Raw genomic sequence first — 255,589 nt, forward strand, 5'->3', positions numbered from 1 at the left:
TCCAGATAATTCCGTGAAAGCACCACATTCATCGACAGCACCACTAGAGCAAATCATTGTAAGGAGATTTTAATTTTCGACAATCATGTCACTATTTTGTTGTATTGTTTCCTTTCCCCCCCTACCCTCTAATTTCTTCTTTGTGTTGTGTGTACCATGTATTTATTTGTTGGCAAACGATTGTTTGTTGATTCAAATAGCACTGTTCCTGTAACAAACAGGCACTGCTCCAGTCCCCCACTGCGTTGTGATGTAAGGCACCCATGTACGTCAAAAAAAACAGTGAAAAAAAGTGAGGTGAACTGATCTGTGTATATGGGAGTGCAAAACAGTGTTTGAAATTTTCTTACATTCCTCTTTTATTTTATTTTTTGCCTTTTAATGAACTGAATAACTAATAGATGCGACTTAGTTTTGGTTTTGTTTTGGTTTTGTTTTGTTTTTTTTTTGTAATACAGTAAATTGATTCAATTGTATAAACAGTTATAATTTCCTCATGAAAGCATGATTCTTCTGATTAAAAAAACTGTACCCAATATTTTATGCTGGTTGTCTGCGAGCTTGTGTGATGTTATGTTCATGTTAATCCTATTTGTAAGATGAAGTGTTCCAAATTTATGTTGAAAAGAAATAAATAAATAACGGAAGGTATTCAGTTATTTTTTTGGGGGTTGTTTTTTTGTTTTGGTTTGGGGTTTTTTTTGGCCTTTAGTGAGGGACCAGATTTATTTTTCCTTTTGTTTATAATCTCATTTTGAAATAATCAGCAAGTTGAGGTACTTTCTTTAAATGCTTTGTATAATGTAACTGTTACGCATTTCAGTACATTACTATGGGAGGATCAACTTAAAAAAAAAAAATAAAGGACTACAAAACAGAAGGGATCTTTTTCATTATTGTCTTGATTCTGTTTGAGTAGGGCAAAGAAAACAGAAAAATATAAAATTGCATTTCATCTGCAGTCTGGGGAGCAAAGACTTTGTCTGTGGGGTCACAAAGATGGGGTAACCAGAGATGGGGCTCTGTGAAGCCTCCTGGACCTGGCTGTGCAGGGCAGGACCCAATCCAGAGTCTCTCAATGTACTCTTGAACTGGTTTAAGTATTTTAAGCTTTGAAACACTTGGGAAAAAAAGATATTTCACTTTATGGGAGGGACTGGTGCAAGGTCACGTTTGAAGGCTTATGTGGAGCCTTGAGCTGGTGGTTTTGGGGACAATGACAGGAAGAGTGGCTTGGCTAGCTAATGGCAAACATTGACTTGCCAATATGATAAAAATTCATAATTGGCTTCCAACTGCATGAAATAAGCCTTTAAGGGTCTAAAAGGGGGAAAAAAGGAGAAAATTTAATTTGAGCACTCCCTTTGAAATCATGTCCAAAGCCCTGTTTCTTCTGAAGAACCTGCAGAGTGACAGGAGGTGGAATGTCCAACAAAAGCCATTGTTTGCCCAGGAAATGTACATTTTCCTTCTCTTCTCATCATCAGAGAGAAAGACCAAGAGGGGGGCCATGGGATGTCCCTACCAGCCAAGCTTGGTCTTTGCAGCTACTACACCTTCATGTTTAAGTGACTTAAAGGAGTGGATGTGTCACATTGTGAAGCCTTTTTGGGTTTTATTTTTGGTTTTTTTGTTTTTTTTTCAGTAGGACCAAGGACATGCAGATCTCTCTTCACTTACCAGACCCTTACATTACCTTTCAGAAGATCTGTAGGTGTCATTCTTGTCTTCTGCCCTGTGTCATAACCATCTTATAGCAGCAGGGGCATTGGCAGAGCTGAACCCAGCCCCAGCATGGGTTGCCTTGGGTCGATGGCAATCTGAGACCTACAGGAGGGTGGTTTTGATGCAAGAAACCTAAATCACATCTGGGAAAAAAAAAAATAAAAAAATAAAAATGGGTCTGTGTGCATATTCTTGTACTCACTTCATTGGCCTGAGCCAATGGTCAGGTACATGCAGATAATTACATGAATAGGTTTTGGTTTGGTTTTGCTTTTTTTTTTTTTTTGTACAGTTAAAGTCACCGTGAAACTTGGTTTTAGGTTTCTGCCAAATAAAGAGAACAAATAGATTAATCAAGCTTTATCTGCAAACAACTTTCCAGATCGTTTTCTCCTTTAATCTGATGCTGTGACAATTCTTATCAGCTCTGCCCTCACCTGCCTCAGATGAAAGGAGCTTGGGGAGGTGGAGAAAAAGTGGGACAGTTTCTCCTGGGTTTAATGGTCTGGATTATGGTAGCACACTCCAGTCCTATAAGTGCCAGGGCAAGTACTTGTTGAGCCAAGCTGTAGGGTTAGTTTAACCCGTGGCTAACACCATCTCATCAAACCCCTGGGATGAAGTTTCTGTTGAGAGCTCTGAATTTCCATCTCAAATGAACTCACCCAGCAGGGTATGGGCTGTGATGAGCAGAGGGGAAACATCTCACAAAAGAACTGGTTGTTCCATGTACCCACCTTTCCAGGACCTTGATTCCCATTGGCTTTCTCAAAAGCAAAGTTGTTCACACAGATAAAACCTGCAAAAAAAGCTCAGATTTGATTTGTCATACTCTCAAATGAGTGACAAGAAAACAGAATGATTTGTGTCTTTGTGTCATACCCTCCAGGGTGGACCACACCTGTCTAGGTGCAAATAGATTGCTAAGTATGGACCAATGTTTCTGGCTTTCTTTATTATATTGTTTTAGGAGAAAAAAAAATATCAATACTTTTTCAGAAATACCCTTCACCTTATTTCAGCATCATCCCTCCCACCCCTGCAGTATTTTCCTGTAAATCAACAAATTATGATAGAGCTGAAGGAGCTCCCATATGAGATGAAGGAGCTGCATGTTATCACCTCACTTCCTATTGAAAGCAACTAAAAAAGCAGCAGCATGGCAAGATGTTAAATCAATATTTCACCCTGGCCCATGTCCTTTACACCACTGTGGGTCCAAGTCACTGTTCCTGTGTCAGCCTGGCTGTTCTCCTGCCTTAAGAGCTGCATTTGCAGGGTAATGGGAGAGGAAATTATAATAAAACCATTTGCAAGGCTGAAGGTGCTCAGTGAGTCAGTCTGACCCAGTGCTCCACATGTGTCTTGGGCTTTAAAGCTTTCTGTCAGGTCCCTCTTGCTCAGACATGAGGAGAATTGCTGCAAACTCCTGGATGGTTTCACCTCACTCTGCTCCTGTCCAGATACGTTTGTGGGTTTGTTGGTCAGTCATATAATGGTGTGGAAAAGCTTAAAGATGCTACCAGTAATAATTTAAACAAAACCAAAGCATCCAGCACCAAACAGAAGACCCTTTCTCCATGGCAAGGACCAGAGCTCCAGTTATAAGAAAAATGTCTCTGCAGCCTGGCCAAAACCCTTCTGTTTTCCAACCCATTGAATGGTTTGTAGGTTTGTGAGGGCATCTCAGCTGTGGCTTCCAGTGGCCTGATTCATTCCTCTTTTGTTCCAATACAGAAAAGAGTGCCAGCTCTAGGAAAGGCTCAGCTTTCCAACTGAGAGTCACTGTGATTCAGGAACTCGTGGTACATCCTGCAAGAGTGAAGCTTTTTTTTTTTTTTTCCCCCAAAACAGCCACCTAAATTTTGCTCAGGACATGTTACCTCCTGGGTACAACCATAAACCAAACTAAACAGATCCCTCTGCCACCATGTGCTGGAACAAGAGTGACCTTTATTTGATCCAAGATTGTCCATATTTTAATGGCAATTGATGTTATTTATACCTATAAATCCATTCAGGCAAGCTGGGGAATATTTTACTATGAAAGGTGTTGTGGAAACATAAAAATAGTCTCATATAACTTGCTGTGGAGGAGCTTGAGCAATATCTGCCACAGCTCTCAAGCAGAGGGTCTGAAAGAAGGCACCTCCAGAAGGCAAACTCCTTTTTCCTGATTTATTTTAATACTAATTAAATCCAGAAAGGCTCAAGAAATGTGATGAAATGCTACACTTCTAAGAAGAAGTTTTACCCAAGACTCTTAAAGCAGGCCTCCCAGCTTGGGAGGGTCTAGTGGGAGAGGAGGGTTAGTGGTCATTTTGATGCTTAAATTATCAGTAATTAAGAAGTTGATTTTCTGGGATTGAGGAAAATTTTAAACAGCTGCTTTTTTCAGGCCTTGACTCCTCATTTTCATTAGCATGTGCTAAGGCAATCTGGAAAATACACTTAGATCTGTATTATGCTATGTCAAGACCTCAATGTCTGTACCTTGGGGCAGATACATGTGTGATAGCCCAGGGTAGATGTGCCAGCATGCACATGTGGAAGTGTTCAATTTGTAAGATGATTATAGCCCCCAAACAAGGCCTGCTTGATACCTGTGGCATATTTCTTTCATGGAAAGAGCAGAAAAGTCTCAAAAATCGTGTCATGTTTCGCATCACCAGCCAACCCAAACTAGGGAAGTAGCACTTTAATTCCTGGGGAAATCTCTTTCAACGGGCTCGTGTCAGCCCCAATTAAAGTCCTGGGCAGCCCAGCACTAATTGGGTTGAGGTATGCAATGGCCTAACATGGTCATTTTAGCAAAGCAAAGCCCTTCTCCAGGCCTGTGCCCACCCTCAGGCTGGATGGTGTCTTTCTTCCCAAGAGTGATGGGTGGGGAAAGTCTTGCTAGAAAATCACCTTGAACGATTTACCAAGTGGAATGATTCCCCTGAGTAATGGTGAGTAAGACAGCTTGGGGTGCTCAGACAGCATTAAAGTTACCTGCATGGGAGATGAAGGTGGGCATCTGCCTCCTCCACTCTCCTAATGTAGGCCCTGGCTCCTTCAAAGATGTTCTCTCTTCTCTGTAGGTCTTTTTCCACTCCCAAAATAGAGGTTTGTTTTTTTTTCTTGCTTCTGAAATGTGAATACACTAGAATAGAGGAAAAAAAAATGAAGACATGAACTGAGATTTGGAGATGAATAAAAGCATCCAGCTCCTCCTGGATTCCAGCAAGATTTGTGTGTAAAATCACAGCAATGGACTCAGTTTCAGGTCGTCCGTGATAAGACAAAAGTGAATCAGTGGAGGGCAGATGCTAAAGGTCTTCACTCAAACCTGATTACAAATATTTTAATGATTTAGAGCTTCCAAATTATGCAAGTGGGTGTTGTACTACACCCAGCTCTTCCCTCTGTTGCTGCTAGGCCTGTTGAAAACCCTCCTGATGTGTCTTCCCCTGAACTTATCTGCAGTTTGAGAATGACCAGGGCTCTTCTCCAGCACCCAGCCTCTCCTGGCTCGTGTCTGAAATAACCTTTGCAAAACCCTCAGACCATGTCAAGTCCCTGCATGCTGATGCATGCCCACACTTTTCAGGAGGGGACTCCCAGAGCTGTGAAGTCCAGTCAGCTGCAATCACAACCTTGTAATAAAAATCCAGCTCAGAAGGATCCAGAGACCCTCTGCTCTGTGAAACCACAAGCCACAAAACACTTTGCAATTCACTGTAATGAAGTAAAGACCTTTATTACATTTAGACTTGATTCCCTGGTACACTTTTTGGAAGCAGTTCTGCTGTTTTTATTACTTAAGAGCTATTAAAACCTTAACCACTGCGTGGAGCAGCTCACTCCAGCTTTACACTCATCCATAAAAATTTTGAATGGGAGATCAAGAATTACTTCTTGGACCTAACACCCCATCAGCTGAGGAATGCCAGAATCAGGGCTGGATTTGTCCCTCTCCTGGCTGAGCATACAGACCAGGGGGAGAGATGCTGAAGGCCAGGATCTAACTGGATTTTTCCCAGGTTTTTCTTCACCGCTTGTAAGGAAAGACAGAAAGCAGGAAGCCATCATGATCTCTCCATCTCTCATAAGTCATAAGCCAAGCTCTGCATATGCCACTCTCTGTTGGCTTAGGAAGAGGCAAAGTTGGAAAGAAAGCCACTGTGTGAAGGACCAAAGAGAGCAGAAAACAGGCCTGGGGTCAGTCCAAGTAGTGACACCCAAAAAACAGAAACAAAACTCTTGAACCAGCCTAAAAATGACACGGTTCTTGGGAAGAAGCAGCATGCTTGGGCATCAGCAGGATGGCAGAGTGGTGCTGGACCAGCTGAGCCACCTCCTGAAAACAAGTGCAAAGCTACAACAGCCTGACATGGTGTGATGGAAATGGCTGCAGAGAAAAACTTCTACAGGGGAATTCTATGAGACTTAAAGCTTCTCGTTATTTTCACTTTTTTTTTTTTTATTGTAGAGATGAAAAATCTGGCTTTCTCAGCTCACTGTTAGTTCCAAAGCATGACTTCCTCCACTCTGCCACTGAATTTTTAATATTTCCTCTTTGGAAAATGTCAGGAGACTCAGCAGGGTGTGGGTTTCTTCTGCACTAACACAGCCCTGGCAGGGGTGAGGCTGGGGCATCTTTGGGCAGCACTTTGCCCTTGGAAAATATATTCTATCTACTCTTCCCCGCAAAAAACCCCCCCCCAAAAAACCCCCAAAAAAGCCCCCTAAACCCTCATAAATTATCCATTATAATGTTGCTTCATTTCAGTTGAAACAATGATCCTGGTACATTTTCTTTTCAACTCTGTCTCCCAGTCCAAGTGGCCACCTACTTTGTTGTCCAGATTTCTCGCGCAGTTGGGATCCTACAATGTGTAATCTCAGTAGGGTTATCAGTTATGTCATGCATTCTGCAGCCTCCAATCAGCTTAGTGGGAAACAACATTTTCATTTAATACCAGGAGAAACAGTGGAAGTCAGCGATTGATACCAACACAATGATGGGAAAAAGTGTCCAGAGGTGCTACTCACATAATCTCACTTTACAACATCTTGAAAATTCAATAGAAAGGACTTTGCTAACAATACCAGAATGACATACCACTGATTATTGTTCCTAAAGCTCTTAACAATAAGAAAGCTCTCTAAATATATCTCAACAAAAAACATATAACAGTTTGTTTCTTCTTTTCATTTTTTTTTTTTTTTTTTTTTGCAAAGCACATAGTATTAGTCAACAATTGCCGTGTGATGTGAGCCCATTAGGGCTGTTGGCTGGTAATGTTCTGGGAAACAAGCTCTCCAAAGATCTTTTCTTTTTTCTTTTTTAAACATGCCTAACAATTGTATCTTAAAACAATCCTGGAAGCACTAAGTATCTACAAACTGCAAGGACCCACTCAGACATTTTCTTAAGACTGAAGAAAGAACTCGCTGCCTTTGCATTTTATTTCACTCGCTTCAGAATTCAGCTGTGAGCAGTCATGTATTTTAGCTCAGAGCAGAAATAAAAAAAACCTTTTTAAGGACCAACTGCTTCTTGTTAAGCCTCTGGTCTCCACAGGTCCGTTCTCCAAAGGACATGTGAACATTCCTGCTTCATTCCTCCCCATCCCAACCTGACTTTAATAAAGGGTTAAAATGCAATTCAAGAGAGAACACTGAATGCACCAGGACACTTCCCTCAGAAGGAGGGTTGTAGTAGGCATAATTGCTGCTAAACCCACACTTTAGAGGTTGAGTGAGGAAGCCCTTAGTAGTCAGTGTCTACTACAGGAGAGTCCTGAGAGTAATTTATTGCTCAGCACCTTCAGAGTCACACCTGCCCTGCCAGCACACAAATGAAGCCACAAAAAGGAATAAAACCTTTCCCTGGCTTTGCAGCATCAGCCCCACAGCTCCGTGTCATTCCTTCAGTATTGCACACCAGAAAGGTGCTGGGGAAGATTAAATAATAATTTAAATTCCTTTGATACTGTGTACGTTTCACAAGCAAACCAAACCCTCGTACATCACACAAAGCTGCTCTGAGTTTATAGCATGAAAAAGCCAGTGAAAGATCCCAAAAAACCATTAGCTGAAGTAAATGTTGAATCACGTTACAGAGTCAACAGCAGAGAGGTTTTGAATGAAATAAATGTGTCACGGTGAGGATACCAAATGAAATATCCACTGGATTTTCTTTTATTACATGCTCCTAATCTCTCTGTTTATTATTGAAGCAGTTAATAAGCAATTCCTAAAACAGATCCAGAAGGTGTCTTTAGCAGCCTGACTGGCAACCCACACCATCAAAATACATTTTTTCCACCAGCCCTTTGCAATCTTAGCTTGATTTCACCTTAAACACTTTATGGAATGATTATTTTTGTTCCCTGAACTCAGGCACTACTTGTATAGCTTCAGATAAGATTTGTTTGCCATCGATATAAACAGCATTTACTGGGTACAAGATCTATCAGAAGGAAGAATTCTAACTTCTGAAAACATTTTAGGATGAAGAAATGAGTGGACTGAGAAAACATTAGGAAAAAATCTGACTCCAGGTCTGGCTGCTTGGCACTGCCTGCCCTGAGGCATCACCACACAGTGTTTGTTATTGTTCATTAATAAACCCAAATTTATCTAGAGAAATAGATCCATTCTGTACTCCACTTGGAGCTGGGTTTTTTGGTTTGGTTTTTTTTTTCCCACTATACACCATGGGAACCCTTCAAAGCACCTTCTGGTATGGGGCCAACCCTCTGATCACTGCCAATGGAATATATTTATAGAAACTTTTAAAATTATGTTTTACATATTAAGTATTTATTAAGTTTTAAGCAAGATTTTTTTTTCCTTATCCTTTCCCTGATATTTAAGTAGAGATTTAATTAGCACTATTATTTCACACAGTAACCTGACCAAAGTGTTAGCTAAATTAGGGGCTGACACTCCCAAAAGCAGGACTGGAAAAGCTCCTGAATTTGACATGGTTTTTAAACATGGCTTTGCACATTTTGCTGCTTTTCACTCCTCCATGATTTTATATATCTAAAATACTCGAGTATCATTGTCCACATAGTAAGAAGCATTTATATATAATATTGCATGTGATTGCTTATAGACTTTTGCAATTTGGAGGCAGACTTTATTGCTCACCAGAGGGGTGGTGGCAACCACAGGGATTAACCTGGGAATAAGGAGATGCCTTCACCTTACCTGGGGTGAAAGGTGTGGAGGGGTCTCTGTGCCTGGGCTCAGGCAGGGTGTGCAGGGCTCCTGCAGTGGGGTCAGCACAGGCCAACACGTGGTGGAGATGGTGGTGGTGGTGGCTGTTGTTTGGTTTTGAAGTCCAAGTCATAGGAAACTGCTTGAATGGCTGGAGCCAGAGAGTCTCTGCAAGGGGCAGCCAAAAAGAAAAAAAAAGCACACAGAGCTTTATGAGTGTTTAATTACTCTGTTGTTTATAAAAAATGAAAAAAAAAAATTTAAAAAGTGTTGTCTTTGGGGTTTTTTTAATCCCTATTGAAAGGCTTCATCCCAACAGTTCCAGGGAGCAGGGGTGATGTTGCCAGAGGCTCCTCACTGGATACCTTTGAGGACCTGGGACAAAGCACCAAATTCCCTTTCCAAACCCTTTTGGCTGTGGGGACTTTACCCCTTCTGCTCCCAAACAAAAAGCTTTCCCAAACCTGGTCTTGGGAGCAAAAAGTCTCTCCCCCAAGAGATGGAGCCCTGGATTGGAGCCTTCCTGAGGCCACCAGCCCCAACCTCTCCCTAAGAACCTCTGGAACACATCCAGAGGTGGCAGGAGCAAGGGGAAGGGCAGGAGCCTTGGGGATCCCAGTTTCCTCCAGGCCTCCAACCTACGAGTTGCTCTTACATGTTCAGTGACCACACACATAAACCTATGCCTCCTGAACTACACAATTCATATGCGATCTGAGGATTTAGAATCAGAAGATTTTTACTTGTTTTCTTTTTTTCTTTTTTCTTTTTTATTTAATCTGGCATATTTGAAAGCACTATCCACGAAACTTCTGCATAAAGGATTTTTCCAATATTTATTACATTTATGCCTTCCTTTTATAGCTCAACCCAAACCTTACAGTAAAAAAACAGCACAAGCTTTTTGAAAAAAAAAGTTAAAACCTTGAGGTTTTTAACTTTTGCTGCCATTCCCCACGCGAGCAGCCCAAACGTGCTGGAGGGGCTGCCCCTGCCTTCCCGCAGACCCCCTCCCTGCACTGCTGGGACACACAACCTTTCTTGTCCCTATCGATGTATCTAACATGTGAGAAATAAAGTGTGGAAAACTTCTTTCAGCTGCATTTCACGGGCAGACGCTTTGATCAGCGAGTGCCTGAGTGTTACTCAGCACACAGGAAAATGGGACAACTTAGGTAAAAGAGCCGCCGCTAAATGGCTCTCGACGTTGCCAGCAGTCATTAGGCAGCCTTTGGCTTTGAACAAGAACATCAGAAGCTGGGGGACAAAATCCCCTGTCCCCTGCACCGGGGGGATGTTTCCCGGCTACCGCCTCGATGCTCCCATCCAGGACTCAGCCCCGCAGCATCTCACCCTCAAAGCAAGCAGCCAAGGTTTAGCTAACCCTGCCCTGCAGTCCCGGCTGCGATGTGGTTTAAAGAGCACAAGGAGGAGCAGGGAATCCTGCGAAGGATTTCTCTGGATCTCGTGGGTGATGGGTTTTCCCTCCCAGCCTCCCAGCCCTAACTGCCGGGTGCTCTCTGGTGGCTGCTCGGGGAAGCGCTCCCCGTCCCTCCTGTAGCTCCCACCAGCCTGCCTTCAAAATATCTCACAAAAAAAAAAAAAAACAACAAAAAAAAGCCCATCGCCAACGGGGAGTAACTCTGGGCCACTGTGAAGCTCCGTGTTAAGCAGCAAATTCAGATTTTTTTTTTATTTTTTTTTTACCTAATTATTGCCTGTAGCCAAGAAACAAGCAGGAGCTAACGTGGGTCTTGCTGGGCAGAAGTTCCACTGATGACCTCTCTGTGCTGGCAGTGAGTTTCTCTCCACTAGTTGGTACCTATTGTAGTGATTCTTAAAATTCTCCTCTATCTTTTTTTCGTTTTTTTTTTTCTTTTTCTTCCCAGTTCCAAGGATAAGAAACAGAATCTACACTAGTGAGCTAAATGTGAGCCAGCCCTGTGCAGTGCAGAAAGGCTGCCTTGATTCATTGCACTCCCATGATTTTGGCTGCAGTAAATTCACTCTCCTGCTACAGTGTGCAGTTTGAGGGTTTATTGAGTCCTGGCACAAACAGAAAGAATCATCAAAGTCTAGATAATTGCAGAGGTTTGGATTTTTTTTACATTTTTTATTTTTGTTCTGCTGTCATTGCTTTACCAGCTATTGTCTGGCTGCTTGGGAAAGCACGGCCAAAGACCTCTCATAGAAAATGTAATATTCAAAAAGCAAATTGTCTTTCTTCTTCTATTTCTTCTCCTTGTGGTAGGATTTACTCACATGTCTGATTCCTTACAGTCTCAGGAACTTTAGCTTTCTTTTATTTCAGCATCCTTTCATTCAGCTTTGTCTCTGAAAAAATGTTATGCAAGATCCCATCTTTTTTTCGTTTAGTTTTTGTTTGGTTGGTTGATTTTTGTTAGCACCCAGCCTCCTGGCCCCTTTTATTTAGAGATGGAAACCTAACCCCTCATCTTCAGCAGAAGGAGTTTGATTGTGCATTCCTTGACAAAGCTTCCTGTTCCCCTCAGCGGGCACCAGACAGACTGCTGGGACACCTCCATCCCTCCCAACATCCACCATTTATCTTCCTTACTCTCCAACCCCACGTTTCAATTCCCCTAAAAATCACCCGGAGACCATTGGCCATTTCAGGAAAGACAACAGCTCCATTGCAGTCGAAATCTGAGCTCACACATATGGTTGAAGTTAAGCTAAGGTCTTCTTCCCAGAAATGCCTTGTGAAGTTCTTCTCCAGGCAAGCCTTTTCCAGTAAGATAGTGTCTCCCTGCCTGCTATTTTGCTTAGTCTCACTTTCTTTTATCTTCCTTGTCGAACTGAACTGTCGCCATTCACTGCTAGCAGATGTGGTTTGGGATTCCTACATTCTTTTCTGCCTTTATTTCAGTGCTTTCATCACAGCTTCTCTTTCAGCTAGGTGAATCAAAGGCCTTTCCATAGACCAGTCAATGCAAGCTATACATGATGGCTTGTTTTATTTGGCAATCTTCTCCAGCATGTGATTCATTGTCTGCAGGTGATTCATAGTTAGGAAATTACTTCTGAACCCTGCCAGTGCTTGTGGTTGATTAAAGTTCAGAAGTCCCTGTAGTCTGTTCACCAGCGCTTTTTTGTCAACTCAAATATTTGTGTGCAGTAAAGAACAGTAAAAAGTGGATGTGCTATTGACATGAGCAATTTACTTGAAAGTTTGCATCTTTAGAAAGTTCCACCAAAATTTCTCGAGCTGGCATGAAACTGTTTCACAATGTCTGCCTAAATGAATCACATTTTACAAATAAATATCTGTCAAATCGTTCAATTACTCGAGATCCAGTCATTAAGCAATAAAATAAAGCAGTAAATAGGAGACATCTGCTGAAAAGTGCTACAGAAACATAAGCATCTTTCTCAAGTTACCTCCTTTGCATTTTGGGATAATGATTCACCAAAGAATGTCTTACCCAAGGCAATCAAACGTCAGAAAATTGTCCCCCACAAAACAAGACTGGCATAGCATGGTTACTTACCCAAAGCAAATACAGCTTGATGTCCCAGTGGAGGCTCCCTCAGAACAAAGAGGAGACACATCAGTTGAACTGCTGCAGCATTATTAGGTGAGGTCAGATGGTTCAGGATATTGAAACCTTGAAAAAAAAAAGAGTATTGGAAGTCATTGCTTCTGAGCTTGAAATAATTTTATTTATTTAAAATTAATTAAGATGTAAATGTTGCCCTTCCTGTGAAAGATGATATTTCCCATAGTGGCCAAGAGACAACCCAACTTTTTCTTTACATCAGAGGTGTTTAAAATCAGAGGTGCTTACAGGAATAACATTAAAACTCATCATGGACCATCAAAGGATTTAAACACTCTAAGGATCACCTGGTCAAACCCAGTGCATCAGTAGCTGAATCAAAGAGGGAAAAATATCAGCTCACTTTGGTCAGGCACATCTCTGCAGTAGGACTACCACTCTCCCCTGAAAGGTGGAGGTGCTATTTGGCAGCATCCATCCACAGTGTTGCCCCAGAAAATGGTATTTCCAAGAATATAAATGAATTGAAATACCTTTTGGAAAGGTACTCAGATAACAAAAAATTTAAGAGCTGTAGCCTCTTCCCTCTTCTTTCAGGCTTCATCTTGGGTTGCTTCATCTAGAGTGTCAGTTTGCAGAGCAGGGTTTGATTCATATTTCTTTGAAAAAGAAAATATTTTTAAAACTTATCTTGATAGTTATAGAATTTCCTTTGAAAGATACATTCTTTCCTGCCAAAAGATTCTTACAATGCTGGAGGAGCACTTCAAAAACGGTAAAGCTGGAATGACACTTGCATATTTTCCTGGTAATGGAGCATAGTAAAAACAGAAATGGAAAGAATCCTCAAGCATCCAAAGCTGCATTATCACTGAAGTATCAGCTGCTTTCAGACCTTTCCCTGTGCAACATTTCAGCACCAGCAGCTCTACCTATATCTTGGCTCACAGGATGTGTTTAAATTTGGAATTGCACATATGAAAGCCATACCCTCGGAAGGTTTCTGTGAATAATTCAAAATTCTTTTCCAAACAGAAACATCTCCACGCTTCAGGTTGCAACAGCTTCTCTGGACATGCCTCCACTTACAGGACTGGCTGCTTTTGTCAAAAGGGAGGTTTCAAATGCCTGTTTTGTGACTTTAGTTACTTTCTGCTGCTCTCAAAAGCCTGAGAAACTTCAGCAAGTGCAGTGACTGCTTTAAACCTTCTCCCAATGTGCTTGTTTAGACAAATAGTTTTGCTGATTTCAGTTTCTCCCAGGGGAATTTACTTTGGAGAAGTAGTTAAAAAAAAAAAAACAACAAACCAAACCGAAGCCCTCCCTCCCCCAGGATTTGAGGGAGGATCATTAGCAACAATTCAGCAAGAACATTGGGTCATCCTGAAATGCAAAATTGGATTAAAAGAATACTAATCCCTAAACCAGAAGGTTGAGACCTCAGTTTTCCATCTCCTCCAAGAAATTGCATCCCGTGCAGTTTAAAGACATTCAACAAGTAGAAGCTGAATGCTTGACTTGTAGCCACCCTTCAAACCTGTCTCAGAAGACAGGGAAACATTCCCACTTAGGCAGTTTCCCAAAAGCCATCAGCTCCTCTCTGCCTCCTACCATGGATGTTTTCAAGTCTTGCTGGCTCAGCAAACCTCCAGGACAGATCTGCCCATTGAGCCTGACCTATGATGGTTCTCTTTTATAAAAAACTTTTGCAAGCAATGGCAAAGAATTTGGCATTTTGTTCACACACGGTACTCAGCTTTGAATTCCTGCCTCATTTAGCCAAAGATATTTGGCTTGGTCACTTGTCCTCTTTGTTAGCTTAGATATTGGTGCTCTTTGCTGTTATGGAACATGTGCTTTTTATTTTAAGCCATGCAAAAACTATGGAATTGTGCTTGGGAAAATATATCCCCCCACATCCCAAGAAAAAAGCGTGGTCGTTGAATCAAATCGCTGTCCACTCTTCCATGACAAGCACATGAACATCTAGATGATAAATTTATTTATCTCCAGTGTTTCTCTAAGGTTCAGACATCAAGAGAAGCACAAAACCCACCATGAGTGGCAGAAGGACTTCCCTAAGAAGCCATGCCTCTGGCTCATCAGTTCTATTTCTATATTATCTTTTTAATTAAGCTGAAAACATCCACCACAACAAAGGTGCCTTTCAGGCAGGACTCAAAAGACCAAGCACACGTACCAATACAATATTAAAATGGTCAGGTTTGGGGTTTTTTCTGAAAGAAAAAGCACTGTTATTAGAAAACTCTAGTGCTCCTAGCTATCATATAGGGTCTCATCAGCCATTGGGGGAGAGAGAGAGGAGGCAGGACAAACTTTCTGAAATAAAACCCAGGTGGCTGTGTGTGTCACAAGTGATTAAGGACAGGGAGAAGTGATGTCCAAGTGCATCCCAGCTGTCAGAGACCAGTGGGGAGGTTGAGGCCATCAGAGTCTGACCGATGCCACCGCCACATTTTTAGAACATCTAAAATAAGTTTAATACAAACAGTGAGGATGAAGCACTAATGTGGTGAGAGCCCCTTCTTGAAAGCCTGGAGAGGCTCCTTGGAAACAACAACTCTTCAGAATCATTTGCAAATGCTGCCCCATCTGTAAACAGCAGAAACATCCTTAATGTAAACAGCATCCCTCACCCTGAAAGTGCGAGGAGAAATGAACAGGAAGCAAGGCAGCAGAAGGAGGAATAAATCAATGACAGACTCCTATGAAACGAGACATCTTGGGCCTTACACATATACTCACACACCAAAATCACTTATTAACTCCACATGGATCAAGTAAACTCTGGGGAAAAGAGAGCCTAAAGAGAGGAGGAACATGAAAGGAGCATCTAGAAACAGATGGGACATAACATTTCCAATAAACCCTAACATGGGAATCTCACATGGCAGCAGCCAAAGTACCTCGTGCTGGGAGCCCATCAAATTTCACAAGCTTACCAACACTGGGCTGAACCTATCCATGTGGATGAGAATTTGCAGAGGATAAATCTTGCCTGTTACTTGATGCTGATGAGCTGTGTGGTTCAGCAGCAGGGACATTCCCTCTGGGTTATTTCAAGGTACCCATGTAACACATCACTGGAAGCAGAAGCTTCAGAATGGGCTTTGAAAGCAAGGGTATAATCACTCATCAGTGTAGCTGATGTTCTTGTTCTAAGCCTGGGCCTGGGCTTCACTTTTAAATCATATAAACAAATTGTCTGGTAGTATTCCATAATTGTTATCTGCATCATAAGAAAACCAACGGGTCCAAAACTAAGACCAGAGACAACATGTTCAGTTCCATACAAACCCAATGTAATTCTTGCTCTGAAGAATTTACAGCCAAAACAGGCAGGAATGCCTACTTGTTCAAATAAAAGTCATTAAGAACACAGAGAAAAAAAACCCAGCTCCTTGATACCCCACATAATGTCCTGTCCACACTACCCATTCATCTGAGGTTTCCCAATGACTTCTAATGACTACTGAAAGAAGTTTTTGTGATTAAGTGCTGCTGAGGAACTGATGAACACAGCTATTCTCTGTGATAGAGAAGAGAAGCAATCTTGACTGAGGAGAGATAATGCTCCCAGGTGCAATCAGCTTTCCCATCAAAGAGCTTTGTATATCCTCAGCTCTGACACTAATAGCCACCAATTAAACCTGACACCAGAGGGACCATAAACCTGTAGCTATCTCTGATACCTGACAGTGCCTACAGCTTCATTACCTTAATCACATTTACTGCAGTAAATCAGAACAGCAGGTGGTGTGTCCTCTTTTTTTCAGAGCCTGAGGAAGAGCTTCCACTTGAAGAGCAGCATGCCCTAAAATACCTGAAAGGAGGTTGTAGTGAGGGGGGTGTTGGTCTCTTCTGCTTAAGTGATAGGATGAGAAGTAATGACCTCAGGTGTCACCAGGGGAAGTTTAGATTGGATATTAGAAGGGACTTGTTCACTGAAAAGGTTGTCAAAACACTGGAACAGTCCTGACCCATCTAGAATGCAAAAGAAGAGATCTTCAAGTTCAAATCACAGCTGAACCACTCCAGGGGGAATTCCCAGCAGAGATGGTGCTTGGGTCACCAAGGCACCTTTGAGGCTTTAGGTCTGTGGAGGCTCAGTAGTGCACGGCCATTTGCAGGAGGCATTTGGGAGAAAGAACCTAAATTGTTTGGTCTGAAAGGTTTCTGAAAAAGGCTTGTGCTGGTTAGACTCAAGGATATTTTTGACAAAAGATGGCTCAGCAGAAATATTTCAAAAGGGAAAGCTGGATCACTACATATGGTGTTACTCTCCTCGTCCAAGGGTTAGCAGGATTTATGGTAAGATTATACCTTCAACTATTGTTACCACAAGTGCTGCTTCTACCCAGTCATTAAATCCTGTTCTTTTGGAAAAGCTAAGAGCTTTTCATAGTAAATAAATATAACTATCCTCATTTTACCATTGGAGAAACAGAGACAGAAAGCAAAGACTTTAGATCTTCTGAGATCTCAGTCTGTGAAACGTCCATACCGGAAAACCACGATGCTCAGGGAAAAAAAATTATACAGGATCTGAGAAAGCTACAACTGTTTTATAGAAACATTTACACACATCAAAATATTTCATCCCAGGCCTCTGCCACTGCAGGTAGCTGCTAATTAAAATCTGGTGTTCTGTGGCTACTGTCTTTAAAACTCTGGCAAGCATATGGTTTATTTCTCTTCGTTTTTCTTATTTTTTTTTTTTTTTAACTTCTGAGCTTGTCTGATATTTTCAAAATTCAGTTTTATGTTAAAAAGCTTGGGTTTAATAAGCTTGTACAATATATAAAGAGATTATAATTTATTATTTAAAAAGTTTCCTGACAAGATGTCTACAAGAAACATGACCCAAACCACACTGCCTTGTAATAATACCTCTTAAAAATTCCTGACCTCCCACTAAATACTCCTGCAGACTTCTCTGCTTCAGTCCTAACTGAATATCTCATATATGTCCCCTATAACATTATGCAGGAGGAAATGAAACAGGAAAGTCATCAGCTCAGGCAGGCAAATGACAGCAATTACATAGCAATGTCTTAATTTCTCTTAGTATTTACAAAATGCATTTTTTTCTGGCAGTGAGGGGCTGGGTCCTCCCAGTTTCTGGCAGTGAGGGGCTGCTGCACCTCAGCTTCACTGAGACAGAGGTTTTCCCACTGATACTACAAGTGATACTCCAGGCTGAAGGTTGTGGCTCCTCTCCTGATGGTTTCCATGTGCCTGATGTCCCTTCCCTCCCCATGGGATATGGTTGTCTCCCTCCCCTGCACTACAGCACCTCAGGGAATCTGATTTATGGTGTGAATTTCCATCATGCTGAGTTTTGTCTTCAGGTCCAACCCCAAATCCCCACTGGGTGAGCTGGAGCTCGGGGCCATCATCACCTCTTTGGCATCAGCTGCAGGTGACAACCAGGATGGGCATGGGGTTGGCATCACATTGAGGCAGCAATTTGCCATTTTATGATTTGTGTCAGTCTGGCTTCCACATTTTCCAAAAAGGACTTGCTTTTCTGGTTTTATTTGTTGTGACAGGGGTTGGTAACTTCAGGAGCTTTACTGCAAGAACACAGGGCCCACAGCATGCCAGCAACTGCTCACTAATAGGCAAAACTGCTCCAGGATTTTAAAGCTTCTAACAAGACCTTGTCTAGACTGCTATTTAGTGGCAATACAATTAAAACATACTGCAAAAGGGGGGGAAAAAAAGGAAAAAAATAGATGAAATTATTTAATTACCTTTTGAAGCCACTTCTCCCCTATAGAGGTCAGACCTTGATCTGATTTAAATCAGTGCCCATTGGGTGCCTCTCCACTGAGGCAGAATAAGTGCAGAGGCTGAAGAGATGCTGGTGTGGGTCTGTAAAACCAGCTAGACCCTGACCTAAAGTCCAGCTGCATATGCAATAAATTTGGGGGGGGGTTTCTTTTTTTAATCACAATCTTTGCCAAAGAACTGCCACAGTACGGGGTGGTGGCTCGGGACCTGCCTGGGCTATAGACACAGGCCATAAACCTTCCTGGGATGCATTTTCCCTCCCTGGTCCCCACCAGCATCCCTCATGTGCCACCCTGTCCCACAGCCCCATGGCGTGGAGCCAAGGCCAACAGTGGCTTTACTGAGGGCAGATGCCAACCAGTTCCCACCAGTGATAGAGAGGAGGCAGCTTCAACTTGGCACCAACCCCGAGACTGTTTCGTCTCTGCAACCAGCTCATGATCCCCCAGCCCTGAGGTTTTTCTCCCAAATCATCCCCTTTATCATTTCCCTGTTGTGCTGGGGTGGATGGCTCAAGGGTGTTCTGCCCCTCAGGCTTTTGCAGTCCTTCACATCAGATGCCTCTCCAATTCCTAATACTCTTTCCCTAGATAATTAAACTTTCATTTGTTGCTTCCTTGCAACTCCAGATTTTCAAAACTATACATTTTTTTTTTTCTGTTAGGTTAGGATCACTTCCAACTTCCAATCCCCAATTTAGATTACATGCTCAGAAACTAACTCCAAACATTTACTGCGTTTGAAGGTCACAGTGCTATTGATTGATTTCCAGTTATAATGTATGTTGTCCTAACATGAGTTAAAAACATTCTGGGCTAAATCCAAAAATGCTGGGATCAAAGCATCTGGACTTGTTGCTTTCATGTTTGGCACATAAAGGGGCTGGCAGTCACCAATGTGGTCTTGGCTGGGCTATAGTTGTTTTCATTCTCTGATGTGAAACAGTTGGGAATCACAGACCCTCCAACAGTTATAGTGGACTAAATAAAAATTGGCTTAATAACCTGCCAAGCATTTGAAAGTGCCAGTCTCCATAGTTTTTCACAACTTATTGGCTGTGGCATGTTTTTCTTTTCATTTCTCTTGGGTTTTTTTTTTTCCTTCCTCTTTTCTTTTTTTAATTTTTTTAAAGAAATTTCTATAAAATTGGACTTTTTCAGTTGAGCATTTGAAATAGGTAAACTCTTCATCTCGTCAGACTCAATTTATCATCTTTGATCTGATTTCACTCATTCCTTTGGCTGCTCCATCTGATTTTTTTAATTTTTGCAAAAAAAAAAAAATTATAAAAACATTCTCCCTAACTTACTTATCACATAAGAAAATAAACAAGGACTGATTTCTTGGCTAGCCTGTCTCAAAGATATCCTAGTGCTGCATCTGCACATCAGCTTTTCACTTTCAAATTCACTTTAAACAGATTATTCCTAAAGTTTTTTGCCTTTTTTTTATTAGTCTCCCAAAAAGTCTTCTATTTATATTTGCTGTTTATAAAATAGCATCCAGAGGCCATTGTGCAACACCCTGCACATGGGCAAAAGCCATCAAGCCCTGGAGACAAACAATGGAAATACTTCCCAGATGGAAGCTGTTGTATGGGTGGTGTAGAAGGACATGGAGGTTGGGGAGAAGAAATATGGATGTTGGCCATGGTTGTGAAAGAACCAGAGGCACCTAACCCACCTTCTCACGTCATCCCTTCCCTACTCATGAATTTTCCTCTCTCATCCTTAAGGAGGCTTTTACCTCCTTTCTATGTTGCTAAAAAAAAATAAAGCATTGGCAAGTGAAAAAAAAAGTCTTCAGCCATGTCAGATGTTTTTCAGTCATTTTGGCCAATTTCAAGGAATTTAGTGTTGGCTTTGGAGGTAATGAAGCAGATGTGGGGGTTGTCCATGGTGAGGGCACCCTGGGGCAATACCAGGAAGATTGATGCCTCCAAATTAAAAGAGCTGCTCCCTTCATTTCCAGCTGGGCAAAGGCATCTCATTGCTCAAGAGGCTGAGGGTTATGCTCAGAGAATTTTTGGTGTATCCTTTTGGCCAGAGAGAGCAGTGCTGCCCTGGTTGTTCCCCACTCCTGACACCTAATCCAGAGGAAAAGTGAGTTCATTGCTGCCCCATCAGTGGTCCAGCCTTGCACTGGACCTCAGTGGTTCAAGATTAATATGACAAATGTTCCTCACTCCACCCCTGTATGGGTTTCATCAACCACCTCCTGAGGGACCTTGTGCTGCAAAACCCCTTTTCAGAGAGCCATGAATTCATGCAACTGCTGTCAGCAGGGAAAAGAAGAGAACCAGGACTGTCTGGTCCTTAACCCCTGAACCAGGAGCAAGGGCTGCTCTGATTTTTTTAAGCAGCTCATTTTCAACATCTCCCTGAAGCTTCCAATCAGTTCTGGGAGAGTAAGACTTGGACTGAAGAGACTAAAAGCAGTGAAAAATAATGGTTTAGAGACAGTCAGGACATGAGGGATGAAGTGCTTAAGTACAAAGATGATTTCAGTTCTGGCACCTCTGGCAAGGATAAATATCTCTTTAGAACTTGGAATAATGAAAAAATGAATCCACTGCTAAGAAAACCAAGGCTCAGCATAAAACCAACATATTTACCATTAATATGTAGTCTAGAGACATCTAAAAGTAAGATTACTTTATAGTAAAATGAACATAAATTTGGCCTGCTAAAGGATTTTAAGGACTTTCTTTGGGTTCAGGTGAAACATTATCAATTGGTGCTGTGTGTGGCTGTATTTATACAGTTTGCTTTTCACATTGCCATTAGAAAGCCCTGTGCACATTCTTTCCATGTAAAATAATTTGGTAAAATAACTTAGTCCAACAGTTACACCTAGTCTGAGTATCAAAGTTTTGTGGTGGTTTTTTAGGTTTTTTTTTAATTTTTAATGTTTTGATTATAAGTGAGTAAATGAGCATATGTGCAATTATATTTTGGGTGCAATAGCTTCAGCCACCACATTTTGGCATTTTATTTTATTAGCTACAAGCTCACATATGGTTTCCATGTTTCCAATCTGGCTTGAAGGATGCAATGGCTGAATTAAGCAATGTTTCTCCTCACTCCAATTCCCTTAGATACACTTAAAAAGTCCATTCAGATTATAAAAAAAGTAAATTAAGGTTTATAATATTCAGAAGGTGGCCCATGGTAGTGACTAATACAGCACTATCTTGTAAGTGCCCTTGCACCCTGCAGAAACTGTTAAAAGCCATGTTTCATACTTGAAAATATTAAAGCACTTCTAGGATCCTGGGGGGCAGAGTCACACCTGAATGCCAAAATTCTTCTTTTATGAACAGTGATGCCACTGTATCAGCACAGAGGCCACCAAATAAGGGGTCACCCTGCATGGCCAGAGGGATTTGCAGGTTCTCCAGCACCTTCCAGTGTTGGACACAGATCTGAGGAGGACTCTTGAGGGCCCTTGATTGACTCAGTCTGACAAAGCCTAAAAAAATGATCTGAGGGAAGGAGCTGAGTGTAGCAAGACAAACCTCTTTTAGGGTACGGCGCTTCAAGGTCCAACCAGGTGTTCCAGCAGAGACTCACGAACAGTGCTCCGAGCCTATAGCCACAGGGCTGACTAGCCTGGATCGGTGCTGTTGCTCTGAGAGCGACTGATCTCTCTGCCAGCTAGCTCAGGAGTGAGCCCCATCTGTGTCTCAGGCCTCACCTTTTATTGGCCCCCTGGTCCTGCTCATGCGCAGTTGGGGCCCACCCTAATTGGGCACAGGTGGGCTTGACACAAGCTTATGCTCACTCCCTGGCAATTAGGGGCACCTGGTTACCTTGTTACACTACAGCTGAGGGCCATGTGCTGCTTGGCCATGATCACCAGGAGCTGAACAGAGGGGGTAGAAAAGGGCTGGAAGAGGGGATCAGCTCCAGAGGGGCAGTGCAGCCTCAGAAACAGCCCTGCTTGGGAGAGCACTGGGCCTGAAACACCATTACATACAGATGTGCATAGAGGTGAGCTGGAGCACCAGGGGAGATGCTTGGTTTCATGCAGGAGATTTTCTGGCTGTCTCCCAGGGCACAAAACATGCTTAGGAAAGGGGCAATGAACAACCCTGCAGCCCTTGAGGAACACGATGGGCTGTGCTTGCAGCAGAGGTGCCGAGGCTTGGCTGCCAGGCACTTTCCCCTTGGAGAAGGTCAGGAAGCACTTAATGAAAAGAATGAAGTTAGTGAGTCCCTGGAGAAGAAGAGATTTTTTTCAATAGCTGCAAAGGCAAACACACATCAGGTATGGTCTTGGCATCAGGGCTGCAGAATGACACTGTGACCTCCTGAGGTACCAGCCAGCCCTGAATTTCTGTGAGCTCATGACCATGCAGACTGCAAGCAGAGCACCATGGGGCTTCTCTACTGCACTGCTGCAGCTACAGGATGTCCCTCTTTGGTATCCTTCTTCTCCAACATATCCAACCAACAAACCCCCATGGTCCCTTTTCTGGCTTTCCTGATTTACTTTGGTCCACACGTTTCTGCCCAAGTGGAAAAGGGACAACAAGAGGTGCCATGTGTGACCTCCCCCTGAGCATCTGGGTTTGCTGAGAAGTGGCCAAAGACTGAAGTACTTGTGATCCAATCTGTATCACAGCTTAGCAAGGAGGTTAAGATATCCTTATTATTCCTTAATAAGGAAATAGGGGTAGGTAGAAACCAAGCCCAAATCTCTACCAGCTCTCATTGCTAGTGGTAAATTGGGCTCCACTTACAGTGCTTGCCTGAGTTTTTATTGACCAGTAAGCAATCTGCTGAATAAAGACAGAGGGATCAGAAATACAGACTTCTTTTCATCTAAATCCATCCTAATGAAGAAAACCGTGCAAGTTTGAACACACACCATATCCACAGGTACACTTAAGTATGGGATTAACCAGTTTGCTGAATAGGGTCCCCTCCATTACCAAGGCACTGGCTGCTAATCTTGGCTTTTTTTCAGCTAAATGGAGATGGGAAAAGGTTTCCACGCTGGGATGAAGCCAAAGGAAATTTCTCTCCCTCTCTTTTTCTTTTTTCTCAAGCAGAATAAGACAGATGCCTGACAACTCTTTCTATCTTGCTAATATCCTAGAATTTAGGTCCTTGGGTGTGAGAAATTCAAGACCAAATCTCTGCTTCAATGCATTCAGCTGAGGGTACTAACCCCATTTCTTGCACACTTGAGCTCTTCTGACCACTGGGCTATTTAAAGCAGCAGCATTCTTGGGATTTGGGTAAATCACAGCCTAAGAAGTGAAGACAGTGGAAGGGATGGTCAGTTCTGATCTTCCAAAGAGCTTTGGTGTTGATAAAGGGTCTTTTAAAATGCTATTTTAACTGAAATATCCTGACAGATTCTAAACAGTCAATTGATATTTTAAACTAATTTTTTTTCCAGTTTTCTTCAGAGATATCCAACTCTGGATGCCTGAAGTCATGGAGAAGAAAGTGACCTCAGCTTTTCTGCAGATCAGCTTTACCTATCATGTTTGTGAACAGAATTAGTGTCTGCGATCACTTTTTTTTTTGAAATGTAGACCTTGGAAGTCTTCCCTTCTTAGTACCAGTGAAATGAAATAACCCAAACATTGAGAGTTTGGAGAACAAGTGAATATTGTGTTGAAAATTCCACAGTGCCTGGACCAGTCCAGATGGACATGCAATCTGCAAGATCAAGAGATGCTTCAGCCCTTCTGCTGACACTTGAAAAAACCATTACGAGGCTCAAGGAGGAAAACAAAGTAATGGAAACATCCGTCTGAAAGGAACGTTTCCAATCACTGGTACTCCATTCATTACAGGCCTGAGTGGTTCCAGAGACAACAGAAAACTATGCATTGTTGTTATGCCAAGAACAAGAGAGGCAATAAGGATGTTGTGTTGCTTCTCACTCATGGCAGTCTGAAGGTTTTCATGCCCTTCCCATCTTGCCCGGCTGTGTTCATCAGCCAGGAGGTTCATGCAGTTGTCTCACACGTGACCAAGGGTTCTGTGCTGAGCAGGGGGGTGGAGGGGACATTTTGGGGCCCTTCCAGCCAGATGTAGGGTGGGTTAAGGTGCTGGCACTGGAGCTGCATCTGCTCGGGCAGCCCCAAGAGCAACATCAAGCCTTGGTTCAAGAGCAGGCAGGGACTGGGCAGGATTCCTGCCTAATGCATTGTCAAGCTAAAAAGCTTTTACAGGAGGTAAAGTTTTTTTATGGGAGATAAAAACACAGCAGTCATTTAATTAGCAATACCTCAAAGTCTTTAGAGAACCACATGGCTGAAGTTTTCCCAGGCCCACTGTGATAACCTCGTTAAAGATTGGACAATATTATTTAATCTTTGCTCTATAAGCCAGACTTCTGCTATTTCCCCAGTGTCCCTGCAGCGTGGCAGTTAGTTGCCTACATTACAGCACAGACTCTCTGGCATGGCCAATATTTTAGAATGTCACCACATGTTACAGGGATCTCAAGAACACTTGGAAAAACTTTATCTCAATGCTCTGTAACACACACACAAAATAATAGGGCACTGGTCCTCTTCACAAAGTGAAGCAGCAGCCCTACATCAGAGCTTGCTGCCAGCCTGTGTCTAACAGAGAGGAAAAAGTACAATTTCTGATTAGTACCCAGGGGACTTCTGCTCAAAATACCCATTGCTTCAGCAGGTAAGGCAGAAATAACCCCATGTCCAACAGTACCTTCATAGAGGTCAACTAACCATAACCAGGAGAAGGAGCTCAGCTGCCCGTGTGAACTCCATCACTGCCTACTGGAGTCATTGTCTTCTCCTGAGTTAAGAAATGGGTATGTGTGGTGAAGTTGTGCAACTTGTACTGGTTTGGAACTACATATGTTCTAAACTAATGGTCTTGGCTGAGATAGGTTTGGGTTTTTTTTGATCTTTCCTTTTTGGCCTCTTCTAACTTAAGCTTACCCAGAAGTTTATGGAAAGAATATATGTCTGCTTTATGCCCATCGGTGAAGATTAGTACTTGCAAAGGCTGGTTTTGTTGTGTTGTTTTGGGTCTTGGTGTGATTTTCTAGATCTCTTAAACGTAAAAATAAACAAACATCCATACATCTGGGAGCAGATTTCCAAGTGGAGCTCAGTGCCAGCTTTTTTTCCCCTCTTTCTGAGCGCTCAGCACCCACTCCGGGGCCAGATTTTAAAGCCAGTTCAGCTAAACCAGGGCCAGGTTTCCACAGAAACAGAGAGATCCGGAGGCTCCCATCATGACAAATATGCACAGATTCCTCGTTTAACTCATCCTCCCACCCAGGAATGATAAAATGACATAGCAAGAGTGCAGTAACAGCATCAGCTGTTGATAACAACAGCAACGACCCTACCATGGGCGCATAAACAGCCGGGAGGAATGTTGGCCGAGGAGGACGATTGCTCAAGTCCCCAGTGAAGACCTGAGTGTTTGCTTATGTTCTTGCTTGGCAAGATACAGAACTATCAAGATACTATTTAGTGTTTGAGTATCATTGCTGACATGCCACTGATTCCTTGAAACATAAGAAAGCCACTGGGAAGAGAGATATGCCCGTGGTAACTGCTCTTCCTTGCCGATTCTTCGGGCCTAACCCTGATTTACGAGGTGCAGCTCTGGACAGGATGTTGCCAGTTGAGGCTCTACATAGCAGGTCAGCTGCAGAATTTAGGGATGACCCGTGTCCTGCAGGGAAATGGCTTTGCTCTGGACAAGAGCATGATCTGAGCAGGTGTTTTCCATCTCCTGCTTCTATGGAGAACTGAGCTTTTCATTCTGACAACTGTCAAGTGCACGTTTAATCGGGCAGGAGAGAGGGCTGGGTGAGCAAAGTCCTGCCCTTAGTCATACAAATAGCCCGATGAAGTTTTCTGCTACAATCCTTCCTTTTTTTGTGTTTCCTTTCCACAAATGTTTGTTTCAAGCAAATAAATGGAAAAGCAATTTCAGAATCTCGTGCAAAACAATTATTGGGAACCTTTTTTTGCATGTCCAAATACTTGTGCTGGTCAGCAGAAGACAATAATAAGCCAACAAGCTGCACAGTCAGATGTTGGATATTTGATCAACATCTGAATATCAAACACAGGAGCAGAGAATAGCCATGGCAAAACCCTATTTGTTGAAAAATTAGTGAGGAAAAAAAAAAAAAGTGATGGAATAAAAATTACATAGATCATCTGCCCTGTAAGGAACTGCACAGATCACATTAGGAACAACACTCATTGCCTGTGACTGCTTTGCATGCCTTTTCATAAGACTTTTTTTTACAGCATTATATATTAAAAAAACCCCACAACCCACATTTGTTTGCTCACTGTTTGTAACACTCTGCAACTTTAAAAATTCTTCCTCCCCAGTGCAAACATACTTCCTCCAAGAGGCAGCAGCAGAGCCCCTCTAAGATGCTTAAGAGGAGGTCAAGAGAAAAGCCATTTACCAGGGGAATCTCTCTCACTCCTTAATACATTTTTATTACTACCTATGCACACAGTGTTCTCTCAGAGGCTAGATGAATAAATATGCCTCTTTTGAGCAAACATTTATACTGCTATTTGAACATGGGGGAAGAACAGTTTCAGCTTAAAAATGATACTAGCACCATGTTTACATTTTTTCCCAAGCTGCAGTTAAAATGAAAATATCCAGACAGACATTCAGCATGAGGCTTGGGAAAGCATGTTTCTTTTGGCCACTTCTACTACAGAATTTCACCTAAAAATGAAATACAAAAGGTTTGGTTTGGAGAGAGGGAAATACAAAAGAAAGATTTGTTTGTAGATTAATTACTCTCTGCAAATCCATCCAAAAATATCAGTGTAATTGTTCATTAATAATAGACTTGGAAGACACTTAGAAACTTTTCTCTTCTTTTGAACTTTCTAAAGGCAAATAGAGAGTCCTCGAGCTGGTGATGTGCTTGCACATCAACCTCACCCAGAGCAAAGAGAAGCCCTTCACTTCCTCCTCAACCTGAAGCCCAACAGGTAAGGTTCTGGCCCATTTTGTGGCACATTTGGCTCAGCCCTTGATGGCAGATCTGTCCCTCTGCAAGGAGCTTTCTCCCACTTTTTCCCTTCTTTCCAACCAGATTTTAAATTCCTGAGGTCTGAGAGCAGCTCTTATTTTGTAAGATGAAGGAGGCATGAGCTGGACCTCTAGACACCATCTCAGCAGCATTAGTAATGTTGGTTTCAAGAGGACTCCTCACATACTAAAAGTTAAGCAGCACTTAAGGGCTTTTCTGGCCAGCAACTGGAGGAGGGCAATTAACCTCTGTAAGGATCCCCATCCACTGAGCTGCGAGAAACTTCAAATCCCACTGACTTCACTGGCACTTCAGGCCACTCAGCACCTCCCAAGATTAATTCCTCGAACAGGGAGAGGTCTAGAAACATATATATTAGAGCACTTTACATCTTCAGCTGCAGTAGGGCTCTTTCTGGTGAGCTTGACAAAGGACAGATTATGTATTACGCCATACCATAAACTTCAGCAATCGAAGAAATCAGAAAATACCCCCATCCTATTACTCTCCTTGCTTTGACATGAAATATTAAACCCCGCTTACCAAAGTAACATTATTGAACACAGATGTCTGCTATCACAGTCAAATTGTTCAAGTCAATCTAGGTTTATATATTTTCTTTACTTAAGCGTTTGTATAAACCCAAGTGTGCCCTGACAGTAATGATTTCACAATATACTATATTCAATTAAGGAGACAAATATGCATTTACATTTTTACTGAACTTGTTTCACACACACAAGCTCCAGCTCCAACTTATTTTTTGACATTTAGTGGAAAATCAAGGAATAGAAAGGGTGCCACCTACTGAGATGCTCTGACATTTTTTGAGGGCAAAAAAAAAGTGCAAATTACCAATATGGTGACTCCAGTTAAAAAAAAACAAACCAAAACAGATGTTAAAGTTATATTTATAAGCCTGTGGGAAGACAGGCATAGCCAGTGTTTTCATTATCAAAACACTTGGTGTCTGGAGAACTTGCCAGGGTGGAGAAGCTCCACCTCTTTCTTGTATCTCAGTGGGCCTGAATTCACCTATTCCCCTGGAAAACCCAAGCAAAATGAATCAGTCTGTCATCACAGACCATGGATATCTTACATGAGCAAAGGATGTGACACAACAAATGAGAATTTAGAAGTGTTCCACCATCAACACCAACCATTCCTCAGGATCATAACCATTCAGCAATCTGTTGCTAGCTGGAACTGTTAAAAAGCCCACATATCATATCAAATGGATGAGATTTAAGCATATACCAACATTTAAAACCACACTTTAGGTGTGAAGCCTAAAGATGATGTTTGTAATACAGTGAAATGCTCAAGAATGAAGACAGACTCTCAGTACAACCATTCACACACCAGTGGTCATCTTTATATCCACTAAGGTATGGGCCTACCTTTAACAGTTGTCACTGTGCTGTTACTTCCTCAGTTGGTGAAGATAAATGAACAAAATCAGCTTCAATGTTGCTTTTATATCAGGTTAAGAAGGTGCCAGTTGTGTTTTTTCTTCAGGTACACAGCCTGGGCAGCCTTGACTTCCACATGGGAAGTCTACCATGCCTTCCAGCAGCTCTACAGACACACCTTGAGGCCCACATGCCTGATAAATCTTGAGTTTTGCACCTGGTCTGAACTGAAGATGGTGCTGGAGCAACACCTTCAGAGGGACGGGGTCAAGAAATCCTGCTCTCCACACTGACCACCAGTGGAGCTCCCCTCCATTCCCTGTATCCTCCATTCCCTTTACCAGCCCCTGCACTGAAAAGTTAGGATGTGCCATTAATAGTTTCTTCCTTAACTTTCTTCCTGAGAAAGTGCTGATTTTCCCTGAAAAAGCTGCAGACCTGCCTGACAGAGCCCCAGGGTTTTACTCACCCTGACTGCACACCCAGCACGTGGGAGATGCTACAGAACAGCCAAAAAAAGAAAAGTCTGAGCTTTTTCATTTCTAATGAAATAGGTTAGATTGGAGACTGAAAAAGGAGAGATTAAAACCTAAAAATCACAAGGTTGGGCATGAACCCTCCCTGGCAGTCTCTCAGGCCAGGCTGGATGAGGCCTTGAGCAACCTGGCCTAGTGGGAAATGTTCCTGCCCATGCAGGGGGGTTGGAACTGTATGATCTTTAAGGTCCCCTAAATATTAAAAGTCCAGACTTTTAATACTGCAGTAAGGATGAGCAGGACAACATTATTTTTCACTTCACTACCACTTGTTCCCAACACACCCCATTAATCCCTTCCAGCTGAGTACGAGCCCTGCCGGGCCCAGACCTCTCCAGTCCCAGGGGCCCCGGGGCCCCTCCATTCCCTTGCACCCAACTCTCTTCATCCCTATTGGGCCCAGACCCCTCCATCCCCTCATAGCCTAGACCCCTCCAGTCCCTCTGGGCCCAGACCTCTCCATTCCCTTGCACCCAAATCTCTCCATCCCTGTTGGGCCCAGACCCCTCAATCCCCTCATGGCTCAGACCCCTCCATCCCCTCTGGGCCCAGACCTCTCCTTTCCCTTGCACCCAAATCTCTCCATCCCTGTTGGGCCCAGACCCCTCAATCCCCTCATGGCTCAGACCCCTCCATCCCCTCATGGCCCAGACCCCTCCATCCCCTCTGGGCCCAGACCTCTCCTTTCCCTTGCACCCAAATCTCTCCATCCCTATTGGGCCTGGGCCCCTCAATCCCCTCTGGGCCCACACCTCTCCAGCCCCTGGGCCCAAATCTCTCCATCTCCTCAGGGCCCAGACATCTCCAGTCCCCCTGGGCCCGGGCCCCTCCATCCCCTCTGTGCCCAAATCTCTCCATCCCCTCTTGTCCCAGACCTCTCCATCCCTTTTTTTCATGCCCAGCTTTATCCCGGGCTCCAGAGGCAGGCAGGCAGGCCATGAGGCTTTCACAGCCACCGTGTGAGCTTAAAGGCGGCCAAAATGTCTTCTGTCGGGGCTGGTGTAGCAAGAACGTGCTCGGGGCTGGGGGAGGGGGAAAAGAATTGTGAAACATTAACGAGTCCTTATTGTTCACAGGTGTTTCTGGCAGAGATCCCCTCAGGGCAACTTGGACACAGCTGAGCTGGCAAGGGCATTTTTCCCAGAGGGACCTTCAAAGTCTCTGTTGTGGGGCTCGGTTCTCCTGGCAGCAGGGTCAGGAAGAAACCCGGTTTTCACCATCCTCCTTCGTGCCTTCTCATGGTGAGATCTTCATGTATCAGCCCTAATAATTTTTCCCACATTTCCCAAGAACTGGCACCTGCTTATCACCTGAGAGCTGCAGAGCTGGGCACTGAAGCACAATGTATGCACTCTAAATAGCAGGGGCTGTGGGTCCATCCCTTTTTTCAGCCCCTGAAGTGTTCAGGGGGAACGTGCACAAACACTCACTGAGGAACACATTAAAATGGATTTTTACCACTGGGATGTTGAAGAAGTCACTCTGTTCTAAACCTTTACAGACCTCTTTTGGTATTTTTCCCAGGGGAGACAGACCTGGTTTAAAGGACCCTGTGTGGTGGTTTGAGGGGGGGGGGGCTGCATCCCTGGGAGTAGCACTTTTTAGTTTTTATCTTTAAAAAAAAAAAGCAGCTGAGGTGCTTTTTTTGTGGTGACAGAAATCAGAAATAAGAGAAAAATTCACTACAAATTCATCATGATGGCATACTTAATTTTTTAGGGTAAACAAAAGAAGAGCTGGATGCAGAGCCTCAAGTCATACATAGCCACTGGTCCCTCACAGATTATTAAACTTTCAAACCAATGACTGGGGAAATTAATTAATCTGGAGAACTTCCCAAGGGAAGGAAAACTCCAGCTACCACTCCAGAGCAGAGGGCTTTGCAACAAGAAAGCAACCCAACCCCTGCCAACATAAAAAAGGACATGAAAGTTTCCCAGGTGCTTGACATCCACCTTTACTTGTAAAGCAACAGGGATGGGAAAAGTAACGATGGGAAGAAGATTCCCATTGGATCAGAGGGGATCAGACTCTGCTACAACAATAGCTGCCCTGGCAAACCACCTCCTTTCAACACGTTCTTCAGGTGGTGCTTTATGTGGCTTTGCCACATTGGCAGCCAAAAAGTGCTGTTCTCTGATCAAATTCACTGGTTCCTGTAAAGAGTTTAACAGGCTACATGTGACTGTGAACAGTTCTAACAATCCTCCAAGGTGTCTGTTCAAACCTCTTGCTTTTGAGAGGGTGTAGAAGGACCCTGCAAAAGACTCCAGGAGCACTCCCATCCCTCCTTACCCAGGGAGATGGGCTGTGTTTCGTCTGATATTAGCCTTGCTATTCTCTACTTCATATATACCCTTAAGGTTAAAGTAATAATTAAGAGCAGCCTTCTCATGTGCCTAGGAGTGCAAGGCCAAGATCCACAACAGCTACCACAACATAAATGTCAAATAGAAAAAGGATAAAAAAGCAAATTACAGACAGGAATTACTCCCCACCAGCCTCTGCTTGCACTGATCTTATTCTTTGCTGATGACATCCAGCAAGGAATCCTACTGTGTATCTTACAGGATATGTAAATCATTTAAAACTGGATTTCTAGTTGAAAAAAAACCACACCTCCAGCTATGAAAACCAGAGAATTTTCATCAAGTCACTTTGTAAGTAATTTATAGCACGCTAAGACATAATATAACAAAGAAGTGACAGCACAGCCTCTTGTTAACAAGAACTGGAACAACAGGGTAGAATCAGTGGGAACCTGGAGCATTCCCTCCCAAATTCCCACCCCAACTGAAGCTTGGTAACCAGTGCTGGAAAGCTTCCACACCACATTTAAACAGGAGACAGAAATGAGACAACCATTGAATTTTTCATGAGGTTTCCTTCACATTTCTGGACCATAGGCAGAAATAAAACATTGTTGTGAAGCAGAGCAACTCCTGCAAATTGGAAATCTGTGAATTTTGTATTCCTTTAGGTAAGAGGTCTCTGCAAGCACCAGGGCCACCTGACCAGAGAGGGATCTCCATTGCTATGGACAAAAATAGCAATGTCCTGAGGAATGTTCATCACCTTGTGCAGCATTTGTTCAAATGGGCCACAGTCTGCAACTGATGCTAGTGGGTCATACTTTACTACAGTAATTAATTAGCCAGATTTGACCTCTGAGGAGCAGCAAGCCTAACTCTTGGATCTCTTAGACCAAGAAATCACATATCTTACAATAATTAATTAGTTTAATTACCACTAGGTTCTTGGAGTCACTAGAGGGAGACGTGAGCATACGCCTTAAGCCAAGATGTTACATCTGGACTGGAAAAAAACACCCAGTAGATGAGGGCATGAAGCATTTTAAACATGAACTACAATATCTACACCACATGCAGCTTCTCAAGATGTTTTGCTGTCATCAGCTTACAAAAAGATAAAGATTTATTGGGCTATTACTGAAAAGGAAGCTAGATACTGCCAAATGGCATGGACAGTTAGATGACTAGTTGCTGACATCTTTATTCATATATAAAACAACCAAGTTGTATTTTTTTTTAACTACCCTGCTTAAAGGAATCAACAAAGCAGTGCCTTATCACACAGAACTTCTAAGCCATTTTAAAATCATTCATGGGCTTTTTTTTTACAGTGTGCATGGAGAAAACTCTATTAGCATGCTGTGAACTTTCAGAGCTGACTAAAAGAAGAGATAAGCAGTGCTGGCTGCAGATTGGTTTAACAGTGTCTGAGCTGCTGAAGAGACTGTACCATGGAGCCATGTTTCCTGGATGGTCACAGGATCACTCTTATTCTGGTGCCACACATCCACTTCAGACATATGTGAACTTTTCAAGTGCTACAAGGAGATGGGTTTTTTAAAGCTGTAAGACATAAAACAGTGCTACACAGGTTTAAAAAATGAAACCACTGTTGATTAGCTCTTAACAGCAAGCACTGGGACTGAAAGGTTAGTGCAATAACAGTACCAATCTCTTTCAATAGTTTAAATATTGCTTCTAGTAAAGAAATTATTCAATAAGTTGCTATGATTACAGAGCTGCCTTTAGAACATACGTTCAAGATGACAAACCAAATGAACTTACTCTACTCCTTGTTGAAAACTCTACAGTGAAGTAAATCACATATGACAAAGTCCTTCAGTACTACAGAGCTCAGTTTAAGTGTTTGCTCTAAAATTTGAAACCAAGTCCAAGCCTGTAGAGCTGTTCTCCCAGAAGCCAGCAAGCCATATCTGTCCACTTTTCCTCTGACAGTTTGATATACTGTCTCCCCCTTTGCTGCACATTTTGAATTCAATTTAGCATGTTACTTCCAATTAAGCAACACACACTTACTGCATTATTTGGCATTAAACAGGCACATGTGCTCCTTTAGGCCCTGCCAATGAGAGAAGACAATACCCCTAGGGTGAACCAGGCCATTTGTTTGGTGAGTATGAGGCTCTGGGAAGTGTCCAAGGCAGCTGATGGAAGCCCACAGGTGTGTGGTTTCAAAAGCCTTCAAAATGCTTCATGCCCAGGGCTTCCAGAAATGTTACACTTCATAACCATCCTCTCCCAGTAAGATTTATGCTGTGTTTTGAATATTTCTAATACTCTGGAGTCTGAGCACCAGAAACCCCTATTTATCAGGCTCGGTTACTGGAGAAGTTGCCCTGGTCAGGGATCAGACAAAAACCCATTTATGTTTAGACCATTATTTATTCTATACAAACTACTAAAAGCAGGTGTGATTTCAGTGTGTTTGCTCTGAATGTGAATTAGTTTAACAGGAGTAAAAAGTTTCAACCATAACATAAGCCTGTTGCTTTAAGAATATCCATAAGGAGAAAACTAGAACAAGATTTAATGGCACTTTTATATAAAAAAATATAGCATCCTTCCACTGTGATCCATGTACAACAAAGTACAGCACAGTTTTGAGATTATCACCTCACTCACAGATTCTTTGAAGGGGGTTTACAAATTTCCAAAGAAACAATATTGCTATGCAAGTGCTTACAAAAAAATACCCCAAACAATAAAAAGCATCAAATAAACAATATGTGCCCTACTAGTTTGAGATTTGGTGTTTGCCACTGGAAATTGCTTGATGGTGTTAGAATTTAAAGCTTTGACCCTGGCAAAACAATTACTGGACACAGCCACAGCTCATGAATGGAGCTGCTGTAGTCAGCCTCAGGTCAACGTGCAGTTTAAGTCCTTCAAGAACTGAGGGCTGAGTGGATTAACTTAACTAACATAAGCTTAACTACATAAAAAAATTAACACAGGTATGGGAGGATGGAGGGTTCTTGGTCCGTGAGTTCTCTCAAGGACTTCTTCCTAAACTTTTCTTTGCTCTGATAAGAAGCTGATCTCCAGCAGAAACATGATTTGTTACTGTGAGATCAACACCATGAAGGCACCATGGCTTCAAAATGTTTCTCTGGCTCTTCTGGGAAGGACATAAAGGAACAAATTCCATGTTTGTCCCGTTGGCAACTCCTGATCCTGTGATGGTTATTACTTACACAAACAGAAACCTGCAGCCAATCAAAATAATACAGTTGGCAAGAAATCCGGGCAAACTTTAATAGCTCTGGTTCTTCAACATAAAAAGGATAAAAGTAGAATAATAATTTTTGGCAGGGGAAGCGGGGAATTTTTAAAATTCTGATTGTTTTCCTATGAGGACAGTGTTATGAATACTGAAGTCTAACTTAAAACATGTTGTTCTGGTTTCATGAACTCACGTTGAGTAAGATTCTGCTGGACCCACTGAGTTACACTCAAGTCATTTCCACTCGTCTCAAACTGAAGTTATCTGGAATACACAACAAGGTAAGAGAGGGGGATTTGGCACAGAAACCACATGGTCAAAATGATTTAAATGTCTTTCTGAAAGGAGTTATCTGCACATGCAAGTGTGCTACAGCAGAATACACAGAGCACTCTTTTCAAGAAAGCTTAATTAACTTCAGCCTCCTGGGAAATGGAGAGCCAAGAAAGCATTTACCAAGTGGAGGATGAACATACATTTGAACAGAAAAAACATTTTCACTGAAGTTTTCACTTTCATTTTCAACAAGCTCCAGTGCTAGTTCAGGGCAGTACCAGCCTGACCATCTTTCACTGGAATCTGATAAGCAAATAAGCAAACTCACTTTTTTTTAGTAGCAATTGCATTCACTTGCCCCAAAATCTATAGAAAAGCTGATTTAGTGCTTTCCCATTAAAAAAAGCACACACTGTCTAATAATTTTTTTTTTGCATAAAAATTAAGTCAATTTGTTAATCTGCAGTAAGAAACAGCATCAAAAAATGTTAATGACATCACAAACTTCCTTAATTATTTAGCCAGTGATGTAAAGTTTTGGTTCTTTTATCAGAAAACAATATCCTTTGAACATATTTCTTACCTTGTGAGAGAAGCAAAAACCTTCACAAAGAGAGAACCAAGAAACGACATTCAAAACTACCCCAATCAAAATTCACCTTTTGCTAGTTTTTAAATCTTTAATTTTGATTTTTACCTTTTTATGATTGTACTTCGTTTCAGAACAACAACACAAAGATCATGTTTAATGGCACGGAAGTGAACTTCTTTCCCCAAGGCAATAACATAGAGAAGCTCAGAAGTATTTGGAAGGAAGAATGGATGAAAAAACTATCACAGGTGAATGGTTTTGTATGAATTGGCATCTTCTGATTTAAAAAAAAAAAGGGTTTGCTGATATATTTCCCAGGCAGATCTACTTGGGCCTCTAATTCATTGGCCCAAGTTCAGTATCAGTCACTTAAAATACGTGTTTCATCATGAACCTTAAATTGTGACATTCTTTAAAAATACTTAATACAAAAATCTTTTATTTCCTTTATACTACATATTTACAATTCCATTATCAAGGTATTGTGGAAAATGTAAACAAGTATACACAAGTGTAAATAATATGGCTTGAGAAAGGTTTCCCCTTTGATCAGCTGCTCTAATCACACATCAAGATACATAGATTAAGAAAAAAACAGTACATTTTATAAACTGCTGTCAGAGAGAAGAATGTAATGTAAGTTCTTGGGTTTTATGCATTAGAGGCTGAGTGACCATCCCAGTCAGCAGGCATCTGTCCTTAACTGAAATATCTGATTTACTGGAAGGGTCATGGAGGGGCTGATACAGTTGGGTTTGAGGGAGCAGGGTTTGCTCAGACTTCAGAAAAGAAGACCAAGGGGAGGCATTACTGCTGCCTTCAACTGCCCCATGGGAGCCATAGATGAGATGAAGCCAAACACTCTTCAGAGATGCTCACTGAAAGGATAAGTGGGCCAAGGTTGAAACTTAGGAAATTCTGTTTAGAAATCAGAGGAAAGAAAGTTGTGAGCATGAAACTTTCACTGGGACAAGGGCTGAAAGAGATGATGTGATCTCCATCCTTGGAAGTCAAATGCATGAATTTCCAAGCATCCCCATTTACATTTGAAGTCAATCAGGCTTTGAAGAGAAGCCTGGACCTCCAGAGGTCTCTTACAAATTACCTTACCTTATGATTCTAGGAAAAATCTTCAATGTAACATGAAGTTTGCATTACGACTCTAGTTTGGCTTTATGGTACATACACAGTTAAGGTCAAATATGTCAATTGCTTAACCTGGATCATTCTTCTCCAGCAGTTGCTAAGATTACATCTATATTGTCTCACACGAGATTTACCTTATCAGTTCCAGCTCAGTGAAATTACCCCAAATTCACACAACTGTAGGATCAAACCAAGGCCATCACGCCTCCAAAAGAACATTTAAAATGTCACAGCCGACAGAAAATCCCTGCTGAGAGCCACTTCTCATTAGTTCTGGGACAACAACTATTCCATCACAGTTAAATGAGTAACCTTTGCAGAGACATTCATAGAACTCTAAAGAAGAAATAACAAGGGATCAGCACCAGCCCCAGTGATCTTCTGGCTGGAAGCACAGCTGGTCAATTAATTTTGACACATTCAGAAATATCTTTACTATGGTTAGGATGACTTTCAATACTTATGAAGTATATAGGACAATAAGACTTCTATGAAGCCTGAAAAATAAAAAATAAAAACCTGTATGGCTTCACAGTTTGAATTAAATGCCAAGTGAGCAAAGTGTCACTTGCTTTGTAACAGTGACTGACTGCAGGTGTGTTTAAGACCTGAGGTAAACCACAGGGTAAAACTGTTACTTCACTGACTCACTATCCAACTGCAACAACAAACATCACCTTTAAAAAGCAGGAGTTAGCATCAATTATTGTCACTTTGTCACTTCTAAGACAAAAATCTTCTCCTGCAGAGTTGCATTGTGTGCTGGTGTGTGAGTGGTACTGTGAACACAGGACCTGGAACTGCCTGTACTCCCAAGGTCCTGAGTCTTTTTAGTAAGTGCACCTTTGATATAGGCAGATTCAAGAGGTTACTACATAGATTTTGTAACACCTAACCTAAAGTGAAGTTTACAGAGGCACTCTGAAACCTTTTAGTCTGGTTAACTCAGAATATTAAGATAGAGAACAGTATTTCCTTACAATGACATAATCCTAGATTAAAGAACAACCTGTCTAAACAGACAAAATAGCACCAAAATGTCTTTGTTCCATTAAATGCATAATAGCAGCTTGTTAATCAGGGTTTTTAAAGCTGACTCAATCAAACTATTATGCTGTAAAAGCACAGTATGATCCTTTTATATAAAGAACAGAGATTATCTCTAAACATCTATCCTTGCTTATTATCTGCCTTCTCCATCCAAGATCAAACTCCTTCCTGCATTAGAAGGTACCATTTGGTGAGAACTGCTGCACAGCTTGACTTGACAAACCACTGAGAAACTCAGCTGACAAGATGGGAGAATGCAAAACCAGAATAATCTGACAGATGACACCATGATCTTTGGAAGATGGATTCCAATAAGCAACATAGAGATGGAGACCTTCCAATCCCACTGATTTCTCTGCAATGTGATTTTGCAGTGAATCCATTTTGGCTTCATAATCTGTGAAATGCTCATTAAACTTCTCATGCTGGTTGTCAAGCAAGTTCAGAAAGTCACTTGCACGAGGTATGGCTCACTGCACGTTGATGTGTTTCGTGCTGCTTATCCTGATCCTCTTTGGAGCTGGTCTTATTGAAAACATGACCATGCTTTCAAACAATTAATTATATACCAGAAAGAATATCCAGAGAAGAAAGAATGTCCAGAGAAGATTAATGGAGGGTTAAGAGGCAAGGAATAAATACATGAAACAGATTCAACTTTTTAAAAGGATCCAGCTACTAAATGGCCTCTGTAGTCTTCCATAAGAAGTGTGAATACTTCAGTACAATTCAAGCTGAATTGAATAGCTGTGTTCATATCCAAATTCAAATACCGTCTGTGCATATAAAACAGTTCATTTATTAGTCCAAATGTTACTGCTGTAGAGCTCTTGGAAAAATATTCCCTCTTTCTTGAGTTTGCTCTTCATAAAAAGGAAGCTTTGGAGGGCCACCTAGAGAATTAAGTAGAAACACAGTTTCAGGTCTATATAAAATAATACTGAAATATTGTATAGATTATACAATTTACACTTAAATAATTCAATAAATGGAACTCTCCAAAAGAAGGCATAGGACTGAGTTATACTGGCCTTCTCTGAGAGGCAGAGACCAGGCAAAACAATAAAAGATCTCTCAAATGGAAGGCTCCCAAAGTTTTTCCTAAACTAAATGCAGAACTGTACTGTAACACCACTGAGCCACTTGTGATTAGCCCAGAAGTGGAAAGAAACTTTCACCTAGTACCATTCCTCATTGAGAAATTATCTAAATTTTAGAAAGTCCCCAAGCCCTAAAGCCTTTTGTGACAGTGCAATGAGTGCTTTAGCATGCTCACCAATCAATCCAAATTATTTTCTAATGTCTTCTCTACCCATCTGGCCACACTCTTCCAAACCTGACACTTCTACAAAAAGTAAGAGAAGGTGATGTCACACACAGCCTGTAAACCTCCTTATTGATCTTGCAGTGACTGTGGATATCCACTTTTTCAGGGCAAAGTTTCATACTGGCAGGTATAGAAAAATGTATCACTCTCCAGCACAGCTGTCCTGGAGGTGCCTTGGGAATCTGCAAGTTCTCCACAGCCACAGCTCTGAGTCAGTTCAGCTTGGCCAAGACCTCACAACTACCTGGAATGACTCCTGGCATTTGCAATGTCTGCTGGCATTTGCCCCATCAGGCTCCTGGACCCTTAGGACACACCAACACAACCCTTCCAAGCAAAGCTGCTGCTGTCACTGGCTCTGAGTGTTTCACCAGAGATGGAGATTCAGAACAACTTCAGCCTCTCACAGGCCAACACATGGTGGTTGCTGCTGAGCACCACGTTTGCATGGTGGGTTGGATACCCCTGTCCACAATCCATGAATTCTACCAAGAAAGGCTGCAGATCTCCAGCTGGGGTTACCTTCTCTGCAGGTTGGCCCCATCCAGCTGGCTGGGCACAGGCAGTTCCCATTGTATGGATTGCACTGGGATTTCCTGGCACACTGGCACCTCAGGGAGCAGTCGGGGCCATACTGGTCTGACCCACATTCTGGAAAGACAGAAACATTTGGAAGAGGGTGAATGATCCACAGTGGTCTCCTGGTTCTCCAGGAAGCTACTTAGACACCTACATCTCTTAACAATAAAACACAACATTTTGGAAAGCCTCACGGTCTTCAAGTTTTGTCTGCCATTTGGTCTGCCCAAATTGTAACCCAGATGTCCTCCAGAAGTTCCCAGAATGGAAATCATTACTGGTGTAAAAACAAGGGTTGACAGCCCAACACAAAAGATCTTGGGTTATGCTCAGGAAAGTTACTGTCAGCATCCTGAACCCACACTATCTCCTGCCCTGCCCCACTGCATGGCTTGGCTGTCAGTGCGGGCCAGCAAGAAGCCTTGAGGGTATAGAGTGTACCCTCAGCAAGTTTGCTGATGACACTAAGCTGGGAGGAGTGGCTGACACACTGGAAGGCCGTGCTGCCATTCAGAGAGACTTAGACAGGCTGGAGAGTTGGGCAGAGAGAAACATGATGAAGTTCAACAAGGGGAAGTGTAGAGTTTTGCATTTGGGGAAGAACAACAAGATGTCCCAGTATAGGTTGGGGGCTGACCTGCTGGAGAGCAGTGTAGGTGAAAGAGACCTGGGGGTCCTGGTAGACAAGAGGATGACCATGAGCCAGCAATGTGCCCTTGTGGCCAAGAAGGCCAATGGCATCCTGGGGTGCATTAGAAAGGGTGTGGTTAGTAGGTCAAGAGAGGTTCTCCTCCCCCTCTATTCTGCATTGGTGAGGCCGCACCTGGAGTATTGTGTCCAGTTCTGGGCCCCTCAGTTCAAGAAGGACAGGGAAGTGCTTGAAAGAGTCCAGCGCAGAGCTACTAAGATGATTAAGGGAGTGGAACATCTCCCTTATGAGGAAAGGCTGAGGGAGCTGGGTCTCTTTAGTTTGGAGAAAAGGAGACTGAGGGGTGACCTCATCAATGTTTTCAAATATGTAAGGGGTGAGTGTCAGGGAGATGGAGTTAGGCTCTTCTCAGTAGTGACCAGTGATAGGACAAGGGGTAATGGGTGTAAATTGGAGCACAGGAGGTTCAAGTTGAATATTCGAAAAAATTTTTTTCCTGTAAGGGTGACAGAGCCCTGGAACAGGCTGCCCAGGGGGGTCGTGGAGTCTCCTTCATTGGAGACATTCAAAACCCGCCTGGACACGTTCCTATGCGAAGTGCTCTAGGTGGCCCTGCTCTGGCAGGGGGGGTTGGACTAGATGATCTTTCGAGGTCCCTTCTAACCCCTAGGATTCTATGATTCTATGACTATATATATATATATATTCCTATGTCTTACTCCAATTGCACAATTCTGCTGCCTCCTGGCAAATTAAACTCCCCAAATGTCTCACTCTCAAACACAAATACATTTCATACCTGGCTGCAAAATTCTCACTGTGATTTTTCTTCACACAGTCGGAGAATTTTTTTATGCATGAAGGAAAATTCAGCAGCAGGTCAGAAGGCAGGGTGCTAAGTACACTGTAAACAATAGCCCTCTCTCCATCACCTCACTAGAAAACACTAAATAATCAAGGCACTGGCTTTCTCACACAGGCACCAGGAGGTAAATAAAAGTGCTGCTGAGCCCAGCATCAGCTGCAGCCCCAACACGTGGGAGAAGTCTCCCTGTGTGCTCAGCACTTGGCCTTTTCAATTAGGAAATGTTATGAGAAAAAGGTCTCCCCAAACACCTCTGGACCTGATTTTAATTTATGTAATACCACATTTTCATGTTAATAACAATGTGTATTTAAGACATCTGTTTGAAAGTCTGCAATGTTAATTTACTACAGAAAAAGAACGCCCATAAAAGTCTGTTATTTTCTCCCATCCACCCCCCTTTTCTTTTTTTTTTTTTTTTAATTAACATTTTGCCTGTTTAATGGGTGCTTTACCAGAGTCCAAATTAAAATCAGGCCTTTTATCTTTATGGCTGCTGCACAGTCACAGCTGCTCACAGTTATATCACAGATGAACTGAACCTAATTGAAAATAAAAATGCAAATAAAACCTACCCCATAACAGCTTTTCATGAAGGAGGGCTACACTGGCTGATTTAAGAAAAATAAAAATGACTCCTAGAGTTTGGAAGAAGCAAAAGCTCGGATCACATTTTTGGTGCTGAGCTTCCCCCTCGTGTTCAGCTTCTGCCTAAAATTTTGCTAAAATTTTGCAGCCATCCCAACCCTGCATGGCTGTGGGGGGTGACTGCTGCCCCCTCAGACCTGGTGGCTTCACCTTCTGATGGTGCAGAGAGGGAAGCCAAGAATTTTCCATTTTCATTTTACAGGTTGCACTAGCACTTAAGCTCCCATTAATGTTTTGTATTAATAACCATCTTGTTTGAAGCTGTTTCCTGCCCTGTCCCAGAACAAAAGGAGAAATAACATTCCCCCACTGTGATCCAGGGGCTCAGGAGGATTATGGGACCTGGTGTGAACCTCCAATAGTAGCACATGTATGTTCACTCTTTTTATCTTGTTTGCCACAGCATTAGAATCACAAAGCTCTTCTTACACTTATTTAAGCCACAGCAATTCCTTTTACTCCAGTGATTACCCTAAATTTATTCCATCTTAAATGTTCCAGTGTCTGATTCAAGCCTCTTGCCTGCTGCCTCTCAACCCTGCAACCATCTCACCAGGGTACAGCAGTGGGACTGGCTTTCCCTACAGAATAATTTTCTCACTTATTTTTATACCCTTGTTAGAAAAGAATTCTGCTCTTGTGGGCCAACCCTTTCCCAAGCACACAGCCCAAGTGCCTGTGCTGCAAATGAGGGAATTTTATTTGGATTAAATATTCCTGGACTACTGCTGGACCCCAGAGAAAGAGACAGCCTGCTGCAGCTCCACTACCCTCACCTGCAAGGATTTCTCACTGCTTCCCAGGGAAGCCAACCCTGAGGTGTAAATAATTTGATATTGCTCTGAAAATGGTCACAAATGTCCATGTGACAAAACACACGACAACTGAATCCTTTCAAGCCCACTTGCACTCTCTTGAGTCTTTCCAATACACCTACAGAACCTGGGGCTCCTGGCTGTGTTCTTCACCAGCACATTTTCTCCAAATGTCAAAGCAAATGACATTTTACAGCTGACCCATAAACAGTTTTCCTGTCAATGTACAAATTTAAATATTGATTAAGTCAAGAGGTACAGCCTGCTGATAAGGCTGTTGATAACTTGTAAGAGTCATTTGCTACAAACAATGTGTTCTTAAATACAGTCAAACATCCTTTCACCGTTACTCTTAGACCAACTGGTCACATTGGTTTAATTATACATAGTTCAGTCCTTAGAAAATATTACCCTTACCAATCTCACATTTGTCCCCAGTCTTCCCAGGTGGGCAAAGGCACTTCCCAGTCTCTGGATCACAAGGAGCATCTCCACAGTTGCACTGGTGTTGGCATCTCTCTCCAAACCAGCCCCTGTCGCAGCCTGATGGCAAGAGAGGTTTTTTTAAATGCATTTAATGGCAAGATGTACATTAGGCCAGAGGAGTTCTTTCAGGACGTCTCAGAGAAAAGCTCATAAACTAGAAAAGCTCATAAACTCTCCACTGAAGCTAATGTAAATGCCATATTTAATGAAGGATTCAAAATAGCAGGATTGGCACAATATTTATGCAAACTCTTTTATATTGGGTTCCTCTAATCTAATCTATCAAAGGTATCTGGAAAGCTGTCTCAGAAAAGTAACTGGTTCTTATTTAATTTTTAATTAAAACTCTCCAGAAGACCCATTCTGTAACACTCAACAGGTCTGATATGCAGCTAGTTAGTAATCTTATTTGGAGTTTTAGAAGCAAATTTAAAATCAGTAAAAAGAACTTAAATTTAATAAATGACATGTGGAACTCATTGCTGCAAGACATCACAGAGACCAGGACTTTCACTGTATTAATTGGAACCAGATTAGTTAATTTACAAGGAAACAAGAACACCCAGCTATATAACAGGTACAAAATCCCAAATCTAGTGTTTCAGGATATTCCTAAAGCTCAAAATATGGAAGAAGTTGCTCTCAACAAACGTTTGAGTAATGAAATAGAGGGCTTTGGGGGGGGGTGTATTTTGGTTTTGCTTGTTTTTTTCCTTTACATCAGAAGGCTGCAAGTACCTTTCTCACAGTAGACACCTTGATAACCCAAAGGACAAGTGCACTCTCCTGTCACTGCATCACAGCTTGCTCCATTTTTACAGGCACATGCATGAAGACAGTTTAGCCCATAAAATCCAAGGGGACACCCTGCAAAATGAAAGTATCAGTTGAGGAAGGTTCCCGAAGCAAAAACATACGTCCCTTTAAAATCCTCTGTATTCTCAGCTACGTTCCCTGGAAGCCAACAAAAAAATTCTATTTAACTCCAAGGCTATGTGCTTTTAAACCTGTACCACCCCACCAACAGAGCCGCTCAGCTCTGGAAGCAGCTGGGTGATCTGGGACACCCTAAAAATTTTCCCTGAATCAGCGAGGTGTTTATGTGACTACCCTGAAGCCCCACATCCTGTTCCTGTTGGAAACCTGGGCACAGGGGGTGTCTCCACTTACTGTGCTGACAGGAGTGGCCGTAGTAGCCCTCGGGGCACCGGCAGCAGCCCGTGAACCTGTCGCAGGTGCCGTTGTGCTGGCAGGAGCAGTCCAAGCTGCAGCCAGACCCATACTTTCCTGGGAGACATTCTGCTGGCAGGATATGGAGAGAAAAGCAGACCAACAAAATAAAACAAAAAATCACTGATCTCCCCCAGAAAAGCACGTATGTGATCGCTTGCATAGCTGAATTATGATGCCCACACAATAACTTGCAGAGTTGACAAGATCTGTTATGAAGAGACAGGATCTTTGCAAAACTATGATGTACTTAAATCCTGTCTTGAGAAATCCATTATATAGATGTCCAAATAGCAATTTTCTTGTACTTTTTACAGACTACCTCTTTTAATTTGTCTCTTCATACAATGTTGAACAAACACTGTATGTTGTAAAGCCACATAGTAAATGTATCTTGTAGATAGTAAAATGGTATCTTTTTTTTTTCCCTGTATCTACAGTAATATATTTTTTTAGGCACTTTGAAAGTGTGAAAGAAAACACACAGCTTTTCCTCCTCTGTGTTATCATTGGAGTTCACACTATTCCAATTCCTAATAAAACCAGGAGGATCTCTTTCCCACATAGCAACAGACTTTCCATGTATAATAAGGTATCTGCTTTTACAGACCTAAACAGGTCTCAATTTGCTGAAAGCCAAGTCATGCAAAAGAGACTGTGCCAATATAATTAACCTCAGATTAATTTCTGTCTAAATTAACTTCCCACTGCTGTGATAATTTGAACCTGGGCAGACCAACTTAAATCAATCAGAATCAAAACTCTGCAACCATCACACAAGTTCTTTCAAGAACGTAACCACTACCAAAAGGATGTCTCTGACTTCTAGCACAACATCTGTGAACACTGCAAAGCTCTGCTTGAACATACATGTCCACTATCACTAAAGAAGAAAATCACCTTTCTCACATGATCTCCCTGTCCAGCCGAGCCCACAGGTGCAGTTGCCATCCACGTGGTCACAGATGCCACCATTCTGACAGGTACATGTCAGTTGGCAGCTGGGGCCATATCGTCCCTGGGGACACACTACAGAGAATTAACAAAGTTTGAAAAAAATAAATAAACTAGCACTCAGAAACATAATGAAGGTGACAGGGAGTAAGTACAAACAGATGCTCCCCACAGAGTATCCCGAGTGCCTGGTGTCTCTCAAGGGCTGTGGGACATTCTACTCCATGCTTACTATCAGTTTCATCCAGACACTGTCTTGCTGTATCTCCTCACTTGGCTTCTCTCAACACTGGCTCCTTCTGTTCTGCTCCCCCTGTCACATCTCTCCTCCTCTTCAGCAAATCCTCTCCCTTCACTTTTTCAGCTCAAGCAATTTGCTTTTAAATTAAGCCCCATCCATCCACAGCAACCTCACACACTGCTGATGGTGTGTGGTAAAATCTATCCTTTTTCCCATCTTTATACTCTGAAACATTCTCTGAAAGTGGTCACTTAAGCTTTAGGGAGAAAAGAGTTCAATGGTACCAAACATGGTGGAGCAAAGCAGAGAGAGAGGGGTATGAGATACAGGCAGGGTGATGGAGCAGAGAGGGACAGGGGCTGAGTACAGCACCCTGCAGTGTTATCAGGCAAAGGCAGTGGGAAACACAGCCATAAACAATGTTTGGCTCAGAGTTTATTTGCTGGTTGTTCTTAGAAGGTGCCCAACTGACGAGCTGACCTCAGGTCCTGCTTTGTTACCTTGCTGACAGCCGGGTCCCATTTGGCCAGGAGGACAGGTACACTTGCCAGTCTGTGGGTCACACCGACCTTTACCGCATGCACAGAACAGGGAGCAGTCCTTCCCATATCGGTCTTCAGGGCAAGCTGAAAGAAAAAAAAACAACAAACTTTTTTGTTAAACAACCCAGGTGTCCAATGCCCATTTTCATTTTTAACAGAAGCAGGATTCTACAGGTAGAGTTGGCTTTGGTTTTATTCCAGCTAGTGTGCTTCAAAGCAACAACTATGAGACCAAACCTCATCCGAAGACATGGCTGTTCCTACCTCTGAAATTTATTTGAGATTATAAATATAATTTTTTTTTGCAGAGAACATTTAGTAAGTTTCCTACCAAAAAGGTGAGCTGCTGCTCATCTTTCCAGCCAAAGACATCTTTCCTGCCTTAACACTGATGCTGTCTTACGCTGAAGGGCAAAGCTATGTACTACCAAACATTAAAGCATTGCCTTTCTGTGAATAAGCTGCAGAGAACTTCAGGGAGATCTTAGCTTTGGAAAAAGCACAGAAATTCAGCCACACAACTTTGCTCTGAAAGAGAGAAGTAAAAGTAGGGTTGCCATGGAATCTTCACCAGTTTTGCCATGACTAAATTTGATCTTTTTTTCCTTTATTGAAACTAATAGCACCATAGTGTGAAGCAAAACATTGAAACAGTTTTTCAACCTAGAAAGTTTGGACAGGAAGAAGGAACTTGAGCAATTTATGCTGAGCTGGCTCTAGAAACAAATTTGGGAACGTGGGTTGTAATCCTGGGATGAATGTCTTTCCTTCTACACATGCAGAAGAGAGGGAAAATATTTTGCAAGAGATTTTTTTACAAAGCTGGAATCCTGATTTACAATTCAAGGAGGAGGTAGCTGGGATGTGTCTGTTTTTCTACTGACAATCTTTTATGCAGATTTTTCTCTCTGCTGTTTTTTTGAAAGAAGCAGAACATGAATGCTGGCTTACTTTGACTGCAGTCAGCTCCAATGAAACCGGGCGCGCAATCACACGATCCAGAGGTGGGGTTGCAGTGGCCTCCATTCATACACTGACAGGGGTTTTGGCAGTTTGAACCATAAGTCCCTTTTGGACACCCTGCATTAAGAGAAGACAAGAGCTATTAGGCTATGTTGCTACTGGGCCCGTTGCATTTCATGTCATAAGCACTTTGTTGCTTTCTACCAAATTTAATTTCCATTTTCTAGCTCTGTTCACATCTAGAGGGCAAGGAGGTAGCTGCCTCAGGCAATGCACTCCCTGGGGAAGTGTCAAACCCTTGGAGAGCTGGACTGGCTGCTCCTGGCTCTGTCCACTCTTCCCATTGCTCAAAAGCAAGTCCACTTCTTCTGAGGTTTTCCTTTTGGATTTCTATTCCATATCAACCAGCTCCTCTTTTCCCTCCTATGGCAGAGATGAGGCCCTGGTCACTCTTGCTTTGAAGCAACCAGACTGGTTTGCCCAAGAGGGCAAGAAGCTGTGAGACATCACTGCCCTTTTTAGAAGACATTTAAGGTGACCAATTATGGACAGGTCTCATCTTTTAAAAACGTTTAGGTTGGAGACAGCTTGTTTCTTTCACTCCAAAGTGGAGCTGGTGTTGCTCAATACACATTCATGGCACATCTAGTGAGCTGGGGATGGAAGACTATGAAAATGTGCACATGATAATAACACAAAATTTCAGCAGACACCTTCTTGGAAGATTGAAGAGGAACGAGATGGTTTAAAAGCAAAGCCACAGATTCTCTGATGAAAAAAACCCCAAAGTAACTGTACTTTGTAATAAGGAGAGGAAATATTAGACATGGATGGATGGCTGTGCCAGCGTTACATAGCAACAAGCTGTCCATCAAGAGGTTTTCCAGGTGGTAGCAAGTATTTCTGGTTTCTTTCTGAACAGCTAATGCTGAAAGAAGACTGAATACAAGATCAGGAAAATATGAATACATCTGCCACCCTTAGCTCATGTCTTCAAAATGTTCTTTAGTGATGGAGGCTGGAACTGAGGAAAAGTTCCTCAGGTGCAAGCCTCTGTCTGACAAGGTTGCCTCCAGCAACCCCACCACCAAACCTGGGAGATGCAGGTTATTCTCCTGCTTTTCCAGTGTACTGGAAGTGAGGGAAGTGTGCTTTTGGAAGCAACATGATCATCCCTGAACAATTAAACTGGTGCTATTACCTCTACATCTAATTTCTTTGCTCCTTCCTCCTCTTCCCCTGGCAAAAGCAAAGCCTTTGGTTGAATTTATATTTGCACGTCTCCAAGCAGCAGATACTCTCTCTGTTCTGAAGGCAGAGCACGGGCTGAGTGGCTGAAGAAATCTCTGGATTTATTGCACTATTCAAAAGGGAGTGAGAGCCTATGGTGGAGCTTTGAAAGAATGCCTTTTAAAATAAGACTGAAAATTGGCTACTGCTCAAGTCAGGATAGCAGATCATCAGGGCTAAACAGACACACATTTTTATGACATGCAGAGACTCTTCCCAGTCCTTCTCAATCATGGCTTCTTCTCAATAAATACTTCCTCATCAGTGCTTCCATCTGTCAGCACAGAAAATCCATTTCATGTGTGAACTCTGGCATCAAGGAGATGCAACATCTAATAGAAATATCTGCTTCATGAAGTTAAGGACACACCTAGATTCAAAGACCTAGTGAATTCTCTCTTTCCTTCTTCCTCTTCTCTTGGTCATCATTTAACTTGTCTTTTTTTTTATAATTCTGGTTCCCATACTCCCAAACATGACACTTCTCCTTTCCAAAGCTTTCAGAGCTTGACTTAAGACTGGTAAGAGCTGCACCATTACTGAAAGGGATGCAGTAATTCACCCCTTACCAATTTATTTACCCTTGCAGCACTTTTTTTATTTGAGTTCAACAGGGAGTAACACAAGCAGGACAAACACATCAGCTGCAGTGTTCACAGGGCTATTAACAAGGCCATCTCATCTGTTACTACTTTGAAGGAGAACCCAGGGCAATTTACACAGTGTCCTGCCACTGAAGTAGGCTCTGCCTTTATGAAGAGGGTGAGCCTCTAGCCACCAGTTATCTCATAAAGACATTTTCTAATTTTCCAGTTTCCTTTGCATCTGACTTAGGTTTTTCTGAGAACGACAGGAGCTGCAGCCAGATTTCTAACTCATTTCCTGAGCTTTTTCCTTCTGCTTAGGGTGGGTTTGCCATGATCAAGAGCTCCTAGACCTTTTCATACTAACTACAGCTTTTCTTACCAATGTTATTAATTATATTGTCAAAAAGTCAGGTCTGAAACATCCTGTTACCTACAGCTTGAAGGTTGAGGTTTTTCTGGCTCAGGATTCACCCAGCACAGTAAATGTCACAGAGACACAGCATGATTTTTTTTATCCATCACAACACTACTCTCTGCTCTTTATTCATAATTCCACTTGAGCAGATCTGCCCATCCACCAAGTCATGGCCAATTGATGGGAACCTCATTGCTGGTTTCTCTGCTTCCTCTGGATCCTGCCAAGAGACTGTTTCAGCTGTTCACTCCAAAATTTGAGAACATGAAAGCCTCGTTGCTCTTGGCTCCTGGAAATTTGACTTCCCAGCCAACTACACCTTTTATAGATACTTTCTTGAACCTTTTTTCACAGTACTATAAACATAACATTCGTTGCCAGAAACCATTTCCAGCAGCATCCAACCACATGTTGACTGGACCAAAGCCCATTTCACGTCTTCAGGAGCAGCTCCCTATGCTGTTTTTAATACTCTATCAAAAGCTTCTTCATTCTGGAGCAGCCCCAGTTCTCTCTGTTGTGAGGACAGCAAGAACAAGCAGCATTTTGACTAAAGGCATGCTAGCTACCCTGGATTATCAGTATCAAACAATGGTTACCCACTGTTTCATTATCTCTCCAGCAAACATTTAGCACAATTATATTTATTAAGTGATAACTCACAGTGTATTTTGGAATTGAAGAGAAAACAGGGCCATGAAGCATGTCTTATGCTCTACAGGTTTAATCCTACCTGCACAGACATCTTTGGTAAAGTCCCTCCTGGATGCAATGGAGCACGGAATTAATTTTATTTTTTATTTTTTTCCTATATCAGAACTTCAGCATAATTATTGATGTTTTATATTTCAAAAATCTGAAATAAAATCTTCAGGCACTAAGAAAGCTTCAGGACATTTACTATAATCTATAGAGACTTAGTACTGCATGCATAGGTATGACTACTGAAAGATTACCACATAAAAGTAGTGGGCTAACCATGATTAAGTCTTTTAAAATTATACTGTTAAATAGTTGATCTCCACTATGCTCTACTATAATATTTATTATAAGCTGATGTATAATGGACCCAGATGGCTCTAGCCTAGATGTTGAAGGCTGGATTTCAATCTCACTTACATTGAGAACTGATGTAAAAAGCAGGATAGAATCAATCCTTACATTTGCATTTATATTTTAAAGAATAACTTGTGATGACATGGGAGTAATACAAATGCCTGTCTCTAAAATGAGCTTCATTCCTACTTCTACTAGAGGAATAAAGTACAAGTTTAACCCTTACTAGAGCAGCATATATTGCAGCTCGTTTCTGTGTCTAAAAGAAGCAAACAAACCAAACAGAGCCATGCTGGATCCCTGGGAAAGGAAGATCAGCATTTGCCAAAAGGAGAAAGACTGAGATTGCAAGACTAAAAGTATTTTTTTTTTTTATGAGACTATTACAAGCTATGGAGTAAAAACAAAATTAAAGCTGTAAATAAAATGCTAATTAGCTGTCTTAGTTTTTTGATATGTTTGGATAAGGTATATGTTTCTTATCAGTTGCCACATTCCACCAGGAACAGCTTAACAGATGTCCTAAAATACCAGCAAGAGGCATGTGGACCTGGGAATATTTTTTATGATGGAGCATTCAGCCAACAGGTATTTTGTCCTCTACACTAGTCACTATTTTTCAACCAGGAGTAACAAGTTGTTTAATTTGATTGTTCCTCAGCAGTCCCTACAACTCCAGTGACTTTATCAATCACTCAGATTTACTGCCAATTGCAGCTTGTTGTTTTCTAATAACCATTTGTCCTTCCTTGAGCATGCAGGGATTTTGGGAAGTATTTGTGCCTGGCTATTTGGAACTGAAAGAGCTACACAGGTGCAGGTGAAGATGAGGGGTGTAAATGCAGAGAATGATATTAATATTCTTCAGCATGGCATGAAATTGGAAAGAATTTTAATTGTAAATTAGCCAGGTGGGGTTTTTTGAGGTTTCTTTTTTTTTTTAATAACAAATCCCTTGCAGTAATACCCACATTATCATAAATTAACCCAATCTACACTTCCTTTATTTCAGTCAGTGCTGAAGGTGCTTGTCAGAGGGGAACTCAAAGCACCAGCACATACTTTTGTATCACTCAACCCTTGCTGAGAAAAGGGGCAGCCCACAAAGATACTCACGGAGGTGGCAGTGGGTCCCGTGGTAGCCCGGGCGGCACAGGCACTCGCCGGTCACCGGGTGACATTCCTCATTCTCAGCAGAGCACTGACAGACTTGGTTACAGTTCTTACCATACGTGCCCAGTGGACAAGCTTGGGGAAGAGGAAATGGAAACCAATGAATTAAATTTGTCTTGGTAAATATAGCACTCCAACAAAGAGCGAGCTCAAATTTATTAAATAAAATCCCTGCCTACAGAATGACGCTCTCCTCCGGGACTCTGGATTTATTGCATTTACTTGGGGGTTACTTCAGTGCTTGATTTTGTTTCGTTCAGTCAATTTGTGCCCAACTGTCAAGGGCCAGATAGAATTTTCTCGTCACGAGAGGAAATCATAGGGAAACGTCAGCTAAAATTGACTAAAATAACAGTATAATTCACAGGGGACCAGGCGGGTGGATAAAGACATCCTACCTTTTCCAGGGAGTTTAAACTTGCAAAGCTGCTGTAGCACCAACACCTTCACAGGTTTCATTTTGCCTCTTGACAGCCACATTGCCTACAGGTTTTGGACTTTCCACATTGAATTCTTATGTCTTTCTTCCACTAAGCTGCCCTGGTTGTGGGTAAGGATTGAGAGCCCTTTGGTGGAGGATAGGGGGCACCAATGGAAATTCCTTTTAATTCTTTTTGTTGGCTTTTCTTAAATTTTTGTTTCTAAAGCAGTGCTCAGGCAAAATGTTGTAAGGAAGAACAAAGTCAGAACTATGCAGCTGGGGTCACAGAATGAATCTGCTTTCAAAGACAGCTCCAGACAGCCAAATTCAACATTGAATGAAAGCCAGATAATGACATTTCCATGAGTCCTGATGAAGAAATAGATGGTCTCTCGTGGGGACAAGGCCAAGAGAAAGCAGAGCTGCTGCGTTACCTACGGCACAGTGTTGGCTGTGGGCATGACCTGGGCTCACCTGGCATTCTCAGTCTGCTTTTATCCAGGTTATCCTCCCTTGCCAGGCTGAGAGCTTCAAATCAGAGAGGACAAACCTTGCCAGCCCAAACTACACCAGGCACAGAGAAAAGATCAGGCCAAAGCACTTGTGTGATGAACACACAGCCCTCGTCCATCCGCAGTGTTGTAAGGTTGCTGCCACCTCCCCCTTCAGGCAGCGATTATACCATCGAGTTTCAGTTGAGTAATTAATGTCTTGATTAATTTGCAAGGAAAGCAACTGCATTCTTAAAACAAACCTACTTTTCTCACAGCCATGGCCAGTGAATCCTGGAGGACAGCTGCACTCTCCTGTCAGGTGATGGCAGGGGGTACCCGTGGGACAGCGGCACCGCTGGGCACAGCCCACGCCGTAGCGGCCGGGCAAGCAAGCTGCAAGGGGACAACCAGTCCTTGTTAGGGCATGGGGATGGGGACAGTTGGTGCAAAGCCACCTCCCCTCTCCAGTGGATCATCCATACCATGAGGATCCCCAGTCTGACCCCACAGAGCAACGTGGGAGTGTAAGGATCCTGTCATCAGCTCTAGAGCCAAAAGTAACCCATGAATCAGCCTGGAGTTCCCCTGGAAGACCCAGCAGACACTCACGTTTGTCACACTGCCTCCCTCTCCATCCCTTTTCACAGTGACATGCTCCAGTCTGATGGTGGCAGGACAAGCTGTGCACGCAGTCACATTGCTCCTCGCACTGCTTGCCAAAAAATCCTGGGGGGCAGACTGCAAGGAGAAGCAGAGAGGGGGGTGCAGTCCTTTTTGTAGCATGGAAAGCATCTGTCACTGGCTAATCATTGAATGGTTTGGGTTGGAAGGAACCTTAAAGATCATCTAGGTCCAACCCCCCTGTCATGGGCAGAGTCACCACCCACTACACCAAATTGCTCCAAGCCCCATCCAACCTGGCTTTGAATGCTTCCAAGAACAGGGAAGCCACAGCTTCTCTGGGCAACCTCTTCTAGTGTCTCACAACCCTCACAGAAAAGAATTTCTTTCTAATATCTCATCTAAAACTACCTTCTTTCAAATGATTGTTCTTGTGTGGGCAGTGATGGATATTTAGAAGACTGCATGTCCAGAAAACATCACTATAATATATATAAAAAAACATTAAAATCATTTAGTGTTGGCTATTAATGAGTCTGAACATGGAAGTCTGAAAAGGCTTAGTCAGTCTAGAGTAGAAATCCAAATAGTGCCTATGGAGATGGTGATACTATTCACTTTTACACAATTATGCCCAGACAGAGGGACTGCTGTTTGAACAGTGAAAATACCCTGTGTCCACGTACTGGTTTGTACCTCCCAGGTCTCTGCAATGTGATCAAAGAGAAAATGAGGCCTGAAGAAAAGGAAGGTGGGCACTGCTTTTCAGGTCACACTGGTGGCTGAGGCTTTGTGAGTCCTGAGCACTCTAGCAGACATTAGAAAATTGCCAGTGGGTTGCAAAAGTCACAGCATGTCCGGGGCTGAAGATGCATCTCAAGTCACCTGCTTATGCAGTTTCTATGTCAGGGATTTACATGAATCTAAACATGCCAGACAGCTGTGTCATATCTGAGCAATCTGAACCACATGTGAGGTAGGTGCAATTTGAGCCATCACAGCTCAATTTGCTGAACTCCTCTCATGACTTCCCAAGATGCAGCAGCATGGGGCTGATCTGGCAAACTCTCCTTATCATTTAGTAGCTTTTGCATGTTCCTCCTTGTACCCGTAAGGTAGAGAAACACCTTCATTTTCTTAGCAGGCAGGGAAAAGTAGGAGGAGGTAAAATGATTTGGACAAGGGCAAATATTTGGGGTTGGGGAGACACCTGCCTGAGGGGCTCCCAAGATACATGGCGAGTGCTCACGTCAGCTTATTTCTTATTGGAATACAGAATACTGGAAAATTAAGAAAAAAAATAGAAATGGATTTCATGTTGTGGAGGCAGAAATGTCTGACTGCAGAAGGGAGACTTAAAATAAAAGTATCTGCAGAAGAAACTGCCCTTACCAACATCACAGTGGTCCCCAGTCCAGCCAGCGTGGCAGATACATTTTCCTGAGGGCTGGTCACAAACCCCATGGTGGCAGCTGCAGTTCTGCTGACAGCCCTCTCCATATCTGCCATCCCCACACTCTGAAACAAGATGGGGGAGACTGATGGGAGTCCAGGCTGAAGGGGCTCCAGGAAGAAGACACACACACATCTGAAATATGGGGAGCCACCTAAGCTGGTCCTAAAAAACTTCAGTGAAGGAGATTTTGAAGCCTCCCTTGACAAAATTAGCTAGAAATAGATCATTTTCTCTTTGGAGGATTTTTTATTATTTTTTTTTCTCTTCAAATTGAACTTGTCAACAATTTTCCCTAATCCCTTATCCCTCTCCTTTCTCCAGCAAGTTTCTAGCACCCTGGCACATTCAAGTGCCAAAACTGTATCTCCCCTCAGTCTTCTCATTACTGACTAAACACCCCCAACTTTTTCACACTCTCCACACCCAGTGTTCTCCACCCCTCTGCACCTCCTCTCTCTTTTTTTCTTTGTCTCAACCCAGACCCCACCAGGACTGAATTTCCTTGCAGGGAGACTGAAACAAAGTGCTGGAAGACATGATGAGACTTACCCAGCTCACATGCTATCCCTGTCCAACCCTGGGGACACCGGCACTCGCCTGTCACCTGGTCACAGGTTGCCTGGCTGTGACAGACACATTTCTGTGCACAGTTTGCACCAAACCAACCAGGAGGACAGGCTGCAAAGAGAAGGTAGGACAAAAGTGTTCTGGTAAGAAGATGCAGAAGGAGACAGGTTAAACACAATCTTTCCCAGCTACTCCCCTTCCACCCAAGTGATTGTGAGAGGTACAACTGAGTAAAAACGAAGCCATGATTGATAAGGAATCACACAGACCAGTGTAAAACTTGCCCAGGAACAAATTAAGTGATGAAATGAAAGCTCTGATACACAAAAGGACCTCGAAATTTTCTGCTTGCACTGCCAGAAAAAATCACTTGGTGCCTACCAGCTTTCTCAACACCAAGGTGTGGAGTTACTGATTTCCCTCTTTTCAGAATTTCTTTATACAGTGCTACTAAAATCCTACCTCCTTTCCTAGTGGATCTGCTACCCACAGCTGGCTGAATACACTTCACACTTGACCTAAGCAAATTTAGTAATTCCCATCACAACCAGATCCTATGGATCCTGTGGCTTTCTTGCCCTCACAAACTTATTTTACCTCCTTTCTTTCTTCCAAAGCAAAAATAAACCCCCAAAGGTAACATTAAAGAAAAAAGGTATATTTAACAATGTCTTCAGTTCTGACAATAGGTTTTTAAACATGTGCTTTGGGTTTGGATTTGAGGCCTTCATACAAAACAGAAAATCCTAGGTTGTGCCATACATGTCATCAAGAATGGTTTCATGCATTTCCAACTTTTTATTGAGAGAGGAATGGAAAGAACTCTTCATATTAGGTTTTAAAGGGGAACTGGCTTAATTTGTATACCCCTCAACACCCAGCAGCTTTCCTCCCCTTTCCCTAACCATCTTCCCAGTATGCTGAGGGGCAGCCACTGCTTGCCTGGAGGTGCTGACCCCAACCCCAGCTCACCCAGGAGCAGCATCACCAGCTCTGTGGCACTGCTCACAGTGCCAGGTGAGCAGGGGAGGCACAGAAAAAGGAGCCTGCTGCAACAGGGATGGAGAGACTGTTTCTAGCAACTTGGATGCAGGGGCTTAGGAGAGAAACACAAGCCTCAAAGCAGCCTTTCTTTGTCAGCCTCTTTTCTTAAGACTCCTTGGAGTTGGGCTTGTGTTTGAGTCACAGCTATAGGTTTAATTGCCAAGGATGGAAGTCCCAATGCCTTTCACATGTTATGGATTTAGCCTGTGTCTGGAACAGTGTATAGTAATGATGTGGATCAGTTGGGTGCATGGAACGGTAAAAGCAGGGCATAGGAAAGAAACAGTTTCATTTCAGTGTCATAAATGGGAGTTTTATGGACCTTTTCTCTCCTAATCAGCCTTTAGAATCAGCTCTTTTTCCAGTTTATGACTGTTTCAGTCCCCTCTGCCCCAAGCACGCCAAGCTCCTACCCCCACCCCCAGCACCACAGACTCATTTAATGGACTGATCTGTGTTATTGTATGGGTACAAAACCAATGACAACATGGGCAATGAGCTGATAATTAATACATCAACAAAGCCCCCTGAGCAAAAGTTTTATTTTTCCCTCCTATAATCCTCTCTCAAGGATTAGAGTTTCCCACTGTACCTTCTTGGCAGGTGGGTCCTTTCCACCCTGGGCTACAAAGGCACATCCCGGTTACATGGTGGCAGAGTGCTCCATTGTGACAGTGACAAGTGTGGCTGCAGCCCGGCCCATACCTATCCCCCTGGCAGGCTGCAATGAGAAAAAGTCCATAAAATCTAATCAGGGAACATCAAAGAAGCCAAACCTCAGACACAACTCAGTGCTGGAGAAACCAGTTTGAACCCGGCTTCCGAGGATGCACTTTCTGCATCACACGGGTGCCTAAGTCCATATATTAACCATGCCTGACACTAAATAATGTGGCTTAAAAATATGTATCATAGCAGGTTCTGAAGCATTTTTTATCAAAGGGCAGGATCGCTGGGGTGATGGATCAGCTGTCACATCCCCTGCCCTGCGGAATGTCTTTGTGCTAAACTAATGGTCCAGCAGAACCGCCAGCTTGTCAGCCCGATATTTATTTGCATCCTGGTACAAGATCTGACAACTTCATTGTTTTCAGTGTTCATTTTTCACAGCCCGATGCCTTTGCTCACCCAGAGTCTCATTCTTTGGTCAGAGAGGGGTGATATTTTCAACACATTCGGTTAAGCAGCTGGCTCCCAGGTGAAAATTTAATTCAGCCATCTCGTAAATGTACCCTTGCTGCAGCTCTGCCTTCAGAGCTGCTGCCTACAAAAAATGGCTGTGATAAAATTCCTGTAGTCTCTCCAGTGCAATGGAGATTTGGTGAGCTCTGAACAGAGGAAAACAGACAGCACTGCTACCCTCTTTTCTTCAGATATCACCCAAACAATACCAAACAAGTTGAAGTTGAGTAGAAGCGAGGATAAGTCCCTGGGGACCAAAGGGAGGAGTGAAATTGTCTTGATTTCTGGGGTGAGTTTGGTGACAGTAAGTGACCCAATCCTCAGTTCTTTTCTACCCATCTGAGGACTTCCAGTTTCCTGACATGGTTCTCATAGACACCATTTCTCCCAGGTCTTTTCATTTTTGTCATTGCTTGGACCCCATCCACAGTGAAACCACAAGAAAAGTACAGGAGCTCAGCCCCATCACAGTTAAAAGTTTGTTCTGCAAATGAGGCTTGGTTGCCAAGTGAAAGGTTCAGCCCATCCTACAGCACTCTGGCTCAGTTTTGGGAGCAGAACTAAGTATTTCCACAATACAGACCAGAACGATATCATAACCCAGCCAAAGGAAAAACCAGCTCATAACCAGGTCCCCTGACTGGTTGCTAGTGGTTAGCAGGAGGCTTTTGGAGTACATGTGCAAAGCTCTTGTTATGCTTGCTGAGAAGATAAAAGTGTTTTCCAGTGAAAATTCCAGTAAGAGAGTAAAAATTCTGGGGGAAGAAAATTTTTATTATTCTGTTGGCTGGTTAAACACTTTTTTTTTAGCTTCTCTGTAGGACAATCCTGATTATAAAAGCACTTTTCTGAAGAATAAGATAACAGTGATATATTGGAGCTATTCTATCAAGTTCCACAGTTGAACATCCAAATAACCATGGGAGTTTTCTCCTTTTTTTTCATGTTGAGTTCAAAGGAAAGAAGCAACAGAAGAGCTTGAATTTTAAAATTTTCCTCTCATTGCCTTTCCTCTGTAAGAATTCTCACTTCTGTATCATTGAAGCATCATGACACTCAACGAAGTAATCTGTTTTAAACATAGGCAATGCACCTTTTTTCAACCTCTTTCTTGGAAACCTAAAATATCTCAGGCAGACACCCAAAAACCCCTCACAAAATAATAAAATAAATAAAAAAAAAGATAAATCACCAAACACAACCTTAAGCTGAGGCAGAGCTTGCTTGGCAGATTTCACCACAGATTAATACAGTTCATTTACAAGCAATTGAAAAACAGAGTCTTGTAATGGAAAGTGTTGGGCAGCTTCAACAAAAGGCATTACTATCTGCATTGCCCATAATTAGATAGCAGTGTATGAAATGCACTGCCTGGCCAGCCAAAGATCAATTCAAATCCCATGATGTCAAAATTATTCCCCAATATCCTCCAGCACATTGCCTGCAATCTGATTACTTGAACACGAGTGCTGTCCTTCCAGCTGCTAAAGCTCACAAGTCCCAGGACCCAGCAAGGTGAATATTGAACACCCAACAAGGATGGGGAGCTGGGAGCATCTCCCACCTGTAGTCACCTTACTCCAAGCAGCTTTGGAGTTGTGTGGCCAAGGCTCAGTCTTAAAATAAAAATTAAAATTATGAAGATCCATTCTTTTGCTAGAAGAAGAACAGGTCACTCTTTGCACCATTAACTCAACCTGCTCATTTACTTCCAGGCAGAGCAAACTTGAGAGGTTTTGGCATGAGGAGTAAAATCAACCTGGCATGAAGCTCTACTGCCTCCAGCTCTGGAGCCCTCAACACAGGAAGGACATGGACCTGATAGAGCAGGTCCAGAGAAGGGCCACAGAAATGATCAGGGGGCTGGAACACCCCTGTTACAAGGCCAGATTAAGGAGCTGGGGTTGTTCAGCCTGGGGAAGAAAAGGCTCCAGGAAGACCTAAAAATGACCTTCCAGTAGCTGAAGGTCTACAGGAAGGCTGGAGAGGGAGTGTTTGCAAGGGCCTGGAGAGATAGAGGATGAGGGGTAATGGTTTAAAATTAGAGGAGATTTAGATTGGATGTCAGGAACAAGTTTTTTCCCATGAGGGTGGTGGAACAATGGAACAGGTTGCCCAGGGAGGTAGCTGAGTTGCCATAAAATTTAGTGAACAATTTCTCAGAAGAGTCTATTTTCTATATGCATATGCTCAAAAAAAAACCACCCTTTAACAGCTCAAAGCCTGTGATAATCCATACTTCTGAAAATCTAGGAAATTGATTTTTTTATTAAGAAAACAAAAATCTAAGAACTAGCTAAATTTTTTTTCTCATGCTCAAATAACAAGGCTCAGCTCTGATTTATCAGCTTTGCACATTTGTAATCTGTCGCTTTGGAATCAATAATTAGCTGAGATACACCAGAAACAGAGATATAACTTTTCATCTCTTAACACTGCACAAAACCAAAAAGCACAGATTTGCCACATGGTAGGAGACGTTTATTTAAAAACTGCTATTTAAAAACTGATGCTTATAATGTTTGGCAAGTGGCAACAGCAGTTAAAAACCAAAAAGGAGGTCAATTATTTACACAGCTAACAAAAATCATTCCCTTTTTTTGGCATCTTTGAGAAGGAATGTGACCTATCTAAAATTACACCCTGGAAGGTCACCCTGCATTCCTGGAAGAACCCCATGTGAGTGCTGAAAGGGTTTGGGAAGAGGGGTGGTGAGGGTGGTCTGTACATACCCTGCTCACAGGTCTCTCCCAGCCAGCCAGGGAGGCAGTGGCACGTTCCCAGGACGTGGTCACAGCCAGCAGCATTCTTGCACTTGCACACCTGGTGGCAGTCGAGCCCAAAGAATCCATCTGGACAAGCTGAAAATGGAAAACATCCTTTTTTAGCCAAGTTCCCGTTTCTTTTCTCTTTTTTTTTTTCTTTCCTTTTCTTTGTTTTTTTTTTTCATAAACAGTCAGCCTCTGACTATGCTCAAAAGCCAAAGCTGCTCAAAGGTTAAGCCCAAGCAACTCTGCTCTGTGTATCTCAGCAAAATGTGTCCTGTTTTACACAAGCAACAGATTTCTGCCGAGAAAACCACAGCTGAGCATACTGAAAAGCTATACAAGCAGGAGAGGGAGTGGATGTGGATTCACACAAGGCAGTAATTTTTGCTCCTGTAATGGCCAGAGGAAAAGAAATAATTCAAGATAATACAAGACCGGGAGCCATCCCTGCTGATCTCCCTGTCTTTTGAAATGCAAAACTTATGCTCCCATTTACTCTCCTGACACCTTTCTAAAGATTTTTTAACAGTGAACATGAGCCACAGTGCTGCAGTTCAGGACTGAGATGACATAGTAGCCAACAGAATGAGGAGGGCAAACCAAGACAAATGAAGTGCAGCAGAAAGGCTCCAGGGAGCTTCAGGAACTCAGAGCCTTCATCCAGGAACACGTAAGGAGGAGCAGCCCCCTGGAGCCAATTTACATCAGTACTGGTGTTGACAGCAGGGAAAATAAACCATCAGTGCCTGTCAGTGGGCCACACCATACCCCAAATGCTGCATTACAATGTTAAAGGCTGCTGTGCAGAACGTTAAAAAAGGTAAAAATTAGGAATCCTGCTGTCGAGACAGCCTTAAATTAACCACTCTGTCTGCACATATATAGATGTGTTTGTGTTATACAAATACATAATTATGTTACACTAAATGATAATAAATCTGTAGATATACAACTGCATGTCATTCCTTCCACAGAACCCCTGAATCACTCAGTCTCTGGAGCAACAGTGCTCATTAAACACACAGTTACAACTTAGCTCTTTGTCCTCCTTCTGCAATGTAAATATATTTCAAATGTAATTCACATACATCTACCATGAAATCAGAACAACTACCTTCCCAATTGAGTCTTATCACCATTATCATCACATCCACTACCCAACAACCCCCTGCAGTAATTTCACAGCTCTCTGGCAGGTCAGAATAACAGCGTTATCCGAATGCATCTTCCACTGCTGGACACTGCTGTGCCTTTTCTTGCCTCCTCTCTTCTTCAAGCCCAGGCTCTTTGTCCCTGTCTATTCATTCTGTCTCTTCCACAACTATAAATTCAGCCCTCTGACACAGTTGCTCTCTGCTTAGGCTACAAGGAGGGAAAAATTCAGTATCTGCAAACTAAGGCAAACGTGGACATTTGGATAGTGAGGGTGGTAGCAGAACACATCACAACATCTGCTTTGTGTCCTCAGAGCTCCTGCTCAGCCTGTGACTACATCTGATTGTTTCATCTACCCAAAATCACAAGGCTGCTCTTCACTTCACCCTGACCAGACTTCAGCTGCTTCTCTGGCATATGAAAGATTTCTGAGTATGTGCTGCCTCAGAACACCAGAAGTGCCTCACACAACAGAAAACTGTAACACATCCCTCAGCCTCTGCTCAGCCCATTCTGGGATGAGAGCTGTTATCAAGTTGTAAGGAAGAGCCATCAGCATGTGGTTTCAACCTTCCTGTCCTTATTTATTATGCTTCAGCAGTGTGGATGGCACAGCATACAAGGGAGGATTTCTCCTATGTAACCCGAGGTGACTTCAAAGGCTGGCTAAGTTTTTCTTAGTTTCAAGCAGGGACAGCACAGTGCTGTCAAGTCTTCTTGGACATAGATGGTATTTATTTTTTCCTTTTATCTTACTGAAACATAAATCTTGTTGGACTATTCTATGATAATGATTAACTGCTGATACCCCAAGAGAGAAGCCCAGTCAACCTGTCCTTTGGCAGTGCTGATTCAGGCAGCAAACTCTGAGTGCTGCATGGTGCTGTTATCAGTGCACCAATTAATAAACATACTGTAGGGAAAGTCCAAGATTCTTGCTACCTCCTGTTTGTGGGCTAATTGTGTAGCATTTTGGGATATTCAATCAGATTAAACAGCTTCTTCTGTTGGCCTGGTCCCATAACTGGACATATTCCTTGGGTTCACAGCCCACATACCAGAGCAGCAGGGAAGGAAATGAATCAAAATTACAGCGCAGTGAAGACAGCCCCTACCTTCAAAGCAGGAGCAGCAGATGCACAGCACTTCACAAAATTAAATAATTATAACAATTGCCTTCCCAAATAGGAGCAGAGCAACCCTGGGGCAGGGCAGGGTGACCTGGCTCATTCAGTGTGTTGTAAAAGAGCTGTGAGCACAGGAGGGTGAACACAGGCACACCCTGAGTCCTGCAGGGTTTGTGGTGGGCGCCTGGGCTGCCTGACATCAGAAACCCCACGGCTCAGGCTTCCTGCATGACAGATGTTACCATTTATTTGGAGTCAGGATTGATGCTTTTGTCTATTTGTTACAAGAAAGGTTGGGTTTGGAGGTTGGTTTTTGTTTTGCTTTGATTTCTCACTTGCCTGTTTAACTGTAAGGGCACTAAAGCCCAAGTCTTGAAGCACTGGGTGATCACAGCAGCATCTTTTCTAGAGAAAATGCTGCTCACTTTATCTATGTTTTAACAGGACAGAGAAAGGACTGACAAAGACAGATTTTGCTATGATTATGGTCTTTGCACAGCCCAGGAATGCAGAAGCATCAATTGCTGCTTCAGTTCAGAAACAGCCCAGAACTCCACGTGTGCCTCAGGTACCATCTCCCCAGGCAGGTGACATTTTCTGCTCAGATAAGAAAGACACCTGGTGGCATTGCTAGGAGCATCCTTCTCACCACCAAAACTGATTAATTTTCCTTTGGCAATGTGACACCTTTTGAAGAAATGTACATTATTTCTTCAGTGTTCTGGTTGTATCATTTGCTGCTTTCAAGAAACACACACGCACACAAAAATGCCCTTCCTAGGTTGTTCATACAGATTGCAAACATTACATTGTAGATTATTTGGTTTTCAACCTTATTTGGAAACTTTAGCTATTTTACAACCAAACCAGTTCTGTTCCTTTTGCAACTCTTTTGAAGGAGTTACAAGATTCACACAGTTCACTTTTCCTATGGACTGAGCAAAGCTGAAAGAAACGTCTAATTTTCTTTCAGAAAGAGCTTTGATAGCTTTATTCTTACCCATTATGATTATAAATGATCACACCACCACTAGAGAGGCAGCTGTAGAACTGAAGTATATCAGCTTTTGTAAGGTACTGTCTTCTCCAAGGACTTTGAACTTAGAAAGCTGCACAAGTTTCATCTGCAACATCTCTGTGCTAATAGAAAAGTCCTTCCCAGCCAGGGGAAGCAGCATCAGCAGTATGTGAGTAGTTCAAGGCAACTCAGCCATGCTGGGTTTCAACATCTACATCCTTGTCTAGAAGGCACAGAGCTTGGCTGATGTGGGAGGATTGCCAAGAGGACAGCAAAAAGCACATCCCCACCAGAAGGGAACCCTGCCAGTTCCCACATCACTAAAAATACAAGTGCTACAGCTCCTCGGAGAAAAGGTGCCAAGAAGGTTCTACCAAGGGCAAACCACCCACTTGTTTTCCTCCCTCTTCATCTTTTGGTAGCAGCCAAACCATCCTGGCTGAAACTTTGATGTGAAAAGGTAACACCCTGCCTGCTTGAGGGATAACACACAGAAAACAGGGTTGTATGAAAACTGTAAGGTCATGAATGGGAAGAGCTAAATTCTACTCTCCCCTCCACCAACATCTTGCAGGAATTAAAAAAGATAAAAATGAGTGATTTGGAAAATCAGACCTTTAGCCTCTTCATACCTATTTTGTTTCCTGCTGGAATGAACAGGATTACACCACAACACACTTAATCATATTTCTTTTCCAATGAAAAAAAAAAGGATAGACTTACAAAAGCAGAGCTCAAGCAAACCATTTTTAAAAAGTCCATAGTGGAGTTATCATAAATTACATAGCAGAATTTTCAGAAGAAATTTGAGAAGAGTATTTATTTTGTATAATAATTCCTGGTAAGAATGAGATGGAAACAATGAGCCATATCTGAACTCAGTTGGGTGTTTTGCTAAAATCACTGGTAAGGCTGTGGAGCAGCTCCCTTCCCATCAGAGGGCAGCAGCTGCCTGCAAGTGCTGCTGCTGTGATGCTTCCTATGTAAACTGGCTGATAAAGCCACTTTCTAACCAAAATAATTGTGACTTTGGTTTAATGATCATCATTTGAGAGTCTTCACTCATTTACATTGAAAAAAATTCCAATGATGCAGCATGACAGCAACCTCCTGAGATGGTGCTACAGACTGACTCAGAATAATTCTGAGGAATCCAGCCCAACCTTTCCAACACTTTACTAAATGACCAGGTAGTAGTAGATGATCTGTTGGATTCATTACAGTTAAAAGCATATCAGTTCTTAAAGAGTTCCTTTGGGAAGATGTACAGATCCATGTTTGTCCCTGAAGTGTTTCAGAGATGGAACACAAGGAACAAGTAAGTGTTAAAAAAAGGACAAGCACCTTTCTTCTCAGGTCTGAAATAGTGGGAATCTGCTTAAAAAGAGAGAAAATATGATAGAGGAGGAGTCTTAAGCATGTATCTAATTTTAACCATGTTAGAACAATATGACCAATGTTAGACACCAATGCTTTGCTGAGTTATGATGGAAATGCATATTTCAGTATAGCCTTCCAATTAAGTTCAATGTTTTATTTACATCAGGTGCTGCAAATCATAAAATCAGCTTTCTGCATGAAAAAACAAACAAACAAACAAACAAAAAAAACCCAAACCCCACATGCATAAACCTGGAAGGGACTGGAGGGAGCAGCAATACCTTTTTCACAAAAGGTTCCTGTCCAGCCCACTGTGCAAGTACAGGCTCCACTCACGTGGTCACAGGCAGCTCCATTCTGGCACTGACAGCTGTACTCACAGCTCTGGCCAAAGCTTCCCTCTGGGCATCCTGCAGAGAAGGAATCAAAACCAGATGATGGGTTAATTCTGGAGCAGATCAAGGATCAATGGGGGATTTTTAGATATGTGGGAATTCTTATGACTCGCAAAAGAAGAATGAAAGTGGGATGGTAATGCCCTAAAACTGATGTGATTAAGTGTTCTCCTTGGGGTCCAGGTAAGCTGTTTTTGTTAAGATCTATTTTAGAAAAAGGCCAGGGTGTTGAAAGACTAAATTCTGTACAGGAAACTAATACCCTCTGATAGCTGCAAAGCCTGAGACTTCACAGGTTCTGCTTGATGACGCTTTGAACACTGGTCTGGAGTTGCTCATGTTCATATCTCCTCTGGGACTTCATCAGCCAAAAGGGGGAAAAGTCCCAGCTTCTGCTCTTCTTTTTTAAGGCCCTATCATCTGTTTTCCTGCAAATCCTCCTTTCCCAGAAAGCCAGAGAAAATGAAATGTGGTGGCTTCCTTCAGAAAGCTCCAAATTGAAAGCTGCATCCTTCACTTTCAGGTGCTGCTTTGAAAAATTCAAGCAGGAACATTCTGTCTGGGGGACAGATTAACAAATACATTTCCACAGCAGTTCATGTAAGGAGTTTTAATAGATTTGCATGGTACTTACTGTCTGAAGAAAGCAAACAACATTTGAGAACTAAAATAATTTCTTCCAAGACTACAAGAAAATCAGTCAAGAACAGGACCAGTTGCCTAATTCTCATTAGATATTTTGGACAGGCTGAAATACAGAGATATATCCAGCTAAACATAAACATTAAAGGGTCTCTACTCATGTTTGAGGGTCTTGTGAATGCCCCTCTAAATGAATTACACAGACTATTGCCAGACCTCTAAAAAGTGCAAGATTTTGGCATTCAAATCAACCCAGTGATTTTCAAGCAAACTGGAAATAATCAGAGAACAGAAATCAATGAGGATACTCAAACACAACCCTGTCTGGAATAAAGGGGTGGGTTTGGTGCTGCCATTTGGTACCAGAGGAGGGCAGTGAGAGGAGCTGGAGTGAATCTGCTTGCTCCTGCAGCTGAGTGACTGTCTCTGGGTCTCTAACAGAGGCAATAGGTTCAGATGGGAGACAGAAACATAGCAAGGTAGTTTAGTACCTCTTTGCTTTCCATCATCTGTGCCAGAAGATGGGCTGCTGTTTAAATGTGGAGGGTTTTAGAAGTATTTTTTGCACTTAAGAGTTGCAATTCAGTCCTGCTTGCATTACCTCCTGTTCCTAAAGCCACAGATCACTGTGCATCATGCCTCCTCTAAAGGAGTTCAGTGAGTAAATACATTGAAGTGCACTTGTGCCTTGAAAGCATGATTCTCCTCAGTGCTTACTTGACACTTGAAATTTTCAGAGTCCAGAGGATCTACACAAGGAAAAAAGTATTCCAGAACAGGAATAGGTGTGGAGCAACTTTTCTTCAAACCTCTGGGATTTAGCCTGGATCTGAAGCTTTAAAGGTGATGGCAACGGGTCAGCAGACTTCACAAATGATTTTGCAGCCCACATCAGAGAGCATCTGCCCTCTGCTCGAGGTGCTGCAATGCATGCTGAGATACATCCACCCTGCTGGAGAACCTGAGCTGCCTGCAAAGCTGCAAAGAGCCCAGCCTGCAACAAGAGGCTAGAGATGCCTCAGGAGGAAAGGGGCTCTCTGGGGATTATAAAGATCTCACCACCAAGGCAGCATAAAATGTTCAGGGAAGAGTTGTGGCTTTCATCATCTTGAAAAAGCACACACGTGCACACACAGGTATGCAGTTTTTATACACACACACACATATACACACACACACAGATACAATTAAAGTGGGGTAAAAAGCAAGCTGAACAAAGCAGAAACCCCACAGGCAGACCATTAGAGGGTGCCAGATGTTTTGTTGGTGGCACTGGCTTCACTGATCACTTTTCCAGAGATGACAACCAGCAACCAGCTTTTTAGCTACTTTTTGTCTGCAGAGATGCTGTTTTCAAAGAGGTCAAGAGCAAGAGAGAAGTGGAATTGGCAGCTCCTTCTCTGGGAGCTGGGCTTCCCACTAACTGTCCTTCCATACCCTCTGTGCCAGCAGCAATGAGAGCCACAGGATCAACTTCCTTCAACTTTTGTCTCAGGTCACTGTTCCAGATTAATTGTTTTGACATTTCTATGTGACACCAGCAGTTAATTCTGCCTACACTACTGCAAGTCTGGTAGCTACATCTGTGCTACTGTAGGATTGTTAAACCAACAGATAAATATTTAGTGTTTTTAACAACAAAGTAATTAATAATAGTAACAACAATAATAATAAGAGGAGCTTAACTATGCAACTTACTGTCACAAGATGAAGCCAAATGTTTGCACAGAATTGAAAAGGAAATGGGCACAAAAAAAAATCAAGTTGTATTAAATGTAGACATACTGCTTCTGTTTCAAGAAGCTCCTGACTGACAAATTGATGAAACCTGAGAAACATATCAGGATTTATCTATATGTCTGGTTTTATCCTCTGAAGGCATCTGCTATTGACCGCTGTTAGAGACAGATTAATGGAGATCATGGGCCTCTGGTAAGACCATTGCACATTTTTGTTGTTAATAAATGAAGGACCCTAAATCTTTGTGATTTTGCTCCTGTTATGTACGTGTGAAACATTTCTATTTGTCTGGCCTTAAAGATTTATGAAGAAAAACTGGACCTAACTTGGATAAATAAAAGTGACACGGAAACTTCTGTGCCACAAGCCAAATACACATCAGTCCTACCACTCACAAGAGGTCTTAGCATTAAAAATAGCTTTTGAATCCTAAACAAGTCTGAACATAACTTTTTTGGAACCCAAATTGGGGAAACTACATAGCACCAATGAAACCTGAGAGCCCTGCTGGGCAGACTGGAGGTGGTACAGACTGGAGCTCTTCCTGCAGGGAGGGCATTACCAGGGAAACTAATTTCAAGGCTTGCAAATTTGTCGTGTTGCCCAAGTGGCAACTTACTCTGTTCACAGTGTTTCCCAGTGAATCCTGGCTCACAGAAGCAGGTGCCTGTGATGGGATCACAGCTCCCATCGCTGTTGTTGCAGCCACAGGTGTTTTCACAGCTCTGTCCCCAGTGGCCACTCCTGCAGGCTGCAAGGCAAAAGAGTATTTACCTTGAGAATCAACTTGGAGCTCTGTATTATTTTGCATCTAAATGAGAGAACAGAAAAGATGCAGAATGGGTCCTTAATGTGCAGGCACTCTGGGTTCTCAGCTGCAGCACGGGGCACAGATCAGTTGAAATAAATACAATTCTTGTTGATTTATTTCAGCTGAAAGTAGGGGTCCACAGGCAGATATGAGCCATACACATAAAACTAATCGTTCATGCTCAATCCGTATCAATCAACCCACGGTCATAAACATATAATTTAATGGAAATAAAATATCAGCTATTGACTCACTTAGTGAAAATCTGCATAAGCAGAATAGCTAGTGGGTAAAACAAGACAGATTTGTGAGCAAGCCCCATGTTTTCCTCAAAATACTGGGAACTGCAGCATGGACATGAACAGAGAGACATCTCAGTCATTGTTAAAGCAACTTACTGCTTCAATTCTAAAAATCAGCTAACACAGACAATATGATGACAATGAAGCTGAAGCATGGGAGCTCCCTCCTTTCTTGTAAGGGTAAAGATGAAAGTTCCAGTTAGGGCAAAAGAAACCTGGTTCATTTGGGCATCTGCTTCATTCCTGGTAGCTGAAGAGCTGCCTTACTGAGATATCTCTGCAAAACAACTATTCTCCTATCTCTTGCTGAACAAAAATAAAAGCTTTTCTTTGCCATGGTTTCTTAACTCTTTAGACAGCCTAGGGAGCCGTGGAAATCTATCTAAATGGCTTCATGCATTACCAACTGGTCTGATTTTTAAAATATGCATAGTGCTGAAAATTCAGATTTTCCCAGAGTTTTCTTCAGTAACAGCTCTGAGAAGTCAGGTTCAAAACTTACTGATGTCAATAAAGGCAATTAATTTCTATGATTTTATGTGTTTAAGACCAAGCTTCTAAAGAGGTTTGTATTTTGTTGGGTTTTGGCAACAGGGATCATAATGAAGCAGAGAAGACATAAACTGGGAAAAGGAAAGAATCAAGCAGGATAACTTAATGTTTATATGGTGTCATCCAAAAAAGGGCAAAACTGTGCTGCTACATGGCCATAAGTATGGAGAGGGATGTTAATGTCAACAGAAGGATGCTCTTGCTCTCCCACAGAACAGAATTTCTCTCAGCATTTATAATCACAAGTTAAGCAGTGACCTTAAGACACACAACTGTACGTGCCACTCACTTGTTGAACAAATCTCCCCTAAACAAAATGAAAAACTGAGAATTAATCTTAAAACTAATCTGCACTGAAAATGAAAAACCAGACTGTCTGTCAGTCAAAATGCTGACAGGACAGATGGTATTGGGCAGAGGGATCCATAGTGTTGAAATAAGAGCTTATATCAATACTTTGTGCTTCATCAGCCACCTATTTCAATACTTTGAACCTAGATAATTAAGGATTATAACGACCCAGGCTGTGCAAACCCAGAAACAGACAATTTCAGAAGCAATAAGATTAGCAAAAAGTCTATTAAAAAATTGTAATAGGCTAAGAACAAAACACAGCTGGTTCTTACATTTGCAGGTCAAGTCTCTGGGAGATTTCCCTGTGGAGCAAACATGCTTTTCACTTACGGTGTTTGCAGTCAGGGCCAGTCCAGCCTGGGGGACACGAGCACTCTCCGGTGACGTGGTGGCACTGAGCACTGCTGCTACAGCTGCAGGACAGCAGGCAGTTTTGTCCATAATAACCATCAGGGCAGGCTGAAAAACCAGATGAACAGGCTGCAGTTTCACCTAGATAACAACTCAGGCACAGGTTGATCTTTTTGAAGGAGACAGCAACAGCTTGCCCCCTAAAACAGGCGTCAGGTGAATTCCAGAAATTGAAAAGGCAAAAAATGAAAGAAGCATCTGTAATTTGTAACCCAGGTGCCTGGGGCTGAGTCTCGTAAAGCAGGAATAGTTTGAGATTCTTTTGGGTACTTCCTCTGCACATCAGGATCAATAAGCAGAGGAAACAAGAGTGTTGAGCAAACCTTTGTCAAAAGCCATTTTGTAACTAACAAGGAGAAAAAAAATTGTCACCAATGAGGACTTGCATGAAGCAGTGCTGTCCCTGAGAGCCTGACTGCACTGCCTGCATGAAAGCCATACTCAGACAGCCTTTCATACCCAGAGGAGGCTGAGTAGCACAAGCCATTTGCTTGAGCATATTCCCATGGTTTCAGTTCAATCTTTAGGGGCAGCACTGATACTCCTCCTTCACCCTTACCACTGTTTAATCCTAAATTATATACATCAAGCAGTGTTGCTGCCAAATTAAGCTAAGAGTGAGGCCATCCAGGCCAACTGGTCAGCGTCTCCTGCCAAGCAACCAGGATTACAATGCAAGCATTGTGGCTTTCAAACATTGTATTTCCAAGTATATATTGGCATCAATTAGGCCTAATGATAACATCAGTTTGAGATGCAGTTTACCCTGTCATCTGCATTTATCTGTAATCTCCCTCTGGTATTTTCACACCCAACCTGGGGAATTCCTGGAATCGAAGAGTAATTTATCTTGGATCAGGATCTCACATGACAAGGATCTCACAAAACAGCAAGAAGGCAGAAACCAAACCCAAAGCCCAATTTGCAAACTGACTTTCTTTCTAATGGAGAAGCTTGATGTGAGGACTTACACACAGAGCAGGATGCCCCAGTGTAGCCAGGGGGGCAGTCACAGGCTCCAGTTTCTCTGTTGCATTGGCCCCCGTTGGCACAGGGCTCACAGGAGGACTGGCAGTCTGGTCCCCACCAACCAGCTGGGCAATCTAGAAAAAACCAGCACATGAGATGCTCCCAATGCCATTTTCTGCTTCAAGGCAATTATGGATTTCTGCCATTACCTTGAAGAGTTTAAAAATAGCAGCAAAACTAAGCTGGATAAAAGATTGTTACATTATCTCTCTAGATCTACAGTACTGCCACAGTAAGCCTTCTGAAAGTGTCAACACACTGCTGTACTGCAGCAGGTAGGAACACATCTTAAGACAGACCCAAAGGCTCTCTTCCAACTTCCATCACTGTGATTCTGTTTTTTTGTTTGGTTTCTGATACAGCAACATTGGGAGCACTTGGACATATCTGAAAAATTAATTACTGTACTCAGTGAAGGAAATCTGCAGACAGTAATTGGGTAGGCAGATGTGGGAGGGCTGCTGCACTGTTTTTGCTGGCCTGAGTGGGGGACAGGATGGTCACCCAGTCCAGAGGAAGGTGAGGTGGAGTCCAGGTCTCCATCCAACCTCCTTCACCATGTTACTGCTCTGTGGAGTGGTGAGACACAGCCCAGGTCCTTCTCAGGCATGCAATAGCCAGAGCTCTAAAAGTCAAAGAGGGCCACCCCATGGCCTCTTGGCAGCTCCTAAGCCTTTTTTTCATCTTTTTACTTATTTACCCACAACTATCCTTTTTTATTGCTTCCTCTGTTCCAGGTCCTTCACTTGCTGGTTCCACAGTAGGTCTCTCTGGCCAAGGCTTCAACAGATTCTAAAGCACACTGCATGCACATGGCAGCACAGCCCCAAGCTCTGCTCTGGGAATCAGAGCAATGCCCCAGTGTCTGCACAACACAGCCCAGCACAGAAATCACTGTTATCAACTGGAGCAGAGGGACAGGTCAGGGGAACTGAATCGTGCTCCTTCCATGTGGTGGATGTCATAAGTTCTGCTCCAAGGCTTATCCTTTACCCAGTCTGCAAATGAAGCCTATTGCATTGCAGCAGTTTTGGTGGGAAACAGAATAATTCCACTTCTTATCACGTCTTCCAAAGCAAGAAACCCACCTTGCTCACACGTAGCACCAGTCTTCCCAGCTGGGCAAATACACTGCCCTGTCTCTGGATTGCATGGTGCTCCTCCACAGCTGCACCTCTGCCTGCAGTTCACCCCAAAAGTCCCAGGCTGACAAGCTGGTCAAATGAAATCCAAAGACACAATGAGTATAACAAAAACTTTTGAAGAAATTAGGAAGCACCAATAACAACTTTAAACTGAGATGTGCTGGTGCAACGTGATCTGAGATAGCCCCAGTGTCTCAGCAGCTCAGCACAGCTCCAGGAAAGCTGTGCCTGGAGCTACAAGGAAACTATTGTTACCTGGATAAACATCAGTTCTAGTAACTAGCCTCAGCCTTGTGCCTTAACCTTTGTGAGCAGACTGACAGTAGTTGCCAGGCCCCAAAAATCAGTTTGGCTTCAGTGGGGAACTGCCAGCTCATCCCAACAACAAATGTACCCTTTTATTTGAAACTGCTATATCTGAACATGAGTTTCCTGGGTAAGCTTTCCCATCCTTCAGGGAAACATGTTGTGAGTACCTACACAAATGGCATTTTTCTCCATGAAACCCAGGTGGACATGGATGCTTGCAGACTCCAGTCTCATGATCACAGGGAACACCAGGAGGACAGCTGCACCTCAGTTTGCAACCAGCCCCATAAAAGCCAGGCATGCACACTGGAAAACACAAGTAGACACAGACCATGTATAAGAAAAAAGAAGAGTTAAGAAAACTGTACAAGAGTCCAAAAATCATCTGTCAGAAATTTGCAGAGAATCTATTGTAATGTACATTTTAGAGGAGCTGATAACAAAGTGTAAATACTTATTCAGCACTTGCATGGATGTTACTGATTAAATACAACCCCAAAACCAAGTGGCAAAATACTTAAGGATATATTCAATTACAGCCATTACAGAATTGCTCTTCTTATCTGTCTGTACCTTCTGCTGCTCTCTGCCTTGGTGCAAAGCCAATGCTGGGTGAGGGATGCTCTACCCAGAACTGAGCACATCACCAAGAACACTAAAGATATTAAATACCACCACTATTATTCTCCACCAAGCCCTGCAGAACTAGTGTCATAAATCTGACACGTTCCTGCCTGCCCAGAGAGGAATCTGAAGGGAGAATCTTTATTGCATTATTCCATTACTGTCTGGAGAGGGCTACTGAGACATGCAAACATGAATGTGGAATACAATTCTCTTTGAACTACCCCCAAAACCCACAAAGAATAAGTTGAATTCGATGACCTGCAAATCTGAAGGAAAAGTAACATGACTGAAGGTGTTCACAAATAACCCTGCTGCCATAAACCACAGGGTTTGCCACTTATTAACTGCCTGGGCAGAAAAAGGAAAGAATAAAAGTGAAAACTCCCACAATCTTCATTATTTAGGGATGCATTAGAATTTGGTTTCTAGATTTCTGTTACCATTTGATCAGGCTAAAACTCTAGCATTCTTAAGGCATATTCCCTTGATGTCCCTGTAAGCCCTGTGATATCAGGCACTCATGTTGGCTGTATGAAAAACCACAGATGAAATAATTAGTAGAATATGAATGTATCAGTAGCAGCAGCAACAGAACAACGCAGATGGAAGGAAGAATGAGAATGCTAAGACAAAGAAAGAACCAGACACAGGGAATCTGGCTTTCTGTCATACCTTTCTGACACTTTTTGCCATGATAACCAGGCTTGCAGGTGCAGGTCCCATTCCTTGAGCTGCATTCCAGTGTGTTCTTTTTCACACACTGACACTCCTCTGAGCAGCCAGCTCCAAAGGCCCACCTGGGACAGGCTGCAGCCAGATGAAAAGGAATCATTAGCTCTGTAATTATGTATGAGTTATTCGAAATTGCACACTGCTGCAGAATGCAACTGCTGCAAAAGGCAAGAATGCTCATTTTAGTTTCAGCAAACGCATCCACATTCCTGGGACAGTGCCTAGTAATGGGTGGGTGTCAAAATATCCTTTACATGATTGCTGTATTAAGTTATTAATTTAATTTCAAGCAGTATGCAGTGAATGCATGAAGCAGAAATCTTTCAAAGCGAACTTAATTTAAGTTTCTGAATGAACGTACACTCCAAGACAAAACCTTTCATGAAAAAAATCATGTTTTTATGAACAAAACCTGTCAAAGTGCAAAGAAATGTAACTACCTCTTTTGTAGCTTTTATTCTTTTTATTCCCATTTAACATTTTGCCCTTGTCCTTTCTCAGCTCCCACTCCAACCACATCAGCAGCCACTCATTAGCTCCAACCAGACTGGAACTTCACCAAAAACATTAACCTGTCCACCCCACCCCAGCCCTACCTAGAGAACTCCCCTTTGTGCATTGGTAAAGCTCAGTCCTTATGGCAAAGATTAATTGCTAGAAGAATTCATTAATTAAGTTTATGGTTGAACTCCATGATCTTTTCCAATGACAACAATCCTGTGATTATGTTTCTGGGGTGTCCCAGCACATGTCAAAAGTCACATCCTCTCTCTACTCCCAGCTCATGGCAGAACTCGAAGCCCCACTCATTTTATATGTGATGTGGAACCTTTTTAAGCCAGCTATGATGAGCATGTGTGAAATGAACAGATCTGAGAAGCTGTGGGGACTTACCAAGGTGGCAGAAGCGGCCGTAGAGCCCGGGGTCGCAGAGGCAGGCTCCATACAGTCTGTGGCAGTAGCCATTGTTGGCACAGTTGCATGGTTTGTTACAGTTCTTCCCAAAAAAGCCTTTTGGGCAACCTTTAGAGTGCACAAACACAGCAAGGCATCAGCTGTTCAGTGTTTAAATACAAACCTCAAAACCTCTTTAAGTCAGTGCTACAAAGAAGACCATGCTGACTTGTTACTTCCCTGGGGCTCCCCACAACCCACCCCTACAAGGCACTTCTTTTTGCTTATCCTCTGTTTTGTTTATTGTTTAAACCTAAAGTCACAGTGAGGCAAGTCACAGGGCTGAAGTATGTTTCACACAAGGGAGACTCTTCTCCTTAAAGCCCCTAAGATTTACCAGGCACAATTACATCTGGGTAGAAATGAGGAGAGGCCGAGAAAACTGGGTCTGTTCAGCCCTGTGAAGAGAAGGCTTAGGGCAGGGCTTATTACAGTGTTCCAGTACTTTAAGGGGAGCTACAAAGAAGATGGAGACTGCTTGTTTACAAGGAATCCCATGGACAAGACAAGGGGCAAAGGGCACAAGTTGCTCCTGGCAGGATTCTATTTAAGCACAAGAGGAAAATTTTTCACTCTGAGGACAGTCAAACACTGGGAATGGTCTCCTGGGAGAAGTGGTGGATTCCCCCACTTCAGACACTTTGAAGTCTCAGCTCGATGGGGTACTGAGACATCTCCTATGAACAATCATATTAGAATGGTTGGACCAGAGGATCCTTGAGGTCCCTTCCAGTCTGACATTGTAAGAAGGAGGGGGGGGGAGTGTTGGGGCAGCCATACCATCCTGGCAGAGCTGTCCCTGCACTCCAGGGGGGCAGAGGCACTGCCCTGACACCGGCTCGCAGGAGCCTCCGTTCTGGCACTGGCAAACGCTGGCGCAGGCTCTGCCGTAGGTCCCAGGGGAACAAGCTGTGGAGAAAGCAGGGAAGATGGATGTGCCAAGAAATCCTTCCCCTCTGCTAGAGATGAAGTGAGGTAAGACTCCAATCATCCAACTTCAGCAAGGAAAGAGCCCCGTTAGTCAAACAGGCTCTAAACAAAGTCATGTTCTTTTTACCTAAGAGAATACACATCCATCTGTAATTTAATTCATAATTCTAAAAGGACACCTGAATTCACCAAGCTGATGTGAAGCTTACTTAAGTGATGTATCCACATTCTCCCCCTGCACATCCTCCTCCACCACCTAAAGCCTGAGGCTCAAAAGCATTGCCTATAAAATACAAAGCTTAAGAGAATCAGAGCACACTTTTCAATATCTGGAGATACCTATTTTAAATGTTATTTTTTTCCCCTCCCAAATACTATCATAAAAATAACATTGTCTTTTTCTCTTACATTCCACAGATGATCACAGCAGAAATGGACCCACAACTGTACAGGGTTCTTTCCTAAACCCCTTGTTGCTGCAGTGCAAAACAAATCGTGGAATGAAGTCTTGCTCTGCTGTTTGCAGCCTGAGCTCAGTGAGTAAATACAGTTTCTGGAGTCATCTGACTTAACTGACATTTTATCAATGTACATTAAGAAACTTGACATTTCACATCAATTTCCATTTGGCTTCTTTGGTGTGTCATTACAGAAATTTAGTTCCACTTTTCTCAACTATTTAGCTTACCCTAAAATTCATGAACTATGCTGTATACTAAGAAAGCAAGAGAGAAGAGGGAAAGCAATCAGATGTGGCTAATTCATACAGATTATATATTGTATTTATCACTGTCAATGCCTAATTCATCAGACTGCAGGTTTGGCTCAATAACACAGTCCTATTAAAGTTCTTTAAATTCCAGAGGCCAATTCCACCAGATTACATGCACGGATATCTAGTGTAAATAAAGAGCAAAAATCTTATTATTATTTATGAAGTGAACTAAAGACTTTCTAACCTGTCTTCAAATTTTTATAATCTATCCTCAACCACTAGAGCACCATGAATAGAAGTATGAATATCCTAACTTGATAGCTTGAACTGTCTCAGACTAGAAGTGACAATTTTAATCCTTTTTATTCCATATTTTTGCAGCTGTCCCAGTGTTTACAAACCAAACCCACTATCAGTCTCCCAAAATAACCCTGGGAAGACTTCTGGTTTCAATAATTTGCTGGGGTTTCTATATTTCTGTCCTTGTTATGATGCCTCCCAAACAATCTTGATGGTGATTAATGTGAAGACTGCTGTTGATTGATGTTAAGTAACAATTCTTAATCATCTTTTTGTCTCAGCAGCAATAGCACAGACTTTCTGAGCATGGTGGGCCACCACACCACACACCAGAAAATGGAGAGACCCACTCAAATACACTGAGAGGCTGCAGGGGGAGGTCTCAGAAAAGCAACACGAGTGGTGCTGAACTGCAGCTGAAGAACAGTGCATGGGACATCAAGAAATCACTGCTTCATCTTTTCCAGTTGGTTTTGACACATGCTCCTGAACTAAGAACTTTTGCCAAGAGGAAGGGGTAAGAAGAGTTTAAAGCTATTACTAAGGGCACTGACCAACTTGGGAAGAGAATTCTGAAAAATACAATCTCCAGTATTAAAAATCAACCATTACATAAAAATATGTTAATAAGACAAAAAATGATAAGGAAATAAAAATCAAGGTCAAGTTTACAAACACAAGGAGAAAAAACTAAAAAGAGAAAAAAAGGAAGAAAGAAAAGAAGAAAAATGAGAAACAGAAAAAGGAAAAAGAGAGAAAAAGAAAGAAAGAGAAAAGAGAGCAAAAAGAAAAGGAGTAAAAGGGAAAAAGAAAAAAAAAAGAGAAAAAGAGGAAAAAGAGAAAGAGAAAAAAAGAGAAAAGGAGAAAAAGAGAAGAGGCAATGTTTTGAAATACTGTAAAGGAAAAAAATAAGTTTATCATCTCTGTCCACCCAGATTGTCACACCACCTGCCAGGACAGACTTCTGAAAGTCAGTGAGGCAACCTGGGCAGCAGAGCACAGAAGGCAAACCTTGGCACCTTTCAGCAGCAGAGTGAATAAGGACCAAACATCAACACCAATACTTAGGAAGCAAGAATGCACTCACTGCACTGCAACTGGAGGGGAGAGACCTTGCTGTTTGAAGGTTCACTCTGTATCTTGCAGCATCCCTTACAATATCTGTTGAATGTGACACCTTACAAAAAAATTTTGATCCGCTTACGAGGCAGCTGTGCAGCTTAGAAGGCTTTGCTGATAACAACTACACCAGGTTATTCTTATTCCCTACCTCTCTGCAGTGTCATGGCACTAGCACAAAGTCCCCACCTTTCAAACCCCCCATACTCACTCTCATTACAGATAATGCCAGTCCACCCAGGTGAGCACACACAGCCACTGCCTTCTTGGTTACAGCTGCCACCATTCAGACAGTCCTTACAGCTCAGGCTGCAGTCGTTGCCAAAAGTGTTATCCAGGCAAACTGAAGTTTAAAAAAAGGAATAAAAAGTACAGAAGGTTTAATGAGCATCCAGATAAAACACTTCCACAAGCTCTTACCTAACGTTCCAGCTGCACAAGTGTGAAAAAGGAATCTGTACAACATTGCCAGTCTGGAAAAAAAGTATTCATGTTGTTAGCATTAATGTTGCAAATATCAGAGTTATCCCAAAAGATGGTCCCAAAGGGAGATTTCCGACTTTCTCTTCAACTTGTAGAGTCTAAATAAAAGAAAAGCTGGGACTTTAGCTGGAATATACTCCCTTAAATGCTGTAATTCCCCAAAGAACATTTAAACCTACTTTTTATGAGCAAATATTTTGCCTTCAGAAAAAGTGCATTTTGCACCTAATTATTGATAATGTTGTGTATAATTAAAAGTATTTATTGGTAGAGACTCTCCTTTTCTCCTTACCAAGCTCTCCTTTTTGTTATCCTGTTGCAGAAGGTGCTATTTAAGCATAGAGAAGTAGTATTTTTACAACATAGTTCAAACATTACTCTAGGAAAACAAACCATAATACCCATTTATCACTTCCTCTCTTCTTCATGAACATAAAAAAAAAGGGTTAGTCTAGCTAAAAAAAATAAGAAATAAGAAAATGCATTCCTCCCTCACCTTCCCCCAGCCTTTTTACTCCTTTGCACCCAAATACAAGCACAGACATGTGCACCCTCATCTTCTCTCTTTGTGGGGTCTATCCAGAAACATAGATGTGTGTCACTCCCTGCTAAAATATTTCAGTGACATTAAGATCCTATCCACACTGACAGTTTATTGCCTTTGAGGCTTTAAGGCTGTGGCTGGAGGCCTTTTGGAAGGGGATTTTGAACACCACCTGAACAAGGTGGTGGGTGATTTCAGCTAACAGTAAGTTAGCAGACTGGTTGCTTTTCACCAGTAATTTTCAGTGTGAGGCCAGATTTCCTCCAGGTCTCAGCACCCAACTGTTCCTTTTTCTGAAGCTGAACAAATGCCCAAGCTTCCAGAGCAATTCAGAATCCCAGTGCTCCCACTTGGAACAGGTTATAAATTCATACTTCAGGAGAAGAATACAAATTACCATCATGCTTTTATAGTAACAAGTCATTAAATCTACAGAAAATAGTTAATTACTTCCATCAGCTTATTGTTTAAAGATGTATTTTTACAGAGCACAAAGTATGACTGAAAGTATGGGGAATAAATTAATATTTGGGAGGTAAAATAACTTACTGAACCATTAAAAGATTCATTTCTCCAACACCTCTTCCTACAGACCAACACATACTTCAAAGCCTAAGCTTTAGAAAGAGTGGTGCTCAGCTATGACTGATAACACCCAAATTTATCTGGCTAAAAATAAATAAAGCATGCAAAAACTGTTCAATAAATATTTGATTGTGGTTTCTAGGCCTGATAACTTTGCCTGTGGTTATCCCATTTATCAGTTTCCCAATTGGTTATCAGTGTCGTTGAGTCTGTCTGGATGCTGTGCGATTTGGGAGGTCTTAACAGTTTTGTTCATGAAAATAAGTTAATTTTTTATTAAAGCCAATTCCTGATTTTTTTGCCTGTAGGGCACAGTCCTCGGATGAGTAATTAGAGCTCATACAAAAATCACAGGGCATATATAACAAAAATAAGACATTCTACCAGCACTTACTGCACTCATCAGAAAGGAAGCACAGGGCTGCAACACGCACAGCTGGTGAAGTTTCCACCTCCAGGTGGAAAAACTGAAGTCATGCAAAGTCCAGACAGGATGCAAAGCTATTTTGCACCCACTCCTGAGACTGTTTGTCACTGGTTGTGCCAAGCCTTTGACCAGCCTGAGTTCTACATTGATTACTCCATGCTTTTCCTAGTGAACATGCCCAAAGCATCCAAAGGGACCTGAATCTCCAGAGGGGTTGTTTTGGTTTGTTCTTTTTCCCCACAAACAAGAATGCACATATCTTAAGCAAAAATCCCTGCAATTATTATAAAAGGGGCTTGTAAACAGGCACACATGCCCCAACAGCCTCCTTTCCTAGCTCTAGAAGAAAGGCAGCATTTCACAAGGGCTTGCTCCCAGCAGAGCAGCTTTGGTGGATTTTGTGCAACCCCCACAACTCTCTCACCCCCAGGATGAACAAGATCTGTTTGTTGCCTCTGGGGCTCTGCACAGACACCCTGTTTTTCTCTAAAGCCTCCCATCCCTTCCTTGCTGTGCTTCTCACTTTTCCCATCTGCATCCCTCCCCGCTGTACCCAGGCAGCAGCAGCCACAACCAAGAAACCTCCCTGTTCTCCAAACATGTCCCTTTTGGGACAGCACATGTGACAATGCCTCCTCCCTGCTGGCATGGAGGACAGGCAGAGAGCAGGATTGATGCTCATTCCTCCTCTACTCCTCCTGATGGCCTGAGCCCAGCCAGCCCAGCATCACTCTCACCTCAAATCCTTTTTCTAACATTATTTCCCCCATTTGCTCCCATGGCTCAAAGGGAAACCCCTTCACTCACCGACCCTGTGCACCAGAGTGAGTTCTCCTCGAGAGTCTTCATCCTCATAGAGGGAACCAAGAGCATAGTGAAGGAGCTGGGGGGGACCTCTGAACTGCAGCCCTGGAGCCCCAGCAAACCCCGCTGCCTCTTCTGCATCCGCCTCCTCTCCACCTAGGGCTGACACACAAAAATGCCATCAGGGCCTGGCCCCAAGCCTTCCCCCATGACAATTTCATTTGCATTTTATTTTTATTATGCTGGTATAGTTTCCAGCTCCATTCCCATGCAGTCTTCACAGCAGTTGCAGTCAATTCATTTTCTCATCTGTAGCATAAACAGAGTTTTTGCTATCCAAAAGAAAAAAAAAAAAAAAAAAGGTATTTCTCTTTTCTTTCTCTGGAAATAACTCTAGTCCTGGAAAGTCAAAAAAAGAAGATTAACCAAGGACTTTAATTTTCCTAACTTGAAGTTTGAGATTATTTTTAGTTAATGAAGGTCATTACTCTAGCTCTTTTTGGAGATGACAAATATAGAGTGAGGCTGGCTGTCCAATTTATTTTCGGAAAAACTAAAATTTGAGCCTTAAAATGATGGGAAATCAGTTGGCTTTCCTTTTGGAGCTGATTAAATATCAAACTCTGCTAAAACCTGCTTATAAAATTAAGTTCCTAGGCTAAACTCCATACTGGTTACATTGGCAGAAATCCAGAATTACACCACTGATTTAAGTGGAAAACTTGCCTTGGTTCCTCAAGGCAGAATCTGGCTAACTTTTTTCCACAGGATGTTAAACTTCATCAAATAGTGCAAGAAAACTGTAAAAATACTATTTATTTCTAAAACACAAGGTTTTCAAGCATGTCCAGGGGATTTACATGTTCATCTCCCATTAATCTTTGACAGAACTCATTCCTTGAGGATGAACTTGGGATCCATGTGTTGCACATAGCTCTACCCTGAACACATCCAGAGATGGCTCAAGTTGGGGCTCCCAAAATCCCAGGATCTGTGAAAATCTTAGTTTTGAATTCTTATTTTAAATCTATAGGGAATACTTAATGGCCCACAAGATATAAAAATAACTTACTGATGCAGGACTGTCTGTTAACACCAAGCCTGTAACCCTCCTTACATGCACATTCATATGACCCCAGAGAATTCACACAGAAATGGTCACAGTTGCCATTCTCAACAAGACATTCATCCACATCTAGAAAAAAAAAAAGAGACATAAATCATGATTAGATGCAAGTACCTCTGCTTCCAAGCAGTGCACTCTGTGCCTGGATGCATCTGAAAAATTATTCTTGCGAGTAAGAAAACCTGTTTTTCTTAGCACTTTGGGGCTCTCTCTCACTAGTATTAGGGATATTAAAACATTTCAGGGCAACGTAGAATAGATTCTTTCACCTATGTTTTTGTCTCAAGTGAAAACAGCTGCTTCAAGCTGTTAAGCTCAGTTGATCCACTGGTTACTTTGAGGGCTCTTGTTTTGTAGAGTAGTCTTTAACACACATCAAGATGCAAAGTCCACAGAGAGAAGAGGAAAAGTTCCTCTGTGCTGGCTCATCTCCCACAGCTCCCCTTCTCCATGCTGGATACTGCTATATTATCATATTCCAAAGTGGAAATCACACATTTATAAACCTTACCAGCAAAGCTGGCATATGGTGGCTGATTCTGGTTTTAGGGAAATGCCCACAAAGCCCTGGGCTGAGCCCCTGGTACCAGGACACTCACCATCACAGGCACAGCCATCAGCGTTGAGCTGGAACCCCGCTCTGCAGGCGCAGTCGTAGCCACCCGCGTAGTTGATGCAGAACTGGGAGCAGCAGGAATCCCCAGTCTCACACTCGTCCAGCTCTGCAAGGACAGACACAGTCTGGGCTGCTGAAAAGCTCCTGGGCTTTTCAGCATGTGGCTTTCTTTATCTTCCTCTCTTTCACCCACCTGAACCACTGTCTTAATGCTACATGAATACTACCTTCCCCAATGGCAGCCAATCCCCACCATGTCCAGGGAGAGGCATCTTTCCTGCAAGTCTCAGTTACCACCAGGTGATTTAGGAAGCAGACAACTAGGTCTCACCAGCCCACAAGTACCATCTCTTTAACAGAAATCTACAGAATGTTTAGGTTGGAAGAGACCTCCAGTATCATCCAGTCCAACCTTTGACCAACACCATAATCTAACTACTGACCCACGTCCTTAAGGACCAGGTCCAAATGCCTTTTATGTGCCTCCCCAATGCCTGACACCCCTCTCAGTGAAAAAATGTTTCCTAACACCCTGCCTAAACCTCCCCTGGCACAGCTTCCATCCATTTCCTCTGATCCTATCACAGTTTACTAAGGAGAAGATGTTTAACCATTTGCATTTTTTTTTTCTGTTCCATCTTACTCGGTCCAAACTGACTTGTGAAACAAGGCTCTGATCCAACAATGTATTAGCTGGACACCAGCAGCCTGCTAGGTGCAATGATAGCTTTTGATAACCAATTGCCCATTGCCTTATCCTGCCCTGTGTCCATCTGGAAATTGGTGTTGTCAACAGTGCTGCTGTGCTGATTAGATACAAGAATCGAGCTGTTATCTTCTCACTGCAGCCTCTCAGCTGATCTCAGCCCACTGAGCAGGTCGGTGGCCATCAAGGGCCACCTTGTCAATGCTGAGTCTGCAAAAGGCTTTGGAATGTTACCCAGCAGCTGCAGATGGGAAAGGTCAGCATCTCAATTAACCTTGGAAGGAGTACCAACAGTATTAGGAAACACTGACAGGGGAAAGAGGAGAAAGAAAATGTAATTAATCAGTTGAGGTGAGGAGGTCAGCACAAAGATGATTAATGCAGGTTATTTGAACATAGAGTGGTTTCCAGAAATGTCACAAGACGAGCTCCTCTGCAGTCTGTCAGATGATGCCTTGCTCTGGGGTCTAGCAACAGCCCCTTGTCTGTGTAGGAATGCAAAAGTTGCATCCAACCAAAAGATTTTGCCATTAAGAGCAGTTTTTCAAGTCATCAGCCTTGCCAAACCCTTCTCCTGCACTCTCCTTCCCTCACTGTGGCTGGACTAACTGCTTCCCTCTGAAATCTCTACCAGCAGGTCACTGAGCCAAGGTGCAGGCAGAAGGCTGCTCTTCCTCCTCTCATCTCTGCACAAACTGAGACTGTGTAACCCATCCCAGCCCTGAGAGGCTCGGAATCCCAATCTACCTCCCTCACCTTCTTGTCTTTCATTTTTGAAGCTCCATCATCAACCAGCCTTGCAGAACTCAGTGCTTTCTTCCTCCCCTGCACTTTTTTCTGTTTCAAGACCTTTCTCATCTGAAATGCCTCTCATTCACCAGAGCTCCAGCTCTCTAGCTCTCCTCATGTCTAACTAGACTGATCTATGGTGTCTGCCTCTTTTTTTTTCTTTCTTTCCTTTCTCTTCTTGGCTATTCTTAAAATTTTAATGGCACAGTGACAGCAAGTCTAAACCAGAATGAGACAGTTTGCACAGCAAAAGCCATAAACAAAAAAAGTCACATTGTAAAATCGTGTAAGACATGCAGGAATTTCTAAGCACTTCTCTCAAAATAAAACCAAATCTAACTATTGCTTTCACGTCCTAAGTGAGACTTCTCACAGCCAGAAGTGCAACCTCATCACTGAGCAGATCTGATGGAAACAGAGCAACTTCTTTGACACAAAGTGGAGTTTGGGCACGAGGCACTTCAGAACAGCAGTGCTACCGCTCCCAGCCAGAGCTGAGCCTCTCCCCAGCTGGTTAGTGAGGAAAAGAAGGAAAAAAACTCAGGTGAGTGATGCTTGGGCAAGACACAGTGAGATACAGCCAGAGTGATGCATCAAAGTGTCATCTTCCATTTGAGAGGCAGAACTCCTTCCCTTTGTTAATTAATAATCCCAGCAAACACGCAGAGCCAGGCAAGCCGGAGCAGCGGCTGTGACAGCGCCAGAGGACGGTATTAATTAAAACTTGTAGGAGAAAGGCAGGAGATGGGAAGGCATTTCCTTGAGCGACAGCTCTCCTGCAGGCTCCCCTTGCAGAGAGACCCACCACACCTCCTCCCTCCCCCAGTGGAGAGGCTGGGAATTACCTGCACACGTTTTGCCATCCAAATCGAGGCGATAGCCGTCGGGGCAGGAGCAGCGCGGCCCCGCCGCCGTGTGCTGGCAGCGGTGAGAGCAGCCACCGTTGCTGTCCTGGCAGCTGTTGACAATTTCCATCTCGATGCCTTGTGGAGAAACAAATCAAAAAGATGTTAAAAAGCAAGCAGAGAGGGAGAGTCACCGGGGAACAAGGCTGCTGTGTAAAAGCATCCATAGTTCGACAGATTTAGCCGGAAATATAAGCTCAGCTCCGGAGAAGAACTTGTTTTGGAGTGACTGAACTCCAGGTGTTAGTGTCCTCATGTCATAACAGTGGATGCTCTTGACTTTGGCAACATGAAGCCAGCTCACTGTTTCAGCAGTCTGCCTGTTATGGAAGCTTTCATGGGTTTCATGGAATTTTTGCTTTGCTTGAACCAAACAGTGAGCTCTGCCCTTGCCCCGGAGGAGTGGAGCCATCTGAAGGACCCAGATGGTTCCTCTCAACCCAGACTGCTTTGCAAAGAATAGCTTTTAGCTTTGTATGTGAATGGGAAAGAGATGGGTTCTGAAACAGCCACTGAACACAAATGCCTCCAAATGTTCATAGCAGAGGCCTGTCACCAAGCCTGACACCTACCCACAAAGCAAATCTGCAGGTTTTGGCCCTTGGATACCCCTTCAAAGGGCCACACAGGAGCTCCTCTGATGAGACTTTGTACCTCTACAACTAAGACAGTGGGTGGAGTGATGCTGGCAGCTGCCCCCTTCACCCTGAGGGACCCACCCCACCCTCCAGCCCTTGGTTTGCTTGACAGTCCTGGTAGCATTTCAATAGGTCCAGTGGAAACCTTCCTAGAGGAAAGGGAACATCTGTCCATCTCATTCCCACCAAGGTACTTCATTAAATAATTTCTTCAGGATGAAAAGAGTTCAGTTATCAAGTTTCTCTCAAAGAAATACCTGAATTGTCTTCTTACAGAGCTATTTAGAGAGGAACTTGTTGCAGAAGAACTTAGAAACCTCTTCCCTAGTAAAGGAGCCATCCTACTTCCAGAAACAGCCCAGCTCAGAGTGATGCCATCAGATCTGGTACACAAGGATGGTATTTCCTCACTGCTGCAGCTCATGGACAAATCTGTGTCAGTGGCTCTGATCCTATCACTTCTTGTGTCCCCAGGGAGAAATCTGACTGCCAACAAATAATGCAAGTCTAGATTCCAGGGGGTATAAATGAGGAGAACATAGATCAGGGGCTACATCTCCTGCCTGGTATGACTGCTTGCACCAGAGAGAAGAAATATTGTCTCCTGTCCAACGTGTTAAGATGGGATCTAGGAAATTCAGCAATCAAACAGAGAATCTGACTTCCTCATCATTTATTGTGTCTCAGTTCTTAATCAGTAAAACTGGGACAGCAGCTCTTCCCCATGCCACTGGGGAAATGAAAAAAATAAACAAAGATTGTAAATTGCTCAAACACTGGGATAATCCTGATCATAAATATATGCAGAATGTTTTTTATTTTTATTGTTTGCTCTGTAATATTGTACACCAGGCACAGAGATTCACCACCCCCAGAGATTTGCTGAGTGTAAGAGAAAAAATATTATCAGAAAATCACTGTGAAATCTAAGTGGTCTAAATAACTTCCTTATACTCATAACAGATCATTTCGTACCTAGATATTAATTGCATTTCCTCTGCCATTGCACTACTCACAGTTGCCCATCACCCATGAAATAATTCTCCAGGATGTCTCTCCTGTAATTGGTTTTTGGTTTTAATGTATGTTAATGCTTTGAAACTGATTTTCACCCTTATTAAGTATTTCTTACACATACATTCTTAAAGAAAGCATTCATTCTCTGGCATGCAGCATATTTTCCTAAGGAAATTCTGCTGAAAGTTCATGCACAGTATTATTAAGATTGAATGATCTTTGCCCATCTCTTTGCTGGAACAGGTCATGCTTTGTCTGCATTCCAGTGAGCTTATGTTAGGTCCATAATAACACCAACTTTTCTACATCACCTCCTTTATTAACCTAAATTTGCCTTCAGGGACAGCCCAGGGATCACCTATCAGCTCACAGTGCTTGGAAGTCTGTCCCCTTCTCAAGAACAGCAGTGTGGATTAAAAAACCCTGCTGGCAAGAGGGAAGTATGTGAGGGAAGACAACATGGCTCAGCATCATTTTAGTCTGGGAAATTTTAGTTGTTCAAATATTTTTTGCATCCCCAATTGTGCTTATTTCTCTCCCCCTCCCCCCACCCCCATGAATTCTCTACTTAACATGGTCAGTAAACTCAGGAGAAAAATAAGGAAACCTGGACAGATAAAGGCAAGAGCAGATCATCATGTTGGTTTTGTTTTGCATCAGATTCAGCAGATAAATAATACTGGGAGGAGGAGGGCAGGAATGAATACATTCCATGGAACAGCAGTATTTTGGTAGCTCTGCAATAGAATTCACCAGACTCTGTAGATAAACTAACAGGGCTATTTGCTCTTTGAAATGCAGTAATTAAGGTCTGAATACAGGCTTAGGAATGTATCAACCTGCAAAACCAGCAGAAGATGAAGGAAATAGTATTAAGCTTGAGCTTTTGCACGCATTTATTTTGCTGGGAGTGCTAATCCAACTGCATTAAAACTGAAGCATAGCAGTTTGCAGATAAGATGTCCTGAAATGCATAGCTGTGAAAGAGTCACTTACGGTAGCACTGCTTTCCATCAGCCCCCAGCTCAAAACCAGGATTACAGACACAGGTGAAGGATCCCAGAGTGTTCACACAGCGATGAGCACACCTGGCTCTCCCTTCTGCACACTCATCAATGTCTAAAAAAGCAGAGGAAAAAGGCAGAGGCATTCATTAGGATATTGAAATAAAAAATAATATTGCTTTCCATGCACATGGCCGTATTTCCAAGCATCCACTGAAATGAGCATCCTGATGTCAGTCTACAAATGACAGTGTTTTATGAATGCAGGAACAGCAAACTCACAACATCATTCTGCAAGACCAGCTTTTTTTCTAACCATAGCTGATATTGAACTTTTCAACATGAATATTTACAATATCAGACTTCATATTTGTAGTATCAGCCAAAGTAGCTTGTCTATTATTCCAACAACATAAGCAAAAAAAAAAAAAAAAAAAAAAAAAAAAAAAAAAAAAAAGCACCATATGAAGAACTCAGAAAAAAATTCCTGTCTCCCAATACCCTAAAATTATCACAGACATTACTTTTAAATTAGTAGAGCAGGAAATATCTAATTATTTCCTGACTGTCAAATGATTTGGATTAAGTGGTGTCTGGGTCTCTGCAGGTATGATGGAGGCAGATCCTCTGTGTCACATCCCTGAATCCTGCAGCCTCTTCTAGAGAAGCCCAGCAGGGAGGCAGCAGCTCCTAGAATCAGGAGTTTCACCCCACCTGTATAACAGAAAAAAGGTGAAGAGCTGTACATGGGGGGGACAATTCTTCACCCAGTCCTCTGCCAAGGTAGGCTGCTCCTCAGCTTTACACTCCCTAGCCTGTATTTTGAAGTTAACTGGCAACAAAGGCATCCATCTTCCTAAAATCTCAGCAGAGCATGAAAATATTCTTAAGGAATAATTACCAAAAGAAAAAAAAAAAAAAGCAAAGTAAAAACTTGTACTAAATACTGGTGCTGTGGAGCACAGCTGCAGGCAACACCAACCTCTATGCAAAGATTGGCTTTTTCTTGCAACCCCCTAACCCACCTCCTGCTCCTTCCCTTGTTCTGACATTTTGCTTGCAAAATAAAGATACGTTGTTGCCCTGATCCTGAGTCTTGCACACAGGAGAGAGCAGCCCGGTGTGCAGCTCCTCACCTTTTCACCACAGCAAACCACTTGCTGACAGGTTTCTTTCTCCATATGAGCTGTGATCAGTGTCAGTACTCATAGTCCCTTAGACTTGAACACAAGCAGCTTTATACATGCAATCAGCCTGGTTGCAAAAAGATGCCCCAGGCAGTGCAACCACCACACATCGACTCATGAAAATTTCAGGATAAATGACAGCTTCTCTGAAGCAGCAATGTGAGTAGCTGCTGTGCAGAATCAAATTGGGCTATTTCTCCTTTTTCTGTAATTATCTGGCATTTTGCAAGCAGACTGTGTTGGCAAATGTTGTAAATGTTCCTCTCTCTGTTTTTCTGCTTTTTCATATAGAAAAAAACCCCAAAACCAAAACTGAACCACAGCCACTATTCTCTGTATCTTGTAAATAAAGCCAATAGCCCAAGTATGACACTAGAGTTGCCCTCTGCCTCCTTCTAGCTTGGTTGCCAAAGAGTCAAATATCAGCTTGAATTTTGCAAAAGCCATTGAATAATTTCTAGAAGGAAAAAAAATAATTGTACATCCATGTTAAGACATGATGCTTAAGGACTCAAAAGAGTGTTGCCGTGAGGTCAGAGAGAAAATTTATTCCAACATGTAACATTTCATGTTACCTAGTGCTTCAGTTTATACATAAATTAACAGAATTGTCAGTGTGTGTCAGAGTAACATGCTGACCCCAGAATTAAACCCACTGCTGTTTCCATCTACTAATCACTGGGGAAGTGTCTACACTACCTAAAAACACTCTTGCTTTTTCAGTAACCTTGCTCATGAGTAATCCCAGTAAGAGGGGAATCAACTGAGCTGTGCAATGCTACTCACAGAAAGACTTACAGGAAACTGAGTGAAATACTCAGGGTAGGAAGAAAGCTTTTGCCAACACTCAGTAGTCTGTGGAGATAAGACAATTTCAGTACTGGCAAAACTTTGACCAGGTTTCCAAAAGGAGGAGTTTAAAATGTCTGAATACATACCTGGATCCAGACAATGCTGTAAAAGTCCATAAATACTTTTTACTTCATAAAACTGATAAACTATCCAGCTCTCAAGTATCAGATTGAAAGAGAAAAGTAGGTATTTTGGTCTCTAATTTTCCCAAATTTCAGGTCAGAAATGCTTTAGATCCTTTTGAAAATCACAGACTAAATTCAGGACTTTGGAATTCAACTTTTTGAGCTCAGTGCTTTGGAAATCATACACTTCATGGTTTCTTCCTTCACAGTAGTTTCTCTATTAATATGGAAACAGTTCTCCAGCTAAAAAGCCCTTTGAATTCTAAATAGGTTTTCATGACCTGGTTGAGAGTTACTTGAACCAATTTTCCAGGATCTGTATCTGGGGCATTATTTTAAAGGGACCCTACAAGAGTAACACTACTGCACCTACAAATCCAGTTGCTAGAAAGCAGGATTTAAGGAACCACAGAGCAAGCTGCATTATTAAAATGGTCCTTTGAGACTGTCAGCTGACACAAATATCACAGAGAGAAATGCTGGTTCAAAGCACATCTGCATATTTGTGTCCCAAACTCCATTAAAGCCCAGTAAGTCAGAGCACTGATTAATAACTTTCTTCCCAACACACAGTCTACAGCTTCTAAACTAAACAGGATTTTTTTTTTCCTGTAGAAAGATAATACCCTGGATGACACTTGCATTTTGCAACTCCTCTCTCATTTTGACACATTTGTGAGCACCCTCCACTCCTGCTTCTGCAGGAGTCTATCACTGAAACCAATTAGAGAGCACTTTCAACTCAAAGGTCATGTTTTTGCCTGAAAACAGTCTTACCTGCCATTGTTACAACTTAGGTGGAAGATTACTGTAGCTGTAAGAGATTAGTCTGAAAAAAAAATAAAAAATAAAAAACCAGACAGATTTTGATGTATAGTAAAGCTGTTGTTTTTCTGTGTGCTGTTTTCTCTCTTGCTGGACAGGAGAGAGCCAAAAACACTTTAAGCAGTGGGAAACTGAGCTCATTTTACACCTTGGAAGTAGGACAAGAACAGTACATTTTATTCTTCTTTTTCCATAGCTGAGCAGATCTCAAGAGTTGCTCTAAACAATAGCAATTAGCACTGCAATATGTGTGAACCCATAAACACATAAAACAGTGGAGTTTGCCATGGAACAATGTCTATTTTAAAAGACACTGGAGGAAATCAGTGCTGAAGAGCCCCAAAAGACCTCCTTCAGTCTAAAAACATATGCTGTTCATGTAGCACATCAGAGCTTTTTATTCTTGTTTTGAGTAACACACCATTTTTCAAGGGGAAGCTGCTCTGAGAGGCAAGTACTTAAAAACACTACGTTAAAAGTCTCTGCAGAAGTCCTCACCTCAAAAATCTCACTGTCTTTTATGGGTTTATTTTAGGAACATATACCTGCTGGAAGCATACTGATGTATTTGCCCAAATAAAGACCTCTTAGGACTGTTGGGATATTTCTGATTTGAGTGCAGAGACAAGAGTTTTCTCTGTCCAAAATCTGATGGTCAGCACAAGGTGTAGGTTTCAGTGTGGAGTACTAATTACCTGAACAAGCTGGTGAGTAACATTTGAGTAGGGAAATTTGGAGGATACCTCTGAAAGTGTGTTCCCTAGAGTTCTTCTTAGTTTCAAATAAACCTTTATAAAAGCTAAGCCTCTTTCCTTATAATACAACTTTTAATTCAGTTTTAGATTTTTACTAATTATTGTCTGATTTGAGACCTTCAACCAGTATTCCTCACTTGCCTTCAGCCCATCTTCTTCACTGGCCATTTCAAGCTCTACAGAAGCCAAGTTCTGCTGGGACAGAAGGAAACTCAGCAGCACTGGCAGTGGAGTTTCAGTAACCCTGTGGAAAGGTTGAATGTCTTTTCCTCTAGACCTTGCTGCTTGGCTCTTTCAGTAGCTAACCAGATACATAGAGAGTTATGCAGAAGGAAACAAGAGAGTAAGACCTCTATTTTATACAGGTATATTTCAAGGTGAAGTAGCTTTTCATATTCTCCAATTTTCATTTCTGTGTTAACAGTGGCATTTTCTGTACACCCTGAATTCCCTTGTTTAACCTCCTGGCATCTCAAGAACAGAACCATACAAGTTTGCAGGCTTAGAGCTGGACCTGACAGTATAAAAAAAACCCTAAAAAAATAGTGTTAAGGATGCAGAACTGAAATTTTCTGTTGCACTTTCAACAGGTTTCCAGGGGACAGAAGCACTTCATCCTATGTGACACCTTTGAGGCTGACAACTTGGCTCTGCAGTTCAACCATTTGCTGTCTACAAAGGTTGTAGCTTCAAGCAAGAATTTGTTCCTTGATGACAGGAAATACTGAGATATGTGCTGATTCTTCTTCTATTTGGACAAATTAAATGAAATCACTATCAAACAGTACCTGTTAAATATGCATAGTACAAAGGTTTTCAGAGCATCTGAGCCTTTGATTTGAGCATGATTACAATATAGAGTAAAACTTGTAATAAACTGGGACATGAAAACAAGCAAACAACAAATAATAGGGTAGATGTTAGTAAGTACAGTAATTTGAACAAAGATTGCAGCCTTGCAACCTTAGAGAAGATAACAGTTTGCAAAGGGAAGATCTTCAGCAGATAAGGCAACCACAGTTTGACTTGCATACCACTGACATATCTCTTTTTTCCTGTAACAGACAGGTTTCAGGAAAAGCTAAAAATAACTCTTTAGTGCTCTTTTTCCTGCACATTTGGCTCTTATTATTCATCTCAATTCCTTTAGTGGATAAGAGACTCCATCCTACAAATCTCTATTCCAAGCTGTTTAACAGTATGGCAAAAATTCCCAATTGCTGAAGACTGCACCACCCTGCTGCCACCATTCCTGGTTGTTTCTGCATGGCCTTTCAGGGCTAGAGGATGCAGCACAGGCTCCCAAGGAGCCAGCAGGGATGACTCCACACTCACAGCACAACCAGACAGCCTCATGATGCTGTAGATTCTCCATCCAACCTAGCACTACAGCAGCCATCCTTACTGGATGGATATTAAAAGCAGCCAGGCTCACCTCCTCCCACCTTCTCTGCTTCAAACATCTATAACTGCCAACCCAAATGGCCACTTAATGCTCATTTTCTCCTGTAAAAATCCTGTCCATCAGATTAATGAGCACTTTTCTCTCCCAGGTGTTTATTTGCTAAACGTCACCTTTCCTGGTGCTTATTTTCCCAGCTGAGCTTCCCTTCTAAGACAGATTCTCCTCCCTCTGACCCCAGCTGTCCTCCTGGAGGGAGGATTTCCACCACCCTGAGCTCAGATAACCAGGCACACCATGTGAACTCCAGATAAGGTCTCACTCTCAGGCAAAACTCACCTCACCACTTCCCCACACTGAGGAGGAGAAATTCCTCAGTGGCTGGTGAGGAGCTGCTGTCTTCAGTAGGTGGCTGACCCTCCTCAGCCTCATGGTGGGAAGGAGCAAATGCCCATAGTGGCTGGAATGCTGGCAAGAACCCAGGGGACCAACTCATGTTGCTGCTAGAGCCAGAATGCAAAGTGGCCCATGATGGTTTTAACTGCTCCATGACTTCCCAAGGGACAACTCCCACCCAATGAGGCACTGCCACACTCAGACCCTGCCAAGACAACCTCTGTGCCACCACAACACCATAAAAAAACACTAAAAAGCTTTATGCAGGGGCTTGCACACTCAGCTGGCTTGGCCAAGGACATCTTGAGCAGCAGAGGCAGTGGAGGAGCCACAGGAGGCTTGGAAACAGGCTGGAGAACAGCAGAAGAAGGTCTCTGATTCCCTCTCCCCACTACAGCTCCCTTTTTCCAACTCTTTCTGTCAATTTCAGGGACAAAACATGGCCACCCCATGAGGGATGGAGGAGGGAGCTGGCTGAGGATGCTCACTGAAGCACAGCGTGTGCCATCTCTGTGGAGGGCAGGAGTTGGGAAGGCCAACACCAAAAGCCAAGTGCTGGTTGCACACAGCCTGAGTTGGAAGCAAGCTGAACAGCAGGATTTACTTACACTTTATACACAGCATATAAAACCTCTGAGCAGAAGAGGAGCCATATGGAAACGGTTTTGTGACAGGAATTTCAGCTCAATAAATCCATAAATTTGGCCCTATCTTTCTCTGGCATGCTCAAGGGTACCATGTGTGTGCATTTACGTTGGGGAAGGGGGGGGGAGGTGATCTTAAAAACTGATGAATATGTTAAGATATATGATAAATTAAAAAGAAAATTAAAAAAAAAATCCAACAATCAAACCCAAAGGTAGCATTTCTATTCTGCTTGTGAGACTGTTTGCTTAGAAACCTGGAGGGGAGGATGAATGAATCAGACTGTGATTAGGAGCAATAGAAGCCAAAAGCAGATAAAGAAAAGGCTTCATGCAGAATAAAATGTGTTCTACAGGCCAACTCTAAATATGACTCGGTGAGTAATAAAATGTTAGAATTAAAACATGATTAAGTTCCTAACCTATGTCATCACTGTCAGTGTGCAACAAACAGCCAGGAGTCTCTGAAGCCAAAATCCTGTTGAAAGTTGCAAACCAAGGTGAACTTCACATCTCAAATGTGTCACTTTAATCCTGTGCATAAGTGATTCCTAACACTGCTTTTGGCAAGCAGGGTGAAATATGAATGAGTACAGTGACCTGAAGCACTGCCCTGGGGGCTTTGAAATTGCCTTTAATGTGTGTCTCTAGGCAGGTAGCACGGGACTTACCTTCACAGGATTTGGCATCCCTCTTCAGCTGGTAGCCTGGCTGGCACTGGCACTTGTATTGGTCTTCACCAAGCTGAACACACTCCTGCTCACAGCCCCCATTGTTAACACTGCAGGGATTGACAGCTGGAGCCAAAGAAACATTGAAGGAACACATGTCAACAACCCAAGAAACTTATTTCCTATTTTAAAATACACAAAATGACAGTAAAAATAGGCAAACCTTGCAGAACAGCTTTCCTAAATGCACCTGTCCCCCATCCCCTGTGTGATTGCTCTCCCTTGTATTCATGGTGCTTGTTTGACACAGCATCTCACGTTGGTGAAAGCCACTGATTCCAGGGAGAGGCAGGTGAGATCTAAGAGCTGCAATGCTGACTGAAGTACAGCCAACCTTTGATCTTACAGCAGCAAAGCACTTGAGAATCCGCTGAAGTAAGGAGAGGGGAAGAAAGAGCTGCCCCACTGGCACTTGCCCATTGGGTTTTTCTGTCCCTGCTGATTGATTTAAAAAAAAAAAAAAAAAAAAATTGTCTTTCAGGCTGATTTCCTCATGAAAAGGAAGCTGCAAATGACAGGAGACACAAGCTGGGCAGGACAGACATATAAAGTAAACCACAAGGAAAAAGAGGCTCTTTAGTGCTTCTCTAAAGATGCTCCTTCTTTTGACCAGGCAAATTAATATTCTTTTTTTGTCCAATGTATATCTCAGGCCTCTGGAGAAACATTTCTCCTCCTGCCAAACTACATTATCACACACCCACACCTATTCGCACGCTGCATCTAAAAATCAGACGGATGGTTTGAACCTGTTATTGTGCTGCACGTATGGAAGTGTGAGTGTCTGCATGACTGCAGCTATATATATTTCAACAGCAGGGATGGATTATGTTCTCCATGAGCATGGAAGTTGCCATGGAAGGCATGAAACTCCGGGCCCAATGAAGTTAGCAAAGAGCTCTGAGATTTGCTTTGGGAATATCAATCGTAATTCATTTATCTGTAACAGACATGAAGACACTGTTAACCACAAATGCTGCTGTAGGATGCACTTCACCCTATGCTAACAATTAGCAAATAGTTTGTGCATCCAAATCTGTGTTAAAAAGATGAAAAGGAAAGCAATTTTTTACATTATCATGGATGCATACACAGCAGTAGCCAGGAAGGTCCTCGCTGCACGTTGGACCTGACCCTGGCTTCTCATCTCCACCTGAGTCTGCAAAGCTCCTGCCTGCTTATCCATGTAACTCAAAAGCAGCTCAATTTCCACACAGGAAAGGAGAGAGCAGACCTGACACACTCAAAGCATCCTGCTGGCTGCACGTTTGTATCCAAAGACCTGTTTTTCAGCAAGAATATTCAAATAAGATGAAAATATTTCAGAAGATGGAAAAAAAAAAAAAAAAAAAAGGCTTAAATTGTCTCCAAGCGACAGAATAATACATCTAGGTTTTTAAAATTGCCATTTTCTCTCCCTCCTTCTCTGGGCATAAGCCAGTTTGAATGTAAGGGGGGGAGAGATGAGAAGCAAGCTGCCATAACCAAGAATTTGGGAGGATTTGAAGCCAGAGGGGGACGGGCATCAACTCCCACCCTGGGAGCTCACTCTGTCGGGGCCACGCAGCCTGGCTTGGCATGGGGGGGCCAGGGATTTCTGCCTTCAGCACTCCTGCTGCAGAGGCATCGTGCAGGCTACATGAGAAGAGGTGCCAGACTGAAGGAGAAAGAGCTGGCAGGGATGGAATGGGATGAGTTTTGTGCTCGTGCTGCCAGGCACCGGCGCCACGTCTTTGATCAGCACAAGGGAGAGACTCGGTGTGTCACCAGGCTGATGTCACCTCTTGGTAAAAGGGGGGGTTGTGGCTGGAGGTCTGAGCACGTGCAGGGGGCTTGGGTAGAAACAGAGCAGAGTCTCTGCTTTTAAAGATTTCTTCTTGAAATTTTTTCTTGAAATTTGGTGGGAAAGCAGTCTGAGTCCTGATGGGCGCAGCGGGATGGGGCGGCTGCGGAGAACCCCCTTGAGATGCTGACAGAACAATGGGGGTGGGGGTGGGAGACACCACAAGGAAAGATCTGCAGATGGATGAGAAATGAGCATTTCTCAACCCATTATTTTTCATAATAATTCTCAGACTTTTACAAAAAATCCCCAACCTGAGTGTGAAGCCATAGTTGGATGTACACATAGCAGCCATGGGGTTAGAACATGCCCTCTCTGCAAGCCTCTGACTTCCATCAATTTAAATCCAATCTTATCAAGTTCCTGTCTTAATTTCAGACATGTTGTGCTACTACTTATGTGGAAAACCATGCATTATGGATTTGTAGAGATATTTTCTTTATTACTTCCTCTGTTAAGAATCTTAGTGTGTGAAAGTCTCCATAAAAACCTGCATCTCAACAGCTTTTTTACATAAGGCAGACATCAAAGATAGCTGGCACCAGAGATGCTTTGGGGTCTAAATACTCTGCTCTGCTTTCACTGCCAGGAGTTCAAAGAACAATAAAATCCAGCGAAGCAATGAATTTACATCAGTCAAAAAACACAGCCCAGTACTACAGTAAACATGTTCGCTGAATTTCTGCTTTCCAGTTAACAGTCAGCTAAACTTTAATGAAGTTAAACTCATCCCATTAACATAATGAAAGCATTAAAAAAAAAACTAAACAAAATTGGACAGTGAATGTTCTGTCTGGCACGTATATACAAAAATGAATTCAATAGTTAGCAAAACTTGTGGCAAAAGCTAAGAAAAGAAGCACTGAAAAAGATAAAATTCAGGCATGGCAGAAAGTATCAGAGATCATATCAAGGGATTGAAGAAGAAAGAATTTTTCTTTCACACACGAGTTAGCACTGAACAAGGAAACTCATTTTAGAGGTTGTTTGCCATGGAGTACGATCAGGAGCTTCTGATGACAGCAGGGGGAATGGCAAACAGAAAACACATTTCTTCAAACCGTGTATTTTGAGGCTTATACTAGTGGTGGAGGGACAGAGCACCAGCAGTTAGCCAGGATCCCTAAGACCCTGTGATGATATAGTAGGAGGACTGGACTTGCTGGAAACAGTTGCTGACAGAAGTTCATTCATCTTCCACGCAATCACATGGGAAAGTATTGCTTATCCCAGGTTTTGGACTCTCGGATGCAGGCTGAGTATCTTAGAAGACAGATCCAGTTCTTTATGTATGGGAGAATTCCAAGGCATCTAGGTGGCAAAATCTGCTTCCCCTCAAGTGATTTTGGCACTTTTGCTCCCACAAACTTAGGGTTGCCAAAAAAAAAAAAGAAGGAAAAAAAAAAAGAAGAAAAAAAAAAGAAGAAAAAAAAAAAAGAAAGATGTGGAGAGAATGAATGTAAGAGAAGTCTGGGTGGGGTTCATCTGAAAAGCCTGTCTAAAGGGATGCTTGTTTCTTGTTTCTGCAGCTAATCACCCTCCAAAACAGCTCATGTCCAGAATCTCTTTTGATCCTTACCATTTGGGAGAGGTTACAGCCTCTAAAGGATCCACAGAAGAAACATTACTGCCAATGTGAGCCCTGCCTGTTCTGCTCAGCTGCCCTAGGTCAAAAAATGTGCATTTCTGGGGGCCCTTCTTGATCAGATGAATGCTCAAACCCGAATGTACAAACTGGTGCAACAGAAAAGGCAAATTTTCCATCCCCACCAGGCAGTGCAAGCAGTTAGAGCTCAAATCCCAATGACAGCCACTCAGGGGTTACTGGTTTACACTAAATGCTCCTCTCTGTCCCCATCAATAAGTAACTGTCTCGTGCTCCAATGCATGAGAGCTTATTATATCCATTTATTTTGGTGCCTTGTCTAAACAGCTGAAACAGAACTCAATATCCTCTGCCCAGTATTGTGTGTATCCATTATGACAGCAGTGCTCTCTGAAACTTACTCCTGTCTCTCATCTTAGGATTTATTTCTGTTTCACCTTGATAATTTCCCAGATTCTACAAACAGAACTGAATGTGTTATTAAGTAATTTTAGTACCTTCTTGTGAATACTTTTGTGAAATGAAAACTTACTGCCTAATGTTCATAGATAGGACACTCCAAACTGAGCTTCTTGATCGTTTGTGCCATGAGAAAACTTTACTAATCCATATCCACAGAAGGTTTTACATATTATAAATTCATTTAAATGCTGCAATATCTGCTTCTGGTGTTTATCATCCAGTTCTCTCCTTATTTCCACCCCCACCCCTCCCCCAAAAGCCATTGTAATCCTTTTTTTCTTTTTTTTTTCTTTTTCCTTTTTTCTTTTTTTTTTTTGGTGTGTAAAAATTCTCTCTACACCACAGCTGAAAATGAGACTATTTAGTGAGAGTAACATAACTCAAACATCACACCTTTCACTTCTGAATCTTCCCTGGTCAGAGGGCATCAGAAAGAGATGGAATTATCTCTTGAATTCACAGAAAGACACTAGTGATTTAGAGGAGTATGAACCACTCTGCTTTTACTGCTTTTACAATGATTTTTTTTTAATCTACCACCAGTGTTTGCTTCCCCATTCCTTCTCCAAGTAAGATAATTAAGAAAAGATTGAGACTTTATTGTATTTTTAACTGCAGTTAATTACCAAAACACTGAAAATCCCTGAATGCTGTAAACCCAAACAAACCTAAAAGGGCAAATTTTTAAAATAATAGATATTATTCCCACAGCTTGAGCACTGGTACATCTTCTGTTCTAGCTGCATCAGTAAATTTATTGCTGTGATAATACCAGAAATGACTGATGACATATTTGGCTGATTTGAAGCACAATCAAGGGATTTTGTACAAGAACCAAGACAATGACCCAACTGTAAGTGAACTAATTCTGCAGATGTGGTCTGACCATACTTGACTCATATTACCTCAAATCGGCCTTAAAAACTCAAACAAATTATGTCCTTTCCTTCTTCCCAAATGACAGAACATTTTAATCCATTTTGCAGAGCTCCAGATCTTGATTTTTGTACTAATTTAAACAACACAATGACGGAATAGCTCATTTTATTATTTTTATCAAGATGCAGAATTAACTCTATGTCTCCTGTTTCAGGGCTCAGAGTCCAACTGGAGAAACACAGGGATTATTTTTAATGGCAGAAGGGCTAATCCCTTCCCTGAGCACAGAAACAGGTATTGTGTCACATCACTGCTGAACTGCTGAGGCTCCAGGGTGCTCTCAATAACACAGGGTAACTCCATATTATAAATCAGAGCCTTTTCACCTGCATCTGAAAAACAGGGTACAGATTTTAGGACCATATCCATTCTCTTTCCTTACTGTTTTCTAATTCCTGCCTCTTAAAATGGGACTCCTCTGATCAACAGCAGCACAGCTTGTGAGCATCCTTGGTTAAACAAGGAAATTTGCAATCTGTTGTAAAGGAGATGTTACAAACAGTGGATGAAGCTGTAGCTCTGATGCACAGGAGCCATGCAAGCTTTTAAAGAGCTATGTTGATAAAGGAATGGATCAAAAGGTATAGGATTACTGTGGGAACAAGGAGTTTTTGCAACTCTGTAGTGCCCTAATTATCAGACCACAGAATGAGCAGAATCTCAGAAAAAGCTCCAAACTCCCAGCTTCACATGCATGGGCACACTCTGCGTGAGCTAAAAGGATTAGCACAAACTAAACATTCATGTAATATGCCTTGGAGGAAAGTTTGCAGCCCACCCCATCCATACTTCTCACTGTGCTGCCTAGTAACAAAAAATGTAAAACAGACCCAAGCAGACAATTCTGCAATGCTTTTTTACCTAAAAAATTCAGCATACATCAAAGGCTGAAGAGATGAAGGGCAGGGCTTCTCTACATGCATTCTCTGAAAACCAGAGAAGACCTCTGAGCACATACTTCAAGATTTCATTAGCATTTTAGAGCTTCCTTCTCTAGCTACCAGTCCATAGCACCATATTTTCAAATGTATCTTAGTAATTCATAAATTTGGCCTTTGCTCTGGATCCTCTAAAGAAGATTTTCTGCTCTGCTCACTGTAGCACAGCTGCAGAGATTTTACTTTACCATCTCACCCCTCGACTCAGTTAATGACATCCTCCTGCCTCTGCTCTGCCTGAGAAAACTCATGGGGTCCCAGCTCGGGCAGCCTGACAAAGATGCTCACCTACTGAAAGGTTAAACCCAGCTTCAGGGTGGCAACCACAAGCTTTTATTTTGTTTTCGCTGAGGACTCAAGCTGCATTTTGGGCCTGCTTGGTTGGAGGAGTGTTCTGCAGGCACCCATGGAAAAGACGTTTTACTAATGGCTGTTTGTACCTCTTTAGAAAAAAACAGGCAGAAAGACTGAGTAGGAGGAAGAGAAATGAGAGCAGGAAAGCCCAGGCCATAAGTGGACCATGGAGGGGAATTTGGCACCAAGAAAAAATGCTTAGAACTGAAAAAACACTTTGGTTGGAAATGAAGACTCTGTTTCTTTGATGCTTGCCAAAAAATACATTTGCAAAAGATTGCATCACTGAAGCACGAGACACCACCACAGCTTTGTTCACAAAGCTTGAACTGGGAATGACACCAACATTACAGAAGTACAGAATTATGAGGCTGGAAAAGACCTCTGAGATCATCAAGTCCAGGCTACAACCTAACACTGCCACAACTCTGGCACTATGTAAAAAATACAGCTTTTCCTTAAAACACCACAAGGGATGGTGACTCCACCACCTCCCTGGGCACTCCAATCCCCCATCACCCTCCCTGTGAGGAAGTGCTTTCTGATATCCAACCTAAACCTCCCTTGCCCATCCTTTGGGAATTAGCCAAAACTCAGCCTGGGGAAACATCCAAACTTTTGCATTTACACAAAGCCTGGTTTAGCAGAGAAAAACACCTCTTGAAGTCTGGGAAGTGCTTGCAGGGTTTACTCACCTATGCAGGTGCGTCCATCAGCATGGAGCCTGTATCCTGCCTGGCACTGGCAGTGGAAGGAGCCAGGAATGTTGACACAGACTTGCTGGCAGCCACCATTCACCACTGTGCACTCATCCACATCTAGAGAAGGGAGGCAGATGACAGGAATTACCAAACACCCCCAGCAAAAGCACACCCTGGGACTGCAGGCTGCATAACGTAGCCATCGCACTGGTCTGGGTTTTTGTTTGCATCACTTCTGTGCCATAAGTGAAGAAAATGGAAATTTTATGGTGTTTTTCCAAGTTCCTGCAGGCACTACTTCTGTAGTCTCTACTTCTGAAGCCCTGGTTAATTAGAGTGTTCTGTGGCATGGCTGTTTCCTCAGGGCTGAGGACAAAATACAGAGGAAGAATTAGGGTAAAACAGCACATCTGAGCTTGCAGGTACCACTGGTCAAGCATTTGGCTTTTGTAAAAAATTGCTGTATGAAGATTTCCTTTTGTATCTGGCCTTTAACTCTATGAGCAGATGCTCTTGGGGGTACAAGGACATAGAACTGACACAAATGGAAAAAAGCCATGCAAGAGCAGAGCCCATGCTCTCAATCAACATTATATTTGCAACCATTTTCTGTGGCTCTTTTCCCTTGGGCCTCAACATGTTAAATTTCCATACCATCTTCTCAGAAGACCTCCCAGAAAAACTATGTGGCTTCCTGATGATACCTTTCCCAAACCCAAGCAGCTCTCTTTCTATATTTCACATTTCAGGGGATTATGCTCAGGTAGATGACGAGGGAAACTATCATTATAACCAGCTTGAGAACACTGCTGCAATGTTGCATCTGAAAATGATGGACAATGATGAACAAAAAAAAGTAAGAAAAGCTTAAGTAAACAAGTGAAAAGTTTAGAGCAGAGCCACAAAACTGAATTTCCAGAAGCAGTTTCTGAAACTTTACAGCAACATTAGGCTACTGTAAACAGCATCTGATTGACATGTTGACACCATTACCTTAAAAATTGACACAGAAGTCCATTGGAAATAAGGGTCAGTTAGTCCATTCCCTGAAAAAAAATCACCTGGTAGGTGTTTGCCTAGAATTTATCTGTCCTTTCCTTAACAGCCCCCAGGGGTAGAAACTCAACCTTGCTCCACCTCACCCAGGGGTGATGCTGACACCAAATTATCCTGACCACAGACACTGTCCTCTTGCTGAAGCCAAGCCCCTCTCCTGAACAGACACCTATTAACATCCCCCCTTCTTTCAACATTAAAGACTCTCATTGATTTAATTGATCTTTAGATCATGTTCTCAAAACATCTAAGGGATTACCCACCCAAACACACCCCAGCAGGTGTGGATGAGGACAATGGGAGTTAAAGAAGAGACAAGTCTGCAACTGGTGCTGTGGATAAGCAAGCCAGCACTGAGCACAGCAACACAGGGAGTTTCTTTCCCTCCCCCTGCCCCCAGTTACATTTTTGGGACAAAGGGTCTGGCTTTCCTATTTCTGCTGTGGATATATCTGCTTTGCATTTAGCTTTCATGGTTTACTCTTTTTTAAAAAATGCTTTAATGTTTATTCCGGTTTAGAAAATCTAATAGAAATTAAATAAAAAAGGAAGTTTTAAGGATTAATTGGAAACATATAACATCCAGGTCCTAAGGAAATGTATTTATAAAGTTAGTATTTAATATTTCACATGTGAATTTCACTTACTAAAATGAAGTCCTGGTGTATGTATACTAGTGTTTAAATTCAGACCATTTGCTATCAGGCACCATTTTTTTAATCCTTCTGCTATATTTGCTCTTTTATTTGACTGTATACCACATACATTTCCTACTGCCTGAAGACATATGGAATAATCTTTTGGTGGTTTTTTTTTTTCAAACAGAAGTTTTGCTTTTTAAAGTAAACAATAAACAGAAAACTGCATTCATCTTGTTGAATTCTATACTGTTCAGAAATAGCCTGCTGAAAAATGCCAGGACAAAATCAAAAGCAGGAAACTATTTGTCTCAAGTATCACAGAAATAATATAAGCAAAAAGGCTCAGAACAATATATTAGGGAAGCAGCTGAACCATATAGTATACCACATTCTAGTATTTATGCCTCAATAAACTCAAATACTGGGAACATCAATATATGAATTTTATAGGCTACAGTGAGCTGCTGGCTTTCCCCAATATACCAAATACAGGTTTAAGTTAGGATATCAGCACTTATAAAGAAGGAAAAAATAGTCTAGCTAATAAAAAAAGAGTTAGCTCTATTTGTTAGTCTCTATCTGAAGGTTTAAAGAAGTGACTTGGTTTAGGAGGAAGCTCTGCACTCAGCAGCTCCCACACCAGCTGCATCTCTTCTTTCATTGCAACAGCATTTCCCATGTGCTAGCACATCCCAAAAAGCCAGAAGGCAATTACATTGCTGAAAAGCAATGTAAGTAATAATAAAATAAAATAAAATTTAAAAAAAGAAAATCCAACAAACAAACCTTTAAATTACTTGTATAATATGAGCTCTGCCCAGCCCCATCACCAGACCCCCTGCAGCAAATGGGGAAAAGACAGAGGGGAGATCAAGCAGCCTACAGGAACCCCACACCTCTCCTCCCAGGATGCCTCATGAGCAGCCAAGTCTGATGACAGATGACCCCTTCTAGTCTCAGGCTTCCTCTGCAAGATCAATATTTTAAGGATTATATGTTGAAAGATTCCTTCATGTACCTCAGATACAATCAGGAAAAATGCAAGGCACAGTCGCCTTTCACTGTCTCCTACATCTCAAGACCAGGAAATCACTTTGCTCCCATTTACAGAAGAAAAATGCCATAATTATTTAGTCTGGAGAGCAGTCTGCAAAGCAGTCACCAATATAAATACTTGAACTGCACTTGAAAAGATGTAGAAGTCTAACTTATTTGGACTTTTTAATTTAAATTGCTGTATTAATGAAGGACATATACACCAGGAAAACAACAGCTTGTGCTGTTTGAGGTGCAGAAGGAGCCATTTCTTTTTCTATATGGGAATAACTATAGAAATATAAAATTATTTTAGAAGTTTAGAATTATGAATTTACCAAAAAATAACAAATATTCCAGAAATATTAAACCATACCAAAATTCTAGAATACTATGGGATTATGGATTATGGAAGATAGATGCATCTTAGTGGGGTACAAAAGCACAAGCTGCTGCCAGCACTGTGCCCTTTCCAAGGGCAGATCCTACTGATGAAGTTAAGTCCTCTGTATCCCTGAACTGAGGCTCTGCTAACCCTAAAAGTTTGTCCCCAATTGATTTGACAGGACATGCTGGCAATGGGGTCATCTCCCTGCTCAAAACCTGTTTAAATACGGAGCTGGGTGACTCCTTGCCTCAAATTCAGGGTAATCACAACAGTGGCATTTTCATACCATTATTAAAACATTTAGGAAGAGCTATGATTAATCAGTCCCTTAAAAAAAAACCCAAAACAGACAGCAGTGTTAAACAGAGATAGTGAACCTGCAATCACATTTTTATAAAGAGAAAAAACCTAAAACAAAAGTAAGATGTTGCCAGATCAATCCTCTATTAACAAAGAGTTTAGCTGTTTAAGCCATTAAGAACTGTGAACAACATGGAAAATTACCCTTTTTATGACCTCTCCCCACTTCTCTGGCATTAGCCTGATGCAATACAGAGCTGTGGGCAGGCGAGCTGAGTTTCACCTCCCAGTTCTGAAGCTCTCCACTTGCAGGGCAAGAGCAGCCTCTGGCCACAGCTTCCGCATCTTCCTAACAATTTCTCCAGTGATGACTCCCACAATGAATGCATCCCCTGCTCTCCTGGAAGTCTGCAATGACCCTCTGTAGGTATATGCATATATTTAGGCTCTGGCATAGGACACTTGCCACTTCAGATCTCCAGGTGCCTGACTGAAAGGCAAGCTTGAATTTCTTTCTAATTGAATTTATTTTTTTAAAGCCCTCCATTCCTCACAAGGTCATGACTGGCAACTTTTATCACTTTTTACATGCCTCCTGTGCACGTGTGCAGCTGCTCTCAAAGCACAAGATGAAATGGTCTTTTAACTCTAAAGTTTACTGCACACTTCTGCTTGCATGCTTGAAGTAAAATTAAAGGTTATTTAAAATACAGCTCTGCTTCAGACCTGAGTGCCCTTCCTTGGCCTGGCCAGCAAAAAACAGAATGAACATTTAGAGAATCCTTAATGGATGTGAGATGATGTGCCAGGGGTATCTCAGGGATGACATTGGTAGCTGAGAGATTACTCACCCCCCACAACACCAGAAATTTGATATGGATTAAGAGATTTCTGTCCAGCTGGGAGGTGACACAAGAAACACTTTCTTACTGAAATGGGCTGGGGACATCCTAGCACAGTCACTGACATGCTGGAGTCCAAACCAGCACAAGAGCAACTGCAGATCTGGCCCAAATGCCTTTCTCAGAAGCATAATTATATCCTCTTTACCAGGTGCCTAAGAAATACCAGATGAAACTGGAATGAATGAATGAATGAATGACACAGGCTTATTTCCATTTTCCAGTCATCTAAATTCTATCCCAGCTCACTGCACAAAGGATGCAACCAACAGAAGCAGGGAAACCCAAAAGCCAACCTACATTTACTTGGAGGATAGTTTATGCTGTTGGTTTTAAAGTAAAATCATAATTAAAAATAATTATAGTAATTTTTTATAAAAAGAAAAAAACCCCAAACAGACATGACCAAAAAGAGGGTACAGGGTCTATTCATTGCAGCTTTATCTTAAAATTCAGGGGGTTGTCTCCTTACAGAGAGAGCTCTGTGTGTCAGTGGTACCCACACAAATATTGTGAGGATTAAACATTTAGTAACAGCAGAGACAGAGAAACAGGGAAGGGAAAATTGGATCTTAGGTAAAATATCACAATGAGAAACCTTCAGTGGCTGCATTTAATATTATTTCAAGTGGATGAAATATGCAATTCAAAAACTTATTTGGAAGCAAGTTAAAAAAAAATTGGCTTACTACTCCCTTGCCCTGACTAGCTTGTCTGCTTGCTTCAGCTGCAGATCATTTAGTTCATCTGACATAAAAACTCCCTTATTGTCTGCCATTTAGCACAATATTTAAAATCAACAAAGATGTATGACAGTGCTTTCCCTTCTGTTATTTCTTAACAGCCCTGTGATTAGTCTCTTTTATAAATTCCAAAGGATGTTTAAACCTCACAAGTTTAAAGAAGAGAAAATATCATATGGTCCTTCCCCACTAATTTACATGGGGGATTTTACACATCAATTTAGCAAGTTTCAGAATTAAATAATATATATAGTTAAGGGAGGCAAAGGGAACAGGCTTGGTTGCCAGCCATTCACAAGCTAACACAAAAGTTAGAAATTATTCCTATAGAAGTGAAAAATAAAATAAGACCCATTATTGCAGTAAGTAGATAACCTCAGGATAGATTCAACTCACAGCCTCCTCAGAGCCTCCCCAAGTCTCAAATTTGAAAATGTCTGCAATTTGACAACCAGTGTGTATCCACTCACAACTGCACTCACTATTAAACATGACATAATTTACTCTTTGTACAGAAGTTTCTAAAATGATCTCTCCTGTTTTATTAACACTGAAGGGGTTTTCAAGGTCTGAAAGTTTGACTAGAGGAGTTTTGAAACTCCCATTGATAGAGAAAATATCCACAAAATATCCTTTTTTTTCCACAAAGAAGGAAGTTTGACATTGGTGTTCATTCTAGGGAGAAAAATACAAGTTTAAAGTCTGGTCAAAAAATAAAGCTTAAAATTCTACAGAAAAGAAGACAATTTTTTTGTTCATTTTAACAGAAAATATATTTCTGTTTCCTTGAATCAAACTGAGCAGCAAAGAGGGAAAAGAGCAGTTTCCAGATAGCTGTGAGATTTTAAATTGCAAAACCTTCCATGAAGTCTAGGGTGGTTTTTTTCTCTGCTTCACAAAAAAACCCCATAAATATGCTACAAGCTGTTTTGAGTGGTCTACTAGAACCTGATGTTAAAACAACTTTGTGAAAAAGCTTTCAGCATAGATAAATGTGCTCCCATAGAGCCAGATGGATCATTTTGCACTGTTAGTGCTCCTAGGCTTTTATTTTTTGCTCCTCAGCTATTTGTTTCTGCCCTTTCCTGGCCCCTCCGATGGATTATATGAGCATCCATTGTCTGCTCCAGTTCAAAGTCATCCAGGTTAGCTCCAGTCACTGCTGAAGCTTAAATTTCAGGAAGCCACAGGTGTCTGAGGCAAGCCTGCTACAACAAAATTAATTAATTGAATAGCTCCAGCAAACCATACTGAAAGGAGCATGTCACGTCTGATAAAGAAAAAAAAGATTGGTTAAAAAGCATGGTTAAGAGATTCCTTACCCAATTTAGTCCCTGCAAACAGACTCCACAATGAAAGAGGACCCTTGTTAGAGCAGTGAGTTTTCCACTATATTTCTTCTTTGCAGTTTTAACCAGCATCTATTTCAACAGAGCTGTCCAATTAGCCATGCACAGAAACAGGCTTTCCAAGTTACCTGATTATTTATCTTCCCTCCAAAATCAATGGCACTAAAAAACCAAAGCTTTTTGTGTTGGATTCACTGTCAGTCTGTCACCTTCCTTTAGACCTCCCTGTTGATTCAGTCACATTGCAGAGTGGAATTTTCTACCCCATAGCCAGTACCTTGATCTGGATTTCACATGTTTTCCGGGCAGCTGCAATGACTTCTAGCTGTGTTTAGGTTGGGTTTGCCTTCTCTCACCCCTGGTTTATCTGTCTTTATACTGAGAACACCAAAGGTCAAGGAGCACAGCACTCTGAAATGCTGAACAGCAAAGTCATCTATGCCTGTGTTCTGTAATAAATATTTATGTCCAGGTCTGAAGGGAGATGCATTTCCTGATGGCTGTTTTCAAGGAGGGAAGAGGGCAGAGGAATCTCTCAGGGATGATATTTTAGTGGAAAAGTGTTGAGAAAAGGCAGAGAGCTGCTTCCAGAACACATGCTGGGTGCAAGCAGCCCTTTGCCTCCAAGGGACAGGCTCAGCACCAGTGACAGCTTTTGGGGAGAGGACATTTACAAGCACTGAAAGGGACAATCCACCCAAATCAGGTCCTCAAGACCTCGGTTTAATTTCCTGAGCTGAATCCTCCTGGCCTTATAGGAGAATAAATACCTGAATAAATTGCTATGAGGTGTCCTACAAATCTATTAGAGTGGGCCACAGACAATTCAAAAGAATGGCATTGACTTGCCAAAGATTCTGGTAATTTGAATTCCTTATCAGGATAGGAGAGAAATATATCAGGAAAAAAGATGCTCTAGGACTTTTTTTGTTTTGTTTTGTTTTGTTTTTTATATTGACTGGCACAACACAACCACTGAAAGTGGTGACTTGTTTCTCACCAATGATGGGATCCCCGAGTCACACTCCTCAATGTCCCTCAGAGCAGATCTCCTGGACCAAGTGACTTGCAAAGACAAAAATGGACAACATCTCTACTGTCAATTCCAGCTTATTTTCAATGCCTGACATGTCAATCTCTCTCTTGGTATTTAACAGAGGTTTAGCTCAATAAACAGACAAGAGCTTCTCATCCACAACTCTGTATGCAAACCATATGTTGCAGATCAGATCTCTGAAGATTATAATTAGAACTGTCCATTCAACTTCAACAAGGTCAAGAATGAAAACTATTTCAAATTTAATAAACAGGCCATTTGAAAGTGTAGATGCTGTGGAGGACAAGCTTAACTACTTAATTGACAGGTAAAGCTTCATTTCTAATCCTCATTTTGATTTCGTCCGTAGCCTCAGGAGTCAAAACATATCACTGCTCAGGCCTCAAAATATGCAGAGAAAATGAAAATGTCAGTTGCATAAGAAAAAGGAGAAGCATCTGTTTGATAGCTGTGTAAGCCTGTGATATGTAAACTGCTTTGGAGTCAAGCAACCCCAAATTAGAGTTTCAAGACATTCTTCACATTGAATGTACACACAGAGACATGTATATATATGTGAGTTTTAAGCAGTTATTGGGGTCAGATAATCTGCAAGATAATCAGGGTATAAAATAAAAGGAAGGAACATGATAATTTCATGGACCAAGCTCAGACAAACACTGACATTTTCACACAACTGTGAAGAAATACTTTTCCCATCTTCTTGCAAAACAGATTTGTACATTTTCCTCCACTCAAGAAAAACAAAAAAACAAACAAAAAAACCTGATACATCTCTGAATCCTGGAGTAGGACACTGCAAAGTAAAGCCAAAAAAAGATGACTGATAGAGTTACCAGGCTCCACAGGGGGGTTATAGATATTTTGGCCACTGTATGCACTTAAAGACTCCAATTCACATTGATACAGAAAACTGAGTAGTGGAAAACTGGTGCCAGGATAAGTGAACGACCACATGAAATAAAAAAGGAACACATTCTGAAGAACAACAATCCAGAAAAGTACATAACTTATGAGCTTATCTTAGAAAAAACTTATAAAGGGAATAAAATTAAGATTAATTTTACAGTTTCCTGCTGAAAAGAAGTGAATGTGCCAACTGTAAACAGTGAAGATGGAAGAGGATGTTTTGCCTGTTAACCACAGTGGTGTGGGCTGAAACACAGTGATTAGATTTTCATGTAATTTCTGCTTAGGAAAGAGGCTTTGAGATCACAAGCATCAGCAGCTTCACTGCAACACTCCTGCAAGTTTTTCTGAAGTGGGACAGAAAAGGAAAAATTGTTATGAGTTATCAATTTTTAAATACAGTTCCTCAGCACAATTCAGTTAGGCCATGCTGGGAAGTGGAAGGGTAGCAAAGGAGAAAAAGATCTCCAGGAGGAGATGTACTTAATAAAGAGACAGCATGACACAGCCCAAAGTCCTCGTGCAGATTCAAATCTCAGACCTACTGAGGAGGTTTCTACTTTGGGCCATCAGCATCTTCTCTTGGCAGGATATGACAGTTGGAAAAAACAGTTCCGGAATAAAAAAAAGAGAAATGACTGATCTGATGAGACCATCTGGTTTTTGTTAGCAGCAATATTAATGCCCACTTGCTGAGCTCTGTAAGTGTCGTTACTACAGTAGGACATGGAGTGAAATGTCTTTTCACACATGGTAGGTAAAATATGCAAAAGAAAATTATCATCATGCAAATACCTTCATAATCCAATGGTTCCAGTTTACAGTACATATACTCTGCTGGTCAGAAGTATGAAAGCTATTTGTGACCAACATCCTGCTTGGCTTGGTAAAAAGCTTTAAGATGACACATGGATAGACTCATCATGCAGGCTCACTGGAACATAAACCCCTCTTAGTAATAATTGGTTTGGGACAAGCAGTCACCCATCAGAACCATTCTGTTCAACACATGAAACTCTGGCACTGCATCCACAGAGACTAGGAAAACAGGGAGGGAAAACACACCATGGAGCCACCAAGCTCCTTCTCTCTGCCAGCCTCATCTAGGCAAGACCACAGCACAATCCCTGCCACTTGTGTAAAGCCAGGCTCACTGACATGGCTCTACAGCTATTAGGTCACAGAATGCCTCCACAAGAAGCTGCCACAGGGGTTGATTCCCCCATTGGAACTATCACATCTCCAGACTGATCTGCAACACAAACCACCAGCAAGCAAAAGACAGCATGTTACACAAATTTGCTTGCTCTGCTTTCCTTATATGTATTAGTTGTGACTCTGCAGAGATTCATCCAAAAGAGAGAAGTGGCATTAACATGTTCCAAACCTGTCCATGCTGATTTTCAGAGCTGGATCCTAATGAACAATGCCATCAAGCACAAAAGATTACCTTTTTTTTTTTTCCCTCTTACTAAGATTAAAAATTAAATCAAATTAATCATGTGATTGCTCCCTTATCATTAGTTGTTTCTGAACTCCTTGGAAGACACTAGATCTCTTTTGGGATAGCAATGTTAGCAAGGTCCTCAGGTGGGTCTTTCACAGATCTGGTATGCAACAACAGCAGGTTTATTTCAAGCTGATCTTCTAATAAAACCCAGTTAAAGCCCTCAGGTAGTCATGTAATTGAAGTTTGAGTAACCCAATATGATGTTGATCAAACTACTGATCTTTTAATAACAAACTGCAGCCCTCCCAGCAGTTGCTGTCTTGCTGACAGTCATGTCTGGCTCGCTTCCTTTGGGCCAGTGCTTTGAACAGAGAAGCTGACAGATTTCTGTTTGGTTTAGATTTTATCACAAATTGTTTTAAAGCTTTTTAAAGATCTATCAGATAGCTCATAAAATCCACAGGCATTTACAATAAAAAATAGGACTTCTATTAGTTGTCCCAGTGCAGACTGGTTTGAAATACCTCTAAAGAGGAATGTAAACACTGTGCAGGAGCTGCACTTCTTCCCATCTCTCTATCTGACATAAGTCCTTGTTTACACAGCCTGTAGGCAAAGCTACAGAAAAAGCAGTTGTTACCCTGCACAATACTCTCCACTGGAAGGAAAATGTGTGCATTTTTCCTCTCATGATTTCCATTTAAAGTATGAATTGAAGGTTTCTAAGCCTTGCCTCTCTACACAAGAATACTTCAGTTGCAATTTACATTTTCGATGTGCTCAAAATGAACACCAAGATGACTCATGTGCTGTTTATAAGATGCTTGTATTTGCTGGTAAATACCTTGCTACAAGCAGGCTATAATTTAAGTATTCAAAAGTCTTGCTTCTGCATAAAATTACTACTAACTGTAATTTTGGAGGCCACGACCAGAGCTTCAATTTCAGGCTTGCAAAAGCTCTTTCTGCGCAATGAATCTCAAAAGTGCGAGTGGATTTTCTTCTCTGACAATGGCAATCATTGTATCTCTGTAATTGCAGAAAAGATTACCAAGCTTTTAATTCACATTAGTCAGCTGCAACAATACCATGCTTCTTCCCTTTCCTTTAAAATAAACTAATTATTGTCAATCAGCCCAGTGGAATGTTAACATTCTCCATAACCTGCCTTTCAGGGGTAGTCATAAATGCTAGAAACTAGCTAATATAAACTAATCAGAGCCCTAGAAATATTTGTACTGCAGTCTATCATTTTTGTCATATTATTTCTAAATATTATATTTGTCTGGACAATAGCAGCCCTTTCATATAGTGATACAGTGGTTTTCATCTAACTATTCAAAGCTTTTGCATTAATTAAACCATATTAAATCCCTCACTGGTATAACAAATACTATATTATTTCCAAACCTGGAATGTTTTCACTGCCAAAAGCTGATCAATAAAGCTTTTTGTATCAAGCAGTTTGGACAAAGAAAGCTTTTCAGGCCAGTATGCTTGTTCATGCCCATCTTTCTGCGCAAACTTACAAGTGTAGGACCTGGAGTCCCACGCAGAGAAACCACGAAGGGGGTGACTGTCATTCTCCTTGCTTTTACACAACTACTCCTTCCCGAAGAGAACAGCCAGTGACATTTCTCAGTGTTTCCTTCCAGCTGGTAGAGCCCATGAGAGGCTTTTCAGATCCCAGAGGAAGGACACAGGATCTGGAATCCTTGGGGAAGCAAACCATATGCCCAGTCTATCATCAGCCGTGATGCATGGGGAGCATTTAAGCACCATATGGACCAGACCAGGAGGTGCAGAGATGGGCCTCTCCATTTTTTGTTACCTGGGACATCTAGAAAAAAAATTTCCCTTCCAGTCTGTATCAGATCAGTGATCAATAATTTATCTGACAACTGTAATGTAGAACAAGATGCCAGCTTTCTGTGGTTTATGAATAGCATCGTGCTTTTTGCTTTGGAACACAGCAGATATGCTGCAGGAAACATACTACATGCTGATCCAACCCTGTGCAATCCTTGTGTAACCTGAAAATTAATCTGCCAGTTGCATGGTTTGTTTATGCAAAAGGCTGCTATTAAAATGCTGTGGTTGAATTAAACATTCCATGAGGAAAATCTAGATGCATAGAAAAAAACCCACAAACCTCCATGAGAAAAAGAGATTTTATTTCCTCCATGGAAAAAAGAGATTTACCAATATTACCTTAAAATAATATTTGAATTATTGAAATACAAGCGGTCCCAGTCAGTCAGTCCAGAGAGCCAAGGCTGCAAATACACGTAGCACTCCTTCAGCTGATGCTTTGGAGCCTTGGATTGGGATCCTGACACCAGACATTTCAGCCCAACTGGTCTGCATCAAACTTCTGCTTAAAAAGGGACTGAAAACTGACTGTGCCTGTCCTCAGCTCCAATGAGTGAAAACACATATCCAGGATAAACCAGCTCACTCACTCTTCAATGGTAATATTCACTTTGGAGGAAGCTGTCACAACTGTTAGTTCATCTTTAGTTCATCTACCCTGAGGGATATCAGATGTGAGACATTATGTGGTTTAGCTCACAGGCTTTGTTCAGTGTGTATGAGAGGAGCAGGGAGACTTCAGCAATAGTCAAGCATGAATCAGGAAAAATCCAAACAAGTGTTCAAGGCCGGGATGGATGGGGCTTTGAGGAACCTGATCCCATGGGAGTTGTCCCTGGGCATGAGAGGGGTGTTGGGACTACATGATCTTTAAGGTCCCTTCCCACCCTTAACATGTTATAAGTGCAACTAGAATTCAAAAAATAAATCCATTATTATGGCATCAGATGCTTTTCTCAGCTATGACTGCCAGATAAATGCTCAAAATATAGGTTGGAAATGCTCTGGCCTCAGTGATGTGCCTGCCCTGCCCTGACTGGAGAGAACCAGGTCAGATCCTGAATCATTGTGATTCTGTTGGGATTAATATATGATACATTTAGTAAAACTGAAAGGGTTTGTGTGTCCTCAGCATGTAACTGAGTGGATTATGTTTGGGAAGGTGCACAGAGGGGACTGGTTAAAGCAAACCCCCGGCACTCACTGCAGCCTGACAGCCACCGAGACCATCCCGCCCAAATTCACCTCAGACCCCCGCTTGCCTGGGCCTGGCCATCAGCCTGAGGCTCAGGGGCTTCCTTTTGAAAAAAAAACCAACAACCTCCAGTTAATGTTACTGTGAACACACTGTAATTTTCATTCCTCCTTTTGAGAATGTATTTTTTGTTTTTTTGTATGTTTTGGTTTTTTTCAGCTGTAGTACTTACAATCACCACGAGACACAACATGAGGCGAACTGCCTGAGGGAGCGCGGCGACTGCTCCTGTGGGGAGGGCACAGGAAGGGTCAGACAAGCAGTCCCCAGCCTTCACTTCTCCTCAAGAGGCAGGGACACCTGCTTAAAAATGAGGTAAAAAACCCCAAATTTGCCAATAAATGCCTGAGGATGGGTTTTACTCCTATCTTTCCAGCAACCGTGCACAAACATCACACAGTTCTGTCTGAAAAAAACACAGCAGTCTGACTTCATAATGCTACACAGTGTTTAAAATGCACAATTAATCCTTATTCTTATTTAACATCTTTCCCTTTAAATGCGAAGGGAAACCTTGACTTTTGGCAAGTGGGATCTGAAATGAAAAGCAGTAATTAAGTTTTCTGTTGGTGAGTGAAAGTCCTGACAGTTCGGAGCAACCATAAACAGGATTTTCAAGGTAAAAACAGGTATTGCTTCTTGTAACATTCAGTTCAACTCATCAGAAATCTACCAGTACTCTGGACACACAAACTAATGGAGAAGAAAACGTTTATTCTTCAGCCTCTGACAGAGTGCTTCACTGTTTTTTTATCCTTTCAAACTCCATGTTGGAGTCCCAGGGTACCAGTGAACACCAGACAACGGGACTGGAAATACCAGAAATTAGGTTTTGTCTCACATTTCTTTCACTTTTAACTATCCTTTTTCTCTCCCTTTTTGAAATAGTGTAAAAACAACAAACAAAACACCAAAACAACCAAAAAACCAAAAACCAAACAAACAAAAACATACCTAGCCAAACAAAAGAAACTAACAACCCCAAACTAGAATATTTTAGTAATGAATGATGCTCATCCAGCATCTGTTAAGGTCAAAAGATGGAGTTGCCCATGCCCCTGATTCTCTGAGGTGCACATTAAGTAGGCACAGTAATTCAGTTTGAAATAATTAGATAATTGTCATATAATTCCTGCAACTGATTTCATTTCTGTATTTCAAGACAAGGTCTTGAAACAGAGAAAGATGAATAAGGCTGGGTGGGTTTACCACATCTGAAAGTCCCTCCACTTAACTGATGTAAGACTTGAGTTGATACTGAGTGGTATTTGTTGCATGTGTGATCAGAACTGGTACATATATATATATATATATATATATAGTATAATACTGTTTATTTTCCTTATTCTCTTTGTAAGTGTTCCTGAAAATAACCCTTTGTCATGAAAATAACTCGTGTCATACCATATCAACTTTGAGATAAGACAATGCAAAGAAATCCTGAATTCCTCCAATGGACTAATTCAACGTCTATTAAAAAATAATAAATAAATAAATAAATAAAACCCAACAACAACAACAAAAACCACAACAGAACTTCCTTGGCACTAAGTCCTTTGATTTTTTTCACAGCAGAAACCTGGTGCATTGATTTGTTGGATAAGGAAAACAGCCCATGCAGAACTTGTGTGTGTCTCTGGCAAAAAACCCACAGAATTTGACAAGAATAAGTTAGCACTGATACCTCAAACCTTGCAGACTAAATCCTGAGGTCATTTTAATAAACAGCTCCTTGGTCTTGGACAAATCCTTCAGTACTCCTCTGAGTCCAGCTATTAACTCTTCTGTGGCAAGAGGGTTCGGAGAGTTCCCATCTGACCTGGGATCAGGCTAAACCCGTGACACCAGTGACTGCTACATTACTGGGGTAACCAGTGGTGGCCCTGCAAAGTCACACACTGGCTCTGGATGCAGCCTCTTTGAAAGGCCTCCTGGCAAAGGTCAGGAGCTCCAGTGTTTGACTGAATCCCCCAGGGACTGGGCTGCAGTGACTGCAGTATTAGTCCAATCAGTAAAATAAAACTTCTTTTCATCCACAGCTAATCACAGGACTTCATTTGTCTCTAACTTCCTTCGGCTGCCTTGACAGATGAGAGAATAATAATATACATAGGAAATGACAGTTTACCAAAGAAGGTTAACGTAAGGTTGTGACCTTTTTTTATTTGACTTCCAGAGCTTATTCATGTGTGAAAACACACTTTTGTAGTTGTAGCCTCAGCATCCCTTACAGATCTGGACTTGTGCCAGCAAACGAGTTTTTAAATGGTATTTCTGTTTGGTAAAGATAACTTCTGTTTCTGTGATGTCTGAGTAGTAGTTTTCCATTAGTATAAAATACAAAATGAGAGTAATTGTACATCTCACAGAGTATCAGAAATTAAGTCAGTGGTACCTCTTCTTAGAAAGTAAGGAGGTATTGCAGAAAGGTAAAGGTGATCTGTGCATACACACATTTCCTCTCCTTTACTCAGCCCAACCTTCTGAGCAAATCCACCCACAGACACCAACCAGACTGCCCCAGAAAAACCGAACACCAGTACAGATGCACAGAGCACAGAATTAGGCCGTCAGTCATATACTAATAAATGCCAGATATTAATTTGTTGAATTATTTGTGCAGTGATTTGCATCCAAATCCCTTCTCATCATTAATTTCTATCAGACACATGAAGAGCAAGAGGCAAGCATGAGCTTTATGTCAAAATCTGTAAAGCCTACATGACTATCTGCCAGAAAAATATCCCTCTGTCAGATAAAAACCTGAAGTTACGTCCATGAACACTGGAGAGTGAAATCTTCAGTACAACATGTAGATAATTAGTTTTGAAAGGCTAATCAGTTCACTGCTCTGGCTGGAGTTTCTATAGGGATGCACTTGCCTTCCCCTTTCTATGACTTGCCTCTTGATGGAAGTAATGAAGAGAAGTAGGATTGTACATACCACACAACTCTCAATGCTACATCCCACCATAAGTGCCCCCACTTAATTAGAAAAGATCTTTACAGGCCCTGGAAGGAGTATGGAGCCCACAGGGTTGGCTGTTCAAGGCTGTGCTGCTTGATCCCCTTCCCCACAGGGCCCTAAGCAGCCACAGAAACACCCAAGGAAGGGAAGGTTTAGTCAATGCTGAGAGCAATAATGTATTTTTTTGGCTTATTTTATGTTGTTAACTTGTTCATATTCAACTATCCTTGTGTATTGCATGAAGGTCTGACATCATAGAAGACACTGACTATCCTCAGCTCATTTGAGATGTGAAATGAGCCTTTGAGTCTCCTAAAATTGCTCAGAAAACCCCCAGCTATTATTGATCTAATCAGCAGAACACTTCATTATGTTGTTAGATTAGTAATTTTTTTTTACCCTCTTTCCCTTCCTTAGCATTCAATGCCTCTATATGGCTAAAACTTTTTTTTTTTTTTTAAATACAGTTATTGCCTGACATCTTTTGGTTTTTTTCGTCAGGACTCTCAGTTTAGTTTCTGAAAAACAAAATCAGTCTTTGCTCTAATAATGACTTACTACCTTCCATGGTGCTTTTCTAACTATACACCTTATTTGTACCTTGGCTTATAAAAAAAACCCTGTACACCAACTGATCATTTCAGTCACCAGTGAAATAAAACCAGCCATGAGAAGGATAATGGGAGCTGAACAAAAGTACACATCTATTTAATGTTTGAGTTTAGACTAAGGGGTAACATAAAGCACAATGATGCTATAAAGAATGAAAAAATGTTACTATTCTGAACAACTCTAAGCTTTATTCCTCCAAAACTGCTGGCTAGCCTGAATGAGCTGCTTTACTTTCATCTGCAAAATGATCTTTTGGAGCAAGGCAAAGGCATCAATAAAACACCAATCCTGAAATGCCAGCACCTTCCAGCAGCACACAGCTTTGTTGGAAGCTCTTTCTTCTCATATGTAATAATCAACCATTAAGTTACTTCTACTGTAATGTGATGATGGCCAGAATTTGGCTGAAGAACTTGTTCTGCATGTCAGCATAGCCACGTGTTTGCTGTCACTGTCATCTGCAGGGAAGGTCAGGTGTAATTAGTGCCACTGATACGCTTGCTTTTGTCTACAACTTGAGCATTTTCCAGTTTGCTGTATGTCTCCAGTTTTGCTTGAAGATTCAAAAAGTGACTTTCAAATGGCTAATAATTCATTCTCCTAAGATTCCTGGTTAGGTAATATGTAGTAAAAGAATCAACTGCCTTAAACTCTGTTTAAGAATGTCAAAAAGTACCAGAATGTTAAGTATATTTTAAGAACAGCAGAACTGTCCAGAAGGAACACTAATTTAATTAACTTACTAACACAGAACTATTTTAATGGAAACAGGACTCTTGCCACACCAAGCAATTTAGGATTACAATCACTAGGACCTCTGCTTTCAACAACTTAATTTTTTTCAGATCTGAAAGCAGTAAGTAGTCATCAACACAGAGAGCTATTCACTGGTTCACAGGCATCTTACCAACTAGTCCCCAAAAGAGGAAAGAGAGGAGTGAGGTGAAGTAGGAGGGATCTGTGAATCATGCATAATATTTCTGCTTTGAGCTTTCAAAAGCCCAAAATGAAAGCACAGAGGACCACAATGAAAAACTTCAATCAAAACAAAATACCATCTACTGCTTATTTACACTGTCAAGTTGGATATCAAATGGGAGCTTGCTGTGAAAAATAATTCTACAATGTTCCAGTGAAAAAAAGGAGTGCAGCCAAATAAATTATAAAGTTAGTACAAAGAATATGACCACAACTAAGAAATACATTGCTTTGTACAAACCTTAAGAGGGGAGTTGAAGGACAATGGTAAAATGAAATCCTTGAAGAAAGGAACTGGTGAGATGCTATGCAAAAAGGAAAAGCCAGAGAAGATGGTTTCTTGTGAAAAGATAATACAGTTCATAAAAACCTACAGAGCACCTTTCATCTTGAGATAATAAAAAACCATCAATGACACCCTCATGCAGCCATGAAATGCAATCGAGGGTGAGATCCAGGCACACAGCCAGTGCACACAGGATCATATGGCAGCCAACATCCATTACTGGTGTTAGAGGAGAGTTCAAGAAGAAAAAACTGCTCAGTCCTGCAACATGGGGCTACTTTACACCTGTCTTTTCACTCTGCCTTTTGCATCTGATGATGCAAAAAATGTAAGGACTGTAGGTCCACAGATGAGATGGGCTTTTTTACACCCCCTTTACTTACCAGTGCATGCATCTTTATGAAGTCTACCTGTAACTCATCATGTGTTCCAACATAAGCTTACATGATGTTTTGCATCTTCACAAACTCAAGCTTCTGCCTAAGAACAAAATTTTACTCTCTAATACACTAACTGGACTTATATTTCCCTCAAGAAGAATACAAATGGGTTTACATACCATGTGGTCTGAAATCCTTTTTTATTCAGTTAATCTCTAGCTTTGGAATAGTGATTGAAATGCAAAAGTGTACGTGTATTTTCTGATAAGAACCATTTTGTTTTAGAGTCAGACAAAATGTTATCAAACATACACAATTCTTCCAGTTTTTAAGTCGATGATTCTGATTATGGAAATTCCATCATCAGAACATGGCACAGCCAATCCAGGTTAAGCGATAAAATTTTTTCAGAAAAAGGAAAAAAAAACCCACCAACAACCCTTTGAAGTGTTCTTACAGTTTCATCTTCATAATCCAAACATGAGAAGATCTGCACTCTTGACAACTCTGAGTATACGCTCCAGATAAAAGCTAATATTCCCTTTTCTATTCCAATGTCTTCCCTAATTTCTTAATAGCAGGGAGACAGAGTACAAAACATTACCTCCACATGATTTTCCATCTTCCTCCAGTTTCTGGCCCACTGGACATTTGCAGTGGTAGCTGCCAATGGTATTACAGCACTGGTTCTGACAGCCACCGTTCTCCGTGGTGCACTCATTCACATCTGTGGGAAGAAAGTACATGGCAGTCAGTAAGGAGTGGGTACTGACCACCTTACCCAGCTTTTTGAGGACAATCACATATGATTCTGATGTGACAAGGTGAGAAAGTTTGAGACACACAGCTAAGGACCCTGATATAAGAAGAGCAATGGTGGGACTTGTCTCCCCAGCTTCTACACCAGGTAAGCTGCAGTCCATCAGCTCCAGCTGCAGGCTAGAGCAGCTCCACAGCTTCTCATTCCTGTGCAACAAGATTTAAGAACAATCTTTATACTGTCAGTTCCACCAGCTTGTTTGTGGTTACTTATAGAAGTCATGGCAGAGATGAAAAACCTCAGGAAGAGGTAAATCAAGAGTTAAGGTTTTTCTTTCTATGTGTACACTATTATCTCCACACCATACATATCCACCTGATGAAATTTGTGTTTGCCTGCAGGATTTTGAATAGGGAAATTCAGACCTTTATATATATTTATATGAATTAAAAACATAAAAGAACTGTGCAAATAAGTAATAGACTAACAAAAAAGCAGAGAAAAATCAATAGTGAAGACATTTTCTTTATAACCTGTGTACTTACATACCCTGACTAAGAATTTCTGAAGAAATGTGACAAAATTCATCAGGGCAGTAATGCTGCTCTGCTGAACACGATCAGAGACAACAGATGGTATGGCAGTATTTCCAAAGCAGAAAATTTGTCATATGGGGTATTAACTCTATCAAAAGCAGCAGGTATTTGCTGCAGAGATTTCATGTGTTCTGGACATGTGCTTCTTGCTTTGCTCTCTCTGAAGAGATAACATCACACAGACACATGCTCCATGCAGTGCAGGGCTAAGTAAGGACAGCAACAAACCTGGGTGACAATAATGAGCTGTGGGTAACTTTTAGTTTGTTGACAAATGCCTTGAAGTGGCAGCTTGGCAGAGCAGAGTCCCTCAGCGTGTTGGTATGGAGAAAGCCAGGGCTAAAGGGACACAGCACATTCCCAAAACCTGGCATGAGGACACAGGTGACAGAGCTCACATCTGCAAAGCCTTTGGCACTGGTAGAGATCACCCATTCTGTTCAGGCTAGAGAGCAAGAAAGGCAGGAGGAGGAGGAAGGTTAAGAAACAGAAGATTAGCATAGCCATGACTGTTTAAAAATAAATAAAAAATCACAGGCAGTTCATATTAGCAGCACTCTGTCTCCAGAGGGGAAATGGGGCTTTTTAAAAACTTCTAATTAAACTCCAGACAAAAGAAATACAAAGTGCTGTAAAGACAAATGGGGAAAAAAAGGAAAGAATTTCACATTCATGCAATAGAGATGAGGGCTTTTCAAATGCAATCCTTAGCTGTTCAAGTCTAAAACGTACCAAGGTTTATTAGTCCTTCAATGAGTGTGAGCTTAACTTTATGAGCTCATTACTGATTTTGGCTAGAAGTGAAAGGTTAAATGAAATTGTTGAGGACATTTCACACTATTAAAAAGTTTAAAGAAAAGTGTATTAAACCCACCAACATTTGCTGAAGTGCAGCTAAAGAGGCATGAACTCACTAAACCCATTTTATTTGTCTACAGGTTTAAATTCAATGTCATGGATAGCACAATAAAACTTTCTTTGTCCTCAGTGATACTGAAAAACACTGGTAAGCTATTAAAAAAGTTATCTCAGAGCTACAGAACAAATCAAATCCTAACTCACGTGCAGACAGCAAGGCTCTTGGTTTTACAGCAACACAGTTTAGACAGAAACTTTTCAGAAGAAAAACACTCCCCTCTGCTCCAAAATGCAAAAAACAAATCACACCAAAATAAGACATTCGTCTGTTCCCTTCTCTTCAGCAAGAGACAGAGGGAACATATGACAGGTGACAGATTTGAGACATATTCCTCAGAGCAGAGGAAGAAGGCAGAGTAGTGCTGAGCATCCTGCAGAAGATCGACAAACCAGGCATGTTCCAAATGATTTACTCCTTCTAGCAGACATCTTGATGTGCTGTGTGGTAATAAACAGTAATGAACCACATAATAACCCTTCTCCATGGCTTTGACTTCTATTTATACTAGGAGTATTGAGGACTAATAAAATCTCTTCCTCTTTTATTTTTTTTTAACAAAATAATAGGAAGAAAGACTTTATTCTCCCACACTGTGTTTGGTAACTAGAATTCTATATGACTTTGTAGCATAGAATATTGCCTAAGAGATATGGTGTGTGATACATAGCCCAATTATTTATTAACACTGGTGTCTGTGGCATTTTGAACTAAAGCATTGAAAGAAAATCTTTCCAGCAGAGGAGTTAATAATTATCCTCTTGATTTCACTAGGGTATTATACATTTGGAAGTGTACAGTGCTATTGCATACTAATGTATAGAATGCTGGTCCTTTGGATTGCAGCATTTTTCTACTAGCAGTCAAAAGTCTTTTTCTTATTTGCTCAGCATAAAATGCTGTGGTCCAGCTTGGAATTTTGCCCCCAAATCAGCACTGACATTTCTGTGACTGACAGCTTCATCTTCTTCCAACTCTCATCTTAATGCTCTGTCCAAGACTTGCTTCTCCCTACCTTAATATTTGTTTGCATCCTTTGATGAAAATTCTTCCTCCGTTTCTTTGCTGCTTCTTACACCAGAAAACCTGCCTTGCCATTGGCATGTCTCTTTAAAACAAATCCAGCATTTAAAGCTGATCAGCGTACCACAGAATTAAATTATAGTTTATTTTAAGACACCAAAATAAGCAGTTTTGATCCAGCTTTATCCCTATTTCACAGCACTCACGTTTGAAGCCATAGCCTCACTGGGTAAAAACCAAATTACTTTTAGCCTTAGTGTTATGAAAATTTGCTCTCTAAACATCTGCATCCTTTGCTTTCCTGTCTCCTGAGCAAGACCTTCTTCACTGCCTGTATCCTGCCAAGTTTTTAAGAAAGGTCAGAAGTTGCCTCAGTCCAAGAAGCACAAAAATAAATTATCTGAATGTGAAGTAATAAAGAACGTGTTTTACATTTGTAAAAAGACAGTTCACAGAGCTCTTGTAAGCTGCCATCACAGTTGTTCTGTACTCCTGAAACACAGAGAGGAGTCAGAATTTTAAAATCCAGTTGTAGATTTGCCACTGTGAAGAAGAGGGAAAAAAAAAACCCAGAACAAAAACAGTTCTGTCAAGTGATAAATTTCTGTCTGCTTTCCATATTCAATGTCATTCAAGGTTGCAAATATATATTTGCCTTTTGAATAGCAAGAAAAATGACAGAAAATTTCTGACATGTAACAAATCTGCCAGGTTAGGTCTGACAAAAGTTCAATGTTATCAAGACTATCAATCCATCTGTAATGACATGCTGGAGGCACTTCAAAAAAATAAATGTGATGTGTGTTACTGCAATGCTTCAAATTTATTTATAACACCAATGTTGCAACACAAAAACACCATCCCTGGGACAGACTCCATGTGAGCTTTCAATCCTGCCTTTTCAAAGCTTAAAGGAAAAAAAAAAAAATTGAACACCCCACCCCTCTTCATCTAGATTAACTTGATATTAACTTTATATATGATCTGTCTGCCATACCTGTGGGAAAAAAAAGTAATCCAAAGCGTATTTTAAATCCACTAGGATTCAAAATGTGGATTGTAGACATGTGTTCATGTCTCATGCTCTCTACTATATATATAAAGGGACTCTTTTATCTAAAAATTTAATCAAACATTTCATTTATATGGATGCATGCTTTTTAATTTTTTTTTTTTCATGGAACAGATGACCTTTGACCAATTAAACATGCCTAATAGCTATATGTTAAATGCAGCCTGATTCCCAATCTACTGCTTCTTTAGTCTTGTTAATGCTGTTCACTCCCTGCCTGAAAATATCACACCACAGAGCAAGTCAGAGAAGGGAAAGCAATCCTTCACCACGTTTTTCTACAAGTCGAGGTGATTTCAGATTTCCTACAAATAAATGCAAACTTTACAGAAAGGCAGAAAGTGGACAAAGTGCTTTTAATTGGTAATTCCAAATTTAAATCTAACAGAAATGACCTGCACTAGTACTCACTCTCAAGCAAGCAGATGAAGGAAAAATTTTTAAAAATAATAGCTGAAAAGCAGAAAGCTGTGAGGGCAGAAGTCTCCTCTACACATCTCTACACTGAGTTACTAGGGAGGGCTGCAGCCCTGCAGGTCCTCTGCATGCAGCTGAATTCAGCATCTTTAAAATGCAGGAAGGGATCAAGCCTGGAAAGATTGGCTGAAGGAGAAAGCAACCCTGCAAGGAAAGGCCCTTGCTCTGCATCAGGAGAGCAATGGACTGGATCACTACTTAATTTTGGCCACAATTTGTATGTTTAGATCTCTGGGACACAGCAGCTCACTCACTGCCTGCAGCTGAAAGTATTAAAAAATACATTTAACCCGTATAACAAGTTGATGCAACAGGTATTAATATGAAAAAAAAAAAATTAAAACACCAAAAAGAATCTTGTAACTGCAGCCCACTGTTTAAAACCCTTTTTTTGCCAAAGTTCCTGTATTTAGCAGCTGCATATGAGCAGCAACTTTATTTATTTAATGGAAGCAGAGGCAAACTTGCCATCTCAGTGCCCAGCCTTTGGGGCTAACCTGTGCTCTGACCCGTAAGCCGCTGACTCCAGTGCATGTCAGAGCTCTCTGGACTGGCAATAAATCACTGAGGTGGAATAAAATCTGTAAAATCATTCACATTGTTATTGCAATACCACAGGAACAAAGCCCACCACCGTGGAGAGGGGAGGTTATTTTTATTAGTTTAAAAGTGTTAGGCTAACACATCAGGCTTCAATCAAGGGCCAAGTAACAGGAAGATGTTTATTTAGGAGGATGATGGCATTTCACCAGTATTACTTCTTCCCAGCTGGGATTTCCTCCTGAAAACTATGCTGAAGCTGGTGTGATTTCAGGAATCTAAATGTTAAATATCTTTATCTAAGAATGAGGTCTGATTACCCACTCTAACAGGCACTGGCAGCTTATATTGACTTTAGCAGCAATTTAGAGATGTAAATCCCTGACTCAGAAAACATAATTCTAATACTTTCAGGTACAAACCCCTCATAATGGTTAGAATGAAAGCCTAAATATAGTTTATGATGTGCAAATTACACTGAAGCATACATCTAGGTGCATTTATCAGAGGTGCCTGGTTCCTGAACAAAGGAGGACATATGAATGTATTACATTTTGCTTTTATAAGGAGGTGTTACAAGAAAGTGTCTGCAAATCACAATGCACAGTTAACAAGTTCTCATTTATAGATCTAAGTAATTTAATTCAATTCCTAAAAAGCAGTAAAGATCCTGTAAATATAGGTAGCTCCTTAACTTACAGGATTAGACACTGGTTTTTAAAATTATGGGCCAGATGGTCTGCAACCAAAACCAGATGTCTGAAAAAAAAAATCCTGAAACCTGAGAAAGTTGATTTGAACTTTAAAGGCCACTCAGTGCCACGACATGAGGCAGTTCTCAGGAATGCAAACAACACACACACAAAGTTGGATGTAAATATAATGTAATGAACAAATAGAGTGGGCAGGCAGGAGAGCACAATGCCCACACCCCAGAGACTGCATTTGTCTTTTTCTTTCATTTTGTGCAGGAGCTTTGTAACAGTAATTGTCTCTAAAACAGAAATTACATCCATCACTTCCAGCGCTAACCATAAATTACCTGCCTGAATAGAAAACAAAGCTTCTCATTCTGATAGTCAAGCACAGTCCTACACGTGTATTGATTAAGCACTCTTAATGCTTTATTAGGTTTTCTTCCTCCACAAAGTCAATAACAGGATGAATATTTCTTCTTGTGCTGTTATGAAGTATCATAAATCTGAGCTGTTATTAACAGGCATCTGATTAGTGAAGCAAACTTCTCTGGGAGTTGGGCAGACTCTTCCCAGGAAACACCCATCATTGCCACTGTCTCCACTGGCAGCTGCAGTGCTTGTGTTTTAATAAGTTATCACCTCCTCTTTTATTTTGTTTCATTTTTTTTATTGTTACTGCTGCTCTCATTCCTCTTTATCCCCACGTCACGTTTATAAACGCAGAGAACATCAGTCAGGGAATGAACGAGTGCTTGGCCCACATCCCCTGGGGGGTGGTGGGGGTGTCTGCCATGGTTTGCTTTCTTTTCTGAACCAGGGCACTACAAATTCCATTTCATGGAACTTAGATGCACAACCAAAATCAAGCAAATCCCCTCATTACAAGTATTTTGCTAATATTTATTAAGATCATCATGTGAAGAAAAAAACCAGACTCATCAAGCATTTGCACTCAATGACAATAACTCCTTTGAAATCAGAATAAAATTCTCTGGGGGGAAAAAACCAAACTCAAAGGTTAAATAAGTCAAACAACAAGCTCCTAAAGCCTAAGATGCTGGCAAGCACTGCTGTGTTAGACTACACCTAACTCAACCCATGCAATAGCAGAGAAGTCAGGGCTGTGCTGCAGGCACAGAGATGTCCTGTCCTATTCCACCCCAAGCTCTCCTCCTGCTCTCAGCTAACTGAAAACTAGAGTCAGTTTTTAAAACTGGAATTTAGAAGTCCTTCTAAAATCTCTATTCCTGGTTATGACAGTTCTCTGTGACCATACACATGCTGCTCACTCTCTTTTTTTCTTTTTATTCCTAATGTCCTGAGCATCAATGACATTTTACAGCTCCCAAAACCCCAAAAACTGTTAGGTGAAAACCCACCAGCTTTGATTTTTTATTATCCCTCTAAAACTCTCTATCAAGTAGAAAATTGCTTCCTAAAAGTGAAATGCAGAACCCAAATCATGCATAAAGTTTTCCTTTCAACATCCAAAGTGAAATAGGGGGGGGGGGAATCTATCACAGTATAATGCAATCCTGTAATAGTACTCATTTTTAAAACACATCTTCCCAGACAAGGTATGAATAATGCAACTAAACATCTTAGAATAATTTGAATTAAGCAACAACAGACTAACAGATGCTAATTGGCAACGATTGGAGATGATTGTGGAGTAGGGCTGGAACTATGATTACAAACAGAGCTTATGCATCCAGCCCAAACCTCAAGTACCGTTGCTGCAATTAAAGATATTTTATCAAATTAGACAAGTGTTTGCCTTTGCCTGCTATGATGGTTAAGAGCAAAACATAAAAGAAAGCATAATTTCCTGTACTGCAACTTCCCTTGCATCAGAGCTCTGCAGGGATGGATTTCTTTCTGCTCCGACTTTTCATGCCACAAAATGGAGCCTTTTAAGAAAGAATTCAAGACTCTGCAGTGACATCCTTAAAAGCCCTTGCTTTTGACACAAGGGTTTTTGCCCTAAAAAAAGCATTCTCTTTGCAGTCTATCTAACTTCCAGTACCAGCAAGTGCTAGTTATGCACACACAAACCAGAAAAGACTTTTTGACCTTCAAGAGTTCCACTTCACAATGTAAGCACTTAACATATTTTGCAGGCAGGCAAACATTCTTTAAAGATGATTTTCAAAAGCAGTGACTATTAGCAAGACCTCAGGACTCTTAAGACTGGATCTCTCTTAAGCTTTGAGTGCTAAATCCCAAGCAGGAATTGTGAGCACAAGCCAGGTCCTGATGTCTAAAGGGGATTTCACAAAGTGCACCTTGAACCCAAGACAGACCTTCTGCTGTCCTGTAGGAGATATCAGTCACTTGGCCACAAGCTAAGGCTGGGTCTTTCCCAATATTTTTTAGGATTCCCAACAAAATGTCCACTTCCTGCTCCTCAAGAAAGGTTCCATGCAGAACTTCTGCCTTTCCTCCAGGTTCCCCTACAAATCAGATCATCAGAATTTAACTGAAAAGGGATATAGTATAAATAGTTATGCTGGGTCACTTCTAAAAGCTTAGCATTTATGGTCATTAGGGTTAAATTTTATAAATCTCTATAAGAACTGGTTGCTTCCATATTATTAAAAAAATCTAGGTTATGTAAAATTATGGAGGGTCTGAGGCCAAGATAACTGCAGAGTGACAGTCAGCATGCTGAGAGAAGTAACCTGAAGGTAGCAAGCTAGTGGCAGCATCTTCAAGAGCAAAGAGAAGCTCGGTGCCATACAGTGGAATCAAAAGAGCACAGCAAGGGAAGGAAGGCAGCAGCTCATGCATCCTGCTCAGCCTGTATTTTTAAGAGATACAGGATGTCAACTCCTATGAAGAGTGCTGTGATAGTCCAACACAGAGATAACAAAAGCAGAGATAAAGATAGAGCTGCACGTTGTTGATGCTTTTCAGACTCACCAGGAAAAAAGGTGAACGGACAATTTCAAACAGAAATAAATATGCTTGCTCCAGGTAATACCTGTAATGCTGAGTCTGATTCTGCCAGTTGAGTGGTGGCATGTTTTGGTACCCACGTGCATCATGAGATGGTTGAAAGCTCTGCTGGGCTATTAGTTGAAAATCTATGTATAGCAGTAGCTGGAGTTTGTGACAGCAGAAGCCTGAGGAGGGCAAGCACCAGGCAGCGGGATGCAGGAACAGGGAATTGGGCACTACAGCTGGAAATTGGCTTCCAAATACTCACATAAAGGAAATTCAATTCACAGTTTTAGCTTCTAGTTTAGGAAAGGATGAAAAAGAAAAGTGCTACAAATGTAGAATAGACTTAAGTTTTTATTCTAACTTTGTCTTTGTTCTGTACCCAGCAAAAGAACTGATCCCTATAATCAAATCCAAGAATAATAAATGTTTGAACCCAGCCATGTCCTTCACTTCCATGCAACACTTCAGACAAGGGACACTTCAAGCATTACAAAATACATTTTGGTACTTCAGTTCACACTGGGGCAGGTTCCCATCTGGTACAGAACAGGAGTTGATGTCATGGCAGCTCTGTGGCCAGGACCAGAGGTGCAAAGTGACTGAGAACACCCAGAGAGCAATCACATCACCCACCCTGCCTGCCTACAGCCCCTGGTCCAGGACTGAGCTGCAGGTCCAGAAGTTCCTGCTTACCACACAAACAGGCTGATTATTGCACCAGTACAGTCAGAACAAGCTAACAAATTAAGCAGCTTAAATTTCAGGGCACTCCTATTGTAATAAGGCAGTACAAACTATTCTTTTTCATAATATAATTAACCCCAGGACTAAGCATGTGAGCAAATTAGTTCATTTTTCACATGAATAATGAAAACTTTTTTTTTTTTCCCAAAGCCATTACAAACTGAAATGAACTTAAAAGATTTCTCAGCAGAGAAAAGATGATGTGTGCCCAGCTTCTGGTTTAGAAGTGGAATTCATTACTGAGATTTAAATTGAAACTCCTATTTTCTTTTCTTAGATTTTTCTTAATAGTTGTCCTTGCCAGTCAATGTCAGTCACCAGCAGCAAAGACTCCACTTGTCATCAGATACAGCCTGGGATTAGATCAAACAGCAACGAGCAGCTCCTCTACTGACTTAAATGGGTTAAATATTTCTTTCTCCCTGTGTACTCCTGAATATTCTCTCCCATCTCTTGTTTTTCATTCCTAGGTGATCTTCCTAACAGTTATGTGGGCAGAATTACTCACTGCCCAGAAAAAAAAAGCTCCTTTGCTAACTATAGTTGTAACGTCATCTCCCTTTTTACTACAGAAAGTATCTTGCCTGTAATCAGGGCTGAATCACAGCCCTACAACCAGGTTGGATGTTTACAACAGACATAAATGAGAACTCATTACTGGGTTTACACAGACAGATGCCATTAGCACTGAGCTGCACTCAGTCACTCTGCCTTCTAGTAACTGATCTTCTGTGTCAAGGGCAAAGGAAGTCTTGGGGAAGAAAAAAAAAAAAAAAAGAAGAAAAAGATTAAATCTTCATCAGCTTAATTTGTAAAGAAACCCAAGGGAAGTCATTATTCCCAGAGACTTCATTGCCTAATTTGTCTTCTGAATTCTTCTAACTTATCTGACACCAATGGGTGCTTGTTAACTGTTTCTTGGTGTGAGTGCAGGGCAGGTTTGCTGAGGAGTGCAGAATGGCAAATGGCACCCAGACAGAGCAGCACTGCTTGGGACACAGCACCCTGAGGAAAGGGAACCCCTGGGTGCTTCAGCAAGACACCCATTTCACTTAGTGTTAAAGAGGAGCTAAATATTCCAGAGGTCAGGATCCTTCTCACCATAAGTGGCAGTGAGGTGAGAATCCTTGAACTGGAAGGGAATTCCCACTAAGGAATTCAAGCAGGATGTTTCAACTTGGCTATGGAGTTAAATCAAACTTGGGGGGAAAAAAGAAAAAAAGTAATATACAGATATATGTATAAACCATTCCCTTTGAAGCAGTTCAAGCAGTTTTTATCAGTGACAAGCTCAAAACAACGGATGGAAGAAACAACATTTCTTTTAAATAACTTCTCTTTTTCCAGTTAAATTAACGAGTACCAGAGGACAGCTGTGATTTCTCAGGGCTTTTCCTAGCAGAAACGCACAGAGGTCTCCTTTAAACTAAATAAATCAGGCTCAGCGTGATGGGTAAAGTCAGACACTGCAGAAAGAACAATTTGGCAGAAAGTTACCTCAGCCTGACACTGGCATTTGAACCTGGGACCTTCAGCACTTCTGCAAGCACATGTGCTCCCCACGTGCAGTGCCTGCCATTAGCAGGGGTAGCAGACTGAAGTTTTACAGCCTGGGAGTTCTGGTTATAAAAACATGTGAGCTCAAGGTTTTCAAACTGTCAAATGGCAAAGGTGATCACAGGCAGAAATTAGAGGGCTGGAATTGTTAATCCAGCGTTGCTAAAAGTGATTCATGCCAGAGCCAGAAAGAGACAGTTTTATGGAACCCAAACTCTGGTTCCCAATACAAACTAAATTTTCCCAATACAAACTAAGTTTGCCTTTTAAATCTCTCTGGCTGTCAGGCATCTGGTTTTGATGGAGTCATATTCAATTTTTTTCAGGGGGTATAACGAAAAATAAATTTGCATTTGTGTTTTCAGTGAGGCATCAGTGAGATGGTGTAAATAATTTAAAACTTCAAAGTTGCTACATCAGTTGGGCTGTTCAATCACAATCATCTTACCCTTTGAAAGGTGTTCCTTTACCTCCCTCACTGCAAACAGCAGACATCTTATGTTCCTCATTATTAACAAAGGGTTTATTGTTATAAAATGTTAACAACACTCCTATAAAATTGCTGGGTTTAGGATAACTAACTATAATTTCTGAGCAGCAGTAAGGTCAAAGTATTGAATTTAATACTTGTAAGCAGCACATGTATTAGAAATAAAGTTCTTAAAATCTATTGTAGCTGTTCAATAAATGAAAAACAGACAGCAAGGGACAAACACTATTAAGGGCAGAAAAATCCAACTATGGTCATAGAGACTGCATGGAAATAAATACAGATCCACTTGTGTGCAACACACCTAACTTAGGCAAAGACAAATACATTCCCCGGACACGTGCACTGTTTAGCATCTGAGTCCTGTTTTCAGAAGAGTAAAGAAATAAATCAGCACATATGTTTTACCTTGATCTTTAGCTCATTCTTACAGACCTCTCAGAACATCTAATTTAACCAAACCTCTTCAAACCAAACACTGCCAGCTCTTTAGCATGTGGAAAAACAGTTGTACAACGTACGTCAGAAGGATCCAAGGCTGAACAGCATGGCTTGAACCTCCTCCAGACTGGATTGAGCACTATTTAAAACCAAAGCTTTTCTTGTTCTCTGTGCAGAAGCCTCTCCTAAACGTGAGCATGGCAGTGCTGGGGCTGTAGGTCGATGCCAGTTCACAGCTCAAGGTTTCCCCATTTGGAATTTCACCCTTCGGTTCCAATCCAAAACTGAATTCCTCACATTCAACCCAGCCTAATTACTTTTTTGCATGGAAGAGACAGCCAAATTCATTCTGATGCACAAAAGGAAAGTGTGATATATTAGCAAAGTAGATGGAGGATAATGTTATGGATGGTTCTGAAAATCTAGCCAGAAACATACGTCCCTCCTAACATCCGAGCTGTTGCCAACAGCTACCACCTAATGCTGTCTGAGAGACTGCAAGGATTTCATGTTCAAAGGAAAAAGCAAAGACTCTGGTATCTCAGATACCACACTGCTGTTACTGATGGCAACGGGGAATTTTTAACAACTGGGGAAAGTTCCTGCAGCAGCCACGGAGCAGCTTCAGCACCTGGGATGCACTCACTGCATACACATCCCTGCAAAAACAAGGCACTGCCCCAAATTCCCCAAAGTTGGACATGAAGCTTTTGAACTGACACAGCTGATCTTCCATTTCAGGATACTGAAGCTCTGAATTTTACTTTTTCTGTGCCTCCTCTTTGGCCCACAAAATTCCTAAGTGCTTCTACCTCTTCTCCAGGGTAGCCACACAATGAGCATTAGCAAACAGCAAAAAGAACTGATAACATATAGATCATAGAATCATAGAATTAGCTGGGTTGGAAGGGACCTCAGAGATCAAGTCCAACCCTTGATCCACTACTGCTGCAGTTACTAGATCCTGGCACTGAGTGCCACATCCAGTCTCTTTTGAAATATCTCCAGACACGGAGAATCCACTACTTCCCTGGGCAGCCCATTCCAATGCCTGATCACCCTCTCCAGAAAGAAATTCTTTCTCATCTCCAACCTAAACCTCCCCTGGCACAACTTGAGACCCTTTGTGCCCTCTTGTCTTGCTGAGAGTTGCCTGGGAAAAGAGCCCAACCCCCCCCTGGCTCCAACCTCCTTTCAGGGAGTTGGAGAGAGTGATGAGGTCTCCCCTGAGCCTCCTCTTCTCCAGCCTCAACACCCCCAGCTCCCTCAGCCCTTCCTCACAGGAATTCTGCTGGATCCCTTCACAGCCTCCTTGCTCTTCTCTGCACCTGCTCCAGCACCTCAATCTCCTTCCTGAACTTCCTGAGGAGCCCAGAACTGGACACAGGACTCGAGGTGTGATATTTCTGCACTTTCTATTTAAGTGTGGGAGATCTCTAAACAGTGACCAATGTAAGTAATATTCAAACCTGGCAGCTACACCAGGAGAGCAAAAAGCACAAAAGGTTCAAAAGCTGGGAGAGGAGAAAATTAATAGTTGAACATATTAGGCATTCTTCTGTATAACATAAAGCTAAGAAGGTTTACTTGGGAATTTTAGACAAAAAATTAAAATAAATATATATGATATATATAATAAAATTTAAAAAACCTATTGCTTTAGCAACTGGTCTTCTTCCTAAGTAGCCAACTGTGGTGCTAGAATAGCCCATAGTTCTGAGACAGCTTTTTCAGAAAGAAATCAATAGGTTTGGGAGAAGATCAACAACTCTTGTGAGGCCAAGATTTGGGTTGTGTTCTTAACCCAGAGAGGTAACATTAACATTCCCCTCTAAAAGACACCTCATGCTTACCTCACAATAATCTACTCCAAGTTCTTCACAAAGTGCAAAATCCTTCTATGTAATTTTGTCCTTATTTCTTCCTTCCTTCCCAGCATACAAAGACTTCTGCTTCAATTATGAACTGGACAATTGGAGTTTTTTTGGGGGGGTTCCCCCCAAAGTATAATTATAGAATGGGGGGGGAAAAAAAAATTACAAATTCTACCAAGGTCATTAATGCACAAAATGCAAATTGTCTCCCATTTGTCAGAGACCCTGGGGAAGTCTGGAGATAATTGAAATGATAGATGAACAGAGGAGACTAACTGCTAATGGTCTGTATATCAATGAATCAGTGTCATATTTATGAAGGGCTTTGGGAAATTATTTTATATACCCCATCTATAGCTGAAGTTTAGCCTACTTTTTCTTTTTAATGCTGAAAAATTAAGGATAAAGTTCAGTTTATAGTTACACACGTGTAAACGTGCAGTAATTTAAGCTCAATACCAAGATTGTGAAAAAGTAAATATGTTTGTGCCAGAAATGACCAAATTTCTGATTTACCAAGGCTTATGGTCTAACTAAAAGCACTATTTATTTCAGAGGTAATAAAATATAGGGCCAGCCCTTGCTCTCAGAGCATTTAAACTAATCTTTATTCCTATGCATCTCATTGCCTCCAGAATTTAAATAAATTGGGAAAACAGGGAATATACAGACCACTGATTCTTGCACTCAACTGCTTTCCATGTATTTTCAATTACAAACCAAACTGCTTAGGACAGAGGCAATTCTCAGGTGCATTTACAGGGCACTAACCAAACAGGAAAAGGGAGAGAAAAAGGGAAAAAAAGAAATATTTTCTTTTCAAACAAAAAAAGGAAGTGAATCTTGGAGGTAACTTCAGTGCAGTTGCACAGAAAATTATATTTCCAATTCAGAAGAGGAAATAGTACAGACCAATAAATCACTTTGCAGTCTTTTCCCAGTTGTGTAGGGGCCGTGGTAGCTTAGTGACAGTGAGGACAAGACTTAAACAAAAGTGAAGTTTCAAACATTTTGATGCTGTTTTGGTTGAAAAGGTAGATATTTTGGGGAGTGGAGGTCAGTTTAGAAGGCTTCTTTAATTGTTTGTTTTCAGTTTTTCCCTCTCAAGTACTTTTTTGCTTTTCTTCTCACCCACTAGGAAGGGTTCAGAAGATGGGAAACCAAAAAAAAAAAACCAAAACAAAACAGAAAAAGCTTTTTCTAGCAAAAAGAAATAAACCATCACAACCCATTTAAAGTGGGAAATAGTAGCAGACTGAAACAGGTAGCATCACTGCAAAATCACCTGAATTAAACCACTACAAAATCACCTGAATTAAACCCCTTCTCACTCCCTCTTCTAGCTGCTGAGAAAACGTGGAGGGATTCCCATGTGCTGGAAAGAGCCTTCTCGATTATGAACTGTCACAGGGAATGGTGGAGATCCACACATGCTAAATTCATGCTAAAAAGGACCCCACAAATCCATCTGCTGAAGATCAGCTCATAGCAACCATCTTTATCAATAAAGACTTTGGAATAAATACTCCAAAAATTCTTCTAGAAAAGTTTTATAACCCGGTAAAACAAAATTTACAGCACCTAAGAAGGTATCTTACAAAGTACCTGATGTTCTTGGGGAGAAAGTCAGGTTTGGAAGTCCTGAAAACACAGAAACCCAGCATAAGTTTGAGGCTGGTTTGCTTTCATACCTGTCCTGTCTGCCCCCCACTCCCTTTTTCAATCTTCAGTTCTTTATTCTTAGTGTGAGCTCAAATTAAGCACTCTAGAAAGTCACATCACATCTTGCCTCAGCCAAAGGAACACTTTTTTTCCTGCTTTTCTCTGTCATTACACATTTTCCCATCGGAGCAGGAGGCAGGGGAGCAGAAGCCCTCCTTCTCCAAGGCCTTGGAGCTGCCCTTCCCTCCTGCAGCCTCTTCTGCTCCCCAAATCCTTCCCCTGAGCAGCAGGCACAGGGATGAGAGGGAAGAGCTCCCCACCAAACAGTAAAAACTCTGACAAAGAAAGAAAGTTGAGCATCAGAGAAATCTTCAGAGCTTCCCATGAAGGTGGGTTATCCAGTTGCCAAGCCCTGCCTGCCTGCCTGCCTGCCTGCCTAGGAGCATCCCAGTTCTGCTGCTTTCCATCCAGGCTGAATTTCCACCTGAGGCTTCTTGGAAGCACTGAAGGAGCAGAACACCTGCTCTTGATGGATTTTCAGGGGAACATGAACTCTCCATGAGCATGGACTCTACAAAATGGGAAAGGGACATCAGTCAGTCAGTCACTTCACCTTGCACAAGGCTCCATCACTGACCCTGTGAGGTGCTGCCTCTCCCTGCTGCTGTTGTTACAGCTTAACTAAACAAGCAATTAATAAAACATTCAATTCCTCCATTTGCCCAGGCACATTTGTTCTGCTAGATTTTAATTTTTTGAATGAGTGAAACACAAGTCAGATAATTTACGTGAGTTAATGGCGCAGCACAAGTTAACTGATCAGTTCTTCTGCATCAGGAGATATCTATTTGCAGGGAAGAATTTACACCCAGCCTTACAGGGACACAATTACTTGTAATACCAGCATTTCAGGACACTCCTCCAGCTTTATTGTTGCTATTTTATAGATGTGCCTTTCTCAAAGTCCTAGGTGAAGGCAGATTACCTGCAGTGATGACCTAGCACTTCCCCTAGATGGGAAAGTCTCTTCCAAGTGCAAAGTTTTGATTTGTGGATGAAATTCCCCTCTTAACTGAGCCATCTTCTGCTAACAAAGCTTTGTTGAAACCCTGGGATAAATTTACCTTTTAGTAAAGTTTTCCTCACGTCACATCCTCTGTTCTCCTTCTTTCATTAAGATTCTGAGTTATTCACCCAAACTGTTCCTTTCCAGCACTCATTATGGAAATACTGCAAACCCAGAAGATGTCACCATCATTTCTTTCAAAGCTTCCCTTCCTTTGTAGGCGACATTCACATTGCAGAATAATTTAGACAGTAATTTAATCACAGGGTTTAGAGGTCCAGCAAATGTTACATTTACATAATGTCAGTCTTTCAGCAGATAATTTGGTCCTTTGCATGTGTTAAAAGAAGACGTGGCTTGTTAAGATCATGTTAGCACATTTAACCCCCCAGATGAATGGCTGGTTTGCTAATCTGCCAAATATTTCTAATTTTCCTCAGGATGATTAGAAAAATCTATTTAAAGTAAATTCATGAGCATTTTCTTTCCATCAAAGTGACAAATTGAAGAGATTACAAAATCTCTGGGTCAAGAAATCTCCATAAAATGGTCATAAGTCCTTTCTACATTGTAAATACCAAAACATCCCTTATATATAAATACTACCTTAGTTAGTATTTTGCCTGTGTCTGCTTTGAGAACATGTGACTTAAGTTATTAAAATGTGTCTCATAACTTGAATTTTGTAATATTCTCAGAAGGGAGTATGGGTATGTTGTAGCTTGGAAATGTAGTACTCTTTCTGCTGTCAAATGCTACTAAAGAGAAGCAAATAATATCTAAGAAATATGATTTAGTTCCAGTGTGGTAATACTACTACCCAGGATGACAAAAAAAAGTTGGCAAATAATTATTACTCAAGGATAAATAGCATGTTTATAAGGGATTTCCCCAAAGAACTGGTGTGCATTTAAATTTTAAGAATAATAACCAGTTAAACCTCACCTCAGGAGCCTTAACATTGAACACTTGCAGTTAATACTCTTTTTTATTTTGAAGTTGCATTTTGTATCCTTACTACTCACATTAAATGAAACCTCCTTTTAAATTCAACTTGAACAAAACCAGGACTTTCAGCAGAAAAACTGTTGCATTCCCTGGCCAGCCCACACCACTCTAAGATATTCCTCTGCTTTTCCACCATCACTTGTCTGGTTTGAAATAAACTGCAGGTAACCAGAGACAAAATCAGTCAGAGAAAAATTACAGCTGGAGTTAATAGCAGATTTTGATCATTTACTAAATCAGAAATGTGTTTACCTAGGGGACAAATTCATAGAGTCTTCTATCAATGAAATTCATAATAAAGAACCAGAGCAAAGGGCTGAAAGGAGCTGGGGAGCAGAGGAACAGAATAAAACCAGCAGAGACACTCTCATTATTCTCCTTCATCTACTCTGTGACAATTGCTCCAGACTGACTTCTACAGCACAGAGAAACACTCACTTTCTCTCTTGGCAAAAGATTTTGAAAGGCTCATATTCCATTTCTAAAACAGGTTTATTTCTTCTCATCATGCACTTAATAATAAATGGAAATGCTGCCACTTCCTCTGTATTTGTGGGGTATCCTCTATTTGCAGAATATTGGAGATAGAGCTGTAGTCCTTGCTTCTGCCTGATAAGGGACCTAATTTGAGTTGCAATTCAAAGGACAATATAAGGGAGCAAAAGGTACAGCTTTTTTGTAATAAAAATTGTGAGAACATCTTTTACAACTTCCAAGCCAGTAGCCTGCAAGCTATGAAACTACTATACTGTATCCCTTATGAATTATTTTGACTTATTAAAGCAATTGAATGTGTTTTTCCTTTCCTTTCGTTATCTATTTAAAAAATCAAATCCAAACAGCTTTTCTGTTCTGGCAAGTCCAGGCTGAGAATTCCAAGAAAATAAGGAAACCTCCTCCTTTCAAGCCAGAATACAATCGTGCATCATCTTAGCCATGAACAAATGGAATTGGGTAATTTGTATCAATACTTAAATGATAAAGTTTTGAAACCATCACAAGAAAATCACATAGAGATTTAATTACCACAAAGGTTAAAATGAGATTATTTGCTATTAACATTTAAACACAGCAAGTTCCAAGTTTAGAGTTAAGACAGCACCTCCAGGCAACTCAGAAGGAACTGATAAGTTTGTCATTCAAGTGATAAGATCTGAGGTTCAGGACTCTTGTATTTTCTTCAACTTAGTTTGCATTATGACACTAAGCCTGGGCGACCCATCACCAAACTTCTTTCCTTACTCAGCTGCTAAGACTTTAAACAGCTTTAGGAACGGGATGGATGGAAAAGAAGATGGATTTCCTTCAGTCAGAAGGTCCCACCAGCTTACACCTTCAGCAGATGGATAAAATCTGATGCAGAAGACATGCCTGATTTCAACATCAGCCCAAAAGTCCGTGTGTAACTGATATAAAATGAGACCTTTAAGGGCAAAATCTTAAATATCTTTGCATCAACCAAACCAATACATTCAAAAGAACTGTTTCCCTAGCTAAACAGCATGAAGTGCCAAATTTTGATCTATTTTAATCTCCTATGTGTTTTTGTCATTCTCCTCCTTGAAGCCCCTGATGTTTATCTAAAGAAAATAAATCTCATCCACCTGGGAGTTATTAAAAAAAAAAAAAGAGAGAAAAAAAGCTGGCTTACAATTCAGACAAAACCTCCAACTCTTGTACAAGAAAACAGTGAAAAGTTATAGAAGTGACTCCAAAATGTTCTCATTAGCACTTTAGGTATGAATGAGAATCAAACCCCCAGCCCTGTAAGGAATGAATGTCAGAGCTATTTGTTAAAGTATAATCATAACAGCAGGTTCTTGAATAGCCATAGTTATACATCCTACACAAACAACTTTTAGTGAGCTTAACTCAAAATAAAAGCCTAAACCAAAAATATAGACACAATATGCTTACACACTGAAGAAGAAAATAAAATCACAAAAAGTCAGGTTTACTTTACAGTGAACATACACTCAATAGGGACACACGTAATGCTCTGATCCGTATCCTGACCCTACTGAAGCCCTAAAAGCTAAGATGTGAAGCTGAAATATTCCATGTGTATTCCCTGTTGTGCATTGACACTGCACAATACAGCAAACAGAAAACATTTTACCACTCTCATTTCACAAAAAAGCCTCATTTGGTGCTATCACAGAATCACAGAATCAGCCAGGTTGGAAATGACCTCTGAGACCATCAAGTCCAACCCTTGATCCACTGCCACCGTGGTTCCCAGCCCATGGCACTGCCACATTCAGTCTCTTCCTAAAAACCTCCAGGGATGGAGAATCCACCCCCTCCCTGGGCAGCCCATTCCAATGCCTCATCACCCTCTCTGGAAAGAATTTTTTCCTAATATCCAGCCTCAACTACTATGCTTTCTGGTACCAAACCACTACACAACATTACTGAGAGCCAACTCCAGCCTCTCCTGATGTCCTCAGATAGAAACCAATGATCCATCAGTACTGGGCATGAGGTGTGCAACTTGCCTGCTTTCCCTGAGAACCCCCAGCTCATTTTCCTCTTGCTATAAGGATGAGTCCAGGCAGTCCCTTATTGATCCATAGGTTTTCCCTCCATCCAGGTTACACATTTAACTCTCTGCTATCTGAAGCCTCAGAACTCAGCAGCTGGGGGAGAATGCACTGTGGTCAAAACAACTGGAGAGAATTAAGACTACAAAGTGACACTGAAAGCCTCAGAAGAGACCACACAGCTGTTTCCTGATGCTAACTAACTGCAAACCCAAATATTAAACAAGAAAGTAAATGATAGGATTCCCCACAAAGGGAGAAGGCTTTAGTGTGTAAAACATCTCACCTGGCTGCACTGCCCTGCACAAGGCACATAAGCCTGGTGTCATGGCAAAGTCTGGAAGATGTCAGTCTCAAATGGGCAAGAAGACAAATAAGAGCTGTGATTTAATTAGGCCACAACTTTATTAACCTATTTCTGCAGGGAACTACTGGTGATGCTGACACAGTGGAGACCATGATTCATTTTTTAATCATTTCTGTCTGGCAAAGAGCTGTGTCAATGTTTCCCTCCCTCCTGCTCTACACAGCTGAATTTCTCTGAGAACACTGAAGGGATGTGAGAGAGAGGGGTTTCATTTACCATCAGCAGCCCCATGCTGTACCCCACTTCTTTTTCAGGAGAAGTGCTGCAGAGGCAACATGCAGGTATCACAGATTTGTTCAGCTCCTCCACCTCAATCCCAAGTGAGTATGGAGATAATTAACAGTTCCCTCTACAGAATTTCCCACTGGGAAGGCAGATATTAATACCTCAAAAATCACACGAGATTTTTCACACCACCATTTATTTAGAGGTCAATTATGCATTCCCACCACCTTGTCACCTTCTGGCCTTGTCACCCCCTGAAGGGTGAGGCTGATAAATCCCAAGAAGTCCTCCATACACAGTCCCCTTCTCAAATCTCAAATGTATTTTACTTATGTGCAGAACAAGAACTTCACAGGGCTCTTCCTGGAGGGAATAACCCACCTGGTCTTGTGTTGGCCAACTAAGACTTGTTTTAATTTTGAGGTACAGCTGCAAATGTCTAGGGGAATTGTCTGTCCATTTGAAGACTCAGCATGCAGTAGATCCAAACCCAAGTTTTATGAAAAGACTGCAGCCCAAGACACCTTGGGATGAGGACACAACAATCAACTTCTATGGCACTTGTGACTTTTGGACCAAGTACTCTGTAGGCAGAGCTCCAAAGACTCCAGAGCTACACCAAGAGAGAATATGTTAATTGTCTGGCCAAGAGCATTAAAAAAATAAAAAAAAAAGTATTCTTGTTATTGTTGGAAATGAAATGACAAGCAATTCATTATTGCACTGTAATTCAGTGCAATTTATTGGTTGATTTGCTGTGAGGGATTTTAGCTACATACTAACACACATACTACAAAAAGAATGCAAATCCAGTAATGCAAATCTAAGTGAATGAGAAGTAACATTTTCTCACAGTTTGCAAGAAATTAACCTTTCACGTCTTGCCTATGCTTTGGGAACAGCACTTGGCCAAAAGCTCTTACAGTAATAAAGCAGTGACCCATAGCAAGGAATAAATGTCAGAGCAAAATGATAACAGCAAGCCTATTTGCCAGAAAGTGGTAATTTATAAGATTTTAATTTGAGATCATCATGGGGGGTCAGCCTTATCAAATAATTCAAAATGTAGGTCACAATTATAGCCCTTGAAGTGTGGTTCTGCTGTGAAATGTGACTGTAAAAATGGCATGTTTATTATTTCTAAATGATTTCTTTATCAGACACATCGAGTTTACAAGGAAAATGGTAATGGGATAGATTTGCATTTTTTGTTTTCCTTCAGTTTCTACATTTGGGTAGCTCACTGATTTCCAGTTATTTCTGATTTAAATTACCCTCAAGGGAAAATCAGACTCCCCAGGTTCCCACCTTCCTGCCAAATTGTGTCCTCATTATTCCTTGTGTCACAAAAACCTCTCAACAATTTTACAAGTTTCTTAGCTAACTGTAAGGTAAAAACCCCAATTTTCTCAGTAATAAGGGAAAAAAAAACACCACAATCCACCTCTCACTTCAGGCAAATTCCTTGGGCAGCACCACTCAGTGCATCTCCATCAATAGAGTTCACTGCTGACCAGCTTTTCCTTGGACTGCTGGTACTTCAGGTCCAACAGAAGCAGCAGGAGAAGCTTTTACCAGGTTTTTAAACCAGGTTGCCCAGGCTGGTAACTTGGAAATGTCAATACCTGGCTGGAGCAGATCACTAGGAATGCCTGGAATCTCAGCACTTGTTTCAAACTGAACCATGCACAGAAGATGCTCCAGGAAGAAGAAAAGAACCACCATACAAATGTCTTTCCTTTCCTCACATTTTCCATACCTGTGCCCTCCTAGTTCCAAGTGGATTCTGGATAAAATACAATGTAATTTCTGAGCTTGTTTCTAAAGAAACAAAATGAATTCTAAGGAAGCAATAGAATGAAATGAGAACAGAGAGCAAGGTCCACATGCTGAAGGCAATTTTGTTTGCTCCACCATCACCTGTGCAGGGGTGTGGGCACCAGGATGCTGTTTATGTGCAGGAGGGACCTTTCTTGTCAATAGTTCACATAACAAATCAATCTGATATTGCTGCTGCTAAGAAGCAAGTCCTCTCCAGCCTGTTGTGTCCCAAGAACTTGGATTTTGCTTCTTTTCCATTTAAACTATAAGGTAAGTTATAAAGGCTGAAAAAGCCTTTACTCCTCTGGCAAGAAAAGCTATAAACAGAATTAATCCAACAAGAACACTGGCATGATTCTCCTTCCCATTCCACAGTTTAGAACCAATCAGAGGTTGAATAAATAGGATTCAAACACAGTGCAAGTGAGAAGATGACTTGAAACATCCCTATAGACTCCATTCAAAGTAGGGGCATATTCTCATTTTGTCATATTGCCTATTTTATTGGATAATTTTATTCAATATTCACATTCCCTCAGCAATTCTGTCTTCTGACATTCTTCTTCTGTTCCATCTTTCTGTAAGCCAGAATATGTATTCATAAAAGTCAATATTGACATGCAAAGAGATGATCAAAAAAGCCTGAAGTCTGTATTTTCCTGTCCTAGGAACTGTTATGGACTAAAAAGCAAACCCAGCCATTAGAACAGAGATTTCCCAGGATTGCTGAATTCCACAAATTCAACAAGTACAACTCCACTTTTCCTTCAAAATAATTTCCAATTTATCTCATCTTCTCCAAGGTGTATTCCCAAGAGAGGGAATAACTGGGCAGTTACATGGACTGAAGAGCTGGTGGCATTGTCTGGGGGTGACAACTGAACCCAAGGGAGTAGAACATTAAATTTAACACCTTTCATTATAAAACAAGGTTGGAGAAATGCAACAAATTATTCCTTACAGGCAATTTGTTGCTTAATGGCCTGAAGCAATACCAAGGGCTGTTAGAGCTGATAAGCCAGTCCTTAACCATAGTAACAATCTATAACACTAGGATTAATGCTATCATAAAGTTCAACCAATGGTTTATAACTCCAAATATTGGCAGAAGCAACCAATTTGCTGTCTCTTGGAAAGCAGAATATCTGCATTAAGTAAATCATAATATATATTTTAAAAAAAAAGGGGGGGGAGGGAGGAGAGAAGAAACCCCCTGCCCTTCAAATTAATATGTTTCACTTATTATAGAATGTGTGTTGGAAAATACATAATTAGAAGTCAGGAAACAGCCCATGAAGTAATGCACTGGCAACACCTTTCTGCTCCTCTCCCCCAGGTTGAGTCAGCATTCAGACAGCATTTTAAGGCTGATGCACACAGAATAATAAACTTGCTTTTAGGAGGCAAATGCCTGGTGGTAAGTGCTGGGTCACAAATGTTTGGAGATCTTCCAGAGGATGCTGATATTCTGTTTAATAATCTACCAACAAAAATGGTCTGAAAAAACACATCCTCTTTAATGGTACTTGTCTCTTCAAAGCTTCCGTGGATAGCAAGCCATGTTTCTTGAAAAAATAAGTATAAGAACCTGAAGGTTGACAACAAAAGTCAAAATAAGCTCAAACTCAGTCCTAATAAACACCGTGTATTATTTGAAGCTTTTAAGATACTCCACTGGGGTGCCAAATTCTACATTAGCAAGTTAGCTCATTAAATTTAACATTCAACTTCTGATCCAGATTGGAAAAAAACTTTGTAATCATTCCTTTTCAAGTCATCTACTGAGTTTGACTTTCCAGATGGGTGTAGAATAGATGCAAGGTCAGGAGCAGCCAGGGCTGGATTCCTCATAGAACAGCTTGCTGTTTCTTACAGAGGATCAAAACCAGGTTAATTAATATTAGAACAATCTTTTAAGTTCTCATGCAGTAAGAACTTGGAAAATGGATGCACAATATGGTTCAATTAGTACATCTGAATATTCTGAATCTTTGCTTGCACTGAAGAATAAAGGAGAGGGAGGACACAGAGCTCCTGGAATGTGTCCAGAGCAGAGGCACTGAAATGCTCAGAGCACCTCCCTGGAAAGCCAGGCTGAGGGATTGGGGTTGTTCAGCCTGGAGAAGAGGAGGCTCCCAGGTGAGCTCAGAGCAACCTTCCAATATCTGAAGGGGCTACAAGAAAGCTGGGGGAGGGCTTTGGACATGGGGGGATAGTGAGAGGACAAGGGGAGATGGTTTCAAACTTGAAGAGGGGAGATTTAGGTTAGAGATTAGGAAGAAATTCAATTCAATTCAATTTGAGGGTTGGCACAGGTTGCCCAAGGAAGCTGGGGCTGCCCCATCCCTGGAAGTGTTGAAGGTTGGATGGGGCTTGGAGCAACCTGGGCTGGTGGGAGGTGTCCCTGCCCATGCAGGGGGGTTGGAACTGAATGAGCTTTAAGGTCCCTTCCAACTCAACCCATTCTGTGATTCTACAAGCTGGCAGCTGTTGCACCACTTGAAGTTATCCCCACTGCACTGGTCATGACTGGGGGCTTCTGTGTACTGCTGGGAAAAAAAAAACCAAAAAAACTCAAAAAACTAACCAGCATGTTTGGGCTTTTTTTAACATAACAGTAAGGAACAAAACCACAAAACCCAAGCATCAACACCCACACACATTTGAAGTAGGAAGGCTTCAGAATCTATATTGGCCTTCTGGCATTTCAGCACCTTGTACAGCATCTTGCTACTTCCTTCTTATTAAGTGGCTCTGTTACTCTTGCCAACTAGCAATGGGTGTGGAAGTATTTATTATCATCTGTGTTTTCCATGCAGCTCATCAAAGGATAGCAAAAACTGTCTGTGCAGAGAGGGTGAAAGCAAAATGTAATTACTCCTGCTTGATCTGTTTATTTGAGAAGCTGGACACAAGTCACTGCCATGACATTTTCATTTTCCTGGATTCTAATCACCCCAGGATTCTAATCTCATTTGCACTGGTGTAACTGCAGGAGGAGCAAGAAGCTTCCCCCACACTTCCATGTTGGTGAGGAACTGCAGGAGTCAAGCCTGTAACCCTTGATCATTAATTCTGCTTCACCTCTTGCATGGAACAGCAGCTGTCAAAAGGATTTTAGAAAAGTGTCAATCTCTGGTAAAAGATAAAATCTTGATTAATAAAAATAATTTAAAGCCGAGTTTGTTCCATTGGAAAAAGAGGTCATTGGCACTGTGGTGTCAAGAAGCCAGTATTTTTCAAACACATGGTATTCTTAGGGGAAATCAAAGCAAAGTCTGTACAGAGATTCCTGCCAAGTGAGCTAACAACTCCATTTAACAAAACAGAATCACCCTGATGCTCACAACTCTTAACAAATAAAATCAAAGCAAAACGTAGACCAAAGTAAAATAACTTCCATGCTCAAACCAGAAGCTAAGGACCAAACTCTGTGTATTGAGGCAGAAGGGGGGTAGTTTTGTTTGTAACAAGCAAAGAGACCAATGGAAATGATCACTAGTGAAAATTCTGTTATTGGAGCTTCAGTTCAGCTGTTCTGGGGTTCAGTGAGAAGCTGCTTCAAGGATTTGAGTTTACAGATCAGCTCAAGCTGAGAAAGGCAAGAGGAAGGCTCTGTAGGAGCTGAGATGATGATTTTAGGTGTGTGTGTGTGCTTTCTCCCATACCAGAGGTTTGGGTAACACTGTTACAGACACCTCCCCTGACAGAGACCAAGGATTGGATGCAAGGGTTATAATAATCAGATTATTCACCCTGTTCCTGCACATCTGCAAAACATCAACTTTCATTTTATGAAACTCTTGAAAAACAAAACCAACCCTCAGAGGGCATTCCCAGACCTGGGAATAGCTTTTGTGGATGCTAAATATCTTTCCCACCTCTGAACTCATCGTGCTTTGGTACCCACCCAAGGCACAGACAAGAAAGTGTCCCACCAGTCAGCAGGTTCCCTCATGTACAACACTGCTTGTTAGTTTTTAACTTGTGATAAATATCACAGAGATACAGAGACTTCTTTTCCAGTTTTTAATTTGGAAGAACATTCCAACAGATGCCCTGCAGGGAGGGTCACCTCCAACTAAGCTCAGAGTGTGGCTCTGGTACTCTAAATTCTCAGGCTGAAACCTGAAATGCCTTTGCATCAAATTTTCCTTATTCAAGTTACTAGAAGAGAGAAAGAAAAAAAAAAAAAAGTCAAGATTCATTCTATGATTCTATGAAGATGTGCTCCTGTGGCTAGGAGTATGTGTAGATGTTGCAGATAACTAACTAGCTACATGACAATATGCACTGGAGATGAAACCAAAGCAAATGCCAGCATGATTTATTGTGTCAGTAACATCAAAGGAGAAGGGGAGGGGAAGTGAGTGTGAAAATCAGAGTGCTTGGGAAAGAAAGCTAATTTTGAGTTTGATGTGCACGAGTGACACTCATTAAAAACTGACGAGTGCATGTGAGAGGATGCCACCTGGGATTATGCAACTGCTAATTAACATTTAACACCATTTTCTAACCTTATAAAGTATTCTTAGCCTGCTGAAGGCTTCTTCGTAACAAGCACAATGAAAAAAATTAAATAAAAACCACCCAGCACCTAGCAACAGCAAATCAAATGGGAAAACTTTAGGGACTTTCAGAAGCAACACAGAAGGGCTGGCACACAGGGACACTGCCAGGACAAGCACAGGCTGGCAAGAGGTGACCATCTGTGTGTCCCTGCTCCTCCTTGGCTGCAGGGAATGGATGAAGGAGCAGAGGGACACTCTGTGGTTACAGGTACCAATGGGTCAATATGTTTCCCTAGTGCCAGGAGACCCAGATCCTGCCAGTGGCCACCTCCCCGTTGCTCTCCCAGTGGCACAGCAGCTCCTGCCTGTGGGGTTCCCTGGATTTTCCAGGACAGCATCTGAATTTCAGCCTTCTCCTTGCTGTGAGCCACATCTCAGAGCACTGATGTGAGGTCTGCCCTTCAGCCTTGGGATAACTCACATTTTCCCACCCAAATCTCCCCTGGCTTCATGCCAGTACTCACCAGCCAACTTCTGGTTCCCAGCATCTGTCCCTGCTGCACATTAGCATGGCTTAGAGGTCCCAAAATACTCATTTAGAGAAATTGGGTTGGAAGTATTGGAGAAAACTGAAGAGGAGAAAGTAAGGGAGAAAGCAGACAGAAGGCAGAGAAGATGACAACAAATTTCAGCAAGATGAAAGGAACACATCTGGTGGTTCAGCACAAGCTCTCAGAGCCTGGAAACTTTTACTTCAGAGCATTTTAAAAAAAAACCCAAAGCAACAAAGTACATAGATTACATTTCTGCTGCCTGTTTATACTGTGCATGTCACAGTTTCAACAAAGAAAGGGGAGCAGGTGGACAACCCAAACAGAGCTGCCTTTGACAGGACCCAGCACCCAGAACATCCCTGCCGTAAGGACCATGGGGATCTTTCCAGTGACCAGATGTTTGTTTAAACCCAGCAGCCTTCCAGATTTTTACATGTCCCCCAGAGTGGTTTGTAAGAAGATAAACATCTAATGCTGTATGTGTACACTGTAAGTTTATAGAAAAAAAAAGAAAAAAAAAAAAAGAAAAAGATGGCCCCGTGGTATCTTAGATATGGCCCTAACTGCAGAACACTGATAGATTTAGAGAGGTTTTAATTAATACCCTGGTATTCATACAGCATGCCCACGAGGATACTTGTGTCTGTCTTCACAGACTTCCAGATGAACTTGCTAATTGAATGGTTAAATGCTTTCCATTGAGGCAAGGCAGAAATTCTCCCTCTTATCACCAGGAAAAGAGAAACAGGATTAACTCTTACAAATAATTCTTCACCCCAATCAAAGTCTTTTAAAACGGAGTCACACCTGCAGCAATTTCAGATGTGTTGCAGTTTACCCATGTTCCTCAAGCTCCCTTGCCACCAACAGCACAGTAATGTAATTTATCTATACCCAAAAGACATGGTGTGTTGCCTTGCAGCCCTCTTATAATTAACAACAGCTCTGCTACTCCTGTCCTGGGTAATGGATAACAAGAACACCCATTCAGAGAAGACTGAGCACACAGGAAACAATAAAGCACGTTGCTCTAAAGGAGAAGAATAAAAAAGGGAAGAAAGTGATGTTCTAGCCACAACAGGAGACAAGATGAAAGATGAAGCCCAAGAGAAGGGAGCTGAGGAGCAAGCAGCATTAGATTCTTGCTCAGCAGACTGAAGCAAACTGGGGAACTGGAAGAAAATCAGTTTTTAAATAAAAAGAGAGTTGATTTTTTTCTTGCAGAACTTCAAGCAGTGCACTTCTGCTTGGGACTGCTCAAGCTTCCATCTGCAGCAGCCATAGAGGAGACAGAGTTACTGGAGGTGCACACAGAGTAAGACCTTACTATAAGGTATAAACTGTGTAGCAGATCCAGTTGCTAAATAGAAGAGGAAAGGCTTATCAGATGTGAAAGAACAACAAAGGATGCCTTAGATATGTATTCTTTCTGTAAAGAAAAAAATTTTTGCTTCTATTGGCCCAATTCAGAACCCAACAGCCACCGCACTGCAGTGAGGAGGTTCCTGGGATGGAAGAAACCCAGGACCAAGATGCACACACATTGCTGAGCATCCCTGCACTCAGGGTTGGATTTATAAACCCCAGATAATCTGCTGGCTTTCCTCTTATAAACTGCAAAACCTACACTGAGAAAAACATAGGGAATGAAGTTTAGATACTATTACGTTTTTAGGATTGTTTTTTACCATGATGCACCATTGTTTAAAAAATTCTAAAAGGATTGCCTGTCCTCAAGTGGTTCCTGCTTAAAATGTAAAAATATATTTTCACATAAAGAGGTATTTACTTTTCAGAAAAGCCAGAGAGATAAAGCTTACTGATTGCCATGAACTGTCATCTACATAGGAAAGAGAAAAGATCAGAGACACTAAAATCTGCCCAAAGCTTCTAACCCTTAAGCTAACAAAACCAGCAAATCTGCTTTAAAAATACACTACCCAAAACTTGATATTGTTAGAAGAGCATGTATCTTCAAATTATTACACTGCAAATATGAAGAAAAATAAAATAAAGACCCTATTTTATGTGTCAGAAGGAAACAGAGCTATTTAAAAAGAAAGGAAACAGGTTTGAAAAGTCTATTCAAAGCAGGGGGGAGAAGCTTATTTTGATTGCAAGTATGCAAATGCCAAGGATACAGTTAAATGGAATGCAGGCATGTGATATTTTCATTTTTCTTTAAACCCTTGTGAGAGCCTTCCAATACATGAACTTTCTGTTTATATCATAAAGCACCATTTTAGGTTTTTTCTTACTTCTTTCTTCATTTCCTAAGCATTTAAAAGCACAGAAAGCCACTGATAGGGAATATGGGGGCATACTTGCAGCAGGCACCTTTTTTTGTTTAAGCTTTGTGTCAACAATTGATCATATAACAGATGCTTCTATTCGTTCATACTTCCTTTATTTATATTTTTCTGCCTGTACCCAAAGGCAAACCAAAACCCAAAAACCAGGGAGTGGATTTTCTGTAGCAAAGTGCTGATTTCCTTGGTCCACCACCTTTGCCAGGTGCTTCAAGGGGCACCAAATCAAAGATATATTGGATTAATTTATTCAGAGAGCTACATCTACCCAGGCAAATACTATCAGATCCCCAACCAAGATAAATGGTAAGATAAATTTACTGTATTCCACAGGAAACCAGAAAGACCACATTCACAGGGGGAAAAAACCCCAAAACCACAACAACCTTCTTCATTATCATTCTTTGCAGTCGATGGTACCACACCAGTTTGTTAGAAATTTCCATTTAAATTCAGTAAATGGGAATTTGAGTCAGACTGGAGCTGTACATATGATTTGGATGCAAAATTGAACAATGAAGTTTTGATATTGGAGGAGTTTCAAAAGTTAGTCCTTATTGTAGGACATTTCTTGACAGATTTCAGATTTAAAACCAGCATTCCCAAAAGAAAAAAGAATTTTTTGGTCTTCAAGAAGAAAATATAGGGATAAGAAGGTAAAATATAAAAAATATGACTCCCTTTCACCTCCCAGAACTGCAGTAATACTAAATTAGAAACAGAATGAATTTGTAAGTAGTAGGTTTGCTAAAAATGCAAGGAAACAAAAGTTTTTTGTTTTTTACAAAGCCAGTAGAGCCCAGGTGATTTGTACAACACCATCCATGAAGCAACAGGCATAAATTCCATTTTGCTCCCAATCACTGTGCCTGAAAATCTCCTTCAGATTTAGGACAAGCCTAATACAAAGGAGTGCAAGAGTTTAAAACCCTCCCTGCTTTCCCTTTTTCAAAACCTGATATTTTCCAGTGCAGAAGGGCAGCTGAGAGAGATTCCACCCAACCTTTGAGTGTCACCAACCTTGCTGCAACCAGAGGAGAAGCTGAATTTTGTCTCCTTGAATCCCCAGAGGTGATGAGAGCCACACAGCCCCTGAAACCAAGTATGGGTCGCCTTCAAGTTTGCTTACCAGGTCTTACCCACCCTTGATTTCTAGAGCCATGGGGACAGCTTGCGGTGAGGGGCTTCCCCGTGGGGTGACATCTGCCTCCACCGAGTCCTCAGGGATGGATTGGAAAACAAAGGGGGGGTATTGGCCAAGAAACACATATGCCTGATCTAATGACTTCTATTTCCTGCCCAACATTCCTCTTACATCATTTGTACTGTCTCTGCTGCACTTTACTGGGACTAATAAACATTCCACACTTACTCTGCAATGTATTTTCTCCCTCAGAGACAGCCTCCTTGCTATTAGCATGTAAACTGCACACTTGCCAGTCAGGATAACCTCATCAATCTTGTCCAAGGCAGAGGAGCTTCTACCCTCTTACAATATTTCTGGGATTGCACTTTTAAGTTATTCATCCATTTATTCAAAGAGGAAAAAAAAAACCCCAAAAAACAACCCAAAGATTTCATCTCTAAGACTTCTAAAATAAGATGTGTTAATAAGAAGGAAAAGGATCACTTGAGCTATTTTTAAACACATGCTTCAATTTTTTAACCCAGAGGAATCCATTTCTATGTTTCCCAGAAGAATGTATTACAATTTCATCCCTGCTTTGAATTAAGAAAGCAGAATAAAGGAATCAAGATTTTTTTTTTTTTAAATAGCTATCAAAACTATGCTTTGGATTTCTGTGTTTATGCTCTCAATAATGTCTAGCAACTCACCCCCTGGGGAGCAGAATAAATTAAGCATGTACCACATTAACAAAAGCTTCTTATTCTGGGGCTGGCTTCAATATTCCTGCAAGGCTCTGCACTGCATGGTGATGATGATCTCCTCAAGGCCCTGAAGAACAAGGCTCTAACCACGTGCTGCCCACATGCCCTGTGAGAAAGGCAATCCCTGCCAGGAAAGGTTTAGAGCAGAAACAAGACAGGGAAAGAGGGTACCTGAAGGGTCCCTGATGGTCTCAGCCCAACCTGGCTCAGCAGATCTTGGTTAAGAAATCAGCACATCAAGAGGGAAAAGATGAAGTCACATTCTGCTGGGGCTTCCCAAGACAAAAACTGCATCTGGGCCACCAGGTACAACCACTGCTGATGGGCACAGAGTTTCTCTAGTCCTTCTAAATTAAATTATTTGGGTTTGGGGTTTTTTTGCCTCCACATACTGTAGGAATGAGTTCCTTCATTTTGTGCTGCTTGAAGAAGAACTTTTCCATTTTCTCTAAAATGGAAGCACTGGTGGCTTTGTTTCCCAGTCAAAAGAGAGACACAGAGAGATTATGAATCTCACGCAAGAAACCCACCAAAATAATGAGACCCCCTTTAAAAATTTCACCTGTGCTGGTTTGAAATATTCATTCCTGAATTCCTCGGGAGGATCTGTGAATGAAGAATTTCAATATGTTGCCTGAGCCTGAATTAATGTGAGGCTTCATTAAGCAGAAGTAAACTCCAAGCCTGAGAGATAAGCCCTCCAAGTGCAGAAGCATTTTGCCATTTCAGAAGCTCCGTTTTTTAGCAGTGCTGCCTCCTACCAAAGCTTTTCCAGATGATACTTCACAAACTGAGCATTGCTCATAATGCAAACAAAAGCTTTCCCTAGCAGGAAGGGGGGGAACCATCCACATTATTTCATCCTGAAGAGTGGCTGTTGTGCAGCAATTACTTTGCATAAAATCTTTCGTAATGAATTAAGAACAGGGAGTTAGTGCAGCAGCCAGTCTGACATTGAAAGCAATCCATCACTAAAATGATTCATAAATTAAGTCATCCCCAACTAAAGCCTTCACATATCACTAGGTAATAGCTCCTAAGGAGTCATTATGGGTATTTTGTCAATAATGCATAAACTTCATGACCCTTTTAACTCCTGCCGCCCCTCAGATCCAAACTGTAATTGCCCATTCCTCCTCCCCTCCTGCCCAAGGGTGCTGATTGCTCTTTTCTCATCCCCACAGAAATCTATGAGATTGCTGTCACTCATCTTCAGCAACAGAAACTCTCCTTTTCCCCTCACCTTCATTTTTACAAACAAATTCAATCCCAGTAGTGCTGCTAGGGGTGAACCTGCATAGAATCATAGAATCATAGAATGGGCTGGGTTGGAAGGGACCTCAGAGATCATCAAGTCCAACCCTTGATCCACTCCCCCTGTGGTTCCCAGCCCATGGCACTCAGTGCCACATCCAGGCTCTTTGGAAAGATCTCCAGACACGGAGAATCCACTACTTCCCTGGGCAGCCCATTCCAATGCCTGATCACCCTCTCCAGAAAGAAATTCTTTCTCATCTCCAACCTAAACCTCCCCTGGCACAACTTGAGACCTTTTGTGCCCTCTTGTCTTGCTGAGAGTTGCCTGGGAAAAGAGCCCACCCCCCCCCTGGCTCCAACCTCCTTTCAGGGAGTTGGAGAGAGTGATGAGGTCTCCCCTGAGCCTCCTCTTCTCCAGCCTCAACACCCCCAGCTCCCTCAGCCTCTCCTCATAGGATCTGTGCTCGAGTCCCTTCACCAGCCCAGTTGCCTCCTTTGGACCTGCTCCAGGACCTCAATCTCCTTCCTGAACAGAAGGGCATGCAGAGGCCACAGAGAAACAAAGGCAGTGAAAGGTTAAATGCCCATTTTGCTGATATGCCCAAAGCTGAGCCCAAACCACCATCTGTGTGCCACACAACATGCAGACAGGGGTGGGCTCATTCACTTTCACTGCTATCAGTCTGATGGCTCCTTCTCAATTTTCTGCTTTCAAGTTGTGGCTTTCCCGTGTCACTGCACCACTAAGACTTGACAAAGCCAGAAGAGAAAGTCCCATTTCAACACAGCTTGGTGGCTTTCTGAAAGATTCCCTACCAAAGCACCACAAATACCAGGCAGAAATGATGAACTCCCTGCTGAATGCCAGGGCTGCCAAGGTGGAACCAGCTGGAAGGCACCTCCTGTAGTGGAAGGCACCTAGGGAGCATTTCAGCAATTACTGCAAAGGAAAGGTGCTTTGCAAGGGGAGGATTTAATGTTAAGAAGGAAGCAAAATTGTAGCTGTGAATCTGAAATATATTGGTTGGGGAATAGAATAATTGAATGCAAAATTCTGAGACTGACATCTTAAAGCCCTCGCTTAAGCCAAGCTCATTTGCAGAGTTTGCTTTTGGCACAAGAAATATTATGGTCAAATGCAGAATGAGTCTATTTCTACTACACAATAGCATAATTGTTTATACTTTCATTAGTTTAAGGACTGCTTCACACAAGGGTCCTTTCTTTAAGATATTTACCAAGAAAGTTTTGTTTACATACAAGAAGCCTTCCTGCAGCTTGGTAAGAAATAACACAGAAGTGACACAGTCCAAACACCACAGGGTTTTTGCTTAGAAAGAAGCCTCACGAGAGGCTTTTTTGCAACAATGGATGTATAAGAGAAATACTGAAAAAAATCTCTTGCCCCAAACCCTTAAAGATTTAGAGGTCTATTTGAAATCAGCTAAAATGCTTGAGTTTACATGAGGATGCCCTTTAGTTATGTGGAGCAGCATAAAGTCAGGGTAACCCACAGCAGCACATCTCTAGTAAACCAGACTGAAATACAGCCTGCCTCATTACTGGAGCTCCTGCAATTTCATTGCTATTCATCCTCCACCTTGCAGGGTTCACTGGTGGATCAGTCACATCAATTACTGCTTTATGCTAGGAGGCTCTGATATTACCTTAAGGAAAGCTCTGCACATCCCAATTCAAAGGCTGCCAAGGTGCAGTCGTGGCTTAAACATTATCATTTAGTTTTCACAGCAGGAAGGAACCCATCATTGTGAAAGGGGTATTCAGCCAAATAATCTTGCATTCACTTCAATTACAGCTCTGCAGTTCACAGTTCTAACAACTGAGTGAAAGGTGGGTTGTGGTTTGTGGGTTTGGTTTTTGTTTGGTGTTGTTTTTTTTTCTAGCAGTAAATCTTATTGTAGTTTACTGGAATCATCAAGAGGGGGAAAAAAAGAACAAGAATGAAATGAAGACCACATCATAAATTGCAAAGAAACACGTATACTGGGTTTGGTTTGGGTTCTGTTTTTGGTGGGTTTTTTTTGTTTTTTGTTTGGTTTGGTTGTTTTTGGTGGGTTTTTTTTCTGTTTTTTGTTTGTTTGTTTGTTTGTTTTCACTATTACACTTCAGGAGGGTTCAGATATTTCTCTTCCAGGGATCTTATGCATGGTAAGCAGTAACAGCAACCAGAAATATTTTCATTGCCCCAGCCTTCTGGATCCAGTGGGATAAATCACCTCGTGCAATAGTAGCACCAAATACTTCATGTCATTTTAAACCTCTGGATGCCTAAACCCATCCTTTACTTCACTAGTAATTACTTTTTTAGGAAAAAGAAATATTACCTACTTGACAATTTAAGCCAGAACTGACACATTAATCTTTCTCTTCAGGCAGTGTCTCAGATGGAGCATCCCTCCTCGCAGCGACCCCCAGCTCAGGCAGACACAAAGCAGGGATGCAGCCTGGCACTGTGCTGTTGGACACTGGGGAAGGTCACAGGAATGACTCCTCACATTGTTTCAGTCTCATAGCTGTTAGATTTGGTGCAATGATTTTTTTTTTCCTACTATTTTCCCAGGCAGAAGGATTCAAATAGAAGTTTATTGGTTTCCGTCCCTGACCACCACAAGCCTTGAGCTCTGCCATGTGTGCTGAGGCCCTCCTGGACACTCTCCCTCTTTCAAAGGATACATGAAAACCACAAAACCATCTTTTCAACTTGTGGGGAATCTGGCAATTTTAAGTTTTTCAGCTCCTTTCATTCCTATTAGAAACAAAGCTGGATTTCTGTTGCAGGTGTCACCAGGAGAGGTGTTGAGCAGAACCTGCCACAGGGCAGGCAAAGGGGACAGTGACACTGCCACAGCCTCCAGAGGTGGAAACAACCACTGAACCTCAACAAATACAGCCAGGAGGACTTAAAAGGAGCTTAGCATCATCCCAACATTATGAAGCAAAGTGACAAACAAGGACAGGGTGCTGGCTTCAGCTCTCCCACAGAACATTTAGACCAGCAGCACAGTTCAAGTGGATTTGGGTGCTCCCTGGGACCCAGATTTCATCTCTGATGCAGCTGCATAGGCACTGAAGTCTCTCTGCTGCTCTGAGACTGCCACGCTGGAGTCAGAGTCCATGATCAATAATTTTTTTAGAACTATAATTAGGAGGAGAAAGAGCCAGGAAGAGAGCCATGCTTCAGGGGGGAGGTTTTTGCTATTGTCCTCTGTGATAATATCCAAATATACGGACATATATCTGTAATTTATCATAGCTGACTCCTGTCTGATAGCCTCACAGCTCTATAATGCTCAGTGCTCTTAGGCTCCTTTTCCATCAGTCACCTCCTTGTCACCTGTCAGTCTGCAAACAGTGGCACTGATACCACAAGCCCTGGTGCATCCAGACTGAAGATGAAAACTGTCCCTCTGCACCATGCCCTGATTTGTGTCATGAAAATCAGCTTCATCCAGCCAGCACCATCTCAAATGTGTTTGATGAAAAATTGCATCTGCACTCCAGTGCCTGTTGAACTGAGTTTCCTGCAAACTTCATCAAAGTGGAATTTATAGAGCTGAAACAGAACCAATTGCATTGCAAGGCAACCACTTCACACTCACACATTCTGCTTGGGCTACTCAGAGGAAATAAAATCTCACCCAGAATAAAAACTTGCCTCTCACTGAATTTATTGCATACCCACAACAATAACAAGCCTTCCTTGCTCTGTCACATGAGCACTGTTTCTTATTCAGATTAGAAAACAAATGCAACCCACTGGATTCATGTCTACTTCTTAGGTGTTGACTTTTTTATACCCTTATGTGGTCTAGTTCCATTTATGAGGAGCATATATAAAATGATTGCCTTCTATAACTCTTCTTCTAACAATGCCTCCAGCCTGAAGGCTTCATGAAGTCATAAGCAAAGATTTATATGTAATAAATTACTGAAAATGAAAAAAGGTCTTAAATAACTTCTGTCTTCAACACAAGAAGTAGTATATTTCAAATAACAGTGGCTTTTCCAGTGAAGGGGAAGATAAAACTGTATTTAACAGGTATTCTGATATCATAAACGAGAGCACAATATTTGCATGCTCAAATATATTACAGAAAGAGATGCTAATTCAAATCCCATGTTAAGAACTGACTTACTGCTGTAAAGCTGAATTTCAAATTAACCAATAACCCACAGTACAGACTTATAGCTATACAGCCCAGTTGGCAAAGAGAATCCACTTAAAGATTCCATTAAAACCCAACACATAAATAGCCTTGTTAACAAGAAGAAATAGTAGAGTGAGATTTCCTACAGCATATGCCTTCCCTCTTAAATACCCACTCACAATTTTCCCACAGGAGTGTGACTTGCACACCCCATCACTCAGTTCAGAAAATGGATATAGCTTCATACAGAGAAGCTACTTAAGTAGATTAAAGCTTTTTTTTTTTTCCATGTGTAGCTTCCTGCTTTATTATGCTTCGCTAAGACTCTTCCTTGATAAAACTTGATCTAATTCATACATAATTTTATGATGATTTTATGTATACAAACACATGAGTAGATCAGGAAACTCTACTACTTGGATCCAATATACTAGAAAACAACTCTTGAGATTTGAATTCCAAATATGGGTCTCAAAGCTAAAATTTACATTTGCTTTTTAAGTTTTTATTTCAAATTACAGTAAGTCCATTTTGCCAGGACTGGCAGTTGTCTTTGATTAGACATTTTAGGATCAGATTATGCTACTTTTAGATATTTTAAACTACTTCTGTATGTTAAGCTGCAGTACCTACAATGTAAATAACACTTTTGAAATAAGAAGTTACACCCACATTACACAAATCAGACATCAAGCATGGAAGCAACAATGAGAAGAGCACATTCCTTACTACAGGAATAAAATAATATCCAAATAATATAAAACAAACAACTTATGGGTAGCTTCTTCTAAATTTAAGTCTTAAAAACCTGTGCCATGCTTTTAGAATAAAAAAGCTTCAGTTACTGATAGAAAAACTTCCTAAAAATTTGTTTTCACTGTCAATACGTGGCAGGAAGATGGTGGTGTGAGACAAAGGCTGTAACATAGCTACAGTAGGATGATTCTAGTATTGTCTTAACAACAATAAATTAATATTAGTACTGCTGAAGAGCACATTACCACTTCTGTACCTGTGACAAGGAGTTTCCTTAACACAAGGCGAGAATGAAACAAAGTTTGAATGTGGGATGTGAAACTTGCTGGTAAGCTGATACTTTGCAGACCTCTCTTTGCTAAGTCCTCAGAGAACCACAAGAAACAGTTAAAAAAAAATAAAAACCAGTGTAAATAAGTTATCACCAGTTTATGAACACCCATAGGCTTGGGTTAAATCCAAAGCAGAGGCCCAGGGCATCACAATGCTCAGGAGGTTAAGAGCAGCCAGAAGGGATGTCCAAGCACCCAGAGCTGATTTCAGCCACCTGAACTACATCATGTTATTAATTTAAACAGGGAGATAAACTGTTGGCTTAGACTAGTACTGAAAATACTAAAATTGAAATACAACAGCAGTACAAAAATACATAAGGACTTACATGGCTGGCTGTAGAACTAAGAAACTGGACCTGATTACCCAGATTGATCCAGCTACCCTAAATTCCCACAAAACAGGCATTTCTGGTTAGCCCCAAAAGGTCTTGTTCTGTCCTACACCTCAGCACACTTCTGTGGTTCCTAGGAATACACCAAAAGAACCAGTTTTTAGTTTTCAGGCTTAGTTTCTTTTCTAGCCCTGTGTACTGCTGATTGTGCTCCACACGGAATTCCCTACACTCCCCAGTTGCATCTGGGAAACAAAAAATTAAACACAAAAACATTTTTCTCAACAATCATACATTTTTGCAGCAAAGAAGTATCCTTCCTTTCTAGAAGCACATCTTATAAAGAAGAAACAGAATTTCTACCTTCAAAGTATGGTGCTCTTGGAGATGCCCAGGAGACAGCCCTATTCCCACGAGAACTTTAGATTTATCTTGATCACTTTACTGGCTTCCTCCCATTGATTCCCATCAGCCTAGCAATTTCATTTTGAACCTAAAAACCCTAGTGATTTTTTTTTTCTTGCTGAATGTATCACTGACCACAAAGATCCTGCTAACAGAGCTTTCCTAATGAGTATGGGTGGATTTGCTTAGTCCTGAGAAAAGCCCAACTCCCATTTCCAGGAGCGTGCTGACTCCAGAGCTCTCAGCAAACAAAATCTATTTTAGTTTCTCCCATCAGCAGCCTGAACTGTAAACACATGCAGGAAGTAGAGCTGCTAGTAAGAAGGTGTCATCATTACATACTTGTTCTCAGAATAGTGCCAGCCTTTAATATCTTCATGATCACAATTTACCATTTAAAAGCTGCCTCAAGCTATTGCCAATTTATACTGGACACCCATGCTGAGTGCTAATGGATCATACTGTGATAAAACTGATTTATTCTCAATATAAATATACTTACTGAAACAGCTTTTCTTAAATCTTTATTTATAAGACACATTGGATAGCCCAATAAAGGAAAGGAATTTTTTTTTCTGTGTATCAGACTTTTCACTTCGTTTCCTAGCAGTGATTACAGAACATCATCCATGAGAGGATCAGACTAAAAGCTACATATCCTAAACTATAATTTCAGAGAAAGTAAAACACTATAAAGAAAGGCATTTCTACAGAAATCCATGCAAATGTGTCTATGCACTTATATTTGGCTCTAACATGCACAAATGCAGTTCAGACTTCAAAAGGAACAGAGTCGACTTGATGGACCTTCTGGAGATATTTATCTGACAAAAGACTTTCAAATTAGCCCCCTCTCCTTTAAGATATTATCTTTATAATGTACTAAAAAAAAACCCCACCACAACACCTTAGATATTCACCTGGCAGCACTCTGGCTTGTGTTGAAATTAATAAATAATAGAGCCACTAGCAACACACTATTGATTTTCTGCCGGATTTGTCTATCTCCTCAGAATTTTAAGAACTGTTTAAACAGATATATCCATTACGTGTTGGAAAGAATTTTAAAACACCCCAGTAGGGCTGTAGTTGATGACATATTGACAGTATCTCAGGCTGAAATAATTTAGGACACTCTGCTTATGTAGTCTACAGATACAGAAGCCAAAAACACACGGTTGAAGGGCAAAATGAAGGTCAAATGCCTAAAGCACTCCCAAAAAGCAGCTATACTTCAACACTATTGCTTCAACCCTTGGTCATCAGTTAGTGAAGACAGAAGCAATTCCTGTTATCAACTGTACAAATAAAATTATTAAAGCACTGGACTGTTTTTCCATCTAAAAGAGTGCCCTAAGGACTGAGATTTTAACTCTGCTGCTAAAGAACTGAGCAGTTCTTATCTTCATTTGCTAATGCAAACACAATACCTTCACTAATTCCCCAAAGCAGCTCCCAGACCCTTTGCAAAGCATTCCTGAAGTTCTTTCCCTGTGCTCTGCTTCTGTTATGATGCTATTTAAAAGAACATTCAAAGCATTAAATGTTGAAGGCTTCAGATTTTCCATTTGAAACGTAGGGCACCAGAAGACAGTCACCTTGCTAATAAAATGGAAGGATGTGGTTTCACATCCATTTACCAATCCCTTGGAAACTAAGGTATTTGTTTTTACATTTTAATGCCCTGGTTTAACAGAAGAACATACAAGAGTTCTGCTTCAACTTTGACAGGAGACTGAAACAAGACCATGTTAATCAGCTGCTGCTCCTTGGTTTACTGTTCCTATTTTCTGCTCCTTTGCTTGAGTAGAAATGTTTCCTCATTATGGTCTTGATTAAGAAGTTTGATGTGCTGACCTTGAATATCAAATTAAACTCCACGCTGCAAGCAAAGCATCCTATCTTCTCTAGTGGCTTATAAACTCATTAGATACTTCAGACATGGTTTTAAAACTTGCTGACACCAAATTAATTTAATATGGAAAAGAACCGTTAAGATTTATGAGGCGAATTTGCAGTTCAAGTGAAATATGGAATCTCCAGGTGATTCCCACCAGAAATCCCTTCCATCTCGGGTTTGCCCTGTTTTTAAAACAAGGCCCTATTGAATATCAAACTGTTAGTGAGCTTTTCATTTTCCAGTCAAATGATCAATACAAAAAAAGAGACAGCAGTGGGTACGAGCTCAGCTCCAGCCCTGAAAGGTGTTTTCTTGGTGCCGTATGGCTCCAGACAGTTGTGTTGCACACCCTGCAGAAGTTCAAACAGAATAATTTCTGTGTGAAAGTTCACTTGCTGCTATATAGTGAAAATAATTTATTTCAGATGCCAGGTTTTTTGAAGCCGCTGGATCAGAATTTTAAATCTTTTTGCCATATATATTCCCTGAGGGCACGCAAAGTGAATCAAGGCTCTTTTTTCCCTTTCATGAATTTTAGACTTTGACAGGAGTTCACAGAGGGGGGAAAAAAAATAAATAAAAAAAAGACCAACTTCTGAACACCAGTCAAGCCTTGTGTGCCTGGTCTGTGCTTAACATGCTTTGTTTTCATTTTGGCAGGATATGTTTTGTTTGCAGTGAAATGGGCATTATCAACTACAAGTCCTCAGCTAAAAAGCAGCTCTACCAACAATGCCAACCTCATCGAAGGGGCAGGATAAAAGTCACAAAAGAAAATTAATTCACTCATTTGTAAAGTCACTTAAAGGGGATGTCAGGATGCAAAGGCTGTGGCTCACAATAGGAAGGAAGGATGAGGTGAGGGAGACGTAGGACAAAATTTATTACTGGAGCAATCCTCTCCCTGGGCTAATTTATCTGATACAAGGAAAAGTATGTGTCACATAACCTAGTGCTGACAAGATTTAACTCAGCCCATAAACTGCAGAGAAAGGGTCAGGATGAGGACACAGAGGCACCTAAAATACCCAGTAACCTTCCCAAAATACTCAGCTGAACTGATTCTCTCTCATCTTCCACATGGTGTGTGCCACACCAGTCTCCAGCCGTCTGGCACCAAGGATGCTGATGTGCACTTCTGCTGCCAGCCTGGCCAAGAACCCTGAACAGCAGCAGCTGCCACAGGGATGTCTCTTCTTACCCATTGATCATTTTGCTAAATGCTGAAGATTACTGCAGTTGTTGGATACAGCACAGCTCCAGGGTGGAAGCTGTGTGGTTCATCCCAAGACAACCAGACTTCCCAGGAAATCAGTCTGCAGGTCACTTCTGAGAAAAGGATCCAAAAGTAGAGTGGTAGACAGGATGTTTAACCAGCAGATGCAACCTTGAGCACAAAATTTTCCTTTTTTTCCTTCTTCTTTTTTTTTTTTTTTTTTTTTTTTTTTGGTGGAGCTTCACTTAGAGCCAGTTCTGCCTCAAGCCAATATTTCAAAACAGAATACAAATATAGGTAAAAAATTAGAAACAGTGCTTGAAGTGTTTGTGGACAGAAAGATTTTTTTTTTAGGAGTGTGATTCAAATTGGCCTGAAGAAAGAGAGTGGCATCAAGAGAATCTGATATTACTGTTCAGTTGACTTCTCTGTTCTTACAGCAGGTATATCTGATGTCAGGATTAACTGCTGGAGATGCAATTCAAAGCAGGATGGCAAGGTGGAAATAGGGGTCATATGATGACCTTGTAAGTAAAGAAGAGTGTAATTTCAGTCCACAAAAAAAAAAAAAGAAAAAAAGAAAAAAAGAAAAAAAAAAAAAAAAAAAAAGAAATGCAAATACAGAAGGACAACAAAAGGACTTTATCCTGTATTCAGGTTGACATTTACAAGATCTACCACAGAAATTAAAGCATTTTACAAAGTTCTCAGCTAATGACATCAGAGAGGAGTGTGACCTTCACAAACCCAAGTAAAAGCAATCCTAAATAAAACAACCAATTTCTACTTTGTTTTGAACCTGAAAGTAAAAAGGAGGGGGGGGAAAAAAATTTATTCAACCTCAAATAGGGGAAAAAAGTTAGCTAACATCTTCTATTTTAAGTAATCTTTCCCTAGGCAAATACAATTGGCTTTAACAGGCAACAGCAGAGAAGTCTGCCTGCTGCATTGTGGCCACTGTGTATTTGATAAAGTACCAAGGAATGTCTGATTAATGCCACAAATCTGCTTTCTGAAAATCAGAAATAATGTCATCTAGTTACATGTAAAAAGTAAAAATAAATTAAAAAACCACAACAGAGTTAAATAGCAAAACACACCATGAAAAGCTGCACCTTTTGCTCATGCTTGTTTTACCAAACCTGACTTTTGTTTGTATCTTTCTGAAATATCTTGCAATTCATCTACAGCAGCATGGCTGGAATTTTTAAATGAGATGTCACAATCACCCAAAAAATATCATCATCAAATACAATTTTATGCTTCTCCTTTATCTTTTTCTTCTCTCCTTTTTACTGTTACAGTGCTTACATGTGATCAGCCCCTTTACATGTGATCATCTGCCTTTGTTCCAAAACCACAGGATTTCCAAAACCTCTCTCATCGCTCCCCTCCCCAGCTCCTTGCTCCTTTATTCCCCAGAATTCCCCACACAGAAGCTGAGCAGTCACCTGTGGGTGTTCTGCCAATGTCTGCACGAGCAAAAAGTTGCATTTTTAATTGGAATGCAGATACAGAATTTATTTGGGGGGTTTGAGGTGTTCATGAGATGCTGCTCAGCTTTTTGTCCTGTTCTACAAGGGAGCAGCAACCACCACTTTCTGCTCCAGCATCAGAGGGCTGATCATCCAGAGCATCTTCCCTCATGGCCAACTCTACACAGAGAATAAAGTTCCTACTGGCATGAAAAACTGGGCAGGAAAAGGAATAGGATTCCTTCTCCTGATTCTTGAACTATTTTCCCTGCTGCCTTCCTGCAAAAAGGAGCCACTTTACACAGTAAGCCCAAGATCTATTGTGTTTTGTGCTCTGAGATGTGTTTTAACTAAGCACAATGAAAAGCAAAATCTCCATTACTACAGTGAAAGTTCAGTCTATGTTTTAAATGAGAGTTGCCTGCACATAGGTCATAAAATAAGATAATTAATAGCATTTCAGCCCCTCAACTCTTCATTACTTTGGATTTATGCCCGATTCTAAACCAGGAAACCAAAACCCAACAGGAAGAGAGGAGGAAAACCTTGGAAAAACTAAAGATCTGCCTCCACTGCCAGATGGTTTAACAGCAGCAGCACTAAAAAAATATTTAATGACAGTAGGATCTGAAACAAAGATACAAATACCAGAACATAAGGCTTTTAAAGCAACTGCTTAACAAGTTCAGAGAGGGATTAATAAGACATTTCTGCTCATGGCTCATGCTAGCTGAAATTCTCTCAGTGGCCCACAAGCTTCTCCCAGTCCTCAGGGTGCATTGTTTGATGGGAATCTCAGTCTTCTATACATTTACCATCAATGCTCTCCTGCAAGGCAGGAAAACATCCTTCCCTTATCCCAAGGGGAATTTGAGGGCCCTGTCTGGGCTCACAGAGGAAGCAGAGATCTGCTGCCCCAGTAAGTCCACAAGCCATGAGCTCATCTGGCCTCATTTCAATGCTCCTCAGATGCTGCTGAATGGTTCCTTGTTGAAACACTTTTGCTCTTTTACCTACAGTGAAGTCTCAAATTCCACACCTCCACTGGCTGGACATCTGTACACCATGTGCAGTCAGAATTATCCACTGTCCTTCTAACTGCTGGAAGCTTTTATCAGAGTTGTGCTTTCACCTTCTCCCAGGCCTCACAACCTCATTTCTGTTTCTATTTAACATTCATTTGCTTTAGCAAATAAAAGCTGCTTGGTTTGCCCTTCCTGAGTTAGCACAATTTCAACCCCCTTCCAGCCTCTGTGAGGGATGTTGGGTTCTTCAGGGATCTCATCCCACCACCCATCTCCCTAAGTGACTTAAATCTTCTCAGCATCAAAATAATTAGCTATTCTCCTACCTTTTCCAAGCTCAAGGAATCTCAGGCAGCCCTCATTAGTGTAACTCTCTTATCAGAGCACACAATGTGACATTATCAAAATTATTTCCTGAATCCTTCATACTCTTATTAACAGGTCAGCAAAAGCTTCTGGATGGAAAGGGTTTAGGTACCACTATATTATTTACATTTTAGTTTTGCCAAGTCTTTTTTTTTTTTTTTTTTTCTGGCTACCCAAGAACAGAGATGTATAGAAAATACATTGCACAATTTGTTTTAAGTCTGTAAAGGGTGGGCTGCTCAGTTTCTCATGTGTGGGGGAACTGATCAACAAGCAATTGTTGTCAAAAACCCCAAACAACAGATATAAAAAAGAAAACCAGCAAGGACCATTTTGAAACAGCCAGCTTTCAAAAGAGGTCATCTTTTAGATTAATATCTGGATCTCAGGATAATCTACAGCCAAGTTGCAAAGACACAAACACCACCAGCTGGGTTAAGGATGTACCACAGCATTACTGGATGGTATCCTTCATCTTAAAAAACTAAAATGTCAACATCCTGAAGGAGGTTGATTTTCATTTCATGTTGCACCAGTCCTGCTGTCCTCTCCCTGCTCATCTTTGCCTTCTCCAGAGGTACATTCATAGGGGGACAAATAGTGGGAATGAGAATAATGCTGAATGTGGCAGACATTCAGTTTCCAAGCACAAACCTCAGCCATCTTCAGTGTTTTGTAAATCCCCAGAGGCAAAACCCAACTCACACGGACTTACCTACACCAAGGTCTGTGCTCAAAACCACTTGCTTCTGTCTCACCCCAAAGCAAGCTCCTAAACTTTTATTTTAACCTCTTTCTAAGGCAAGCAAACATTAAAACCAGCAGAAAAATCATCTGCAAAATTATCTAGTCCTCCAGCTCCTACGGATTCATAACCACCTTCCCCTGGTTTGCAGCCTGATTCAAGCAGTGAGCTTCAAATCAGAGAAATTAATCTCCTGCCACTAAGGAATGTTAAAGCAAAGCAGCTGCCACCCCTCCTGCCCCAGGGCAGCTGCTGATTTAGCTAGAAAACTTCAATTCCCTATTTAAGTTGGAAGTCCAGAGGCTTTTTTAAAAAGTGCTGCAAGGAACTGCTGTATTTCCATCATCTCCATCCTGCCCATGTCCAAGATGCCAGGCAGGTTCATCAGAAGCAGGAATTTGACATTCCTGCCTAGCAGAACCCCAGCTTGCTCTAGCAGGCACTTCACAGACATCCAAAAAACCCACAGTAATTTCAGCCAGCAAGTTCTATTTGGATTAAAAATAAACCCATGTTCATTCCTAATTCAGTTTAATCCCAACTAGATCTCAAGCTGCCTAGGCAAACCCTAAATGCAATGTTGACTTTCTTTCTCCTGAATGAAAAAAGGAGTCTGATAAGGAGAAAAAAAATATCCATGTTCATCATGAGGCAACTTAAAGTTAATTTAACAATATTTCAGGATGACTGCACATGGATTCTCACAGCACCAACTATACAAGCCACATTCCCTTTACAGTCTTATGCTGCACCTTGGGATCTGCTCATTGTAGTCTCCTAAAATTGGTTTGGGAGCCTTGCTTGCATGGGGTTTTTTTTCTGTTTGCCCTAATTTTACTTGAAAAATTATCCCACATTGCTTCCAAGTGCAATCAGTACTTCTGATAAAATCAGCAGGTGCTTTGTTATACAGTGACCATTGCTTTAATTGTCTTTTAAGATCTAAACTTCCCTCTCTTCCTAATTAGTTCAGCACCAGGTTTTTCTTTTTTAGTTCTTCTGGAGGAAGGAGAACTCCTGGTATATCTGTGTCCTGCATTAGAGAGATGTCCACATGCACACTGTGTGCTGCTTCATTGCATCTACAGCTACTCTGATCTCCAGCTTAGGAGTGAGCTTTATTTAGAAATATGAGTAATGTGAATCACAGTCACCATATTTGCCTTCCTGTTTTTTTAGAATCATGGTACAACACCTTTAGGAGCTGACGTACAACAGAGAAAATGAACTTGAAAGAAGATGGTCCCATCTATGCAATAAAAGAGTTTTATTTGAGGATATTCATTTCCTCTTGCATTAGTGGCAAAGGGATAGAAGAAGAAATCTGCCAGCAATCAGCACCAGAGCTGGGGGGAGGAAGAGTCTAATTTGAATCCTCCAGGGAAATTTAGCTAGACAAATTAAACATCCCAATTTAGATCTTAGCTAGCTAACACTGCATGAAAGGGCAACAAGAATTAAGTTTTGAGTTTAAAGGTGCCCCAAGCCCATCACTTCCTACTCCTCTTATGCCTTCTGCTTCCAAAATGAGGCTTTTGTTCACCTATATTTACCACCCTACCTTTAAAAGCAATTTCTGCCCCATCCTGTGCTTTCCCATGTACTGCTCACCAGACCTGACAGAACTACACTTTAAAAACCAAGGCCATTGTTGGGTTATTTGTCTGCACCAAATCTTCCAATCTTATCCAACAAACTTCCTTTTGTTTTAATGTTTTTTTCATTTTGGAATGTAGGATAACTTTATCCCAGGGCTGGAGAACCTGCAGACAGGCTGAGGATTTGGTGATGGTCAAGGATTTGGTTGGAGAAGGCTGCAGGGAGACCTTAGAGCCCCTTCCAGTGCCTGAGTGAGAAGAAGTGGAGTGGCTTTAAACTGGGAGAGGGGAGATTTAGGTTAGATTTTAGGAAGGAATTCTTCACTATAAAGAATTCACTATAAGCTGGTGACAGTGCAATGGATTTCAGCAGAGGGGAAGAGAATTATTCAGATAGTGAAATGATGTGCAGGAAGACCTGAAGCCCTGGCAACAATCCCACCACTAACATGTACTAAAAGTACAAAAAGACATTCTGGTTAGCAGGGATTTTTTTTTTTCCAGTCATCTTTAATTATCTACCCAAAGTGCTAGCAACTTGTAAAGCACTGGCAGAATCTCTCAAAGGAGAAATTTCATCAGGATAACTGGAATTGTACTCTATGAGGATGACACTTTCATTCCTGTCAACAGCCCCCTCACATACTACTTAAAGATTTAAGTTTTCTTTGGAATTTACTCACAGATTGGTAGAAAAGGTGGCATTTACTTGGGAGGTTTGTGGTCCTCCCCTGGGAAACAGTATTGAGATCACTTCAGGAAATGTAAATAGGTCTGAAACCAAGGAGAAAGAAAGTGCACCCAAAAATTACAGTAGTCAATCTTGGGTTAGCAAGAAATCAAGAAGTTTAACTCCTGAAAGAATGAAGATTTTAATATATTTTCTGTCTTGGTTAAAGCTTATCACCTAAGTGATTGCAGCAAGGTGAAAGCTGGTTTACATATTGATCAAGTGTTAAAGCTAATTAACAAAATCCCCAATTTTCAGGGCAGTTCTAAGTACCAGCATTCCCCCAACTCTGATGTTCCTTGATGTCATGGCTCAGTTCATGGGGTTTAACACCATCAAGAGCCTGAGAAAACTGCCAGGAGTTATTGCAGAGCTGGAGCCTGAAACCAGAAGCTGGGCAAAAGAGTTGGCCACAGACATATGAGCTAATTGAACATGTTTTGTGGCTCCTTCTTACTGAAGAGCCAGAGATTCTGAGTGTGCTGGCAAATAAAAGAACATCTGCCTGATAACACCCATTCCATGTGTGAGTTACAAGTTTGAGAGCAATTACACAGCATTTTTGTTTCAAATCCAAATCAGATGTTTAAACCATTCTATGATTGCACAATTATCTTGTTTTACAAGGCAACCCAAACATCACTTAACAAGATTTGAGTATCACTGTGTATTTTCAATTTAGTAACAAAAATCCAGGAGCCATGCCCCAAAATCCCATGGGGAGAAGCAATGGAAAAGGCACTGGAGAAGGCAGTGGTGAGAACAACCTTGTTGGACTGATCCCACTCCTAAATTTAAAGGGAACAGTGATGCTCCCAGCTCTTCTGCTTCATTATTGCAGGATTATTGGTCATGCAGTAGCTGCTGATGAAGCAGAGGCACAAAGGGAAGCCAAGGCAGCTCATTGCTACCAATTACCCCAAAATTCTCATCTGGTGAGGCCAAGGCAAGGGGCAGAAGGGCTCAGTCCCCCGTGGCACAACACAGATCCAACCAGCAGAAGCTGCTGCAGTGAAAGCTGTCCTTGATCTCTGGTCCAGACTGGGACAGTCATTTGAAAATCTGGTCAAGCTACGCAGTGAATTCTCACAGAAAGTTGAGATAATTAGAGGCACAAAACCATTAGCCCTCTCTTTGGGTATTTGGAGACTTCCCAGGACCAATTTCAGCAACAAGCTGAGAGCAAGAAAGGGATCTAAGCAGGAGTGGGTCCCTGACTTACTGGTCAACTGCAATACAGCCCAGAGCTTTCTTATTTGGATTTTATCCAAATGTAAAATTGGGAAGGAGAATAAGCCAGATGCTGCCTTGGAGAGCATAGAGGCTGAGTAGACATAAACATAATTCTGTTACTCAGGAATTAATTCTCACCAAAACATATTTCTGCCACACTGAAATTGTAATATTCAGCTTCCAAATCCACAAAACTCATTCCAAGAGCATTCAGTACAAATTACACCCTTAAAAAAGCTTTGATTTATCACGTCTCATTTCTATAACCTCTTCCTACAGTCTAAAGCTAATTTAGTGTTTTCTAACATAAGATTCCCAATGTTACTGTACTGAATTAAGCAAGAAACGTGCAAAGTTGAGGCCAACTCAACTCCTAAAGCAGTGTTTTGAAGGCACAAAGACCCCATTAACACCCAAATCATGGGACCAGTCATGACCTTCCCTTGCAGAACAATGCCAGGGCTCCAGAAGTTCACTTTTCATCACACTCTTCTAGTCTTTAGCAAGATATTTGAAGACCAGGGTGGGGTGTGTTTCATAAGACATTATGAAACACATCATCTCTACTATGTAACTTCCACTCTCAGCACCCAGCTACTCAGCTCTTCCACACCCTTGACCACCTATCTTTTGTTTTCCTGATATCCAAGGGCTGGCAAACCACAACTCTGAAAAGCATCACCAAGCCAGTCACACTTGCAGGCCAGACTTCAGAGTGCATCTGTAAAAATCTTGGCAGAGCAGAAGGATCACCACTAAATCTGGCAACAGTTCACCTCTCATTACTTGACAGCACATGGTGGGAGACAAGTAGGGCTGCTGCCTGGAAAATGGGGCAGAAATGAAGGACTGCAGACATCTGGAGAACAATGACAACCTCAAACGTCAGAAGATGATTACAGATGAAAATAGTTACTTGCTCATTTGTCTACCATTAATGCTCTTAGTGAAGAGCCATTACTCTGTCTAGGTTTCTGAAGAGAAAAAAATATCTTTAATGGAAGTAAAATAACTTAATCATTCCTCCACATTTAGGAGACTGGAAGCCCAAGGAACAGAGTGCAATATGTTCTGTGTTTCCTTTTGGTTTGCTCTTGCGATTATTTCCATGGGCAGAGTGCTCAGACCTCCTTCCTCCAAGCACTTAAAAGACACCCCAGGAAACCATCCTGCACTGGTACAAGGACAGCCCAGATGGCTGAAAGGTCATCCAGAGCTATAACTTTTAACACCCTGATCTCCTGGACTTTCAGAGTCTATGAGTATCCATATTTTGCAAACTCATTCCCTCCAGGGTCATCTTTTCTTGACCCTGTTTCTCTGATTTACTCAACTAGCTTTGTGACTAAACAATTTGGGTAAACCTTGCAAATCAAGAGGATTAAACAGTGTGTGTTGGGTGCTCTACAGACAGAATTAATTTGTCAGATCCCCAGTGCCCTGACTTTAATCAGGAGTAATAATAAAGCCAGCAGTATTGCTAATCCAATCAGCAAATCCAAATAAAAAAAAAAATTTGTAAATGCAGTTCAAAAGCCACCCTTTCAGTGTGTAAAGCAGAAGTGAAATGAAAATACCTCCTTTTTTCTCCCTCACTCCAAAGGTCCCTAATGAACACAAAAGGCACAGCAGAGAAGCTGCATATCAAAGCTCAGTTGTCCCTTGAAATCCAACTTTAATTATTAATATATGTGATGTGCTGAGCAAAGACAACACGATTCAGGTCTTACAAGCTTACATGTCAAAATGGTGTGTTGGAAAGCTACATCCCTTAAAACCAAGTAGATTGCCTTTTTTGAGAGGTTTCTTCTAACTTCTAATAAATTAGAATAATTTTATTATTCAAGGAATAATTAGAATAATTTTATTATTCTAATAAACTTAGAAGCTACTTATCTAAGTTTTTATAGGCTCCAATGAAAAATTATTTCAAAACTTAAGACACTCTTTTCCCAAGAAATTGTTTGGAACAGCAGCTTCTGTGTTCCATTTGCAGAGGAGCAAGGTACAGAGCTTGGAGCACTGGAAAAAGTCACTGGAAAAGAGTCACAAGGGCTGAGTGGGGCAGGATGATTAATGGGCACTTCTGACTCTGTGGCATGGATTGCTGCCAAGAGCTTCTCCAGCTCCCCTCACCTCCAGTGCCTTCCCATGGCAGCACTTCTTGGAACCAAAAAATTGAGGAGTGTGCAGATTACAGCTCCAGGACTTGGCCCTATTTTAGTAGGAGCTATGCTAAATATTGCAGTTATTAATGTCCTGTTTGCTGCAATCATTTGGTACATGCAAATCACCTGGTTGAGGGCCCAAGCCATTACCTCCTGGTGGGGACAGACTCCCGAATTTTATTTGGGAAGGGGTTTTCCAGAGGCAGCAATTTCACACTGAGAAATTCCTTGTCTTCTTAACAGCAAGACATCAGCCCCACAGGCTTATTTTAATGAGGGCAATGGCTAAAATAAGAAACACATCAACTTGATTGCCAAATTCCTATAGGAAGAACCAGAGGAGGGAATGAGCAGGACGGACCTCACCTCCCAAAGCCCATGTGCTCCTCAACCTGAGCTATTACCTGCCTGCTTTCTGTTGCTATCTGAACTATTAAACAGCATTACTGTTGTCAGAAAGAAAACCTGGTTCATGCCAACCTCTTTTCAAGGAGGAACTTCCCCATGAAGTTGCTCCTGGTTTTCTTGCCACAATAACTCTAATTTCTTCTTCTAATTTCTTCACTGTAAATCAACTCCTCAGAAGCAACATGTAAAGGTCTTGGGTTAAATTTGGGTAGCTTGGTTATAACTGTAGAGACATTTGTCACTGTGTTAATGGGCTTGGTTTCCTTCCTCATCAGGCACCACATCTCCAAGCTTTTAAAAAAAATTAAAGAAAGGATGCCTTTCTTCAAGCCTTACCTCCCACTTGTTGTTTGTGAGGGTTCTACCCAGCATGGGTCCACAGATTGTGAATTCCCTTTGTCTCCCCATCAAATTTATATCATAGACTCAAAGAGCATGGCCAAGTAAGGACAATTCTTTCAAAATTCACTAGTCAGGCCTTAATAAAATCTCCCCAAATAGCAGAGATAGCAGGATTTTTAAAAATACATGGTTCAAAGTAATACTGGTTAGGAAGAAACTCACATCTCACTACAACAGGAGATGCTCCAACACCACCACAAGTACCATCTTTTAGATGACATTTTGAAGATACACAAAAATGGTTCAGAATGACTGATAAGAGCTAAAAGGAGTTTGCATTAATGACAAAATAGTAACTGTAATGCCTTCTTGAGTTCTTTTTTTTTATTACTGGAAACTGCACGCTCACCTACATCATTGTTACTTTAGCTGGATAGGTTGTTCTAGACAACTAAGCAGCTGCTGTAAAATAACCACTGCTAATACCTTAATTATAGTGATAGCATCATTAACTTGTGCTCTCTCAATCTGTTGCCTCCACCTGTTATTGTTCATTTTATATTTAGCTTAACTGTAATATCTGGGGAAAAAAAACCCCTACCTTCTTGTTATGGAGTTGTACATTGCTCAGCAAAAGAGGGACCAGATCATGACCAGGACCTTTATACACTACCAAAAGAGGACAAGTGCATTTTTAAAGTTCTCAGCTTTCTCTGCTGTTACTAGCATGGGATTTAAGGCCCAAGGAACTCCAGCCTGGAGGTTAATTCATCTTCATAATGAGAGAAGCAAAGAAGTTCATAAACACTTCATAAAGCCCATGGACACTGATGAAAAGCAGAATATACATCAAATAAAAAAATGTTGCTCAGGATGCCAGCTGCTTAGCAGGTAGGCACTGCCTGTTTGAACAGATTCATTTTTTTTTTACTGATGTTGGTTTAATGAAGCAACTTTTCCTAGCTGTTAAAAGAAAAATCAGTCTGTTCCCTCTCTCATTACCATTGCCTGGGGATCACTGAAGTGGGTGCTGTTTTGAACCATTGAGTCACAGCAGGAAGCCAACACACAAGCCATGGGTTGATTGAAAGCCTGAGATATGCTTTGGATCAGCTCCAGAACCATGGGTGATGGTTTTAGGATCAGTGACAGGCTGCCTAAAGCTGAAAAAAATTGTCACACACAACCCCAACCCAAGTCCACAACATCTCATTTTTGAGCTTATTCATAAAACAAAAAAAAAAGTTTGAGATACTCTCCAGACAACAAAGTACTTCAAGTTTTCCCCAGACAACAAAAAGACTTGAATTACTCTTCACACTGATAAGACTCTTTCAGGGCATATTTGTAAATGGCCCAGGGAACAATAATTAAGCACTCAACTTGATGAACAGCAGCACTTTTTTGAAGCCAGTCATTAAAAGTAAGGACAGAGCTACCTGCCTCATTGTTAGAAGATCTATTAGAATAAAAACATGAAATAGTAACCCTGGAGGAGAAATCATTCTTCATAAAACATGAGATGGTTACATTTGGTTTCCCCACAGATTTTCTTTCCTGGCTTCAAATTTCTTTGGGAGGAAGAAGGCATCTCATTGCTGCACTTGCTCTTTTAAAAGACCAATGCTAAATCACCAAATGTGATTTAACTAAAGAGAAGACACTCCAAGGAAGAGTGACCTCTGTATCCTTCCTGGATATAAAGATTCAGAAAAAAAAAATATATGGGTCACAGTTTCTTGGAATGCCCAATTAAAACAATATTACCTGAAGTACTAAGATGTCATACAGTCACAACAAAAGGGTATTATTCATAAAACATTTTTGCTTTTGTAATTCCAATTTTCATTAGTCAAAATTTTACTCATTTATAAAAGCTCCATGCATTCATTAACCCACACAAGTTCTCCAAGACATTTCAAGACCTTTCATGCTGTCATGCTTCAACCAAAAAAACACAACCTACGATGCTTCAGTTTTGAGAAGAAGTTGGCTGAAACAGGAAAAGCAGTATTTTAGTCTCTTATAAGCTTATTCCTTCATCAGTTTGCTATAGAACAGATTGAAGAAAAGTATCTTTAGATGAGCTTCATGAGAAGTTCTATTTATTTTTGTATGACTTTGGTTAGGTTAACAGAAAGACTCTACTGACTTCCACCTACCAGGGTGTTCCTATAGGGAACATCACAAGAAGCTTTATTATTATTATTATTTTAAAACCTCAGCTCTTTTTGTGTAACTGAGTGACTTCAGTGGCATCCAAAATCTCTTCTCAATTACAAAATCAAACCAATTCAGCAAAAGAAAAATAATTTGTCAAGAGGTCAACTTCCCCACTAAAGGGACAGTTACAGCCTGATCTGTTCCCAAAGCAGATGATGGAAAGGTTGGAGAGTTTTTGGATTACACTGAAGACAAGAGGAGTAAAGAAGGCCTGATCTGGACACACATTTCAGATGTTTTTCATTTTATGGTGTCATTAATCTGGGGAAAAAAGGAGGGCTGAGGGAGGAGGAACTGTATTTTAACTTTAGACAGGTTTGCTCTTGAGATTCTCATTTATCCCACACTGCATTTTATTCAGTCCAAAGCACTCTGACTAAATACTTGAATATTTAACAGTGCTGCTGCACCAATAAAAGCAAAACTGCTTTTCTGAAAGTGGCAGAACTTTGAAAGGTCGTGGGCAACATATCACAACCCAGAAGTCTTATTTTCAAAGCAGTCCAGTTCCCATATCCCAGATGACTTCCCAGATGATTTGTGTGTTTCACTTCTGAAAAATCAAGCTACAGTAGCTACTTATTCTTCAGGAAGGTGTTCAAATTACCATAAAAATAGGTACCCTTTGCTAGGAAGGCTGAAACCCTGCATAAACTGGCATATAGGAGACACAAAAATAGCTAAGATTGGGAAATATAGCTTTACTGTTGTCATTTTCACTGTGTCTGTATATCTACAAGCACTGAACAGTGCCTCAGTTTCTCTCATTTGTCACAAAGTTTATCTAATCAAACTGCCCCATGCTTACAGATTAGGTGGTAGGGGGATGCCATTAAAAAAAACAATTCCTGTATTGATGTCTACAACTCATGCCCAAAAGAAGGGGCAGACAAAACTGTGGAGACAGCCCTGTGATTTCAGCAGCTCTGCAGCACTGTGGGTTTGCAGCACCCAAAACTCCATTCTGCATTTATTGGAGGTTTTAGTGGGAAAAGTAAAATTATCCTTGAAGCTCTAACCTTGAGTAAGCATGAAAGCTTAAGAGGCAAAATACAGGTCACATAATGAGAGACTGAATGAAGGGCAAAGAAACCTTCCTGGCCAAAGCAGTTACCTGCTCCAGAAGCAGCAAAAATAACACATTTTGCCCCCAGAAGGCAGAGTTTCTGGGGTCTGTTCAATGCAAAGGCTTTTGCTTGTTCAGCATAGTACTTTTCCTTTTATTTGTTTCCCTTAGACCTTCATGATCTTTCCTGTATTCAATTGCTCAGCTCAATTTCTCATCATTCTGCGTGCCACAAAAGCACCTATTCAGGACTTGGAGGTGCTGAAACTCCTTATCTTGAGTTTTAAGGACAAATTACACAAACCCCACTCAGAGTGAACAGGATTTTATGCAGGGTGTGTGGATCTCCAAAGTCTCTGAGGCCACCAGAGGTACAGTGTATGCCACCAGAGGAGCAGGTGTATAACAAATGATCAAAAGGTTTTCTTGGCACTTCATGCTGACTGAGATAAAATCCACATTATTTTATTGATACTCGAGGTCTCTGTCATTTCTTAGCTAGGAAACATACCTAAGAAAACCCAAACTTGCATCAGAACAACAGGGGAAGCTCCAGTGGTGGAAATTTATTTTATACTAACAGTTTCTATGCTTGGGTTGAGAGTTCTTGAAATCTTCTGACCAAATCCAAAGGGAAGGGTAAATCTTTCTTGCTTTGGAATAGATTCAGATGCCAAACCACAGGAGTTGCTGAATCTACAGACCCAAGACTTCTAAATTTCCTTTTATTAACAGTAATTACAAAATTTAAATCAACTTCTATAGAAGAGAAAGGAAGAACAATGTTATTTCCAAGAAAATAAAGTTGCAGGACCTCATCTGTCACGAATCAGAAAACTGAAGATGAGCAGAGGAAGCATCCAGGAGCACAGGGAGACAACACCAACCTTCTGTCTCACAGATGGGGCTGATTTGGACACTGCCAGCCCCAAACAGGTCAGGCTGGCAGCAGTCCCTGGATGACTGGACTACAGTCCAGCCAAGTGTCCCCTTGAACAAGCTGCCAAACAAAACTCACTCTCTGACCTACCACTTGTGCTCAGCAGCTCTTTGGAGGTGAAAAATAAAATCACTGGAAGTTTGCTTTGAATTTCACTTGTTCATATTTTATTCAGGTCTGCTACAAATTGTTTCTTCTTCACTCTTCATTCAACCAAGGGCTACAGTAGCTTATTACACTTTAAGATGAATTTCTAAAGACTCTGTATTTGCAGTGCACCTTGCCTGCCTCTTAAATCCCATCAGCTCCCTCACAGATGCTCTTCTGAATGCCAACAGAAACTAAGGTACTTACCAACTCCAGACAGAAAAAAAAAGTAAAAAAAAAAAAAAAAAAAGTAAAAAAAAAAAAAAAAAAAAAAAAGTAAAAAAAAAAAAAAAAATTAAATCAAAGGCTTCATCTGGCCAGAGTGAGCTAAAGTTGGCTCAGGATTCCTGTCAATCCATAACAAGGGCACAAAAGCTCTGTAGGGCACCTCTGAAAGAAATAAAACCATCTACCAGGGTACAAAGTTTGGCAAGATATTTCAGAAACACACAGGTTTTTTTTTGTTTCAACACTTCAAAAATTATCTTAAGTAAAATTAATGCATGTAAGTGAGCCAAGAGCTCTTTTTTGTTTCCCCATTCCTGAATCTCATACAGACAGCACCACATGTGCACATCAGCTCCAGAGTCAAACTTCCTTATGAAGTTCTTATCAAAGAGGTACACATCAGTATTCCCAATTTCAAGTCAATTCCAATCTGAATGCCTGTATGGAAATTGGAAACATTGCTTACAGTGCATGGGGAGAGCCTTATCATTTACACTTTATACTCTAAGCAGGAGTGTAACTTCAAAAATGACAAGTTTTCTACTTCTCCTGAAGTATAATATGTTTTATAACATCTCACAGGGCTTTACAGAAGAGGACACAGGCCATTAATTTGAACCACCACATTTTACTACTTTGTATGAAATAAGTAATGATGGAAAATAACATTAGAGCCCCAAAAGCCAACCTGCCTTTCTCTTACTCAGCCTCTCTAAAAGCAGCAAACATGATGGTGTCAGCTACAGGTCCCAGCCATAAGGACCTGTACAAAAGCAAGCAAGGTGCCTCTGTGGCAGAGCAAATTGCCATTTCCAGTGCCTGCTGTAACTACAGCTCAGCCACCAGCTCCAGCCAGGCTAAATCAGCTAGAAAAATAGTAACAGGCTGGGGGAAAATCCAAGCTAACACAGCTGAGAGCACAGAGTGAAACTGTCCTCATTCTGAATTAGTTCAAACCCACCAGAAAGAAATGGTGGGAGGTGAAAAGTGACAATAAAGCCAAGACAAAAAGGAGCCTCCAACACAGACCACGCACAACAATCCCACAGCAACACCAACACAGAGCCAGGACTCCCAACTCCCCTTGCTTGCCCTATGTATATATATATATATATTTGTATCAGTCCTACAACATATGGTGAAATTTTGCAAGAATACTGAGGATTTAGAAAAATTATGATGCTTGAAGGTAATGCAGAGGGGGCTCTCTGCAAATACAGAGGACAGCAAGAAAGATCATAGCCCTCCCCACAGCTACACAATACTATTCAAGCTGTTCCACAGATGTGGCATTCAGATGAAAAAGTGCTTTCTAAAATGCCCACTTTCTTTCTCTTTCCAAAACACAAAGTGCTTTGGCTTGCAGAATTAGCAATAGCTCCTTGGATCCATCAGCCAGGAAATCCCTCCTGGACCTACCCCTGCCTACCTCTCCTCCTCCACAGTGCTTGGGAGCTTCCCAGTGGACACAGTCCTTTTTGTAGGCTCTGCCCACAGGACAGAAGGCTGTTCTGTTTCCACTGAAATATTATTTATTACTTGTCACTGAAGGCCAACAGTATTTGGTACTGGATAAAGATACATTCCTGAAGAGACAATGCAGACTGACTGGCTTTTTATGGACAGGAAGGATAAATAGATTTACTGACTACAGATGCTACCCTAAAGTAACCAAGCATTAATACAGGGAAATAAGGCCAAAACAATATCAGGCAATAGCCTATACAGTTTTTACCTGTCGTAAATAACAAACAAAGGCCTTTGATATGTAAAAACCTACAAGAAACACTCTTGAATACTTGAATTCATTTTAAATGGATTTCGTTTAGAGTCACTTTCAACTCCTACTGCTTTCTTACAAGCCTCAGGTCTTGATTTTTAAACAATGAACCCTTTGTATTTTGTCATACATTCACATAGTAAAAAGCCAGATGTGAACTGCAAAGCCTCATTAAAGGCATCATTGGAAGGAGGTGATGGAAGCTTAGAGGACTTATGACCACGCAGGGAGGTCTGAGATTTCAGGAACTGTTCTGGAGCAGGAATATATTTTCAGAGAATAAAGCTCTCTGATGTGAAACAGCCTTTGAGCTTGCAAAGAAGCAGAGTGCTGAGAGCACTGCTGTTTGTATCAGAGCAGTAAGAAACAGAGATAACCAAATCTGTTAGGTTTACTTTCCTCTCCACACGCTGAAAATAAACATGGTTCTAAGTCAAATAGGTCCTTTACTCCCAGTAAAATTCCAACCAAAAATGGCTTTAGCCCAGATTACAGCTAAAACCTCAGCACACTGTGCACAACCTCAATTTAGAGAAATTGCATTATTAGGTTCCCACCAGGGACAGCATGAATGAGGCACCTTGGTGGCCCAGGAACTTGGAAGGCAGCTTTGGGGGACAAACAGAAGGATCCAGGGATGATGTTTAGCATCTCCTCATTTCTCTTTTCCCAAGAATCACTGTTACAAGGAATATAAAACAAAAGGTGGAATGAGTGGAGTCAGGGCTTTAAATGCTTTGTTGTGCACAATGCTTCAGGGGTTATTTTGGTGGTAATTAAAAGAATGAACTCTTAGAAATTAGAAGGAAGGTCTTTGTGAGCACCTTCCTGGCTCACATGCTTAAAAAGTCAAGCCAGCACATACAGAGAAAAAAAAATGTACACTGTCCAAATTAACATTGTACATGCAGCATCAGACTATGAAAGTCTTCAAATTTCTTTGTGCCTTGCAACAATCATGTTATTGCAGTAAAATATTATGATACTCTCTTAGAGGACATAAGAAAATTAGTTGTACCTGTTTCCCTGAATAACCCTTTTCTTTTAAATAAAGCCACCTCTACCACTTTCCCTCTGGTGCACAAAGAAGAGACTGCACTACAGAGAAACTGGGCAATTTATCAATTCAGACTTATCTCCTCTTTCAGGAATGATATAAGGGATTTAATCCAGAAAAAACATATCATTAATACCTACTTACAGGCATTCCCCTGAGCCTTCATGTTTAGAGAACTGTATGAGTAGTCATATCAAAACTCTAAGTGCCAGACAGGGAAAATGGGAGCTGCAATGCCTATGATTAAACATTAAGATAAGGTGAGAAAAAAGTTTTCATTTTCACACATGGAAGTTCACTTTTCTCTATAAAAATAAGTGTTAAATTTAGCAGCCTTCTCAGCTCTACTGTTTGACTTGTATTAGTTCCACTAACCATGATTTAAAGAGATGAAGTCCAGTTCTGTTCTTTGTGATGAACAAAAGAAAAAGAAAAAAAAAGATAGTGATGAATGAGATATTTCCAACTGGTAAACAAACTGCCATGAATAATATCAGAACCACTGTCAGTGCTGGCAGCAGCAGCAAGGCAAAGATTTCTATTCAACCTTTAGCTTTGCTCAAGCTATCTGAAGTACTTTTAATGTTTTCTTTCACTTTATAGTAGCCTGCTTGAAAGAGAAAATAATTCACTGTTCTCAACACAGAAAGAGAACAAAACTATATTATAGGATTTTTTTTTTATTAATTTAAACCGCTGCCTGTTAAGTTTTACACACAAAAACTGCCCGAACTTATGACTAGCAGAAGTGACAGTGAAAAAAAACTGCAGGGATTTAACTAGTGATTCAAATCCAAGGCAGGCAGGGCATATAAGAAATTAAAAAATTAAACCCCTTGCTTTCTTACCAAGATGTCATCCAGATAATTTTATTTATAAACAAAAAAATCCACTAGCTTCTTGACAGATGTGGATCAGAAACTTCATTGTCCCTCTTTTTTTTTTTTTTATTTGCAGCCTGCACAAAGTATATTCATCACCATCCCCTTTCTTTACAGCATGTTACACCTTCCAGTTTGCAAGTGTTTGCATAATACTGCAAGAGCTGGATTGAAAATACTGCAGAGGGAAGAGATCCCTGACCCAAATGACTGGATAAATTCCTCCTCTGAGACTTCCCACACAACCCAGAAAAAAAATCCGAAGCACCTGATAAAACAGAGACACATCCTTGAGTATGTGGAATAAAGGAACACTGCTGACAAAGAGATTCCCTACAGATAGCAGATGAAAGGGAAAGCTACTTTTGCAGGGTCGATGATCACAGGGCAGAATAACACTGAGCTACTAATTTCACCTAAGCCAGAATCATACCCAGCTAAGAAAAGGTACATTTGTTTCTGAATAAATGAAGTGTTAAGATAAGGCAACCAAAGCTTGCAATTAGCTACCAATTATAGTATCCAGTAACTAGTCAGGGCATTGTTGCTGGACTGTCCAACTGGGATTATCTGTTTATAATTGCTTTTAATCACTATTGCTTGGCAATGGGAAGTGCCAACACTGTTATTTCAGAAACTTTGGTTGAAATGATGATAATTTGCTTTCCTAGCTAATCATATTCATTCAAATTTGTATGCTTGCCATATGAGAGGAGGGTCAGGCAAGAGACAAACAGGCAGAGAGCTGCACAGGTCAATTCAATTTATTTCACAGTCTCAGAGGACTTCCAAAATAGAGAAGCCTTATGGAAGGGGAACATGTCAGCCACACGGGTCTGAAGCTAAATATATTATAGGTACAGAAAAGAAGATACAAAAAACTAAATTATGAAGCACAAAAGATTAATAGTTCTGATCATTGCCAGGCACTTGATCAATTTTCTCCAACTGACAAGATGGAAAAAATGAAGAACAAAAAGAATTGTTATCAACTGAAAATATTAAAAGGGGAAATAAAATGCAAAGACAGACCCTGTTGCAGATAACAAAAGGGAAGAAACACTTAGAAGTGAAGGAAACTGTAGATGAAGGCCCATCCAAGTCCCCAGGGTAGGTTTTCCACTTAAATGAATTGCTCAAGACTTGGTTTTCACTAGAGCTTCATGAGGATTTTTTCTAATTCTCAACTGGTTTTGCTCAAAACAAGATCTAGTTTATTACTTCCTCTTTTTTGAGATTTACAACTCTAAACCTGCCTCTCCACAGAAACTGGAATTCCAGTTATTCCAGTCCCATTATTTTACTGGACCCCTAGGTACGTATTTTTGAGCAGGCAAGTTAATTCACCAATTGTTTTGATGTTTTAATGAGAAAGTCTGCAGCTCCCTGAAGGATTAACTGCAGCTGGGAGAACAGAGATATCATGTTTTCTGTTTGGGTGACAAGAAGTTCCTGCTACATCTCTTGTCTACCATGTACCATGTTGCCATCCTGTCAGGCAACCTGCTCAGCTGCACATCATCTGGGGCTGCCAGCTCTGCTCTGCTCTGCCTTCCAGCTTCAGTGACTGAGGATTCATCTGCATAGCTTAACCCCTTTTTTATTGCTCTCATCTTTTACACGTTGACTTCTGTAAGAAGATTTTATCACACCCTTTTTTTTTTCTTTTTCACTTTTCCACCCAAGTGTTGCCATTTCCCTCACTCATATCCACAGCCTTGTGAAACCACCAGTCCAGACAGGTGGTATTTTGGAGCTCAAACTCAGTGCTGTTTCTTCTACTGACTCCTCCTTCTCTGCAACACCACACATATATTTTCTATTTTCTTGCCCTACCTTACTTAAAAGGTCTCCAGCAGATCAGTCTCATCAATCAAGGTGTCAGGCTTCATTACTCATATGATAAAAAGGAAAGCAATCTTCTCTCCTTGCTTCTTGTCTTACACTCTCTCTCACCTTGTAGGACCAGTCAGGGACACAACTCTTACTGAAAAAAAACTAAATCATTTCTTCTACCTTCAAAAAAGTCCTCTAGCAGCATACTGTGTTACTAAGAAGCTCAACAACTAGCTCATGGATATAACAAAACCACAATCTAGAAATATTAATACTTCAAATTCCTATTAGTTTCCTACCTCTCTAGTAGTGTCTATTATCATTTATATTTTAGGTTCATTTTTCAACTGGGATAAAAAAAAAGCTCCTTTGTATTTGCACAACTCTGAGGACTTCATCCATAACTGAAGTCCACTTTAATCTATCAAAATAAAGTACTAGAAAAAGGCTGAAATACTTCTTTTCTTCACAAGTTGAGCAAGAAACAAATCTACCTTGTTGAAGCTGTAATTTCAACATAAGCAGACAACCACTGCATTTTTATTGCTCTTGTTCACTCAAATCACCAAGAAATCTTCCTATTCCTTCTTCTTCTGTCCTCCAACCAAATTTTCTGGGTTTGGCACTACTGCTTGGTGATTATATTCATTTTCTGGTGAACCATCTCAACCCTTCTCCAATAGTATTCTCTGAGGAATAGTGTATTTGCATATGCTGATGTGGTTTTATTCCACTTAGCAATATTTTTCAGTCATCTAATGTTACTAAATACAGACTAGATGGAGTGTGCTGGGCAGGTAGTGTGCATTAACCTCACTGCCAGAAAGAAGAAGAATTTCTTGTTGGAAGCATCAGGTGAAAGTGCCCTAGAGGCCTTGAAATCATGACTGGTGCTCTTAATATTTGCAAAAATATGAGTAAAAACACACACTAATTTCATTTCCCAGAACTGCTTTGCCCAATAGGAACCATCTGCTGCTATTCATTGACTCCTATAAACCCTGATCCAAAGTTCATGGAGCCAGTGGCAATCATCCATCCTTTGTCTGCAATGGTCTTTGCACTAATCTGAAGCAGAAGATGAAATAAAGGATGTTAAAATGAGCTTTAACAACCTATAAAATTCTTCCCTTCCACACTTTATGGCAAACTATTATCACTGCACTTCAGATTCCTACAATGAGTTACTTTCTTAATAGCCTCCTGAGGGCATCCTAGAGGAGAGTCAATGGTTGAAAATTACACAGCAAATGAGGCAGCTCTGAGTTGGCATCTGATATTCAGCAGCAGAGATGCAAATGGATTGTCTTGGGCTCTGCATCCTGAGATGCTTTCAGTAACGAGCCTGAACCAAAGTCAGAGAAGAATCAGCAAAGTTCCTCTCAACCTCAGGTACCACCTGAATATTTCTGTCCTCTGAAAGTCTGTATTTGAGGCATTTAAATTACAGCAGCTATAGCTGGCACAGAGCAACAGATTTGCACAAGGAGTAGGAGTAAAAACCCTGTGTTCTGGCCAGCACACCGTTACTCATCAGACAGAGGCAATGGAAGTAAGGATGGAGTGAATCATCTAAGCTGCTCTCTAGGAAAACACAGGAATGTTCTGCACAGGCCATAACAACACCATATGTTATGCCAGGTCTTCTAGATGGACTTGGAGATTAAGTGTTTTATCTGTTTCTGCCATGCATTTCAACACAGGGCAAGTAAATGTTAAAACTCACCAGCCAGAAAGCTATTATATACCTTGAAGGGAGCAGACACTGATCAAAGCTCTGTCAGAGTTACAGACTCTTCAGAACATCACCAAGGAAATTTTGCCATTATTAGGGCAGCCCATCCATCTGGAGTCAAATCTGCTCTCTTACAAAGATGACACTGGAAGTTCAACTGAAAGGCAGGTTGGTACCAGTACCAGCCACTATTTATTGCAGTTCTGGCAATGTTCATGTTTTGTAAGTGGTAACCAGCGAGGAGATGCAGCATTATCAAGTGAAAGAAGAAATAGGATGATACTGCAATGTGCACAGATAGCTACTTGCCCTTAAATCTGGGGGAATTTACAGATGAAGTGCAACAAATGCTAACAAATAGATGCAAAAATCTATTTTTTTTCTTTAAAGAATGCCAGCCACATAGGTACATTTCTCTTTCAAGAACCTTACACAAGTGTATTAAGCATAATGTTATTTGCTTCTAGAAACCTTTCCAAGACTCCCCTTTCTCATCCTATGAATCAGTTGTCAAACACCTCATTACAAGATAAGCTCAGCTTTATTTCACAAATTGAGGAACAGCTGAATTAATCCAGAGCCCTGGGTAACAAACTGGTAGTAAAAAATGAGATCTGGAGCTGCTTTTTATAATCCCATGAAAAACGTGTCTCAAAAAAGTATGATGAACTCATTTTCTCAGCAGCAACCTTTCAAACTTTAAGAAGTGAGCAATACAAAACCTAAAAATAAAAAGCAAGTGGGTATAAAACCTGGAATATTGTCAAATCTTGAGATACAAGATAAGAAAAGTAACACAAGAAAGAACATTTTTAAAAAACAGTGCAGCAGACAAATGATTTCATATTCCACAGGAATCATTAATTTACAGAATGTTAGAAATATTTAAATATTTACTTGTTTAAGCAAGCTACCTACTGGACAACTTTGGGTTGTCAGTGGGGTTTTTTAATACAATGCATCAGCTCAATCCCACTTCAAAAAGTCACTTATTTTATTTAGGGAATAAATTGTAAACATGGTGCTCTCTTTGAAATCCTCTGCAACCCCCAGTTCTGCTACAAGAAATGCTTGAGGGGAGAACCCATGTTTCAATTTTTATTAATGATTCCTCAAGTTGTTATAGAAACAACTATTCCTGCAATGTCTAGAGACATCAGCCTCTTTCATCTCCACTTTCAGAGGAACTGGTTGCTGAGGTTACCTAACAATGGAGTAAGTTGTACATCCAATTCCCCCTTCACAAAGGCAGCACAAAACCAGGGCTCTGCAAGAGCAGAATGCTCACTAAAGCAGCTCCTCTGCTTTGTTTACCCTGCAAGAAATCACTGCTGATTTCTTCAAATACCTGTTGGCCACTGGAAGTAGAATCACTTCTTCAAAGGAGACACAAAACAAGCTTGAAGTGGGGAAACTGAATACGTTAGTTAAAAACTTCAAATCTACCAACATCTTAAGAACTTATTTGCTTGCTTCACTTTTACCTTTAGCAGGACACTAAGATACCTTGGGTAAGATCCTAAAGATTTACCTGCACTCTACTACCTCTAGTCAGGAATACAGCTCCTTTGGCTTTCAGGAACAACTCCAGAGATGAGCAGTGTATTTTTCAGACTTGTCTTTAGGACATTCTACCTGTTGTCAGCATCAAACACTATTGGGCTATTTCTTCTCTTCAAAGGGCACAAGAATTAGAGAAGAGAGCTGGTCATGCAAAAGAAATAAAGTGCTTTGTTACTGGATCAACCTGCAAGAACATTTGAAGAAATCAGGCAAGAGAGAAGGCAGCAAAGGCAAAAGAGGGAAAGGTTTGCTTTCATAATTATAAACAGATTTCAAAGTGAAAGCTCAGTTCACTACAGTCAAAGAGAGTTTTTCCATCAGTTTTAAGGGATCCATGACTTCACTCCAGACACTTATGAAGTGCAACCAGCTAAACCAACTACTACTTTTTTTTTTTTTTATTTTAAATAATAATAACAATAAAAAAAGCAGAGGCACAGTAAATGAAAAAAATCTTCCTATCTGGCAAATCCCAGAACACCAGCTGAATATAAATGAGGCAACAAATGACCATTAAAAAAAAAAAAAAAAAAAAAAAAAAAAAAAAAAAATCATAGTTTGGTTGGGGTAGGTGTCTCACTGGGTGACTGAACAGTCTAGTGGTTGACAAACAACTCCTACAGTATGGCTGTGAAGGACACACTCATGTTTGTGTGTTACACAGAACCACATTGCTTAGGAAGAGCCAATGTTTGGTTTGACACTGTTTATCTAAATAAAGTGCTTCATGCAGAATTTATAACTCGTGAAGGCTTTTTGCAATAAGGTCTCTACTGGTATTGTTTGGGAAAAAAATAGCTGTAAGTATACATTTTTTACTTCAGCTGGCTGACAATTTAATTTACAATGATGTGTTATGCTTGGGATAGTTTATCACAAGTGGGATTTCTAACAGCTTTTAGACCACTACAAAGTGTTTCTGCACTTCCCTGGCCCTCACACTTGGCAAGCATGGCAGTAGTAATTCTGCACCCAACATCCTTTCAGACACATGCAGAAACATCTGCCTGGTAGAGTTTGTAGAGTTTTGTTCCAGCATGATATACTTACAGCAGTACTGGTCCCAGTAAGAAAAGCACTAGAAGAACAATGTGCATCTATGCAACTAAAGGAATTGGGTTTATTTACAGTTTATGTATCCTAAGTCCTCAATTCTGTGTAGAAAGAAAGAGGTGGGTGAATTCTAAGATGAAGAAACAAATGTTTCATGGGAGATAGTTTTAGTATATTTGGTTTCAAAAAGAAAAGTAGTCTTTTCTCTCTGTAAACCTTCTCTATATGGATTATCTTGTTGCTCAGCATTTGTCCAGTCCTTAATACAAGCCACCTGCTACTTGTCACAGTGGCTAAAAACTCCACTTCAACACTGAAGAGTGTAATTCTCTTTTTAGAGGTCTAAAAGATTATTTTTAAAAGCCTATTTTTCATGGAAGTGCTATAAAGAACACTCAGTAATTCCAAATACAGGAGTTGCTCATCATTTCTGTGTATGTATCATTTCTGTGATTAAATCAGAAATGGCACATATGTCTAGAACTGGCAGGCTCCACTTACTGGAGGAAGGTATTAAAAAAATTAAATGCCTTAGCTTCATTATGCTATTCAGAGGGTGTTCGTGCCTCTTCCCCTTGCCAAACACAGCCTGAAATCTAGATTAATCTCATAAATCATTTCCTGTTGTAAACACCTGAACCACAGACTAGAAAGGAAATTCATCACAAGCTCTTCCCACCCATTGTGGCATCCTCCAGTTCCCTAATGGCAACATCTCAGGCTCCAAGAAGAGCATTTTCTTTAATGGTTATAGTTTAATAAAGCAGATAGAATCCAGAAAAGCTTTCAAAGAAGATATCCACTGGATAAGATCCAGGTATATTTCAGGTTTGTCCAATATGAGAAAATTGTTTTCACTCTTACATGACAAAACGTATGATGAACCAGTCTTGCAAACCATCCCTCACCAGGATCTTACAGAGTTTTGACAGCATGCCCATAACAATTACACTCTCATCCCCACTGCTGACTGATGAATACAAAGGGCTGGGAGTCCAGTGTCTCTTATTGAACTTTATTTAAACTCGAGGCAGCTATAGAATTGCCCTGGAGAGCTCCAGGAATTTCTCTCATTTTACCTCTAGGCGTTTATCAATAGTTTTGAACCAGACTTTCACTGCCTTTTGCTGCTTTCTCCTCCAGACCATCAGGGACTTGGGGAATGCAGCTCTGCCAGAGCACTTGGCAAAATGGTACTGGGGCTGGTCAGCCAGCAAACAAAATTAGTGGGAGGCATGGAATCCCCAGGACACACTGAGATATACATTAACTGAGTATCTTCCCTTGGTCCACAAGGTACAGGCTAGGTGCTCAACATGGTGGCTTCATAGGAGATAAACTCCTTTTTTTAAAATAATTTCTGCTACAAAACTTCTTGACTGGTTTGCAAACTCTCCAGTTTCAATTCCATAAAGTGATTTCAGACTGGGGCCAGTAAAGCTGCTCCTGACTTCCAGTGATGGAAACAGAGGAAAATTTAGCAGGAGAGTTCACAGAAAGTTAACTGGCTGAACTTCCAGGCAGAGGATCTTTCTCCATTAGAATGTTACAGAAAACACAGAATTAAGAATAAAATGATCCCCTTGAGCACAATGTAGTCTACAAGGCAACAGAGTGCAGACAACAGCAAGTGCTCAGCTCCAGCCCCAAGTCAGTTCTCACCATGATCATCCCCCCAAACTAAATGCAAAAATAGCTGCCAGAGGACAGAGATTAATGCACATTTCATAGGTGCTCCCCTGCCCCTGCTTCATTCTCCCTCCATCCTTCCAATATTGTCTCTCCTTTTCCAAATGTCACTGTCAGGCCCTTGGGGTTTCCATGACTGCCAATGAGCCTGAGGAAGAGAAGAGGGGCTGTGGAGCAATGGGGTGGGTGACCCAAGTATCTAACTCCATTCTGGATGAAAAGAAGCCACTGGTCTGACAGACAGAGCTCCAAATGTCACAACAAATTCCTGGGTTTTGTATCAGAGTGCAGGGTGCACAATGAAGGTGGCTGCAGGGGGGCAGAAGAACGACAGAAGAGTCTGAAGTATTTATCTTTCTTGCACCTCCTCTTGCAATCCAGGAGAGCCTCAAAACCTGCACCCACTCTGCTGCCACTCCCAGTGATAATCCCTGGAAAAATGCATAAAATTATGTTCTAGAAACCTCACGTGCTATGTTGAAGACAAGTGTTAGAAATTCCCACTAAAGTAAAACAGATGTTGAAATGCAGCTGGAACTAGGAGTTGCATCACAGCAGAGCAATTATTGTGAAGGTTTATTAAAAAGCATCTGGAAGACAATATTTTTAGAATTATGCTAAATTACTATATGATGAACATTAAACATTAATGTAGAACAGAGCTGAAGGCTCAATCTCTCATTCCTATGTCCTGTAAGATGTTTTTTTAAGCGAACAGATGATATGGGAAGATGTGTTTTGTGTTTTCTCTCAGTGCCAGACATACAAGTGGATCTGATGGTGAAGAAAGTGTCTCACAATATTCCCTGATGGCTGCAGGCATGATCCAGAAACCAGTCCTTGAAGAGCATTTGGTCAAAACAGGAGTACTTTACAAATAAATCAAAAGCAAATCAAAGCTTTGGATAATTTTGCTTAGGATCATATTTACTAGTGCTGGGAAGAGCCTACACCACTCCTACTACCATTTCTTTGACTTATAGGACTACTGGAATTTAGAGGAAGGGGTGGCTTTGTTTTTTCTCTTTGCTTTTTTTTTTTTCTTTTTCTTTTTAAAAAGTGATGCTGTAATTTAAATCCTGGTAACCTTGGAAACAGCCTCTTTCCTCAGATATGTCTGTGTCAATTAAAGTAATTGGGACACTCCAGTTAATGGTGTCTAGATTTCAATAACCAGGCTGGTGCTGAAGCATCAGTCCTAGAGGACTCCCAGCTGAAGAAGAGATCCTCAAAAAAAACCACCCAAGATTGTCTTAAAAAGGTTCCCCTTGGAATAGAACTTACAGAATTCCCACCTTGTAATACAGGTGGCTGGGGAAAAAAGAAATTAAGAAGCTGATAGGGATTGCTCACAGCAAAGCAGCTTTTTCCTCCTCCTTTACTAAAACCAGAAAGACTTATTTAAAAAAAAAACAGAATTCACTACAATATTTTGAAAGTCACATAGCCACTAGTTAATCACCCAGTTCAATAACATTCATCACCACCTTTCTGCACCCTCAGAAAAAGGTCTTGCTATAGTATATCTTGAGATCTACTTCATCTCCTCACCCCAAAAGTAAGCATTAAAAAGAAATTAAGAAAACAATCATTCTTCCACAGAGGATGCTCACTGCAAGAAAGAACATTGCTACTTAAAAGAAACAGATATTTTTAAAATACTTGCTTTTTTTTTTTTTTTTTTTTATAATAACTTACTATATGACAGAAAAGTGATTTTTAGTTGATGCTTTTGGTTATTACACAGATGGTAAAGTGAACAGACCATACCTAACATATGCCCTTTCCATCCCTATCAATAGCATAGAAAGATTTAAGTAATATTTGGGAAAAGCCATCTAAATAATGATGATTTGAAACTATTATCATGTACTTAGCTGTCACACATAATACTGGCAAAGAAAAAAAAAAGGAAAAGGAAAAAAAAAAAGGTCAAGCTTAAAGGAATCCTTATTAAAGATATACTTGAAGTTTTCTAGTCTTCTCTAGAGAAGCTGTAGGCTGAAAGACCTAAAATGATCAGAAAATAGGGTATGCAGACCTCATGTGAGATGGGTAAGTTATTCTTTGATATTGTTAATCATGGAAAAAGAAGGAAAAAAAGCAGCCAAAGCAGTGCAGTAGCTGAGTCAAGCCCCAATACACACATTGGCTGCCAGAAGAGGCATAAAAAGATCAGAAAAATCACAGTCCAGAACTGGGCACTACAACTGTTGTTTCAGACCTTTGAGATTTGAAGCTATTTATATAAGAACTCTGTAATGGAATATGGAACAACTCTATCAACAAAATTTAAAATGAGAAGCATACAAGTTTAGAGTGGAAGAGCTGCCAAACTGGAGTTGGGACAGCTCAATTCTAGAAGGCAATTTTTCAGTTTAAAGCCTACAGTAAGCAAAATCCTGAAATATTATGCCTATAAACCAGGTTGGAAATACACTGCAATACTCAGTAAAAGGGGCAAAAATAATGCAAGTTTCAACTTGCTCCAGTTTACTATGGATTATTGTTTGAATATAGAAAACACATTCTAGCCACTGAAAACTTAGACTGGAAGGTTTTCTGTGACAATTTATTATAAAGCTTATAAAACATATAAGCAAGGGTCCAGTTCTCCTTCCACTGAAGGAAGCTGAGTTTGACATTCCCACCAATGGCACCAGAATTGGCCTACAAAGCTACAACTGCATGCAAACAGCTGCCTGACAATCACATTGCAGAATAAACAGAAAGCAAAAATTAATTCAGGGTAATTAGTTGTAGATGCTTAAGTGAGATCAGCATTGTCAATTTTTTATTTGGTGAAGATAAAAATTATCTTTGTTTTACTACCTTCATTTACATTAATAGATGCTGAGCACTGTATCTTGCTTAGAAACATTTCATATTTTAGCCTGAATGCTTACACACAATTTCACCCCGAGGCAAAGTGATTTATTGATGGTTTATTTTACTTATTCTACATTAAAAAAAAATATAGTTATATTCTCAGCAGAAAAGAATTTAAGAATGGACTAAGTCCATTCAGTTGACCATCTCTAAGAGGCCCACTAGAGTGGATCATGCCAACCAGACCTTCCAGAAACATCAGCAGAATTAAAAGTACAATAAAAACTACTGGAAATTTTCCAAGAAAAACAACCTTGTTTGGTTTTACATCATTCCCTGAATTAAGTGTTTTACAGAACACACATGAGCTGAAATGAAATTCTGATGAAAGGTGGAGGCAGCATCCCCGGTCTACAGTCACCCAGGAGGGACCATCTGGAGGGGTTCTGGACCCAGAAACCAGAGGATTTTTCTTCAGTCACAGAAGTGGGACACTTCTGGGAGACAGATGTCCCCTGCACCCAGAAGCCAAGCTGGCCAGGACTTTGGAGGTACCAAGCTGCAGAGCCAGGGACACATCATGCAACTGAACCTCTCTTCATTTTGTTGATGAGCACAACAGGAGCTGCAAAGATCATTTCAGATTTACTCAGCACCTGCCAGAGCAGGTGTCTTCTCAAGTTATATGTGTACTCTACCCAGATCAGAAAAAGAGAGAGATCTGCAGGTCCAGAGACACTTGAATTTTGGTGCTCTGTTCTGAAGTAGAGCAAGCTCAAACCAAACAACTCTGATCTTGAAAAGAAGCAGAGAACAGAAATGCTGGTGCCTGGCCCTCCCCACACTATGGCACGTTTTCTCTCGTGCTATTTGCAAAGGAATCCACAATCTCAGCCCTCACTGTCTCTAATACTCAGTATTTTGCTCACTCCAAACCAAGCAGAGGATGATGAAAACTCAGGAAACACGACGGTGCCAACAGAAAATCTGCAGCACCATTAATTGCTACATGAGTACATCAGAGCTGTCATGAACAGTGACATGCCAGGCATAACAAGCATCTCCAAAGTCAAACTCCCAGTTTCTCTCTGCCACAGAATAAAGGATGATGCTGACAGATGGGCAGAGTTAAGCAAGTCTTGTGGCCAAAATCCCAGATAGATGACTTGCTGCATTTCACTGCCAAGACCAGAACCTTAGTTTGTATCAGTAACTGCTACGTTTCTAGCTTCAGCCAGGAAAAAAAGAAAAATCTTAAGAAATTAATGTTATAAATAATAAGAATAAAACCAAAGCTATTATCTGCTCTCCTGGCTCCTTTTCCTAGTTTTCTCCTCTGGCTCCAGGATTATTCCTCTCTGCCTACATAGTCCCAGATCCACGTAACTACAGACCTGTCATTCCACATCAGTTAACACTGCTAACCCACCTAAGTTAAAATTCCTCTTTTCCCTTCTATCCTGCTATTTTTTATCCTCTCCACCTGAACTGGCACGTACTTCTATTCTGCCATGCTGACTGGACAGCAAGGTTCACTCTTGCCTCCATCCCAAAAGGAAAATAAATGAGAACAGAAGTAGTCTGTGAAGCCCAGCATCACTTCTACTGGAAGGTGATCATTCCTCATTTCCATCATGGTGACAGCACATCACTTGCCAAAACTGTATTGAAGCTTCAAAACGTGCTTGGGGTGCATGCAGCCAGGAGGGACCTTGCCAGACAGACCCATCATGTGTGACATGGGATTTTACTCCCCCAAATTCTGCTGGGTTTCAGGTTCAGGCATCTCACCCTGAAGTTCCATTGTTTCTCATTAAGAGTTCCCAGTGATTCCAGTAGGAGCTGCAAGTATCCAAGAATCAAGAAGATGCTCTGTTTTATTGGTGTTAACTCTCCATCAAGCCTCACACCCCTCCCTTGAAGTCACCAGGGCTGAAAGGACTGTAAGTCAGGGTCATTTCAGACAAAATCTCTTCAAGGATTTGAAAAACTCCCTGCTATTTTTAGAAAATTGTATTTTAAGCTTAAATCTATTCCAAATAATATGAAAACAATGATTTACTGAAGTGTTAGAAAGAGGGAGATCATTACAGGTACACTACTGCCAACCAAAACACCAAGAGAGTTTTCAAGTGTTTTTTATTAGCAACTTGTCCAGACTTAACTTTGCTAGTTATTACCACCTGGTTAAACTGAAAACAATAATACATTTCAGCTAAAAGAGAAACCTGAGCATAGCACATACCCTATTGTTGCATGCAGTGGATCAATAAACCCCTCCCAAGGTTTAATGGAGTTGTTGCAAGACTCAAAAGCAAATTTGGAAAGCAGTGGGGTTTTTAAACCACAGAATTTTGCTTTCTTCATTGTCCACAAAATGGGCTTTTAAGAACATTTCTCCATACAGAGAAGATTCTTTATAAAAGGAAAACACAAAATTCAGAAGTTTGGGGTTTTGTTGGCTTTATGTTGGTTTTTTTTTTAATAAATGCAAAAGAAAAAATAATCAAAACTGTTTATAATATCCAGTCCATAGATGGGTTAGCTGAGGAAAAATCTGGGGGTTGCTTGCCCATAGACATAAAACAAGCAAAGCAAGACAAGGAGAGAGACACAAAAAAACTCAGGTGTCTTAGGGAATCCTTTAATAGAATCACAGCCCATCTGCTCAGAAATACAGATTGTAGGGTCAGTCACCTGTCCTTCAGTAAAAAAATAAAAAAACCATGAGGCTTTCTACAGCAATCATCATGGAAGAAGTAAGAGGTAAGAAAATGGGAGGAAAAACTGTAATTTTTAAGGAAAATCTTTGTCCTTTTAGGCAGCACTGGTTCAGCATCTGTCAAGACATATGAAGATGCTTTTCTCCACAAGTGTAGACTTTACATGAACTACTATTGAGGTTTCTAGATGAATACCAAAGCAGTCACTCCACATTTTAACACCTATTCTCCAGAGGAGCTAGAAAAATTAATCATGATACTCTTAAGATCATCCACCAATGTCCTGTGGAAAACCAAAATGACACCACCACTTCCTAGTGATGTTCCTGGCTGTGGAGTCTGAGCACAACACGTGTTCTCTTGCACAAGAAGTGCTGTCAGCTTTTCTTCCCCACCCTGCAGTTGGCTTGAGGCTTCACTGCCTCCATTTGACGTGGGCCTGATGTGCAACTGCGTCAGACTTTCCTCCATGTCAATCTGTGCATATGGTACTTCTGATCACTGAGACCTATTTTTGCCATCTAAAAGCTGGCTGCAGATTGCAATCATAAAAATAAAATAAAAAAATAAAAGAAAAAAAAATGTTGGTTTTGATCTCATTTTCTTCTGTGCAGTTTGCCGAGATGCTGTTCTCATTTTCTCCAGAAAAAGAAAATAAACCTGATGCAAAGTTTAAACGTGGCTAAACACCTGCTACTCAGCACCTTCAAAAAGAGGGTATGAGAAGAAAAATGCAATTATTCTCCTGCTAGGCTGGGCACAAGCAGAGATGGAACAAGTGCTCTAAGAAAAAATATTTCTCTGGTTCTGTTGGTGGTTACACTCAAAAGCCATTGCTTCCTTAGTAAGGGCTGTTGATTCTTTAAGGTCCAGAGAACTATATAAGGTATCTATAGTTCTCAGCTTCTCTGAGGAAGCACTTAGGTATTAATCCCCAAGAGCTGAGTGACAGGAATACAAGAATAGGACAATCTTTTCTACTGGAAGGACCAGGCCCAGAGGACTTGACACTCTTTAACATTTGGCTTTTCAGATCTCGAGTTGTTGGCACAGCAACAAGTTCTTCCTGGCTTGAGAAGGAGATTAAGTGCTTCACACATGCTCTCCCAAATTTCTAGACCAACTTTAATCCTACTCCAGTGCAATAAAATGCAATGCAGAAGACACATGTTCTACAGGAGATTGCAACATGCTCTGGCCCACATCCTAGGGGCTATCAAAGCCACCAACCACTGAGCCACAGAGCCTATGCCAACATCTTGCAAGATTAAACATGGAAGGAGAGCAAGAAAAGATACTGCCGTGGATGAAAGACTATCCTGAGCTGCATTGGCACCAAAAGAACTTCAGAAAGAGGCTGGATTCTTCCTAAATAGTGCTGAAGAAAGGGCTACCCCATCCCTCGACTGCGATGCCAACACAACAGCATTGGAGCAGTCTCTGGCCACTCTGCTCTCATAAAATAAAGTGATTTATTTTTCTTTTTCCCAGGAAGGTGAAAAATCTGAGAGAAGCCCCATTGATGTGGTTTCTGGGTAAGTGCAATAAACCATCCCTTTGTCCTCATGCCTCAGTGCAAAGCTGTCATCATCTAATTTGGCCAATAAATAATTAGACCATCATTAGGAAGAGAGTGGCACATTTGTGCAAGGAGGATGCTAAGTAGTAGTATGCTGGTTCTTCACCATTACTAGGTTAAAAATCCACCAGGCTCCCTGTCAGCACTGGATGTGGTTAACAGTGACCACGCAGAAAACCTTTGAAGTGGTGACAGAAATACAGCCTCCCCAGAGCCAAAACCAAATATGACCTGTTTGGAACTCCTAAGTCAGGAAATTTGATATTGGAATGAACAAGCCCAATAAAATAAATCAGGAGATAGTTACTAAGTACCTGTGTCAGGATAAAGGGCAAATTAAACTCTGGGTATTCTACCCAATGAACTGTGCAGACAGAATGCTCTGCACTGCAGATCAGCCAGAAATGTTTGTTCCAGGGAAGAGGACTCCAACCTCCACTCTGATGAGCCATAGCTCAAGCTGATTCAAGTCCTGAATTCCAGAAAACAATGCTATCCTGATGGTATATTTTCATCTGGTTATAAATTTCAGTGTGCTATACACACTTTCCACTTGCTATTTTGATATCTCTATTAAAAAGAAAAATATACTGGCACTGAATTTGCATTTTTGAAAGCTTATGTAAATGAATATTCATAAAGAGGACATTTTTTTATTTAGACAGTCTTGCTTTATTTCAAGGGTGAAGGATGTGGAAAAAATAAGTCTTGGGATAAACTAACTAAACTCTGCAAAGTCATGAAGTCCACTAACCACCCATCTCAGTTTTCACTACAAAAGCACCTATGTAGCATACCATAAAGCAGACAATTTTTTTTTTATGAAGATGCATATTCACAATACAAATGTTTATCTAACATTATGCAGGAATTTTGAGAAAACAGGAGGAATTGCTGACCAAAACTCAGTTGGGACTCTACTGAATGAATAACTAAAGTTTCCTTTGAAATTTCAGTAAGTTATGTTACCCTTCATACACTTTTCCAAATTGCTGGTTAACTTTATCCATATTCCATGATAGGATTGATGGCATTTCAGCTGTCGATGAATTGCTTTTATTTGCAAGCCCATTTTCAAACAGAATTAGATGAAACCAAAAGAAAATGTTTTCAGTGAAATTGAATTAGTTGCACAACCCCAAAAATCCTGAGCTATTTATTCTCCTATACAGTAGTTCATCAGCTCTACAACTCTTGGCTTTATTATGCACTTGTCAGAATAAATGATAATGCCAAGTGGCTGGCAGGATAATGAACAACTGCCATGATAAATGGATCATCACACAAAGCCATCTGAAACACAAAGATGATGACGAGAGCAACATTTAGAGCTACACCTACAGTTCTTTTTTATTTTTTCCCCCATGTGTTGTGCAATGTTCTTCCACCTCGGATTTTCTTGGCTGGAAGATGAAACAAAGTATGGTTGAATTCTCCAAATGTGTAAAGCACAACTCTGCTGCAATCTAGACAGAACTGTGTAGTCATGCCACAGATGCATTGTTAATAGAGTCACTTATTTCAGTTATTAAATATGCCCTCTGATGAGCATCTATGTTATCTGCTCTTAGCAGACTCCTTCCTGTTGCTTCACACAACACATAAAACTGAAGGAAAATTATTACAAGTGCAGATTGTTACTTTACTATTCCAAGGTCAAAAGCAATTCCAAATTTAGCTCCTAAACACATTAATATAATGCCACCTTCAAGTTGATGAAAGCAGAAAAATCAGGGATGAGATTATTTAGTTGAAGTCTCTACTTCTTTGACTGTGCAAAGATCCAGTAGTGTACCCTGGAGATTCCTGCTTGGAAATCATCCTTATTTATAGCAGTACCACGATGAGCAGTCAGGGCTATTCAGTAAAGCATTACACACACATTCAATAATATGTTCCAGTTCCATAGGGTACAAAGATGCACAAGGAAAAAAAAATGTTCAGGAGGTTTAACATCGTATTGAGCAAGATTTGGGGGTTTTTTGCCTCTCACTTCAAATAAATTACATTTGCAGCTTCTACCTTATTTCCAGCATAAATGCAACAGTGGGATCTAGAGGCCATACTAAGAGTTGGAGGGGAATGGGGGAAAGAAAAACAAAAAGGAAAAAAAAAATTCCCACTTGTACCTTCATGAAGATTTCAGGTAGGGGCAGGGATGTAGGAAGAAAAGATGGATGGATTAGCTAAAGACTTGCTCAGGAAGTCTCCACTGAAATGGAGAACTTCCCACCCCCCAGTTAGCTTGCATGTTATGTACACTACCAGCATTTCTAGTATTCACATGTGAAGTAAATGATCTAAGACAAGGAGCATCTAATGGGTCAGCACTGGCTCCCCTAACTCTTTCCTGAGGTCCCCAAGTGTATGAGATCACAGTGAAAGAGCACAGATTCAGGTCAGCAATTCCTAACACAAAAGCTGTGCTGGCAGTGTGGGTAATAGTGAGAAAAGCAATTGCCCATGAACTCCTGGTGAATGAAAAGCAATTAGATTTCACAAAAAAAGGAAACAGTTAAAAATAAGTTTTCTTTAAAAGGACAGCACAGACAATTTCTGTCACTTCAGTGCCTTACAAGTTGCACACCATCAGAATCTCTCAAACAAAAGTCTTAAAAACAAGAGTAAGCACTTTTATTCCAGGTAGCCAAGAAATAAATTTGGCCTTTTCAACTTTGGTTGTACTTAGAAGAGGTTATTCAGAAGTACCTGAAGAAGCAGAAAACAATTTTGAAATAACTGGATCTAAACTTTAAGTCACTTGTCAGGCTTGGAAGGCAGCAAGGACAGGAGAAAAATGAACAAGGAAAATAAGAAGTACGAATGATCAAGATACTTAATAAAAGTGAAAGAATTTCAAAGAATCTGCTAGCACCTGCAGAAACCATCTTATCTACAGCTGCCTCTTCCTTCAGAGGAGAGGTGACAAAGCAGAAATGACAGATATCTACCTAGACAAATAAAAGCTGCACTTTTTTTAAGCAGTGTAATTCAGTGTTTCCTTAATACTGCAGGGGGGAGAGTAGGGGGAGCACTTCAGAACAAGCCCAAGAAATGCCATTTAAGGCTCAGAGCTTTGAAACACACAGGTCTGGAATTCAACCAACTTCCATAGGTTATTTTACATGTCAAACAAAACACACTGTAAGCAAGGGCTATTTTCAGAGAACACCAACTTTCACAGTAAACAGGATAGGATTTCCAAATTGTTATTCACCTGAAAATTTACAAGAGCAAGGGAAGTCATTTTAGGAAGCAACTGTGACCAGTGATGCTGGGAAATGACAGCGGGGGATGACTGAACAGAGTAGAGCTGAAAACCTGCAGTGCAGGGCTGTAGTTGTTGGGGTTTGTACTGCACAGTTACAATCATGTCAGAGATGCTAGAAAACCTTCTGAGCAGACAAAATTTAAGCATGAATAGTTAACTCTTCTTTTGCCCAATTATTTTGTTAACATTTGTATAAAGTTCAGATTTTTTCTCTTCTACAGTTAACTTCTATACCAGTACCCAGAAGTAATACTAAACTTATGTTTGTACCACAACTTTGAGATTAAGAGTATTAGAGTTTACATGCCCATTTTACCATTAAATACTACCAGAGCTGCTGGGATTAAGATTTTTTCAAGTGGGTGCTAAAGCAGAACCTTGTGTTCCAGATGACACCACTGGGGCTGTATGTGCACACAAAATAGCATGAACAGCATCAACAAAGAGAAGTTTGATACTAGGTGTGTAATAGGTATAAAACTCAATTTCTGTATCATATAAACCTAGAACTCATTCCAATCCAACTTGGAAGATACTTAAAATTCTCTGGGGAGATTTGTAGCTTCTGGTTTAGTTTTTCAAGGCTCAAAGTCACTCTAGCATTTGAGACTTCTTATAAAAACAGAGAAATATCAACCAAAAACTGAAATACAATAGCCACATTATTCCATAGCATATCAGCTGTGAGAGTCCATCACTGACTTAATAAAGTGAAACTGAGGTACTCTTAACAAATACTTAGCCATCTCCTGTCCCTCTTCCTCCTCAGTTTTCAGGCACAGATAGTTCTTACTTCATAGGACCACTGAAGAAATAGAACAAAATCCTTTTTTTTTTTCTTTATTTCCTTGTATTATTTCCTTTCTAACTCATGCTTAGCCACATGACAACCACACAACCTATGCTTAATCTGGACTGCTCAGCATTACAGAAGTCAATCACACACACACACACACTCTGTTGTTCAATGTTTGGTGATCAGATACTTTAGGACTTGTATTTGTGAACAGTTTTGCATTTTAGGGTGGAAAATAAAAAAGAATAAAATCCTGCACACCTGACATCTCAGCAAGAGCCAGCCAGACAAAAAACAACCCTCGTACTGCAACCTCCCGGGGGAAATCTTTGTTCCTTTTAATACTTGTTCAGTCAGCTGTCTCCATGAATGACAAGGTTTTATCTCTAATGTGAATGGCTTTGAAGGCTACTTGCATTATCCATTCTTCAGCAGATGCTGCTGAAACCACAGGGTTGCAAACTTATAATTAAATCCAGCTGCCACTGCTGTGAGTTGTTATATCGAAGTGAGCAGCAATGCCTCGTGGTTGCTGGCAAGATTCTGCCTCAATTTCTAGACAATGTAATTAACTCTTTTGCCCCTTTTAGATGAAATAAACATCAGCACTGAAGAATGCTTGTAAATGACTGTAAAATAGTATTTATGGAGAAGAGTTGTATTGCAGTCATTACACCTGAGAAAATAAATTTCTAGGTGGATGATTGATAACAAATAGCTTCCCCCTTAAAAGCACTGAGAGGGCACCCAAGGAGACACAAGGCAAAGGATGGAAGGCATTTCCTGTAGGAAGGAAGTACAATAGAATACACATTAAGAGATCTGCTCTTAAGCCTGAAAATGCAGCCTCTGAAGTGAATATCAAGAACCAGGCTGAGAGAAATGCAGGCAAGGAACCAGAGGTTTCCTTCAGTGCTATGATCGTTTCTTCAAGGCCATTGTCCATGTCTTAAATGAGGACTGAGACACAGCCCTGTCTGAATAGCTGCATATGCACACTTCTAGAGGTATCTTTGTTTTATTTTAGTCAAAACACATTCATATCCATGTGCCAATAACATGTTTAGATCAGCAAAAATAATTAGCTACCTAAATATTACTTTTAGTCCTTGAAGTGCTGCTCAAGAAGGCTCCATTTCCTCACTTTGATAGGAAGCACTGCAATGACAATGCCTAAAAAAAAACATTTTATGGGAATAAAAGCCATCAACAACATGACAGACTAACACCACTGAAGCAGAAAGCAACAGTCAACTGAGCTTTGTTTGTGAAGAATCCTACGATTTGCACCTCTTTGAAAACAGTCACTTCTGAGAAGTGAGAAAGCACAACAGAAAACCCAAGCACCTGACCTCAGACTCCAAGCAGAAGATTAAAGAAAGCCTAGAGCTATCTGTTAATGTGCTGCAGAGCAACCACCTCAAAATTCACCCTGCAAAGTACAACAAAAAAGAGTCTGCCAATTGGCAGTTAAATCCTTAGGTTTGGGGTTTTTTCTTTTTTTTTTTCTTTTTTTTTTTTTTTTTCTTTTTTTCTTTTTTTTTCTTTTTTTTTTTTTTTTTTTTTTAGCATAGGGGTTTCATACAGGGCTACATAAAAACTGCATGAACTGGGTGTCCTGCCCCAGTACTGTGGGCTATTTTTTCAGCTCACCTGTAATACCTGACCTGCTTGGCTGTGATCTAGCTTGAACACCTCTGCACTGCAGGCTGGATACCCAAAGGAATTTCTCCACGGTCACACAGAAACAAGGAGTCATGAAAGAGAATCCCCATGTTTCTAGAGACTCAAGGCTGCTCACTCACCTTTTAATGATGGGGATGTGAAGGGGATATACATCTGCAAGTACCTCTCCAGAGGGTTCAGCTTTGCTATGGATTCCTCCCACATCTCCTGCACCAGCATCAAATAATTGTGAGCAGTGAGCAAGCAAGTTTTCTTCTGTTATTTTCCACTTCTGCTTTTTGCAGCAAGTACAAAGCAAACAGCCTTTTGTTCCGAAGGCAATGAGAGTGAATTTGCTTTCAAGTGGTTGTTCTTAGGTTCATTTACTTTTGACATATTTGCTGGGTGTTTCACTACCACTGTGTGCCTACCTGTCACTCTGTACTAATGGCTGAAGCCCAGGCACTCCAGAGCATCTCAGGCAGATGGGCTGATCATATCTTGTCATACCTAGGTGAGAGTCAGTCATGATTTTTCAATCAGTGTTTTACCATTCCCATTTGAAAATGGGAAAGCTTTTGTACCTGCTCGCTTTTTAGTGGCTACTTTGAAGGGCTTTTCAGCTGTAGAGGTTCTTATCTCACTGATGCTGAAGTACAGAAAAACACTGGCAAAGACTTGGGGTGTGTGAAGAGGGAAGTGAATGCAGGGGGAATGGCAAAGATGAAAGAATGAAAAGGGTGGAACAAGTCATGCTTCCAGTTCTTTTAATCCTTCATAGGATCTTGCTTGGAACTGGAATTAATCTCTGAATCAACTGTTATCCATCATTAAAACAGATAATGTCATTTTATCTTAACCATGACTTTTTTTTTGAGGGAGAGATTATAGATAGCTTGGAGCTTCTGAGGTGTTCTCTGTTACATTTGTCTTTTTCAAGTTTCTGCACAGAAGACTTCTAATTCACCCTCAGTTTTCTAATCATCTCCAGCTTGGTGACATTTTATCTTTAGGTTCCACCTTACATTGTTATTAATTTGTGATTATGTACGTCTACAATTTATTATTCAAACCACAATCTGTTTTCAGTGTCAAGATACCTATCAGTTGCCAAAGCACAGAATGCAGAAGACAGAGAAAGTTGTATTACCATAAGACCAAACTCAGAAGGCATTATTCTATGACAGTAAATGATTGTTTTGATAGAACTACACGTAGGGTTTGACATTGTACAGTAGAAAGAGATTAAAAAAAATACTTAATTTAGTATTTTGTTTCCTTTTAAAACATTTTAAAAGTCTAATGTGAAATCTATATGCTATATTAAGGCTTAGAGAGGAAAAAATAATCAACCAGCTTATATTTGTTTCTCAGATTTTCAAGGCAATTAAGTCACTCAAGTGCTGAAGGTCTCCAATTATCCAGTGAGACCAGAATCTGTTAAAAGGTTCTACCAGAAGACTTTACCGTGGCTAAAGTTTCATTAAAGTTGATAAACTAATTATGGACTGAAAGAGCAAGACACCAGTGTTTTTCCCTTTTTCCTTCAAGTAAGACAGGATGAAATCGATTGGTTCTAAGTAGTGTAGGACATTACAGAAAAAACAATCAATTTGGTTCACTAACTATAAATAACTTCTCTGATTAATACACTAATTTTAAACAGCAAATGTCTGTCAGCATGCTTTCACTTGCAAATACTCCTGATTAAGCACATAAAATTGCCTCAAGCATTTTGTTTAATATAAAATCCCTTATAAACTCAATTTTTATCCAAATTTGCTCCTGACAAAGCATGAATTAAAACTGTGCAGTAAAAACAAAACCAAAAACCATCCACTGTTTCTTACCACAAGAACCAGAAAAGGATACTAAAGTACGAAGTAAATAGCACCTCTCCAGTGATACTTCCAGGTTTCTAAAACTGAACAAGAGTCCAGCTCTTATGACAGTCTGAGGGAAGAGCTGGCTTTGGGACTGTATTTTTCATGAGTTCCTGGGAACTCACACTACTAGGAGCTGAATATCCCCATCCCACTACTTCAGTTGATTCCTGCCCTAATACTCTTCCAAATTATGCAAGTGTTGTCTGTTTTTTTGAAGAATTACACAAGCCATGGTTCTGAATGGATATGAGATCTGAAAGGTTGGAGTTTTTTTACTTACAAGGACCAGATTAATTTCCTAATTTGCACTTTTTTCTCTACTTTTTGCCCTGAACAGCACTATCTCTGTTGCCTCCGTTATCATATGCTCTGGACTTCTGTGCCAACAAAGAAGCTTTAGGGCTGCCAAGCTTTCATATTGCTTCTGGAAGGGCCCAAACTGCAGTTATAGATTTTCTGAGGCTTCACAACCCCACACCTGAGGCAGAAAGAGGCAGTGCCTTGAGCAGCTTCCAAGGTCACCAAGAAGCAGATTGCTTGAGCATCATCAGAACAAACTCAGGAGTGACAGCAGGACACCAATTTAGCCCTGACAACTCCAAGCTGACAGAGGTTGATGATATACTGAGGATTACACAGAAATACAAAGGCTGCACTTGGTACCAACTCCCCTTGTGCTCCCAATTCCCAGTGTGCTACAGACAGCACCAAGGAAGGTGAAAAGATGCAGACTCAGAGTAACAGCAGTATCTTCATGAGAAATAAGATACTGTTTTTTAGTTAATGAGAGGGGAAATTTGAACAGGTCATTCTTAGTTTAGACTGGAGAGATTTCTAGGTCTCTTGGGCTGGCTTTCTTGCCTGCAGGACCATTCTACACAAGTTAAGTGCACAACCTATGCCATAGAAAGATGCATTTAGCAGTTTTAGCAAGGGCAGAGTTGTCCAGTCAACTTTAAATCCAAAACCATATAAAATAAGTTAAGAAAAGTATTTTTCAAATGTGTGATGGCAGTAGAACACTTAATACTAAATAAAAATTACCCTAAGCAGCCTATTAAACAGTTTTAAAGCAAATAAAATCTTCAGTGATGCAATTGCAGCAAAGATAAATACTTAACTGCATTCTTGGATCACAATCTAAATCAAGGGCCCCTGCATTTGTAACATGATCAATTTATATTAAGGTAGTTTAAAAGCCAGACTGCCTGCTATTTCATTGAATTAAAACAATTTGCTTTAGAACTGACTGAGATGGCAGCAGTGACTACTGGCAACAGAGAGGGCCTTGCTATCACAGCAGCACTGAGTAAGCACTTTAAGAACTCTCCTACCCTCACAAATACTCAAATATTATCTAGTTCCACTAGAGGGAAAACTAAATATGTCTCTATGATTAACAGAGCAAATGGCTTAAAACTTCTGCTGATATTTGAAGGGACTCGTAGCAGTTTCATGGATATACACTGCCCTGTGAGGCTTGTTTGGGTCTTCAGTCTCAAAGAAGAAAATACTCATCTCTACCAGAAATCAGAATGGCAGATAGGACATGAATCAGAAGTTTTACCAAATAACTCTTTGCAGGAAGAAAAATTTCCTAAGGGAAAATGGAAGGAAATTATTTTTCATAGTGAATAAGAGTATTTTTGGTTGCAAGAAGATACACCAGACTGTGGCATTTTAATCTGTGTTTAAAAAATAAAACCAACACAAACCAAAAACCATGCAGCAAGCCTTTGTTTTAAGTAGTTCTGTAGTGTAAACTCTGATCTACCTGCCCTAGGAGATGCTGACATTTTCATTTGCTAGAATCTTTATATAGTTCAATATCTTGATAGTGTGTGACCAGAGTTAAGGAAGAGATTGACAGCTAGTCAATGAACTGATGAATATCTATCTCATAAGCATTTCATTTTAGCTACCCTTGCAATGTGCATTTTGCCTTTATATAAACACATTCCAATGCTATTATCTTACACTTAATTACTTAGGTCTCAAAGCACTTTACAAAGGAATGAGCTATCATTATCAGTGTTTCATATCCAGAGAAATTGAGGCATAGTGGTATAATTTGCTGAAAGTTATTGAACTCTTATCCAAGGTCACTGACAGGTGAAAAACAAAGCTCTTATCTCAAATATCAGGCAAGCACTGTATTCCAGTCCACACTGCCTCTCAAGATGTGGTAAATGCTTCCCAAGCACACAATCTTCAGTAACCTACATGCAAAAATTAAAATTCCACCTGCATTACACCAAGCATTACAGTGTAAAGTGTAAATATATTGACACCTAATCTGTTAAACAATGGGATACTGTGTGCAGCTTTCTTCAAATGATTGATTAAGCTATGATGGCAAACAATGACATCCTAAGATGACTCTCCTGACAAGTCTGCCCTGGGCATTCACCTCCCACTTTTAAAAATCTTACAAGAATATCCATCTTCTCAGAGATGCTCAGTGGTAGTTACTCTTTCCTTTTCTTGCTTTGGTAGCCTCTTCCAAGACCTTCTGTAATGCTGAGATTTTGTTTCAGTCAAAGTCAGTTGAGTTCTCACTCTTGCTTCTACTCAAAGTATTAAAACCAGCAGGAGATACTTGGTAAAAGCAGAAATAACTTGATGTTTGATGCCAGAATGTTTAAGAGTCAAAACTAACCCCCTATTTTGCACTGACCAATTATACTTTTGAGGAGTAAATAGTTACACTTGTTTGTAAAATTTGGAATACTTTCACTAGCTGCATGTCCAAGTCCCAGTGCTGAATTAAACAAGTTAAATGAAATTAATTTAATTCCTTGTCCAGCTCAGGTGGCTTGCAGGCCTTGAACAAGATTATCAGGACAACCAGTGAATAACAATGAAACCAGCAGTGCAGCAGATTCTCTTCTTGGGTTTTACTGTTTTTTCTTTTTTTGTCAGAAACATGACCTCCCTTTCACTGGGCTCAAGAGAAATGGGAATCTCAACCTCCAAGGAAGGTAAAAAAAACAGAAAATCCAGCTTGCAAGTTTACATTGTAATTGATATCAGTCTCTTATTACAAGACAAATTGCAGCAGACAATGAAAGAGACAGCTCAATCTGTTACTGAATCCCTGTAATGGCTTTATGAAGAGCTCAACCATTTCACTCATAAATCTTTCTTCTAAGTTTGTATTGCTGCTTGTGTGGGTAAAATAATAAAACTATGGAGTGAATTATACAAGAGATGCAGTAATGCATTTCTAGTCACAATTACATAAAGTTTGCTACAGGAATCATAATCCTTTCAGCACCTAATCAGAAATAATGTCATGTTACAGGCTGCTAAAACACCACATGGTACCTTTAAAAAGTCATTAAATGCCATCATGCCAATTGTGAATAATCATCTCTACTACAGATTGCTGTGATGCACTGGGCTGTCTGAACTCATTCTCCAGGATCCATCACAAACTTTCTGCAGGACAGACCAGGACAAAGCATGGAGCAATTCCATTTCCAGGAGGCTGACCTACTTACTCACTCAATGGCAAACAAACAGAGCAAAGGAAAAGTCAGATTAGAAGATTTGATGTAGAAGTTCCTGTGTATTTTTAGGGTAACTGAGTTTAATACTGTTTTTATAATAATTTTCCTCGCACTCATCTGTTCCCTTGAATCCTCAAAGCACAAGATGGTGGTAGGAGAGATTCCTTTTCCTTTGGGTTAAACTGTTTTCTTGCCAACACTTATTTTACAGTAAAGTTGCAGGGGCAAGTAGGGAGGAAAGGACAGACAAGACTTTATCTTAAAACCCCAACATTATTAAGTAATGCAGTCCCATTAAATTCAAGCTACTTTCATAGAGCAATATGCCAACATCAGACAGAAAACCAGGATATAGCTGCTAGTTCCACATTACATTTTCTTCAGTTTTGCTTGCAACACACTACAAACCTCAGAAGCATCTGGCTGGAGATGCCTGCAACAGAAGCCTTACACTCTAAATTACCTTCCTTTTGTTAGGCAGGTGAATTGCCCACAAAGTTCTTTCTGAAAGGCAGTTTTTCTTTTCAGAATGTAATTTATAAACTCACTCCTGCCAAGCTGTGATAGCAGCCACTGTATAAACCTAAAAATGATGACTACAGAAATTCCATTCAAAACACAGGAATCAATAGAAAGCAGACAAACCACCAAGATTCCACCCGAGTGCAAAGAGCAAGAGCTGCAGGATATCTCACATTGTTTTTGCAGTGTTTTCTGTCACCAACCTGGGAAATAGAGACAGCACAATCTCCTTTCACTTTGAAAATTTGACCTGTGCTATCCACATGCTGCACCCATGTAATCTGCCTGCTGGAATACCTACATCACCAAGGCATTCCCAAGCTACTGAAGGAGACTCAAAAAACTAGCAAAGAGTTTAGAATTTGCTGAGGCTTATAGTGCATTTGGAGAAGCTTATTATTTGGGCTTCTTAGAGATCCTGATCCTGCTTACCCTGAAGAAGCAGCTCTGCTCTGAGTCACTAGCAAAGCAACCTGCATTGGTGTCACTCTGGGTGATACCAAGCTACATACATAAACTTCTTGTTCCTGTGGGCAGTGAAATTAATGCACAATTACATCACCCTTGGAGTCTGCTTCAGTGACCTGACACTGCTAAAGGCAGATGCTGGGACACCATGGTCTGCCATCAGCAGAAGTTTTGTTGTAAAGAGCTCCACACTTCATTTAAATCCTTGCTTATAAATGAAACACAATCTGTGGGAAGGCTCCAAGGAAAAGAACCCTGCTGCAGTGTTTGCTGACTTTCTGCATTCCCCAGAATGCAGCTCTAGCTGCTTTATTCCCTTCACTGAGGGGAGCTGATACCCACCCAGGTACAGTGGGTTTTGTGCACACACAAGACCCACTCTAAGATAAAAGCTTTGGTGGAACCCAGAGGTCAGAACACGGCAGAAGTTATGGAGTAAGCAGGATACAAGCCATGGATTGAGCACAGAACTTGGTTTTCCAGCTCTTGCAGGGATTGCTGTAAACAGTTGTTCCTTTCCCAGTAAGACTTTATGAGGGACAAGCCAAGTGAAGATGAAAATACATGAAATTTAAAAGCAAAAAGCTTAAATATTCAAAAATGTGCCTTTTTCTGAACATGATGTGCTTTAGCTGAAAAGAAAATTATTTTAAATTACAAAATACTAAATTACAAAACACAAGAAACACTTTGTCCCCATCACAGCCTACTCTGAAGGACTTTCTCCCTTTAGGAAGCCAAATGGATGCAGTTCCCAAACTCTGGAGAGCTTTACACAGTTTGTCATGGTCTTAATTCACATCAATTATAAGACAATCCACTGTGGGTTTATCAGATTGTGAACCAGCATATCAGAAAAAAAAACTTTACTTTGAAAGTGGGAGGTGAAGTCACACAGAACTGAGTCTATAATATTCTACAACAGTTATTGAAATGGAAGAACTGAGCCTAAATTATTTGAAGAATACCAGGCAATAGCAGAGGTCTGCAAAACCAGCCTTCCTCTTTTCAGATGCACCAAAAGAAATTCCATGAATAAGTGCACTTGGTTCATTTGCTACCTCCTTTACCTACTGCCCAACCTGTTTTGTCTCAATTTCCTCTCATGAGGGTAAAAGAGATGCTGAGAAATTTAGCAAGAGTGCCACAAGAACGTGCAAGTGCATAAGCAAGAACAAGGTATTCCACTGGACACCACTGCTGAGATTCAATGTTATTTTCCATTACAGAAACTCATCTGGTATCAACCAAATTAATTTTTCCTCTTGCTTTGTTTAAATTCAATACCAAAAAAGGCAAATTCTGGAAATCAAGGGAGCACTTGAGTAATCAGATGGAGTGCAAAGACAACTTTTAAGTCAACATAAATAAAATAAAATGTTTTAATATTGTTAACCATGCATTTTAGCCAAACACCAGGTGCATTTGAGACAATTTACATTTGACTCACCATACTGGCAGCGAGGACCCTGAAATCCTGGAGGACACTGGCACATCTGGGATCCTGCTTCAGAACATTTCCCTCCATTGAAGCAAGTGGCAGCAGTGCACAGTACTGGGTACACACAAAGAGAATTAAACAGGGGTGAGTTCTTTTTGTTGGTTTTTCCTAAGGAACTTCCAGAACTGCCTCTTCCTCTCATAGTCCTACCATAACAGAAACTTCCAATTAACAAATACAGGGTTTGTATTTAAATGGAAAGGTTAGATTGCAATAAAACTTGTTAGAATGGGTTTAACTACCACACTGACATGAAGGAATTTAACTTCAATAAAAATAAGACTAAGATAAGGCAGTTTAACCTGATGATGCTTCAGAGGAAGCAGACAGTTTCTCAAGACTCAAAATAGCTGAAGCAAAGGATGGAACAAGAAATGAACTGCTAGAGAATAATTCAGCAATGACTAAGGAATACTGGTATACTAAAAGATGTTGTATATTACATCCAATTACAATGCATTCCTTCCTACAACACAGCACTTTACAATAAGTTAAAATCCACAAGCTTGCAAAGGTAACAATTATAAAAGAAAATCCAACCACTTTGGTGCCTTAATAAATTCACAGCCACTCAACACTGCTCTTGCAGGAAGAAAATCTTATATTGGCACTGGTGCTCAAGTACATTAAAGTCCTTTACCCCAGAGATTAAAGTACAGATTGTAAACATATCTTTGATTTCTAACAATAAAACAGATGTACAATAAATACGTGGATTCAAGCTCAAACTAACAGGAATACTTCTCAGGCTTATTTTTGGTTTTTAAATAAAAAAAGACAATCATAGAGGCAACTTCTTTGAATTCAATAGTCAAGTTAGTATGAAGATTTAAAAAATTACATGGGAACAGATGCTAACTCTCATACAGAAAAACACAATTACTGACAAAACAGTAACAAAACTGAACAGTGAGTAAATTGCTATCTTCTACTCACATCTTATTAACAATGACTGAAGAGCTTCCTTATTTAAATTAAATTCCAACCTCTAGGAAAAACATTCAATCACTATTAGAAATTACTTATAGGAACACCTCATCAGGTGGAAAACTGTATATGGTACAAGAACAATTACTTCAGTGGCAGCTGCAGCAGGGAAAAAGCCAAAACCAGTCAGACTGCATACGGAGTGCTACGTCCAATAAACAAATGCCTTACAGCAGATTTCTTTGCATAATTTGGGTAGCAGCAATAAATTCTGTTGGCCTGTCAAAGCCAGGCTGGCACAAAAATACTGCAACTATAATCAGAAATTCAGTTTCCACTGTTTACATTAAAATTAGAGATACTTGGTACTGTTACATATGACAGCTTTTGTATTTTTAAAAAAGTTCCTTTCCCCTTCAGTAGATTACCTCTTCATAACTGAAAATCCCAGTTATAGATAGCAAAGAACAAAAAGCATCTTTCAGTAAGTGAGCATCAGAAGGCCTAAAGATAACATCTCTCTTGGTTTGTCAGTTTTGCCATCAACTTACAGTGCAAACAGCCAGGTTCATTTTCATGTTGGACCCATCCAGGGCAGCACTTATAGACAGTCTGATGCTCCATTCTGTACACCTGCTTGTAAACTGTGTAGTACCCAGACCTTTGAAGATAATAAGTTTGAGAACAATCACAAATTCTATTCCACTTTTTCACATCTCATCATAACAAACTGTACTCATGCATCATATTTACTATACATTTTTTCAGCCCCTATCAGTAGCTCTCTTTAAAAATGAAGCAAATGTAGCAAAATGCATCCTGATAACATCCTATAGCTGTAAGAAACTGTGTGCACATTTTTCTGATGAGTTTGTATTCAGGACATTCAAAGCTAAGTAGTTTTAGCTTGCAATCAGTTTTGGTTTTAGCTGTCAGGGAAATCAGATCTCCCATCATTTTAAAGCATATGACAGAAACAGAAAGAAGTTCAATTTTTCAAAGTAGATGGCCTGACAGCTGGACTGGACCTGAAATAGGATGAGACAGGAGCATTTTCTGATAGTATAAAATTGTAATCTAAAGCCAGTCAAGAAGTTCATCACACACCCAAAACATGGAAAAAAGCCACATTTTCCCTTCAGTAATAGCAGACTTAAAAGTCTCAACAGGACATGATATAACCACAACTAAGCCACACATACTACAGATTAAATAGTTTTAACACTTCTCTTCCTCTCCCTCTCAATAAAAAAAAGTTTAAGAATTTGCAGTAAGTTTGGTAACAGAGTTTATATAACAATTCACAACAAATAACACTTGTAAGGAATATATTACCTTCTCTCATAGCCCATACACCACCTCCTCCCTGAGCAGCCTTGTTTCCACATCCTGACTGTACGACTGAAGGCTTGGACACATGGCTGCTGGTGTCCTACCAGTGCCATCTCCAACACTGGACAGACATTTGGCCTTGAGGGAAAGAAAAAAAAAATACACTTTATTACTTCTAGCCCAAAATTTAGATATCTAGAGAAATACACATAAAATTATTGTACATGTAACTGTTAATATTTGAAAGCTGGTTTTAGATTACTGCTTCAAAATACTGTAGTTCTGCCACATTTTTCACCCTGAACTCAAAGAGCTCTCTTAGAGAAGCAGTGTCCATAAATGCCTGACAAACCACAACCCCACAAACTCAGAATGGCAAAGGGTGCTGAGGTGTTACTGGAGCCAAGGTTTCTTCAACACCTTGGTTGCAGAAGTCATGAGCACAAACTCATTCCTGAGGGCAGTTTGTGCACAGCAGGCAAAACACAATTGGACTTTGTTCCCAGAAAATCAGAGCTCAAGTGTTAGAGCCAGATCTGATTGACCCCCAGGCAGAATTTCCTTGGGGTCTCCCAATCTACAATAACCCTTTCCACAAAGCCCAGAAGCTGAGGTGTAGGAGCTGGAGAGACACTTCCTACACCAAGACCACCAGAACCTCCCTGCTAGGTCCTGGACATCCAACAGGTCCAATTTCCACTGGTTCACCAGGGTGGGAATCAGACTTGACAACCTCTACAGATACAGAATGAAGACACAGCTCCTGCCTTGGACAACCACACAAACTAAACAAACTATATCCCACCCCTGGAGTACTGTGTCTGGTTCTGGAACTCCCCAGCATTAGAAGGAGCAAGCCATGAAGATGATCAGAGGTTCTGGAGCACCTCTCCTATGGAGATAAAGCTGAGAGGGTCAGGGTTGTTAAGCCTGGAGAAGAGGATGCTCTCAGGAGATCCTTTCCAGGACCTGAAGGAGCCCACAAGAAAGCTAGGGAGGACTTTTTACAAGGGCATGTAACAAGAGGATGAGGGAAAATGGCTTAAAACTGGAAGAGGGGAGATTTAGATGAGACATTGGGAAGAAATTCTTCCCTGTGAGGGTGCTGAGACCCTGGCCCAAGTTGTCCAGAGAAGCTGTGGCTGCTCCATCCCTGGCAGTGTTCAAGGCCAGGCTGGATGGAGCTTGGAGCAACCTGGGTTCCTCCCTAACCCAGGGTTTTGTTCCCCAGAGGAACAAAATTCGGGCTCAAGACAAGTTAATGGAATTGTTGATTCAAAGGCAGAGAAAAATTATCCAAACTATTGCTGTGGAAAATGTATATCCTGCCAGAGCCTCCTTTGCTCCCTGTATCCTCAGGGAAGCACATTAAAGTTGTAAGAGGAAGTATCCTTGTTCTCTGCTGATTACTCCTAAAATAACAAGACCAAAATAAAAGTGTTGCTTTGCAGGATAATATGGAATCCTCAACATGCCACCTAGCCCTAGTTAAAGAACAGCAGGATTTCAAGAGGTATGGAGTGTCAAAAAAAGGTCACATGTTGATGGTTTAGCAGAGATTCTGCAACAGCCTTACTCTGATTTCACTGCTCTGGTGTAAGTTAGAAATGCTGCATGCCAAAGAATAACTGCATAAAAGATGAAGAGTCTAACTAAAGCCACAGAACACGTGAGGAGGGAGGGGAAGGTAGGGGAGCTGCTGTCTTTTAAGACAAGAGCTTACTGTATAAAAATGAAACTAATTCAGTGATTTTTTTTATTTATAGCTTACAGACTGACATAATAATTAAAATAAAAATTATCATTGTTTACACTGGATATTGTTTGTCTTATTCAAGATTTACAGTGTTTATTATCTCAGAGGCCCAAAGAACTTTCTAGCTCCCTATTCCATCTGAACACCTCACAAGGTAGCTCTTCTAATAAAGAAGCACATCTTTCATCTGCTGGTCTTCAGGCAGCTTCCAAACATCATTAAATTACACTTCTGCAGAACAGGAAAAACACTGTAAGTGACCATTTTTACTGAGCTAAATACTTGGAAGAATCCCTGCTTGCCCTGATCCACTCCACAATATTCCCAGTACTGCCAGAACCCTCCCAGTACATGGCAGACCATGCAAAGCACACCCAGAATGGGAAACTCAGTCCTGTCTCCCAGAGGCACTTCAAGTCCCTAGCTAAGAGGAATATTGGGGACTTCCTAAGCAGGAAGGGCCTTCACCCAATAAGGACACTCCAGTAGAGAAAGATCAGATTTTAAAACAAACCAACCACCTTCCCAAGAAGTCCTATATAGTTTACACAAAGAAAGTTCTGAAAAGTAGGCTCTGGTTGTCTTATCTCAGAGAAGAGTAGAAAAAGTACATTTGCACTAGAAAGCCTCAATAAAGTCTTGAGAGAAATTAGTTTCCTGAACTAGAATGTCTATTTATCCCACACTTGGGAGGAATTGCTTCTCTCCATCATCCTCAACCACATTTTCAGCAGACATCTCTGCCATCCTGCTCCAAACTCTTCCTCCCATGCTGCAGATCATTCTCCTGTGCTCCTCGTTTCCCATTCCCTGAGTCTGCCCCAGCCACAGCTGCCAACACCACAAAGCAACCCAGAAGACAGCAGCTTAGTTTCAAATTCCCTTAAATTCTTCCAGAAACCACCTTTCCTCCACGTTCCATGTCAGCTCCATTACTTAGCAATCCTTCCCATCTGTGCCAGCTACCTCTTCCTCTCAAATTCCCTCACCATTTCAGATATTTTGCTGAAGTTCAGGACAATTGTTCCCATTCTTAGCACAAAATCTGCTGTTTGTTTCCCATCCAAAGGAAGCTTCTGTCAGCCCAAAAACTTGCCTTTTTTTTTTTTTCCATTACATCAGCTGGTCTAATAAAACCCTGGCCTTACTTAGCAACCATGCCTGACTTAACAGGCTTTTTTAAATGACTCTCCCCCTAGTGAATAGAACATCATGTACTGATAATTCATGCATATCTCCTTTTATTAAAATTGCCTAAAACTTTCCAGATAAAGGTACATTCATATGCATTGCTCTTCCACAAATGAAAGAGGGAAGCTGACAATTGTTGTAATGACACACTGAGCCCAGCCTGTAAATTCTTACTGGTGTGATACTTCCATGTTTCCAGGAATAGTTGTATTGACTTCTGTGATATAGTTAATAGGAACAAATGGCTCTCACAGCACAAAACAAGCCAGCAGCATCAAATCATATGTTTATTAAGATTTATTCAAAGTAAGTCATTCCTCCTAGGTGCCCTTGGGATAATTTAAAGGCAGATATCAAACCCTCTGCTACACTGTAATTAAATTGCAGCAACTGCACAACATGGAATCCTCTGCTAGCAAAGCTGGGAAACAAAATATGCCCTCTACAAGAGTTTGCCATCTTCACAGCTCCATGGACATGCAGCCAAGACACCAGTTTTTCAGCTACCTGACTCTGTTCTTTTATACCTATAAACTTCAGAGCAGTTTCCTGAACAAGTCTACAGCAACTAAAACCATTTTTGTATCATGGCATTCTATTAACTAGAGGCCACCTAAGATTAACCTGAAACCTCAAGTGTTTTTAATGGTGTATTTAGATGAGGAGAGCTCCATTTTTTACTCCCATGCCCTTTGCGTTCAGAAAATATTTATTAATGGGGATTTAAATGTTAAAACAAGGAAAGTACACAAATGCACATTATATTCTATGATTTGATTGATGCATCAGTCCCTTAAAACCTATTTATATTGATGCTCTCTGTTAGCCCAGACTAACATGAAGGCTATTATTAGCTTGTCAGTCTGACTTGGGTAAGCCAGAAAGCTCTCTTTTAATATTTGCATTAAGCAACTGCCCTTTAAACAAAGACACCCTGTGTGCTTCCAGGCTCAAGGCTTAAGATTCTAATGAACAGATAATTAGACCAACATGAAGTGAGAGCAGCCTTGGCTAATCATATAGCTGTGATGCCTATGAACCACTGAGCAACAGGAAAAGTTCAGAGAAAATTAAAAGTATCTCCAGGCAGGATCTAATTCATCCTTGCATTTAGAATTTAAAAAGGAATTTGTATCCTCATACAGAAGTACAGTCAAAGGCAGCCACGGAGATGTATGAAATACAAAGATGGCAAACCTGGCTCTGAAAGTCCCTGAGCTTCAAATTCAAGCCAAGACTCACTGCATGCCCACCCTTCACTTCTCCTCTTCAGTAACCATTTGTTGCCCACTTCTGGAAGCAGCCCAGGACCTTGGTGCTCTCTGGTTTCACCCACCCAGCATCTCACAGCATTTGGACCTCCAGACAGCAGCCATGAGGTCCTCACTGAGTAACCAGCAATTGTGGCCATCCATCCATCCATCCTCAGCACCAGTTCTCCAAGCTCTCAGCACCACCAGCATCACCTCAACTGACCTGTCCTGAGAAGGAATTGCAGCCTTCCCAAAGTTATGGCAGAGAGATGACAGGAACAGCACATCCACAGCCTCCCAACTGAGGTCCTCTGCAGTTTTATCCCTGCCCACGATGCTGCAAGGATGCAAAGGTTCTCAAAGCAGCTTTACACATCCCCTTTCAAGCATCAAATCATTTCATAAAGCAATAGATGGGCTCTTATGATGAAGCACACGTGGTTTTCACATAACAAAGGCAAAGAGAGGTCCAGGCCATCTGCTTGTGGGACCAAAGGCAGCTTTCTGCACACACTCCTGGCATGTGTGGATCAAAAAGAAGACAAGATGAGGAGATGGGAAGATATCTGATCACACAAGAGCTAGAAGGGGACCAGCGTCATCATTTCAAAAGGTACATCACAGCCCTGTGACAGGGATATGCTCTTCCTCTGCCTAGTGTGATCCTAACACCTGGCTCTTTGAATGACAATTAAAGTAAATCTCTCACTCAATCAATCCCTGTTTTCCCAGCTCAAATCAAGAAGCTAAGAGTAGGCAGATTTAACAGCAGTGAGAGAACAAACACACATCAAGATATCCCTAAAGGTTTCTTTCAACAGTGCAAATCTTAAATCAAAATATTAATGAATACAGAGCAAAGAATGATTTGGCTGTCTGATTGTAGGTCTTTCCACAGAGAGCAAGTGAATGACACCACCTTCCACAGTAAGCCAGAAGGCTGTTAAATTCCTAAAACTAAGATGTAGCCTACATCACCTCAGCTGAAGAACTTGCAGCCTGAATGTTATTGATCTTCCCATGAAACACAGTCAATAGTTGAAACCTGTCACAAGGAGCAACTTGCCAGAATTCTGTTTCCAAAACACTAATTGGTTGCTGCTCCTTCCCTTTATGCTGTGATTAAAAGTTTAGAAAAGCACAGCCTACGTGCTTTCCCAGATTTAGCTTGAAAAGATCAAATGAGAACTTTCCTCATGGAAACCAAGATGACAGTCAGGGCTAAATTCCCCACTGCTGTGGTGACAAGTGGGGATTTTGCTCTAGAAAGACACTGATGTTGGTCTGAACACAGTTGCTCATTGCTACAAAAGCTTTGGCTAGAACTACTGAAAATTGTGTGAATCTCTTCACACCTCCAACAACCAAAAAAGACATCCCCAGCTTCTAGAAGAGACCTCTGGACAAGCAGGTTGACACCAAGCAGAAAAAATCTGCAGTGTTGCAGGAGAGAAGCTCAGCAGCACAAAGCTGTATGCAAACACGATGTTGATGAAAAGCTTGCAATGGATTCCATCTCAAGTAGAAAGAAAAGTAAATTTCAGCAGAACACAGGAAAAACTAAGAAAAATTAGGAAAAAGAGCATAGAAACAAAGGGTCCAAAGGACTAGGTACACAGAATTACTTATATAGAAACTAATATATAGATAATTTTTGTCTCTATATATATTGCTTAACAGCAATAATAATTCACAAAGGCTAGAATGAGAGAAAAGGCTTTTCTCCCTTTTTAAACTACCAAGCTCCCCTTTCTACCTTTAATCTATTTTAAGGCTCATTTCCCAGATAAAATTAATCTGCACTACCAGAGACAATTAGGGACATCCTGCTCCCTTGACCACTAATCAATCCCTGCTCTCTACTGATCCTGTATCAATATTTGTGATGTTTATATGCCCTCTGGGATATGGATTGTAAGCACCAGGCTCATTTAGATTAGGTCTCATTATCACCACAGTTCTCTGGATCTGTAGATGAAGGTCCCAAACAGAAGCCTCTCCTAACCCCACAGGTTACTAATGCACTGCTGTGTCTTCCTTACATCCTCTCCCTGATTAGATGAAGCAGCTAAATAACATGAGAGTTCTTTCAAACTTGGTGCACTGCATCTAGATTAAAAGCAAATCAATATGAGATGATTAATTACACACTCAGCTATTACAACAACAATAAAATTTTTAGTTCCTACTGCTATCAAAGTGCAGCATCTGTCATTTAGATTATATTTAAATAACCTTCTCCCTCCCCCCAAGATAGCATAATCTATTTTGGTTAGCAAGAAAAGTGGAAAAACATGCACATCCAAATCATTTAACTGTGATTTGTCAAATCACCTTATTTGCATCTTAAACCAAGGGGTGATTGTGTTGTTGCTATCCTTGTTTTAAATAGTGTCACCCAGCCCCAACCCCCAGCAACACCCAGGTTTAGTTTTTACTACCTGACCCCTGCAGGCATCATGTTGCTTCTGCAGGATCAGGTCAAGCATCTAGTACAGACCCACAGGATGGCATCCCCACATCAGCATGCAGTTCTGATACCCTCAAACATACATCTTTGCTCATGTTCAGGAAGTGTGCACTTTAATTTTATCTATTGTAGCCAAAATATTTTATTATCCCAGCACATGGCTACCTTGGAATGAGTCTTACTGTAAATAAAGAAAACTGACCACCAGAATAGTGCAATAATTGCAGGCTACCTGGTGTTAGCATCTTCTTTGTGACTAGATGTCTCCTACACACCTCCAAACTTCTGCACTGAGGTTATTCTTAAAGAACTGACTTAAAGAAGAGCATCCAGAATGGAAGCATCATTGCCAGTAACTGCCAAGCCCCACTAGGCTCATGTCATTAGAAACCCATATGAAAGGTCACACATAAAGAGGTAATAGCCTGCACATACTCATTGGGAAGAAAAAGCAAATAATTGTCAAGAATTTAGACAAAATCAAGTGTTGAAAAATGTGAGATTATGAAAGGAAAGCATCAACTAGCAGCAGTCATGTCTGGATGACATTTCACATCAACTGCACCCACCTCAATGATCATTCCACTGTAGAAAAAGGAATAATAAAAGCCACCCCACTAAATCTGCCAGGAAGACACACACCTGAGCTTCCTTTGTCAAGGAGGAATGGAAAGACATAATGCTAAAATATTTTAAATAAAAGTCACTGAAAAATACCAGACCACTTCATAAGGAAAAAAAGCTCATTCTGGTTTACACCAAGTACCACACTGCCTGACAGTGAAACGAGTTAGAAGGTAGTGAAATCCTCAGTTCCAGTTTGGCACCCAGAATCCAGGGATTGTTCCCTGCTTTTCTGATGGATGTCAGATTTTAACAGTTTAGAGCCAACCCCTCTTTTCTTGAAAGCCTTCTCTGAAGTAACACATAACATATGCAAGAAAACTTAAGTTCTTACATGCCAATGTTTTAAGTGTTAAAATATTCCAAGTAATTTATTCTCCTACAAATCCTCAGCTAAATATTTTATGAATTCTAGACATGAAAAAACACACTGCAACAAACATGCATGGATTACTACTCTACAGCAGTAAATGGGAAAAAAATGTAAACAAGCATTTGTATCTTTCAGGGTAGAAACTTATACTGAGGTTCTAAATAACCCAAGGGTTCCTGGTGTTATTTTTCAGACAAATAAAACAGATGGACACAACTTGTCTGATGAAGAATTGCAAGAGATGTTTGTGCAACTGTGTTTTTTACAGCTGATGATGCATCTGTCAGGCAGAGAGAGTGCTAGTAATTACAAACAGAATAATCTATAATATTATACTATAATTTGTGTAATACTGCAGAGTATTATAAAGGTTGAGGGACACAGGAACATTTTTACCTAAAAAATCTAGGCCCAAAATATGTTTCACAGCTTTAAGTATATTTTTTTGTTTGAAAACAATACAAAGTACCTTAAAAAGCCTTCTAAAGCACAGCCCCAGGTATTATATGCTTTCAAAACTGAATTAATTTCTGTACATAAAAACACAGGCTGGGCAAAAATGTACACCAAGCCCTGCTCTGCCTTACAAAGGGAAGGCAGCACCCTGTCTCTGCTAAAGAACATAAAAAGAAGATCTGTATTGTCACTTAAATAGCATTTTCTGTTTACACACCCCATCAAATTCTCATCCATAGGTCAAAGACACTGAGAAAAATACAACTAAATGTCCAGCTCAGGCTGTGTACATATTACAGCTGAAAGCACCCACCTCCTAAAGCAAAGGGGAAAAATCCCAAGCTTACCACCAGAACAATTATTAGTAGTTTAAAACCAAGACCAGCATGGAATACAGAGCATAAAACCAAAGTACGTATGTCCCATATGCAATTTTAAAATGCTTTGATTTAGCAGTAATGAAAGGAAATGTCTTTCTCCTCAGAAATAAGTTAAAAGCATTAGATTTCAGAGAGAAGGTAAGAAATAACAGGCTTGTATTTCAGAAGGAGGAAATCTATTAACTGTGTTCAAAGAGAGAAGGTATTTAGCTGGTGAATAACACAAGTCTGCAATATAGTCTGTTAACTCTGAAAGCCAAAGTGTCACTGCTATCAAAGGAGGTTCTGCTGCAGAGTAATCCAAAGAATAGATTTTACATTATCAGATAATCTCACTCCTCTTCACCAGGAGATTTCTTCAAATTTATTAAAAATATTCCACACTCCCTGTCATAGCTCGATCATGGCATGTCTAGAACTATGACAAATAACAGCAGTGGAGACAAAAAACACAGAAGAAAGAAGTGAAAAGCAGGCAGCTTCCCTGGAATTCAGCAATACTGCCAGGCAGTACATGTAGATAATAAACATCTGCATCAATAACTAAACTGTATCAACACTTCACAATGCACCACAAATAAACCTAAAGAAAAGCTGACAAGTCCTCCCCTCTGAGGATGCATTTTTGAAGAGAAATTTCAGGAGAGTAATTTAAGAACCCAAATCCCATTACAAGGGAAAAGGAGGAGCTTCCCTTCCTTAAACTTGCCAATGTAAGACTCACACAGTATGTGAAAGCTGGTGTGATGAAGGGTGGTAAATATCTAAACCTCATGTTAGGTACATCATGGGATGTCTCTGATATGAAAACAGGTATTTATAAAACTGGAAAATATTTTACAGTCAACTGCAAGATCAAGTTACTCCTTAAAACCAGCAACTTCAGGCTATCAAGTTTTATGACCATGTATTTTCATAGTCTTATGGCTACTTCAGAGTTTAGAAGGAAGTCTTGATCTCATTTTTCTCCTGAAGAACAGGAAAACATGTCATGAATCAGGGGTGAAAAAAGCAAAAAAACCAAACCAAAACCAACAGCATGATGGCAATTATTAAGTCCAGTGAAAACCCTCCAGGAGAACAGAAGAGGCCTTTACCATTTGTTAAAAGATGGAATTAAAAAACTGTGTTTCTGCAGAAACTCTGAAACAGAGGCTTTAAGTGCAAACTCTTGACAAATCTGTGTTCAAGTGCTGACCAGCATGAGCTCTATCTGGTGGCAAGATCCTGTAGTGCACAGGCTAGGATGAAGACTGGGAAGAAGTACTTGAGGTTTCAGCTAGGAAAAAAAAAAGGTAAAATTCAATAGTCTAAATGAGAACTTGGCAGTGACTCTGGGTTGCCAACATCACTTCAAGCAAGGTTTTAAGAGTAAAGACAGACTTAATTTAATCTTACTTAATACAAAATACAAATTTAAAACACACCATAGTGGCAAATCAGGTCCTTATTTTCATTAGAAAATCTGGATTTTTTTTTAACAATTAAATCTGTGAGCATACCATATCCTATTTGAAGAAATAGGAGAAGATTTTACTACATTACTAATTTTAAATCCAGAAACTAAACATACTTTGAGCCCTTATTTAACACTAGGAATACAAACTTCCCTCACACCTGCAAATTGGCATTACTGGGTAAAAACACAGGCAATTTCTCACCAAGAAATTACTATACCACCTACTTTTCACATCATTTGGACAGTATGTCAAAACTCCAGGCTTCAAGCTTAAACTGTACCACCATATACTTTATAGAGGCATTTTATTTACATTTCTTTGTTTTCTGCACTGCATTGCAACATACTCAAAACAACATGCTATTTGTTCTCCTCTAGCAATCAAAATCCAGAATCATCTTTTATGTGGAAGCATTTTGTACACCAGTAATTTATTTTGAAATATATTCCAGTCCTCAAAAAACCTGAATTTCACTTCTTTAATTGCATCTTCTTGTACAAGAAACTGTTATTATCTATTACTTTGAAATACTGTCCATCACCAGAGCTGTTTGAGCACAACAGTCCTGGATCTCTGGAGGCCAAGTATTTGCACAGTTAAAGTCTGCTCCAGGGTTGCAAAATTATCTATCATGTGATTGATAGATTTTGCTTTTGGGACTGTGATTTATCTGGAGGAACAGGAGTGAGCCTACAATGCCCCAAAGAAATGAACAGTTCCTCAGCCAGAAATCCAGCTCTAAATCCAGGTGTTCCTTGGAACATGACCAAGTTTACTTGCTTGTGGATAGAGTGAATAAACAGCTGCAACATCTGAGCAGTCAAAAAACCTGAGCAAAAGTTTTAATGCAAGGTTGTGACTGGATCCTCTAAAAGTAAATCAGATTTTTTAGGTATCATCCTGGACGTGCAAAAATCCCAGAGTGAGTCAGTGGGCTGAGTGCTGGGAGGGACAGAGTTTATCTCATGACATTTCCAAAAGAGATCCTCACTCATGTGTCACTTAGCAAGAGACAAAGCCATTCTTCAGCCATGGCTCAGTCCTAACTACAAAATGTATTTTTTGCACAGTTCCTAGAACATACCTCAGGACCACTCCTGCCTTTTGCTTGGTCCCAGCTGAGCAAACCTCTTTACTTTTAAAACCTGTAGTAGAGTATTTATCTAAGAGAGAATTTACCACTTCTGACAACAACTCAAACCCTCGACTCTTAGCTCCTATTTCTGCTCTTCTGTGAAGCACAATCCTGGAAGTAAACTCAGTGGTAGATAACCACATCACACTTCCAATATCCCAATTTGGAACTAGAGAGCTGACTACAAAAGGAGCTGCTAAAAATGTGTTTTTAATGACTAGTTAGTTGCTCATTTCAAGGCCTAAAAAGCATGCTCTTTTTTTTTTTAATGAAAACTGTGTATTTGTTCACTGGTTGTTCCACTGTTCACTAACATTCTAATACAAGATAATCAAAGGCTAATTGTCTGGAAACATAGTTGATGGAAACAGCTAGTCATCCTATAATCTGTTCTGCATTAAATCTCCTCAGGGGGCTTGGAAACAGAATACCAACATTCACACAGATCCTATGCATTTTTAGCTAGCAGCAAACACTCAAGTTAGCAGCAGAACCAAAACAATTACAAAGAATATCCTGTACATCCTCAGTCTCATGAGATCTCAATCAAAACAGCAACAACAAAAACAAAAGAAAAAAAAAAACACCCATCATGGTACATTCCAGGGGATCCATCTGTTGTCCTTATCCCATTGACTGCAGATGACCAATGTCAAAAGAAGAAAACAGAGCTACTAAAAAAAGGTAATTTATGAAATGTGTCCTTTTGGACATTTCACCATTGCTTGGTGTAAGCTGGCAGGCTTACTCCTGTGCAGTGATGACTTCTTCTCTTTTTCTTTGCATCAAAAGTAAAGTCTCTAAGTAGTTTACAGTAAGTCTGGAGTAATACTTATACCTGTCCTAGCTCAAAAGCAGTAAGAATTATAGAAACTGCAGGAATATGCTTTTCAGAAAAGCACCCAAGGCCCTGCCATAGATATGAGTGCCAGGGAAGGTTTTTCTGATTGCTGCTGCTCCCGATGACTGGAGTCCAGCAGTAATACCCTCATATAGTTTCATTTCCAGAAGGGAATGTTTCCCCTGTACTTTCAGTGACACTGTCTTTAAATAGGAGAAAGCAAACAGAAATTGCTTGAAGGCAAATTTACAGCCAACACCACCTCCAGCATCAGAAGTGCAAATCATAGTTATTACCAATATATCAAATGCAAACAGATCAATGGAGGCCAATGGTATTCTGCCTCAGAGTAGAATAATTACTTATAGAGAGCAAGAAGCATGCCTGGAAAAAAAACCAAACAACACAGAGCACTTTTAAAATAGAAAAAAATGCTTAACCAGAAAATGAACTTCACTTCTCTGAAGATCATGATAGATACTTCTCACACTGAGAAAACGTAGCCATATAAACCACCTTAAAAGCACAGCTAATAAATACATATTTACATCCTATTGCACAGAAACCCAGAAAGCAATTGACTTAGAAGTTTCCTGACAAATGAATCATTAAAGGGTGGGATGAAGTTGAAGTAAAAAAGCCAGGAAGAGCAAAGAGGTTGGAAATTAAGGTATACAGACATCTGAAAAGGTTGTTGTCAGGTTTCTTGGAGAGGGAGAAAGTGGGTGTGTACATTTCTTAAAAATACAATAACAGCTTTGCAGAGAAAAGGGTTCCCCTGCATAAAGCAGTTTCCAGAAACACTTCTCCCAATTGCAATCAGCAAAGAATTGGACGGCAAGATACTATCAGCTATTCTACTTCAAAATTCGACCAGAATACTACCTCTGGACACAAAAACCACGTTACACTGCATTTGCCATACCAGGCATCTATTGCTAAACCCCTCACAGAAACTTCCCCAGCGCAGGCAGCAGTCGGGATCCGTGTGGATCCTTTGTGTCTGCAGAGGAGCTGCGGGGGGGATGCTCTTCATCGCTCCCACCTCTGCCTCCTCCTCCTCCCCAGCCCCTCACTGAACAGGCACTCTCCTACTCTGATTTTTCTCTCGCCGTTCTCCAGCAGGTAAAGCTCATCGTAACCCCTCGGAAAAAAAATAAAATAAAATAAAATCATGACGCCAAGTACAGCTGTGCAGAGCTCGGCTCTGCCCCCCCGTTCGCTTTTTAAATGGGAAGGAAGAACCAGACTGGGGGATCACAGACTGGTAAAGGTTGGAAGGGAGCTCTGGAGATCCCCAGTCCTGATCCCAAATCCTGCTAGAGCAGGATGCCCCACAGCAGCTCACAGGGGAACACGTCCAGGGGCACTGATGAACCCTCCGAAGCTCACTTCGGGTCTCGAACCGAAGCGAACCGATCCCGCTCGCTTTTTCCTCCTCCAACCTGGGGGCTGAAGCTCCCTCTAAACCCCACAGAATAACTCCCCGGAGCAGAACCCTGCTCTGAGGGGGGGAGCTGGGCTCAGTTACCATCGCACGCAGCTCAACTTTCTTTGTGGCAGAGTTCAGCGCCGATGAGCACCCAAGCGCATTCCTGGGGGGAATCCCGCCAGAACCCCAGAACCCCTTCCCATCCCACAGACAAAGGATGCGGCTACCACCCCACTCAGCCCCCCAACCCCACTCACATCCCCCGCTGCAGCCGCTCCGCCGCCCGGACCGCCAGTGCCCAGCACAGCCAGAACCAGAGCATCCCCGGGCCCGGGCACGCCGACATCGCTCCGAGGAGAGAAGGGATAGGGATGAGGAGAGGAGAAGCGGTTCGGTACCACCCTCACCACCTCCCGAAGTAGCAGCCCCGGACAGAACCGACCCTCCAAATCATTTAAAGCGGCGGGCAGGAGCGCCACTGGCTGGGCGGCACCGGACCGCCTCCTGACCCGCTCCGCCTCCCTGCCTTCCTCTTTTTCTTCCTCCTCCTCCTCCACTTCGGTTAGCCCAGCGGTAGACTCGATTCTCCTCTAGGTTCCCCCGTGTTTTACTGCTTGTCCTCCTTACCGATGTCCCTTCGCCTCCCCTCCTCCCCTAATAGGGACTTTCCCGCTGGTTTAAATTCGTGATGGAGACAACGAAGAGGGGGAGGTGAGGAGGGATTTGTTTTCACTGAATAAAACATGAATTTACGTGCAGCCTCATGTCCGTATCGGAGGGGAGCTGCCCACCCCCTGTTCACCCTCCCTTCGGCTCCAGGGTACCAAGAGGTTCCAGTTTTACTGCCAGAGATGTAGCTCTGTAGCTCGGCTTCTTTTTTTTTTTTTTTTTCCTCCGGTCCTTTGTTCCGAGATTGAAACCCATTGCAATCCCATCTGAGTGGTTCAGAGAGGTAACTGTGAAAATTAAAGCATTTAAGATCTTGAGGGGGGGAGGGCGGGGGGTAACACTGCTGCCGAGGGATACTGGCGGCCAGAATGGAAAGCTGGGAACCCACAGTGGTTTTCTTAATTCCCAGAGTTGCACGCTGTACTCTGCACCATCCATCCTCTCCTTTTTATGATCTCTCCAGAACTTTACTGCTGTGGGAAGGCAGCTCTTCCCCCTCTCCTGGCAAGAGAAGGGAGACCAACTGACCTGGAAAGGGAACTGTGCATAGCAGCAAATAAAATATGGGGAAAAAACGCACCTGAAGCATTTTATGATCTAATGTAGGGCTCTGGCTCCATTACACCATGACTTTTCCTACCTCTAGGGACCTGTGCCTAACCAACCACTGGGCTGGGACTGAGCAGATGGGCCCTGAGCCAAGTGATGCTAAAGACAAGGGTGAGATTTCCTTGCACTTGGCTGAATGGGGTTTGGTCTCAAGTTGCTCCAAATTAGCTCCTCTGTGACTTTGTGGCAGAGAGAACTGCATGGGTACACTGAGATCCTCCTGGGTTAGGGGTCAGCCTCACTTTTACAATGCATTAATTTGTCTTCCTTTCAGTCCTGTAACGAGATCCACAGCTTCTCCTTTTCACACACTTTACAAGCACAGTTTCCTGCATGGTTTTTATTTTCCAAAGCCTTTGCTAAAGTAGGTAAATATTTACCAATCATAACAAGAAAGCTGGTTTTATATTGGTCATTGCTTTGAAGTTTGCACTGCCGTGATCCCCTTGAGATTTTATCAACTAATTTCTTTTTCATGGTAAAGAAATCATATAGCCCATATCTGACCTTAGAGCAGATTAATTGTACCCTGAAATTTCCATCGAATGGCTAAGCCTTTCTTGCATCTGGAGTAGTTTTAACTCTGCAGGACCTTGTGCTGAGCTAATCCCATTACCTCCTGCAATGCCACAGTTTTCTAATCCTTTTCTTTTCCAAACCCCAGAAAATCTTTCTTCATAAAATAATAGACCTTCATCAGACAATAGTGAGTGTTGACAATGTCCTGAGATTTCAACCCAACCTGGACCATTTTAACATCATGGCAAAAGAGCAAATCTTATTTATTGTTCAGCTTTTTTTTTTTTTTCAAGGAGAGATAAAGTAGTCTTTGAATTTTTCCTTCGTAAGGAACTCAGCAATAAACTGGTCAACATTGTTTTTCATACCTGTATGTCATCATTACAAATTATACATAACATTTCTTACTCCCATGGAACAGAAACACACAACCCTGAAGTACAGAGTTATCTTAGTGAAGGCCACTTAATAGATAAGACATTTGCCTGAGAGCCACAGAGCAAAACAGAGCTGAATTCTGAAGATGGAACAGTGTAAATCTCCTTGCAGTCAGTGCAGAAAGCTTTGCTGACCTCCCTTTAGGGACTGTGACACTGTCACCCTCCTGAACTGAAATGTAAACCCAGGCTGTGTAATGTGCCCTTCTCACAAATATTATCCCATGTTTTATCCTCAGCTGTGTTTTAATTGAGAATCTCCTGCAAAGCTGTTGACTTTAATGGTACAATTCACATGAGTAAGAGTTGCAGGGAACCAGCATTGGTGAAAGCAGTTTCAAAAGCCTGCTGAAATAATTGATCCACCAGTGCCCAAGTCAGTTAAATCTTCAGACCTGACACAGATAATACAGAGGTAAAAGCAGACTCTTTTTTTTTTTTTCCTAGTTCATACAGTGCTAACAGTGGAGTATGTCAGGAAAAAAGGGTAGTGGATATAGCATTAGGGACTTCTTTACATTCCACATCCCTGCTCTGACCAACTAGAGGCATGCCTACTGTCATGGAGCCTATTTACTATATAATTGTGTGTCTTTGATCTTGATACCTACAAAACTGCATCATGGCCACCAGCAAACCAAACACTGAACATGTTGACAAAAGAGTTCCCTTCCTGATGGATGAGATGAAAGGAGTAAACCAAATTGCATCTTCCTTTACTAAACCAGCTTTTGAACTGAGCAGCAGAAGTGCTGATTCCCCTTGGTGGCTTTGTGCAGGTGAGCTGTGCTCTAATCCAATTCCATAGAATACAGATAGAAAAAAATAGCTCGTGCCCTCCATGCAGTACTAAGAGATAGAACTAAGGATAAGGATAGAAAACACAAATTTTTGTTATTTTTCTCTTCTGTTGAATAGAAAACTGTTCTGACAGATTCCAGTACAATCCAAATTCAGCACATCATTTACAACACTGTCCAGATCATGAATTCTGTAGAAAAGTTCTCTCTCAGGAAGCCCCGTGCTGTCCTCTCCATTTTAAAGCATATTCCCCTTCCCATTAACACTTTCATTTTCAATTATGGCTTTGTCCTCTCCTATAGAGACATCATGAAAGCTGTGTATTCCCAAGCATGAATCAGTGTGCCCTCAACAAGTCAGAAACACACCACCTTTCCCCACTTTCATGTATCTGTCTAATCCTCAGTATCTCAATTCCCAGTCTTTTTAAATCGTAGCCAGTTACAGGATTTAACATTCCCTTCTGATAGAAAGAAATTTTTCGTGCAGAGCTTGTAATTAGGAAGGCTGTGCTGTGTTCTGTTATTAGCAGGAATTGTGATTTTTGGAGTGGTGGGTTAATTGCTAATAACCATATGCAATGCTTCTCTCAAGATGTTTCCCATTACAGTAATTAACTTAGCAGCTGGGGTAGCAGACATTTACCATTTGTCTTCACAGTATCCCTGATTTAGGATTGTTCCAAAAGTCTATTTGGACTTTGTTTGCTCAATTCCCAGGTGTAAGATGAAAAAGAGCGGATGGTGAGAAAGGGGGATCTGGCAAAAAACAAGTTGCAGAGATAGTACCTGGTTTTCAGACTCTCTATCAGTGTATTCTTGAGAATTCTGCATGTTTTCTTCAGTATTCTTCATGCCTGACCATTGTATTCATCAGTGCCAACTGGATGGAAAGCATGGCAAACCAGCCTGAAATACAGAATGTTTTTAAAAACTTAAGAGATCTCTCTGTTGCTCTGATTAATCCTTCTTGAGGATTGAAAAGTGCAGACTTTATTGTTGCTTACTCATGTTCTTAACCTCAAAATATCTATGGTTTGTGATTTTTTTTTCCCCTTCGTGTTTAATAGTCAGCTAAATAAATAGAAACATTTTTAGGTAATTACTTCCTCTGTGTGTTGTCTTCCTGGAGTTCCTTCCTCCACAATAAGCAGTAATAGTTATGCTAGAATTACAGCATATTTTAAGTATATGGATAATGTGGAATTTAAGAAGAAAATAAGCTGGTGTACAAAGCCAGACCACATGACAGAGCAATAGCAGTTTTTTGGATTTCATGTATCAAGAGTATATATTGACAGGATTAATTTTGCTCACAAGATAATTTTAAAGACTTTTAAGAACATGATGCTAGATTTATCCCCTTTTAAAGTTCATTCTGGCCAAACAGAGTAAATTCTGTATTAAAGAAGGTTGGTTAATACCCTTGAAGATGGAAAGCAGCACACCAAAGCCATTGGAAGCTTCCTCTCATGCAGTGAATTGGCCTTGCTCTATTGTAAGGAATGGGGAATGCTAATGTAGAGTAACACAGGATCTGGCCCATGTGTTTAATCATAATTATGGACTTACTTCAGGAGGTACATTTTCTAAAGCAGCTGGGTAAGACAAGAAAATTAAGTTCAAATTCTTTTCTTCCACGGGAAGTAAAAGTAGCACATAAATAAATAGTTGGTCTTGCACTAGTTCTTTAAAACACATAATAGCTTTCTGGCACTGCAGCCTTCCCTGTTTTGTTTTGTGTTTTTTTTTTCTCCTACAGCACATAATAGTAACTTTCTGATAATAGGGCTCACAGACAGCTTTGATTATAACCACTTGTCAGGGAAAGGATAACTAGGAAAATAACACCACATTCAACTGTAAAAAATGCTGCCTGAAAGACATTAATACAGTGATAATTTCTGCTAATAGAAGCCTCCGAACCCCATCCATTAGCTCTGAATTGAAATTCCTGCTTTATTTCTATCTTTCCAAGCATTTCTGCCCTCTGACCCCTCTTCCATTACTTGATAGCCACACAACCATCCCCAGACATTAGCTGCCTGCCACAAAGGGCCCTGCACGAGATGGGATGAGAAACTCGCCGGGAGTTTGTGCCCAGGGGCTGGGGCTGGAGCTGGGGGTGGCTCTGCCAGCAGTGAGCATCACTTCCCAGTACAAGTGGTGGTGAGAGGCAGGGCACCCCTGGTTCAGTGGGTTTGTCTTGGGTGGGAATTTGCTGTCCAGAGTGTGCTGGTTCCCCAGTTGCTTTCACCCAACCCATCCAACAGTCACCAATTGCACTCTCCCATTTAGGACAGAAATTGAGGGGTTTGTTGATGTTGGGGGTTCATTGAGAAGAGAGGACAGGAGGGGATGGAAGGGAGGGAAAATGGAAAGGGTCTGAACAATTTGACCCCGTGGCAGTGTCTCTGAAAGGGAGAAAATGTTCAAATAAAGGATTTCTTTTTTGACAGAATATGTGGAAATCCATTGGTATTCAAGTCAGGAGGATATTTCTGTAGGGAGCTATTACATCTGATTGAGAAAATAAAATGTTACCCACATTCACAATTACTTATATAAAGGCCACTGATCTCATTTCTTAGCTTTTCTTTTTAGCATTAGTTAACCAAAACCCTAGCAAGAACATGCTATTTACAATGTAATTCTAAAGTAAGTTTTGTATTGGAAGGCAATAACAGCTGGGAGTGCTTTTATCTGTTTCTGGATTTGGGATAATGACACTGCCATGAGTGGGTAATCTTGTGTACTGGGGTACATTCAAATCAAAATTCATACATTTGGAGGGGACTTATATCTTCTCTGACCCACACAAATGAGAGCCCAATGTATCTCAAATAAACTTAGCAGAGCTATTCCAGCTTCATCTCAATACAAAGAAAATAATTAGGATTTAGGCAATTCAGAGCAATCTGCTATTTTGCACAGCAATTCAAATATTCCAAAATATTTTCTTGGAGTAACTAGTTTTTTATTTATGAACAGTTCTTTTCTCAATGATTTTTCTTCTGGCCATGTTATCACTCCCTGAAAATCTACAAAGAGCTGAGCAAGCAACTCATTCAAAAACTCAGCAGAGTATCTGCATGCTTATGTGGTCACAGAAATCAAATTTAGGATCTTCATGCTAGGAGTGTTTAAAGGCTCATCAGGTCAGGAAATACAGAGAGCCCTTGAACACTTGGCCAACAAGGCACAGAGAGCCAACACAATCTGGTTTTCAAATATTCTTGAGATCTACCTGGAGGGAAATTTCAGAGGGTTATTCTCTAGGAAAACAGAAACAAAAAAAGTGTAAAAAATATTAAAATATATGATAAAAGAGGTCTGTTTCAGTTAGTTCATAGCATAGTTCAATGAGTGCCTGGCCTATACTAAAGGGAGGAACCCAACCACACAAAACAGGCAATAATAACACTCCAGCATCTGCTGCATGTAGAACCACAGCCTTAACGAGTGCTAATACTTCAAGCATTCTAATTTATCCTCCGGGGTAGGCAGCCCCCTCAAAATTTGGTTTTTAGATGTTAAAACTCGTAACTCTCATCTAGATCACTGGAAATGCAGTTGCAAAATATATCAAAGTAAAAAATGCTCAGAAGTAGAATTCTCCTCAGGGTTTCCCCGTCCCTTCGGAATTGCTCATGTGTTTCAGATGTGAGCTGCTCCAAAAGCCTGTCTTTTCTTTCTCCTTTGTCTCATCCAGTCCTAAGCACATCACTGGCACTTAAAATACTAAAATTCAAAGGAATAAATGCTTTGTTTGTTTGCTTCCAATTAAGGAGCTAATGAAATCCCAGGAATACACTTTCAGGTAATTCGTCACAGAGGAGCCAGAACTCGAGAGCGTGGTTCTGTGTCTAACTTCCCTCTGCTGACACAACCAGACCACAGTTCATTCTCAGAAAGACACCAGAGCATTATTTTACTGTTTTTCCCCCTCTAAATTACCTGCCTGGCGACTGTCACCATTGATCTCTTAAGTCTTTGACTGAATAATCAGTCAGACAGCTAATTAATGTAGTGGCTTGGAGGGAAAGAGGGAGGGAAGGATGAAATGAAAGGGGAGAGTTTTTTCCTTGTTCTTTTTGGTTATATTGCCTTTGAAAGGTGCTGTATCCATAGGAAAAAGGAAATTTGTCTGTGCTTTTTTCTTCTGGGAGAGAGTTCACCTACTAGAAATCCATTTAGCAACTATTAACAGAAACTAGGAGAATTTTGTGGGACTGACAAGACTGAAATCCAAGCAAAAAAATAATCTAATATTTCATATTCATTTTCCCCTATTAAGAGTTAAGGATTGCAGCTTGTACTTGGAGTGAGTGGAAACTGCAAAACCTAACCCATATTTTCAGATGGTTTTAGAACTAAAACAGATGTTTTAAAATTCAGCTAACTTGGTAATATTTTGATAGAAAGAGGGGTTTTTTTCCCTCCTTCCATCCTCGTGCATCCCCTCCCCATAAATAAGACCCGTGTGACCTACAAACCCCCAAATTTATCCAGATTTCTTTTAAACAAAATGGGTCAAACTCAGGTGCCTGAACATATTCTTTAAACACCACCACTCACTTTGACTTTAGTCTGAGACTAAAGACATGAGGAAAGGGAATGCCTCGTGCTAAAATGCATTTTCCAAAAAGTATTCATCAGGGTCAGTGAGTTTAAAAAAAGTCATATGGGCATATTTTTCCCTTATGGTGCTGAAGCCCTTTGTTTCAGAGCTTTCTCAACTCCTAAACTTTTAGTGAACTTTATTTTCAGATGTCAAGCCTAGAAGGTGATGCCTGCACGCTGCAGTTGGCATAAGGATTTTTGCAAGCTTTCCCCCATAGTTCCCTATCAAATGTTAGTAACCAAATTCCCTTAAAAGAATAAATGAACTATTAAAGTTAGCAGCAGACAGACTGTGCTTATTTAATCATGGATATTTTTGAAGCATAGAGGATTCTCTCCTTTTTAACAGCTATGATAACTGAAAAGGTATTTCATTTCCTTTATTCTCAAGGAATCATACATATCCTGGAACAGCTCCTTTAATACAGAGTTAACCTCATATTGCCATGCACATATATATATAGGTATGCACATATTACAAGGCAGGATTTAAACACTCTTGTCTAGAGGGAGCTGATGAACTGAAAATGGTTTAATAAGCCTTCTTTTTAAATTCTTAAGGGAGACAGATATTAGCATCAGCAGTTATTTGTTGCTAAATGCAAATAAAATAATTCTGAGGGTGGGAATTACGCTGACCATGCTTCATGAAACAGCAAGCCCAGGACTGCTGCAAGAAAGTGGCAATTAAATATTTCACACATGCCTGCATGGCTGTTTATCTCCAGCTTAACGGGTTGTGCTGTGATCATCTCCAACAACAACAAAACTCTGTTGGAATTGAATCCCCAACTAATAATTCTGTGCCTGTTATTAACTTGTAGAGGAAGCCACATCGCTGTAAAGCCTTACACCAAGTGTCTGAGGAGAATATATAACAGCCAAAAAACCAGTCTTCACTCCAACAAAATCAGCATTGAGTGGACTAAGTACTGCAAATCAAGCATGTTTTATTAATTCAAAGATCAAGACAATAATAAATTAAGCACCTAGATATATGGAGGGAACAGGCAATGTCAGCAGTTAGAGGCTGGTTTAGACTGACCTCAAAATTTGTCTAAATATCAAAAATATTTCTGAAGGTTACAATAATTAAAGATTAATGGAAATGGTATAAAATTCTAAAAGGTTTATGAATCTAAATCATGCCAAACTAACTCAACATTCTTTCATTATTGACTTTTTAGACACAAACTCTAATCTATTCAGGCTTCAGTGAAGCATTTATTACATCTGGAAAATAATTAGTTTAACCTCAAGCAGCTTACTGTATAACAAGAAAAGCTAAGGAAAAATATAATGGCAAGTTGTGTTGAAAGGGGAATGGTTTGGCTATGGGAAGCTCACTCATAAATCTCTCAATACTGAATCTCAGGGAAAAAATAGAGTCCTATCTGTGCACATGGCATAAACAAGAGGCATAACCTCATGAAGTTTGCTGGTAAAAAGGTGAGAGGTGTTGAAGAGAGTGAGAATAGCATGCAGGAAAAACAAGGTGACTTGGAGGCTGAAGTAAGACCTGGATGAAATCTAAAACCACAAGAAGGTGGATGACAGAGCTGGGGACTAATAATAACAGCAATATTTGCTGGATTTGCCATGACACACAAAGAAATTTGCCAGAAATGTGGTGAGGCAGTAAAACAATAAACCTAAATAAATTTAGAATACTTCTATTGCTACCTTAGCAATAAAGATGAATTGTTCCTAGTAGGAGGTCTGAGATACCACACACAATTTTGATTCTTCAGGAGTGTGATGAAAAGAATTGAACGTGATGCAGGTATGGAGCAGGCAGCCAGGGAACTAGAAAGAATTTGATCTGTTTAGGTGAGCAAAAATGAGGCTTGTTTAAACTAGCAGAAGTTGGGGCAGAAAGAGGGATTACTATGTGACTGCTCTCTTAAATAACACTATGGAAAGGGGGTTGGGATGGGATAAATATCAGGGACAGATAAGACTTTTGACAGAGCTGAATAATCCCTTTACCAGTAAAACCCAGTTGTGGGATTAGACACCACACTGGTATTGGGGAGATGAGGGTGGGGGGTAGCACTCCTGCAGCTGGGCCCTCATCTCAGAGGGGTTGTGGATTGGGGAACATTTAGAGAAGGATATGGGGATGATCAGAGAGAGGCTGGACAGTGACTGAAGAGGTCATGCTGGAAAAAAACCAAATGATACCCAAAAGTAAGGAAAATTATGCTCTGATGCACTGAAGAAGGCCTTTCCAGTTCTCTTAGCCATCTGGGAAGCCAGGCAGGTGTTACCCTGAAGCTGGTGTCTGAGGGGGCCTGGAGCTGGTGCTGGCACTGCTGCTCCTCTTGTCTGTAGATTTGCAAAGTGCCTCCAGCTGCTCATGAGTTTGCACCCTTCCTTTTCCTCACAGGTCTCTCACAAACAGACTGTAAATTATTTTCCTTTTTAGTCAGACCAGTTCATAAAATATTTTAAAACACATCTCATTGATCTCTGCAGATGTGATTCCTGACCAAGAGAAAAAAAAAAAAATTTTTTTTCTTCATTGCCCTTGGACTCCATCACTAATGCAGATCATGAAATACCCTCACTCCCACTTTTATCTTGGCCTGAGCAAACAGTGCCTGGAATGGGCTGTTACAAGAGAGCTTTGTAGCTGTCTCCTGTCATCCTGTGGGATGGGGAGGCTGGAGGGATTTCTAGGTTAGTGGAACAAGACAAGAGGGCACAAAGGGTCTCAAGTTGTGCCAGGGGAGGTTTAGGTTGGACATTAGAAAGAATTTCTTTACGGAGAGAGTGCTCAAGCATTGGAATGGGCTGCCCAGGGAAGTAGTGGATTCTCTGTGTCTGGAGATATTTAAAAAGAGCCTGGATGTGGCACTGAGTGCCATGGGCTGGGAATCACAGGGGGAGTGGATCAAGGGTTGGACTTGATAATCAGTGAGGTCCCTTCCAACCCAGCCAATTCTATGATTCTATGATTCTATGGCAATGCTGGTGTAAAAAGGAGCCAGTCCAAAGTAGCCTTAAACGTGTGTTTAAGCAGGAAATTATGAGGGAGTTTTTAACAAGAAAGTGTTTGGAGTTGCTTCCTAAGACAAGCAGAAGTAACAAAATAAAAAACTGGCCACATGGTGGAAATTTGTAATTTCATCAAAAGAATTCTACAATATGTTTTTATGTGATAACAAGGAACTGGATTTGGTCACAAGGAGATGTCCTTCAGTCCTACATTCCTTGTTTTCAGCCTTTTTATTATAAATGCTATCACTGTAACTGTGTTGCAGCCTCAGGTACAAGAATAAAACACTGATCTGTTTCTAGTAAGCCCTGAGCTAAAAATCAGGTTCTGCCTCAAGTTATGAAACACCTTTGGAGGCTGCCAATTTAACCAGTTTTCTGGGACTTTCAACAAATAAACCCTTTGCTTCTTGAAGTGGGAATAATCTTTTTGGTTTGTGTTGAGCTGCAATAAAATCCTGAGCCTTGCTTGGGGATCTTCAGCCTTAACTAATACAAACAACAACCAAAAACATGGCAAACTGACCCTGATACTACAGTGTGCTCTGACATTTTAGAAGAGAAATGTATTTGTCTTTGAGATGGCAGAAAAACATCTAGAGGCTGAATGAAAGCAAAGACTCAATTTCAAAATACACATTTTCATGCACTCATCTACTCTGATAGATGGGTGATTATACCAGTGGTGTCAAGCTAGTCCAAACATGACAGCTGAGTTCATTTTCAGTGTTCCTAATAGGACATGATTTTTTTTTATAGTTTAGTTAGAACTAGAAAAAGAGTATGTGTCAACTTTCTCCTCAGTATAGCAGCACCTTCTTTTGTGATCATATATTTACTGGTAAGCCAAATCTACCAAGTTTGGCACAGCAGGGACAACAGAAGAACAAGATACTTTCTGTTATCTTTGTGCACCACCAGCAAGTTGCCTCCTAAATTTTCTTTACAGGACCTTTATTTCCAGCAATCATGCATGCAGAAAAAATACCAGAGGTTGATCAGCAGGGTTGATTTTGCAGTTCTAAACGAGAGCAGAAGAACAATATCTCGCTCCTTCTATATTCCTTGCAACAGCATTTTCCCTTCTTCTGTACTGAATTCATGGTAGGAAAATATGATGCAAACATTTAATTGCATTACATTGGTAGGGCAGACAACATTCACTTAACATCAATTAGCTTGCATTATAGCTGATATTATGGACCTAGGCAGTATGCAGTTGACATTCAAAGCTTGGTCTGGACATGATAGGGATAAAGGGGGATGCCTCTGCAGCTGTAAGGAGCTGTCAGCTCCTCCCCTGTCACTTAACTATGTGTGTGTGGAACTGGGTAGGAGCCCCCCAGGACATCTTCTCCTGTTATTAGGAATTACAGCAATGTACTACAATCTAGTTTGAAAAGCAGTTGATCTTTGTGTACATTTTCTTAAAATTCTCAGTGAAAACAGAATTTGCTTCCTGAACAGCTGGGATGTATCGTGGGTGTTGCAGCATTACTGAGCTGGAATCTTCAAATTTATGTGCCTTTGAGTGTTGAACACAGCAGTGACAGACATCATTAACTGATAAACTATTCTGTCCACCTTTAGGCTTGTTTTCACTTACTTAAAAGTCTGTAAATGCAGCAGAGGAACCCACATTTTATAGCTTAGGCCTTAAAATTATATGAGACATTGGTTTATTTTCTAGCTCTCAAAGCTCATAGGTGACCTGAAAGAAGTCATGAGGAGAGTTGTAAAGCTGTAAACAAATTGACTTTAGGCTGTTTAGCTCCTTGAGTTGCAGCACCTAATCTTGCAGCAGCAAATAGATCCTCAGCATCACCAAGAAGAAAGCTATATAAATTATCCTACAGAAAAATAAAGAAGAAAAAGACACATCCTAAATCTCACCTTCCTCTAGGCTTAACTACTGGCCTACGAAAAAACAACTCTGTCCATTTGGAATGTGCTGTCTGGAATGATCCTGATCTTTACATCAAGTGATCACTAGATAAATCAGCAACCTTTCCAAGAGGGATCAAGACCAGGTTATCACTTTTTCAGCTCAGTGACTCCTTCTGCTCCTAAACCACTGAGAAGAAGCCAGACCCTGCTCAGAGTGGCTGCCTCCAGCTGCCTTCCTGCCTTGGCTTCCTCTTTCTCCCAGCTTTCTCCAGAACTCCCCAGTTTCTCATCCCTATTTCTTCTTTCTCAGGTGTGTCCATAAAGGCAGACTGGCAGAAGTACAGGAAACACTGAGGAAAATTCTCCTCTTTGGAAGTGATGGGCAGGTATAGAGACCTGTATCATCCAGCAGGATTTCCAATGTAGATGGATACTGACTCCATATCTTCTGGAGGGATTGTCACAGGCAGCAGCTTTCACAGAAGGGTCTCAGCATGGGATAGAAAAAGGAGCTGAGCCCTGCTAAGAGAGAGACAGCTCTGGACACAAGCTGAACCAGGGTGTTAAGCATTAGAGAAACCTGGCTGTCAAAAACATGGCCATTATCAGCTTTAGACTTGCAATCCTGACTGCACTGCCCAAATTTAAATGCCTGGATTTCACCTCAGCATCCTGAGGCACTTGGGGGTTGTGTTTTCATTTTGAATTTCCCTTTAAATTCTCCCTTCCTTGCCAAGGTGGCCTAAGGACAAATCCATTAATGCATGTGATAGGCAGGTATATTTACATTGCAGGGGTTATGTAAGCAGGTAGAGCTCATCAATAATTAAAGGCTTTGTGACCATTTTCTTCTCAAAATTACTGTGCAAGCTGCACCAACCCCATGCTTTTCTTCTCTTTTCTTTCTTTTTCTTCTGAGTAATTTTAAGGGACAGAGTTTTAAGGGATGATGGTTCCAATCAGTCTGCAGAAGGCTGTGTGAACCCCTCCTTAATTTCTCAGAGAAACAAGCTAGAGGTATTACCAATATGAAGTAGGGTTTAGTAAGGGAAGGATCAAGCTCCCTACTTCTGTTTTGATGACAGTCTGGACAAGGTGTAATAAAATCAATAGTTTCTCTTGCTGAGAGGTTTCTTTCTGTCTACAGCAATGACAAGAGGATAGTGGGCAAAGAGCCCTTTTAGCTGGTCTTTAAGAATCAATCACACTTAACAGCAATAGCCACGATGACAACAACTGCACAATGGACAATTAATTTTTTACATAAATATCCTTAACTTTCAGAGAAAAGAGATACTTCCAAGAGATGGGGAGTAAGATGCCTGTTTCTCTTAAAATCAAGAAAATACTAAGAATTTGTCACTAAAGGCACTGAAACAGAAATGCTGAGATCCTTAAGGGCTACAATACCAACATACAAATTTAGTCCACCTGAACAAGAAGAGCAGAAAACCATCAAGATTCCTTTGAAGTACAATTTTTAAAAGTCACATCAGGAAGTTCAAGACTCCTAGAAGGAAGCCAGCATGGCTGTGTCACATCTGCTGTCAAGAAGGGACTTCCCCTCCTCCTAGCAAGCCCCTGATCTTCAGGACCTGGTGAAAGATGTGAGCTGATCCAGCACAGAGCCACTGTCTCAGACCAGAGGAGAACCAGCTGTGTTCTGCCTCTGTGCTGTATCTTGAGGCATTGTAAAGATGTAATTGGCAATTACAAAGTCACACGAAATGGTAGGCAGGCAGCTATTCAAATACATCAGCTCCATGTGTAACAGAAGGCAGAAATAAAGTTGTATCAGGTAAAAGGCATATTCATGCATAAATAATGAGGGCAAAATATGACAAATCAGCTTGTTCTATTGTATCCCACTGAAATTTCAATACAGCCTCAGTAGTGTGGAAGAGCAAATGAAAGTCAGAGCAAAGAAAGGACCCGTGCTTGCAGACTCACTCCTTGTTGACACTGGGTGAGCTTATTGTGGCTCACCAGCAAGCATGAAAGGCTGATCAAAACCAAAAGAAACTCTGGTTAACATGCCCCTACCTCTGTCTGAGGTGCAGGGGGGGTTGAGAGGCTGTAGTTAAGGAACACTGTCATTTACTTTGAGAAAAATGTAGAAAATAGATGTACCTTGGAGTAACAGACAGAGTGACTTTGTAAATGTGGACAGCAGACTGTACTCTGTCTTTTCATGCTGTGATGTTTCTTTGTTGATGTCTCTGTTTTAAGATCAGTTTGCTCTATGCATCACCAATTGTCTTTTGTTTTCTCACAGCAGGGAAGGCTCCGTTAATCCATATGTCAAGAGAAAAAATTCAGGCTTCTCTTTGATAGGAAGAGAGCATGACAGCAATCTATTGAAAAGGTGGTTTGGAGTATCGTTTCTTCCAAGCTAATTTATTGACTGGATGGCTTTCAGAAATAAGAGGTATGTTTCTCAAGATAATGAGCTGAGATGTGACTCATGAAGTCCATGTGAGCAGAGGCAGACTAATTGTGAGAAATAAACTAATAAAAAACCTCTCAGTCTCTAGAAATCAGTATCTTTTGTGATACAGCAGTCTGAACTTCAGAGAACATCAATGTTTCCACCTGTTCCCTGCTGCCAGGATGTTGGTTTAGCAGCCTCAGATGTGTAAAACATATTTCTCACTATTAAGCCTTAGATCAGGTTGCTAAGAAAGTATCTGAGCTTTGGAGGTGGGGTCTGCAGAGCAAACTCCCCTTCCAGCATGATTATATGGGGCAAATGCTATCTCACTAATATTTAGTTAGGGTTCCAGAATCCACAGATTTACAAAGATCACACTGATTTATTTTTTTTTTTAACCAGTATTTTCAGTTTAAATATTCAGCCCACAGTGCAACTACATAAACATTCTACCCTTCCTGTAGCATTTGTGGAATAATTTTGACAATTTCTAACAACCAATTGCTGTCACTCATTTTCCCACTTCTAGGACAGCTGATGGACAGGACATTTCAACAACAGAAAAGGCATCCTAAAGAAATGTGATGTACTTAGGAAACATGACTTGTTTTTCTTACACAATGAAACTTCTCCTAACAAAAAAAAAAAAGCCCCAAATCTTATCTTCCAGATAAAGTGACTATGCCCAACTTCTGCTGAAGCTGTAAGAAAGTCTGTTACTACTCAGTCCAGCCCATTTTTAACTCTTAGACTCCAGGAGAAATTTTCACACTGCAAAGAGCTTTTCTGGGATGTTTAAGACATAGCAAAAATGGGTCTTGAAAAAAATTTCACAATGTTCTCCTTCTTTTAGGTGTGAGCCTTAATACCTGGACTCACTCTGGAATAATCAGCTATAGAAACAGTCAAAGCAGAAAATTCTGGGCCATTGGGGATTAATGACTTTTTTAAGGCTGACCCTGAATCCTCCTGACCTTTACTTAGCTGCTGAATTGTCTCTGCCTTATGTTACCAGGGGAAGAAATCACTGCCTTAAATGTTGACTTTGTTTAGCACATTCTTCATGCCATAACTGACTTGTCTTTAGGTGCCAGCAAAGCACAGTCAGTGAATTCAGAGATGACAAACAAAAGCTGCAGAAGTTGCATTCCAGCAGCATCTATAATTCCTCTCCTTAGAATGAAGAGCTCCATTCTAGCACTGTGAACCCCAGACTGCTGAGAATGCTCTATCTTTTGCTTATATGTCTATGAGTTATTATGTGATTTCTACAAACACACTTCAGCATATTGTACTTACATCAACACTTCCTAATGCTTAGCAAAACTTCTGACAAATATGGTCTGTTCTGGGTCTGTACAAACAGTGAAAATAATATGGAGCTACAGAGTCATCATTATTTTCTAAGCTCCGTTTTCTCTTTAGCACAACAGATGTCCATTGAAAAGAAAAATATGTTTCCAATGCTTTTAAAATTACTGGGATTTTTCCTCCACAAACACGTCCCATTAAAGCCATTCCTGAGAAAATGAGTGACCAAAAGCCCCATTTGGAGCTGCCCCATGTGAGGCCCCATGTACACAGATTTCCACCCTTTCTTCTCTCAAGACCCTAAATAAGGCCTCAAGTTTAAGCAGTTCCCAGTAAGAATGGGACTGGCTCCCAGTAAGAGTGGGGCTGCAGAGTAGTAAAATGTTCCTCCAGCAGAAATGAGCAGTTGCATTTTTATTTGTGAAATAAAACTTGGATTTTAAGGGGTAAAATTCTGAGACATAAATAATCCCACAGTGCCACAGCAACTCTATTACAATAAGTTTTAACCCAGTTTTCCATAAATATTTGTGTACAAGCCAAAAAAGCAGTCCAAGGATATGAAATTGATACCTAGTAGGCCATTTCTAACTACTAGATGTCAGACAGTTACCTGTTGGTTTCAATTAAGCTTTGCAGAAACCCCCTTGTGTCATGGTGTACAGTGAGGAAAAATAATGAGGCAACATACTCCAAAGTGCTTCACTTACAATTCAGACTTTGGGCTGTGTGTGAATCAAGTTTGCACCAAAAATAAGCAACTCACCAGCAGCCTGAGAACAGCAGGTCAATGAAATGCAGAGCAAAGAGCCAGGCTGGGGGGAAGAAGGGAATTGGAATGTTTTGTAAGACCCCAGTTCCCATCAGCTAGGTACAAGCACTTTGTGACTTGTTTCCTTCTCATCTTGAGTGTGTTCAGCTTGCAGCTCTGAAAACACTCAAAGAACCTCTGGCAAGGGCTGCCTTAAAGTTCTGGAAAACCTGTCCTGAATGTTAACAGCAATATAGAGAGAAAACTTACAAAACAAAACCAGACCAATAAAGAAATGACAGCAGTCAAACATTTTTCCTATTATATTGACATCTAGGGATACCCACTGGGGCAAAATCAGTGGTGAAAACACACAGGGGGAGAGATTGAATTTTGATAGTATGGATAAAGAGCACCTGGGAAGAAGGATAAAGAGCACCTGGGAAGAAGCAAATGGACATCCCTCATTCACTGAGAAGAAAAAAGCAAGATGTGATGGGTCCAAATTCAAGCAGAGGCAGAACACAGGTAGCTTGAGGCCTGTGCCAGTGGCCAAGCCACAAGTGTAGCACAATGTGAGGTTATTTTCTTAAGACAGTAAAGGGTATGGAACTAGTGGATGGGAGTGTATCAGCTGAAAGGAAGTTTAGATGAACATTAGCACACACTGAGAGTTTCTTCTTTAGTGACACAGGGAACATCTTTGCACTCTGAGATGAAATCTGCACTGACCAGGGAAGTTCTGGGTTTTTTTCTGTTTTTTATTCACTGTTTCTTCTTTGGCTCTGGAACAGAACTGGTACATGAGGACAGGTGGCCCCAGATAGCTTTAATTTTTCTTGGATGGAGTCTACTCTCAAGTGAAGTGGAAGAAGAGTCTCAATATAGTATTTACCACTTTGTGGAAGAGGAGATACTGTTGCTAAAAGCAGGTAACCTTTTCAGTGTTAAATGCCAGAACCTGACCAATGCAGATCATGAAAAGATTGTATTAAACAAAAATCCTGTTTTATTTACATGTGTATCAAACAGTCACACTCTGAAGACTCTACACCTCTGATTAATTCATCTTCACAAGCCAGATCAAGCCAGCAGAAACCAGATGTACTTTTTGAACCAGATTTTTCACTGAGGCTGCTAGAGATGGAACAGAGCAGAGTGGAATAGAAGCAATAACATATTACAGCTTCCTGCAGATTCTTTTTCAGGAATTGGAAATGTCCCTCCCATGCCTGGAACTGCACACACACAGTAGGAGTGAGGGGAGATGAACAGAAACCCAACACCAAGGATCTGTCCTAGAGGATGGATACAACCCACCCAGTGAGGGGAATCTGCTCAGTTCTGCCTCTGTAGGAATGAAACCCATGGCACAGAGGAGAATGGAGAAGCCAGAGATGAGCTGGTGACAGCAAATGTCTTTCCACAAAGGTGTCCTGAAATATGAAAAGTGGATAGGTTGAAAGATCATCTCACAAAGATCTGGAAGACTTCACCAGGACTTTTGTATAACCCCATGAAAGAAATACACTGCCCTAGGAAACACTGAAATCAGTATTTTTTTTTTTCCAGCAAGTTTGAATACTTGGGATTTAGTTCAATCTCTGTAGTCAGTTTCTGGAGAACTTTTTATTTTATTAAGTCTATTTATCTAACTCAAAGTGTGTTGGCTTTCCCAGCTTTGTCAGACGAAAGGGAGACAAAGATGAAGCCAAAACACACCGTGCTCAGCCCAGCCACTCTGTCTCCGGGGCAGACAAAGCCAGCGCCAGTCTCTGTCGCAGTCACGGGAAGAAAAGGAGACTTTGGGATGTTTTTACAAGCATCGGTGACTTGTTGCCATCTGGCGGACAGATCCTGGAAGCCCACGGCTCCTCCGGCACCACCGAACTGAAGGGCGGAAGGAACAGACGGAGATCCCTTGGTTCAACCTTTCCATCTTCTCTTTGCGACAGAAAATCTCTGTAACTTCTGGTCCCTTCTAGCCCGCAGGAGCATCACACCAGGTCCCTGGGCTTGCGGGAAAGTCTGAAATGTCAGTGGCTGAACAGTCATAGAAAAAAGAGAGTTTTCAGGATTATGATCAGAATTGATGCCTGCATGACCCTTGAGATTTTATTCCTTACAGCAATAACATGAAGCAGAGCACAGCTCATTGCTGTTGAGGAGAAATGGAGCAGAATTTTAAATCCCAGTTAAAGATGACTGAAAAAGGAGAGAAGAAAAGAGAGGAAGGACAAACCTCAGTTTCCCAATTCCAATGCCTGAATGGCAGCAAACAGAATCAGTGGTAAAAACTTTGTGTGAGACCCAAGCCCTGGATGGCTCAGAGGCCATGGATGCTCTGCTTTTCCTGAGAAGTTCTCATTGGTGCCATCCACATGCAAAAATGGATAAACATGATGTAAAAAGGAACATGGGAAGTTTTAAGAGCAGCCAGTCCCTTGTGACAGCAGACAAAGCTATAGAAAGTAGAACTGGGTTGTGCTAATTGGGAGCCAGGACATCTCAACATTTGACTTGTAAGAAATGTTTCTGTCACTACATATTCTCATTACAAGGTGTTAAAATTGGCTAACAAATATACTGCTCCTTTTAAAAATGTATTACATTCATGTACTTTAGTCAGTGTTTCTTGCCTTATTAAGAACTAAGACAATTTCTCAGTGGCACAAAATAATTCATGCAGTTGATCTGTATAAAGAGGCTTCCATATCACCACCACATCTTGAAACATGAAGTCGTATTTCATTGAAAATCCCCCAAAAAGGATGATGTATTCACTTCAAAGCAACTATTTTTCAGCATATAAGAAGATATTCAGAATCCAAGAAGGATTTGCTAGATTTATTTCTGCAAATACCTCCCCAAGTACACTTCAGTCATTTACTTTTGTGGTGTGTATCATCATGAAAAGATGCAGCTATGGGTCAGTCCAGATGGAGACTCCTAAAAAACCTTGGAGAAGCTTCTTGCTGATGAAGATCCATCAGAAACATATATAACATAGGTGGTCTTTGTCTAGAAGTCAGCTACATTCTAGAATCATAGAAATGTTTGGATTGGGAAGGGAACTTAAAGACCATCTTGCTCCATCCCCCTGCATGGGAGTCACCCAACCCAACCAACTGCATCCAACCTGGCCTTGAACCATTCCAGGAACACAGAAAATCAGACACAAAATCAGGAAATTTGGAGTCAGGATTCTTTTAGTGTGCTTTCCTCCTTTTAAAAAGATTACTAATGAGCTGGGTATCATCAGTTAGCTGTTTGCCTCTTTATTTTTGTCCTCACATCCTCCTCCTCTTTTTAGTTGTATCATTATTTGCCTTTAACCAGATGAGCTCTAGTGATGGAGATGCACCAGTTGAAAGCTCTTTACCACACACTTATCATGTCCAAATGAAGTGAATTTTGTAATCTCTCTTTGAGGTTTGGTTCAGTAAGAGGTTCCTGATCTCAGGGGTCACTATGGCCTCAAAATAAAGTACACATAAACCTAAAGGCAGAAGTTATTTATAAGATATTGGGCAGAAAAGCAGCATAACCAAAGTACAACATCAAAAACCACTTTTTTCCAGAGTCAGTCTGTAAGTGCAAAGGAAAATAACTTAAATTGGCAGGAGAACATTCCCAATTGGTTGTTTCAGTAAAAGCAGCTCATTATTTCAAGTGAGAAACTCTCCTCCAGCCTACAAAAACTGGAGATTTACAGTATGATCCCCAGCTGGCTTAGGATGACAGCAAGACTTTTCAGCATAGGATCCAAACCAGCCAGAAGGCCAGTGGTTAGGATATTAACACAGTGTGCAGAAGCCATGGTTGAATTCTACCTTTCCCAGACTCAAAGAAAACCATGCCCTCCATCTGCCATCTCTCTGCTAAGTTTTATCTGCACACTGTCATGCTGAGGACTCTGATGAGACTTCACCCTTCATCACAGAAAACAGTTTTGATAAATAGGGTGTTCTTTTTTTGACACTGGAGATATTTCTGCTAAAAGCAGCTCAGATAACAAAGGCTGACTCTTTGTGATTGAGCAGAGAGGCTCATTTACTTCCCTGTTTTTAAAGGCAGGATCCCAGTCAATGTTTCTTGTAGTCAAGGAGAATCTGAGTTCAAAGGAAATTGTGTCCCAACAAAGCACTATGGCAAGGAAAAAGGACAGAAAGCTTGGATCCATGTTCTGGATCTGCTTTATAATTAGAGGGCTTGGGGCCCATGAAGGACTAAAAAGACTTCCAGTGATTTCAAAACCTATCAAGGATCTCTTGGTTGAAGTTTCCTGTTACAAGAAACTGTTATACATATGCTTAATTGCAAAATTTCCTTTTTAAGTGAAAAAAAACCCCAACCAACTATTCTCATTAGCCCATGGCTTTGCAGTCTGGAATAATACTTGGGTAAGCACCAACCAGCTGGAACACTCTGCATTTTTTTGTGTTTGCATAGAGAAGCTGTGACCAGTGGTAACAATTTTGGCACCTTGTGTTTATTATTGTCAAAAGAAATACTGCATTAAATAAAAATACTGGGCAACAGCCACTTTCAGGTTTATCATCAGGAGACACTCTTCATGCTTTTTAAAAATCAAGTTCTATCTACATGGTTACTTCTTTACTGCTTCTCCTTTAACTGAGTGTCATTTCTTGAGTGCCTCCCATTTTCTTCACATTAAAACATGAGCTGTGTTAAACAAGAAATGTGAGAAGGAGGGCACTGATGCTTTGGGAAAAGAGGAGGTGTTAGGGTTGGGCTGACACAATGGAAGAGGTGAGAATTTGTCTGTTGGAACCAAGATATTTCATGGTCCAAGTTAGGTCCTGAAGCAACTTCCAGGTTTGCTCTGAGGATGTGTACTGTGAAGCCAGAGCTGAAGGGCAGCTCAGGGCAGTTCTGCTCTCTCTCTCAGCAAGGTGGTGTCTGTGTGCCCAGCTGTGTTTTGGTCCCCCAGCAGCCCCCAGCACAACCACCTCCTGCAGCTTCCATGCAAGCACAGGCAGCTCACCCTGAGCCCTTCCCCATCCCATGGAGTTTACATCCCACATGCACTGAGCAGGAATTTTGTGGGAGTGCTAGCTGGCCTAAGGAAGTAATTAATATGTCAAACATCCCTTTTAAACCAAATCCTACCCTCTTGGGATGATGGTTTGCTCATAAAAGTGACATCATGGAGTATCATGCATCTTCTGCAAACCTTGGAGTTCTCAGGTGTGTGTTGCATCACACAGCAGTGAGAAAACATGATATATTTGTGAGCTATAAAAGGACATTTCTAGCAGTGTGAAGCTGGTTGAACTCAGGGCTTTAGCTGATCCCTTCAGGTATGGAAAGGAGATATCCATAATTCCCACTCAAAACAAATGGATATTTATTTTCCATTAAAAAAAATTACTTCTGTTTCAGACCAGGCCATGTGCCTTTGATATTTATAGAGAAATATTGGCATATTTAGATATAAGTGATGTGTCCAAAGAGGATGGGGTAAGTCTGACTTATCCTGAGGCTTCCATGTCTTGAGAAAATCATATAAAACCTACTTCTTGAACTAGTTTCAAAATTTTCAAAATTCAGAAAAAAATCCATTTTTTAGGACAAATAAATCCAAGTAGAGTATGAAATTTACAATGTGATCTAGTCTATGATTACTATAATCTATGAACCAAACTTCATTTATGTGTCCCAAAACTCTCTTCCCTCAAAATACTCTGCAAAAGTGAAAAAGTAAGAGTCTGACTTCAAAAGCCCTTCAACACTACCAGCAGATCAAGTGTATTTTTATTAGAAAAATATTCAGCTTGGAGAATACAGGTCTGGCTCTGGACCTAAACTGCTCCAAAATGCAGCCTGGCTGTCAGATTTCAGCTGGGGCCTCTTTACTTTTACTGTGGAAGTAAAAAGGAAAAAATTCTTCACTGTAACATTGGTGTGAGTCCAAATTGACAATAAAATGAGTGCAGTTCCTTGGGATTTACTCCAACAGGAAGTTTTATCACTGCCTATCAGCATTAGTCATGCATTAGGTTGTAAGTCAAGTCAAAACAAAGTAATCACATCTTAAATTGTGAAGTCAAAAGAAAGAAGAGAAATCTTGAGTGCACTGGTTCAATAATCTGATGCTGACTTTGATAGAACCACTCTGTCCCCCTAGAAAATTGTCTGGAGAAATTCAGGTCTTTGTTTTAGACACATAATATGCATTACATAGTTTGTTTTTCTTCTGAGAAGTGAAGAGCTTAGGTATATATATATATATATATATATGCATACTTGGTTTGATTGGGAATTGCACTTTTAATTAAAGGGCAGGAGGTCAGGAATTATTTTTGCCTAATTGTAACCTTCAGAATGAGACATTTCTGCTGGAGAAACTGGAGAAAAATATCACCTTCCTAGCAGCATCTTTGTTCTACAGGTTCCATATGAACTCAAAAGTCATGTTGCTTTGCTGCCTTCTCCATTTTTTGTGGCACTTTATAGATAAAAGTTAATTTGAAGCATCAAGGCAGTTTACCTGAGTCACTGGAGAAAGCTCACCATAATAAAATATTATTTCACCAAAATTTGGCAAATTCACTCTCCTCGTTTTTTTGTATTTGATTGCTAAAATATCCAATAATACATTCTGATTTCCAATTATTTTGCTTATTTTAACCTTTGGAATAATATAGCCCTGCTCCAGATGTACTTTAATCTTCCTACTTCTGCCAAATTTCTGTTTTCCATGTGCTTAGTGCTCTCATCAAGAGCAATGTGTCTGTGTCACTTCCTCCCTTGATGTTCAGGCTTTTTCTTGAATCATGCAATATATAAGAAGAAAAGCCAAAAAGGAGAATGCAAGTCCTTTGCAGTGCTATTTTTAAATACAGGAAATTGTGCTGGGCTGTTGGAAAAGGAGATTCCTTTTGAAGAGTAGCTAATAAACAACAACATGCTAGAAATAACATGCATGCACAACTAGTCCTGCCCTCTAGCAGGTCTGTGTAAGTGAGGCTCCACAAAGCACAAAATGTCCAAAAAGAAACAACAGAGAAAAAGGTTCCCAAGTGTTCCTGATGCTGTGAGGATCTGCTGAAACACACTGACTGTCCCCAGTGACCTGAGGCCACTGGGTTGCTGGTACCCTCTCTCCTCCTCAAATGTTGATTTATGGGTAAAAAACCTTGGATTCCTACAGATGCAAGGCAAACTATCTCATGAATCCAAACCTTCTTGCCAAGGAGCTTCTTGCCAAGGGCTGAATAGGTGAGGAGGAGGAATCCTTTGAGCCTGGGCAGGAGAGAGGCAAAGGAGTCCCTGGAGGAGCAAAGAGATGGGGAGCTCAGTCCAGTCCTCTCTGTTTTTCCTAGAACTTCTTAGGGCACCTTCCCAAGGAACCATCAGTTCCTCATTCTGTTAGGAATCACATCTTGTAGCTGTGAAACCCCAGGGACAAGGTTATCTTAGGTTTAAAATAGAATGAGTGGAAAACAGCAAGAATATGTTCAGAGTTTACTAGGAAACAGCAAGAGAAATCTAGGTAGGACCAACAGCAGGTTTGGGTTCCTGCCAGGATATAAATGCATTTCAGGCAAGAGCTTTTGAAGCATTAGGTGGTGCCATGGTACCAGGCAGGAGCTGGGTATACTGGTGACTGTTCTAGCAGGGGGACTCCATTTCAGAGAGTATAATTAGGAATAAACTCACTGATGCTGCTTAATGCCCTAAGTCCTGTTCACATTCCTGGTTTACTTGCAGTTTTCTATGACTTTTACCTAAACAAACAGTTCCAGCACAAGCTCACCTTTGAAAGTTTTACAGATGACTGTGAAAAGTATTGGCAGCTTTTCCTGTGCTGCCAGTGTTTTCCAAAGTATTCTTCCATGTTATTAGACATTAGTTGATAGCACATTTCAGCTTTTCCCTCATGGTTCACTCTCCTCTACCTATTTGCATGAAAATTTCAAGAATGCAGCATCTGACATTGCTGCCCTCTGATAAATCTGCTTGAATAAGGCAATGGATTGAAAGGTTTTAAAGGGAATGCAGGAACACAACACCCTTGGCTGATGACAGCAGCATTTCCTAAGGAAAACAACTTTACAGAAAAAATAATATTCAAAGTCATGCACTGAGCTGGACTCCCTGCCTCTGAGAGGCTGTTCATCTGAACACAAGGATGTCTGATAGCACAGACAAGTAGGTTTTACTCTCAAGGCTTGTTCTTTATTATGCAATGTTCCATACAAAGGTTCTTAATAGCAGCCATAGCACTCCTTTATTCACAGTGCAAATGTGCTGTGTAAATGCTTGTAAAACTTTATGAGCTCCATTGCCTCGAAGCACTAACAACTCAGGTATGATTAATAAATGACTCTCATGACTCTCCCTAATCTTCCAGGGCAATGCTCCAGGTAGTGTGTGGCACATCCCAGTGGCTGAGAAGTGTTGTAAGGGGCTTGGGTTTTTAGTTAGCTGACTCTAAAAGACAGAGCAGTATCAGAGATTTAATTAACTTGACTTGTTTCACCCAGCAGCTCTTGCTTGCAGCACAGACACTCCCTACCTTGCTCACTGATGCTGCTGAGCACCCAAATCCTTACTAAAGCCTGATGGATTTCACAGCCTGGCCCTCTTTGAGACTTCTTTGGGCTGTAAAGCAGCAGAACCTGAATCTTTACTCAGTCTTCAGAAGAGCTCCCACTAGGTGGCATAGCCTAGCTGACATTCCTCTCTCCCTGCAGATGGATTTTCTCTTGCTTTGCTCCAGCTCTTCTCTCCCTTTTTTGCAGCATTTCCAAACACTGAGCTCACCGGTTTTAATAACTGCAAAAAGAAACTCCTGGGATCTTTTTTCCTCTCCTTACAGTGCTGCATGGATCCGAGCCAAAAAGACAAGTCACAGACAAAAAGATGAATTTCCAATGCTGTTTCTACAGCTAGTTCAAGCACTTCATTGCTGCAACCATTAATTGAATCTTTAAAGACCATCAGCATATCAAAAGTCCTCAGTGGTTCCTTACTTTGTCATCCTTACTTATATGTGCATGCATAATAAACCCAACCTCTGCAAGAACATTTTATCCCAGACTCACTGATGAGCTGGAGAAACAGGGAAAGATGGGAGGAAAACTGATGTGGAAGTGACTGAGAACTGCCAGCAGACATTTATCTCCTGATAAATGGGAGGAGGAGGAGAGAGTGGTGTACAAAACCCTGAGAAGGGAACTCAGACAGCAACCAAATCAGGCAAAATGTGGCTCACTGACTTTTTGGTGAAGAAACAGACAAACATCTCTCAGCAGGAAGCAGGCACAATTCATCACCAGTATGACTGGAGTATATTTTGGATATCTCAGACATAAAATATTCAGAGTGCACAAAGATGAACGATTTAAGATGAAGTGAAGAGCTGCATTTGTACCACCAAACTGGAGCAAAGATTTGCAGCCCTGGGGAGCAGGAGCATCCCATCTGGGAGGGTGTTCAGCCATGTGCACTGGCCCATCTGCACCCCAGGACCATCCTAATCCTCCAGCAGCTCAGCTGGTAAAGAATTTCACCCAAATTCTTTCAAGGATTTTGAGCTACCAGTAAGAAAAATACTTGCACAAAAGGTGAACACTAGTAAAACAAAACAAACCAACCAACCAACCAAACAAACAAAAAAAAGCAAAAAAACCCTCACCCAATGAAGTTGCAAAGACCAGGGGGAAATTAGAGAATTTTCTGACACATGAATTAGGTTTCCACTAAGGCAAAACTTTTCATTAAAGACTTCAGTGACAACTCAGTGGGTTCCCAGGTAGCATTCTCCACAATGAGTCCTAGACATTGCAAACAAGTACAGATGTCATATGTGAACACTCAAAACACCACAAACATTTCAGAAGAGCTTACAGTTTTTCTGACATGTCTTTCCCAAATTCAGCTATTTTCTCCACTCCTCTATATTCTTTTATGTTACCAAACAAATCTGTAAAATTCCTTTGCTGTGGAACTAATTTTATTTTCTTGTGTAGCAGTAAAGCACTTCCAAAACTAACAATTAGGACCAATAGCCATGCCTGGTGAGAGAAACCTGCATGCATTTGCCTGGTGTGTAAGAACAACACAAAGCTAAAATAACTAAAATTAAACTCCAGTCCAAGGATAACTGGATGAATAGTTTCCATTTCTGAGTCTCCAGGCCATGATAATATCAGTAATGTAGAGTCCCCATGAAAATTAATGTGAATGATGTTGTTAAGTCCTGAGTTCATTTTAATCTCATTTAAAGTTCTTTATATTTCTTCAGATTTTATCCATAAATTCCTGAGTGCTTGTTTTCCCTCATCAAATTAACTCCACAAAGTGCACAGTTCTTCCCAAACTCTGCTTAAAAGTCTCCATTTCAGATCCTTAAAAAAAAATCACAAAGATATCAGGAATATCTTTGTCAATGAAATTTACATTAGTTGATCAGTCACAACCTTATCTCTCAGTGCAATGAGAATGGAAACAATAATGAAGATAAGATGAGGTATTTTTTTTTTCTGGAAGGCCAGACAGTTTGACAGCTGCAGGGTATCAGACCCTGGCTTTTATTCAGGTGCTGGAGATGCAAAAGGCTGTGAAAGAATAGACATGTCTGACAAGACTGGAAAAAGCCAGGGATGGGAGAGTTCAAAACTGACTGATCTATTCACTCCTCCTTCAGCCTTGGCCTCAAGTCTGGACAGCCCAATGGGAAATGCACCAAGAAAATGTAATTACTGGGGATTATTCTATGTATCAAAAGAAAACCATGTCTGTAGTCATCACTCTCAAGTTCAACATTTGCTTCTAACTCATAGAATACAGACTGCAGCTGATGACTTTCAAAACAGTCAAATGGAGGAGCCCACCTTCCAAAATTATTCAGCTAGGACATAGGATTCCCCAACACTCTGAAACACAGAAAAAACCCACCCATATCCAAACTATTTTGATATTTGCATGGTGGTCCCCAAAGGAGTTGAGATTCCTTTTTTCCAGTCCCCCTCTCACTGCAGGCTCAGCCCCATGTGTTTCAAGCAGAGCTGCTCATACTACAAAATGGGGCAGCCTGAACATTACTGCTCTTTGCATTTTAGTTGGTGGCTCAGATTGATTTGTAGTAGAAATAAAACACACAGAATCAAAATACACACAGAGGCCTGTCTTGGAGCACCTCTGTCAGATGAAAATAACCTGCTCTTAGTAAGTGCCTTAAGGCTCAAATATCCAACCCCTTAATCATGACTATCATTAGCACTCAAACATCACAATTTTTCTTCTTTTTTTTTTGGTAAAACAGCAGCCCACAGAAACACAGGGGTTACCAGAGGGAAGTTTCTTACAAGGTGGATCATCTGACCATTGTTTAAAGTCAATTCATGATTGAACATGGTATTTAAATGATTTGGGGTCCTATAATTTGTTTTAAGTGGTTCCTATTAGTTTTGCTGGCAGCTGTCATGTTAAGAACAATGCAGCAGGTAATGATCTGAGGAGATTGCAGAAATAAGCTGATCAAATTCCAGTGTTTCTTAGAAATTTTGCCTTGAGGTTCCAACACAGGATACCCTGGATTACTGCCCCCTGAAGTTCATCTGTAATGACTGTCTGGGAGTGACAAAATTTATGGCAATTCCAAATGCAGCCTAGATGTAAATTTGCAAATCCATGGCTCACAGAGCTCCATTACTTCCTATTAAAATAACTGTACATTTTAATGTACATTTTAATGTGCCTGCTTACCAGCATTAATTATTTACAAAGGATAATGTTCTGGAGGCAGTAAAATGCCAAGACTATTTGTCAGGAAGCACCAGACACAAGATATTCAAAGTCAGAGTGTACCCTCCTCACTCATCTCTGCTAGCAACCCCATTTTCTCCCTTCAGGATGAAATGCCATCTCAATTTTTTTCTGTATACTTATGCATTTCTTACCATTCCTACCATGAATGCTGAGTGATTTAGGAAAATGTACCTGTATATGGCTCCACGAGGTAGAAGTCAGTCATCATCATCTCCTGCTCTACAGCCAGAACTGAGGCACCAGAAAGAAAAAAAAAAAAGTGAAAGCTGCATTAACTTTGAGTGTCTGGTTTGGGATATCTTATGTTTGATTTATTGGGGTTTTTTCAGAATATTAAGTAGCACTGCACTTTCTATGTTGGAACACAGCCCTCCTTGTCCTCACCTTAAATTAGGACATCAGCAAACAGAGTTCAACTGATTACTTAAGCTGGACACTCAGGCACAGGCAGCTGATAACTCAGCTATAAAAAGCCTGACTTGCCCCAGTGTCACAAACTATGACCTCAGGCAAGGATAAATTCAATTTTCCCAGGAACATTCACCTCTTCACACCCAACCTTTTTATTCCTTCAGTTCCTGAGCACTAATAAATGACAGTGAGTGTTAAAACAATCTTTGTACACATTGGTAAGCTCCAGTCACTGGACAAAAAGGTCATTCTTGCCCAAACATCTGTGGCTGGAATGTACTTTGTAGCTGGAGAGGTAATCACATATGCCTTGCCAGGACATTCCTTAACTTCTGGCAACCAAATGGATGGGCTGTGACTTGTAAGGGACAAACTTCACTGCGTATTTCCATCGCTTTGGATCTCTGATCCATTGATTGGTAGGTTTTAAAATAAAGCAATAAAAAATCCTGCTGCCTGATCTATTTACCTAGTGTGTTTATTTGATCATTCTGGAAAAACTCAAAGCTATTCAGTGATCATTTTTATTAGAAGCTGGTATCCCTAGCTACAAAACAATCTCAGAATCAAGCTCAGTAAAATGGACAGAGAAAAAAAAAAAAAAAAAGAAAGAAAATACAAGGGAATTACATTAGGAGGAGGAAAACAAAGAGAACAAGAAAACCATGTAGTTCTGTGACACCCAAGCTTACTGAGGACTGGCTTCCCACACCTTTGTGGTTGATGGGGGGAACCCATGTCCCAGAGAAATGGGATATTTCTAACATCTCACCCCTGACCAGGTTCTCTGTGATCCAATTGAGCCTGAGCACATAAAGCCTTTCTTTCTGTTAGGGAACTTACAGGGTGCTACTTTTAATAGTGTGCCTCTGATTTCTCAAAACCTGTAGCAACTTCATGTTGCTCCACATTTCTATAACCTGGTTAAATTTTAACTGAAATTGGCCAATGAACTGGCCAGCTGCCTGTCCTTACACAAAATGCCCCACAGTCTGATTGCACAAGGCTCATTTTGCTCATTAAATGAAGCTAAAGTTGATTAACACGTGTATAAATACCGGCCCATGGACTGATTCCCTGGTGCAGGCTGCCTGTGGTACAGCAGGGCTCAGAAAGCACTTATTCCCCATCTTTTCTGATTATATCTGTAACTCATTCAGGGATTAGTCAAGGTAACATTGCTCTCCTAGCAACTGATCTAATGCTTTTTAACACAGTACACTCTCTTTTAGGTTCAAACCTTTCTATTTTGGGACTTTCGATTCACATTTGCCTAATGGCTTCACATAATAGTTCCCTGCTCTCAATAAGTTCCTCATTTTAACTCTTAATTGGTTTCTTATGACAAATCACAGTTTAAAAGAGCTAAAGAGAAGATACAGGACCAGCTATTACTGATTGCAAGTAAAATTTGATTAAGCAACAGGGGAAAAATTGCTTTTTTTTCCTCAGCATTTGTTAATGGTACTGCCAATTTCTACAAGCAGATGAAGCATATTAACAACATGATCAATTAAATGGATTTGGGATAGGTATTAAATGATGGTGACAGTTCAGTGTCCTCTTAATTTTTGATGTGTGTTGATCATGATAACCCCAAATGACAACTATATTCAGATGAAGTTGCTGGTGAG

The 255,589-nt window shown here is 41.0% G+C and overlaps 1 protein-coding gene across 1 annotated transcript; it reads right to left on the reverse strand.

Moving 5' to 3' along the window:
• Positions 1-44,122: 44,122 nt before the first annotated feature.
• LOC115598732 (multiple epidermal growth factor-like domains protein 6) lies at positions 44,123-225,051 on the reverse strand. Its single transcript, XM_030455803.1, has 27 exons — positions 224,963-225,051; positions 120,357-120,541; positions 120,180-120,302; positions 101,389-101,511; positions 94,492-94,617; positions 87,627-87,749; positions 84,916-85,053; positions 82,559-82,681; positions 81,906-82,028; positions 80,837-80,989; positions 78,202-78,333; positions 75,707-75,835; positions 74,867-74,995; positions 73,913-74,047; positions 72,248-72,339; positions 71,102-71,233; positions 69,992-70,178; positions 68,320-68,451; positions 60,208-60,336; positions 55,232-55,360; positions 53,215-53,343; positions 52,870-52,998; positions 51,634-51,765; positions 46,165-46,290; positions 45,379-45,498; positions 44,410-44,541; positions 44,123-44,193 (listed from the first exon to the last, which is right to left on the reverse strand). Exons 1-27 carry the CDS (start codon positions 225,049-225,051, stop codon positions 44,123-44,125), a joined length of 3,471 nt encoding a protein of 1,156 aa, XP_030311663.1.
• Positions 225,052-255,589: the final 30,538 nt, after the last annotated feature.

This window comes from Calypte anna, chromosome 9 (assembly GCF_003957555.1).
Source record: "Calypte anna isolate BGI_N300 chromosome 9, bCalAnn1_v1.p, whole genome shotgun sequence".
Classification (NCBI taxonomy): Eukaryota; Metazoa; Chordata; class Aves; order Apodiformes; family Trochilidae; genus Calypte; species Calypte anna.

Excerpts from the sequence above, each read along its gene's own strand:
- LOC115598732 (XM_030455803.1), bottom strand. The coding sequence starts at position 225,051 with ATGTCGGCGTGCCCGGGCCCGGGGATGCTCTGGTTCTGGCTGTGCTGG. Across the intron at positions 51,766-52,869 it reads TGGCCATGGCTGTGAGAAAA|CTTGTCCACTGGGCACGTAT; the intron begins GTAGGTTTGTTT and ends CTCTTCCCCAAG. Across the intron at positions 45,499-46,164 it reads GGGACCCGGCTGTCAGCAAG|TGTGTCCCCAGGGACGATAT; the intron begins GTAACAAAGCAG and ends AATTCTCTGTAG.